Source organism: Triturus cristatus, chromosome 1_1, assembly GCF_964204655.1.
Source record: "Triturus cristatus chromosome 1_1, aTriCri1.1, whole genome shotgun sequence".
Lineage (NCBI taxonomy): Eukaryota > Metazoa > Chordata > Amphibia > Caudata > Salamandridae > Triturus > Triturus cristatus.
In genome coordinates, this window is record NC_140579.1 from 354,601,258 (window position 1) to 354,889,615 (window position 288,358).

A 288,358-nucleotide genomic window follows, 5' to 3' on the forward strand; every position below is an offset into this window, starting at 1 on the left:
ACCCAACCACTTATAAATTCACCCAGGCACTCTCCTTGCAGCACTCTAATCATTCAGTCAGTACCCAAGTACTTATGTAGTGAGCCAGGCCTTAGCACATGGACTGCTTCAAATCCTATCCACTATGCATGCAGTCCTCTAACCACCTACACACTTGTCTTTCACACCTTCAATTCCCCAGTCAGTATTCATAAACTTCCAGCAAACACCCTGTCACTCCCCTTGCACTCTTCTAGTGACCCATTCAGCACCATGTGCTAATCCATTCACTGCGCCAAAAGCCAACCTCTTAAAAAATTCACCCAGGCACTCTCCTTGCAGTACTCTAATCATTCAGACAGTACCCAAGTACTTATGTAGTGAGCCAGGCCTTAGCACATGGACTGCTTCAAACGCCTATCCACTATGCATGCAGTCCTCTAATGACCTACACACTTATCTTTTCACAGCTTCAATTCTCCAGTCACTATCTATACACTTCCAGCAAACACCCTGTCACTCCCCTTGCACTCCTCTAGTGACCCATTCAGCACCATGTACTAATCCATTCACTGCGCCAAAACCCAAACACTTATAAATGCACCTAGGCCCTCTCCTTGCAGTACTCTAATCATTCAGACAGTACCCAAGTACTCATCTAGTGACCAAAGCATTAGAACATGGACTGCTTCAAACCCCTATCCACTATGCATGCAGTCTTCTAACCACGTAAACACTTGTCTTTCCCTCTTTCAATTATCCAGTCAGTATCCATACACTTCCAGGAAAACACCCTGTCACTCCAATTGCACTCCTCTAGAGACCCATTCAGCACCATGTGCTAATCCATTCACTGCGCCAAAACCCAAACACTTATGAATTCACCCAGGCACTCTCCTTGCAGTACTCTAATCATTCAGTCAGTACCCAAGTACTCATGCAGTGACCCAGGTCTTAGCACATGGACTGCTTCAAAAGCCTATCCACTATGCATGCAGTCCTCTAACCACCTACACACTAATCTTTCACACCTTCAATTCCCCAGTCAGTATTCATACACTTCCAGCAAACACCCTGTCACTCCCCTTGAACTCCTCTAGTGACCCATTCAGCACCATGTGCTAATCCATTCACTGTGCCAAAAGCCAACCTCTTATAAATTCACCCAGGCACTCTCCTTGCAGTACTCTAATCATTCAGTCAGTACCCAAGTACTCATGCACTGAGCCAGGCCTTAGCACATAGACTGCTTCAAACGCCTATCCACTATGCATGCTGTCCCCCAACCACCTAAAAACTTGTCTTTCACACCTTCAATTCCCCAGTTATTATCAATACACTCCATCAAACACCCTGTCACTCCCCTTGCACTCCTCCAGTGACCCATTCAGCACCGTGTACTGATCCATTCACTGCGCCATAACCCAAACACTTATAAATTCACCCAGGCACTCTCCTTGCAGTACTCTAATCATTCAGTCAGTACCCAAGTATTCATGCAGTGAGACAGGCCTTAGCACATGGACTGCTTCAAACCCCTATCCACTATGCATGCAGTCCTCTAACCACCTACACACTTGTCTTTCACACCTTCAATTCACTAGTCAGTATATCCATACACTCCAGCAAAAACCCTGTCACTCCCCTTGCACTCCTCTAGTGACCCATTCAGTACCATGTATTAATCCATTCACTGCGCCAAAACCCAAGCACTTATAAATTGACCCAGGTACTCTCCTTGCAGTACTCTAATCATTCAGTCAGCACCCAAGAACTCATGCACAGAGCCAGGCCTTAGCACATGGACTGCTTCAAACGCCTAGCCACTATACATGCAGTCATGTAACCACCTACACACTTGTCTTTCACACCGTCAATTCCCCAGTCACTATCCATAAACTTCCAGCAAACACCCTGTCACTCCCCTTGCACTCTTCTAGTGACCCATTCAGCACCATGTACTAATCCATTCACTGCGCCAAAACCCAAACACGTATAAATTAACCCAGGCATTCTCCTTGCAGTACTCTAATCATTCAGTCAGTACCCAAGTAGTCATGCAGTGACCCAGGTCTTAGCACATGGACTGCTTCAAACGCCTATCCATTATGCATGCAGTCCTCTAACCACCTACAAACCTGTCTTTCACACCTTCAATTTCACAGTCAGTATCCATACACTCCAGCAAACACCCTGTCACTCCCCTTGCACTCCTCCAGTGAACCATTCAGCACCACGTACTAATCCATTCACTGCGCCAAAACCCAAACACTTATAAATTCACCCAGGCCCTCTCCTTGCAGTACTCTAATCATTCAGTCAGTACCCAAGTACTCATCTAGTGACCAAAGCATTAGAACATGGACTGCTTCAAACCCCTATCCACTATGCATGCAGTCTTCTAACCACGTAAACACTTGTCTTTCCCACTTTCAATTCTCCAGTCAGTATCCATACACTTCCAGCAAACACCCTGTCACTCCAATTGCACTCCTCTAGTGACCCATTCACCACCATGTGCTAATCCATTCACTGCGCCAAAATCCAGCCATTTATAAATTCACCCAGGCACTCTCCTTGCAGTACTCTAATCATTCAGTCAGTACCCAAGTAGTCATGCAGTGAACCAGGCATTAGCACATGGTCTGCTTCAAACCCCTATCCAATATGCATGCAGTCCTCTAACCACCTACACACTTGTCTTTCACACCTTCAATTCCCCAGTCAGTATATATACACTTCCAGCAAACACCCTGTCACTCCCCATGCACTCCTCTAGTGACCCATTCAGCACCATGTGCTAATCCATTCACTGCGCCAAAAGCCAACCTCTTATAAATTCACCCAGGCACTCTCCTTGCAGTACTCTAATCATTCAGTCAGTACCCAAGTATTCATGCAGTGAGACAGGCCTTAGCACATGGACTGCTTCAAACCCCTATCCACTATGCATGCAGTCCTCTAACCACCGACACACTTGTCTTTCACACCTTCAATTCCCCTGTCAGTATCTATATATTCACTCCAGCAAACACCCTGTCACTCCGCTTGCACTCCTCTAGTGACACATTCAGCACCATGTACTAATCCATTCACTGCGTCAAAACCCGAGCACTAATAAATTCACCTAGGCACTCTCCTTGCAGTACTCTAACCTTTCAGTCAGTACCCAAGTATTCATGCAGTGAGACAGGCCTTAGCACATGGACTGCTTCAAACCCCTATCCACTATGCATGCAGTCCTCTAACGACCTACACACTTATCTTTTCACAGCTTCAATTCTCCAGTCAGTATCTATACACTTCCAGCAAACACCCTGTCACTCCCCTTGCACTCCTCTAGTGACCCATTCAGCATCATGTACTAATCCATTCACTGCGCCAAAACCCAAACACTTATAAATGCACCTAGGCCCTCACCTTGCAGTACTCTAATCATTCAGACAGTACCCAAGTACTCATCTAGTGACCAAAGCATTAGAACATGGACTGCTTCAAACCCCTATCCACTATGCATGTAGTCTTCTAACCACGTAAACACTTGTCTTTCCCTCTTTCAATTCTCCAGTCAGTATCCATACACTTCCAGCAAACACCCTGTCACTCCAATTGCACTCCTCTAGAGACCCATTCAGCAACATGTGCTAATCCATTCACTGCGCCAAAACCCAAACACTTATGAATTCACCCAGGCACTCTCCTTGCAGTACTCTAATCATTCAGTCAGTATCCAAGTACTCAAGCAGTGACCCAGGTCTTAGCACATGGACTGCTTCAAAAGCCTATCCACTATGCATGCAGTCCTCTAACCACCTACACACTAATCTTTCATACCTTCAATTCCCCAGTCAGTATCTATTCACTCCAGCAAACACCCTGTCACTAAGCTTGCACTCCTCTAGTGACCCATTCAGTACCAAGTATTAATCTATTCACTGCGCCAAAACCCAAGCACTTATAAATTGACCCAGGTACTCTCCTTGCAGTACTCTAATCATTCAGTCAGCACCCAAGAACTCATGCACAGAGCCAGGCCTTAGCACATGGACTGCTTCAAACGCCTAGCCACTATACATGCAGTCATGTAACCACCTACACACTTGTCTTTCACAAAGTCAATTCCCCAGTCAGTATTTATACACTTCCAGCAAACACCCTGTCACTCCCCTTGAACTCCTCTAGTGACCCATTCAGCACCATGTAATAATCCATTCACTGTGCCAAAAGCCAACCTCTTATAAATTCATCCAGGCACCATCCTTGCAGTACTCTAAGCATTCAGTCAGTACCCAAGTACTCATGCAGTGACCCAGGTCTTAGCACATGGACTGCTTCAAACCCCTATCCAATATGCATGCAGTCCTCTAACCACCTACACACTTGTCTTTCACACCTTCAATTCCCCAGTCAGTATCTATTCACTCCAGCAAACACCCTGTCACTCCGCTTGCACTCCTCAAGTGACACATTCAGCACCATGTACTAATCCATTCACTGAGTCAAAACCCAAGCACTAATAAATTCACCTAGGCACTCTCCTTGCAGTACTCTAATCATTCAGTCAGTACCCAAGTACTCATGCACTGAGCCAGGCCTTAGCACATAGACTGCTTCAAACGCCTATCCACTATGCATGCTGTCCCCCAACCACCTAAAAACTTGTCTTTCACACCTTCAATTCCCCAGTCATTATCAATACACTCCATCAAACACCCTGTCACTCCCCTTGCACTCCTCCACTGACCCATTCAGCACCGTGTACTGATCCATTGACTGCGCCATAACCCAAACACTTATAAATTCACCCAGGCACTCTCCTTGCAGTACTCTAATCATTCAGTCAGTACCCAAGTATTCATGCAGTGACCCAGGTCTTAGCACATGGACTGCTTCAAACACCTATCCACTATGCATGCAGTCCTCTAACCACCTACACACTTGTCTTTCACACCTTCAATTCACTAGTCAGTATCCATACACTCCAGCAAAAACCCTGTCACTCCCCTTGCACTCCTCTAGTGACCCATTCAGCACCATGTACTAATCCATTCATTGCGCCAAAACCCAAACACTTATAAATTCACCCAGGCATTCTCCTTGCAGTACTCTAAACATTCAGTCAGTACCCAAGTACTCATCTTGTGACCAAAGCATTAGAACATGGACTGCTTCAAACCCCTATCCACTATGCATGCAGTTTTCTAACCACGTAAACACTTGTCTTTCCCACTTTCAATTCTCCAGTCAGTATCCATACACTTCCAGCAAACACCCTGTCACTCCAATTGCACTCCTCTAGTGACCCATTCACCACCATGTGCTAATCCATTCACTGCGCCAAAATCCAGCAATTTATAAATTCACCCAGGCACTCTCCTTGCAGTACTCTAATCATTCAGTCAGTACCCAAGTATTCATGCAGTGAACCAGGCATTAGCACATGGTCTGCTTCAAACCCCTATCCAATATGCATGCAGTCTTCTAACCACCTACACACTTGTCTTTCACACCTTCAATTCACTAGTCAATATCCATACACTCCAGCAAAAACCCTGTCACTCCCCTTGCACTCCTCTAGTGACCCATTCAGTACCATGTATTAATCCATTCACTGCGCCAAACCTCAAGCACTTATAAATTGACCCAGGCACTCTCCTTGCAGTACTCTTATCATTCAGTCAGTACCCAAGAACTCATGCACAGAGCCAGGCATTAGCACATGGACTGCTTCAAGCGCCTAGCCACTATACATGCAGTCATGTAACCACCTACATACTTGTCTTTCACACCTTCAATTCCCCAGTCACTATCCATACACTTCCAGGAAACACCCTGTCACTCCTCTTGCACTCCTCTAGTGACCCATTCAGCACCATGTACTAATCTATTCACTGCCCCAAAACCCAAACACTTATAAATTCAACCAGGCACTCTCCTTGTAGTACTCTAATTATTCAGTCACTATCCAAGTACTCATGCAGTGAGCCAGGCCTTAGCACATGGACTGCTTCAAACCCCTATCCAATATGCATGCAGTCTTCTAACCACCTACACACTTGTCTTTCACACCTTCAATTCCCCAGTCAGTATCTATACACTCCAGCAAACACCCTGTCACTCCCCATGCACTCCTTTAGTGACCCATTCAGCACCATGTACTAATCCATTCACTGCGTCAGAACCCAGGCACTTATAAATCCACCCAGGCACTCTCCTTGCAGTACTCTAATCATTCAGTTAGTATGCAAGTACTAATTCACTGAGCCAGACCTTAGCACACGCACTACCTCAAACCCCTATCCACTATGAAAGCCGTCCTCTAACCACCTACACACTTGTCTTTCACACCTACAATTCCCTAGTCAGTATCCATACACTTCCAGCAAACACCCTGTCACTCCAATTGCACTCCTCTAGTGACCCATTCACCACCATGTGCTAATCCATTCACTGCGCCAAAATCCAGCCATTTATAAATTCACCCAGGCACTCTCCTTGCAGTACTCTAATCATTCAGTCAATATCCAAGTACTCATGCAGCGAGCCAGGCCTTAGCACATGGACTGTGTTATACTCTACACCTGTATCTATCACCTGTTTACAGCTGTTTATCTGTGCCTGTATTAATAGTGTGGAATGTTGGGTTGCCTAGTTACGAGGTATAGAACTGTGGGGAGTTGAGAAGAGAGGAGAAGCGGTTGGTGTGGGAGGCAGTTGTCCTGGCTCTTGTCTGCTGTGCAGTTTTGTTCTAATAAACCTCAATTCAACTCTACTCACCTTCGTCTTGATTACTACAATTTATTGGCGACGAGGATGGGATTCCTTTACAAACTGTAAAGCCGTTTCACATTGAGGCGACCATTCGAAAGAACAACCTTTAGAAAGTAAGGAACTGATGGGCCTAACAATGGTCGCATAATTTGGTATAAACTTTGAGTAAAATTCCAATAAACCAAGAAGCGACTTTACACCACTTTTATCACACGGCGTTGGAGCGTTACTTATAGCATCAAGCAATCCTTGTCTTGGTTTGATCCCCTCACCTGAAATGAGATGACCTAGATATTCAATTTCCTCAGTAAGGAACATGCACTTCTCTGGCTTGACAACAACACCATGATTTTGGAAAGTCAACAATACCTTTTCAAGAATAGAGTTGTGAGTTATACTGTCTTTAGAATGTATCAGAACGTCGTCCTGAAAAACAAGTACACCGGATATCCCTCCTAACATGTTCTGCATGACCCGCTGAAAGACTGAAGCCGCAGAGGCCAGACCAAAGGGCATTCGTTTGTACTGAAAAGTACCTAGTGGAGATACAAACGCAGTAAGTGGACGAGATTCAGGTTCCAATTCAACCTGGTGGTAAGCACTTGCTAGATCTAGTTTCGAGAAAAACTTGGACCCTCTAACACTAGCAAACAGATCAGAGATCTTAGGTAATGGGTGAGAATCAACCCATATTTCTTTGTTAAGGGATCTCAAGTCAATGCAAACACGCAGTTTCCCACATCTCTTGCGTGCAACGACCAAAGGCGAAAGCCAAAGAGACGATTCAGTGGGCTCGATGATTCCATGATCGCACAATGACTTAAGTTCCCTCTCAAGATCTTCTCTCACACTGAAGGGCACACCTCTTAATTTATGTTTGATAGGTAGTGCACCATCTTTTACTAAAATCTTGTGCCTGAACCCTTTAATAGTACCTAATCCCCCACTAAAAACCGAGGGAAAACGTTTACTCCATTGACACAATTGTGAATCATCAGACACCAGGAGCACTTGCTCAGAAGCACCAGGCCTGAGCATCATCTTAAAAAGACCCTGATGGTACCACCCCAAAATATTGAGACCTTTTACTGCCACATACACCTTTCCGGTAATTGACCTATCTTTGAATACCAACTCATCCTCAAAAAACCCCAAGAGATCTATTTTCCGTCCCTCATAAGAGACAGGTGAACGGTCTGGAGGTTGGAGAGGTCTTTCTCCCCAAGTTTGAAGAAAAAGATCTTGCGTGATCATGGTAATTTTTGCACCAGAATAGACTAAGAGATTGAGTGTTTTTCCCCCCACAATGATTTCAGCAATAGGATCTACACATTCCTTTGATTCATCAATGGTGCCTACAAATTCATTAATGACGGATACCACAGATACAACTTCAGGATCTGAGTCTTGATCTGACTCCATAACACAAGCAACTGACCTTCTGCTAAATTTACGCTTCATGCAAACTTTTGCGAAGTGTCCAATCTTCTTGCAATAGTTGCAAGTTACATTAGCTCCGGGACACTTAGCACCCTTAATGTGGGGCGGATTACCACAACGATAGCACATATGTTTTTGATTTTGAAAATCAACATTACTTTTACCAGAATTTTGAAGTTTTTGAGCACTGCTCTTGGGCTTATTATCAATAGTTTTGACTTTACTATTAGAAGAAACAACATTAACAGCATCAGTGGGTTTATCTTCTAGCTCCTTCAAAGATGTTTGCGAAGTTTCAATGCTCTTCGCAATCTTCACTGTCTCATCCAGAGAAGGATTAGCTAACGAGAGTAGCTTTTGACGAATTTGCTTGTCTCTACAGTGGCAGACAAATTGATCACGTATGAGTTGATCAGTGAATGCTTCAAACTGGCAAACGGAAGCAAGTCTGCGTAAAGCAGAGATATAAGAGTCAACGTCTTCACCTTCATTTTGGTACCTTTTCAGAAACTTATGACTTACTAAGTCAAGTAACTGTGATATATTGAATTCCCTTAATAGTATGTTGTGGTTCTACAGGACCACTCCGCATTCAACGACTAAAGTGTCTCCTTTCGACCTACTGAGAGGAAGGAAGCCTAATACTAGTTTTAAGCCAGCTTGGATGAACAAGTGGATTAAAACTGTGCCGGATATTGACAGTCTCATGCTGTTAGTCAAAGAGAACGTTTCCAACTCTCAGTCCAAACAAAAATCTTGGTTCGACAGCAAGAGAGGTGTGAAAAGTGTGCCTCTAAAGGTTGGAGATCTTGTTCGTGTTAGATCGCCAGTGCACGTAAGAAAGGGGGAAAGCAAATTTGGTTCTCCTATATCTGTCACTAGGTTGGGTAGGAACTCTGTGCAAGTGGAAGGAGGTAAATGGTGGAATGCCAGCAAAATTGTTAAAGTTAGAATTACTCATGATGTTTCTTCTACTGGTACACATTCTTACAGCAGCGGTGGGAGTATTACTCCTGCTGGTTTAGGTAATGGCAAGAGTGCTGTTTCTTCTTCTTTTGCTCTGAGGAGAAGTTCAAGACCTAGGGTGATTCCCATGAGATACCGTACTGCTGTGTAATGTTTTGTTCTTTCTTACAGAGACTCTATCTATCGCTTTAAGTGTAACATTTTAGAAATTTTCTGTTATCTCCTCTATGGATAGAATTAGTAGTACTAATTGTATTAATTTTCTGTGTTTTTTTTGGTTTCCTATTTTCCCTTTTCTTTTTCCCTTTTGTTTACTGGGTTGATTGTGGTATGTCTGTTCTTAAGTACAATGTATATTTTGTTTTTATTGAGAAAGGAGGATATGTTATACTCTACACCTGTATCTATCACCTGTTTACAGCTGTTTATCTGTGCCTGTATTAATAGTGTGGAATGTTGGGTTGCCTAGTTACGAGGTATAGAACTGTGGGGAGTTGAGAAGAGAGGAGAAGCGGTTGGTGTGGGAGGCAGTTGTCCTGGCTCTTGTCTGCTGTGCAGTTTTGTTCTAATAAACCTCAATTCAACTCTACTCACCTTCGTCTTGATTAATACAGACTGCTTCAAACCCCTATCCTATATGCATGCAGTCGTCTAACCACCTACACACTTGTCTTTCACACCTTCAATTCCCCAGTCAGTATACATACACTTCCAGCAAACACCCTGTCACTCCCTTTGCACTCCTCTAGTGAAACATTCAGCACCATGTACTAATCCATTCACTGCGCCAAAACCCAACCATTTATAAATGCACCCAGGCACTCTCCTTTCAGTACTCTAATCATTCAGTCAGTACAAAAGTCCTCATGCACTGACCCAGGCCTTAGCACATTGACTGCTTCTAACCATTATACACTATGCATGCAGTCCTCTAACCACCTACACACTTGTCTTTCACACCTTCATTTCCCCATTCAGTATCCATATACTTCCAACAAACACCCTGTCACTCCTCTTGCACTCTTCTAGTGACCCATTCAGCACCATGTACTAATCCATTCACTGCACCAAAAACCAACCACTTATCAATTCACCCAGGCACTCTCCTTGCAGTACTCTAATCATTCAGCCAGTACCCAAGTACTCATCTAGTGACCAAAGCATTAGAACTTGGACTGCTTCAAACCCCTATCCACTATGCATGCAGTCTTCTAACCACGTAAACACTTGTCTTTCCCACTTTCAATTCTCCAGTCAGTATCCATACACTTCCAGCAAACACCCTGTCACTCCAATTGCACTCCTCTAGTGACCCATTCACCACCATGTGCTAATCCATTCACTGTGCCAAAATCCAGCCATTTATAAATTCACCCAGGCACGCTCCTTGCAGTACTCTAATCATTCAGTCAGTACCCAAGTAGTCATGCAGTGAACCAGGCATTAGCACATGGTCTCCTTCAAACCCCTATCCAATATGCATGCAGTCCTCTAACCACCTACACACTTGTCTTTCACACTTTCAATACCCCAGTCAGTATATATACACTTCCAGCAAACACCCTGTCACTCCCCATGCACTCCTCTAGTGACCCATTCAGCACCATGTGCTAATCCATTCACTGCGCCAAAAGCCAACCTCTTATAAATTCACCCAGGCACTCTCCTTGCAGTACTCTAATCATTCAGTCACTACCCAAGTACTCATGCACTGAGCCAGGCCTTAGCACATGGACTGCTTGAAAAACCTATCCACCATGCATGCAGCCTCTAACCACCAACACCCTTGTCTTTCACACCTTCAATTCCGCAGTCAGTATCCATAAACTTCCAGCAAACACCCTGCCACTCCCCTTGCACTCTTCTAGTGAACATTTCAGCACCATGTACTAATCCATTCACTGCGCCAAAACCCAAGCACTTATAAATTCACCCAGGCTCTCTCCTTGCAGTACCCTAATCATTCAGTCAGTACCCAAGTACTCATGCACTGAGCTAGGCCTTAGCACATAGACTGCTTCAAATGCCGATCCACTATGCATGCAGTCCCCCAACCACCTACACACTTGTCTTTCTCACCTTCAATTCCCCAGTCAGTATCCATACACTTCCAGGAAACACCCTGTCACTCCTCTTGCACTCCTCTAGTGACCCATTCAGCACCATGTACTAATCCATTCACTGCCCCAAAACCCAAACACTTATAAATTCACCCAGGCACTCTCCTTGCAGTACTCTAATCATTCAGTCAGTACCCAAGTACTCATGCAGTGAACGAGGTCTTAGCACATGGACTGCTTCAAATGCCTATCCACTATGCATGCAGCCTCTAACCACCAACACACTTGTCTTTCACACCTTCAATTCCGCAGTCAGTATCCATAAACTTCCAGCAAGCACCCGTCACTCCCTTTGAACTCCTTTAGTGACCCATTCAGCATCATGTACTAATCCATTAACTGCGCCAAAACCCAACCACTTATAAATTCACCCAGGCACTCTCCTTGCAGTCCTCTAATCATTCAGTCAGTACCCAAGTACCTATGTAGTGAGCCAGGCCTTAGCACATGGACTGCTTCAAATCCTATCCACTATGCATTCAGTCCTCTAACCACCTACACACTTGTCTTTCACACCTTCAATTCCCCAGTCAGTACACATAAACTTCCAGCAAACACCCTGTCACTCCCCTTGCACTCTTCTAGTGACCCATTCAGCACCATGTGCTAATCGATTCACTGCGCCAAAAGCCAACCTCTTAAAAAATTCACCCAGGCACTCTCCTTGCAGTACTCTAATCATTCAGTCAGTACCCAAGTACTCATGCAGTGACCCAGGTCTTAGCACATGGACTGCTTCAAACCCCTATCCAATATGCATGCAGTCCTCTAACCACCTACACACTAATCTTTCACACCTTCAATTCCCCAGTCAGTATTCATACACTTCCAGCAAACACCCTGTCACTCCCCTTGAACTCCTCTAGTGACCCATTCAGCACCGTGTACTGATCCATTCACTGCACCATAACCCAAACACTTATAAATTCACCCAGGCACTCTCCTTGCAGTACTCTAATCATTCAGTCAGTACCCAAGTATTCATGCAGTGACCCAGGTCTTAGCACATGGACTGCTTCAAACCCCTATCCAATATGCATGCAGTCCTCTAACCACCTACACACTTGTCTTTCACACCTTCAATTCCCCAGTCAGTATCTATTCACTCCAGCAAACACCCTGTCACTCCGCTTGCACTTCTCTAGTGACAAATTCAGCACCATGTACTAATCCATTCACTGAGTCAAAACCCAAGCACTAATAAATTCACCTAGGCACTCTCCTTGCAGTACTCTAATCATTCAGTTAGTATGCAAGTACTCATTCACTGAGCCAGACCTTAGCACACGCACTACCTCAAACCCCTATCCACTATGAAAGCCGTCCTCTAACCACCTACACACTTGTCTTTCACACCTACAATTCCCTAGTCAGTATCCATACACTCCAGCAAACACCCTGTCACTCCCTTTGCACTCCTTTAGTGACCCATTCAGTACCATGTATTAATCCATTCACTGCGCCAAAACCCTAGCACTTATTAATTCACCCAGGCTCTCTCCTTGCAGTACCCTAATCATTCAGTCAGTACCCAAGTACTCATGCACTGAGCTAGGCCTTAGCACATAGACTGCTTTAAACGCCTATCCACTATGCATGCAGTCCCCCAACCACCTACACACTTGTCTTTCACACCTTCAATTCCCTAGTCAGTATCCATACACTTCCAGGAAACACCCTGTCACTCCTCTTGCACTCCTCTAGTGACCCATTCAGCACCATGTACTAATCCATTCACTGCCCCAAAACCCAAACACTTATAAATTCACCCAGGCACTCTCCTTGCAGTACTCTAATCATTCAGTCAATATCCAAGTACTCATGCAGCGAACCAGGCCTTAGCACATGGACTGCTTCAAACCCCTATCCTATATGCATGCAGTCGTCTAACCACCTACACACTTGTCTTTCACACCTTCAATTCCCCAGTCAGTATACATACACTTCCAGCAAACACCCTGTCACTCCCTTTGCACTCCTCTAGTGAACCATTCAGCACCATGTACTAATCCATTCACTGCGCCAAAACCCAACCATTTATAAATTCACCCAGGCACTCTCCTTGCAGTACTCTAATCATTCAGTCAGTACCATCGTCCCCATGCACTGACCCAGGCCTTAGCACATTGACTGCTTCAAACCATTATACACTATGCATGCAGTCCTCTAACCACCTACACACTTGTCTTTCACACCTTCATTTCCCCATTCAGTATCCATATACTTCCAACAAACAGCCTGTCACTCCTCTTGCACCCTTCTAGTGACCCATTCAGCACCATGTACTAATCCATTCACTGCACCAAAAACCAACCACTTATCAATTCACCCAGGCACTCTCCTTGCGGTACTATAATCATTCAGTCACTACCCAAGTACTCATGCACTGAGCCAGGCCTTAGCACATGGACTGCTTTAAAAACCTATCCACCATGCATGCAGCCTCTAACCACCAACACACTTGTCTTTCACACCTTCAATTCCGCAGTCAGTATCCATAAACTTCCAGCAAACACCCTGCCACTCCCCTTGCACTCTTCTAGTGAACCTTTCAGCACCATGTACTAATCCATTCACTGCGCCAAAACCCAAGCACTTATAAATTCACCCAGGCTCTCTCCTTGCAGTACTCTAATCATTCAGTCAGTACCCAAGTACTCATGCACTGAGCTAGGCCTTAGCACATAGACTGCTTCAAATGCCGATCCACTATGCATGCAGTCCCCCAACCACCTACACACTTGTCTTTCTCACCTTCAATTCCCCAGTCAGTATCCATACACTTCCAGGAAACATCCTGTCACTCCTCTTGCACTCCTCTAGTGACCCATTCAGCACCATGTACTAATCCATTCACTGCCCCAAAACCCAAACACTTATAAATTCACCCAGGCACTCTCCTTGCAGTACTCTAATCATTCAGTCAATATCCAAGTACTCATGCAGTGAGCCAGGCCTTAGCACATGGACTGCTTCAAACCCCTATCCTATATGCATGCAGTCGTCTAACCACCTTCACACTTGTCTTTCACACCTTCAATTCCCCAGTCAGTATACATACACTTCCAGCAAACACCCTGTCACTCCCTTTGCACTCCTTTAGTGAATCATTCAGCACCATGTACTAATCCATTCACTGCGCCAAAACCCAACCATTTATAAATTCACCCAGGCACTCTCCTTGCAGTACTCTAATCATTCAGTCAGTACCAAAGTCCTCATGCACTGACCCAGGCCTTAGCACATTGACTGCTTCAAACCATTATACACTATGCATGCAGTCCTCTAACCACCTACACACTTGTCTTTCACACCTTCATTTCCCCATTCAGTATCCATACACTTCCAACAAACACCCTGTCACTCCTCTTGCACTCTTCTAGTGACCCATTCAGCACCATGTACTAATCCATTCACTGCACCAAAACCCAACCATTTATAAATTCACCCAGGCACTCTCCTTGCAGTACTCTAATCATTCAGTCACTATCCAAGTACTCATGCACTGAGCCAGGCCTTAGCACATGGACTGCTTGAAACACCTATCCACTATGCATGCAGCCTCTAACCACCAACACACTTGTCTTTCACACCTTCAATTCCGCAGTCAGTATCCATAAACTTCCAGCAAACACCCTGCCACTCCCCTTGCACTCTTCTAGTGAACCTTTCAGCACCATGTACTAATCCATTCACTGCGCCAAAACCCAAACACTTATAAATTCACGCAGGCACTCTCCTTGCAGTACTCTAATCATTCAGTCAGTACCCAAGTACTCATGCAGTGACCGAGGTCTTAGCACATGGACTGCTTCAAATGCCTATCCACTATGCATGCAGCCTCTAACCACCAACACAATTGTCTTTCACACCTTCAATTCCGCAGTCAGTATCCATAAACTTCCAGCAAGCACCCGTCACTCCCCGTGAACTCCTCTAGTGACCCATTCAGCATCATGTACTAATCCATTCACTGCGCCAAAACCCAACCACTTATAAATTCACCCAGGCACTCTCGTTGCAGTACTCTAATCATTCAGTCAGTACCCAAGTACTTATGTAGTGAGCCAGGCCTTAGCACATGGACTGCTTCAAATCCTATCCACTATGCATGCAGTCCTCTAATGACCTACACACTTATCTTTTCACAGCTTCAATTCTCCAGTCAGTACACATACACTTCCAGCAAACACCCTGTCACTCCCTTTGCACTCCTCTAGTGAACCATTCAGCACCATGTACTAATCCATTCACTGCGCCAAAACCCAACCATTTATAAATTCACCCAGGCACTCTCCTTGCAGTACTCTAATCATTCAGTCAGTACCATCGTCCTCATGCACTGACCCAGGCCTTAGCACATTGACTGCTTCAAACCATTATACACTATGCATGCAGTCCTCTAACCACCTACACACTTGTCTTTCACACCTTCATTTCCCCATTCAGTATCCATATACTTCCAACAAACAGCCTGTCACTCCTCTTGCACTCTTCTAGTGACCCATTCAGCACCATGTACTAATCCATTCACTGCACCAAAAACCAACCACTTATCAATTCACCCAGGCACTCTCCTTGCGGTACTATAATCATTCAGTCACTACCCAAGTACTCATGCACTGAGCCAGGCCTTAGCACATGGACTGCTTTAAAAACCTATCCACCATGCATGCAGCCTCTAACCACCAACACACTTGTCTTTCACACCTTCAATTCCGCAGTCAGTATCCATAAACTTCCAGCAAACACCCTGCCACTCCCCTTGCACTCTTCTAGTGAACCTTTCAGCACCATGTACTAATCCATTCACTGCGCCAAAACCCAAGCACTTATAAATTCACCCAGGCTCTCTCCTTGCAGTACTCTAATCATTCAGTCAGTACCCAAGTACTCATGCACTGAGCTAGGCCTTAGCACATAGACTGCTTCAAATGCCGATCCACTATGCATGCAGTCCCCCAACCACCTACACACTTGTCTTTCTCACCTTCAATTCCCCAGTCAGTATCCATACACTTCCAGGAAACATCCTGTCACTCCTCTTGCACTCCTCTAGTGACCCATTCAGCACCATGTACTAATCCATTCACTGCCCCAAAACCCAAACACTTATAAATTCACCCAGGCACTCTCCTTGCAGTACTCTAATCATTCAGTCAATATCCAAGTACTCATGCAGTGAGCCAGGCCTTAGCACATGGACTGCTTCAAACCCCTATCCTATATGCATGCAGTCGTCTAACCACCTTCACACTTGTCTTTCACACCTTCAATTCCCCAGTCAGTATACATACACTTCCAGCAAACACCCTGTCACTCCCTTTGCACTCCTTTAGTGAATCATTCAGCACCATGTACTAATCCATTCACTGCGCCAAAACCCAACCATTTATAAATTCACCCAGGCACTCTCCTTGCAGTACTCTAATCATTCAGTCAGTACCAAAGTCCTCATGCACTGACCCAGGCCTTAGCACATTGACTGCTTCAAACCATTATACACTATGCATGCAGTCCTCTAACCACCTACACACTTGTCTTTCACACCTTCATTTCCCCATTCAGTATCCATACACTTCCAACAAACACCCTGTCACTCCTCTTGCACTCTTCTAGTGACCCATTCAGCACCATGTACTAATCCATTCACTGCACCAAAACCCAACCATTTATACATTCACCCAGGCACTCTCCTTGCAGTACTCTAATCATTCAGTCACTATCCAAGTACTCATGCACTGAGCCAGGCCTTAGCACATGGACTGCTTGAAACACCTATCCACTATGCATGCAGCCTCTAACCACCAACACACTTGTCTTTCACACCTTCAATTCCGCAGTCAGTATCCATAAACTTCCAGCAAACACCCTGCCACTCCCCTTGCACTCTTCTAGTGAACCTTTCAGCACCATGTACTAATCCATTCACTGCGCCAAAACCCAAACACTTATAAATTCACGCAGGCACTCTCCTTGCAGTACTCTAATCATTCAGTCAGTACCCAAGTACTCATGCAGTGACCGAGGTCTTAGCACATGGACTGCTTCAAATGCCTATCCACTATGCATGCAGCCTCTAACCACCAACACAATTGTCTTTCACACCTTCAATTCCGCAGTCAGTATCCATAAACTTCCAGCAAGCACCCGTCACTCCCCGTGAACTCCTCTAGTGACCCATTCAGCATCATGTACTAATCCATTCACTGCGCCAAAACCCAACCACTTATAAATTCACCCAGGCACTCTCGTTGCAGTACTCTAATCATTCAGTCAGTACCCAAGTACTTATGTAGTGAGCCAGGCCTTAGCACATGGACTGCTTCAAATCCTATCCACTATGCATGCAGTCCTCTAACGACCTACACACTTATCTTTTCACAGCTTCAATTCTCCAGTCAGTACACATAAACTTCCAGCAAACACCCTGTCACTCCCCTTGCACTCTTCTAGTGACCCATTCAGCACCATGTGCTAATCCATTCACTGCGCCAAAAGCCAGCCTCTTAAACAATTCACCCAGGCACTCTCCTTGCAGTACTCTAATCATTCAATCAGTACTCAAGTACTCATGCACTGAGCCAGGCCTTAGCACATGGACTGCTTCAAACGCCTATCCACTATGCATGCAGTCCTCTAACGACCTACACACTTATCTTTTCACAGCTTCAATTCTCCAGTCAGTATCTATACACTTCCAGCAAACACCCTGTCACTCCCCTTGCAATCCTCTAGTGACCCATTCAGCACCATGTACTAATCCATTCACTGCGCCAAAACCCAAACACTTATAAATGCACCTAGGCCCTCACCTTGCAGTACTCTAATCATTCAGACAGTACCCAAGTACTCATCTAGTGATCAAAGCATTAGCACATGGACTGCTTCAAACCCCTATACACTATGCATGCAGTCTTCTAACCACGTAAACACTTGTCTTTCCCTCTTTCAATTCTCCAGTCAGTATCCATACACTTCCAGCAAACACCCTGTCACTCCAATTGCACTCCTCTAGAGACCCATTCAGCAACATGTGCTAATCCATTCACTGCGCCAAAACCCAAACACTTATGAATTCACCCAGGCACTCTACTTGCAGTACTCTAAGCATTCAGTCAGTACCCAAGTACTCATGCAGTGACCCAGGTCTTAGCACATGGACTGCTTCAAAAGCCTATCCACTATGCATGCAGTCCTCTAACCACCTACACACTAATCTTTCACACCTTCAATTCCCCAGTCAGTATTCATACACTTCCAGCAAACACCCTGTCACTCCCCTTGAACTCCTCTAGTGACCTATTCAGCACCATGTGCTAATCCATTCACTGTGCCAAAAGCCAACCTCTTATAAATTCACCCAGGCACTATCCTTGCAGTACTCTAAGCATTCAGTCAGTACCCAAGTACTCATGCAGTGACCCAGGTCTTAGCACATGGACTGCTTCAAACCCCTATCCAATATGCATGCAGTCCTCTAACCACCTACACACTTGTCTTTCACACCTTCAATTCCCCAGTCAGTATCTATTCACTCCAGCAAACACCCTGTCACTCCGCTTGCACTCCTCTAGTGACACATTCAGCACCATGTACTAATCCATTCACTGAGTCAAAACCCAAGCACTAATAAATTCACCTAGGCACTCTCCTTGCAGTACTCTAATCATTCAGACAGTACCCAAGTACTCATCTAGTGACCAAAGCATTAGCACATGGACTGCTTCAAACGCCTAGCCACTATACATGCAGTCATGTAACCACCTATACACTTGTCTTTCACACCGTCAATTCCCCAGTCACTATCCATAAATTTCCAGCAAACACCCTGTCACACCCTTTGCACTCTTCTAGTGACCCATTCAGCACCATGTACTAATCCATTCACTACGCCAAAACCCAAACACTTATAAATTGACACATGCAATCTCCTTGCAGTACTCTAATCAATCAGTCAGTACCCAAGTAGTCATACAGTGACCCAGGTCTTAGCACATGGACTGCTTCAAACGCCTATCCATTATGCATGCAGTCCTCTAACCACCTACAAACCTGTCTTTCACACCTTCAATTTCACAGTCAGTATCCATACACTCCAGCAAACACCCTGTCACTCCCCTTGCACTCCTCCAGTGAACCATTCAGCACCATGTACTAATCCATTCACTGCGCCAAAACCCAAACACTTATAAATTCACCCAGGCCCTCTCCTTGCAGTACTCTAATCATTCAGTCAGTACCCAAGTACTCATCTAGTGACCAAAGCATTAGAACATGGACTGCTTCAAACCCCTATCCACTATGCATGCAGTCTTCTAACCACGTAAACATTTGTCTTTCCCACTTTCAATTCTCCAGTCAGTATCCATACACTTCCAGCAAACACCCGGTCACTCCAATTGCACTCCTCTAGTGACCCATTCACCACCATGTGCTAATCCATTCACTGTGCCAAACTCCAGCCATTTATAAATTCACCCAGGCACTCTCCTTGCAGTACTCTAATCATTCAGTCAGTACCCAAGTATTCATGCAGTGAACCAGGCATTAGCACATGGTCTGCTTCAAACCTCTATCCAATATGCATGCAGTCCTCTAACCACCTACACACTTGTCTTCCACACCTTCAATTCCCCAGTCAGTATACATACACTTCCAGCAAACACCCTGTCACTCCCCATGCACTCCTCTAGTGACCCTTTCAGCACCATGTGCTAATCCATTCACTGCGCCAAAAGCCAACCTCTTATAAATTCACCCAGGTATTCTCCTTGCAGTACTCTAATCATTCAGTCAGTACCCAAGTACTCATGCACTGAGCCAGGCCTTAGCACATGGACTGCTTCAAACGCTCATCCACTATGCATGCAGTCCTCTAACCACCTACACACTTGTCTTTCACACCTTCAATTCCCCAGTCAGTATCTATTCACTCCAGCAAACACCCTGTCACTCCGCTTGCACTCCTCTAGTGACACATTCAGCACCATGTACTAATCCATTCACTGCGTCAAAACCCGAGCACTAATAAATTCACCTAGGCACTCTCCTTGCAGTACTCTAACCTTTCAGTCAATACCCAAGTATTCATGCAGTGAGACAGGCCTTAGCACATGGACTGCTTCAAACCCCTATCCACTATGCATGCAGTCCTCTAACCACCATCACACTTGTGTTTCACACCTTCAATTCACTCGTCAGTATCCATACACTCCAGCAAACACCCTGTCACTCCCCATGCACTCCTTTAGTGACCCATTTAGCACCATGTACTAATCCATTCACTGCGTCAGAACCCAAGCACTTATAAATTCACCCAGGCACTCTCCTTGCAGTAATCTAATCATTCAGTTAGTATGCAAGTACTCATGCAGTGACCCAGGTCTTAGCACACGCACTACCTCAAACCCCTATCCACTATGAAAGCCGTCCTCTAACCACCTACACACTTGTTTTTCACACCTATAATTCCCTAGTCAGTATCCATACACTCCAGCAAACACCCTGTCACGCCCATTGCACTCCTTTAGGGACCCATTCAGTACCATGTATTAATCCATTCACTGCGCCAAAACCCAAGCACTTATAAATTCACCCAGGCTCTCTCCTTGCAGTACTCTAATCATTCAGTCAGTACCCAAGTACTCATGCACTGAGCTAGGCCTTAGCACATGGACTGCTTCAAACCCCTATCCACTATGCATGCAGTACTCTAACCACCTACACACTTGTCTTTCACACCTTCAATTCCCCAGTCAGTATACATACACTTCCAGCAAACACCCTGTCACTCCCTTTGCACTCCTCTAGTGAACCATTCAGCACCATGTACTAATCCATTCACTGTGCCAAAACCCAACCATTTATAAATTCACCCAGGCACTCTCTTTGCAGTACTCTAATCATTCAGTCAGTACCAAAGTCCTCATGCACTGACCCAGGCCTTAGCACATTGACTGCTTCAAACCATTATACACTATGCATGCAGTCCTCTAACCACCTACACACTTGTCTTTCACACCTCCATTTCCCCATTCAGTATCCATATACTTCCAACAAACACCCTGTCACTCCTCTTGCACTCTTCTAGTGACCCATTCAGCAACATGTACTAATCCATTCACTGCACCAAAAACCAACCACTTATCAATTCACCCAGGCTCTCTCCTTGCAGTACTCTAATCATTCAGTCATTACCCAAGTACTCATGCACTGAGCTAGGCCTTAGCATATAGACTGCTTCAAACGCCTATCCACTATGCATGCAGTCCCCCAACCACCTACACACTTGTCTTTCACACCTTCAATTCCCCAGTCAGTATCCATACACTTCCAGGAAACACCCTGTCACTCCTCTTGCACTCCTCTAGTGACCCATTCAGCACCATGTACTAATCCATTCACTGCCCCAAAACCCAAACACTTATAAATTCACCCAGGCACTCTCCTTGCAGTACTCTAATCATTCAGTCAATATCCAAGTACTCATGCAGTGAGCCAGGCCTTAGCTCATGGACTGCTTCAAACCCCTATCCTATATGCATGCAGTCGTCTAACCACCTTCACACTTGTCTTTCACACCTTCAATTCCCCAGTCAGTATACATACACTTCCAGCAAACACCCTGTCACTCCCTTTCCACTCCTCTAGTGAACCATTCAGCACCATGTACTAATCCATTCACTGCGCCAAAACCCAACCATTTATAAATTCACACAGGCACTCTCCTTGCAGTACTCTAATCATTCAGTCAGTACCAAAGTCCTCATGCACTGACTCAGGCCTTAGCACATTGACTGCTTCAAACCATTATACACTATGCATGCAGTCCTCTAACCACCTAAACACTTGTCTTTCACACCTTCATTTCCCCATTCAGTATCCATACACTTCCAACAAACACCCTGTCACTCCTCTTGCACTCTTCTAGTGACCCATTCAGCACCATGTACTAATCCATTCACTGCACCAAAAACCAACCACTTATCAATTCACCCAGGCACTCTCCTTGCAGTACTCTAATCATTCAGTCACCACCCAAGTACTCATGCACTGAGCCAGGCCTTAGCACATGGACTGCTTGAAACACCTATCCACTATGCATGCAGCCTCTAACCACCAACACACTTGTCTTTCACACCTTCAATTCCCCAGTCAGTACACATAAACTTCCAGCAAACACCCTGTCACTCCCCTTGCACTCTTCTAGTGACCCATTCAGCACCATGTACTAATCCATTCACAGCGCCAAAACCCAAACACTTATAAATTCACCCAGGCACTCTCCTTGCAGTACTCTAATCATTCAGTCAGTACTCAAGTACTCATGCAGTGACCCCGGTCTTAGCACATGGACTGCTTCAAACGCCTATCCGCTATGCATGCAGTCCTCTAACCACCTACACACTTATCTTTCACACCTTCAATTCCCCAGTCAGTATTCATACGCTTTCAGCAAACACCCTGTCACTCCCCATGAACTCCTCTAGTGACCCATTCAGCACCATGTGCTAATCCATTTACTGCGCCAAAAGCCAACCTCCTATAAATTCACCCAGGCACTCTTCTTGCACTACTCTAATCATTCAATCAGTACCCAAGTACTCATGCACTGAGCCAGTCCTTAGCACATGGACTGCTTCAAACGCCTATCCACTATGCATGCAGTCCTCTAACAACCTACACACTTATCTTTTCACACCTTCAATTCTCCAGTCAGTATTTATACACTTCCAGCAAACACCCTGTCACTCCCCTTGCACTCCTCTAGTGACCCATTCAGCACATGTACTAATCCATTCACTGCGCCCAAACCCAAACACTTATAAATTCACCCAGGCCCTCTCCTTGCAGTACTCTAATCATTCAGTCAGGACCTAAGTACTCATCTAGTGACCAAAGCATTAGAACATGGACTGCTTCAAACCCCTATCCACTATGCATGCAGTCTTCTAACCATGTAAAAACTTGTCTTTCCCACTTTCAATTCTCCAGTCAGTATCCATACACTTCCAGCAAACACCCTGTCACTCCAATTGCACTCCTCTAGTGACCCATTCACCACCATGTGCTAATCCATTCACTGCGCCAAAATCCAGCCATTTATAAATTCACCCAGGCACTCTCCTTGCAGTACTCTAATCATTCAGTCACCACCCAAGTACTCATGCACTGAGCCAGGCCTTAGCACATGGACTGCTTGAAACACCTATCCACTATGCATGCAGCCTCTAACCACCTACACACTTGTCTTTCACATCTTCAATTCCCAAGTCAGTATACATACACTTCCAGCAAACACGCTGTAGATCCCCTTACACTCTTCTAGTAACCCTTTCAGCACCATGTACTAATCCATTCACTGTGCCAAAACCCAAACACTTATAAATTCACCCAGGCACTCTCCTTGCAGTACTCTAATCATTCAGTCAGTACCCAAGTACTCATGCAGTGACCCAGGTCTTAGCACATGGACTGCTTCAAACGCCTATCCACTATGCATACAGTCCTCTAATCAACTACACACTTATCTTTCACACCTTCAATTCCCCAGTCAGTTTTCATAAACTTCCAGCAAACACCCTGTCACTCCCCATGCACTCCTCTAGTGACCCATTCAGCAACATGTGCTAATCCATTCACTGCGCCAAAAGCCAACCTCTTATAAATTCTCCCAGGCACTCTCCTTGCAGTACTCTAATCATTCAGTCAGTACCCAAGTACTCATGCACTGAGCCAGGCCTTAGCACATAGACTGCTTCAAACGCCTATCCACTATGCATGCAGTCCCCCAGCCACCTAAAAACTTGTCTTTCACACCTTCAATTCCCCAGTCATTATCAATACACTCCATCAAACACCCTGTCACTCCCCTTGCACTCCTCCAGTGACCCATTCAGCACCGTGTACTGATCCATTCACTGCGCCAAAACCCAAACTCTTATAAATTCACCCAGGCACTCTCCTGCAGTACTCTAACCATTCAGTCAGTACGCAAGTATTCATGCAGTGAGACAGGCCTTAGCACATGGACTGCTTCAAACCCCTATACACTATGCATGCAGTCCTCTAACCACCTACACACTTGTCTTTCACACCTTCAATTCACTAGTCAGTATCCATACACTCCAGTAAAAACCCTGTCACTCCCTTGCACTCCTCTAGTGACACATTCAGCACCATGTACTAATCCATTCACTGCGTCAAAACCCGAGCAGTAATAAATTCACCTAGGCACTCTCCTTGCAGTACTCTAATCATTCAGTCAGTACCCAAGTACTCATGCAGTGAGCCAGGCCTTAGCACATGGACTGCTTCAAACCCCTATCCACTATGCATGCTGTCTTCTAACCACCTACACACTTGTCTTTCACACCTTCAATTCCCCAGTCAGTATCTATACACTCCAGCAAACACCCTGTCACTCCCCATGCACTCCTTTAGTGACCCATTCAGCACCATGTACTAATCCATTCACTGCGTCAGAACCCAAGCACTTATAAATTCACCCAGGCTTCTCTCCTTGCAGTACTCTAATCATTCAGTTAGTATCCAAGTACTCATTCACTGAGCCAGACCTTAGCACGCGCACTACCTCAAACCCCTATCCACTATGAATGCCGTCCTCTAACCACCTACACACTTGTCTTTCACACCTTCAATTCCCCAGTCAGTATACATACACTTCCAGCAAACACCCTGTCACTCCCTTTCCACTCCTCTAGTGAACCATTCAGCACCATGTACTAATCCATTCACTGCGCCAAAACCCAACCATTTATAAATTCACCCAGGCACTCTCCTTGCAGTACTCTAATCATTCAGTCAGTACCAAAGTCCTCATGCACTGACTCAGGCCTTAGTACATTGACTGCTTCAAACCATTATACACTATGCATCAGTCCTCTAACCACCTACACACTTGTCTTTCACACCTTCATTTCCCCATTCAGTATCCATACACTTCCAACAAACACCCTGTCACTCCTCTTGCACTCTTCTAGTGACCCTTTCAGCACCATGTACTAATCCATTCACTGCACCAAAAACCAACCAATTATCAATTCACCCAGGCACTCTCCTTGCAGTACTCTAATCATTCAGTCACCACCCAAGTACTCATGCACTGAGCCAGGCCTTAGCACATGGACTGCTTGAAACACCTATCCACTATGCATGCAGCCTCTAACCACCAACACACTTGTCTTTCACATCTTCAATTCCCAAGTCAGTATACATACACTTCCAGCAAACACGCTGTAGATCCCCTTACACTCTTCTAGTAACCCTTTCAGCACCATGTACTAATCCATTCACTGTGCCAAAACCCAAACACTTATAAATTCACCCAGGCACTCTCCTTGCAGTACTCTAATCATTCAGTCAGTACCCAAGTACTCATGCAGTGACCCAGGTCTTAGCACATGGACTGCTTCAAACGCCTATCCACTATGCATACAGTCCTCTAACCAACTACACACTTATCTTTCACACCTTCAATTCCCCAGTCAGTTTTCATAAACTTCCAGCAAACACCCTGTCACTCCCCATGCACTCCTCTAGTGACCCATTCAGCAACATGTGCTAATCCATTCACTGCGCCAAAAGCCAACCTCTTATAAATTCTCCCAGGCACTCTCCTTGCAGTACTCTAATCATTCAGTCAGTACCCAAGTACTCATGCACTGAGCCAGGCCTTAGCACATAGACTGCTTCAAACGCCTATCCACTATGCATGCAGTCCCCCAGCCACCTAAAAACTTGTCTTTCACACCTTCAATTCCCCAGTCATTATCAATACACTCCATCAAACACCCTGTCACTCCCCTTGCACTCCTCCAGTGACCCATTCAGCACCGTGTACTGATCCATTCACTGCGCCAAAACCCAAACTCTTATAAATTCACCCAGGCACTCTCCTGCAGTACTCTAACCATTCAGTCAGTACGCAAGTATTCATGCAGTGAGACATGCCTTAGCACATGGACTGCTTCAAACCCCTATACACTATGCATGCAGTCCTCTAACCACCTACACACTTGTCTTTCACACCTTCAATTCACTAGTTAGTATCCATACACTCCAGTAAAAACCCTGTCACTCCCTTGCACTCCTCTAGTGACACATTCAGCACCATGTACTAATCCATTCACTGCGTCAAAACCCGAGCAGTAATAAATTCACCTAGGCACTCTCCTTGCAGTACTCTAATCATTCAGTCAGTACCCAAGTACTCATGCAGTGAGCCAGGCCTTAGCACATGGACTGCTTCAAACCCCTATCCACTATGCATGCTGTCTTCTAACTACCTACACACTTGTCTTTCACACCTTCAATTCCCCAGTCAGTATCTATACACTCCAGCAAACACCCTGTCACTCCCCATGCACTCCTTTAGTGACCCATTCAGCACCATGTACTAATCCATTCACTGCGTCAGAACCCAAGCACTTATAAATTCACCCAGGCTTCTCTCCTTGCAGTACTCTAATCATTCAGTTAGTATCCAAGTACTCATTCACTGAGCCAGACCTTAGCACGCGCACTACCTCAAACCCCTATCCACTATGAATGCCGTCCTCTAACCACCTACACACTTGTCTTTCACACCTTCAATTCCCCAGTCAGTATACATACACTTCCAGCAAACACCCTGTCACTCCCTTTCCACTCCTCTAGTGAACCATTCAGCACCATGTACTAATCCATTCACTGCGCCAAAACCCAACCATTTATAAATTCACCCAGGCACTCTCCTTGCAGTACTCTAATCATTCAGTCAGTACCAAAGTCCTCATGCACTGACTCAGGCCTTAGTACATTGACTGCTTCAAACCATTATACACTATGCATCAGTCCTCTAACCACCTACACACTTGTCTTTCACACCTTCATTTCCCCATTCAGTATCCATACACTTCCAACAAACACCCTGTCACTCCTCTTGCACTCTTCTAGTGACCCTTTCAGCACCATGTACTAATCCATTCACTGCACCAAAAACCAACCAATTATCAATTCACCCAGGCACTCTCCTTGCAGTACTCTAATCATTCAGTCACCACCCAAGTACTCATGCACTGAGCCAGGCCTTAGCACATGGACTGCTTGAAACACCTATCCACTATGCATGCAGCCTCTAACCACCAACACACTTGTCTTTCACACCTTCAATTCCGCAGTCAGTATCCATAAACTTCCAGCAAACACCCTGCCACTCCCCTTGCACTCTTCTAGTGAACCTTTAAGTACCATGTACTAATCCATTCACTGCGCCAAAACCCAAACACTTATAAATTCACCCAGGCACTCTCCTTGCAGTACTCTAATCATGCAGTCAGTCCTCAAGTACTCATGCAGTGACCCAGGTCTTAGCACATGGACTGCTTCAAACGCCTATCCACTATGCATGCAGTCCTCTAACCACCTACACACTTATCTTTCACACCTTCAATTCCCCAGTCAGTATTCACACACTTTCAGCAAACACCCTGTCACTCCCCATGCACTCTTCTAGTGACCCATTCAGCACCATGTGCTAATCCATTCACTGCGCCAAAAGCCAACCTCTTATAAATTCACCCAGGCACTCTCCTTGCAGTACTCTAATCATTCAGTTAGTACCCAAGCACTCATGCACTGAGCCAGGCCTTAGCACATGGACTGCTTCAAACGCCTATCCACTATACATGCAGTCCTCTAACCACCTACACACTTGTCTTTCACCCCTTCAATTCCCCAGTCAGTATACATACACTCCAGCAAACACCGTGTCACTCTCCTTGCACTCCTCCAGTGACCCATTCAGCATCATGTACTAATCCATTCACTGCGCCAAAAGCCAACTACTTATAAATTCACCCAGGCACTCTCCATGCAGTACTCTAATCATTCAGTCAGTACCTAAGTACTCCTGCAGTGAGCCAGGCCTTAGCACATGGACTGCTTCAAACGCCTACCTACTATGCATTTAGTCCTCTAACCAACTACACACTTATCTTTCACACCTTCAATTCCCCAGTCAGTATTCATACACTTCAAGCAAACACCCTGTTACTCACCTTGCACTCCTCTACTGACCTATTCAGCATCATGTACTAATCCATTCACTGCGCCAAAAGCCAACCACTTTTAAATTCACCCAGGCACTCTCCTTGCAGTACTCTAATCATTCAGTCAGTACCTAAGTACTCATGCAGTGAGCCAGGCCTTAGCACATGGACTGCTTCAAACGCCTACCCACTATGCATTTAGTCCTCTTACCACCTACACACTTGTCTTTCACACCTACAATTCCCTAGTCAGTATCTATACACTCAAGCAAACACCCTGTCACTCCCCTTGCACTCCTTTAGTGACCCATTCAGTACCATGTATTAATCCATTCACTGCACCAAAACCCAAGCACTTATAAATTCACCCAGGCTCTCTCCTTGCAGTACTCTAATCATTCAGTCATTACCCAAGTACTCATGCACTGAGCTAGGCCTTAGCACATAGACTGCTTCAAACGCCTATCCACTATGCATGCAGTCCCCCAACCACCTACACACTTGTCTTTTACACCTTCAATTCCCCAGTCAGTATCCATACACTTCCAGGAAACACCCTGTCACTCCTCTTGCACTCCTCTAGTGACCCATTCAGCACCATGTACTAATCCATTCACTGCCCCAAAACCCAAACACTTATAAATTCACCCAGGCACTCTCCTTTAAGTACTCTAATCATTCAGTCAATATCCAAGTACTCATGCAGTGAGCCAGGCCTTAGCTCATGGACTGCTTCAAACCCCTATCCTATATGCATGCAGTCGTCTAACCACCTTCACACTTGTCTTTCACACCTTCAATTCCCCAGTCAGTATACATACACTTCCAGCAAACACCCTGTCACTCCCTTTCCACTCCTCTAGTGAACCATTCAGCACCATGTACTAATCCATTCACTGCGCCAAAACCCAACCATTTATAAATTCACACAGGCACTCTCCTTGCAGTACTCTAATCATTCAGTCAGTACCAAAGTCCTCATGCACTGACTCAGGCCTTAGCACATTGACTGCTTCAAACCATTATACACTATGCATGAAGTCCTCTAACCACCTACACACTTGTCTTTCCCACCTTCATTTCCCCATTCAGTATCCATACACTTCCAACAAACACCCTGTCACTCCTCTTGCACTCTTCTAGTGACCCATTCAGCACCATGTACTAATCCATTCACTGCACCAAAAACCAACCACTTATCAATTCACCCAGGCACTCTCCTTGCAGTACTCTAATCATTCAGTCACCACCCAAGTACTCATGCACTGAGCCAGGCCTTAGCACATGGACTGCTTGAAACACCTATCCACTATGCATGCAGCCTCTAACCACCAACACACTTGTCTTTCACACCTTCAATTCTCCAGTCAGTATTTATACACTTCCAGCAAACACCCTGTCACTCCCCTTGCACTCCTCTAGTGACCCATTCAGCACATGTACTAATCCATTCACTGCGCCCAAACCCAAACACTTATAAATTCACCCAGGCCCTCTCCTTGCAGTACTCTAATCATTCAGTTGTTGTAAATTAAGGCAGAATGTGATTAAGCATTTACTGAAAACATTAGTGTTTCCCTTTTATCGTGTTTTCCTCATTATGTTGGCCGAAGTCCGGACTCCATTTTGTATTGACATGCTGCCATGTGTTCACCACGAGGAGAGTCCGACCTCTGTGTTAGTTGCTCTTGTAATCTGCCTAGCAACAGGTTATAAATAGCTCTCCCTTGTCCGTCTGGCGCATGCCCAGACTTGACCACATCTGTTATAATTAGCTTTGCTTGACCATGTGTTTTCGCAGGCCCAAGGAGTGTGTTAGCTCCGCCCATGTATTGATTCGGTATCGAGAATGACCCTAAATGGTAATGTTCTTCGACTCTGTGGTATCCACCCACTCATGAGCCCCTTTGCTGTGTATAAAAGGGGACTGTGTATGCAAGTTCAGTGTGCTACTCCTTGCAATACTGAAGAGTGTTGTGTGGATTGTAGGACCACCCTTAAGGGTTAATAAACGTTGTTTTTGTACTTTGCAGTTTCCGTGCCAACTTCCTTATAGATTTCGTTACAGAAGAGCGAACCCTTGTCTCTTGCGGGCCTAGCTGGGGCTTGTATTCATCAATTGGCGCCCGTCACGTGGGGCTCATCGGCGACTCGGATGCTCGAAGGATTGGTCGCGACGAAGGTGAGGAGTTTGGCCAGGGACGTGATCACTGCCAGCGGCGTCTTAGCCTTGGCATCCCGAGGTTTTTCTTCCTTCCCTTCCGAGCTGACCATCTGGGTGGCGCCGGTCATCGACTGAGACCTCTTCTGTCGGTCCTGCCGTGAGAGCCGTTTGGGCGATTGTGGAGCTTGGCAGTTGGAACCTGGACTCTTGATTGGTAAGAACCGTTGTACGGTACTTGCTCCGAGTTTTGAAGCCTGGTCTGGCTATTTGAGTTTGATTGATGGTGACTAGTCATATTTTGAATTTGTCTTTGTGAAAATATATGCGTTGCAACACATATAGGCAGGTAATGTGGAGAAATTTCTCCGGAGCTGTGTAAACTTTGAACGGCGCAACGATTAAGTGCCATTTTTCTTGATAATACTGCATATTTTGCATTATTCCTAGCATGCCTGCTTTTAGCGCACTTCGTAAGTGGTGCTGCTGTCTTGAGAACCGGTTGAACCTCGAGGAATCTGCTCCAGCTCCCCCAGAGGGGACTCCTAATAGGGATATGTACGTGAAGCATGGTCTTTCTTCCATAATGTACAGCACGTTATGGAGGAAATATACTAGGAAGGATCCTGAGTTGCGATGGCCTTTGTATGGATCGTTTGATATACGTAAGATTGAGTATGTGGAACAGTGTATGTGTAAGCGACGTGCTCGTCAGGATATGTTTGAGTGTGTGCGATTATGGGTGAAGGAAGTGCGTGAGCGAGAGAAACGTGAGAAAGCGCTGTTTGATAAGGAGCAGCGAAAGAATGATCATATGCGAGCGCAGGAAGCGAAGCGTCGGGAGGACAAAGAGCAAACGGACAGACAAGAGAAAGAGCGTAGGCTACAAGTTTCGGGTCAATATGTTGTTCGTCAGCCGCTTTATCCTGTCCTTAATAATCCTGATGACGATTTTTATTTACTAGATCGCTCTCCGCCCCCTTATGTTGGCGCATCTGCTCCACGGCCGCAAGATTCTGGCCCGGCTCCGGGTAAGGTCGACACACGGTCCATGTTATCGGCCGAGCATATGGCTGAGCTTCGGAAACTTTCCCTCCGTGCACTTAAGGGCAAGATGTCTATGGATGAGTTGTTCCATGCTTGGGGGTCGTGGCAAGATAGAGAGAGGGTGTATTTTTTGTCTCATTTTTCAGAAGAAGTAATTGCAGCTTTCCGAAAATATTCTAGTGTCCTTGAGCCTGACGACGTGTCTTCGGATGCCGGAGCATTACGTAATGGTGTTTTTTCTCCCCCTAAGGCTTCTGAGGCGGCTCGGCGGCTGTTCGCTTTGCGGGACGAGGTACTGGCCCTTAGAGAGAAAGCACGTCAACAAACGGAGGAGGAGAAGCAGTCGGATCCGTCTGCAGCAGGGGGCCACCCATCCGCCTCCCGGTCAGATAAGGATGACATAGTGCATGCTAAACCAATGCGAGAGGCGGTGCCTTTGTATGTTCCTCCTAAGGGAGCGGGGACTAGCTCGGATGTTAACTCCGCCGATGCAAGGGGATATTTTGTATATAACTGGGTTTATACTCCATGGCATAGGGCCGATGTTATGGCATTAAAGAATGCGCTGCCTGACCCCCGCAAGAATCCAGCGGCCTTCTATGAAGAAGTCGAGGGGGCCTTGAATTCTTGCATTATGACCTTGGCGGATATAGACCTGTTCTTTGGCCTTATCCTACCACCGGATACGTGGCGCTCTGTCCGGAAGGTAGATGATGCGGTTGCCTTCAAGGCCCGGTGGTCTGACCTTGAGGATGAGGATAGGGAACGGAAGCCCGCACAGAAACCACCCCAGAATATTTTAGATCTCCCTGCGGCTATTGTGGCTAAGTTGAAGACGATTATCCCCCCTAAAAAGATTGACTGGAATATGTTAGCAGCATGTAAACAGAAAGTTGACGAGTCAGTCGCGGACTTCTTTACGCGTTTTGAGGAAACGTTCCATGATTTTAGTGGCCAGTCGCTTACTGACGACACGGGCCGCCACCTTTTCGCGGACAAATATGTGGCAAATCTGCTGCCGGCAGTTGCGGCCCGGTTAAAAGCGAGTGAGAGTTCTTGGTCCTCCGCGACACCGACGGCCCTTCTGACCATTGCCCAGTATTATGAGCGTCAGGAGCACGAGGCGAAGGGCCAGGAGGAGAAGAAATCGAAAGATCTTAAAACCAAAGTGATGTTAGCACAAGTATATGGGCCGCCCCGCCGGGGTAATAATAATAGAGGAAGGGGCGGATCCTATGGTCCCCCTTCGGGCCGATCTGATTTGAATAGGAACCAGTGTGCGTATTGCAAGCAGTTGGGCCATTGGGCCAGGGATTGCCCAGCGTTGCGTGCTTCGCGTCAGGGGCACACTCCGGGTGGGCCGAGAGGTAGAGGGGGCTTCTCGAACTTTAGAGGGAATTCCAACGATAATGTCCGTTTCGATACTGCTGGACAGCACCGAGATAGCTCAAATGTTTTCGATCGCCAGCACCAGTATCATGTATCGGACAGCGATCGATCGGGATATCACGATTCTCAGCATGCATAGGAATGCGTTGGATGGGGGTCCGAATCAGTTGAGGTGCCGGTCGATCAGACGGGTCCTTATGTATCGGCTGAGGTTTTAGGTTCTACTGATCAGTTCCTAGTGGATACAGGAGCGACACGTAGTGCGTTGTCTAGGTACTTGGTTCCGGGGGCTCCCCCATCCGGCTCGATAGTTACATCGGTAGGGTTTGACGGTACACTCTCCCGAAGCCCTCTTTCACAGCCCCTTGCATTTAAAGTTGATTGTTTTTCTGCGCCTTGTCCGTTTCTGCTTGCTCCGTACACACCGGATAACATTATGGGCATTGATATGTTAAAACACTTTAGGGCTACAATCCGCTGCTCCCCTGAGGGTGTGAGGGTGATCCTAAATGACAACTACCCCCGGTCAGGGCGGATGTGTACGATATCAGAGGATGCGTTGTTGGCTACCCTCCCCCAAACTTTATGGGCGACATCGGACACAGATGTCGGACAAATGGTGATTCCTCCGGTCCACATTAGTGTCCAGGAGGGGGCGGTACTACCGCGCCTCCCGCAGTATCGTATTTCCCAGGAGGGCGAGGAGGCTCTCATACAGATTGTGCAAGATTTGATCGCAGTAGGAGTAGTGGAAGAAGTTCCCTATAATATCTGTAACAGTCCGATTCTCCCTATTCTGAAAAAGGACACGGATGCAAAGGTTTATCGGTTCATAATTGATTTGAGGGAAGTGAACAAGATCGTGATACCTCAGTATCCGGTGGTTTCCGATATCACGACGTTGCTTACCTTGGTCCCGCCTACGGCGACCGTGTTCTCAGTGATTGATTTGAAAAATGCCTTCTTTTCTATTCCCATTCACCCTGATAGCCGATTTCTTTTTGGGTTCACATTAAACAATAGATCTTATCGTTTTTGTAGAGTTCCCCAGGGCTATACAGAAAGCCCTAGTATTTATAGTCAGGCTTTGAAGCGACAGTTGGATTCCTTTGCCTTACTCGAGGGGGTCGCCCTCATTCAATATGTCGATGACATCCTGTTGGCGGCTGACACCCTGGAGTTGTGTGAGAAAAGTACGATAGCCTTACTTTCCTTTTTAGCATCCCACAATCATAAGGTTTCTAGGAAGAAATTGCAATTCTGTAGACCAAAGGTGACTTATTTGGGTCACCTTTTGTCTAAGGAGGGGCGTGCACTCACACCAGATCGTATCCAAGTAATTTTGGACACACCAAGGCCATCCACGCAGAAGGATGTGCGTGCATTTTTGGGTCTTGTTTCTTTTTGTAGACAGTGGATATTGGGGTTTTCACACATAGCTAAGCCATTACTAGCTCTCTTGACAAAAGACACGCCCATCCCGATCCCCTGGTCAGATGAGTGTGATGTTGCTTTTCAGCAACTGCGACAGGCCCTTTGTTCAGCACCAGTGTTAGGGACCCCTGATTATGCAAAACCCTTTTCGTTGTATGTGCATGAGAAAGATGGATGTGCATTATCAGTCTTAGTGCAGATGCACGGCGATAAGCAGCGCCCTTGTGCATACTTTTCGGCTGTACTTGATCCTGTCGCCCGAGCATTGCCAGGGTGTTTTCGCTCGGTTGCGGCGACAGCTGTGTCAATACGGCAGAGTGAAGGAATTGTATTGTCCCATAAACTGTTGGTGTTAGTTCCCCACGCTGTTGATGCCCTGCTTAATCAAACAAAGACGCAGCATTTGACCAGTGCCCGTTTAACGGGATATGAGTTGACGCTTTTAGCTCCTCACATTACGTTAAAAAGGTGCGTGACATTAAACCCGGCCACATTGTTGCCATACCCCGAGACCCAGCCTGAGGCACAGAAAGCGCATGATTGTATTCTTGTGACTGAGGAACAAACAAAGGGTCGTATTGATCTCCAGGATACGCCCTTTTCAGATGTAGATGGAGAGTTGTGGGTGGATGGATCATGCCTGAAGCTACCAGATGGTACGACTTCAGCAGCGTATGCAATTACCACGTTACAGACGATAGTGGAGACAGCACGCATACCACAGAAATCAGCTCAAGCAGCGGAACTAATAGCGTTAACACGAGCGTGTGAGCTCAGTACAGGATTGTGTGTGAATGTTTACACAGACAGCCGCTATGCCTTCGGAGTAGCGCACGATTTCGGCCTACTCTGGAAGGAGAGAGGGTTTCTAACGTCACATGGGGTGCAGATAATGCATGGGGAGTTAGTCCACAACCTTTTAACTGCATTGACATACCCAAAGAAAATTGCCATTGTTAAGTGTAGTGCCCATAGGAAAGTGGTTGATAAGGTTGGAGAAGGAAATGCGTTAGCGGATCGAGTAGCACGGGAGACTGCGATGCAGCCCGGTACTACTGCCATGTATGTAGTGAAGTCACAGGTGGAGAGATGGCATGATGCGAAGGAGCAAGTGCGAGAAATACAAAAGACCGCTTCTGACAAAGAGCGGGAACAATGGGCTAGCGAAGGAGAACTGGATGACGAGGGTTGCTGGAGAAATAAGCAGATGGATAGATGGAAGTTACCCACGGCTTTTGTACAACCTATGGTCCAGATGGCACATGGGCTAGCACATGTTGGAGCTTCCGCAATTGTGAAATTGCTTACCCAAGTCTGGGAGCATCCAGAGATTGCTAGCACGGCAAAGAGGGTGGTGCAGACCTGTATGATCTGTCTGAAGTATAACCCAGGGAAAGGCACGCGAACTCCAGCAGGAGGATTTGCGACGCCCACTGCACCCTTTGAGGTTCTGCAGATGGATTACATCCAGCTTGAGCGCTGTAACAATTTGAAGTATGTTCTAGTAGTGGTTTGCGCCTTCAGTAAATGGGTTGAGGCGTACCCTGCGAAAGACAATACTGCAATGACTACAGCGAAGCTATTGCTGAAAGAGTTTTTCCCCCGATACGGCGTCTGTAGACTTCTGTGGAGTGATAATGGCCCTCACTTTGTAGCAGATGTTATAAAGTATGTCTTGAAGGGCCTAGGCATCACCCAGAAGTTCCACGCCGTGTTCCACCCTCAGTCTGCAGGACTAGTCGAGAAGTATAATGGTACACTGAAGCTTAAGATCGCCAAAATTCAAGCTTCAACATCTTTGACTTGGCCAGACGCCTTGCCACTGGCGTTATTGTCAATTAGGTCGGTGCCACACTCTCGAACCGGCCTTACACCCTATGAGATTGTATTTGGACGCCCAATGAATATTTGGGGTCCACCAAGGCCTAAGGCTGTGTATGATGTACCTTGTGTGATGATGAGTGATTATCTGGCACAGTTAACGGATAACTTGGTTTCCATTCATCAACAGGTCCGAGAGGCGCTCCCTGATCGGTCTACCGGTGAAGGACATGGTCTCCGGCCTGGGGATCATGTCATGCTGAAGGTCTTCGACAGAACGAACAGTTTGGAGCCGAGATGGGTCGGACCTGAGCAAGTCCTTCTTGCAACGAGGACGGCAGTGCGAGTCTCGAACAGGAAGAATTGGATCCATTCCTTGCACTGTCGAAAGGTACCGCCCGGATTGGTGGAGTCTGCCGTGCTGACCGATCAACGAGACATCCTAGCAGCAGAGACAAGCCGTGCTGCTGAGCCAAACGACACTGAGGAGCTCTTTCCGGACCATACGACTTCTGGAGGAAGGCGATATCATCTGCGACCAAGGAAGTGAGGTTTCTAGTACCGGGACATACTGTCAGAACGGCCCTTGGGTTAGTGAAACGGAGAGCCAATGAGGCAAGGGGGGGGGATCAGCCCTGCATTAGTGTAGCGACACCCGTCTTGGCCCGCTGGTGAAGAAATCAACCGCTGCCCAAGGGGAAGAGTTCTGACAGACTCTTTAGTTTCAGGAAGATATCAGGGTATTGTTTCCTTTGACATGGAGAAGAAGAGAATTCTTTGTGCGTTGGGGTTCATGCTAACAGTAGCCATCGTTGGTATAACCACATGGTTTGTGGAGGAGGCAACTCCTGCCCGGGAGACACTTGTATTGACGACTCCAGTGCCTGCGGAGCACTACTTTTATACATTGCCATACCAAGAGATGAAGCATCGGCAATCCTATTTGAATAACACTTTCATTCAGATGCTGCATCACACCCACGTTGCTACAAATGCTACGAACTGTTGGATATGTGGGATGATGCCAGCCCATCAGAAGAAAGGAGGTACGCCATTCATACCACTTCCTTTCTCTCACAATGGCTCCTGTAGAGCATGGTACACTCTGTTGTTTGCCACTCGAAAACCGACAGTGGGGCGATTGCTTTTCAGACTTAATAAAGAATGCCATCAGGACAAGAATGGATATCCACAAGCGAATGGGACAATTTGGGAATGGGAAGAATACCGACCGGACAATGAATCCATCCCCTATATCTTCACGAACACCAGAGACACTGTGGGGAAGGATAAATTTGTAATTCAAGTAGCACAAGCCCAAGCGGACCTGTGTGTCCAGAGTGTGGGTTTTATCCCTGTTGGTGTCAGTGATTGTATAACTGTGTTAAACATTGATGGGTTAAATAACAGCACCTTCCTAGCATCCCATAATACCTACTTTGTATGTGGAAATAAAGGTTATTACCGTTTGCCGGCTGGGTGGTCTGGGGTATGCTATGTATCATTCCTATTACCTCCTGTATTTTTAGCACCCGCGTCATATCATAAGGATTTAAAACTGTTGAATAATGTGACTGTAAATAGATATAAACGTACTCTATCAATTGACGAGGTGGATCAAACAGATACCAGTTTGCAACAGTATATTGATTTTAATTTAGGATTGTTCTTCTTTGTTGGAGCTGCTTTGAATAGTAGGAAGATCCGAAGATTAACAAGAGTGGTAGAAGCTGTGACTAATCAGACTGCTGCTGCTCTTGGGAATCTTACGGAAGAGTTACAGATTACCAGAATTGTTGCATTGCAGAACCGTATGGTATTGGATGTAATGCTAGCTGATCGAGGAGGAGCCTGTAAAATTATTGGAAGTAGCTGCTGTGTGTTCATTCCTGATCATACGCCATCCGTTTATAACGCCATTAATAAGCTGCATAAAATAGCAGCTGAAATCCACACAGAAAACGGCACTTGGTCCTTTTCTGGATGGTTTTGGGCGTTGGTTACTGCCTGGGGATGGAAGGTCTTAACTGGTCTCTGCATTATTATAGCAATTCTGTTCTTTCTCTGTATGTGTCTTCAATGTGGACCATTGTGCTGTTCCGTATGCATTTCATTCTGCATTCCAGATAAGAAAGCTATTGCCGATGTTGCCCGCCAGAAGGGTCTAGCTAAAGAGGTTAAAGGAATGATGATAATTGACATATACGATGATTATTCTTGGAAGCCAGATGTCTTCAGTAAATGCTGAAAGGGTCGTCTGTTGTAAATTAAGGCAGAATGTGATTAAGCATTTACTGAAAACATTAGTGTTTCCCTTTTATCGTGTTTTCCTCATTATGTTGGCCGAAGTCCGGACTCCATTTTGTATTGACATGCTGCCATGTGTTCACCACGAGGAGAGTCCGACCTCTGTGTTAGTTGCTCTTGTAATCTGCCTAGCAACAGGTTATAAATAGCTCTCCCTTGTCCGTCTGGCGCATGCCCAGACTTGACCACATCTGTTATAATTAGCTTTGCTTGACCATGTGTTTTCGCAGGCCCAAGGAGTGTGTTAGCTCCGCCCATGTATTGATTCGGTATCGAGAATGACCCTAAATGGTAATGTTCTTCGACTCTGTGGTATCCACCCACTCATGAGCCCCTTTGCTGTGTATAAAAGGGGACTGTGTATGCAAGTTCAGTGTGCTACTCCTTGCAATACTGAAGAGTGTTGTGTGGATTGTAGGACCACCCTTAAGGGTTAATAAACGTTGTTTTTGTACTTTGCAGTTTCCGTGCCAACTTCCTTATAGATTTCGTTACAGAAGAGCGAACCCTTGTCTCTTGCGGGCCTAGCTGGGGCTTGTATTCATCACAGTCAGGACCTAAGTACTCATCTAGTGACCAAAGCATTAGAACATGGACTGCTTCAAACCCCTATCCACTATGCATGCAGTCTTCTAACCATGTAAACACTTGTCTTTCCCACTTTCAATTCTCCAGTCAGTATCCATACACTTCCAGCAAACACCCTGTCACTCCAATTGCACTCCTCTAGTGACCCATTCACCACCATGTGCTAATCCATTCACTGGGCCAAAATCCAGCCATTTATAAATTCACCCAGGCACTCTCCTTACAGTACTCTAATCATTCAGTCAGTACCCAAGTATTCATGCAGTGAACCAGGCATTAGCACATGGACTGCTTCAAACCCCTATCCAATATGCATGCAGTCCTCTAACCACCTACACACTTGTCTTTCACACCTTCAATTCCCAAGTCAGTATACATACACTTCCAGCAAACACGCTGTAGATCCCCTTACACTCTTCTAGTAACCCTTTCAGCACCATGTACTAATCCATTCACTGCGCCAAAACCCAAACACTTATAAATTCACCCAGGCACTCTCCTTGCAGTACTCTAATCATTCAGTCAGTACCCAAGTACTCATGCAGTGACCCAGGTCTTAGCACATGTACTGCTTCAAACGCCTATCCACTATGCATACAGTCCTCTAACCAACTACACACTTATCTTTCACACCTTCAATTCCCCAGTCAGTTTTCATAAACTTCCAGCAAACACCCTGTCACTCCCCATGCACTCCTCTAGTGACCCATTCAGCAACATGTGCTAATCCATTCACTGCACCAAAAGCCAACCTCTTATAAATTCTCCCAGGCACTCTCCTTGCAGTACTCTAATCATTCAGTCAGTACCCAAGTACTCATGCACTGAGCCAGGCCTTAGCACATGGACTGCTTCAAATGCCTATCCACTATGCATGCAGTCCTCTAACCACCTACACACTTGTCTTTCACACCTTCAATTCCCCAGTCAGTATCTATTCACTCCAGCAAACACCCTGTCACTCCGCTTGCACTCCTCTAGTGACACATTCAGCACCATGTACTAATCCATTCACTGCGTCATAACCCGAGCAGTAATAAATTCACCTAGGCACTCTCCTTGCAGTACTCTAATCATTCAGTCAGTACCCAAGTACTCATGCACTGAGCCAGGCCTTAGCACATAGACTGCTTCAAACGCCTATCCACTATGCATGCAGTCCCCCAGCCACCTAAAAACTTGTCTTTCACACCTTCAATTCCCCAGTCATTATCAATACACTCCATCAAACACCCTGTCACTCCCCTTGCACTCCTCCAGTGACCCATTCAGCACCGTGTACTGATCCATTCACTGCGCCAAAACCCAAACTCTTATAAATTCACCCAGGCACTCTCCTGCAGTACTCTAACCATTCAGTCAGTACCCAAGTATTCATGCAGTGAGACAGGCCTTAGCACATGGACTGCTTCAAACCCCTATCCACTATGCATGCAGTCCTCTAAACACCTACACACTTGTCTTTCACACCTTCAATTCACTAGTCAGTATCCATACACTCCAGTAAAAACCCTGTCACTCCCCTTGCACTCCTCTAGTGACACATTCAGCACCATGTACTAATCCATTCACTGCGTCAAAACCCGAGCAGTAATAAATTCACCTAGGCACTCTCCTTGCAGTACTCTAATCATTCAGTCAGTACCCAAGTACTCATGCACTGAGCCAGGCATTAGCACATAGACTGCTTCAAACGCCTATCCGCTATGCATGCAGTCCCCCAGCCACCTAAAAACTTGTCTTTCACACCTTCAATTCCCCAGTCATTATCAATACACTCCATCAAACACCCTGTCACTCCCCTTGCACTCCTCCAGTGACCCATTCAGCACCGTGTACTGATCCATTCACTGCGCCAAAACCCAAACTCTTATAAATTCACCCAGGCACTCTCCTGCAGTACTCTAACCATTCAGTCAGTACCCAAGTGTTAGACCTGGCACCATTGGCGTGAGTCTCCCTTCCTTTTTTCGCTGTGTCTCCTCTGTTTTTGATGGTTATAGATGCTCTGGGCGCTGTGCCACTGCCATTCAGTGCCACAGCGCGAATGCTCCCTTTGTAAAGATGACATATGAATTGGTACATCCATGATTGGCTTATTCAGTTTACCTGTTAGTCCCTAGTAGCGTGGCCGGTGTGTGCCCAGGGCTGGTAAACCGAATGCTGCTGGTGGGCCTGCAGCACTGGTTTGTGCCACCCACAGAAGCAGCTTGTAAAGTGTGTCTCAGACCTGCCATTGCAGTGTCTGCGTGCAGTCCAGAACTGCCATCTTGGCTGTGAAGTGCACCCACTTCCCAGCCCCTAAAACCTTCCCTTGGCATCATGTAAGCCCCCCTTATGATAGGGCACATTGTATGTGTAAGGTAGGACATGCCCTGTTGTATGTAGTATGTCCTAGTAGTGAACTACACCCAATTTCGTTTTTCACTACTGTAAGGCTACCTGTTCTCCATAGGCCAGAATGGGAGGTCTGGGCTATTACATCCTATAGTCCTAACTGACCCACAGAACATGGTAGAAAAACGAATCTAGTATGCCTGAGCTCAGAATATTAAAATACATCTTTTAGTGAAGGTTATTTTAATATTCTGTGTTTGAAACTACCACTTTTAGAGTATAGGTACTTTCTTGCCTAAGCCTTCCAGTTGCTCTGCTATTATGTGTATTGGCTGTCTGGTTTTGGAGGGACAGGGCAGGCTGAGTCAGACCTGGGTTGAATAGAGCGACCTGCCTGGGTGTGAGGGGAGGGGTAGCTCCTGCACTTGAATAGGGCTGTGCCTGGCAAGGTGAATGCTGGTTCCACCTCCCACTGTGCGTCTGAGGCAGACCCCCTCTTTCTGAAAGGAAGGATGCAGCCTGATCAACAAAGTGCTCCAGGGCTGGGCAAAACTGGTTCTGGCTGGGTTCAGAGACTTGGGACCCCTAAGAACAAAGACTTTGGGGGTATAAATATTTGTGCACAAACCCCTACAATTGGTATTGCTCCTGGATAACAAGAAGAACCTCTGTCCGTGTGGCTACAGGAATCTGCAAGAGAAGGACTGTCCTTGTGCCTTGTGTGCTGTTTCTGGGACTGGCCTGCAGCTGCTACTACTGGACTTCAAGAAGAGGAAACAAACTTTGATTGGACTTTTATTTTTGCTACAGCAATCACCCAAGGGCTAGAAGAGAGCTAGCCTCCTGCTGGAGTCTCAGGCACATCAGACTCCACCATCAGCCTCCTGTTCCCTCCCAGCGAGGATTACTATCTGCAGGTGAGGCTCCTGTGTGTTCCAGGGCCTCTATTTCTACTGCTGAGAAGAGAGCGCTGAAAATCGTCGCTAACCCCCGTTAGCGAGCTGCTGCAGCTGGTGAGCGTGAGGAAAATCGCCGCTCCGCTGTCGCCGAGTGCTCGCTATCCCCAAGAAGATCGCATCATTCGTCAGCGGGCCCGAAAACGCCCGCTATCTGAAAATCATCGCAACAGGATCATCGCAGCACGGACGCAGAGCGTTCGCCATTTTCCCCGCATCGCATCCGGATCGTCGCTCCCTCGCGGAGCGCCATTTTTCGTCATCGCAACACGATCGCACACGCAACAGGCCCGGTGCATCATCCTCCCTTCACGGCAAGGATTTAATCGCATCACCGGCTTAGCGTGAAGAAGTTTGTCGCTTTGCCCTGCCCGCAACCCAGCGCATCATCCTCCCTTGCGGTAAGGATTCAACGCATCGCTGGTTAGCGGGAGGAAATTTATCGCTACAGCTCCTTAGCGACATTTTTGTTGCTTTGCTCCAGGAACCAGATACTTTGTGAGTAAAAGGGTCGCAGAGACCACTGCATTGAACTAAACATCCTTTTTTGCACCTTGAACTATTTTTGCAGCATTTCTAAAGTAATTATATTTTTATCGTATTGTGGATTTTTACTGTTATTGGTCTTGTGATTAAGTCTATATAAAAATACTTATTTTTCATAACTACTTGAGTGGTGTCCATTTGTAGTGTTCCTCATTATATTACTGTGTATGGTCATAAATGCTTAACACACTGCCTCTGAGATAAGCCTAGCTGCTCGTGCTACGTTACCACAGGGTTGAGCAGGGGTTGTCAAAGGGTGTAGGCTGCTTACTCTGACTTAGGAAGAAGGGTCCCTACTTGGACAGTGGCTAGCCATTGCCAACTAGAGACCCCCATTTCTAACATTGGTCGTCAGCGGTGAGGATCTGGACTTGCATTTATGATTGCATACAGTAATTATAGTGTACACTACTAGTGAGTGCAGACCATAACATTTGGTAGGGGATAAAGCAGTTTCCAGCCCGGGCACTAGTGTGTCCTCAAGGGGCCTGACTCCAGAAGAGATGGAGGACAGGGAGAGAGATAGGCGGCATAATATGGAGATGGCTAAGCTTAAATTGGATGGTCAGAGAGACCTAGAGAATAAGAAGTTGGAAGTTGAGATAATGAAGATGAAATTTGAACATGAGAGAATTTTGAGGGAGTTGGAGATTAAGGCCAAGAGTATTGAGATCTCCCCCTCTGGTGGCAGCATACCGGTAGTGCATAATGAGAGTAGAGTGTATATACCTAAAGAGATTATTAAGGATTTTCATAAAAGTGAGGATATTGGGCAATGGTTTGCCGCTTATGAATTAGCTATGGTGTCTCACCGGGTCCCTGAGAAGGATTGGGGAGCGGGGTTGTGGGGACGCTTTGTGAGTGAGGGGAGGGATACCTTGTTGGACCTACCCCCAGAAAGTAGAATGATTTATGCCCACATGAAGGAAGCTTTGATTACCCGCTATGGTTTGACCCCTGAAATGTACAGGCAGAGATTTAGAACCTGCAAGAAGTTAGAGGGTACCACGTGGTTTGAATATGTGTCTTATTTTGGCAGAGCAATGGCGCGCTGGGTAAAAGGCAGCAAAGTAGAAACTTTTGAGCAACTGTATGACTTGATTGCATGGGAGCATTTTTCTAGTAACTGTTTTCCTGAGCTACACCAGCATCTGATAGATAGCAAGCTAACTAACCCTAGGAAGCTTGCTGAGGAGGCGGACCGCTGGGTGAGCACCCGGGTCCGCAAGGGTCCAGTGGGAGACTTTGCCAAAGGTGGGCAGGGTCCCCAGCAGAGAGGTGGGGGGGACCGGGGTAAACCAAGGGAGTTCCACCGAGGGCCCCAAGATAATTCCCAAGGGAACCAGGCAGTGGTGTCCCAGCCTCCCCCGGATAAGAAGCCAATGCCTCCAACAGGTAATCCTGTTCCAAGGAGGCCTCCTACTTGTTTTAAGTGTGGCCAGGTGGGCCACAGATACTTTGACCCCCAGTGTCCCCAAAGGGATACTCCTGCACTACCCCGTGCACCGCCCCACCAGCTTGCTAGTGTAGCCCTGGGGGAGGAGGAGATGGGTGCCCAAGGTGGGTGGGACCCCGTAGAATTGACCCTTGTCTCACTAGGAGACTTTGAAATGGTTCCTAAGCCTGCACTGCCTGATAACACTAAAAAATACAGGCAGTGGGTAACCATCAATGGCCATAAAGTGGAGGCTCTGAGGGACACAGGAGCCAGTGTAACTGCTGTCAGCTCCCGGTTGGTGTCCAAAGAGCAGGTTGTGCCCCATGCATTCTACCCAGTAGTGTCTGCAGACAACACAGAGAGCCAATGTGAGGTGGCTCAGGTTCCCTTTGAGTGGGGGGGGGTCTCAGGAACTCTTCAGGTGGCTGCGAGGCCCGCCATGCCTGTGGACTGTCTGTTGGGCAATGATTTGGAGAACTCCCCGTGGGCTACGGTGGAGAGGAGAGCTCACTTGCAAATGTTGGGACTGCCTGAGTGGGAATGTGCTACCACTCGGTCCATGGCAGCCAAAGAGAGTGTTGAGAAAGACCTGGAGCCTGAGAATATGGCCCAGGTCCCTGCCTTAGAGGGAGGGGGCAGGGGGCGTGGGAAACCGTCCCCCTTGGTTCCCACGGCCCAGGAGGGAGCAGACCCTAAGGGGGATGCCCTGGAGCCTACCGGGGAGCAGAGTACCGACCTGGGGGACCTGCCTGAGCTGACCCAGTGGCAGCAGGAAGGAGGGCCCACCAGGGAGGAGTTTTGTGAACAGCAGAGAACTTGCCCCTCTCTTGAGGGTATGCGGCAACAGGCTGCAGCCCAGGCAGCAGGTGATATGTCCGGTTCACATCTGATTTATTGGGAGAACAGTCTCCTGTATAGCGAGCCTAAGGTTGCTGAGCCGGGGTCAGCCCGTGTGCTGGTGGTACCCGAGTGCTTCAGAACCTTCCTACTGGGGTTGGCTCATGACATTCCATTGGCAGGACTTCTGGGGCAGACCAAGACCTTTGAAAGGCTGGTCACCCATTTTATTGGCCCCAGATGTTCAAGAGTTCAGATACGTATTGTAGGACCTGTGAGACTTGCCAGACAAGTGGGAAGAGTGGGGGATAGATCAAAGCCCCACTCCAACCCTTCCCAGTTGTTAGTACCCCATTCGAGCGAGTGGGCATCGACATTGTGGGGCCTCTGGACCCCAAGACAGCCATGGGCAACAGGTACATCCTGGTCTTGGTGGACCATGCCACCCGGTACCCTGAAGCCATCCCGCTCAGGACAGTGACGGCCCCCGTGGTGGGACGTGCACTGATGGGGATCTTCTCCCGTGTGGGGTTCCCCAGAGAGGTGGTGAGCGACAGGGGGACCAACTTCATCTCCCAGTATATGAAGTCTCTGTGGAAGGAGTGTGGGGTGACTCATAAGTTTACCACTCCTTACCACCCCCAGGGTAACGGTCTGGTTGAGAGATTCAACCGGACCTTGAAGGGCATGATCATGGGCCTAGAAGAGCCCCTGAGGCGTAAGTGGGACGTCCTCTTGCCATGCCTGTTGTTTGCATACCGTGAAGTGCCACAGAAGTCCTTAGGGTTCAGTCCCTTTGAATTGCTCTATGGCCATCCGGTAAGAGGGCCTCTGAGTTTGGTCAAGGAAGGCTGAGAGCAATCTCCCAGGAAACCTCCCAGGATGTATTTAGCTACATCCTGGCCTTCAGGAACCAAACTCGGCGTTTCAGAAAAATTGCTGAGGCAAATCTGGAAGCCAGCCAGGAGGAGATGAAACGTTGGCATGACCAGAATGCCACTCTGGTCGAATTTCAACCTGGTCAGAAGGTTTGGGTACTGGCCCCAGTGGAGCCTTGTGCGCTCCAAGTTAAGTGGACCGGTCCCTTTGAGGTGGTGGAGCGCAAAAGTCAAGTTGCCTATTTGGTGGACTTTAAATCTCCCAGCAACCCCCTGCGGGACCTGCATGTGAACCGCCTAAAGCCCCACTTTGAGAGGTCTGAAGTGGGCATGCTCCTTGCCACAGATGCAGGGATGGAGGAGGAAAGTGAGCCTCTTCCTGACCTCCTGTGTGCGGGGGAGAAGGATGGGTCAGTGGAGGGTGTGGTCCTCTCCACCACACTGACCCCTGAGCAGCAGTTAGATTGCCGCCAGCTGTTGGGGCAATTCCCTGATTTATTTTCCCTGGTGCCTAGTGTCACTGACTGGTGCGTCCATGAGGTGGACACCGGGGACAGTCCTCCTGTCAAGCACAAGGCTTACCGAGTGACTGACCGGGTAAGGGCCTACATCAAGGAGGAGGTCTCCAAAATGTTTGCTCTAGGGGGGATTGAGTCCTCTAGCAGCCCCTGGTCCAGCCCCGTGGTCTTGGTACCAAAAGCTGCAGCGCCTGGTGACACTCCAGAACTTAGGTTCTGTGTGGACTATCGACGTCTCAATTCGGTCACGAGGACCGACGTGCACCCCATCCCCAGAGCTGATGAGCTCATAGATTGGTTGGGGGCTGCCCGGTACCTCAGCACGTTTGATCTAACGTCTGGGTACTGGCAGATCGCCTTAACTGATGGGGCAAAGGAGAGTTCAGCATTCTCCACCCCAGATGGGCACTACCAGTTCCGTGTGATGCCCTTTGGAATGAAGAATGCCCCTGCCACCTTTCAGAGGTTGGTCAATCAGGTGTTGGCTGGGCTGGAGGATTTCAGTGCCGCCTACATGGATGACATTGCAGTATTCAGTTCCTCGTGGGAGGACCACTTACACCACCTCTGGGAAGTGTTGATGGCGCTGCGCAGAGCAGGCCTCACAATCAAGGCCAGTAAGTGCCAGATTGGGCAGGGTTCGGTGGTGTACTTAGGACACCAGGTAGGGAGTGGCCAGGTGGCACCTCTACAGCCCAAGATCGAAACCATCCTGGCGTGGGAGCCCCCAAGGACCCAGACCCAGGTGAGGGCCTTCTTAGGACTCACGGGTTATTACAGGAGGTTTGTCAAGGGGTATGGCAGCATCGTTGCCCCCTTGACTGAGCTGACTTCCAAGAAGCAGCCCAAGATTGTGAACTGGACTGACACCTGTCAGAAAGCTTTTGATGCCCTCAAAACTGCCATGTGTACAGCGCCCGTGCTCCTGGCGCCCAACTTTGCTAAGGAATTTATTGTCCAGACAGACGCTTCAGAGCACGGGGTGGGGGCTGTTCTGTCACAGATGAATGAGGAGGGACTAGACCAACCCGTAGCCTTCATCAGTAGGAGGTTACTTCCACGGGAACAGAAGTGGAGTGCAATTGAGCGTGAGGCATTTGCTGTGGTCTGGGCACTGAAGAAGCTGAGACCATACCTTTTTGGGACTCACTTCCGGGTTCAGACAGACCACAGGCCCCTCAGATGGTTGATGCAGATGAGGGGTGAGAATCCCAAGTTGTTAAGGTGGTCCATTTCCCTACAGGGTATGGACTTTACGGTGGAACATCGCCCTGGTACAGAACACGCCAATGCTGATGGTCTGTCCAGATTTTTCCGCCTTAGTGAAGAGAACTTCCAAGGGGATGGGTAGTTCTCCCCACATTTCAGCTGGAGGGGACGCGTGTTAGACCTGGCACTATTGGCGTGAGTCTCCCTTCCTTTTTTCGCTGTGTCTCCTCTGTTTTTGCTGGTTATAGATGCTCTGGGCGCTGTGCCACTGCCATTCAGTGCCACAGCGCGAATGCTCCCTTTGTAAAGATGACATATGAATTGGTACATCCATGATTGGCTTATTCAGTTTACCTGTTAGTCCCTAGTAGCGTGGCCGGTGTGTGCCCAGGGCTGATAAACCGAATGCTGCTGGTGGGCCTGCAGCACTGGTTTGTGCCACCCACAGAAGCAGCTTGTAAAGTGTGTCTCAGACCTGCCACTGCAGTGTCTGCGTGCAGTCCAGAACTGCCATCTTGGCTGTGAAGTGCACCCACTTCCCAGCCCCTAAAACCTTCCCTTGGCATCATGTAAGCCCCCCTTATGATAGGGCGCATTGTAAGTGTAAGGTAGGACATGCCCTGTTGTATGTAGCATGTCCTAGTAGTGAACTACACCCAATTTCGTTTTTCACTACTGTAAGGCTACCTGTTCTCCATAGGCCAGAATGGGAGGTCTGGGCTATTACATCCTATAGTCCTAACTGACCCACAGAACATGGTAGAAAAACGAATCTAGTATGCCTGAGCTCAGAATATTAAAATACATCTTTTAGTGAAGGTTATTTTTATATTCTGTGTTTGAAACTACCACTTTTAGAGTATAGGTACTTTCTTGCCTAAGCCTTCCAGTTGCTCTGCTATTATGTGTATTGGCTGTCTGGTTTTGGAGGGACAGGGCAGGCTGAGTCAGACCTGGGTTGAATAGAGCGACCTGCCTGGGTGTGAGGGGAGGGGTAGCTCCTGCACTTGAATAGGGCTGTGCCTGGCAAGGTGAATGCTGGCTCCACCTCCCACTGTGCGTCTGAGGCAGACCCCCTCTTTCTGAAAGGAAGGATGCAGCCTGATCAACAAAGTGCTCCAGGGCTGGGCAAAACTGGTTCTGGCTGGGTTCAGAGACATTGGGACCCCTAAGAACAAAGACTTTGGGGGTATAAATATTTGTGCACAAACCCCTACAATTGGTATTGCTCCTGGATAACAAGAAGAACCTCTGTCCGTGTGGCTACAGGAATCTGCAAGAGAAGGACTGTCCTTGTGCCTTGTGTGCTGTTTCTGGGACTGGCCTGCAGCTGCTACTACTGGACTTCAAGAAGAGGAAACAAACTTTGATTGGACTTTTATTTTTGCTACAGCAATCACCCAAGGGCTAGAAGAGAGCTAGCCTCCTGCTGGAGTCTCAGGCACATCAGACTCCACCATCAGCCTCCTGTTCCCTCCCAGCGAGGATTACTATCTGCAGGTGAGGCCCCTGTGTGTTCCAGGGCCTCTATTTCTACTGCTGAGAAGAAAGCGCTGAAAATCGTCGCTAACCCCCGTTAGCGAGCTGCTGCAGCTGGTGAGCGTGAGGAAAATCGCCGCTCCGCTGTCGCCGAGTGCTCGCTATCCCCAAGAAGATCGCATCATTCGTCAGCGGGCCCGAAAACGCCCGCTATCTGAAAATCATCGCAACAGGATCATCGCAGTGCGGACACAGAGCGTTCGCCATGTTCCCCGCATCGCATCCGGATTGTCGCTTCCTCGCGGAGCGCCATATTTCGTCATCGCAACACGATCGCACACGCAACAGGCCCGATGCATCATCCTCCCTTCACGGCAAGGATTTAATCGCATCACCGGCTTAGCGTGAAGAAGTTTGTCGCTTTGCCCTGCCCGCAACCCAGCGCATCATCCTCCCTTGCGGTAAGGATTCAACGCATCGCTGGTTAGCGGGAGGAAATTTATCGCTACAGCTCCTTAGCGACATTTTTGTTGCTTTGCTCCAGGAACCAGATACTTTGTGAGTAAAAGGGTCGCAGAGACCACTGCATTGAACTAAACATCCGTTTTTGCACCTTGAACTATTTTTGCAGCATTTCTAAAGTAATTATATTTTTATCGTATTGTGGATTTTTACTGTTATTGGTCTTGTGATTAAGTCTATATAAAAATACTTATTTTTCATAACTACTTGAGTGGTGTCCATTTGTAGTGTTCCTCATTATATTACTGTGTATGGTCATAAATGCTTAACACACTGCCTCTGAGATAAGCCTAGCTGCTCGTGCTACGTTACCACAGGGTTGAGCAGGGGTTGTCAAAGGGTGTAGGCTGCTTACTCTGACTTAGGAAGAAGGGTCCCTACTTGGACAGTGGCTAGCCATTGCCAACTGGAGTCCCCCATTTCTAACACCAAGTATTCATGCAGTGAGACAGGCCTTAGCACATTGACTGCTTCAAACCCCTATCCACTATGCATGCAGTCCTCTAACCACCTACACACTTGTCTTTCACACCTTCAATTCACTAGTCAGTATCCATACACTCCAGTAAAAACCCTGTCACTCCCCTTGCACTCCTCTAATGACCCATTCAGTACCATGTATTAATCAATTCACTGCGCCAAAACCCAAGCACTTATAAATTGACCCAGGCACTCTCCTTGCAGTACTCTAATCATTCAGTCAGTACCCAAGAACTCATGCACAGAGCCAGGCCTTAGCACATGGACTGCTTCAAACGCCTAGCCACTATACATGCAGTCATGTAACCACCTACACACTTGTCTTTCACACCTTCAATTCCCCAGTCACTATCCATACACTTCCAGGAAACACCCTGTCACTCCTCTTGCACTCCTCTAGTGACCCATTCAGCACCATGTACTAATCTATTCACTGCGTCAGAACCCAAGCACTTATAAATTCACCCAGGCACTCTCCTTGCAGTACTCTAATCATTCAGTTAGTATCCAAGTACTCATTCACTGAGCCAGACCTTAGCACACGCACTACCTCAAACCCCTATCCACTATGAATGCCGTCCTCTAACCACCTACACACTTGTCTTTCACACCTACAATTCCCTAGTCAGTATCCATACACTCCAGCAAACACCCTGTCACTCCCCTTGCACTCCTTTAGTGACCCATTCAGTACCATGTATTAATCCATTCACTGCGCCAAAACCCAAGCACTTATAAATTCACCCAGGCTCTCTCCTTGCAGTACTCTAATCATTCAGTCAGTACCCAAGTACTCATGCACTGAGCTAGGCCTTAGCACGTAGACTGCTTCAAATGCCTATCCACTATGCATGCAGTCCCCCAACCACCTACACACTTGTCTTTCTCACCTTCAATTCCCCAGTCAGTATCCATACACTTCCAGGAAACACCCTGTCACTCCTCTTGCACTCCTCTAGTGACCCATTCAGCACCATGTACTAATCCATTCACTGCCCCAAAACCCAAACACTTATAAATTCACCCAGGCACACTCCTTGCAGTACTCTAATCATTCAGTCAATATCCAAGTACTCATGCAGCGAGCCAGGCCTTAGCACATGGACTGCTTCAAACCCCTATCCTATATGCATGCAGTCGTCTAACCACCTACACACTTGTCTTTCACACCTTCACTTTCCCAGTCAGTATACAGGCACTTCCAGCAAATACCCTGTCACTCCCTTTGCACTCCTCTAATGAACCATTCAGCACCATGTATTAATCTATTCACTGCGCCAAAACCCAACCACTTATAAATTCACCCAGGCACTCTCCTTGCAGTACTCTAATCATTCAGTCAATATCCAAGTACTCATGCAGCGAGCCAGGCCTTAGCACATTGACTGCTTCAAACCATTATACACTATGCATGCAGTTCTCTAACCACCTACACACTTGTCTTTCACACCTTCATTTCCCCATTCAGTATCCATACACTTCCAACAAACACCATGTCACTCCTCTTGCACTCTTCTAGTGACCCATTCAGCACCATGTAGTAATCCATTCACTGCACCAAAAACCAACCACTTATCAATTCACCCAGGCACTCTCCTTGCAGTACTCTATTCATTCAGTCACTACCCAACTACTCATGCACTGAGCCAGGCCTTAGCACATTGACTGCTTGAAACACCTATCCACTATGCATGCAGCCTCTAACCACCAACACACTTGTCTTTCACACCTTCAATTCCGCAGTCAGTATCCATAAACTTCCAGCAAACACCCTGCCACTCCCCTTGCACTCTTCTAGTGAACCTTTCAGCACCATGTACTAATCCATTCACTGCGCCAAAACCCAAACACTTATAAATTCACGCAGGCACTCTCCTTGCAGTACTCTAATCATTCAGTCAGTACCCAAGTACTCATGCAGTGACCGAGGTCTTAGCACATGGACTGCTTCAAATGCCTATCCACTATGCATGCAGCCTCTAACCACCAACACACTTGTCTTTCACACCTTCAATTCCGCAGTCAGTATCCATAAACTTCCAGCAAGCACCCGTCACTCCCCTTGAACTCCTCTAATGACCCATTCAGCATCATGTACTAATCCATTCACTGCGCCAAAACCCAACCACTTATAAATTCACCCAGGCACTCTCCTTGCAGTACTCTAATCATTCAGTCAGTACCCAAGTACTTATGTAGTGAGCCAGGCCTTAGCACATGGACTGCTTCAAATCCTATCCACTATGCATGCAGTCCTCTAACCACCTACACACTTGTCTTTCACACCTTCAATTCCCCAGTCAGTATTCATAAACTTCCAGCAAACACCCTGTCACTCCTCTTGCACTCTTCTAGTGACCCATTCAGCACCATGTGCTAATCCATTCACTGCGCCAAAAGCCAACCTCTTAAAAAATTCACCCAGGCACTCTCCTTGCAGTACTCTAATCATTCAGTCAGTACCCAAGTACTCATGCACTGAGCCAGGCCTTAGCACATGGACTGCTTCAAACGCCTATCCACTATGCATGCAGTCCTCTAATGACCTACACACTTATCTTTTCACAGCTTCAATTCTCCAGTCACTATCTATACACTTCCAGCAAACACCCTGTCACTCCCCTTGCACTCCTCTAGTGACCCATTCAGCACCATGTACTAATCCATTCACTGCGCCAAAACCCAAACACTTATAAATGCACCTAGGCCCTCTCCTTGCAGTACTCTAATCATTCAGACAGTACCCAAGTACTCATCTAGTGACCAAAGCATTAGAACATGGACTGCTTCAAACCCCTATCCACTATGCATGCAGTCTTCTAACCACGTAAACACTTGTCTTTCCCTCTTTCAATTATCCAGTCAGTATCCATACACTTCCAGCAAACACCCTGTCACTCCAATTGCACTCCTCTAGAGACCCATTCAGCACCATGTGCTAATCCATTCACTGCGCCAAAACCCAAACACTTATGAATTCACCCAGGCACTCTCCTTGCAGTACTCTAATCATTCAGTCAGTACCCAAGTACTCATGCAGTGACCCAGGTCTTAGCACATGGACTGCTTCAAAAGCCTATCCACTATGCATGCAGTCCTCTAACCACCTACACACTAATCTTTCACACCTTCAATTCCCCAGTCAGTATTCATACACTTCCAGCAAACACCCTGTCACTCCCCTTGAACTCCTCTAGTGACCCATTCAGCACCATGTGCTAATCCATTCACTGTGCCAAAAGCCAACCTCTTATAAATTCACCCAGGCACTATCCTTGCAGTACTCTAAGCATTCAGTCAGTACCCAAGTACTCATGCAGTGACCCAGGTCTTAGCACATGGACTGCTTCAAACCCCTATCCAATATGCATGCAGTCCTCTAACCACCTACACACTTGTCTTTCACACCTTCAATTCCCCAGTCAGTATCTATTCACTCCAGCAAACACCCTGTCACTCCGCTTGCACTCCTCTAGTGACACATTCAGCACCATGTACTAATCCATTCACTGAGTCAAAACCCAAGCACTAATAAATTCACCTAGGCACTCTCCTTGCAGTACTCTAATCATTCAGTCAGTACCCAAGTACTCATGCACTGAGCCAGGCCTTAGCACATGGACTGCTTCAAACGCCTAGCCACTATACATGCAGTCATGTAACCACCTACACACTTGTCTTTCACACCGTCAATTCCCCAGTCACTATCCATAAACTTCCAGCAAACACCCTGTCACTCCCCTTGCACTCTTCTAGTGACCCATTCAGCACCATGTACTAATCCATTCACTGCGCCAAAACCCAAACACGTATAAATTAACCCAGGCATTCTCCTTGCAGTACTCTAATCATTCAGTCAGTACCCAAGTAGTCATGCAGTAACCCAGGTCTTAGCACATGGACTGCTTCAAACGCCTATCCATTATGCATGCAGTCCTCTAACCACCTACAAACCTGTCTTTCACACCTTCAATTTCACAGTCAGTATCCATACACTCCAGCAAACACCCTGTCACTCCCCTTGCACTCCTCCAGTGAACCATTCAGCACCACGTACTAATCCATTCACTGCGCCAAAACCCAAACACTTATAAATTCACCCAGGCCCTCTCCTTGCAGTACTCTAATCATTCAGTCAGTACCCAAGTACTCATCTAGTGACCAAAGCATTAGAACATGGACTGCTTCAAACCCCTATCCACTATGCATGCAGTCTTCTAACCACGTAAACACTTGTCTTTCCCACTTTCAATTCTCCAGTCAGTATCCATACACTTCCAGCAAACACCCTGTCACTCCAATTGCACTCCTCTAGTGACCCATTCACCACCATGTGCTAATCCATTCACTGCGCCAAAATCCAGCCATTTATAAATTCACCCAGGCACTCTCCTTGCAGTACTCTAATCATTCAGTCAGTACCCAAGTAGTCATGCAGTGAACCAGGCATTAGCACATGGTCTGCTTCAAACCCCTATCCAATATGCATGCAGTCCTCTAACCACCTACACACTTGTCTTTCACACCTTCAATTCCCCAGTCAGTATATATACACTTCCAGCAAACACCCTGTCACTCCCCATGCACTCCTCTAGTGACCCATTCAGCACCATGTGCTAATCCATTCACTGCGCCAAAAGCCAACCTCTTATAAATTCACCCAGGCACTCTCCTTGCAGTACTCTAATCATTCAGTCAGTACCCAAGTACTCATGCACTGAGCCAGGCCTTAGCACATGGACTGCTTCAAACGCTTATCCACTGTGCATGCAGTCCTCTAACCACCGACACACTTGTCTTTCACACCTTCAATTCCCCTGTCAGTATCTATATATTCACTCCAGCAAACACCCTGTCACTCCGCTTGCACTCCTCTAGTGACACATTCAGCACCATGTACTAATCCATTCACTGCGTCAAAACCCGAGCACTAATAAATTCACCTAGGCACTCTCCTTGCAGTACTCTAACCTTTCAGTCAGTACCCAAGTATTCATGCAGTGAGACAGGCCTTAGCACATGGACTGCTTCAAACCCCTATCCACTATGCATGCAGTCCTCTAACGACCTACACACTTATCTTTTCACAGCTTCAATTCTCCAGTCAGTATCTATACACTTCCAGCAAACACCCTGTCACTCCCCTTGCACTCCTCTAGTGACCCATTCAGCATCATGTACTAATCCATTCACTGCGCCAAAACCCAAACACTTATAAATGCACCTAGGCCCTCACCTTGCAGTACTCTAATCATTCAGACAGTACCCAAGTACTCATCTAGTGACCAAAGCATTAGAACATGGACTGCTTCAAACCCCTATCCACTATGCATGTAGTCTTCTAACCACGTAAACACTTGTCTTTCCCTCTTTCAATTCTCCAGTCAGTATCCATACACTTCCAGCAAACACCCTGTCACTCCAATTCCACTCCTCTAGAGACCCATTCAGCAACATGTGCTAATCCATTCACTGCGCCAAAACCCAAACACTTATGAATTCACCCAGGCACTCTCCTTGCAGTACTCTAATCATTCAGTCAGTATCCAAGTACTCAAGCAGTGACCCAGGTCTTAGCACATGGACTGCTTCAAAAGCCTATCCACTATGCATGCAGTCCTCTAACCACCTACACACTAATCTTTCACACCTTCAATTCCCCAGTCAGTATCTATTCACTCCAGCAAACACCCTGTCACTAAGCTTGCACTCCTCTAGTGACCCATTCAGTACCAAGTATTAATCTATTCACTGCGCCAAAACCCAAGCACTTATAAATTGACCCAGGTACTCTCCTTGCAGTACTCTAATCATTCAGTCAGCACCCAAGAACTCATGCACAGAGCCAGGCCTTAGCACATGGACTGCTTCAAACGCCTAGCCACTATACATGCAGTCATGTAACCACCTACACACTTGTCTTTCACAAAGTCAATTCCCCAGTCAGTATTCATACACTTCCAGCAAACACCCTGTCACTCCCCTTGAACTCCTCTAGTGACCCATTCAGCACCATGTAATAATCCATTCACTGTGCCAAAAGCCAACCTCTTATAAATTCATCCAGGCACCATCCTTGCAGTACTCTAAGCATTCAGTCAGTACCCAAGTACTCATGCAGTGACCCAGGTCTTAGCACATGGACTGCTTCAAACCCCTATCCAATATGCATGCAGTCCTCTAACCACCTACACACTTGTCTTTCACACCTTCAATTCCCCAGTCAGTATCTATTCACTCCAGCAAACACCCTGTCACTAAGCTTGCACTCCTCAAGTGACACATTCAGCACCATGTACTAATCCATTCACTGATTCAAAACCCAAGCACTAATAAATTCACCTAGGCACTCTCCTTGCAGTACTCTAATCATTCAGTCAGTACCCAAGTACTCATGCACTGAGCCAGGCCTTAGCACATAGACTGCTTCAAACGCCTATCCACTATGCATGCTGTCCCCCAACCACCTAAAAACTTGTCTTTCACACCTTCAATTCCCCAGTCATTATCAATACACTCCATCAAACACCCTGTCACTCCCCTTGCACTCCTCCACTGACCCATTCAGCACCGTGTACTGATCCATTGACTGCGCCATAACCCAAACACTTATAAATTCACCCAGGCACTCTCCTTGCAGTACTCTAATCATTCAGTCAGTACCCAAGTATTCATGCAGTGACCCAGGTCTTAGCACATGGACTGCTTCAAACACCTATCCACTATGCATGCAGTCCTCTAACCACCTACACACTTGTCTTTCACACCTTCAATTCACTAGTCAGTATCCATACACTCCAGCAAAAACCCTGTCACTCCCCTTGCACTCCTCTAGTGACCCATTCAGCACCATGTACTAATCCATTCATTGCGCCAAAACCCAAACACTTATAAATTCACCCAGGCATTCTCCTTGCAGTACTCTAAACATTCAGTCAGTACCCAAGTACTCATCTTGTGACCAAAGCATTAGAACATGGACTGCTTCAAACCCCTATCCACTATGCATGCAGTTTTCTAACCACGTAAACACTTGTCTTTCCCACTTTCAATTCTCCAGTCAGTATCCATACACTTCCAGCAAACACCCTGTCACTCCAATTGCACTCCTCTAGTGACCCATTCACCACCATGTGCTAATCCATTCACTGCGCCAAAATCCAGCAATTTATAAATTCACCCAGGCACTCTCCTTGCAGTACTCTAATCATTCAGTCAGTACCCAAGTATTCATGCAGTGAACCAGGCATTAGCACATGGTCTGCTTCAAACCCCTATCCAATATGCATGCAGTCTTCTAACCACCTACACACTTGTCTTTCACACCTTCAATTCACTAGTCAATATCCATACACTCCAGCAAAAACCCTGTCACTCCCCTTGCACTCCTCTAGTGACCCATTCAGTACCATGTATTAATCCATTCACTGCGCCAAACCTCAAGCACTTATAAATTGACCCAGGCACTCTCCTTGCAGTACTCTTATCATTCAGTCAGTACCCAAGAACTCATGCACAGAGCCAGGCATTAGCACATGGACTGCTTCAAGCGCCTAGCCACTATACATGCAGTCATGTAACCACCTACATACTTGTCTTTCACACCTTCAATTCCCCAGTCACTATCCATACACTTCCAGGAAACACCCTGTCACTCCCCTTGCACTCTTCTAGTGACCCATTCAGCACCATGTGCTAATCGATTCACTGCGCCAAAAGCCAACCTCTTAAAAAATTCACCCAGGCACTCTCCTTGCAGTACTCTAATCATTCAGTCAGTACCCAAGTACTCATGCAGTGACCCAGGTCTTAGCACATGGACTGCTTCAAACCCCTATCCAATATGCATGCAGTCCTCTAACCACCTACACACTAATCTTTCACACCTTCAATTCCCCAGTCAGTATTCATACACTTCCAGCAAACACCCTGTCACTCCCCTTGAACTCCTCTAGTGACCCATTCAGCACCGTGTACTGATCCATTCACTGCGCCATAACCCAAACACTTATAAATTCACCCAGGCACTCTCCTTGCAGTACTCCAATCATTCAGTCAGTACCCAAGTATTCATGCAGTGACTCAGGTCTTAGCACATGGACTGCTTCAAACCCCTATCCAATATGCATGCAGTCCTCTAACCACCTACACACTTGTCTTTCACACCTTCAATTCCCCAGTCAGTATCTATTCACTCCAGCAAACACCCTGTCACTCCGCTTGCACTTCTCTAGTGACAAATTCAGCACCATGTACTAATCCATTCACTGAGTCAAAACCCAAGCACTAATAAATTCACCTAGGCACTCTCCTTGCAGTACTCTAATCATTCAGTTAGTATGCAAGTACTCATTCACTGAGCCAGACCTTAGCACACGCACTACCTCAAACCCCTATCCACTATGAAAGCCGTCCTCTAACCACCTACACACTTGTCTTTCACACCTACAATTCCCTAGTCAGTATCCATACACTCCAGCAAACACCCTGTCACTCCCTTTGCACTCCTTTAGTGACCCATTCAGTACCATGTATTAATCCATTCACTGCGCCAAAACTCTAGCACTTATTAATTCACCCAGGCTCTCTCCTTGCAGTACCCTAATCATTCAGTCAGTACCCAAGTACTCATGCACTGAGCTAGGCCTTAGCACATAGACTGCTTTAAACGCCTATCCACTATGCATGCAGTCCCCCAACCACCTACACACTTGTCTTTCACACCTTCAATTCCCTAGTCAGTATCCATACACTTCCAGGAAACACCCTGTCACTCCTCTTGCACTCCTCTAGTGACCCATTCAGCACCATGTACTAATCCATTCACTGCCCCAAAACCCAAACACTTATAAATTCACCCAGGCACTCTCCTTGCAGTACTCTAATCATTCAGTCAATATCCAAGTACTCATGCAGCGAACCAGGCCTTAGCACATGGACTGCTTCAAACCCCTATCCTATATGCATGCAGTCATCTAACCACCTACACACTTGTCTTTCACACCTTCAATTCCCCAGTCAGTATACATACACTTCCAGCAAACACCCTGTCACTCCCTTTGCACTCCTCTAGTGAACCATTCAGCACCATGTACTAATCCATTCACTGCGCCAAAACCCAACCATTTATAAATTCACCCAGGCACTCTCCTTGCAGTACTCTAATCATTCAGTCAGTACCATCGTCCTCATGCACTGACCCAGGCCTTAGCACATTGACTGCTTCAAACCATTATACACTATGCATGCAGTCCTCTAACCACCTACACACTTGTCTTTCACACCTTCATTTCCCCATTCAGTATCCATATACTTCCAACAAACAGCCTGTCACTCCTCTTGCACTCTTCTAGTGACCCATTCAGCACCATGTACTAATCCATTCACTGCACCAAAAACCAACCACTTATCAATTCACCCAGGCACTCTCCTTGCGGTACTATAATCATTCAGTCACTACCCAAGTACTCATGCACTGAGCCAGGCCTTAGCACATGGACTGCTTTAAAAACCTATCCACCATGCATGCAGCCTCTAACCACCAACACACTTGTCTTTCACACCTTCAATTCCGCAGTCAGTATCCATAAACTTCCAGCAAACACCCTGCCACTCCCCTTGCACTCTTCTAGTGAACCTTTCAGCACCATGTACTAATCCATTCACTGCGCCAAAACCCAAGCACTTATAAATTCACCCAGGCTCTCTCCTTGCAGTACTCTAATCATTCAGTCAGTACCCAAGTACTCATGCACTGAGCTAGGCCTTAGCACATAGACTGCTTCAAATGCCGATCCACTATGCATGCAGTCCCCCAACCACCTACACACTTGTCTTTCTCACCTTCAATTCCCCAGTCAGTATCCATACACTTCCAGGAAACATCCTGTCACTCCTCTTGCACTCCTCTAGTGACCCATTCAGCACCATGTACTAATCCATTCACTGCCCCAAAACCCAAACACTTATAAATTCACCCAGGCACTCTCCTTGCAGTACTCTAATCATTCAGTCAATATCCAAGTACTCATGCAGTGAGCCAGGCCTTAGCACATGGACTGCTTCAAACCCCTATCCTATATGCATGCAGTCGTCTAACCACCTTCACACTTGTCTTTCACACCTTCAATTCCCCAGTCAGTATACATACACTTCCAGCAAACACCCTGTCACTCCCTTTGCACTCCTTTAGTGAATCATTCAGCACCATGTACTAATCCATTCACTGCGCCAAAACCCAACCATTTATAAATTCACCCAGGCACTCTCCTTGCAGTACTCTAATCATTCAGTCAGTACCAAAGTCCTCATGCACTGACCCAGGCCTTAGCACATTGACTGCTTCAAACCATTATACACTATGCATGCAGTCCTCTAACCACCTACACACTTGTCTTTCACACCTTCATTTCCCCATTCAGTATCCATACACTTCCAACAAACACCCTGTCACTCCTCTTGCACTCTTCTAGTGACCCATTCAGCACCATGTACTAATCCATTCACTGCACCAAAACCCAACCATTTATAAATTCACCCAGGCACTCTCCTTGCAGTACTCTAATCATTCAGTCACTATCCAAGTACTCATGCACTGAGCCAGGCCTTAGCACATGGACTGCTTGAAACACCTATCCACTATGCATGCAGCCTCTAACCACCAACACACTTGTCTTTCACACCTTCAATTCCGCAGTCAGTATCCATAAACTTCCAGCAAACACCCTGCCACTCCCCTTGCACTCTTCTAGTGAACCTTTCAGCACCATGTACTAATCCATTCACTGCGCCAAAACCCAAACACTTATAAATTCACGCAGGCACTCTCCTTGCAGTACTCTAATCATTCAGTCAGTACCCAAGTACTCATGCAGTGACCGAGGTCTTAGCACATGGACTGCTTCAAATGCCTATCCACTATGCATGCAGCCTCTAACCACCAACACAATTGTCTTTCACACCTTCAATTCCGCAGTCAGTATCCATAAACTTCCAGCAAGCACCCGTCACTCCCCGTGAACTCCTCTAGTGACCCATTCAGCATCATGTACTAATCCATTCACTGCGCCAAAACCCAACCACTTATAAATTCACCCAGGCACTCTCGTTGCAGTACTCTAATCATTCAGTCAGTACCCAAGTACTTATGTAGTGAGCCAGGCCTTAGCACATGGACTGCTTCAAATCCTATCCACTATGCATGCAGTCCTCTAACGACCTACACACTTATCTTTTCACAGCTTCAATTCTCCAGTCAGTACACATAAACTTCCAGCAAACACCCTGTCACTCCCCTTGCACTCTTCTAGTGACCCATTCAGCACCATGTGCTAATCCATTCACTGCGCCAAAAGCCAGCCTCTTAAACAATTCACCCAGGCACTCTCCTTGCAGTACTCTAATCATTCAATCAGTACTCAAGTACTCATGCACTGAGCCAGGCCTTAGCACATGGACTGCTTCAAACGCCTATCCACTATGCATGCAGTCCTCTAACGACCTACACACTTATCTTTTCACAGCTTCAATTCTCCAGTCAGTATCTATACACTTCCAGCAAACACCCTGTCACTCCCCTTGCAATCCTCTAGTGACCCATTCAGCACCATGTACTAATCCATTCACTGCGCCAAAACCCAAACACTTATAAATGCACCTAGGCCCTCACCTTGCAGTACTCTAATCATTCAGACAGTACCCAAGTACTCATCTAGTGACCAAAGCATTAGCACATGGACTGCTTCAAACCCCTATACACTATGCATGCAGTCTTCTAACCACGTAAACACTTGTCTTTCCCTCTTTCAATTCTCCAGTCAGTATCCATACACTTCCAGCAAACACCCTGTCACTCCAATTGCACTCCTCTAGAGACCCATTCAGCAACATGTGCTAATCCATTCACTGCGCCAAAACCCAAACACTTATGAATTCACCCAGGCACTCTACTTGCAGTACTCTAAGCATTCAGTCAGTACCCAAGTACTCATGCAGTGACCCAGGTCTTAGCACATGGACTGCTTCAAAAGCCTATCCACTATGCATGCAGTCCTCTAACCACCTACACACTAATCTTTCACACCTTCAATTCCCCAGTCAGTATTCATACACTTCCAGCAAACACCCTGTCACTCCCCTTGAACTCCTCTAGTGACCTATTCAGCACCATGTGCTAATCCATTCACTGTGCCAAAAGCCAACCTCTTATAAATTCACCCAGGCACTATCCTTGCAGTACTCTAAGCATTCAGTCAGTACCCAAGTACTCATGCAGTGACCCAGGTCTTAGCACATGGACTGCTTCAAACCCCTATCCAATATGCATGCAGTCCTCTAACCACCTACACACTTGTCTTTCACACCTTCAATTCCCCAGTCAGTATCTATTCACTCCAGCAAACACCCTGTCACTCCGCTTGCACTCCTCTAGTGACACATTCAGCACCATGTACTAATCCATTCACTGAGTCAAAACCCAAGCACTAATAAATTCACCTAGGCACTCTCCTTACAGTACTCTAATCATTCAGACAGTACCCAAGTACTCATCTAGTGACCAAAGCATTAGCACATGGACTGCTTCAAACGCCTAGCCACTATACATGCAGTCATGTAACCACCTATACACTTGTCTTTCACACCGTCAATTCCCCAGTCACTATCCATAAATTTCCAGCAAACACCCTGTCACACCCTTTGCACTCTTCTAGTGACCCATTCAGCACCATGTACTAATCCATTCACTACGCCAAAACCCAAACACTTATAAATTGACACATGCAATCTCCTTGCAGTACTCTAATCAATCAGTCAGTACCCAAGTAGTCATACAGTGACCCAGGTCTTAGCACATGGACTGCTTCAAACGCCTATCCATTATGCATGCAGTCCTCTAACCACCTACAAACCTGTCTTTCACACCTTCAATTTCACAGTCAGTATCCATACACTCCAGCAAACACCCTGTCACTCCCCTTGCACTCCTCCAGTGAACCATTCAGCACCATGTACTAATCCATTCACTGCGCCAAAACCCAAACACTTATAAATTCACCCAGGCCCTCTCCTTGCAGTACTCTAATCATTCAGTCAGTACCCAAGTACTCATCTAGTGACCAAAGCATTAGAACATGGACTGCTTCAAACCCCTATCCACTATGCATGCAGTCTTCTAACCACGTAAACATTTGTCTTTCCCACTTTCAATTCTCCAGTCAGTATCCATACACTTCCAGCAAACACCCGGTCACTCCAATTGCACTCCTCTAGTGACCCATTCACCACCATGTGCTAATCCATTCACTGTGCCAAACTCCAGCCATTTATAAATTCACCCAGGCACTCTCCTTGCAGTACTCTAATCATTCAGTCAGTACCCAAGTATTCATGCAGTGAACCAGGCATTAGCACATGGTCTGCTTCAAACCTCTATCCAATATGCATGCAGTCCTCTAACCACCTACACACTTGTCTTCCACACCTTCAATTCCCCAGTCAGTATACATACACTTCCAGCAAACACCCTGTCACTCCCCATGCACTCCTCTAGTGACCCTTTCAGCACCATGTGCTAATCCATTCACTGCGCCAAAAGCCAACCTCTTATAAATTCACCCAGGTATTCTCCTTGCAGTACTCTAATCATTCAGTCAGTACCCAAGTACTCATGCACTGAGCCAGGCCTTAGCACATGGACTGCTTCAAACGCTCATCCACTATGCATGCAGTCCTCTAACCACCTACACACTTGTCTTTCACACCTTCAATTCCCCAGTCAGTATCTATTCACTCCAGCAAACACCCTGTCACTCCGCTTGCACTCCTCTAGTGACACATTCAGCACCATGTACTAATCCATTCACTGCGTCAAAACCCGAGCACTAATAAATTCACCTAGGCACTCTCCTTGCAGTACTCTAACCTTTCAGTCAGTACCCAAGTATTCATGCAGTGAGACAGGCCTTAGCACATGGACTGCTTCAAACCCCTATCCACTATGCATGCAGTCCTCTAACCACCATCACACTTGTGTTTCACACCTTCAATTCACTCGTCAGTATCCATACACTCCAGCAAACACCCTGTCACTCCCCATGCACTCCTTTAGTGACCCATTTAGCACCATGTACTAATCCATTCACTGCGTCAGAACCCAAGCACTTATAAATTCACCCAGGCACTCTCCTTGCAGTAATCTAATCATTCAGTTAGTATGCAAGTACTCATGCAGTGACCCAGGTCTTAGCACACGCACTACCTCAAACCCCTATCCACTATGAAAGCCGTCCTCTAACCACCTACACACTTGTTTTTCACACCTATAATTCCCTAGTCAGTATCCATACACTCCAGCAAACACCCTGTCACGCCCATTGCACTCCTTTAGGGACCCATTCAGTACCATGTATTAATCCATTCACTGCGCCAAAACCCAAGCACTTATAAATTCACCCAGGCTCTCTCCTTGCAGTACTCTAATCATTCAGTCAGTACCCAAGTACTCATGCACTGAGCTAGGCCTTAGCACATGGACTGCTTCAAACCCCTATCCACTATGCATGCAGTACTCTAACCACCTACACACTTGTCTTTCACACCTTCAATTCCCCAGTCAGTATACATACACTTCCAGCAAACCCCCTGTCACTCCCTTTGCACTCCTCTAGTGAACCATTCAGCACCATGTACTAATCCATTCACTGCGCCAAAACCCAACCATTTATAAATTCACCCAGGCACTCTCTTTGCAGTACTCTAATCATTCAGTCAGTACCAAAGTCCTCATGCACTGACCCAGGCCTTAGCACATTGACTGCTTCAAACCATTATACACTATGCATGCAGTCCTCTAACCACCTACACACTTGTCTTTCACACCTTCATTTTCCCATTCAGTATCCATATACTTCCAACAAACACCCTGTCACTCCTCTTGCACTCTTCTAGTGACCCATTCAGCAACATGTACTAATCCATTCACTGCACCAAAAACCAACCACTTATCAATTCACCCAGGCACTCACCTTGCGGTACTCTAATCATTCAGTCACTACCCAAGTACACATGCACTGAGCCAGGCCTTAGCACATGGACTGCTTGAAAAACCTATCCACCATGCATGCAGTCCTCTAACCACCTACACACTTGTCTTTCACACCTTCATTTTCCCATTCAGTATCCATATACTTCCAACAAACACCCTGCCACTCCCCTTGCACTCTTCTAGTGAACCTTTCAGCACCATGTACTAATCCATTCACTGCGCCAAAACCCAAGCACTTATAAATTCACCCAGGCTCTCTCTTTGCAGTACTCTAATCATTCAGTCAGTACCCAAGTACTCATGCACTGAGCTAGGCCTTAGCACATAGACTGCTTCAAATGCCTATCCAGTATGCATGCAGTCCTCTAACCACCTACACACTTGCATTTCACACCTTCCATTCCCCAGTCAGTATCCATACACTTCCAGCAAACACCCTGTCACTCCCCTTGCACTCCTCTAGTGACCCATTCAGCACCTGTACTAATCCATTCACTGCGCCAAAACACAAACACTTATAAATTCACCCAGGCACTCTCCTTGCAGTACTCTAATCATTCAGTCAGTACCCAAGAACTCATGCACTGAGCCAGGCCTTAGCACATGGACTGCTTCAAACGCCTGTTAACTATGCATGTAGTCCTGTAACCACCTACACAGTTGTCTTTTACACCTTCAATTCCCCAGTCAGTATCCATACACTTCCAGCAAACACCCGGTTACTCCAATTGCACTCCTCTAGTGACCCATTCACCACCATGTGTTAATCCATTCACTGCGCCAAAATCCAGCCATTTATAAATTCACCCAGGCATTCTCCTTGCAGTACTCTAATCATTCAGTCAGTACCCAAGTACTCATGCACTGAGCCAGGCCTTAGCACATGGACTGCTTCAAACGCTCATCCACTATGCATGCAGTCCTCTAACCACCTACACACTTGTCTTTCACACCTTCAACTCCCCAGTCAGTATCTATTCACTCCAGCAAACACCCTGTCACTCCGCTTGCACTCCTCTAGTGACACATTCAGCACCATGTACTAATCCATTCACTGCGTCAAAACCCAAGCACTAATAAATTCACCTAGGCACTCTCCTTGCAGTACTCTAACCTTTCAGTCAGTACCCAAGTATTCATGCAGTGAGACAGGCCTTAGCACATGGACTGCTTCAAACCCCTATCCACTATGCATGCAGTCCTCTAACAACCTACACACTTGTGTTTCACACCTTCAATTCCACAGTCAGTATACATACACTTCCAGCAAACACCCTGTCACTCCCTTTGCACTCCTCTAGTGATCCATTCAGCACCATGTACTAATCCATTCACTGTGCCAAAACCCAACCATTTATAAATTCACCCAGGCACTCTCCTTGCAGTACTCTAATCATTCAGTCAGTACCAAAGTCCTCATGCACTGACCCAGGCCTTAGCACATTGACTGCTTCAAACCATTATACACTATGCATGCAGTCCTCTAACCACCTACACACTTGTCTTTCACACCTTCTTTTCCCCATTCTGTATCCATACACCTCCAACAAACACCCTGTCACTCCTCGTGCACTCTTCTAGTGACCCATTCAGCACCATGTACTAATCCATTCACTGCACCAAAAACCAACCACTTATCAATTCACCCAGGCACTCTCCTTGCAGTACTCTAATCATTCAGTCACTACCCAAGTACTCATGCACTGAGCCAGGCCTTAGCACATGGACTGCTTGAAACACCTATCCACTATGCATGCAGCCTCTAACCACCAACACACTTGTCTTTCACACCTTCAATTCCGCACTCAGTATCCATAAACTTCCAGCAAAAACCCTGCCACTCCCCTTGCACTCTTCTAGTGAACCTTTCAGCACCATGTACTAATCCATTCACTGCGCCAAAACCCAAACACTTATAAATTCACGCAGGCACTCTCCTTGCAGTACTCTAATCATTCAGTCAGTACCCAAGTACTCATGCAGTGACCGAGGTCTTAGCACATGGACTGCTTCTAATGCCTATCCACTATGCATGCAGCCTCTAACCACCAACACACTTGTCTTTCACACCTTCAATTCCGCAGTCAGTATCCATAAACTTCCAGCAAGCACCCATCACTCCCCTTGAACTCCTCTAGTGACCCATTCAGCATCATGTACTAATCCATTCACTGCGCCAAAACCCAACCACTTATAAATTCACCCAGGCACTCTCCTTGCAGTACTGTAATCATTCAGTCAGTACCCAAGTACTTATGTAGTGAGCCAGGCCTTAGCACATGGACTGCTTCAAATCCTATCCACTATGCATGCAGTCCTCTAACCACCTACACACTTGTCTTTCACACCTTCAATTCCCCAGTCAGTACACATAAACTTCCAGCAAACACCCTGTCACTCCCCTTGCACTCTTCTAGTGACCCATTCAGCACCATGTGCTAATCCATTCACTGCGCCAAAAGCCAACCTCTTAAAAAATTCACCCAGGCACTCTCCTTGCAGTACTCTAATCATTCAGTCAGTACCCAAGTACTCATGCACTGAGCCAGGCCTTAGCACATGGACTGCTTCAAACGCCTATCCACTATGCATGCAGTCCTCTAACGACCTACACACTTATCTTTTCACAGCTTCAATTCTCCAGTCAGTATCTATACACTTCCAGCAAACACCCTGTCACTCCCTTTGCACTCCTCTAGTGACCCATTCAGCACCATGTACTAATCCATTCACTGCGCCAAAACCCAAACACTTATAAATGCACCTAGGCCCTCTCCTTGCAGTGCTCTAATCATTCAGACAGTACCCAAGTACTCATCTAGTGACCAAAGCATTAGAACATGGACTGCTTCAAACCCCTATCCACTATGCATGCAGTCTTCTAACCATGTAAACACTTGTCTTTCCCTCTTTCAATTCTCCAGTCAGTATCCATACACTTCCAGCAAACACCCTGTCACTCCAATTGCACTCCTCTAGAGACCCATTCAGCACCATGTGCTAATCCATTCACTGCGCCAAAACCCAAACACTTATGAATTCACCCAGGCACTCTCCTTGCAGTAATCTAATCATTCAGTCAGTACCCAAGTACTCATGCAGTGACCCAGGTCTTAGCACATGGACTGCTTCAAAAGCCTATCCACTATGCATGCAGTCCTCTAACCACCTACACACTAATCTTTCACACCTTGAATTCCCCAGTCAGTATTCATACACTTCCAGCAAACACCCTGTCACTCCCCTTGAACTCCTCTAGTGACCCATTCAGCACCATGTGCTAATCCATTCACTGTGCCAAAAGCCAACCTCTTATAAATTCACCCAGGCACTATCCTTGCAGTACTCTAAGCATTCAGTCAGTACCCAAGTACTCATGCAGTGACCCAGGTCTTAGCACATGGAGTGCTTCAAACCCCTATCCAATATGCATGCAGTCCTCTAACCACCTACACACTTGTCTTTCACACCTTCAATTCCCAAGTCAGTATCTATTCACTCCAGCAAACACCCTGTCACTCCGCTTGCACTCCTCTAGTGACACATTCAGCACCATGTACTAATCCATTCACTGAGTCAAAACCCAAGCACTACTAAATTCACCTAGGCACTCTCCTTGCAGTACTCTAATCATTCAGTCAGTACCCAAGTACTCATGCACTGAGCCAGGCCTTAGCACATAGACTGCTTCAAACTCCTATCCACTATGCATGCTGTCCCCCAACCACCTAACAACTTCTCTTTCACACCTTCAATTCCCCAGTCAGTATCCATACACTTCCAGGAAACACCCTGTCACTCCTCTTGCACTACTCTAGTGACCCATTCAGCACCATGTACTAATCCATTCACTGCCCCAAAACCCAAACACGTATAAATTCACCCATGCACTCTCCTTGCAGTACTCTAATCATTCAGTCAGTACCCAAGTACTCATGCACTAAACCAGGACTTAGCACATAGACTGCTTCAAACGCCTATTCACTATAAATGCAGTCCTCTAACCACCTACAAACCTGTGTTTCACACCTTCAATTCCCCAGTCAGTATCCATACACTCCAGCAATCACCCTGTCACTACCCTTGCACTCCTCCAGTGATCCATTCAGCAACGTGTACTAATCCATTCACTGCTCCAATATCCAACCATTTATAAATTCACGCAGGCACTCTCCTTGCAGTACTCTAATCATTCAGTCAGTACCCAAGTACTCATGCAGTGACCGAGGTCTTAGCACATGGACTGCTTCAAATGCCTATCCACTATGCATGCAGCCTCTAACCACCAACACACTTGTCTTTCACACCTTCAATTCCGCAGTCAGTATCCATAAACTTCCAGCAAGCACCCGTCACTCCCCTTGAACTCCTCAAGTGACCCATTTAGCATCATGTACTAATCCATTCACTGCGCCAAAACCCAACCACTTATAAATTCACCCAGGCACTCTCCTTGCAGTACTCTAATCATTCAGTCAGTACCCAAGTACTTATGTAGTGAGCCAGGCCTTAGCACATGGACTGCTTCAAACGCCTATCCACTATCCATGCAGTCCTCTAACTACCTACACACTTGTCTTTCACACCTTTAATTCCCCAGTCAGTATACATACACTCCAGCAAACACCGTGTCACTCCCCTTACACTCCTCCAGTGACCCATTAAGCACCATGTACTAATCCATTCACTGCGCCAAAAGCCAATCACTTATAAATTCACCCAGGCACTCTCCTTGCAGTACTCTAATCATTCAGTCACTACCCAAGTACTCATGCACTGAGTTAGGCCTTAGCACATGGACTGCTTCAAACCCCTATCCACTATGCATGCAGTCCTCTAATCACCTACTCACTTATCTTTCACACCTTCAATTCCCTGTCACTCTCCGTAAACTCCAGCAAACACCCTGTCACTCCCCTTGCACTCTTCCAGAGACTCATTCAGCACCATGTACTAATCCATTCACTGCTCCAAAACCCAAGCACTTATAAATTCACCCATGCACTCTCCTTGCAGTACTCTAATCATTCAGTCAGTACCCAAGTACTCATGCACTGAACCAGGACTTAGCACATAGACTGCTTCAAACGCCTATTCACTATAAATGCAGTCCTCTAACCACCTACAAACCTGTCTTTCACACCTTCAATTCCCCAGTCAGTATCCATACACTCCAGCAAACACCCTGTCACTACCCTTGCACTCCTCCAGTGATCCATTCAGCAACGTGTACTAATCCATTCACTGCGCCAAAACCCAACCATTTATAAATTCACCCAGGCACTCTCCTTGCAGTACTCTAATCATTCAGTCAGATCCCATGTATTCATGCAGTGAGCCAGGCCTTAGCACATGGACTGCTTCAAACACCTATCCAATATGCATGCAGTCCTCTAACCACCTACACACTTGTTTTTCACACCTTCAATTCCCCAGTCAGTATACATAAACTTCCAGCAAACACCCTGCCACTCCCCTTGCACTCCTTTAGTGAACCATTCAGCACCATGTAATAATCCATTCACTGCGCCAAAACCCCACCATTTATAAATTCACCCAGGCACTCTCCTTGCAGTACTCTAATCATTCAGTCACTACCCAAGTACCCATGCACTGAGCCAGGTCTTAGTACACGGACTGCTTGAAACGCCTATCCACTATGCATGCAGCCTCTAACAACCTACACACTTGTCTTTCACACCTTCAATTCCGCAGTCAGTATCCATAAACTTCCAGCAAACACCCTGCCACTCCCCTTGCACTCTTCTAGTGAACCTTTCAGCACCATGTACTAATCCATTCACTGCGCCAAAACCCAAGCCCTTATAAATTCACCCAGGCTCTCTCCTTGCAGTACTCTAATCATTCAGTCAGTACCTAAGTACTCATGCACTGAGCTAGGCCTTAGCACATAGACTGCTTCAAATGCCTATCCACTATGCATGCAGTCCCCCAACCACCTACACACTTGTCTTTCTCACCTTCAATTCCCCAGTCAGTATCCATACACTTACAGGAAACACCCTGTCACTCCTCTTGCACTCCTCTAGTGACCCATTCAGCACCATGTACTAATCCATTCACTGCCCCAAAACCCAAACACTTATAAATTCACCCAGGCACTCTCCTTGCAGTACTCTAATCATTCAGTCAATATCCAAGTACTCATGCAGTGAGCCAGGTCTTAGCACATGGACTGCTTCAAACCCCTATCCTATATGCATGCAGTCGTCTAACCACCTTCACACTTGTCTTTCACACCTTCAATTCCCCAGTCAGTATACATACACTTCCAGGAAACACCCTGTCACTCCTCTTGCACTCTTCTAGTGACCCATTCAGCACCATGTACTAATCCATTCACTGCTGCAAAAACCAACCACTTATCAATTCACCCAGGCACTCTCCTTGCAGTACTCTAATCATTCAGTCAGTACCAAAGTCCTCATGCACTGACCCCGGCCTTAGCACATTGACTGCTTCAAACCATTATACACTATGCATGCAGTCCTCTAACCACCTACACACTTGTCTTTCACACCTTCATTTCCCCATTCAGTATCCATACACTTCCAGGAAACACCCTGTCACTCCTCTTGCACTCTTCTAGTGACCCATTCAGCACCATGTACTAATCCATTCACTGCTGCAAAAACCAACCACTTATCAATTCACCCAGGCACTCTCCTTGCAGTACTCTAATCATTCAGTCACTACCCAAGTACTCATGCACTGAGCCAGGCCTTAGCACATGGACTGCTTGAAACACCTATCAACTATTCATGCAGCCTCTAACCACCAACACACTTGTCTTTCACACCTTCAATTCCGCAGTCAGTATCTATAAATTTCCAGCAAGCACCCGTCACTCCCCTTGAACTCCTCTAGTGACCCATTCAGCATCATGTACTAATCCATTCACTGCGCCAAAACCCAACCACTTATAAATTCACCCAGGCACTCTCCTTGCAGTACTCTAATCCTTCAGTCAGTACCCAAGTACTCATGTAGTGAGCCAGGCCTTAGCACATTGACTGCTTCAAATCCTATCCACTATGCATGCAGTCCTCTAACCACCTACACACTTGTCTTTCACACCTTCAATTCCCCAGTCAGTACACATAAACTTCCAGCAAACACCCTGTCACTCCCCTTGCACTCTTCTAGTGACCCATTCAGCACCTTGTGCTAATCCATTCACTGCGCCAAAAGCCAACCTCTTAAAAAATTCACCCAGGGACTCTCCTTGCAGTACTCTAATCATTCAGTCAGTACCCAAGTACTCATGCACTGAGCCAGGCCTTAGCACATGGACTGCTTCAAACGCCTATCCACTATGCATGCAGTCCTCTAACGACCTACAAACTTATCTTTTCACAGCTTCAATTCTCCAGTCAGTATCTATACACTTCCAGCAAACACCCTGTCACTCCCCTTGCACTCCTCTAGTGACCCATTCAGCACCATGTCCTAATCCATTCACTGCGCCAAAACCCAAACACTTATAAATTCACCTAGGCCCTCTCCTTGCAGTGCTCTAATCATTCAGACAGTACCCAAGTACTCATCTAGTGACCGAAGCATTAGAACTTGGACTGCTTCAAACCCCTATCCACTATGCATGCAGTCTTCTAACCACGTAAACACTTGTCTTTCCCTCTTTCAATTCTCCAGTCAGTATCCATACACTTCCAGCAAACACCCTGTCACTCCAATTGCACTCCTCTAGAGACCCATTCAGCACCATGTGCTAATCCATTCACTGCGCCAAAACCCAAACACTTATGAATTCACCCAGGCACTCTCCTTGCAGTACTCTAATCATTCAGTCAGTACCCAAGTACTCATGCAGTGACCCAGGTCTTAGCACATGGACTGCTTCAAAAGCCTATCCACTATGCATGCAGTCCTCTAACCACCTACACACTAATCTTTCACACCTTCAATTCCCCAGTCAGTATCTATTCACTCCAGCAAACACCCTGTCACTCCGCTTGCACTCCTCTAGTGACACATTCAGCACCATGTACTAATCCATTCACTGAGTCAAAACCGAAGCACTACTAAATTCACCTAGGCACTCTCCTTGCAGTACTCTAATGATTCAGTCAGTACCAAAGTACTCATGCACTGAGCCAGGCCTTAGCACATAGACTGCTTCAAACGCCTATCCACTATGCATGCTGTCCCCCAACCACCTAAAAACTTGTCTTTCACACCTTCAGTTCCCCAGTCATTATCAATACACTCCATCAAACACCCTGTCACTCCCCTTGCACTCCTCCAGTGACCCATTCAGCACCATGTACTGATCCATTCACTGCGCCATAACCCAAACACTTATAAATTCACCCAGGCACTCTCCTTGTAGTACTCTAATCATTCAGTCAGTACCCAAGTATTCATGCAGTGAGACAGGCCTTAGCACATGGACTGCTTCAAACCCCTATCCACTATGCATGCAGTCCTCTAACCAGCTACACACTTGTCTTTCACACCTTCAATTCACTAGTCAGTATCCATATACTCCAGCAAAAACCCTGTCACTCCTCTTGCAATCCTCTAGTGACCCATTCAGTACCATGTATTAATCCATTCACTGCGCCAAAACCCAAGCACTTATAAATTGACCCAGGCACTCTCCTTGCAGTACCCTAATCATTCAGTCAGTACCCAAGAATTCATGCACAGAGCCAGGCCTTAGCACATGGACTGCTTCAAACGCCTAGCCACTATACATGCAGTCATGTAACCACCTACACACTTGTCTTTCACACCGTCAATTCCCCAGTCACTATCCATAAACTTCCAGCAAACACCCTGTCACTCCCCTTGCACTCCTCCAGTGAACCATTCAGCACCATGTACTAATCCATTCACTGCGCCAAAACCCAAACACTTATAAATTCACCCAGGCCCTCTCCTTGCAGTACTCTAATCATTCAGTCAGTACCCAAGTACTCATCTAGTGACCAAAGCATTAGAACATGGACTGCTTCAAACCCCTATTCACTTTGCATGTAGTCTTCTAACCACGTAAACACTTGTATTTCCCACTTTCAATTCTCCAGTCAGTATCCATACACTTCCAGCAAACACCCTGTCACTCCAATTGCACTCCTCTAGTGACCCATTCACCACCATGTGCTAATCCATTCACTGCGCCAAAATCCAGCCATTTATAAATTCACCCAGGCACTCTCCTTGCAGTACTCTAATCATTCAGTCAGTACCCAAGTATTCATGCAGTGAACCAGGCATTAGCACATGGTCTGCTTCAAACCCCTATCCAATATGCATGCAGTCCTCTAACCACCTACACACTTGTCTTTCACACCTTCAATTCCGCAGTCATTACCCAAGTACTCATGCACTGAACCAGGACTTAGCACATGGACTGCTTCAAACACCTATCCACTGTGCATGCAGTCCTGTAACCACCTACAAACTTGTTTTCCATACCTTCAATTTCCCAGTCAATATCCATACACTCCAGCAAACAACCTTTCACTCCCCTTGCACCCCTTCAGTGACCCATTCAGCACCATGTACTAATCCATTCACTGCGCCAAAACCCAAACACTTATAAAATCACCCAGGTACTCTCCTTGCAATACTCTAATCATTCAGTGTAGGAGAGTGGCATCGACGGCATAGTTGCCCCCAACTTTTTGCTGATGTTTTGACTGTTTATGACTCTAGCCAGGCTGTGGCCCTGCTATCCAGGACCCCAGCCTATCTGCTTCTTCTCTAAACTGATGTGAGTACCCTAGGTACAACCCAATTGGATACTGAGGATACCCTGTAGATGGTACCCTAGGTACCCAGGATATGGGTCCCTCAGAGGCCTACCAGGGCTGCAGCACTTATTGTGCCACCCTGGGACAGCCATACCAAATGACACCACCAGACCACTACTGTAGTCTGGGTAAGGTGGTGCTTGCACCCCCTTACAGGGATACAGGTACCCTGTATCCCACCTATGTACAACACATGTATTCTCATTGGTCACCCCTCAAGCAGGCCTTGCTAATCCTACAAGGCAGGGTGCTGAGATATGTGTGAGGGGGGACCCATACCTCAGTAGGGCCCCTCTGCAACCCTCGTAAAATCATTGCTGGGTTGTTTGTAGTGTAGCCATACCATATACTCTTAACCGCATTATAAGTATATCGCGATAGCGTGATAACTTGAGAATGGCTACACAGAACCATATCGTGTTTGGTGTCAAACATGTAGGAATCATACCCCCAGTCCAGTCATGGGCATTAGGGCATGATTCCCCCCTGCTAGAGAGGCGATATGGGAAAAGCGGCAGAATTTAGACACCAATTTAAAAGTGCACACGTATCACAAAATGGATGCTGCTCGCCACCCACATGACTCTGGCTGCCTGTTGCTGGGGAAAACCCCAGCCTCGGCAGCTGGACAATAGGGATCCTGTTGCAGGGAGGTGCCAGCACCTTTCCAGACAGGCTATGTGGATTGGAACTGGGTGGGTGCACCATAGGATACCTTTCAGAGTTGCACATAGGCTGCTACAGCGCCTACATTCTGCATACACCGCCTGGAACCGGTTCAGGGGCATCCTGCCCCTTGCCCAGGTGGGAAACACACAAAGGGGAGAGGGTGTAGCCACCCTTTCCCGCCTCAACTACCATTGGTGGACACTGATCTGGACACTCCCCTAATCTTGTGGATAAAGGTGAATAACGTGTCCCCGGAGAATCAGATTAATCTTGGACTTCACAGACTTGACCTTCAACGAGCTGCTGCCCAGCTGAAGAAATCTCCCTTGGGGTAAAGGAGTTACCCCCCTGCTTGGCAGGCACCTGAAACACTGCAAGTTACCCGGTTGGAACTTTGCTTCTCCTTCGGACATCGACGACTCCTCTTGACCTTGAGGTGGGTTTCCTAGCATCCCAGAGTCCAGTGAGCATGCCCAGCAAGTCTGAGCACCATGGAACGTGTGGGTGCTGAGATCCCCGATAACCCAGGACACCGGCCACCTCTTGTGTAGCACACGACCCTGACCAGTGGGGAAGTTTTGCTTTGGCCCAATATTGAGCCAACCTATCAGCAGCAACTGTGCTAAGGATCAGCACCCTATCTCACTCCGGTGGCCCGTGGCCACCCTTTTACGCACTCTAAATTGCTGCCTTCTGCAGTCCCTTGTCTCTCAACTTGTGGGCCCTGGCAGAGGACAATCCTTACTTTTAAGAATTCCCCTGGTTGCTCCAGGACTGCTCTACAGTCCCCTCAAAGGAGACCTCTCACAGACCTCGTGGGTCTGCACCAGTAGCTGATTTGTTCATCTTGTGTGGGTTGCAGTTGCCAAGGCTTAGTGGATCCAATCCGGACACTAACACCGCAGTGACCCTCATCCTTTGTGGCACAGTCGCCCACCAGTATCTGGCCTTCCTTGAAGTTTCTCGGAGCCCGTGGCTGCAGATCCAAGCTATACCTTTTCCACTTGAAGCACCAGACATTGAAGGGCTCTTTTCCTTGAGCTCCCTGGTCACTGTGCCGTGACCCAGACTCTGTCCCCTCTGCTTTCAGGTTCTCCTCTACAAGATCTACAACTTCAATCTTCACGTCATCACCGACGCTTTTGGCTAGCAGCAGTTTTGTACATTTTCCCATTGAAAATCAGCCCGCGACCCGACATCGAAAACGACCTATGCAACCGGCTTCCCTGGGGCAGGTAACAGTGGTACCTCGGTACTCCTGTGGTAGTGGGCTCCTCAAAAGCTTAACTGTAAGTTTTTAACTTTGAAATCCTGCTACAAGTGTCTTTAATCTGTTTAAATCAAACCGCGACATTCTCCATAGGCTTTAATAGAGATCTCGACAGCAGCTATTTCCACTGCACGCGCCTCCCGTGGGTCCCCTTCCTCATAACCTGGGGTGGATTCTTAAGGGGCCAGCGATCCTAAATGCCCTAGGCATTGTCTGTAGAATTGTCGTGGTTCTTATACCACTTTTTTAATATATGGTTTGGTCCACCCCTGGGGACCTGTGATTCCAGTGCTATTTATTGTATCTATAAATGCTTGTTTGAATTGTAACTTTACCTCTAGCCTCATAAAGAGACTTGTGGGATTCTTTTTAGAATAAATACATATATTTTATATATATACCTGTGTGGACTACTCTTTCATTTGGTCATTCAAGAGGTTATCTATGGTAAAACAATAAGCTTAACACTCCTTCAAGACTTAGCCTGAAGGCTGCTCTCCACAGCTACCACTAGGATAGATTTCTTTAAAGGTTGTCTTTTAAACCTATCACCTTAAGAGTCGAATTGGACTGGTGCAAGGTGGCCACTATAACTAGTGACCAGCATATGCCAGGCCAACTCAGCATATGCCAGGCCAACTTCTCACATTCAGTCAGTATCAAAATACTTATGCAGCAAGCCAGGCCTTAGCACATGGACTGCTTCAAATGCCTATCCACTATGCATGCAGTCCTCTAACCACCTACGCACTTGTCTTTCACACCTTCAATTCCGCAGTCAATATCTATACACTTCCAGCAAACAACCTATCAATCCCCTTACACTCCTCTACTGATCCATTCAGCACCATGTATTAATCAATTTTTTCCGCCAAAATGCAAACACTTATAAATTCACCCAGGCACTCTCCTTAGAGTACTCTAATCATTTAGTCAGTACCCAGGTACTCATGCAGTGAGCCTGGCCTTAGCACATCGACTGCTTCAAACCCCTATCCACTATGCATGCAGTCCTCTAACCACCTACACACTTGTATTTCACACCTTCAATTCCTTAGTCAGTATCCATACACTCCAGCAAACAACCTGTCACTCCCCTTGCACTCCAGTAGTGACCCATTCAGCACCATGTACTAATCCATTCACTGCGCCAAACCCAACCACTTATAAATTCACCCAGGCACTATCCTTGAAGTACTCTAATCATTCAGTCAGTACCCAAGTATTCATGCAGTGAGCCAAGCCTTAGAACATGGACTGCTTCAAACCCCTATCCACTATGCATGCAGTCCTCCAACCACCTACACACTTGTCTTTCATACCTTTAATTCCCCAGTCAGTATACATACACTTCCAGCAAACACCATGTCACTCACTTTGCACTCCTCTAGTGACCCATTCAGCAATATCTACTAATCCATTCACTGCGCCAAAACCCAAACACTTATAAATTTACCCAAGCACTGTGCTTGCAGTACTCTAATCATTCAGTCAGTACCCAAGTATTCATGCAGTGAGCCAGGCCTTAGCACATGGACTGCTTCAAACGCCTATCCACTATGAATTCAGTCCTCTAACCACCTACAAACCTGTCATTCACACCTTCAATTCCCCAGTCAGTATCCATACACTCCAGCAAACACCCTTTCACTTCCCTTGTACTCCTCTAGTGACCCATACAGCACCTGTACTAATCCATTCGCTGTGCCAAAACCCAAACTCTTAAAAATTCACCCAGGCACTCTCCTTCTAGTACTCTAATCATTCAGTCAGTGCCCAAGTATTCATGCAGTGAGCCAGGCCTTAGCAGATGGACTGCTTCAAACCCCTATCCACTATGCATGCAATCCTATAACCACCTACATACTTGTCTTTCACACCTTCAATTCCCTAGTCAGTATCCATACTCTCCATCAAACACCCTGTCACTCCCCTTGCACTCCTTTAGTGACCCATTCAGTACCATGTATTAATACATTCACTGCGACAAAACCCAAGCACTTATAAATTGACCAAGGCACTCTCCTTGCAGTACTCTAATCATTCAGTCAGTACCCAAGTATTCATGCAGTGAGCCAAGCCTTAGCACATGGACTGCTTCAAACCCCTATCCACTATGCATGCAGTCCTCCAACCACCTACACACTTATCTTTCATACCTTTAATTCCCCAGTCAGTATACATACACTTCCAGCAAACACCCTGTTACTCCCTTTGCACTCCTCCAGTGACCCATTCAGCAATATCTACTAATCCATTCACTGCGCCAAAACCCAAACACTTATAAATTTACCCAAGCACTGTTCTTGCAGTACTCGAATCATTCAGTCAGTTTCCAAGTACTCATGCACTGAGCCAGACCTTTGCACATGGACTGCTTCAAACCCCTATCCACTATGCATGGAGTCCTCTAACCACCTACACACTTGTCTTTCACACCTTCAATTCCTTAGTCAGTATCCATACACTCCAGCAAACACCCTGTCACTCCCCTTGCACTCCTCTAGTGACCCATTCAGTACCATGCATTAATCAATTCACTATAACAAAACCAAAGCACTTATAAATTCACCCATGCACTCTCCTTGCAGTACTCTAATCATTCAGTCAGTACCCAAGTACTCATGCACTGGACCAGGCCTTAGCACATAGACTGCTTCAAACGCTTATCCACTATGAATGCAGTCCTCTAACCACCAACAAACCTGTTATTCACACCTTCAATTCCAAAGTCAGTATCCATACACTCCAGCAAACACCCTGTCACTCCCCTTGCACTCCTCCAGTGACCCATTCAGCAACATGTACTAATCCATTCACTACGCCAAAACCCAACAATTTATAAATTCACCCAGGCACTCTCATTGCAGTACTCTAATCATTCAGTCAGTACCCAAGTACTTATGCAGTGAGCCAGGCCTTAGCACATGGACTGCTTCAAACGCCTATCCACTATGCATGCAGTACTCTAACCAAATACACACTTGTCTTTCACACCTTCAATTCCGTAGTCAGTATCTATACACTCCAGCAAATACCCTGTCACTCCCCTTGCACTCCTCCCGTGACCCATTCAGCACTATGTACTAATCCATTCATTGCATCAAACCCCAAAAACTTATAAATTCACCCAGGCACTCTCCTTGAAGTACTCTAATCATTCAGTCAGTACCCAAGTACTCATGCAGTGAGCCAGGCCTTAGCACATGGACTGCTTCAAACCCCTATCCACTATACATGCAGTCCTCTAACCACCTACACACTTGTATTTCACACCTTCAATTCCCTAGTCAGTATCCATACACTCCAGCAAACAACCTATCACTCCCCTTGCCCTCCGCTAGTGACCCATTCGGTACCATGTATTCATCCATTCACTGCGCCAAAACCCAAGCACTTATAAATTCACCCAGGCACTCTCCTTGCAGTACTCTAATAATTCAGTCAATACCCAAGTACTCATCCAGTGACCCAGGCCTTAGCAGATTGACTGCTTCAAACGCCTATCCACTTTGCATGCAGTCCTCTAACCAAATACACAATTGTCTTTCACACCTTCAATTCCCCAGTAAGTATCTATACACTCCAGCAAATACCCTGTCACTCCCCTTGCACTCCTCCCGTGACCCATTCAGCACTATGTACTAATCCATTCACTGTATCATACCCCAAAAACTTATAAATTCACGCAGGCACTCTCCTTGAAGTACTCTAATCATTCAGTCAATACCCAAGTACTCATCCAATGACCCAGGCCTTAGCACATTGACTGCTTCAAACCCATTTCCACTATGCATGCAGTCTTCTAACCACCTACACACTTGTCTTTCACACTTTCAATTCTCCAGTCATTATCCATACACTTCCAGCAAACACACTGTCACTCCCCTTGCACTCCAGTAGTTACCCCTTCAGCACCATGTACTAATCCATTTACTGCGCCAAACCCAACCACTTATAAATTTACCCAGTCACTCTCCTTGAAGTACTCTAATCATTCAGTCAGTACCCAAGCATTCATGCAGTGAGCCAAGCATTAGCATATGGACTGCTTCAAACCCCTATCCACTATGCATGCAGTCCTCCAACCACCTACACACTTGTCTTTCATACCATTAATTCCCCAGTCAGTATACATACACTTCCAGCAAACACCCTGTCACTCCCTTTGCACTCCTCCAGTGACCCATTCAGCAATATCTACTAATCCATTCACTGCGCAAAAATCCAAACACTTATAAATTTACCCAAGCACTGTGCTTGCAGTACTCTAATCATTCAGTCAGTTTCCAAGTACTCATGCACTGAGCCAGACCTTTGCACATGGACTACTTCAAACCCCTATCCACTATGCATGGAGTCCTCTAACCACCTACACACTTGTCTTTCACACATTCAATTCCTTAGTGGGTATCCATACACTCCAGCAAACACCCTGTCACTCCCCTTGCACTCCTCTAGTGACCCATTCAGTACCTTGTATTAATCAATTCACTATACTAAAACCAAAGCACTTATAAAATCACCCATGCACTCTCCTTGCAGTACTCTAATCATTCAGTCAGTACCCAAGTACTCATGCACTGGACCAGGCCTTAGCAAATAGACTGCTTCAAACGCCTATCCACTATGAATGCACTCCTCTAACCACCTACAAATCTGTCATTCACACATTCAATTGCCCAGTCAGTATCCATACACTCCAGCAAACACCCTGTCACTCCCCTTGCACTCCTCCAGTGACCCATTCAGCAACATGTACTTATCCATTCACTGCGCCAAAACCCAACAATTTATAAATTCACCCAGGCACTCTCCTTGCAGTACTCTAATCATTCAGTCAGTACCCAAGTACTTATGCAGTGAGCCAGGCCTTAGCACATGGACTGCTTCAAACGCCTATCCACTATGCATGCAGTCCTCTAACCAAATACACACTTGTCTTTCACACCTTTAATTCCCCAGTCAGTATCTATACACTCCAGCAAATACCCTGTCACTCCCCTTGCACTCCTCCCGTGACCCATTCAGCACTATGTACTAATCCATTCACTGCATCAAACCCCAAAAACTTATAAATTCACCCAGGCACTCTCCTTGAAGTACTCTAATCATTCAGTCAGTACTCAAGTACTCATGCAGTGAGCCAGGCCTTAGCACATGGACTGCTTCAAACCCCTATCCACTATGCATGCAGTTCTCTAACCACCTACACACTCGTATTTCACACCTTCAATTCCCTAGTCAGTATCCATACACTCCAGCAAACAACCTGTCACTCCCCTTGCCCTCCGCTAGTGACCCATTCGGTACCATGTATTAATCCATTCACTGCGCCAAAACCCAAGCACTTATAAATTCACCCAGGCACTCTCCTTGCAGGACTCTAATCATTCAGTCAATACCCAAGTACTCATCCAGTGACCCAGGCCTTAGCACATTGACTGCTTCAAACCCCTATCCATTATGCATGTAGTCCTCTAACCACCTACACACTTGTCTTTCATACATTCAATTCCCCAGTCAGTATCCATACTCTTCCATCAAACACCCTGTCACTCCCCTTGCACTCCTCTAGTGACCCATTCAGCACCATGTACTAATACGTTCACTGCGCCAAATGCCAAACACTAATAATTTCACCCAGGCACTCTCCTTGCAGTACTCTAATCATTCAGTCAGTACCCAAGTACTCATGCACTGAGCCAGGTCTTAGCACATGGAGTGCTTCAAACCCCTATCCACTATACATGCAATCCTCTAACCACCTACACACTTGTCTTTCACACCTTCAATTCCTTAGTCAGTATCCATACACTCCAGCAAACACCCTGTCACTCCCCTTGCACTCCTCTAGTGACCCATTCAGTACCATGTATTAATCAATTCACTGCACCAAAACCACAGCACTTATAAATTCACATATGCACTCTCCTTGCGGTACTCTAATCATTCAATCAGTACCCAAGTACTCATGCACTGGACCAGGCCTTAGCACATAGCCTGCTTCAAACGCCTATCCACTATGAATGCTGTCCTCTAACCACCTACAAACCTGTCATTCACACATTCAATTCCCCAGTCAGTATCCATACACTCCAGCAAACACCCTGTCACTCCCCTTGCACTCCTCCAGTGACCCATTCAGCAACATGTACTAATTCATTCACTGCGCCAAAACCCAACAATTTATAAATTCACCCAGGCACTCTCCTTGCAGTACTCTAATCATTCAGTCAGTACCCAAGTACTCATGCAGGCAGCCAGGCCTTAGCACATGGACTGCTTCAAACCCCTATCCACTATGCATGCAGTCCTATAACCACCTACACACTTGTATTTCACACCTACAATTCCGTAGTCAGTATCCATACACTCCAGCAAACAACCTGTCACTGCCCTTGCCCTCCGCTAGTGACCCATTCGGTACCATGTATTAATCCATTCACTGCGCCAAAACCCAAGCACTTATAAATTCACCCAGGCACTCTCCTTGCAGTACTCTAATCATTCAGTCAATACCCAAGTACTCATCCAGTGACCCAGGCCTTAGCACATTGACTGCTTCTAACCCCTATCCACTATGCATGCAGTCTTCTAACCACCTACACACTTGTCTTTCACACTTTCAATTCTCCAGTCATTATCCATACACTTCCAGCAAACACACTGTCACTCCCCTTGCACTCCAGTAGTGACCCCTTCAGCACCATGTACTAATCCATTCACTGCGCCAAAACCCAAACACTTATAAATTTACCCAAGCACTGTGCTTGCAGTACTCTAATCATTCAGTCAGTTTCCAAGTACTCATGCACTGAGCCAGACCTTTGCACATGGACTGCTTCAAACCCCTATCCACTATGCATGGAGTCCTCTAATCACCTACAAACCTGTCATTCACACCTTCTATTCCCCAGTCAGTATCCATACACTCCAGCAAACACCCTGTCACTCCCCTTGCACTCCTCTAGTGACCCATTCAGTACCATGTATTAATCAATTCACTGCACCAAAACCACAGCACTTATAAATTCACCCATGCACTCTCCTTGCAGTATTTTAATCATTCAGTCAGTACCCTAGTACTCATGCACTGGACCAGGCCTTAGCACATAGACTGCTTCAAACGCCTATCCACTATGAATGCAGTCCTCTAACCACCTACAAACCTGTCATTCACACCTTCAACTCCCCAGTCAGTATCCATACACTCCAGCAAACACCCTGTCACTCCCCTTGCTCTCCTCCAGAGACCCATTCAGCAACATGTACTAATCCATTCACTGCGCCAAAACCCAACAATTTATAAATTGACCCAGGCACTCTCCTTGCAGTACTCTAATCATTCAGTCAGTACCTAAGTACTTATGCAGTGAGCCAGGCCTTAGCACATGGACTGCTTCTAACGCCTATCCACTATGCATGCAGTCCTCTAACCACCTACACACTTATCTTTCACACCTTCAGTTCCCCAGTCAGTATACATACACTTCCAGCAAACACCCTGTCACTCCCCCTGCACTCCTCCCGTGACCCATTCAGCACTATGTAGTAATCCATTCACTGCATCAAACCCCAAAACTTATAAATTCACCCAGGCACTCTCCTTGAAGTACTCTAATCATTCAGTCAGTACACAAGTACTCATGCAGTGAGCCAGGCCTTAGCACATGGACTGCTTCAAACCCCTATCCACTATGCATGCAGTCATCTAACAACCTACACACTTGTATTTCACACCTTCAATTCCCTAGTCAGTATCCATACACTCCAGCAAACTACCTGTCACTTCCCTAGCCCTCCGCTAGTGACCAATTCGGTACCATGTATTAATCCATTCACTGTGCCAAAACCCAAGCACTTATAAATTCACCCAGTCACTCTCCTTGCAGTACTCTAATCATTCAGTCAATACCCAAGTACTCATCCAGTGACCCAGGCCTTAGCACATTGACTGCTTCAAACCCCTATCCACTATGCATGCAGTCTTATAACCACCTACACACTTGTCTTTCACACTTTCAATTCTCAAGTCATTATCCATATACTTCCAGCAAACACCCTGTCACTCCCCTTGCACTCCAGTAGTGACCCATTCAGCACCATGTACTAATCCATTCACTGCGCCAAACCCAACCACTTATAAATTCACCCAGGCACTCTCCTTGAAGTACTCTAATCATTCAGTCAGTACCCAAGTATTCATGCAGTGAGCCAAGCCTTAGCACATGGACTGCTTAAAACCCCTATCCACTATGCATGCAGTCTTCTAACCACCTACACACTTGTCTTTCACACTTTCAATTCCCCAGTCAGTAGCCATACACTTCCAGGAAACATCCGGTCACTCCTATTGCACTCCTCTAGTGACCCATTCAGCACCATGTACTAATCCATTCACTGCCCCAAAACCCAAACACTTATAAATTCAACCAGGCACTCTCCTTGTAGTACTGTAATAATTCAGTTAGTATCCAAGTACTCATGCACTGAGCCAGACCTTAGCACATGGACTGCTTCAAACCCCTATCCACTATCCATGCCGTCCTCTACCCACCTACAAACTTGTCTTTCACACCTTCAATTCCCTACTCAGTATCCATACACTCCAGCAAACACCCTGTCACTCCCCTTGTACTCCTTTAGTGACCCATTCAGTACCATGTATTAATCCATTCACTGCGCCAAAACCCAAGCACTTATAAATTCACCCAGGCACTCTCCTTGCAGTACTCTTATCATTCAGTCAGTACCCAAGTACTCATGCACTGAGCCAGGCCTTATCACATAGACTGCTTCAAAAGCCTATCCACTATGCATGCAGTCCCCCAACCACCTACACACTTGTCTTTCACACCTTCAATTCCCCAGTCAGTATCCATACACTTCCAGGAAACACCCTGTCACTCCTCTTGCACTACTCTAGTGACCCATTCAGCACCATGTACTAATCCATTCACTGCCCCAAAACCCAAACACGTATAAATTCACCCAGCCACTCTCCTTGCAGTACTCTAATCATTCAGTCAATATCCAAGTACTCATGCAGTGAGCCAGGCCTTAGCACATGGACTGCTTCAAACCCCTATCCACATTGCATGCAGTCCTCTAACCACCTACACACTTGTCTTTCACACCATCAATTCCCCAGTCAGTATCCATTAACTCCAGCAAACACCCTGTCACTTCCCTTGCACTCCTCCAGTGACCCATTCAGCACTATGTACTAATCCATTCTCTGCGTCAAACCCCAAAAACGTATAAATTAACCCAGGCACTCTCCTTGAAGTACTCTAATCATTCAGTCAGTACCCAAGTACTCATGCACTGAGCCAGGCCTTAGCACGTGGACTGCTTCAAACGCCTATCCTCTATGCATGCAGTCCTCTAACCCACTACACACTTATCTTCCACACTTTCAATTCCCCAGTCAGTATACATACACTTCCAGCAAACACCCTGTCACTCCCCTTGCACTCCTGTAGTGACCCAATCAGCACCATGTACTAATCCATTCACTGCACCAAAACCCTACCACTAATGAATTCACCCTGTCACTCCCCTTGCACTCCTCCAGTGACCAATTCAGCACCATGTACTGATCCATTCACTGCGCCAAAACCCAAACACTTATAAATTCACCCAGGCACTCTTCTTGCAGTACTCTTTCATTCAGTCAGTACCCAAGTACTCATTCACTGAGCCAGGCCTTAACATATGGACTACTTCAAACGCCTATCCACTTTCCATGTAGTCCTCTAACCACCTACACACTTTTCTTTCACACCTTCAATTCCCCAGTCAGTATCCATACACTTCCAGGAAACACCCTGTCACTCTTCTTGCACTCCTCTAGTGATCCATTCAGCACCATGTACTTATCCATTCACTGCGCCAAAACCCAACAATTTATAAATTCACCCAGGCACTCTCCTTGTAGTACTCTAATCATTCAGTCACTATCCAAGTACTCATGGAACGAGCCAGGCCTTAGCACATGGACTGCTTCAAAACCCTATCCACTATGCATGCAGTCCTCTAATCACCTACACACTTGTCTTTCACACCTTCAATTCCCCAGTCAGTATCTATACACTCTAGCAAACACCCTGTCACTCCCCTTGCACTCCTCTAGTGACCCATTGAGCACCATGTACTAATCCATTCACTGCGTCAAAACCCAAGCACTTATAAATTGACCAAAGCATTGTACTTGTAGTCCTCTAATCATTCGGTCAGTACCCAAGAACTCATGCACAGAGCCAGGCCTTAGCACATGGATTGCTTCAAATGCCTATCCACTATACATGCAGTCATGTAACCACCTACACACTTGTCTTTCACTCTTTCAATTCCCAAGTCAGTAGCCATACACTTCCAGGAAACATCCGGTCACTCCTATTGCACTCCTCTAGTGACCCATTCAGCACCATGTACCAATCCATTCACTGCCCCAAAACCCAAACATTTATAAATTCAACCAGGCACTCTCCTTGTAGTACTGTAATAATTCAGTTAGTATCCAAGTACTCATGCACTGAGCCAGACCTTAGCACATGGACTGCTTCAAACCCCTATCCACTATCCATGCCGTCCTCTACCCACCTACAAACTTGTCTTTCACACCTTCAATTCCCTACTCAGTATCCATACACTCCAGCAAACACCCTGTCACTCCCCTTGTACTCCTCCAGTGACCCATTCAGTACCATGTATTAATCCATTCACTGCGCCAAAACCCAAGCACTTATAAATTCACCCAGGCACTCTACTTGCAGTACTCTAATCATTCAGTCAGTACCCAAGTACTCATGCACTGAGCCAGGCCTTATCACATAGACTGCTTCAAAAGCCTATCCACTATGCATGCAGTCCCCCAACCACCTACACACTTGTCTTTCACACCTTCAATTCCCCAGTCAGTATCCATACACTTCCAGGAAACACCCTGTCACTCCTCTTGCACTACTCTAGTGACCCATTCAGCACCATGTACTAATCCATTCACTGCCCCAAAACCCAAACACGTATAAATTCACCCAGCCACTCTCCTTGCAGTACTCTAATCATTCAGCCAATATCCAAGTACTCATGCAGCGAGCCAGGCCTTAGCTCATGGACTGCTTCAAACCCCTATCCACATTGCATGCAGTCCTCTAACCACCTACACACTTGTCTTTCACACCATCAATTCCCCAGTCAGTATCCATTAACTCCAGCAAACACCCTGTCACTTCCCTTGCACTCCTCCAGTGACCCATTCAGCACTATGTACTAATCCATTCTCTGCGTCAAACCCCAAAAACGTATAAATTCACCCAGCCACTCTCCTTGAAGTACTCTAATCATTCAGTCAGTACCCAAGTACTCATGCACTGAGCCAGGCCTTAGCACGTGGACTGCTTCAAACGCCTATCCACTATGCATGCAGTCCTCTAACCAACTACACACTTATCTTCCACACTTTCAATTCCCCAGTCAGTATACATACACTTCCAGCAAACACCCTGTCCCTCCCCTTGCACTCCTGTAGTGACCCAATCAGCACCATGTACTAATCCAGTCACTGCCCCAAAACCCAAACACTTATAAATTCAACCAGGCACTCTCCTTGTAGTACTCTAATCATTCAGTTAGTATCCAAGTACTCATGCACTGAGCCAGACCTTAGCACATGGACTGCTTCAAACCCCTATCCACTATCCATGCCGTCCTCAAACCGCCTACACACTTGTCTTTCACACTTTCAATTCCCCAGTCAGTATCTATACACTCCAGCAATCACCCTGTCACTCCCCTTACTCTCCTCTAATGACCCATTCAGCGCCATGTACTAATCCATTCACTGCTTCAAAACCCAAGCACTTATAATTTCACGCAGGCACTCTCCTTGCTGTACTCTAATCATTCAGTTAGTATCCAAGTACTCATGCACTGAGCCAGACCTTAGCACATGGACTGCTTCAAACCCCTATCCACTATCCATGCCATCCTCTAACCACCTACACACTTGTCTTTCACACCTTCAATTCCCTACTCAGTATCCATACACTCCAGCAAACACCCTGTCACTCCCCTTGCACTCCTTTAGTGACCCATTCAGTACAATGTATTAATCCATTCACTGTGCCAAAACCCAAGCACTTATAAATTCACCCAGGCACTCTCCTTGCAGGACTCTAATCAGTCAGTCAATATCCAAGTACTCATGCAGCGCGCCAGGCCTTAGCACATGGACTGCTTCAAACCCCTATCCACATTGCATGCAGTCCTCTAACCACCTACACACTTGTCTTTCACACCTTCAATTCCCCAGTCAGTATCCATTAACTCCAGCAAACACCCTGTCACTCCCCTTGCACTCCTCCAGTGACCCATTCAGCACTATGTACTAATCCATTCTCTGCATCAAACCCCAATAACGTATAAATTAACCCAGGCACTCTCCTTGAAGTACTCTAATCATTCAGTCAGTATCCAAGTACTCATGCACTAAGCCAGGCCTTAGCACATGCACTGCTTCAATCCCCTATCCACTATGCATGCAGTCCTCTAACCACCTACACACTTATATTTCACACCTTCAATTCCCTAGTCAGTATCCATACACTCCATCAAACACCCTGTCACTCCCCTTGCACTCCTCCAGTGACCCATTCAGCACCATGTACTAATCCATTCACTGCGCCAAAACCCAAACACATATAAATTCACACAGGCACTCTCCTTGCACTACTCTAATCATTCAGTCAGTTCCCAAGTAGTCATCCAGTGACCCAGGCCTTAGCACATTGACTGCTTCAAACCCCTATCCACTATGCATGCAGTCTTCTAACCACCTACACCCTTGTCTTTCACACTTTCAATTCTCCAGTCAGTATCCATACACTTCCCGCAAACTCCCAGCACTCCCCTTGCACTCCTATAGTGACCCATTCAACACCATGTACTAATCCATTCACTGCACCAAAATCCAACCACTTATAAATTCACCCAGACACTCTCCTTGAAGTACTCTAATCATTCAGTCAGCACCCAAGTACTCATGCACTGAGCCAGGCCTTAGCACATGGACTGCTTCAAATGCCTATCCGCTATGCATGCAGTCTTCTAGCCACCTGCACACTTGCCTTTCCTACCTTCAATTAACCAGTCAGTATCCATACACTTCCAGCAAATACCATGTCACTCCCCTTGCACTCCTCCAGTGACCCATTCAGCACTATGTACTAATCGATTTACGGCGTCAAACCCCAAAAACTTATACATTCACCAAGACTCTCTCCTGGCAGTACTCTCATCATTCAGTCAATATCCAAGCACTCATGCAGCGAGCCAGGCCTTAGCACATATACTGCTTCAAACCCCTATCCACTTTGCATGCAGTCCTCTAACCACCTACACACTTGTCTTTCACACCTTCAATTCCCTAATCAGTATCCATACACTCCAGCAAACACCCTTTCACTCCCCCTGCACTCCTCCAGTGACCCATTCAGCACTATGTACTAATCCATTCACTGCGTCAAACCCCAAAAACTTAAAAATTCACCCAGGCACTCTCCTTGAAGTACTCTAATAATTCAGTCAGTACCCAAGTCCTCAAGCACTGAGCCAGGCCTTAGCACATGGACTGCTTCAATCCCCTATCCACTATGCATGCAGTCCTCTAACCACCTACACACTTGTATTTCACACCTTCAATTCCCTAGTCAGTATCCATACACTCCAGCAAACATCCTGTCACTCCCCTTGCACTCCGCTAGTGACCCATTCGGTACCATGGATTAATCCATTCACTGCGCCAAAACCCAAGCACTTATAAATTCACCCAGGCACTCTCCTTGCAGTACTCTAATCATTCAGTTACTACCCAAGTACTCATGCACTGAGCCAGGCCTTAGCACATGGACTACTTCAAATTCCTATCCACTATGCATGCAGTCCTCTAACCACCTTGACACTTGTCTTTCACACCTTCAATTCCCCAGTCAGTATCCATACACATCTAGCAAACACCCTGTCATTCCCCTTGCACCTCTCTAGAGACCCATTCAGCACCTGTACTAATCCATTCACTGCGCCAAAACCCAAACACTTATAAATTCACCGAGGCACTTTCCTTGCAGTACTCTAATCATTCAGTCACTGTCCAAGTACTCATACAACGAGCCAGGCCTTAGCACATGGACTGCTTCAAAACCCTATCCACTATGCATGCAGTCCCCCAACCCCCTAAAAACTTGTCTTTCACACCTTCAATTCCCCAGTCATTATCAATACACTCCATCAAACACCCTGTCACTCCCCTTGCACTCCTCCAGTGACCCATTCAGCACCATGTACTAATCCATTCACTGAGCCAAAACCCAAACACTTATAAATTCACACAGGCACTCTCCTTGCAGTACTCTAATTATTCAGTCAGTACCCAAGTATTCATGCAGTGAGCCAGGCCTTAGCACATGGACTGCTTCAAACCCCTATCCACTATGCATGCAGTCGTCTAACCACCTACACACTTGTCTTTCACACCTTCAATTCCCCAGTCAGTATACATACACTTCCAGCAAACACCCTGTCACTCCCATTGCACTCCTCTAGTGACCCATTCAGCACCATGTACTAATGCATTCACTGCGCCAAAATCCAAGCACTTATAAATTGACCAAGGCACTCTCCTTGCAGTCCTCTAATCATTCAGTCAGTACCCAAGTACTCATGCACTGAGCCAGGCATTAGCACATAGACTGCTTCAAACGCCTATCCACTATACAGGCAGTCATGTAACCACCTGCACACTTGTCTTTCACACCTTCAATTCCCCAGTCAGTATTTATACACTCCAGCAACCACCCTGTCACTCCCCTTGCTCTCCTCTCGTGACCCATTCAGCACCATGTACCAATCAATTCACTGCGTCAAAACCCAAGCACTTATAATTTCACACAGTCACTCTCCTTGCAGTACTCTAATCATTCAGTTAGTATCCAAGTACTCATGCACTGAGCCAGACCTTAGCACATGGACTGCTTCAAACCCTATCCACTATCCATGTTGTCCTCTAACCACCTACACACTTGCCTTTTACACCTTCAATTCCCTACTCAGTATCCATACACTACAGCAAACACCCTGTCACACCCCTTGCACTCCTATAGTGACCCATTCAGTACCATGTATTAATCCATTCACTGTGCCAAAACCCAAGCACTTATAAATTCACCCAGGCACTCTCCTTGCAGTACTCTAATCATTCAGTCAGTACCCAAGTACTCATGCACTGAGCCAGGCCTTAGCACATAGACTGCTTCAAAAGCCTATCCACTATGCATGCAGTCCCCCAACCACCTACACACTTATCTTTCACACCTTCAATTCCCCAGTCAGTATCCATTAACTCCAGCAAACACCCTGTCACTCCCCTTGCACTCCTCCAGTGACCCATTCAGCACCATGTACTAATCCATTCACTGCATCAAAACCCAAGCACTTATAAATTCACCCATGCACTCTCCTTGCAGTACTCTAATCATTCAGTTAGTATCCAAGTACTCATGCACTGAGCCAGACCTTAGCACATGGACTGCTTCAAACCCCTATACACTATGCATGCCATCCTCTAACCACCTACACACTTGTCTTTCACACCTTCAATTCCCTAGTCAGTATCCATACTCTCCATCAAACACCCTGTCACTCCCCTTGCACTCCTTTAGTGAGCCATTCAGTACCATGTAATAATCCATTCACTGCGCCAAAACCCAAGCACTTATAAATTGACCAAGGCACTCTCCTTGCAGTCCTCTAATCATTCAGTCAGTACCCAAGTACTCATGCACTGAGCCAGGCCTTAGCACATAGACTGCTTCAAACGCCTATCCACTATGCATGCAGTCCCCGAACCACCTAGAAACTTGTCTTTCACACCTTCAATTCCCCAGTCAGTATCCATACACTTCCAGCAAACACCCTGTCACTCCCATTGCACTCCTCTAGTGACCCATTCAGCACCATGCACTAATCCATTCACTGCGCCAAAACCCAACCACTTATGAATTCACCCAGGCACTCTCCTTGCAGTACTCTAATCATTCAGTCACTATCCAAGTACTCATGCAACGAGCCAGGCCTTAGCACATGGACTGCTTCAAAACCCTATCCACTATGCATGCAGTCCTCTAATCACCTACACACTTGTCTTTCACACCTTCAATTCCCCAGTCAGTATCTATACACTCCAGCAAACACCCTGTCACTCCCCTTGCACTCCTCTAGTGACCCATTCAGCACCATGTACTAATCCATTCACTGCGTCAAAACCCAAGCACTTATAAATTCACCCAGGCACTCTCCTTGCAGTACTCTAATCATTCAGTTAGGATCCAAGTACTCATGCACTGAGCCAGACCTTAGCACATGGACTGCTTCAAACCCCTATCCACTATGCATGCAGTCCTCTAACCACCTACACACTTGTCTTTCACACCTTCAATTCCCTAGTCAGTATCCATACTCTCCATCAAACACCCTGTCACTCCCCTTGCACTCCTTTAGTGACCCATTCAGTACCATGTATTAATACATTCACTGCGACAAAACCCAAGCACTTATAAATTGACCAAGGCACTCTCCTTGCAGTCCTCTAATCATTCAGTCAGTACCCAAGTACTCATGCACTGAGCCAGGCCTTAGCAAATAGACTGCTTCAAACGCCTATCCACTATGCATGCAGTCCCCCAACCACCTAAAAACTTGTCTTTCACACCTTCAATTCCCCAGTCAGTATCAATACACTCCATCAAACACCCTGTCACTCCCCTTGCACTCCTCCAGTGACCCGTTCAGCACCATGTACTAATCCATTCACTGAGCCAAAACCCAAACACTTATAAATTCACCCAGGCACTCTCCTTGCAGTACTCTAATCATTCAGTCAGTACCCAAGTATTCATGCAGTGAGCCAGGCCTTAGCACATGGACTGCTTTAAACCCCTATCCACTATGCATGCAGTACTCTCAACACCTACACACTTCTCTTTCACACCTTCAATTCCCCAGTCAGTATACATACACTTCCAGCAAACACCCTGTCACTCCTATTGCACTCCTCTAGTGACCCATTCAGCACCATGTACTAATCCATTCACTGCGCAAAAACCGAACCACTTATAAATTCACCCAGGCACTCTCCTTCTAGTACTCTAATCATTCAGTCAGTACCCAAGTATTCATGCAGTGAGCCAGGCCATAGCACATGGAAAGCTTCAAACCCCTATCCACTATGCATGCAGTCCTCTAACCACCTACACACTTGTCTTTCAGACCTTCAATTCCCTAGTCAGTATACATACACTTCCAGCAAACACCCTGTCACTCCCAGTGCACTCCTCTAGTGACCCATTCAGCACCATGTACTATTCCATTCACTGCGCCAAAACCCAACCACTTATAAATTCACCCAGGCACTCTCCTTCTAGTACTCTAATCATTCAGTCAGTACCCAAGTATTCATGCACTGAGCCAGGCCTTAGCACATGGACTGCTTCAAACCCCTATTCACTATGCATGCAGTACTCTAACCACCTACACACTTGTCTTTCACACCTTCAATTCCCTAGTCAGTATCCCTATTCTCCATCAAACACCCTGTCACTCCACTTGCACTCCTTTAGTGAGCCATTCATTACCATGTACTAATCCATTCACTGCGACAAAACCCAACCACTTATAAATTCACCCAAGCACTCTCCTTCTAGTACTCTAATCATTCAGTCAGTGCCCAAGTATTCATGCAGTGAGCCAGGCCTTAGCAGATGGACTGCTTCAAACCCCTATCCACTATGCATGCAGTCCCCAAACCCCCTAAAAACCTGTCTTTCACACCTTCAATTCCCCAGTCATTATCAATATACTCCATCAAACACCCTGTCACTCCCCTTGCACTCCTCCAGTGACCCATTCAGCACCATGTACTAATCCATTCACTGAGCCAAAACCCAAACACTTATAAATTCACACAGGCACTCTCCTTGCAGTACTCTAATTATTCAGTCAGTACCCAAGTATTCATGCAGTGAGCCAGGCCTTAGCAGATGGACTGCTTCAAACCCCTATCCACTATGCATGCAGTCCCCAAACCCCCTAAAAACCTGTCTTTCACACCTTCAATTCCCCAGTCAGTATACATACACTTCCAGCAAACACCCTGTCACTCCCATTGCACTCCTCTAGTGACCCATTCAGCACCATGTACTAATGCATTCACTGCGCCAAAACCCAAGCACTTATAAATTGACCAAGGCACTCTCCTTGCAGTCCTCTAATCATTCAGTCAGTACCCAAGTACTCATGCACTGAGCCAGGCATTAGCACATAGACTGCTTCAAACGCCTATCCACTATACAGGCAGTCATGTAACCACCTGCACACTTGTCTTTCACACTTTCAATTCCCCAGTCAGTAGCCATACACTTCCAGGAAACACCCGGTCACTCCTATTACACTCCTCTAGTGACCCATTCAGCACCATGTACTAATCCATTCACTGCCCCAAATCCCAAACACTTATAAATTCAACCAGGCACTCTCCTTGTAGTACTGTAATCATTCAGTCACTATCCAAGTACTCATGCAGCGAGCCAGGCCTTAGCACATGGACTGCTTCAAACCCCTATCCACCATCCATGCCGTCCTCTAACCACCTACACACTTGCCTTTCACACCTTCAATTCCCTACTCAGTATCCATACACTCCAGCAAACACCCTGTCACACCCCTTGCACTCCTTTAGTGACCCATTCAGTACCATTTATTAATCCATTCACTGTGCCAAAACCCAAGCACTTATAAATTCACCCAGGCACGCTCCTTGCAGTCGTCTAATCATTCAGTCAGTACCCAAGTACTCATGCACTGAGCCAGGCATTAGCACATAGACTGCTTCAAAAGCCTATCCACTATGCATGCAGTCCCCCAACCACCTACACACTTATCTTTCACACCTTCAATTCCCCAGTCAGTATCCATACACTTCAAGGAAACACCCTGTCACTCCTCTTGCACTCCTCTAGTGACCCATTCAGCATCATGTACTAATCCATTCACTGCCCCAAAACCAAAACACGTATAAATTCACCCAGCCACTCTCCTTGCAGTACTCTAATCATTCAGTCAATATCCAAGTACTCATGCAGCGAGCCAGGCCTTAGCACATGGACTGCTTCAAACCCCTATCCCCATTGCATGCAGTCCTCTAACCACCTACACACTTGTCTTTCACACCTTCAATTCCCCAGTCAGTATCCATTAACTCCAGCAAACACCCTGTCACTCCCCTTGCACTCCTCCAGTGACCCATTCAGCACTATGTACTAATCCATTCTCTGCGTCAAACCCCAAAAACGTATAAATTAACCCAGGCACTCTCCTTGAAGTACTCTAATCATTCAGTCACTATCCAAGTACTCATGCAACGAGCCAGGCCTTAGCACATGGACTGCTTCAAAACCCTGTCCACTATGCATGCAGTCCTCTAATCACCTACACACTTATCTTTCACACCTTCAATTCCCCAGTCAGTATCTATACACTCCAGCAAACACCCTGTCACTCCCCTTGCACTCCTCCAGTGACCCATTCAGCACCATGTACTAATCCATTCACTGCATCAAAACCCAAGCACTTATAAATTCACCCAGGCACTCTCCTTGCAGTACTCTAATCATTCAGTTAGTATCCAAGTACTCATGCACTGAGCCAGACCTTAGCACATGGACTGCTTCAAACCCCTATACACTATGCATGCCATCCTCTAACCACCTACACACTTGTCTTTCACACCTTCAATTCCCTAGTCAGTATCCATACTCTCCATCAAACACCCTGTCACTCCCCTTGCACTCCTTTAGTGAGCCATTCAGTACCATGCAATAATCCATTCACTGCGCCAAAACCCAAGCACTTATAAATTGACCAAGGCACTCTCCTTGCAGTCCTCTAATCATTCAGTCAGTACCCAAGTACTCATGCACTGAGCCAGGCCTTAGCACATGGACTACTTCAAACCCCTATCCATTATGCATGCAGTACTGTAACCACCTACACACTTGTCTTTCACACCTTCAATTCCCCAGTCTGTATACATACACTTCCAGCAAACACCCTGTCACTCCCATTGCACTCCTCTAGTGACCCATTCAGCACCATGTACTAATCCATTCACTGCGCCAAAACCGAACCACTTATAAATTCACCCAGGCACTCTCCTTCTAGTACTCTAATCATTCAGTCAGTGCCCAAGTATTCATGCAGTGAGCCAGGCCTTAGCAGATGGAATGCTTCAAACCCCTATCCACTATGCATGCAGTCCTCTAACCACCTACACACTTGTCTTTCACACCTTCAATTCCCTAGTCAGCATCCATACTCTCCATCAAACACCCTGTCACTCCCCTTGCACTCCTTTAGTGACCCATTCAGTACCATGTGTTAATACATTCACTGCGACAAAACCCAAGCACTTATAAATTGACCAAGGCACTCTCATTGCAGTACTCTAATTATTCAGTCAGTACCCAAGTATTCATGCAGTGAGCCAGGCCTTAGCACATGGACTGCTTCAAACCCCTATCCACTATGTATGCAGTACTCTAACCACCTACACACTTGTCTTTCACACCTTCAATTCCCCAGTCAGTATCCATACACTTCCAGCAAACACCCTGTCACTCCCATTGCACTCCTCTAGTGACCCATTCAGCACCATGTACTAATGCATTCACTGCGCCAAAACCCAAGCACTTATAAATTGACCAAGGCACTCTCCTTGCAGTCCTCTAATCATTCAGTCAGTACCCAAGTACTCATGCACTGAGCCAGGCATTAGCACATAGACTGCTTCAAACGCCTATCCACTATACAGGCAGTCATGTAACCACCTGCACACTTGTCTTTCACACTTTCAATTCCCCAGTCAGTAGCCATACACTTCCAGGAAACACCCGGTCACTTCTATTACACTCCTCTAGTGACCCATTCAGCACCATGTACTAATCCATTCACTGCCCCAAATCCCAAACACTTATAAATTCAACCAGGCACTCTCCTTGTAGTACTGTAATCATTCAGTCACTATCCAAGTACTCATGCAGCGTGCCAGGCCTTAGCACATGGACTGCTTCAAACCCCTATCCACCATGCATGCAGTCCTCTAACCACCTACACACTTGTCTTTCACACCTTCAATTCCCCAGTCAGTATCTATACACTCCAGCAATCACCCTGTCACTCCCCTTGCACTCCTCTCGTGACCCATTCAGCATAATGTACTAATCAATTCAGTGCGTCAAAACCCAAGCACTTATAATTTCACGCAGTCACTCTCCTTGCAGTACTCTAATCATTCAGTTAGTATCCAAGTACTCATGCACTGAGCCAGACCTTAGCACATGGACTGCTTCAAACCCCTATCCACTATCCATGCCGTCCTCTAACCACCTACACACTTGCCTTTCACACCTTCAATTCCCTACTCAGTATCTATACACTCCAGCAAACACCCTGTCACACCCCTTGCACTCCTTTAGTGACCCATTCAGTACCATTTATTAATCCATTCACTGTGCCAAAACCCAAGCACTTATAAATTTACCCAGGCACTCTCCTTGCAGTACTCTAATCATTCAGTTAGTATCCAAGTACTCATGCACTGAGCCAGACCTTAGCACATGGACTGCTTCAAACCCCTATACACTATGCATGCCATCCTCTAACCACCTACACACTTGTCTTTCACACCTTCAATTCCCTAGTCAGTATCCATACTCTCCATCAAACACCCTGTCACTCCCCTTGCACTCCTTTAGTGAGCCATTCAGTACCATGTAATAACCCATTCACTGCGCCAAAACCCAAGCACTTATAAATTGACCAAGGCACTCTCCTTGCAGTCCTCTAATCATTCAGTCAGTACCCAAGTACTCATGCACTGAGCCAGGCCTTAGCACATAGACTGCTTCAAACGCCTATCCACTATGCATGCAGTCCCCCAACCACCTAGAAACTTGTCTTTCACACCTTCAATTCCCCAGTCATTATCAATACACTCCATCAAACAACCTGTCACTCCCCTTGAACTCCTCCAGTGACCCATTCAGCACCATGTACTAATCCATTCACTACGTCAAAACCCAAACACTTAAAAATTCACCCAGGCACTCTCCTTGCAGTACTCTAACTATTCAGTCAGTACCCAAGTATTCATGCAGTGAGCCAGGCCTTAGCAGATGGACTTCTTCAAACCCCTATCCATTATGCATGCAGTACTGTAACCACCTACACACTTGTCTTTCAGACCTTCCATTCCCTAGTCAGTATCCATACTCTTCATCAAACACCCTGTCACTCCCCTTGCACTCCTGTAGCGACCCATTCAGTACCATGTACTAATCCATTCACTACGTCAAAACCCAAGCACTTATAAATTGACCAAGGCACTATCCTTGCATTCCTCTAATCATTCAGTCAGAACCCAAGTATTCATGCAGTGAGCCAGGCCTTAGCACATGGAGTGCTTCAAACCCCTATCCACTATGCATGCAGTACTCTAACCACCTACACACTTGTCTTTCACACCTTCAATTCCCCAGTCAGTATACATACACTTCCAGCAAACACCCTGTCACTCCCAGTGCACTCCTCTAGTGACCCATTCAGCACAATGTACTATTCCATTCACTGCCCCAAAACCCAACCACTTATAAATTCACCCAGGCACTCTCCTTCAATACTCTAATCATTCAGTCAGTGCCCAAGTATTCATGCAGTGAGCCAGGCCTTAGCAGATGGACTGCTTCAAACCCCTATCCACTATGCATGCAGTACTCTAACCACCTACACACTTGTCTTTCACACCTTCAATTCCCTAGTCAGCATCCATACTCTCCATCAAACACCCTGTCACTCCCCTTGCACTCCTTTAGTGACCCATTCAGTACCATGTATTAATACATTCACTGCGACAAAACCCAAGCACTTATAAATTGACCAAGGCACTCTCCTTGCAGTCCTCTAATCATTCAGTCAGTACCCAAGTATTCATGCAGTGAGCCAGGCCTTAGCACATGGACTGCTTTAAACCCCTATCCACTATGCATGCAGTACTCTCAACACCTACACACTTCTCTTTCACACCTTCAATTCCCCAGTCAGTATACATACACTTCCAGCAAACACCCTGTCACTCCTATTGCACTCCTCTAGTGACCCATTCAGCACCATGTACTAATCCATTCACTGCGCAAAAACCGAACCACTTATAAATTCACCCAGGCACTCTCCTTCTAGTACTCTAATCATTCAGTCAGTACCCAAGTATTCATGCAGTGAGCCAGGCCATAGCACATGGAAAGCTTCAAACCCTTATCCACTATGCATGCAGTCCTCTAACCACCTACACACTTGTCTTTCAGACCTTCAATTCCCTAGTCAGTATACATACACTTCCAGCAAACACCCTGTCACTCCCAGTGCAATCCTCTAGTGACCCATTCAGCACAATGTACTATTCCATTCACTGCCCCAAAACCCAACCACTTATAAATTCACCCAGGCACTCTCCTTCAATACTCTAATCATTCAGTCAGTGCCCAAGTACTCATGCACTGAGCCAGGCCTTAGCACATGGACTGCTTCAAACGCCTATCCACTATGCATGCAGTCCCCCAACCACCTAAAAACTTGTCTTTCACACCTTCAATTCCCCAGTCAGTATACATACACTTCCAGCAAACACCCTGTCACTCCCATTGCACTCCTCTAGTGACCCATTCAGCACCATGTACTAATCCATTCACTGCGCCAAAACCCAACCACTTATGAATTCACCCAGGCACTCTCCTTCTAATACTCTAATCATTCAGTCACTATCCAAGTACTCATGCAACGAGCCAGGCCTTAGCACATGGACTGCTTCAAAACCCTATCCACTATGCATGCAGTCCTCTAATCACCTACACACTTGTCTTTCACACCTTCAATTCCCCAGTCAGTATCAATACACTCCATCAAACACCCTGTCACTCCCCTTGCACTCCTCCAGTGACCCGTTCAGCACCATGTACTAATCCATTCACTGCACCAAAACCCAAACACTTATAAATTCACCCAGGCACTCTCCTTGCAGTACTCTAATCATTCAGTCAGTACCCAAGTATTCATGCAGTGAGCCAGGCCTTAGCACATGGACTGCTTCAAACCCCGATCCACTATGCATGCAGTCCTCTAACCAGCTACACACTTGTCTTTCAGACCTTCCATTCCCTAGTCAGTATCCATACTCTTCATCAAACACCCTGTCACTCCCCTTGCACTCCTGTAGCGACCCATTCAGTACCATGTACTAATCCATTCACTACGTCAAAACCCAAGCACTTATAAATTGACCAAGGCACTCTCCTGCATTCCTCTAATCATTCAGTCAGAACCCAAGTATTCATGCAGTGAGCCAGGCCTTAGCACATGGACTGCTTCAAACCCCTATCCACTATGCATGCAGTACTCTAACCACCTACACACTTGTCTTTCACACCTTCAATTCCCCAGTCAGTATACATACACTTCCAGCAAACACCCTGTCACTCCCAGTGCACTCCTCTGGTGACCCATTCAGCACAATGTACTATTCCATTCACTGCCCCAAAACCCAACCACTTATAAATTCACCCAGGCACTCTCCTTCTAGTACTCTAATCATTCAGTCAGTGCCCAAGTATTCATGCAGTGAGCCAGGCCTTAGCAGATGGACTGCTTCAAACCCCTATCCACTATGCATGCAGTCCTCTAACCACCTACACACTTGTCTTTCACACCTTCAATTCCCTAGTCAGCATCCATACTCTCCATCAAACACCCTGTCACTCCCCTTGCACTCCTTTAGTGACCCATTCAGTACCATGTATTAATCCATTCACTGCGACAAAACCCAAGCACTTATAAATTGACCAACGCACTCTCCTTGCAGTCCTCTAATCATTCAGTCAGTACCCAAGTACTCATGCACTGAGCCAGGCCTTAGCACATAGACTGCTTCAAACGCCTATCCACTATGCATGCAGTCCCCCAACCACCTAAAAACTTGTCTTTCACACCTTCAATTCCCCAGTCAGTATACATACACTTCCAGCAAACACCCTGTCACTCCCATTGCACTCCTCTAGTGACCCATTCAGCACCATGTACTAATCCATTTCCTGCGCCAAAACCCAACCACTTATGAATTCACCCAGGCACTCTCCTTCTAATACTCTAATCATTCAGTCACTATCCAAGTACTCATGCACTGAGCCAGACCTTAGCACATGGACTGCTTCAAACCCCTATCCACTATGCATGCAGTCCTCTAATCACCTACACACTTGTCTTTCACACCTTCAATTCCCCAGTCAGTATCTATACACTCCAGCAAACACCCTGTCACTCCCCTTGCACTCCTCTAGTGACCCATTCAGCACCATGTACTAATCCATTCACTGCGTCAAAACCCAACCACTTATGAATTCACCCAGGCACTCTCCTTCTAATACTCTAATCATTCAGTCACTATCCAAGTACTCATGCACTGAGCCAGACCTTAGCACATGGACTGCTTCAAACCCCTATCCACTATGCATGCAGTCCTCTAATCACCTACACACTTGTCTTTCACACCTTCAATTCCCCAGTCAGTATCTATACACTCCAGCAAACACCCTGTCACTCCCCTTGCACTCCTCTAGTGACCCATTCAGCACCATGTACTAATCCATTCACTGCGTCAAAACCCAAGCACTTATAAATTCACCCAGGCACTCTCCTTGCAGTACTCTAATCATTCAGTTAGTATCCAAGTACTCATGCACTGAGCCAGACCTTAGCACATGGACTGCTTCAAACCCCTATCCACTATGCATGCAGTCCTCTAACCACCTACACACTTGTCTTTTACACCTTCAATTCCCTAGTCAGTATCCATACTCTCCATCAAACACCCTGTCACTCCCCTTGCACTCCTTTAGTGACCCATTCAGTACCATGTATTAATACATTCACTGCGACAAAACCCGAGCACTTATAAATTGACCAAGGCACTCTCCTTGCAGTCCTCTAATCATTCAGTCAGTACCCAAGTACTCATGCACTGAGCCAGGCCTTAGCACATAGACTGCTTCAAACGCCTATCCACTATACATGCAGTCCCCCAACCACCTAAAAACTTGTCTTTCACACCTTCAATTCCCCAGTCAGTATCAATACACTCCACCAAACACCCTGTCACTCCCCTTGCACTCCTCCAGTGACACGTTCAGCACCATGTACTAATCCATTCACTGCGCCAAAACCCAAACACTTATAAATTCACCCAGGCACTCTCCTTGCAGTACTCTAATCATTCAGTCAGTACCCAAGTATTCATGCAGTGAGCCAGGCCTTAGCACATGGACTGCTTCAAACCCCTATCCACTATGCATGCAGTACTCTAAACACCTACACACTTCTCTTTCACACCTTCAATTCCCCAGTCAGTATACATACACTTCCAGCAAACACCCTGTCACTCCTATTGCACTCCTCTAGTGACCCATTCAGCACCATGTACTAATCCATTCACTGCGCAAAAACCGAACCACTTATAAATTCACCCAGGCACTCTCCTTCTAGTACTCTAATCATTCAGTCAGTACCCAAGTATTCATGCACTGAGCCAGGCCTTAGCACATGGACTGCTTCGAACCCCTATCCACTATGCATGCAGTCCTCTAACCACCGCCACACTTGTCTTTCAGACCTTCAATTCCCTAGTCAGTATCCATACTCTTCATCAAACACCCTGTCACTCCCCTTGCACTCCTGTAGCGACCCATTCAGTACCATGTATTAACCCATTCACTGCGACAAAACCCAAGCACTTATAAATTGACCAAGGCACTCTACTTGCAGTCCTCTAATCATTCAGTCAGTACCCAAGTCCTCATGCACTGAGCCAGGCCTTAGCACATGTACTGCTTCAAACCCCTATTCACTATGCATGCAGTACTCTAACCACCTACACACTTGTCTTTCACACCTTCAATTCCCCAGTCAGTATACATACACTTCCAGCAAACACCCTGTCACTCCCAGTGCACTCCTCTAGTGACCCATTCAGCACCATGTACTATTCCATTCACTGCGCCAAAACCCAACCACTTATAAATTCACCCAGGCACTCTCCTTCTAGTACTCTAATCATTCAGTCAGTACCCAAGTATTCATGCACTGAGCCAGGCCTTAGCACATGGACTGCTTCAAACCCCTATTCACTATGCATGCAGTACTCTAACCACCTACACACTTGTCTTTCACACCTTCAATTCCCTAGTCAGTATCCATACTCTCCATCAAACACCCTGTCACTCCACTTGGACTCCTTTAGTGAGCCATTCAGTACCATGTACTAATCCATTCACTGCGCCAAAACCCAACCACTTATAAATTCACCCAGGCACTCTTCTTCTAGTACTCTAATCATTCAGTCAGTACCCAAGTATTCATGCAGTGAGCCAGGCCTTAGCACATGGACTGCTTCAAACCCCATCCACTATGCATGCAGTCCTCTAACCACCTACACACTTGTCTTTCACACCTTCAATTCCCCAGTCAGTATCTATTCACTCCAGCAAACACCCTGTCACTCCGCTTGCACTCCTCTAGTGACACATTCAGCACCATGTACTAATCCATTCACTGCGTCAACACCCGAGCACTAATAAATTCACCTAGGCACTCTCCTTGCAGTACTCTAACCTTTCAGTCAGTACCCAAGTATTCATGCAGTGAGACAGGCCTTAGCACATGGACTGCTTCAAACCCCTATCCACTATGCATGCAGTCCTCTAACCACCTACACACTTGTCTTTCACACCTTCAATTCCCCAGTCAGTATCCATACACTTCCAGCAAACACCCTGTCACTCCCATTGCACTCCTCTAGTGACCCATTCAGCACCATGTACTAATGCATTCACTGCGCCAAAACCCAAGCACTTATAAATTGACCAAGGCACTCTCCTTGCAGTCCTCTAATCATTCAGTCAGTACCCAAGTACTCATGCACTGAGCCAGGCATTAGCACATAGACTGCTTCAAACGCCTATCCACTATACAGGCAGTCATGTAACCACCTGCACACTTGTCTTTCACACTTTCAATTCCCCAGTCAGTATCCATACACTCCAGCAAAAACCCTGTCACTCCCCTTGCACTCCTCTAGTGACCCATTCAGTACCATGTATTAATTCATTCACTGTGCCAAAACTCAAGCACTTATAAATTGACCAAAGCAATATACTTGTAGTCCTCTAATCATTCAGTCAGTACCCAAGAACTCATGCACAGAGCCAGGCCTTAGCACATGGACTGCTTCAAACGCCTATCCACTATACATGCAGTGATGTAACCACCTACACACTTGTATTTCACACTTTCAATTCCCCAGTCAGTAGCCATACACTTCCAAGAAACACCAAGTCACTCCTATTGCACTCCTCTAGTGAGCCATTCAGCACCATGTACTAATCCATTCACTGCCCCGAATCCCAAACACTTATAAATTCAACCAGGCACTCTCCTTGTAGTACTGTAATCATTCAGTCACTATCCAAGTACTCATGCAGCGAGCCAGGCCTTAGCACATGGACTGCTTCAAACCCCTATCCACTATGCATTCCGTCCTCTAACCACCTACACACCTGTCTTTCACACCTTCAATTTCCCAGTCAGTATCTATACACTCCAGCAATCACCCTGTCACTCCCCTTGCACTCCTCTAGTGACCCATTCAGCACCATGTACTAATCAATTCACTGCGTCAAAACCCAAGCACTTATAATTTCACGCAGTCACTCTCCTTGCAGTACTCTAATCATTCAGTTAGTATCCAAGTACTCATGCACTGAGCCAGACCTTAGCACATGGACTGCTTCAAACCCCTATCCACTATCTATGCCGTCCTCTAACCACCTACACACTTGCCTTTCACACCTTCAATTCCCTACTCAGTATCCATACACTCCAGCAAACACCCTGTCACACCCCTTGCACTCCTCCGGTGACCCATTCAGCACTATGTACTAATCCATTCTCTGCGTCAAACCCCAAAAACGTATAAATTAACCCAGGCACTCTCCTTGAAGTACTCTAATCATTCAGTCAGTACCCAAGTACTAATGCACTAAAACAGGCCTTACACATGGACTTCTTCAATCCCCTATCCACTATGCATGCAGTCCTCTAACCACCTACACACTTGTATTTCACACCTTCAATTCCCCAGTCAGTATACATACACTTCCAGCAAACACCCTGTCACTCCCATTGCACTCCTCTAGTGACCCATTCAGCACCATGTACTAATCCATTCACTGCGCCAAAACCCAACCACTTATAAATTCAACCAGGCACTCTCCTTGTAGTACTCTAATCATTCAGTCACTATCCAAGTACTCATGCAACGAGCCAGGCCTTAGCACATGGACTGCTTCAAAACCCTATCCACTATGCATGCAGTCCTCTAATCACCTACACACTTGTCTTTCACACCTTCAATTCCCCAGTCAGTATCTATACAATCCAGCAAACACCCTGTCACTCCCCTTGCACTCCTCTAGTGACCCATTCAGCACCATGTACTAATCCATTCACTGCGTCAAAACCCAACCACTTATAAATTCAACCAGGCACTCTCCTTGTAGTACTCTAATCATTCAGTCACTATCCAAGTACTCATGCAACGAGCCAGGCCTTAGCACATGGACTGCTTCAAAACCCTATCCACTATGCATGCAGTCCTCTAATCACCTACACACTTGTCTTTCACACCTTCAATTCCCCAGTCAGTATCTATACAATCCAGCAAACACCCTGTCACTCCCCTTGCACTCCTCTAGTGACCCATTCAGCACCATGTACTAATCCATTCACTGCGTCAAAACCCAAGCCCTTATAAATTCACCCAGGCACTCTCCTTGCAGTACTCTAATCATTCATTTAGTATCCAAGTACTCATGCACTGAGCCAGACCTTAGCACATGGACTGCTTCAAACCCCTATCCACTATGCATGCCATCCTCTAACCACCTACACACTTGTCTTTCACACCTTCAATTCCCTAGTCAGTATCCATACTTTCCATCAAACACCCTGTCACTCCCCTTGCACTCCTTTAGTGACCCATTCAGTACCATGTATTAATACATTCACTGCGACAAAACCCAAGCACTTATAAATTGACCAAGGCACTCTCCTTGCAGTCCTCTAATCATTCAGTTAGTACCCAAGTACTCATGCACTGAGCCAGGCCTTAGCACATAGACTGCTTCAAACGCCTACCCACTATGCATGCAGTCCCCCAACCACCTAAAAACTTGTCTTTCACACCTTCAATTCCCAAGTCAGTATCCATACTCTTCATCAAACACCCTGTCACTCCCCTTGCACTCCTGTAGCGACCCATTCAGTATCATGTATTAATACACTCACTGCGACAAAACCCAAGCACTTATAAATTGACCAAGGCACTCTCCTTGCAGTCCTCTAATCATTCGGTCAGTACCCAAGTACTCATGCACTGAGCCAGGCATTAGCACATAGACTGCTTCAAACCCCTATCCACTATGCATGCAGTACTCTAAACACCTACACACTTGTCTTTCACACCTTCAATTCCCCAGTCAGTATACATACACTTCCAGCAAACACCCTGTCACTCCCAGTCCACTCCTCTAGTGACCCATTCAGCACCATGTACTATTCCATTCACTGCGCCAAAACCCAACCACTTATAAATTCACCCAGGCACTCTCCTTCTAGTACTCTAATCATTCAGTCAATACCCAAGTATTCATGCACTGAGCCAGGCCTTAGCACATGGACTGCTTCAAACCCCTATTCACTATGTATGCAGTACTCGAACCACCTACACACTTGTCTTTCACACCTTCAATTCCCTAGTCAGTATCCATACTCTCCATCAAACACCCTGTCACTCCACTTGCACTCCTTTAGTGAGCCATTCAGTACCATGTACTAATCCATTCACTGCGCCAAAACCCAACCACTTATAAATTCACCCAGGCACTCTCCTTCTAGTACTCTAATCATTCAGTCAGTGCCCAAGTATTCATGCAGTGAGCCAGGCCTTAGCAGATGGACTGCTTCAAACCCCTATCCACTATTCATGCAGTCCTCTAACCACCTACACACTTGTCTTTCACACCTTCAATTCCCCAGTCAGTATACATACACTTCCAGCAAACACCCTGTCACTCCCTTTGCACTCCTCTAGTGACCCATTCAGCACCATGTACTAATCCATTCACTGCGCCAAAACCTACACACTTATAAATTCACACAGGCACTCTCCTTGCAGTACTCTAATCATTCAGTCAGTATCCAAGTATTCATGCAGTGAGCCAGGCCTTAGCACATGGACTGCTTCAAACCCCTATCCACTATGCATGCAGTACTCTAACCACCTACACACTTGTCTTTCACACCTTCAATTCCCCAGTCAGTATACATACACTTCCATCAAACACCCTGTCACTCCCCTTGCACTCCTTTAGTGACTCATTCAGTACCATGTATTAATACATTCACTGCGACAAAACCCAAGCACTTATAAATTGACCAAGGCACTCTCCGTGCTGTCCTCTAATCATTCAGTCAGTACCCAAGTACTCATGCACTGAGCCAGGCCTTAACACATAGACTGCTTCAAACGCCTATCCACTATGCATGCAGTCCCCCAACCACCTAAAAACTTGTCTTTCACACCTTCAATTCCCCAGTCAGGATCAATACACTCCATCAAACACCCTGTCACTCTCCTTGCACTCCTCCAGTGACCCATTCAGCACCATGTACTAATCCATTCACTGCGCCAAAACCCAAACACTTAAAAATTCACCCAGGCACTCTCCTTGCAGTACTCTAATCATTCAGTCAGTACCCAAGTATTCATGCAGTGAGCCAGGCCTTAGCACTTGGACTGCTTCAAACCCCTATCCACTATGCATGCAGTACTCTAAACACCTACACACTTGTCTTTCACACCTTCAATTCCCCAGTCAGTATACATACACTTCCAGCAAACACCCTGTCACTCCCATTGCACTCCTCTAGTGACCCATTCAGCACCATGTGCTAATCCATTCACTGCGCAAAAACCCAACCACTTATACATTCACCCAGGCACTCTCCTTCTAGTACTCTAATCATTCAGTCAGTACCCAAGTAGTCATGCAGTGAGCCAGGCCTTAGCACATGGACTGCTTCAAACCCCTATCCACTATGCATGCAGTCCTCTAACCACCTACACACTTGTCTTTCACACCTTCAATTCCCTAGTCAGTATCCATACTCTTCATCAAACACCCTGTCACTCCCCTTGCACTCCTGTAGCGACCCATTCAGTATCATGTATTAATCCACTCACCGCGACAAAACCCAAGCACTTATAAATTGACCAAGGCACTCTCCTTGCAGTCCTCTAATCATTCGGTCAGTACCCAAGTACTCATGCAGTGAGCCAGGCCTTAGCACATGGACTGCTTCAAACCCCTATCCACTATTCATGCAGTCCTCTAACCACCTACACACTTGTCTTTCACACCTTCAATTCCCCAGTCAGTATACATACACTTCCAGCAAACACCTTGTCACTCCCTTTGTACTACTCTAGTGACCCATTCAGCACCATGTACTAATCCATTCACTGCGCCAAAACCTACACACTTAGAAATTCACCCAGGCACTCTCCTTCTAGTACTCTAATCATTCAGTCAGTATCCAAGTATTCATGCACTGAGCCAGACCTTAGCACATGGACTGATATAAACCCCTATCCACTATGCATGCAGTCTTTTAACCATCTACACACTTATCTTTCACACCTTCAATTCCCCAGTCAGTATCCATACACTTCAAGGAAACACCCTGTCACTCCTCTTGCACTCCTCTAGTGACCCATTCAGCACCATGTACTAATCCATTCACTGCCCCAAAACCCAAACACGTATAAATTCACCCAGCCACTCTCCTTGCAGTACTCTAATCATTCAGTCAATATCCAAGTACTCATGCAGCGAGCCAGGCCTTAGCACATGGACTGCTTCAAACCCCTATCCACATTGCATGCAGTCCTCTAACCACCTACACACTTGTCTTTCACACCTTCAATTTCCCAGTCAGTATCCATTAACTCCAGCAAACACCCTGTCACTCCCCTTGCACTACTCTAGTGACCCATTCAGCACCTGTACTAATCCATTCTCTGCGTCAAACCCCAAAAACGTATAAATTAACCCAGGCACTCTCCTTGAAGTACTCTAATCATTCAGTCAGTACCCAAGTACTCATGCACTAAGCCAGGCCTTACACATGGACTTCTTCAATCCCCTATCCACTATGCATGCAGTCCTCTAACCATCTACACACTTGTATTTCACACCTTCAATTCCCCAGTCAGTATACATACACTTCCAGCAAACACCCTGTCACTCCCATTGCACTCCTCTAGTGACCCATTCAGCACCATGTACTAATCCATTCACTGCGCCAAAACCCAACCACTTATAAATTCAACCAGGCACTCTCCTTGTAGTACTCTAATCATTCAGTCACTATCCAAGTACTCATGCAACGAGCCAGGCCTTAGCACATGGACTGCTTCAAAACCCTATCCACTATGCATGTAGTCCTCTAATCACCTACACACTTGTCTTTCACACCTTCAATTCCCCAGTCAGTATCTATACAATCCAGCAAACACCCTGTCACTCCCCTTGCACTCCTCTAGTGACCCATTCAGCACCATGTACTAATCCATTCACTGCGTCAAAACCCAAGCACTTATAAATTCACCCAGGCACTCTCCTTGCAGTACTCTAATCATTCAGTTAGTATCCTAGTACTCATGCACTGAGCCAGACTTTAGCACATGGACTGCTTCAAACCCCTATCCACTATGCATGCCATCCTCTAACCACCTACACACTTGTCTTTCACACCTTCAATTCCCTAGTCAGTATCCATACTCTCCATCAAACACCCTGTCACTCCCCTTGCACTCCTTTAGTGAGCCATTCAGTACCATGTAATAATCCATTCACTGCGCCAAAACCCAAGCACTTATAAATTGACCAAGGCACTCTCCTTGCAGTCCTCTAATAATTCAGTCAGTACCCAAGTACTCATACACTGAGCCAGGCCTTAGCACATAGACAGCTTCAAACGCCTATCCACTATGTATGCAGTCCCCCAACCACCTAGAAACTTGTCTTTTACACCTTCAATTCCCCAGTCATTATCAATACACTCCATCAAACACCCTGTCACTCCCCTTGCACTCCTCCAGTGACCCATTCAGCACCATGTACTAATCCATTCACTGCGTCAAAACCCAAACACTTATAAATTCACGCAGGCACTCTCCTTGCAGTACTCTAATTATTCAGTCAGTACCCAAGTATTCATGAAGTGAGCCAGGCCTTAGCACATGGACTACTTCAAACCCCTATCCACTATGCAAGCAGTACTCTAACCACCTACACACTTGTCTTTCACACCTTCAATTCCCCAGTCAGTATACATACACTTCCAGCAAACACCCTGTCACTCCCATTGCACTCCTCTAGTGACCCATCCAGCACCATGTACTAAAACATTCACTGCGCCAAAACCCAACCACTTATAAATTCACCCAGGCACTCTCCTTCTAGTACTCTAATCATTCAGTCAGTGCCCAAGTATTCATGCAGTGAGCCAGGCCTTAGCAGATGGACTGCTTCAAACCCCTGTCCACTATGCATGCAGTCTTCTAACCACCTACACACTTGTCTTTCACACCTTCAATTCCCTAGTCAGTATCCATACTCTCCATCAAACACCCTGTCACTCCCCTTGCACTCCTTTAGTGACCCATTCAGTACCATGTATTAATACATTCACTGCGACAAAACCCAAGCACTTATAAATTGACCAAGGCACTCTCCTTGCAGTCCTCTAATCATTCAGTCAGTTCCCAAGTACTCATGCACTGAGCCAGGCCTTAGCACATAGACTGCTTCAAACGCCTATCCACTATGCATGCAGTCCCCCAACCACCTAAAAACTTGTCTTTCACACCTTCAATTCCCCAGTCATTATCAATACACTCCATCAAACACCCTGTCACTTTCCTTGCACTCCTCCAGTGACCCATTCAGCACCATGTACTAATCCATTCACTGCGTCAAAACCCAAACACTTATAAATTCACGCAGGCACTCTCCTTGCAGTACTCTAATTATTCAGTCAGTACCCAAGTATTCATGCAGTGAGCCAGGCCTTAGCACATGGACTGCTTCAAACCCCTATCCACTATGCATGCAGTACTCTAAACACCTACACACTTGTCTTTCACACCTTCAATTCCCCAGTCAGTATACATACACTTCCAGCAAACACCCTGTCACTCCCATTGCACTCCTCTAGTGACCCATTCAGCACCATGTGCTAATCCATTCACTGCGCAAAAACCCAACCACTTATAAATTCACCCAGGCACTCTCCTTCTAGTACTCTAATCATTCAGTCAGTACCCAAGTATTCATGCAGTGAGCCAGGCCTTAGCACATGGACTGCTTCAAACCCCTATCCACTATGCATGCAGTCCTCTAACCACCTACACACTTGTGTTTCACACCTTCAATTCCCTAGTCAGTATCCATACTCTTCATCAAACACCCTGTCACTCCCCTTGCACTCCTGTAGCGACCCATTCAGTATCATGTATTAATCCACTCACTGCGACAAAACCCAAGCACTTATAAATTGACCAAGGCACTCTCCTTGCAGTCCTCTAATCATTCGGTCAGTACCCAAGTACTCATGCACTGAGCCAGGCATTAGCACATAGACTGCTTCAAACCCCTATCCACTATGCATGCAGTACTCTAAACACCTACACACTTGTCTTTCACACCTTCAATTCCCCAGTCAGTATACATACACTTCCAGCAAACACCCTGTCACTCCCAGTGCACTCCTCTAGTGACCCATTCAGCACCATGTACTATTCCATTCACTGCGCCAAAACCCAACCACTTATAAATTCACCCAGGCACTCTCCTTCTAGTACTCTAATCATTCAGTCAGTATCCAAGTATTCATGCACTGAGCCAGACCTTAGCACATGGACTGCTATAAACCCCTATTCACTATGCATGCAGTCCTCTAACCATCTACACACTTGTCTTTCACACCTTCAATTCACTAGTCAGTATCCATACACTCCAGCAAAAACCCTGTCACTCCCCTTGCACTCCTCTAGTGACCCATTCAGTACCATGTATTAATTCATTCACTGCGCCAAAACCCAAGCACTTATAAATTGACCAAAGCAATATACTTGTAGTCCTCTAATCATTCAATCAGTACCCAAGAACTCATGCACAGAGCCAGGCCTTAGCACATGGACTGCTTCAAACGCCTATCGACTATACATGCAGTCATGTAACCACCTACACACTTGTCTTTCACACTTTCAATTCCCCAGTCAGTAGCCATACACTTCCAAGAAACACCCAGTCACTCCTATTGCACTCCTCTAGTGACCCATTCAGCACCATGTACTAATCCATTCGCTGCCCCAAATCCCAAACACTTATAAATTCAACCAGGCACTCTCCTTGTAGTACTGTAATCATTCAGTCCCTATCCAAGTACTCATGTAGCGAGCCAGGCCTTAGCACATGGACTGCTTCAAACCCCTATCCACCATGCATGTAGTCCTCTAACCACCTACACACTTGTCTTTCACACCTTCAATTCCCCAGTCAGTATCTATACACTCCAGCAATCACCCTGTCACTCCCCTTGCATTCCTCTAGTGACCCATTCAGCACCATGTACTAATCAATTCACTGCGTCAAAACCCAAGCACTTATAATTTCACGCAGTCACTCTCCTTGCAGTACTCTAATCATTCAGTTAGTATCCAAGTACTCATGCACTGAGCCAGACCTTAGCACATGGACTGCTTCAAACCCCTATCCACTATCCATGCCGTCCTCTAACCACCTACACACTTGCCTTTCACACCTTCAATTCCCTACTCAGTATCCATACACTCCAGCAAACACCCTGTCACACCCCTTGCACTCCTTTAGTGACCCATTCAGTACCATGTAATAATCCATTCACTGTGCCAAAACCCAAGCACTTATAAATTCACCCAGGCACTCTCCTTGCAGTCCTCTAATCATTCAGTCAGTACCCAAGTACTCATGCACTGAGCCAGGCCTTAGCACATAGACTGCTTCAAAAGCCTATCCACTATGCATGCAGTCCCCGAACCACCTACACACTTATCTTTCACACCTTCGTTTCCCCAGTCAGTATCCATACACTTCAAGGAAACACCCTGTCACTCCTCTTGCACTCCTCTAGTGACCCATTCAGCACCATGTACTAATCCATTCACTGCCCCAAAACCCAAACACGAATAAATTCACCCAGCCACTCTCCTTGCAGTACTCTAATCATTCAGTCAATATCCAAGTACTCATGCAGCGAGCCAGGCCTTAGCACATGGACTGCTTCAAACCCCTATCCACATTGCATGCAGTCCTCTAACCACCTACACACTTGTGTTTCACACCTTCAATTTCCCAGTCAGTATACATTAACTCCAGCAAACACCCTGTCACTCCCCTTGCTCTCCTCCAGTGACCCATTCAGCACTATGTACTAATCCATTCTCTGCGTCAAACCCCAAAAACGTATAAATTAACCCAGGCACTCTCCTTGAAGTACTCTAATCATTCAGTCAGTACCCAAGTACTCATGCACTAAGCCAGGCCTTACACATGGACTTCTTCAATCCCCTATCCACTATGCAGGCAGTCCTCTAACCACCTACACACTTGTATTTCACACCTTCAATTCCCCAGTCAGTATACATACACTTCCAGCAAACACCCTGTCACTCCCATTGCACTCCTCTAGTGACCCATTCAGCACCATGTACTAATCCATTCACTGCGCCAAAACCCAACCACTTATAAATTCAACCAGGCACTCTCCTTGTAGTACTCTAATCATTCAGTCACTATCCAAGTACTCATGCAACGAGCCAGGCCTTAGCACATGGACTGCTTCAAAACCCTATCCACTAGCATGCAGTCCTCTAATCACCTACACACTTGTCTTTCACACCTTCAATTCCCCAGTCAGTATCTATACAATCCAGCAAACACCCTGTCACTCCCCTTCCACTCCTCTAGTGACCCATTTAGCACCATGTACTAATCCATTCACTGCATCAAAACCCAAGCACTTATAATTTCACCCAGGCACTCTCCTTGCAGTACTCTAATCCTTCAGTTAGTATCCAAGTACTCATGCACTGAGCCAGACCTTAGCACATGGACTGCTTCAAACCCCTATCCACTATGCATGCCATCCTCTAACCACCTACACACTTGTCTTTCACACCTTCAATTCCCTAGTCGGTATCCATACTCTCCATCAAACACCCTGTCACTCCCCTTGCACTCCTTTAGTGAGCCATTCAGTACCATGTAATAATCCATTCACTGTGCCAAAACCCAAGCACTTATAAATTGACCAAGGCACTCTCCTTGCAGTCCTCTAATCATTCAGTCAGTACCCAAGTACTCATGCACTGAGCCAGGCCTTAGCACATAGACAGCTTCAAACGCCTATCCACTATGTATGCAGTCCCCCAACCACCTAGAAACTTGTCTTTCACATCTTCAATTCCCCAGTCATTATCAATACACTCCATCAAACACCCTTTCACTCCCCTTGCACTCCTCCAGTGACCCATTCAGCACCATGTACTAATCCATTCACTGCGTCAAAACCCAAACACTTATAAATTCACCCAGGCACTCTCCTTGCAGTACTCTAATTATTCAGTCAGTACCCAAGTATTCATGCAGTGAGCCAGGCCTTAGCACATGGACTACTTCAAACCCCTATCCACTATGCATGCAGTACTCTAACCACCTACACACTTGTCTTTCATACCTTCAATTCCCCAGTCAGTATACATACACTTCCAGCAAAAACCCTTTCACTCCCATTGCACTCCTCTAGTGACCCATCCAGCACCATGTACTAAAACATTCACTGCGCCAAAACCCAACCACTTATAAATTCACCCAGGCACTCTCCTTCTAGTACTCTAATCATTCAGTCAGTGCCCAAGTATTCATGCAGTGAGCCAGGCCTTAGCAGATGGACTGCTTCAAACCCCTATCCACTATGCATGCAGTCCTCTAACCACCTACACACTTGTCTTTCACACCTTCAATTCCCTAGTCAGTATCCATACTCTCCATCAAACACCCTGTCACTCCCCTTGCACTCCTTTAGTGACCCATTCAGTACCATGTATTAATACATTCACTGCGACAAAACCCAAGCACTTATAAATTGACCAAGGCACTCTCCTTGCAGTCCTCTAATCATTCAGTCAGTACCCAAGTACTCATGTACTGAGCCAGGCCTTAGCACATAGGCTGCTTCAAACGCCTATCCACTATGCATGCAGTCCCCCAACCACCTAAAAACTTGTCTTTCACACCTTCAATTCCCTAGTCAGTATACATACACTTCCAGCAAACACCCTGTCACTCCCATTGCACTCCTCTAGTGACCCATTCAGCACCATGTACTAATCCATTTACTGCGCCAAAACCCAACCACTTATGAATTCACCCAGGCACTCTCCTTCTAATACTCTAATCATTCAGTCACTATCCAAGTACTCATGCAACGAGCCAGGCCTTAGCACATGGACTGCTTCAAAACCCTATCCACTATGCATGCAGTTCTCTAATCACCTACACACTTGTCTTTCACACCTTAAATTCCCCAGTCAGTATCTATACACTCCAGCAAACACCCTGTCACTCCCCTTGCACTCCTCTAGTGACCCATTCAGCACCATGTACTAATCCATTCACTGCGTCAAAACCCAAGCACTTATAAATTCACCCAGGCACTCTCCTTGCAGTACTCTAATCATTCAGTTAGTTTCCAAGTACTCATGCACTGAGCCAGACCTTAGCACATGGACTGCTTCAAACCCCTATCCACTATGCATGCAGTCCTCTAACCACTTACACACTTGTCTTTCACACCTTCAATTCCCTAGTCAGTATCCATACTCTCCATCAAACACCCTGTCACTCCCCTTGCACTCCTTTAGTGACCCATTCAGTACCATGTATTAATACATTCACTGCGACAAAAACCAAGCACTTATAAATTGACCAAGGCACTCTCCTTGCAGTCCTCCAATCATTCAGTCAGTACCCAAGTACTCATGCACTGAGCCAGGCCTTAGCACATAGACTGCTTCAAACGCCTATCCACTATGCATGCAGTCCCCCAACCACCTAAAAACTTGTCTTTCACACCTTCAATTCCCCAGTCAGTATCAATACACTCCATCAAACACCCTGTCACTCCCCTTGCACTCCTCCAGTGACCCGTTCAGCACCATGTACTAATCCATTCACTGCGCCAAAACCCAAACACTTATAAATTCACCCAGGCACTCTCCTTGCAGTACTCTAATCATTCACTCAGTACCCAAGTATTCATGCAGTTAGCCAGGCCTTAGCACATGGACTGCTTCAAACCCCTATCCACTATGCATGCAGTACTCTAACCACCTACACACTTGTCTTTCACACCTTCAATTCCCCAGTCAGTATACATACACTTCCAGCAAACACCCTGTCACTCCCATTGCACTCCTCTAGTGACCCATTCAGCACCATGTACTAATCCATTCACTGCGCCAAAACCCAACCACTTATAAATTCACCCAGGCACTCTCCTTCTAGTACTCTAATCATTCAGTCAGTGCCCAAGTATTCATGCAGTGAGCCAGGCCTTAGCAGATGGACTGCTTCAAACACCTGTCCACTATGCATGCAGTCCTTTAACCACCTACACACTTGTCTTTCACACCTTCAATTCCCTAGTCAGTATCCATACTCTCCATCAAACACCCTGTCACTCCCCTTGCACTCCTTTAGTGACCCATTCAGTACCATGTATTAATACATTCACTGCGACAAAACCCAAGCACTTATAAATTGACCAAGGCACTCTCCTTGCAGTCCTCTAATCATTCAGTCAGTACCCAAGTACTCATGCACTGAGCCAGGCCTTAGCACATAGACTGCTTCAAACGCCTATCCACTATGCATGCAGTCCCCCAACCACCTAAAAACTTGTCTTTCACACCTTCATTTCCCCAGTCAGTATCAATACACTCCATCAAACACCCTGTCACTCTCCTTGCACTCCTCCAGTGACCCATTCAGCACCATGTACTAATCTATTCACTGCGCCAAAACCCAAACACTTATAAATTCACCCAGGCACTCTCCTTGCAGTACTCTAATCATTCAGTCAGTACCCAAGTATTCATGCAGTGAGCCAGGCCTTAGCACTTGGACTGCTTCAAACCCCTATCCACTATGCATGCAGTACTCTAAACACCTACACACTTGTCTTTCACACCTTCAATTCCCCAGTCAGTATACATACACTTCCAGCAAACACCCTGTCACTCCCATTGCACTCCTCTAGTGACCCATTCAGCACCATGTGCTAATCCATTCACTGCGCAAAAACCCAACCACTTATAAATTCACCCAGGCACTCTCCTTCTAGTACTCTAATCATTCAGTCAGTACCCAAGTATTCATGCAGTGAGCCAGGCCTTAGCACATGGACTGCTTCAAACCCCTATCCACTATGCATGCAGTCCTCTAACCACCTACACACTTGTGTTTCACACCTTCAATTCCCTAGTCAGTATCCATACTCTTCATCAAACACCCTCTCACTCCCCTTGCACTCCTGTAGCGACCCATTCAGTATCATGTATTAATCCACTCACTGCGACAAAACCCAAGCACTTATAAATTGACCAAGGCACTCTCCTTGCAGTCCTCTAATCATTCGGTCAGTACCCAAGTACTCATGCACTGAGCCAGGCATTAGCACATAGACTGCTTCAAACCCCTATCCACTATGCATGCAGTACTCTAAACACCTACACACTTGTCTTTCACACCTTCAATTCCCCAGTCAGTATACATACACTTCCAGCAAACACCTTGTCACTCCCTTTGTACTACTCTAGTGACCCATTCAGCACCATGTACTAATCCATTCACTGCGCCCAAACCTACACACTTATAAATTCACCCAGGCACTCTCCTTGCAGTACTCTAATTATTCAGTCAGTGCCGAAGTATTCATGCAGTGAGCCAGGCCTTAGCAGATGGACTGCTTCAAACCCCTATCCACTATGCATGCAGTCCTCTAACCACCTACACACTTGTCTTTCACACCTTCAATTCCCTAGTCAGTATCAATACTCTCCATCAAACACCCTGCAACTCCCCTTGCACTCCTTTAGTTAACCATTCAGTACCATGTATTAATCCATTCACTGCGACAAAACCCAAGCACTTATAAATTGACCAAGGCACTCTCCTTGAAGTCCTCTAATCATTCAGTCAGTACCCAAGTACTCATGCACTGAGCCAGGCCTTAGCACATAGACTGCTTCAAACGCCTATCCACTATGCATTCATTGCTCCAACCACCTAAAAACCTGTCTTTCACACATTCAATTCCCCAGTCAGTATCAATACACTCCATCAAACACCCTGTCACTCCCCTTGCATTCCTCCAGTGACCCATTGAGCACCATGTACTAATCCATTCACTGCGCCAAAACCCAACCACTTATAAATTCAACCAGGCACTCTCCTTGTAGTACTCTAATCATTCAGTCACTATCCAAGTACTCATGCAACGAGCCAGGTCTTAGCACATGGACTGCTTCAAAACCCTATCCACTATGCATGCAGTCCTCTAATCCCCTACACACTTGTCTTTCACACCTTCAATTCCCCAGTCAGTATCTATACACTCCAGCAAACACCCTGTCACTCCCCTTGCACTCCTCTAGTGACCCATCCAGCACCATGTACTAAAACATTCACTGCGCCAAAACCCAACCACTTATAAATTCACCCAGGCACTCTCCTTCTAGTACTCTAATCATTCAGTCAGTGCCCAAGTATTCATGCAGTGAGCCAGGCCTTAGCAGATGGACTGCTTCAAACCCCTATCCACTATGCATGCAGTCCTCTAACCACCTACACACTTGTCTTTCACACCTTCAATTCCCTAGTCAGTATCCATACTCTCCATCAAACACCCTGTCACTCCCCTTGCACTCCTTTAGTGAACCATTCAGTACCATTTATTAATCCATTCACTGCGACAAAACCCAAGCACTTATAAATTGACCAAGGCACTCTCCTTGCAGTCCTCTAATCATTCAGTCAGTACCCAAGTACTCATGCACTGAGCCAGGCCTTAGCACATAGACTGCTTCAAACGCCTATCCACTATGCATTCATTCCTCCAACCACCTAAAAACTTGTCTTTCACACCTTCAATTCCCCACTCAGTATCAGTACACTCCATCAAACACCCTGTCACTCCCCTTGCACTCCTCCAGTGACCCATTCAGCACCATGTACTAATCCATTCACTGCGCCAAAACCCAACCACTTATCAATTCACCCAGGCACTCTCCTTGTAGTACTCTAATCATTCAGTCACTATCAAAGTACTCATGCAACGAGCCAGGCCTTAGCACATGGACTGCTTCAAAACCCCTATCCACTATGCATGCAGTCCTCTAACCACCTACACACTTGTCTTTCACACCTTCAATTCCCCAGTCAGTATCTATACACTCCAGCAAACACCCTGTCACTCCCCTTGCACTCCTCTAGTGACCCATTCAGCACCATGTACTAATCCATTCACTGCGACAAAACCCAAGCACTTATAAATTGACCAAGGCACTCTCCTTGCAGTCCTCTAATCATTCAGTCAGTACCCAAGTACTCATGCACTGAGCCAGGCATTAGCACATAGACTGCTTCAAACGCCTATCCACTATGCATGCAGTCCCCCAACCACTTAAAAACTTGTCTTTCACACCTTCAATTCCCCAGTCATTATCAATACACTCCATCAAACACCCTGTCACTCCCCTTGCACTCCTCCAGTGACCCATTCAGCACCATGTACTAATCCATTCACTGCGCCAAAACCCAAACAATTATAAATTCACCCAGGCACCCTCCTTGCAGTACTCTAATCATTCAGTCAGTACCCAAGTATTCATGCAGTGAGCCAGGCCTTAGCACATGGACTGCTTCAAACCCCTATCCACTATGCATGCAGTCCTCTAACCACCTACACACTTGTCTTTCACACCTTCAATTCCCCAGTCAGTATACATATACTTCCAGCAAACACCCTGTCACTCCCCTTGCACTCCTTTAGTGACCCATTCAGTACCATGTATTAATCCATTCACTGCGCCAAAACCCAAGCACTTATAAATTCAACCAGGCACTCTCCTTGTAGTACTCTAATCATTCAGTCACTATCCAAGTACTCATGCAACGAGCCAGGTCTTAGCACATGGACTGCTTCAAAACCCTATCCACTATGCATGCAGTCCTCTAATCACCTACACACTTGTCTTTCACACCGTCAATTCCCCAGTCAGTATCTATACACTCCATCAAACACCCTGTCACTCCCCTTGCACTCCTCTAGTGACCCATCCAGCACCATGTACTAAAACATTCACTGCGCCAAAACCCAACCACTTATAAATTCACCCAGGCACTCTCCTTCTAGTACTCTAATCATTCAGTCAGTGCCCAAGTATTCATGCAGTGAGCCAGGCCTTAGCAGATGGACTGCTTCAAACCCCTATCCACTATGCATGCAGTCCTCTAACCACCTACACACTTGTCTTTCACACCTTCAATTCCCTAGTCAGTATCCATACTCTCCATCAAACACCCTGTCACTCCCCTTGCACTCCTTTAGTGAACCATTCAGTACCATGTATTAATCCATTCACTGCGACAAAACCCAAGCACTTATAAATTGACCAAGGCACTCTCCTTGCAGTCCTCTAATCATTCAGTCAGTACCCAAGTACTCATGCACTGAGCCAGGCATTAGCACATAGACTGCTTCAAACGCCTATCCACTATGCATGCAGTCCCCCAACCACTTAAAAACTTGTCTTTCACACCTTCAATTCCCCAGTCATTATCAATACACTCCATCAAACACCCTGTCACTCCCCTTGCACTCCTCCAGTGACCCATTCAGCACCATGTACTAATCCATTCACTGCGCCAAAACCCAAACAATTATAAATTCACCCAGGCACCCTCCTTGCAGTACTCTAATAATTCAGTCAGTACCCAAGTATTCATGCAGTGAGCCAGGCCTTAGCACATGGACTGCTTCAAACCCCTATCCACTATGCATGCAGTCCTCTAACCACCTACACACTTGTCTTTCACACCTTCAATTCCCCAGTCAGTATACATATACTTCCAGCAAACACCCTGTCACTCCCCTTGCACTCCTTTAGTGACCCATTTAGTACCATGTATTAATCCATTCACTGCGCCAAAACCCAAGCACTTATAAATTCACCCAGGCAGGCACTCTCCTTGCAGTACTCTAATCATTCAGTCAGTACCCAAGTACTCATGCACTGAGCCAGGCCTTAGCACATAGACTGCTTCAAAAGCCTATCCACTATGCATGCAATCCCCCAACAACCTACACACTTGTCTTTCACACCTTCAATCCCCCAGTCAGTATCCATACACTTCCAGGAAACACCCTGTCACTCCTCTTGCACTCCTCTAGTGACCCATTCAGCACAATGTACTAATCCATTCACTGCCCCAAAACCCAAAAACGTATAAATTCACCCAGCCTCTCTCCTTGCAGTACTCTAATCATTCAGTCAATATCCAAGTACTCATGCAGCGAGCCAGGCCTTAGCACATGGACTGCTTCAAACCCCTATCCACATTGCATGCAGTCCTCTAACCACCTACACAATTGCCTTTCATACCTTCAATTAACCAGTCAGTATCCATACACTTCCAGAAAATACCCTGTCACTCCCCCTGCACTCCTCTAGTGACCCATTCAGCACCTGTACTAATCCATTCACTGTTCCAAAACCCACACACTTATAAATTCACCCAGGCACTCTCCTTGCAGTACTCTAATCATTTCGTCAGTACCCAAGTACTCATTCACTGAGCCAGGCCTTAACATATGGACTACTTCAAATGCCTATCCACTTTGCATGCAGTCCTCTAACCACCTACACACTTGTCTTTCACACCTTCAATTCCCCAGTCAGTATCTATACACTCCAGCAAATACCCTGTCACTCCCCTTGCACTCCTCCAGTGACCCATTGAGCACTATGTACTAATCCATTTACTGCGTCAAACCCCAAAAACGTATACATTCACACAGACATTCTCCTGGCAGTACTCTCATCATTCAGTCAATATCCAAGTACTCATGCAGCGAGCCAGGCCTTAGCACATATACTGCTTCAAACCCCTATCTACTTTGCATGCAGTCCTCTAACCACCTACACACTTGTCTTTCACACCTTCAATTCCCTAATCAGTATCCATACACTCCAGCAAACACCCTGTCACTCCCCTTGCACTCCTCCAGTGACCCATTCAGCACTATGTACTAATCCATTCACTGCCTCAAACCCCAAAAACTTAAAAATTCACCCAGGCACTCTCCTTGAAGTACTCTAATCATTCAGTCAGTACCCAAGTACTCATGCACTGAGCCAGGCGTTAGCACATGGACTGCTTCAAACCCCTATCCACTCTGCATGCAGTACTCTAACCACCTACACACTTGTCTTTCACCCCTTCAATTCCCCAGTCAGTATACATACACTTCCAGCAAACACCCTGTCTCTCCCAGTGCACTCCTCTAGTGACCCATTCAGCACCATGTACTAATCCATTCACTGCGCCAAAACCCAACCACTTATAAATTGACCCAGGCACTCTCCTTCTAGTGCTCTAATCATTCAGTCAGCACCGAGGTATTCATGCAGTGAGCCAGTCCTTAGCACATGGACTGCTTCAAACCCCTATCCACTATTCATGCAGTCCTCTAACCACCTACACACTTGTCTTTCACACCTTCAATTCCCCAGTCAGTATACATACACTTCCAGCAAACTCCCTGTCACTCCCTTTGCACTCCTCTAGTGACCCATTCAGCAATATCTACTAATCCATTCACTGCGCCAAAACCCAACCACTTATAAATTTACCCAAGCACTATGCTTGCAGTACTCTAATCATTCAGTCAGTTTCCAAGTATTCATGCACTGAGCCAGACCTAAGCACATGGACTGCTATAAACCCCTATCCACTATGCATGCAGTCCTCTAACCATCTACACACTTGTCTTTCACACCTTCAATTCACTAGTCAGTATCCATACACTCCAGCAAAAACCCTGTCACTCCGCTTGCACTCCTCTAGTGACCCATTTAGTACCATGTATTAATCCATTCACTGCGCCAAAACCCGAAAACGTATAAATTCACCCAGCCTCTCTCCTTGCAGTACTCTAATCATTCAGTCAATATCCAAGTACTCATGCAGCGAGCCAGGCCTTAGCACATGGACTGCTTCAAACCCCTATCCACATTGCATGCAGTCCTCTAACCACCTACACAATTGCCTTTCATACCTTCAATTAACCAGTCAGTATCCATACACTTCCAGAAAATACCCTGTCACTCCCCCTGCACTCCTCTAGTGACCCATTCAGCACCTGTACTAATCCATTCACTGTTCCAAAACCCAAACACTTATAAATTCACCCAGGCACTCTCCTTGCAGTACTCTAATCATTTCGTCAGTACCCAAGTACTCATTCACTGAGCCAGGCCTTAACATATGGACTACTTCAAATGCCTATCCACTTTGCATGCAGTCCTCTAACCACCTACACACTTGTCTTTCACACCTTCAATTCCCCAGTCAGTATCTATACACTCCAGCAAATACCCTGTCACTCCCCTTGCACTCCTCCAGTGACCCATTGAGCACTATGTACTAATCCATTTACTGCGTCAAACCCCAAAAACGTATACATTCACACAGACATTCTCCTGGCAGTACTCTCATCATTCAGTCAATATCCAAGTACTCATGCAGCGAGCCAGGCCTTAGCACATGGACTGCTTCAAACCCATATCCACATTGCATGCAGTCCTCTAACCACCTACACAATTGCCTTTCATACCTTCAATTAACCAGTCAGTATCCATACACTTCCAGAAAATACCCTGTCACTCCCCCTGCACTCCTCTAGTGACCCATTCAGCACCTGTACTAATCCATTCACTGTTCCAAAACCCAAACACTTATAAATTCACCCAGGCACTCTCCTTGCAGTACTCTAATCATTTCGTCAGTACCCAAGTACTCATTCACTGAGCCAGGCCTTAACATATGGACTACTTCAAATGCCTATCCACTTTGCATGCAGTCCTCTAACCACCTACACACTTGTCTTTCACACCTTCAATTCCCCAGTCAGTATCTATACACTCCAGCAAATACCCTGTCACTCCCCTTGCACTCCTCCAGTGACCCATTGAGCACTATGTACTAATCCATTTACTGCGTCAAACCCCAAAAACGTATACATTCACACAGACATTCTCCTGGCAGTACTCTCATCATTCAGTCAATATCCAAGTACTCATGCAGCGAGCCAGGCCTTAGCACATATACTGCTTCAAACCCCTATCTACTTTGCATGCAGTCCTCTAACCACCTACACACTTGTCTTTCACACCTTCAATTCCCTAATCAGTATCCATACACTCCAGCAAACACCCTGTCACTCCCCTTGCACTCCTCCAGTGACCCATTCAGCACTATGTACTAATCCATTCACTGCCTCAAACCCCAAAAACTTAAAAATTCACCCAGGCACTCTCCTTGAAGTACTCTAATCATTCAGTCAGTACCCAAGTACTCATGCACTGAGCCAGGCCTTAGCACATGGACTGCTTCAAACCCCTATCCACTCTGCATGCAGTACTCTAACCACCTACACACTTGTCTTTCACACCTTCAATTCCCCAGTCAGTATACATACACTTCCAGCAAACACCCTGTCTCTCCCAGTGCACTCCTCTAGTGACCCATTCAGCACCATGTACTAATCCATTCACTGCGCCAAAACCCAACCACTTATAAATTGACCCAGGAACTCTCCTTCTAGTGCTCTAATCATTCAGTCAGCACCGAGGTATTCATGCAGTGAGCCAGTCCTTAGCACATGGACTGCTTCAAACCCCTATCCACTATTCATGCAGTCCTCTAACCACCTACACACTTGTCTTTCACACCTTCAATTCCCCAGTCAGTATACATACACTTCCAGCAAACTCCCTGTCACTCCCTTTGCACTCCTCTAGTGACCCATTCAGCAATATCTACTAATCCATTCACTGCGCCAAAACCCAACCACTTATAAATTTACCCAAGCACTATGCTTGCAGTACTCTAATCATTCAGTCAGTTTCCAAGTATTCATGCACTGAGCCAGACCTAAGCACATGGACTGCTATAAACCCCTATCCACTATGCATGCAGTCCTCTAACCATCTACACACTTGTCTTTCACACCTTCAATTCACTAGTCAGTATCCATACACTCCAGCAAAAACCCTGTCACTCCGCTTGCACTCCTCTAGTGACCCATTTAGTACCATGTATTAATCCATTCACTGCGCCACAACCCAAGCACTTATAAATTGACCAAAGCACTCTACTTATAGTCCTCTAATCATTCAGTCAGTACCCAAGAACTCATGCACAGAGCGAGGCCTTAGCACATGGACTGCTTCAAACACCTATCCACTATACATGCAGTCATGTAACCACCTACACACTTGTCTTTCACACTTTCAATTCCCCAGTCAGTAGCCATACACTTCCAGGAAACACCCGGTCACTCCTATTGCACTCCTCTAGTGACCCATTCAGCACCATGTACTAATCCATTCACTGCCCCAAAACCCAAACACTTATAAATTCAACCAGGCACTCTCCTTGTAGTACTGTAATCATTCAGTCACTATCCAAGTACTCATGCAGCGAGCCTGGCCTTAGCACATGGACTGCTTCAAACCCCTATCCACCATGCATGCAGTCCTCTAACCACCTACACACTTGTCTTTCACACCTTCAATTCCCCAGTCAGTATCCATACAATCCTGCAAACACCCTGTCACTCCCCTTGCACTCCTCCAGTGACCCATTCAGCACCATGTACTAATCCATTCACTGCGCCAAAACCCAACCACTTATAAATTGACCCAGGCACTCTCCTTCTAGTGCTCTCATCATTCAGTCAGCACCGAGGTATTCATGCAGTGAGCCAGTCCTTAGCACATGGACTGCTTCAAACCCCTATCCACTATTCATGCAGTCCTCTAACCACCTACACACTTGTCTTTCACACCTTCAATTCCCCAGTCAGTATACATACACTTCCAGCAAACTCCCTGTCACTCCCTTTGCACTCCTCTAGTGACCCATTCAGCAATATCTACTAATCCATTCACTGCGCCAAAACCCAACCACTTATAAATTTACCCAAGCACTATGCTTGCAGTACTCTAATCATTCAGTCAGTTTCCAAGTATTCATGCACTGAGCCAGACCTTAGCACATGGACTGCTATAAACCCCTATCCACTATGCATGCAGTCCTCTAACCATCTACACACTTGTCTTTCACATCTTCAATTCACTAGTCAGTATCCATACACTCCAGCAAAAACCCTGTCACTCCGCTTGCACTCCTCTAGTGACCCATTTAGTACCATGTATTAATCCATTCACTGCGCCAAAACCCAAGCACTTATAAATTGACCAAAGCACTCTACTTATAGTCCTCTAATCATTCAGTCAGTACCCAAGAACTCATGCACAGAGCGAGGCCTTAGCACATGGACTGCTTCAAACGCCTATCCACTATACATGCAGTCATGTAACCACCTACACACTTGTCTTTCACACTTTCAATTCCCCAGTCAGTAGCCATACACTTCCAGGAAACACCCGGTCACTCCTATTGCACTCCTCTAGTGACCCATTCAGCACCATGTACTAATCTATTCACTGCCCCAAAACCCAAACACTTATAAATTCAACCAGGCACTCTCCTTGTAGTACTGTAATCATTCAGTCACTATCCAAGTACTCATGCAGCGAGCCTGGCCTTAGCACATGGACTGCTTCAAACCCCTATCCACCATGCATGCAGTCCTCTAACCACCTACACACTTGTCTTTCACACCTTCAATTCCCCAGTCAGTATCTATACACTCCAGCAAACACCCTGTCACTCCCCTTGCACTCCTCTAGTGACCCATCCAGCACCATGTACTAAAACATTCACTGCGCCAAAACCCAACCACTTATAAATTCACCCAGGCACTCTCCTTCTAGTACTCTAATCATTCAGTCAGTGCCCAAGTATTCATGCAGTGAGCCAGGCCTTAGCAGATGGACTGCTTCAAACCCCTATCCACTATGCATGCAGTCCTCTAACCACCTACACACTTGTCTTTCACACCTTCAATTCCCTAGTCAGTATCCATACTCTCCATCAAACACCCGGTCACTCCCCTTGCACTCCTTTAGTGAACCATTCAGTACCATGTATTAATCCATTCACTGCGACAAAACCCAAGCACTTATAAATTGACCAAGGCACTCTCCTTGCAGTCCTCTAATCATTCAGTCAGTACCCAAGTACTCATGCACTGAGCCAGGCCTTAGCACATAGACTGCTTCAAACGCCTATACACTATGCATTCATTCCTCCAACCACCTAAAAACTTGTCTTTCACACCTTCAATTTCCCACTCAGTATCAGTACACTCCATCAAACACCCTGTCACTCCCCTTGCACTCCTCCAGTGACCCATTCAGCACCGTGTACTAATCCATTCACTGCGCCAAAACCCAACCACTTATAAATTCACCCAGGCACTCTCCTTGTAGTACTCTAATCATTCAGTCACTATCAAAGTACTCATGCAACGAGCCAGGCCTTAGCACATGGACTGCTTCAAAACCCCTATCCACTATGCATGCAGTCCTCTAACCACCTACACACTTGTCTTTCACACCTTCAATTCCCCAGTCAGTATCTATACACTCCAGCAAACACCCTGTCACTCCCCTTGCACTCCTCTAGTGACCCATTCAGCACCATGTACTAATCCATTCACTGCGTCAAAACCCAAGCACTTATAAATTCACCCAGGCACTCTCCTTGCAGTACTCTAATCATTCAGTTAGTATCCAAGTACTCATGCACTGAGCCAGACCTTAGCACATGGACTGCTTCAAATCCCTATCCACTACGCATGCCGTCCTCTAACCACCTACACACTTGTCTTTCACACCTTCAATTCCCTAGTCAGTATCCATACTCTCCATCAAACACCCTGTCACTCCCCTTGCACTCCTTTAGTGAGCCATTTAGAACCATGTATTAATCCATTCACTGTGCCAAAACCCAAGCACTTATAAATTGACCAAGGCACTCTCCTTGCAGTCCTCTAATCCTTCAGTCAGTACCCAAGTACTCATGCACTGAGCCAGGCCTTAGCACATAGACTGCTTCAAACGCCTATCCACTATGCATGCAGTCCCCCAACCACCTAAAAACTTGTCTTTCACACCTTCAATTCCCCAGTCATTATCAATACACTCCATCAAACACCCTGTCACTCCCCTTGCACTCCTCCAGTGACCCATTCAGCACCGTGTACTAATCCATTCACTGCGCCAAAACCCAAACACTTATAAATTCACCCAGGCACTCTCCTTGCAATACTCTAATTATTCAGTCAGTACCCAAGTATTCATGCAGTGAGCCAGGCCTTAGCACATGGACTGCTTCAAACCCCTATCCACTATGCATGCAGTACTCTAACCACCTACACACTTGTCTTTCACACCTTCAATTCCCCAGTCAGTATACATACACTTCCAGCAAATACCCTGTCACTCCCATTGCACTCCTCTAGTGACCCATTCAGCACCATGTACTAATCCATTCACTGCGTCAAAACCCAACCACTTATAAATTCACCCACGCACTCTCCTTCTAGTACTCTAATCATTCAGTCAGTGCCCAAGTATTCATGCAGTAAGCCAGGCCTTAGCAGATGGACTGCTTCAAACCCCTATCCACTATGTATGCAGTCCTCTAACCACCTACACACTTGTCTTTCACACCTTCAATTCCCTAGTCAGTATCCATACTCTCCATCAAACACCCTGTCACTCCCCTTGCACTCCTATAGTGACCAATTCAGTACCATGTATTAATCCATTTACTGCGACAAAACCCAAGCACTTATAAATTGACCAAGGCACTCTCCTTGCAGTCCTCTAATCATTCAGTCAGTACCCAAGTACTCATGCACTGAGCCAGGCATTAGCACATAGACTGCTTCAAACGCCTATCCACTATGCATGCAGTCCCCCAACCACTTAAAAACTTGTCTTTCACACCTTCAATTCCCCAGTCATTATCAATACACTCCATCAAACACCCTGTCACTCCCCTTGCACTCCTCCAGTGACCCATTCAGCACCATGTACTAATCCATTCACTGCGCCAAAACCCAAACAATTATAAATTCACCCAGGCACCCTCCTTGCAGTACTCTAATCATTCAGTCAGTACCCAAGTATTCATGCAGTGAGCCAGGCCTTAGCACATGGACTGCTTCAAACCCCTATCCACTCTGCATGCAGTACTCACCACCTACACACTTGTCTTTCACACCTTCAATTCCCCAGTCAGTATACATACACTTCCAGCAAACACCCTGTCACTCCCAGTGCACTCCTCTAGTGACCCATTCAGCACCATGTAGTAATCAATTCACTGCGCCAAAACCCAACCACTTATAAATTGACCCAGGCACTCTCCTTCTAGTGCTCTAATCATTCAGTCAGCACCCAAGTATTCATGCAGTGAGCCAGGCCTTAGCACATGGACTGCTTCAAACCCCTATCCACTATGCATGCAGTCCTCTAACCACCTACACACTTGTCTTTCACACCTTCAATTCCCCAGTCAGTATACATATACTTCCAGCAAACACCCTGTCACTCCCCTTGCACTCCTTTAGTGACCCATTCAGTACCATGTATTAATCCATTCACTGCGCCAAAACCCAAGCACTTATAAATTCACCCAGGCAGGCACTCTCCTTGCAGTACTCTAATCATTCAGTCAGTACCCAAGTACTCATGCACTGAGCCAGGCCTTAGCACATAGACTGCTTCAAAAGCCTATCCACTATGCATGCAATCCCCCAACAACCTACACACTTGTCTTTCACACCTTCAATCCCCCAGTCAGTATCCATACACTTCCAGGAAACACCCTGTCACTCCTCTTGCACTCCTCTAGTGACCCATTCAGCACAATGTACTAATCCATTCACTGCCCCAAAACCCCAAAACGTATAAATTCACCCAGCCTCTCTCCTTGCAGTACTCTAATCATTCAGTCAATATCCAAGTACTCATGCAGCGAGCCAGGCCTTAGCACATGGACTGCTTCAAACCCCTATCCACATTGCATGCAGTCCTCTAACCACCTACACAATTGCCTTTCATACCTTCAATTAACCAGTCAGTATCCATACACTTCCAGCAAATACCCTGTCACTCCCCCTGCACTCCTCTAGTGACCCATTCAGCACCTGTACTAATCCATTCACTGTTCCAAAACCCAAACACTTATAAATTCACCCAGGCACTCTCCTTGCAGTACTCTAATCATTTCGTCAGTACCCAAGTACTCATTCACTGAGCCAGGCCTTAACATATGGACTACTTCAAACGCCTATCCACTTTGCATGCAGTCCTCTAACCACCTACACACTTGTCTTTCACACCTTCAATTCCCCAGTCAGTATACATACACTTCCAGCAAACTCCCTGTCACTCCCTTTGCACTCCTCTAGTGACCCATTCAGCAATATCTACTAATCCATTCACTGCGCCAAAACCCAACCACTTATAAATTTACCCAAGCACTATGCTTGCAGTACTCTAATCATTCAGTCAGTTTCCAAGTATTCATGCACTGAGCCAGACCTAAGCACATGGACTGCTATAAACCCCTATCCACTATGCATGCAGTCCTCTAACCATCTACACACTTGTCTTTCACACCTTCAATTCACTAGTCAGTATCCATACACTCCAGCAAAAACCCTGTCACTCCGCTTGCACTCCTCTAGTGACCCATTTAGTACCATGTATTAATCCATTCACTGCGCCAAAACCCAAGCACTTATAAATTGACCAAAGCACTCTACTTATAGTCCTCTAATCATTCAGTCAGTACCCAAGAACTCATGCACAGAGCGAGGCCTTAGCACATGGACTGCTTCAAACGCCTATCCACTATACATGCAGTCATGTAACCACCTACACACTTGTCTTTCACACTTTCAATTCCCCAGTCAGTAGCCATACACTTCCAGGAAACACCCGGTCACTCCTATTGCACTCCTCTAGTGACCCATTCAGCACCATGTACTAATCCATTCACTGCCCCAAAACCCAAACACTTATAAATTCAACCAGGCACTCTCCTTGTAGTACTGTAATCATTCAGTCACTATTCAAGTACTCATGCAGCGAGCCTGGCCTTAGCACATGGACTGCTTCAAACCCCTATCCACCATGCATGCAGTCCTCTAACCACCTACACACTTGTCTTTCACACCTTCAATTCCCCAGTCAGTATCCATACAATCCTGCAAACACCCTGTCACTCCCCTTGCACTCCTCCAGTGACCCATTCAGCACCATGTACTAATCCATTCACTGCGCCAAAACCCAACCACTTATAAATTGACCCAGGCACTCTCCTTCTAGTGCTCTAATCATTCAGTCAGCACCGAGGTATTCATGCAGTGAGCCAGTCCTTAGCACATGGACTGCTTCAAACCCCTATCCACTATTCATGCAGTCCTCTAACCACCTACACACTTGTCTTTCACACCTTCAATTCCCCAGTCAGTATACATACACTTCCAGCAAACTCCCTGTCACTCCCTTTGCACTCCTCTAGTGACCCATTCAGCAATATCTACTAATCCATTCACTGCGCCAAAACCCAACCACTTATAAATTTACCCAAGCACTATGTTTGCAGTACTCTAATCATTCAGTCAGTTTCCAAGTATTCATGCACTGAGCCAGACCTTAGCACATGGACTGCTATAAACCCCTATCCACTATGCATGCAGTCCTCTAACCATCTACACACTTGTCTTTCACACCTTCAATTCCCCAGTCAGTATCTATACACTCCAGCAAATACCCTGTCACTCCCCTTGCACTCCTCCAGTGACCCATTGAGCACTATGTACTAATCCATTTACTGCGTCAAACCCCAAAAACGTATACATTCACCCAGACATTCTCCTGGCAGTATTCTCATCATTCAGTCAATATCCAAGTACTCATGCAGCGAGCCAGGCCTTAGCACATATACTGCTTCAAACCCCTATCTACTTTGCATGCAGTCCTCTAACCACCTACACACTTGTCTTTCACACCTTCAATTCCCTAATCAGTATCCATACACTCCAGCAAACACCCTGTCACTCCCCTTGCACTCCTCCAGTGACCCATTCAGCACTATGTACTAATCCATTCACTGCCTCAAACCCCAAAAACTTAAAAATTCACCCAGGCACTCTCCTTGAAGTACTCTAATCATTCAGTCAGTACCCAAGTACTCATGCACTGAGCCAGGCCTTAGCACATGGACTGCTTCAAACCCCTATCCACTCTGCATGCAGTACTCTAACCACCTACACACTTGTCTTTCACACCTTCAATTCCCCAGTCAGTATACATACACTTCCAGCAAACACCCTGTCTCTCCCAGTGCACTCCTCTAGTGACCCATTCAGCACCATGTACTAATCCATTCACTGCGCCAAAACCCAACCACTTATAAATTGACCCAGGCACTCTCCTTCTAGTGCTCTAATCATTCAGTCAGCACCGAGGTATTCATGCAGTGAGCCAGTCCTTAGCACATGGACTGCTTCAAACCCCTATCCACTATTCATGCAGTCCTCTAACCACCTACACACTTGTCTTTCACACCTTCAATTCCCCAGTCAGTATACATACACTTCCAGCAAACTCCCTGTCACTCCCTTTGCACTCCTCTAGTGACCCATTCAGCAATATCTACTAATCCATTCACTGCGCCAAAACCCAACCACTTATAAATTTACCCAAGCACTATGCTTGCAGTACTCTAATCATTCAGTCAGTTTCCAAGTATTCATGCACTGAGCCAGACCTAAGCACATGGACTGCTATAAACCCCTATCCACTATGCATGCAGTCCTCTAACCATCTACACACTTGTCTTTCACACCTTCAATTCACTAGTCAGTATCCATACACTCCAGCAAAAACCCTGTCACTCCGCTTGCACTCCTCTAGTGACCCATTTAGTACCATGTATTAATCCATTCACTGCGCCAAAACCCAAGCACTTATAAATTGACCAAAGCACTCTACTTATAGTCCTCTAATCATTCAGTCAGTACCCAAGAACTCATGCACAGAGCGAGGCCTTAGCACATGGACTGCTTCAAACGCCTATCCACTATACATGCAGTCATGTAACCACCTACACACTTGTCTTTCACACTTTCAATTCCCCAGTCAGTAGCCATACACTTCCAGGAAACACCCGGTCACTCCTATTGCACTCCTCTAGTGACCCATTCAGCACCATGTACTAATCCATTCACTGCCCCAAAACCCAAACACTTATAAATTCAACCAGGCACTCTCCTTGTAGTACTGTAATCATTCAGTCACTATTCAAGTACTCATGCAGCGAGCCTGGCCTTAGCACATGGACTGCTTCAAACCCCTATCCACCATGCATGCAGTCCTCTAACCACCTACACACTTGTCTTTCACACCTTCAATTCCCCAGTCAGTATCCATACAATCCTGCAAACACCCTGTCACTCCCCTTGCACTCCTCCAGTGACCCATTCAGCACCATGTACTAATCCATTCACTGCGCCAAAACCCAACCACTTATAAATTGACCCAGGCACTCTCCTTCTAGTGCTCTAATCATTCAGTCAGCACCGAGGTATTCATGCAGTGAGCCAGTCCTTAGCACATGGACTGCTTCAAACCCCTATCCACTATTCATGCAGTCCTCTAACCACCTACACACTTGTCTTTCACACCTTCAATTCCCCAGTCAGTATACATACACTTCCAGCAAACTCCCTGTCACTCCCTTTGCACTCCTCTAGTGACCCATTCAGCAATATCTACTAATCCATTCACTGCGCCAAAACCCAACCACTTATAAATTTACCCAAGCACTATGTTTGCAGTACTCTAATCATTCAGTCAGTTTCCAAGTATTCATGCACTGAGCCAGACCTTAGCACATGGACTGCTATAAACCCCTATCCACTATGCATGCAGTCCTCTAACCATCTACACACTTGTCTTTCACACCTTCAATTCACTAGTCAGTATCCATACACTCCAGCAAAAACCCTGTCAATCCGCTTGCACTCCTCTAGTGACCCATTTAGTACCATGTATTAATCCATTCACTGCGCCAAAACCCACGCACTTATAAATTGACCAAAGCACTCTACTTATAGTCCTCTAATCATTCAGTCAGTACCCAAGAACTCATGCACAGAGCGAGGCCTTAGCACATGGACTGCTTCAAACGCCTATCCACTATACATGCAGTCATGTAACCACCTACACACTTGTCTTTCACACTTTCAATTCCCCAGTCAGTAGCCATACACTTCCAGGAAACACCCGGTCACTCCTATTGCACTCCTCTAGTGACCCATTCAGCACCATGTACTAATCCATTCACTGCCCCAAAACCCAAACACTTATAAATTCAACCAGGCACTCTCCTTGTAGTACTGTAATCATTCAGTCACTATCCAAGTACTCATGCAGCGAGCCTGGCCTTAGCACATGGACTGCTTCAAACCCCTATCCACCATGCATGCAGTCCTCTAACCACCTACACACTTGTCTTTCACACCTTCAATTCCCCAGTCAGTATCCATACAATCCTGCAAACACCCTGTCACTCCCCTTGCACTCCTCCAGTGACCCATTCAGCACCATGTACTGATCAATGCACTGCGCCAAAACCCAAACACTTATAAATTCACCCAGGCACTCTTCTTGCAGTACTCTAAGCATACAGTCAGTACCCAAGTACTCATCCAGTGACCCAGGCCTTAGCACATGGACTGCTTCAAACCCCTATCCACTATGCATGCAGTCTTCTAACCACCTACACACTTGTCTTTCACACCTGCAATTCTATAGTCAGTATCCATACACGTCTAGCAAACACCCTGTCACTCCCCTTGCACTCCTCTAGAGACCCATTCAGCACCTGTAGTAATCCATTCACTGCGCCAAAACCCAAACACTTATAAATTCACCGAGGCACTCTCCTTGCAGTCCTCTAATCATTCAGTCAGTACCCAAGTACTCATGCACTGAGCTAGGCATTAGCACATAGACTGCTTCTATGCCTATCCACTATGCATGCAGTACTCTAACCACCTACACACTTGTCTTTCACACCTTCAATTCCCCAGTCAGTATACATACACTTCCAGCAAACACCCTGTCACTCCCATTGCACTCCTCTAGTGACCCATTCAGCACCATGTACTAATCCATTCACTGCGTCAAAACCCAAGCACTTATAATTTAACGCAGGCACTCTCCTTTCAGTACTCTAATCATTCAGTCAGTACCCAAGTATTCATGCGGTGAGCCAGGCCTTAGCACATGGACTGCTTCAAACCCCTATCCACTATTAATGCAGTCCTCGAACCACCTACACACTTGTCTTTCATACCTTCAATTTCCCAGTCAGTATACATATACTCCATCAAACACCGTGTCACTCCCCTTGCACTCCTTTAGTGACCCATTCAGTACCATGTATTAATCCATTCACTGCGCCAAAACCCAAGCACTTATAAATTCACCCAGGCACTCTCCTTGTAGTACTCTAATCATTCAGTCAGTACCCAAGTACTCATGCACTGAGCCAGGCCTTAGCACATAGACTGCTTCAAAAGCCTATCCACTATGCATGCAGTCCCCCAACCACCTACACACTTGTCTTTCACACCTTCAATTCCCCAGTCAGTATCCATACACTTCCAGGAAACACCCTGTCACTCCTCTAGTGACCCATTCAGCACCATGTACTAATCCATTCACTGCGCCAAAATCCAACCACTTATAAATTCACCCAGACACTCTCCTTGAAGTACTCTAATCATTCAGATAGTACCCAAGTATTCATGCAGTGAGCCAGGCCTTAGCACATGGACTGGTTTCAACCCCTATTCACTATTAATGCAGTCCTCTAACCACCTACACACTTGTCTTTCATACCTTCAATTCCCCAGTCAGTATACATACACTTCCAACAAACACCCTGTCACTCTCTTTGCACTCCTCTAGTGACCCATTCAGCAATATCTACTAATCCATTCACTGCGCCAAAACCCAAACACTTATAAATTTACAAAAGCACTGTGCTTGAAGTACTCTAATCATTCATTCAGTATCCAAGTACTCATGCACTGAGCCAGACCTTAGCACATGGACTGCTTCAAACCCCTATCCACTATGCATGCAGTCCTATAACCAGCTACACACTTGTCTTTCACACCTTCAATTCCTTAGTCAGTATCCATACACTCCAGCAAACACCCTGTCACTCCCCTTGCACTCCTCTAGTGACCCATTCAGTACCATGTATTAATCAATTGACTGCGCCAAAACCCAAGCACTTATAAATTCACCCATGGACTCTCCTTGCAGTACTCTAATCATTCAGTCAGTACCCAAGTACTCATGCACTGAACCAGGCCTTAGCACATAGACTGCTTCAAATGCCTCTCCACTATGAATCCAGTCCTCTAACCACATACAAACCTGTCTTTCACACCTTCAATTCCCCAGTCAGTATCCATCCACTCCAGCAAATACCCTGTCACTCCCCTTGCACTCCTCCAGTGACCCATTCAGCAACGTGTACTAATCCATTCACTGCTCCAAAACCCAACCATTTATAAATTCACCCAGGCACTCTCTTTGCAGTACTCTAATCATTCAGTCAGTACCCAAGTATTCATGCAGTGAGCCAGGCCATGGACTGCTTCAAACCCCTATCCAATATGCATGCAGTCCTCTAACCACCTACACACTTGTCTTTCACACCTTCAATTCCCCAGTCAGTATACATACACTTCCAGCAAACACCCTGGCACTCCCCTTGCACTCTTCTAGTGACCCATTCAGCACCATGTACTAATCCATTCACTGCGCCAAAAACCAACCACTTATAAATTGACCCAGGCACTCTCCTTGCAGTACTCTAATCATTCATTCACAACCCAAGTACTCATGCACTGAGCCAGGCCTTAGCACATGGACTGCTTGAAATGCCTATCCACTATGCATGCAGCCTCCAATCACCTACACACTTGTCTTTCACACCTTCAATTCTGCAGTCAGTATCCATAAACTTCCAGCAAACACCCTGCCACTCCCCTTGCACTCTTCTAGTGACCCTTTCAGCATCATGTACTAATCCATTCACTGCACCAAAACCCAAACACTTATAAATCCACCCAGGCACTCTCCTTGCAGTACTCTAATCATTCAGTTAGTACCCAAGTACTCATGCAGTGCCCCAGGTCTTAGCACATGAACTGCTGCAAAAGCCTATCCACTATGCATGCAGTCTTCTAACCACCTACCCACTTGTCTTTCACACATTCAATTCCTTAGTCAGTATCCATACACTCCAGCAAACCCCCTGTCACTCCCCTTGCACTCCTCTAGTGACCAATTCAGTACCATGTATTAATCAATTCACTGCGCCAAAACCCAGGCACTTATAAATTCACCCATGCACTCTCCTTGCAGTATTCTAATCATTCAGTCAGTACCCAAGTTCTCATGCACTGACCCAGGCTTTAGCACATGGACTGCTTCAAACCCCTATTCACTATGCATGCAGTCCTCTAACCACCTACATACCTGTCTTTCACACTTTCAATTCCCCAGTCAGTATCCATCCACTCCAGCAAATACCCTGCCACTCCCCTTGCACTACTCCAGTGACCCATTCAGCAACGTGTACTAATCCATTCACTGCTCCAAAACCCAACCATTTATAAATTCACCCAGGCACTCTCTTTGCAGTACTCGAATCATTCAGTCAGTACCCAAGTATTCATGCAGTGACCAAGGCCTTAGCACATGGACTGCTTCAAACCCCTATCCGCTAAGAATGCAGTCCTCTAACCACCTACACACTTGTCTTTCACACTTTCAATTCCTTAGTCAGTATCCATACACTCCAGCAAACACCCTGTCACTCCCCTTGCACTCCTCTAGTGACCCATTCAGTACCATGTATTAATCAATTCACTGCGCCAAAACCCAAGCACTTATAAATTCACCCATGCACTCTCCTTGCAATACTCTAATCATTCAGTCAGTACCCAAATACTCATGCACTGAACCAGGCCTTAGCACATAGACTGCTTCAAACACCTATCCACTATGCATGCAGTCCTCTAACCACCTACACACTTGTCTTTCACACCTTCAATTCTGCAGTCAGTATCCATAAACTTCCAGCAAACACCCTGCCACTCCCCTTGCACTCTTCTAGTGACCCTTTCAGCATCATGAACTAATCCATTCACTGTGCCAAAACCCAAACACTTATAAATCCACCAAGGCACTCTCCTTGCAATACTCTAATCATTCAGTTAGTACCCAAGTACTCATGCAGTGACCCAGGTCTTAGCACATGCACTGCTTTAAAAGCCTATCCACTATGCATGCAGTCTTCAAACCACCTACACAATTATCTTTCACACCTTCAATTCCCCAGTCAGTATACATACACTTCCAGGAAACACCCTGTCACTCCTCTTGCACTCCTCCAGTGACCCATTCACCACTATGTACTAAAACATTCACTGAGTCAAACCCCAAGCACTTATAAATTCACCCAGGCACTCTCCTTGCAGTACTCTAATCATTCAGTCAGTACCCAAGTACTCATCCAGTGACCCAGGCCTTAGCACATTGACTGCTTGAAACTAGGCCTGGGCGGCAAATTCCGTTCCGCTCGCGGAATTTGCGGAATTTTGGTAATTTCGCGTTCCGCGGAGAACGCGAAATTGCCCAAAATTCTGCTTTCCGCGACTTCGTGAAATTTTTTCTTGTTCGCGTTCTCTTAATGCGTGTTCGCGAGATATTTCTCCCCGAGCACGCAAACAGCAACTGTGAATAGGAAAAAAGCATCGCAAACAAGCAATTCCGCGTGTTCGTGGAATTTCTGCATGTTCGCGGAGATTGTTTACCGTTTCGCGGAGATTTGCGTAACGCGATTACGCAAATTCCACCCACCCCTACTTGAAACCCCTATCCACTATGCATGCAGTCCTCTAACCACCTGCACACTTGGCTTTAACACCTTCAATTCCCTGTCACTATCCATAAACTCCAGCAAACACCCGGTCACTCCCCTTGCACGCCTCCAGAGATTCATTCAGCACCTTGTACTAATCCATTCACTGCTCCAAAACCCAATCACTTATAAATTCACCAAGGCACTCTCCTTGCAGTACTCATTTAGTCAGTACCCAAGTACTCATCCAGTGACCCAGGCCTTAGCACATGGACTGCTTCAAAGCCCTATCCACTATGCATGCAGTCTTCTAACCACCTACACACTTGTCTTTCGAACTTTCAATTCTCCAGTCAGTATCCATACACTTCCAGCAAACGTCCTGTAACTCCCCTTGTACTCCTGTAGTGACCCATTCAGCACCATATACTAATCCATTCACTGCGCCAAAACCCAACCTTTTATAAATTCACCCAAAATTCTCCTTGTAGTACTCTAATCATTCAGTCAGTACCCAAGTATTCATGCAGTGAGCCAGGCCTTAGCACATGGACTGCTTTACACCACTAACCACTATGCATGCAGGCCTCTAAACACCTACACACTTTTCTTTCACACCTTCAATTCCCTAGTCAGTATCCATACACTCTATAAAAAACCCTGTCACTCCCCTTGCACTCCTCTAGTGATCAATTCAGTACCATGTATAAATCTATTCACTGTGCCAAAACCCAAGCACTTATAAATTCATCCAGGCACTCTCCTTGCAGTACTCTAATCATTCAGTCAGTACCCAAGTACTCATGCACTGAACCAGGCATTAGCACATAGACTGCTTCAAATGCATATCTACTATGCATGCAGTCCTCCAACCACCTACAAACTTGTCTTTCACACCTTCAATTCCCCAGTCTGTATCCATACACTCCAGCAAACATCCTGTCACTCTCCTTGCACTCCTCCAGTGACCCATTCAGCACCATGTTCTAATCCATTCACTGCTCCAAAACCCAACCACTTATATATTCACCCAGGCACTCTCCTTGCAGTACTCTAATCATTCAGTCAGTACCCAAGTATTCATTCAGTGAGCCAGGCCTTAGCACATGGACTGCTTTAAACCCCTATCCCCTATGCATGTAGTCCTCTAACCACCTACACACTTGTCTTTCATACCTTCAATTCCCCAGTCAGTATACATTCACTTCCAGCAAACTCCCTGTCACTCCCCTAGCACTCCTCTAGTGACCGATTCAGCACCTGTACTAATCCATTCACTGCGCCAAAACCCAAACGCTTAGAAATTCACCCAAGCACTCTCCTTGCAGTATTCTAATCATTCAGTCAGCACACAAGTACTCATGGACTGAGCCAGGACTTAGAACACGGACTGCTTCAAATGCCTATCCACTATGCATGCAGTCCAGTAACCACCTACACACTTGTTTTTCATACCTTCAATTTCCCAGTCAATATCCATACATTCCAGCCAACACCCTGTCACTCCCCTTGCACCCATCAATCTCCATCAATTGGTGTCCAGCCCCACCCATCAGAAGGGACGTATTCTGGATATGGTCTTTGCCAATCCAGCTACAACAAAAGTTTATAATATAATGCCCTTGAACTAGACTGATCATTTTCTCATCCATCTAAGTATGGCGATGCCCTGCCACAAGAATCTGACTAGCCAGCGGTACTTTAACAGGATGGACAGAGAATGGGCCAAATTGGCAAGGGTTGATTCTATAACTACATCTTTCGATGCCAATCTTTTCTCCTCCAATAAGTCCGTGGAGGATAACTACAGGTCTTTCACGGAACACATAACTAAGCTATTAGACCATTGTATCCGGATAAAACCGTTAAAGAGGGCAAGGAAAAGATCAGCGCCCTGGTACAATGAGAAGTTGCATCATCTTAGACTCTCTCGCAGACAAGCAGAGAGGAAATGGAGAAGAAATTACTCTGAAGAAGACAAAAAAGATCTAAGACTAGTACAACTGCAATATAAAACCCTCATTCTGAGATCTAAGGCAGATTTTTACGCTAACTCCATTACACAGGCTTCCAACGGGTCCAAAGCCCTCTTTAAGATCGTCCGAGACCTTTCCAACCCAGACTGCATGAATAACAGAGTCGCCCCCTCGCAAACTCTGTGTAACGAAATCGCCTCCTTTTTTCAGGAGAAGATCTCTAACATTGTGAACAATTTGCAGGACAACATCCAGGACAGTCCTGAGGAAACAATCAGCCCGGCTGACGGAGATCAAAAACTGACTGCTGTCCTGGACAGTTTTCAACTTCTCTCTCATGAAGTTTTTGACAATCTGACTGAAAGTGTGTCGTCTGGTTCTCCCCTAGATCCTCTTCCCCATAAGATATGGAAGCTTCACGGACGCGACACTTTCCCCTGGTTAAGGATGATCTGCAATCAATCCCTGATGGCTGGATCTGTTCCAGGCTGTTGGAAATTAGCAGAGGTAACCCCACTGATAAAAAAGCCGAACCTGGACCCTCTGGTGCCAGCTAACTTCAGGCCCATTTCTCTTTTGCCTTACCCGGGGAAAATACTGGAAAAGTCTGTAAGTAAGACTCTGTCTCAGTTTCTGGAGGAGAACTCTCTGCTAGACAGGGACCAGTTCGGTTTCCGTCCTGGCCACGGAACCGAAACAGCGTTAACCACCATGCTGGACCACCTTCGAATGCGTGCCGACAACGGGAATGCTATGATCCTGGTGCTTCTCGATATGTCGGCAGCATTCGATACGGTGAGCCACCCAGTCCTGTTAGAGAGGCTGAGGCAGATAGGTGTAAAGGGTAGAGCGCTGCAATGGTTTCATTCTTATCTAGAAGACAGACAGCAGGTTGTTACCCTGCCACTGTTCTCCTCTAGCAGGTCTCCAGTTGCGTACGGGGTGCCGCAGGGGTCCACAATTAGTCCCATCCTTTTTAACATCTACCTACGGCCCCTGTTCCCGTTAATAAAATCTTTCGGAGTCAGCTTGGTGAACTACGCTGACGATACGCAACTGGCCTTCTCTTTAGAAGGGGATGATGCACTATCCATGGACCGCTTCCATCAGTGCATGAACCAGACTACGAATTGGCTCAGAAGGAACTCTCTTCAGTTTAATAGCGGTAAAACTGAGGTGGTCTTCTGCTCTCCATTTAGGATCCCCAAACACCTCCCTCCTGATTTCCGTCTCACACCGGAGGAAGGACCCCTCATACCAGTCAGGAAGGTTCGCAACCTTGGGGTGATCATCGATGACGACCTCCAGATGGTGTCCCAGGCAAGCAAGACTGCCAATGTCTGCTTTGCCTTGCTGCGGCTACTTCGGAGTATTCTTCCTCTGCTCCCCAGGGAGTCACGAGCTACAGTGGTACGCAGCACGGTATTAAGCAGACTTGACTACTGCAACTCCCTTTATCTGGGGGCTCCGCAGTATATCCTCCAAGGATTGCTGAGGATTCAGTCAGCCGCAGCCAAGCTAGTGCTTGATAGGCGACGCTGCTCCTCGTCGGCCAGAGCACTAAGGGACTTACATTGGCTCCCTGTGGGGGAAAGGGTCGTTTTTAAGTCCTTGTGCCTAACTTTCAGAGCTGTACATGGACTGGGCCCAGCCCCTCTACAGGATAAGTTTGCTCGCTACCTACCAAGCAGGCAACTTCGCTCTTCTACAGCTGGTCTTCTGGTGATTCCGAAATTTAAGCGCACTAGGGTAGGCGGAAGATCCTTCAGCATAGTAGCATCCGGCTTGTGGAACAAGCTCCCTGTGAACCTGCGACAGCGTAACTCCCTACTTGAATTTCGCAAGGGACTTAAGACCTGATTATATCCTAAAGCTTAATCTAGGCAGGTTTTTTCCTGACTCTCCCTCTGTCATCTTCTGATGCTGTCTTTAAGTCAAAAGCGCCAGGATGCCCGTAGGGCGATAGTTGCGCTATATAAGCTCCACATCAATCAATCAATCACCCCTCCAGTGACCCATTCAGCACCATGTACTAATCCATTTACTGCGCCAAAACCCAAACACTTATAAATTCACCCAGGCACTCTCCTTGCTGTACTCTAATCATTCAGTCAGTATCAAAATACTCATGCAGCGAGTCAGGCCTTAGCACATGGACTGCTTCAAACGCCTTTCCACTATGCATGCAGTCCTCTAACCACCTACGCACTTGTCTTTCACACCTTCAATTCCGCAGTCAGAATCTATACACCTCCAGCAAACAACCTATCACTCCCCTTGCACTCCTCTACTGATTCATTCAGCACCATGTACTAATCCATTTTTTGCGCCAAAATTCAAACACTTATGAATTCACCCAGGAACTCTCCTTACAGTACTCTAATCATTTAGTCAGAACCCAAGTACTCATGCAGTGAGCCAGGCCTTAGCACATGGACTGCTGCAAACAGCTATCCACCATGCATGCAGTCCACTAACCACCTACACACTTGTCTTTCACACCTTCAATTCCCCAGTGAGTATATATATACGCCATCAAACACCATGTCACACCCCTTGCACTCCTCCAGTGACCCTTTCAGCACCATGTAATAATCCATTCACTGCGCCAAAAGCCAACCACTTATAAATTCACCCAGGCACTCTCCTTGCAGTACTCTAATCATTCAGTCAGTACCCAAGTACTCATTCACTGAGCCAGGCCTTAGCACATGGACTGCTTCAAACCCTTATCCACTATGCATGCAGTCCTCTAACCGCCTACACACTTGTCTTTCACACCTTCAGTTCCCCGGTCAGTATCCATACACTTCCAGGAAACACAGTGTCACTCCTCTTGCACTCCTCTAGTGACCCATGTAGCACCTGTACTAACCCATTCACTGCCCCAAAACCCAAACACTTATAAATTAACCCAGGCACTCTCCTTGCAGTACTCTAATCATTCAGTCAATACCCAAGTACTCATGCAGCGAGCCAGTCCCTAGCACATGGACTGCTTCAAACCCCTATTCACTTTGCATGCAGTCCTCTAACCACCTACACACTTGTCTTTCACACCTTCAATTCCCAAGTCAGTATCTATACACTTCCAGCAAACACCTTGTCACTCCCCTTGCACTCCTCCAGTGACCCATTCAGCACTATGTACTAATCCATCCACTGCGTCAAACCCCAAAAACGTATAAATTCACACAGGCACTCTCCTTGAAGTACTCTAATCATTCAGTCAGTACCCAAGTATTCATGCACTGAGACAGGCCTTAGCACATGGACTGCTTCAAACCCTTATCCACTATGCATGCAGTCCTCTAACCGCCTACACACTTGTATTTCACACATTTAATTCCCTAGTCAGTATCCATACACTCCAGCAAACACCCTGTCACTCCCCTTCTACTCCGCTAGTGACCCATTCGGTACCATGTATTAATCCATTCACTGCGCCAAAACCCAAGTACTGATAAATTCACCCAGGCACTCTCCTTGCAGTACTCTAATCATTCAGTCACTACCCAAGTACTCATGCACTGAGCCAGGCCTTAGCACACGGACTGCTTCTAATTCCCATCCACTATGCATAGAGTCCTCTAACCACCTACACACTTGTCTTTCACACCTTCAATTCCCCAGTCAGTATCCATACAATCCTGCAAACACCCTGTCACTCCCCTTGCACTCCTCCAGTGACCCATTCAGCACCATGTACTGATCCATGCACTGCGCCAAAACCCAAACACTTATGAATTCGCCCAGGCACTCTTCTTGCAGTACTCTAATCATTCAGTCAGTACCCAAGTACTCATCCAGTGACCCAGGCCTTAGCACATGGACTGCTTCAAACCCATATCCACTATGCATGCAGTATTCTAACCACCTACACACTTGTCTTTCACACCTGCAATTCTATAGTCTGTATCCATACACGGCTAGCAATCACCCTGTCACTCCCCTTGCACTTCTCTAGTGACCCATTCAGCGCCTGTACTAATCCATTCACTGCGCCAAAACCCAAACACTGATAAATTCACACAGGCACTCTCCTTGCAGTACTCTAATCATTCAGTGATTACGCAAGAACTCATGCACAGAGCCAGGCCTTAGCACATGGACTGCTTCAAACGCCTATCCACTATACATGCAGTCACGTAACCACCTAAAAACTTGTCTTTCACAGCTTCATTTACCCAGTCAGTATACATACACTTCCAGGAAACACCCGGTCACTCCTATTGCACTCCTCTAGTGACCCATTCAGCACCATGTACTAATCCATTCACTGCCCCAAAACCCAAACACTTATAAATTCAACCAGGCACTCTCCTGGTAGTACTCTAATTATTCAATCACTATCCAAGTACTCATGCAGCGAGCCAGGCCTTAGCACATGGACTGCTTCAAACCCATATCCACTATGCATGCAGTCCTCTAACCACCTACATACTTGTCTTTCACACCTTCAATTCCCCAGTCAGTATCTATACACTCCAGCAAACACCCTGTCACTCCTCTTGCACTCCTCTAGTGACCCATTCAGCACCTTGTACTAATCCATTCACTGCGTCAGAACCCAAGCACTTATAAATTCACCCAGGCACTCTCCTTGCAGTACTCTAATCATTCAGTTAGTATCCAAGTACTCATGCACTGAGCCAGACCTTAGCACATGGACTGCTTCAAACCCCTATCCACTATGAATGCCGTCCTCTAACCACCTACACACTTGTCTTTCACACCTACAATTCCCTAGTCAGTATCCATACACTCCAGCAAACACCCTGTCACTCCCCTTGCACTCCTTTAGTGACCCATTCAGAACCATGTATTAATCCATTCACTGCGCCAAAACCCAAGCACTTATAAATTCACCCAGGCACTCTCCTTGCAGTACTCTAATCATTCAGTCAGTACCCAAGTACTCATGCACTGAGCTAGGCCTTATCACATAGACTGCTTCAAACGCCTATCCACTATGCATGCAGTCCTCTAACCACCTGCACACTTGTCTTTCACACCTTCAATTCACCAGTCATTATCCATACACTTCCAGGAAACACCCAGTCACTCTTCTTGCACTGTTCTAGTGACACATTCAGCACATTGTACTAATCCATTCACTGCCAAAACCCAAACACTTATAATTTCGCCCAGGCACTCTCCTTACAGTACTCTAATCATTCAGTCAGTATCCAAGTATTCATGCACTGAGCCAGACCTTAGCACATGGACTGCTTCAAACCCCTATCCACTATGCATGCAGTCCTCTAACCACCTACATACTTGTCTTTCACAACTTCAATTACCTAGTCAGTATCCATACACTCCAGCAAACACCCTGTCACTCCCCTTGCACTCCTCTAGTGACTCATTCAGTACCATGTATTAATCCATTCACTGCGCCAAAACCAAAACACATATAAATTCACCCAGGCACTCTCCTTGCAGTACTCTTATCATTCAGTCAGTATCCAAGTACTCATGCAGCGAGCCAGGCCTTAGCACATGGACTGCTTCAAACCCCTATCCACTATGCATGCAATCCTGTAACCACCTACACAGTTGTCTTTCACACCTTCAATTCACCAGTCAGTATCCACACACTTCCAGGAAACACCCTTTAACTCCTCTTGTACTCCTCTAATGACACATTCAGCACCATGTACTAATCCATTCGCTGCCCCAAAACCCAAACACTTATAAATTCACCGAGGCACTCTCCTTGCAGTACTCTAATCATTCAGTCACTACCCAAATACTCATGCACTGAGCCAGGCCTAAGCACATGGACTGCTTCAAATGTCTATCCACTATGCATGCAGTTCTCTAACCACCTATACACTTGTCTTTCACACCTTCAAATCCCCAGTCAGTATCCATACACTCCAGCAAACACCCTGTCACTCCCCTTGCACTCCTCCAGTGACGCATTCAGCACCATGTACTAATCCTTTCATTGAGCCAAATCCCAAACACTTATAAATTCACTCAGGCACTCTCCTTGCAGTACTCTAGTCATTCAGTCAGTACCCAAGTACTCATCCAGTGACCCAGGCCTTAGCACATGTACTGCTTCAAACCCCTTTCTACTATGCATGCAGTCTTCTAACCACCTACACACTTGTCTTTCACAACTTCAGTTCCCCAGTCAGTGTCCATACACATCCATAAAATACCCTGTCACTCCCCTTGCACTCCTGTAGTGACCCATTCAGCACCATGTACTAATCCATTCACTGCGCCAAAACCCAACCACTTATAAATTCACCGAGGCACTCTCCTTGCAGTACTCTAATCATTCAGTCAATACCCAAGTACTCATGCAGCGAGCCAGGCCTTAGCACATGGACTGCTTCAAACGCCTATCCACTATGCATGAAGTCCTCTAACCACCTACACACTTGCATTTCACACCTTCAATTCCCCAGTCAGTATCCATACACTTCCAGCAAACACCCTATCACTCTCCTTGCACTCCTCTAGTGACCCATTCAGCGCCTGTACCAATCCATTCACTGCACCAAAACCCAAACACTTATAAATTCAACCAGGCACTCTCCTTGCAGTACTCTAATCATTGAGTCAGTACCCAAGTACTCATGCACTGAGCCAGGCCTTAGCACATGGACTGCTTCAAATGCCTGTCAACTATGCGTGTAGTCCTGTAACCACCTACACAGGTCTCTTTCACACCTTCAATTCCCCAGTCAGTATCAATACACTTCCAGGAAACACCCTGTCACTCCTCTTGCACTCCTCTAGCGACCCATTCAGCACCATGTACTAATCCATTCACTGCCCCAAAACCGAAACACTTATAAATTCACCCAGGCACTCTCCATGCAGTACTCTAAACATTCAGGCAGTATCCAAGTACTCATGCAGTGAGACAGGCCTTAGCACATGGACTGCTTCAAACGCCTATCCACTATGCATGAAGTCCTCTAACCACCTACACACTTGTCTTTCTCACCTTCAATTCCCCAGTCAGTATTCATACACTTCCAGCAATCACCCTGTCACTCCCCTTGCACTCCTCTAGTGACCCATTCAGCATCATGCACTAATCCATTCACTGCAACAAAACCCCAACATTTATAAATTCACCCAGGCACTCTCCTTGCAGTGATCTAATCATTCAGTCAGTACCCAAGTACTCATGCAGTGAGCCATGCCTTAGCACATGGACTGCTTCAAACGCCTATCCACTATGCATGAAGTCCTCTAACCACCTACACACTTGTCTTGCACACCTTCAATTCCCCAGTCGGTATACATACAATTCCAGCAAACACCCTGTCACTCCCCTTGCACTCCTCTAGTGACCCATTCAGCATCATGTACTAATCCATTCACTGCGCAAAAGCCAACCACTTATAAATTCACCTAGGTATTCTCCTTGCAGTGCTCTAATCATTCAGTCAGTACCCAAGTACTCATGCAGTGAGCCACGCCTTAGCACGTGGACTGCTTCAAACCCCTATCCACTATGCATGCAGTCCTCTAACCGCCTACACACTTGTCTTTCACACCTTCAATTCCCCAGTCAGTATTCATACACTCCAGCAAACACCCTGTCACTCCCCTTGCACTCCTCCAGTGACCCATTCAGCACCATGTACTAATCTATTCACTGCGCCAAAACCCAACCACTTATAAATTCACCGAGGCACTCTCCTTGCAGTACTCTAATCATTCAGTCACAACCTAAGTACTCATGCACTGAGACAGGCCTTAGCACAATGACTGCTTCAAATGCCTATCCACTATGCATGCAGTCCTCTAACCACCTACACACTTGCATTTCACACCTTCAATTCCCCAGTCAGTATCCATACACTTCCAGAAAACACCCTGTCACTCCCCTTGCACTCCTGTAGTGATCCATTCAGCACCATGTACTAATCCATTCACTGCGCCAAAACCTAACCACTTATAAATTCACCGAGGCACTCTCCTTGCAGTACTCTAATCATTCAGTCACTACCCAAGTACTCATGCACTGAGCCAGGCCTTAGCACATGGACTGCTTCAAACGCCTATCCAGTATGCATGCAGTCCTCTAACCACCTACACACTTGCATTTCACACCTTCCATTCCCCAGTCAGTATCCATACACTTCCAGCAAACACCCTGTCACTCCCCTTGCACTCCTCTAGTGACCCATTCAGCGCCTGTACTAATCCATTCACTGCGCCAAAACCCAAACACTTATAAATTCACCCAGGCACTCTCCTTGCAGTACTCTAATCATTCAGTCAGTACCCAAGCACTCATGCATTGAGCCAGGCCTTAGCACATGGACTGCTTCAAACACCTGTCAACTATGCATGTAGTCCTGTAACCACCTACACAGTTGTCCTTTACACCTTAAATTCCCTAGTCAGTATCCATACACTTCTAGGAAACACCCTGTCACTCCTCTTGCACTCCTCTAGTGACCCATTCAGTACCATGTACTAATCCATTAACTGCCCCACAACCAAAACACTTATAAATTCACCCGGGCACTCTCCTTGCAGCACTCTAATCATTCAGTCAGTATCCAAGTACTCATGCAGGCCTTACCACAAGGACTGTTTCAAACCCATATCCACTATGCATGCAGTCCTCTAACTACCTACACACTTGTCTTTCACACCTTCAATTCCCCAGTCAGTATCTATACACTCCAGCAAACACCCTGTCACTCAGCTTGCACTCCTCCAGTGACCCATTCAGTACCATGTACTAATCCATTAACTGCCCCACAACCAAAACACTTATAAATTCACCCGGGCACTCTCCTTGCAGTACTCTAATAATTCAGTCAGTACCCAAGTACTTCTGCACTGAGCCAGGCCTTAGCACATGGACTGCTTCAAACGCCTATCCACTATCCATGCAGTCCTCTAGCCACCTACACACTTGTCTTTCACACCTTCAATTCCCCAGTCAGTATATATACACTCCAGGAAACACCCTGTCACTCCCCTTGCACTACTCCAGTGACCCATTCAGCACAGTGTACTAATCCATTCAATGCGCCAAAACCTAAACACATATAAATTCACCAAGACACTCTCCTTGCAGTACTCTAATCATTCAGTCAGTATCAAAATACTCATGAAGCGAGCCAGGCCTTAGCACATGGACTGCTTCAAACGCCTATCCACTATGCATGCAGTCCTCTAGCCACCTACATACTTGTCTTTCACACCTTCAATTCCCCAGTCAGTATGCATACACTTCCAGCAAACACCCTGTCACTCCCTTTCCACTCCTCTATTGACCCATTCAGCACCTTGTACTAATCCATTCACTGCGCCAAATCCCAACCACTTATAAATTCACCCAGGCACTCTCCTTGCAGTGCTCTAATTATTCAGTCAGTACCCAAGTACTTATGCACTGATCCAGGCTTTAGCACATGGACTGCTTCAAACCCCCATAAACTATGCATGCAGTCCTCTAATCATTCAGTCAGTATAAAAAAAAACATGCAGCGAACCAGGCCTTAGCACATGGACTGCTTCAAACGCCTATCCACTATGCATGAAGTCCTCTAACCACCTACACACTTGTCTTTCACACCATCAATTAAGCAGTCAGTATCTATTCACTTCCAGCAAACAACCTGTCACTCCCCTAGCACTCCTCTACTGATCCATTCAGCACCATGTACTAATCCATTTTCTGCGCCAAAACTCAAACACTTATAAATTCACCCAGGCACTCTCCTTACAGTACTCTAATCATGTAGTCAATACCCAAGTACCCAAGCCTTAGCACGTGGACTGCTTCAAACCCCTATCCACTATGAATGTAGTCCTCTAACCACCTACACACTTGTCTTTCACACCTTAAATTCCCCAGTCGGTATACATACACTTCAGCAAACACCGTGTTACTCCCCTTGCACTCCTCCAGTGACCCATTCAACACCATGTACTAATCCATTCACTGTGCAAAAGCTAACCACTTATAAATTCACGTAGGCACTCTCTTTACAGTGCTCTAATCATTCAGTCAGTACCCAAGTACTCATGCAGTGAGCCAGGCCTTAGCACATGGACTGTTTCAAACGCCTATCCACTATGCATGCAGTCCTCTAACCACCTACACACTTATCTTTCACAACGTCAATTCCCCAGGCAGTATTCATAGACTTCCAGCAAGCAACCTGTTACTCCCCTTGCACTCCTCTAGTGACCCATTCAGCATCATGTACTAATCCATTCACTGCGCCAAAACAGGAACACATATAAATTCACTGAGGCACTCTCCTTATAGTACTCTAATCATTCAGTCACTACCCAAGTACTCATGCACTGAGCCATGCCTAAGCACATGGACTGCTTCAAATGCCTATCCACTATGCATGCAGTTCTCTAACCAGCTACACACTTGTCTTTCACAACTTCAGTTCTCCAGTCAGTATCCATAAACTTCCAGAAAACACCCTTTCACTACCCTTGTACTCCTGTAGTGACCCATTCAGCACCATGTACTAATCCATTCACTGTGCCAAAATCCAACCACTTATAAATTCACCTAGGCACTCTCCTTGCAGCACTCTAATCATTCAGTCACTACCCAAGTACTCATGCAGCGAGCCAAGCCTTAGCACATGGACTGCTTCAAAAGCCTATCCACTATGCATTAAGTCCTCTAACCACCTACACACTTGCATTTCACACCTTCAATTCCCCAGTCAGTATCCATACACTTCCAGCAAACTCCCTGTCACTCCCCTTGCACTCCTCTAGTGACCCATTCAGCACCTGTACTAATACATTCACTGCGCCAAAACCCAAACACTTATAAATTCACCCAGGCACAATCCTTGCAGTATTCTAATCATTCAGTCAGTACCCAAGTACTCATGCACTGACCCAGGCTTTAGCACATGGACTGCTTCAAACCCCTATACACTATGCATGCAGTCCTCTAACCACCTACATACTTGCCTTTCACACCTTCAATTCCCCAGTCAGTATCCATACACTCCAGCAAACACCCTGTCACTCCCCTTGCACTCCTCCAGTGAACCATTCAGCACAGTGTACTAATCCATTCACTGCACCAAAACCCAAACACTTATAAATTCACCCAGGCACTCTCCTTGCAGTACTCTAATCATTCAGTCAGTATCCAAGTACTCATCCAGTGAACCAGGCCTTAGCACATGGGCTGCTTCAAACCCCTATATACTGTGCATGCAGTCTTCTAACCGTCTACACACTTGTCTTTCACAACATCAGTTCTCCAGTCAGTATCCATACACTTCAGGAAAACACCCTGTCACTCCCCTTGCACTCCTGTAGTGATCCATTCAGCACCATGTACTAATCCATTCACTGCGCCAAAACCCAACTACTTATAAATTCACTGATGCACTCTCCTTGCAGTACTCTAATAATTCAGTCAGTACCCAAGTACTCATGCACTGAGCCAGGCCTTAGCACATGGACTGCTTCAAACGCCTAACCAGTATGCATGCAGTCCTCTAACCACCTACACACTTGCATTTCACACCTTCCATTCCCCAGTCAGTATCCATACACTTCCAGCAATCACCCTGTCACTCCCCTTGCACTCCTCTAGTGACCCATTCAGCACCTGTACTAATCCATTCACTGCGCCAAAACCCAAACACTTATAAATTCACCCAGGCACTCTCCTTGCAGTACTCTAATCATTCAGTCAGTACCGAAGCACTCATGCACTGAGCCAGGCCTTAGCACATGGACTGCTTCAAACGCCTGTTAACTATGCATGTAGTCCTGTAACCACCTACACAGTTGTCTTTTACACCTTCAATTCCCCAGTCAGTATCCATACACTTCTAGGAAACACCCTGTCACCCCTCTTGCACTCCTCTAGTGACCCATTCAGTACCATGTACTAATCCATTACCTGCCCCACAACAGAAACACTTATAAATTCACCCAGGCACTCTCCTTGCAGTACTCTAATCATTCAGTCAGTATCCAAGTACTCATGCAGCGAACCAGGCCATACCACATGGACTGCTTCAAACCCATATCTACTATGCATGCAGTCCACTAACCACCTACACACTTGTCTTTCACACCTTCAATTCCCCAGTCAGTATCTATACATTCCAGCAAACACCCTGTCACTCCCCTTGCACTCCTCCAGTGACCCATTCAGTACTATGTGTAAATCCATTCACTGCGTCAAAACCCAACCACTTATAAAATTCACCCAGGCACTCTCCTTGCAGTGCTCTAATCATTCAGTCAGTACCCAAGTACTTATGCACTGATCCAGGCCTTAGCACATGGACTGCTTCAAACCCCCATAAACTATGCATGCAGTCCTCTAATCATTCAGTCAGTATCAAAAAACACATGCAGCGAACCAGGCCTTAGCACATGGACTGCTTCAAATGCCTATCCACTATGCATGAAGTCCTCTAACCACCTACACACTTGTCTTTCACACCATCAATTAAGCAGTCAGTATCTATACACTCCAGCAAACACCCTGTCACTCCCCTTGCACTCCTCCAGTGACCCATTCAGTACTATGTGTAAATCCATTCACTGCGTCAAAACCCAACCACTTATAAATTCACCCAGGCACTCTCCTTGCAGTACTCTAATAATTCAGTCAGTACCCAAGTACTCATGCACTGAACCAGGCCTTAGAACATGGACTGCTTTAAACGCCTTTCCACTATCCATGCAGTCCTCTAGCCACCTACACACCTGTCTTTCACACCTTCAATTCCCCAGTCAGTATCCATACACTCCAGGAAACACCCTGTCACTCACCTTGCACTCCTCCAGTGACCCATTCAGCACAGTGTACTAATCCATTCACTGCGCCAAAACTCAAACACTTATAAATTCACCAAGACACTCTCCTTGCAGTACTCTAATCATTCAGTCAGTATCAAAATACTCATGAAGCGAGCCAGGCCTTAGCACATGGACTGCTTCAAACGCCTATCCACTATGCATGCAGTCCTCTAGCCACCTACATACTTGTCTTTCACACCTTCAATTCCCCAGTCAGTATGCATACACTTCCAGCAAACACCCTGTCACTCCCTTTCCACTCCTATAGTGACCTATTCAGCACCTTGTACTAATCCATTCACTGCGCCAAATCCCAACCACTTATAAATTCACCCAGGCACTCTCCTTGCAGTGCTCTAATCATTCAGTCAGTACCCAAGTAATTGTGCACTGACCCAGGCCTTAGCACATGGACTGCTTCAAACCCCTATACACTATGCATGCAGTCCTCTAACCACCTACACACTTGTCTTTCACACCTTCAATTCCCCAGTCAGTATCCATACACTCCAGCAAACATCCTGTCACTCCCCTTGCACTCCTCCAAGTGACCCATTCAGCACAGTGTACTAACCCATTCACTGCGCCATAACCCAAACACTTATAAATTCACCCAGGCACTCTCCTGGCAGTGCTCTAATCATTCAGTCAGTACCCAAGTACGTATGCACTGATCCAGGCCTTAGCACATGGACTGCTTCAAACCCCCATAAACTATGCATGCAGTCCTCTAACCACCTACACACTTGTCTTTCACACCATCAATTAAGCAGTCAGTATCTATTCACTTCCAGCAAACAACCTGTCACTCCCCTAGCACTCCTCTACTGATCCATTCAGCACCATGTACTAATCCATTTTCTGCGCCAAAACTCAAACACTTATTAATTCACCCAGGCACTCTCCTTACAGTACTCTAATCATGTAGTCAATACCCAAGTACTCCTTCAGTGAGCCAGGCCTTAGCACATGGACTGCTTCAAACGCCTCTCCACTATGCATGAAGTCCTCTAACCACCAACGCACTTGTCTTTCACACCTTCAATTCCCCAGTCAGTATTCATACAATTCCAGCAAACACCCTGTCACTCCCCTTGCACTCCTCTAGTGACCCATTCAGCATCATGTACTAATCCATTCACTGTGCAAAAGCCAACCACTTATAAATTCACCTAGGCACTCTCTTTACAGTGCTCTAATCATTCAGTCAGTACCCAAGTACTCATGCAGTGAGCCAGGCCTTAGCACATGGACTGCTTCAAACGCCTATCCACTATGCATGCAGTCCTCTAACCACCTACACACTTATCTTTCACAAGGTCAATTCCCCAGGCAGTATTCATAGACTTCCAGCAAGCAACCTGTCACTCCCCTTGCACTCCTCTAGTGACCCATTCAGCATCATGTACTAATCCATTCACTGCGCCAAAACAGGAACACTTATAAATTCACTGAGGCACTCTCCTTATAGTACTCTAATCATTCAGTCACTACCCAAGTACTCATGCACTGAGCCATGCCTAAGCACATGGACTGCTTCAAATGCCTATCCACTATGCATGCAGTTCTCTAACCAGCTACACACTTGTCTTTCACAACTTCAGTTCTCCAGTCAGTATCCATACACTTCCAGAAAACACCCTGTCACTACCCTTGCACTCCTGTAGTGACCCATTCAGCACCATGTACTAATCCATTCACTGTGGCAAAATCCAACCACTTATAAATTCACCGAGGCACTCTCCTTGCAGCACTCTAATCATTCAGTCACTACCCAATTACTCATGCAGCGAGCCAGGCCTTAGCACATGGACTGCTTCAAAAGCCTATCCACTATGCATGAAGTCCTCTAACCACCTACACACTTGCATTTCACACCTTCAATTCCCCAGTCAGTATCCATACACTTCCAGCAAACACCCTGTCACTCCCCTTGCACTCCTCTAGTGACCCATTCAGCACCTGTACTAATGCATTCACTGCGCCAAAACCCAAACACTTATAAATTCACCCAGGCACAATCCTTGCAGTATTCTAATCATTCAGTCAGTACCCAAGTTCTCATGCACTGACCCAGGCTTTAGCACATGGACTGCTTCAAACCCCTATTCACTATGCATGCAGTCCTCTAACCACCTACATACCTGTCTTTCACACCTTCAATTCCCCAGTCAGTATCCATACACTCCAGCAAACACCCTGTCACTCCCCTTGCACTCCTCCAGTGAACCATTCAGCACAGTGTACTAATCCATTCACTGCACCAAAACCCAAACACTTATAAATTCACCCAGGCACTCTCCTTGCAGTACTCTAATCATTCAGTCAGTATCCAAGTACTCATCCAGTGAACCAGGCCTTAGCACATGGACTGCTTCAAACCCCTATCTACTGTGCATGCAGTCTTCTAACCACCTACACACTTGTCTTTCACAACTTCAGTTCTCCAGTCAGTATCCATACACTTCCAGAAAACACCCTGTCACTCCCCTTGCACTCCTGTAGTGATCCATTCAGCACCATGTACTAATCCATTCACTGCGCCAAAACCCAACCACTTATAAATTCACCGAGGCACTCTCCTTGCAATACTCTAATCATTCAGTCACTACCCAAGTACTCATGCACTGAGCCAGGCCTTAGTACATGGACTGCTTCAAACGCCTATCCAGTATGCATGCAGTCCTCTAACCACCTACACACTTGCATTTCACACCTTCCATTCCCCAGTCAGTATCCATACACTTCCAGCAAACATCCTGTCACTCCCCTTGCACTCCTCTAGTGACCCATTCAGCGCCTGTACTAATCCATTCACTGCGCCAAAACCCAAACACTTATAAATTCACCGAGTCACTCTCCTTGCAGTACTCTAATCATTCAGTCAGTACCCTGTGGTAAATAAAATATCACGCTGTCATAATTTTTCAGATATCAATAAGATCATGCATAAAGCAAGAGGCTGAGTCTGTGGTATCAGATTCATAAAGGGCTTTATTCCAATAACTCGAGTCAAAGGGAGAATATCTCCATCACCAAAAAGGATCTGGACGGGGCTGAAAAGTATTCTCAATATTCTCAAAACATTATTCACAGAGTACAGTATATATACATTTCTCAATTGTACGTAAGCAAGAGAGCAAGAGAGAATGAGATAAGAGCATGTGGGCGTGTAAGTAGGCGTGAAGGTGGGCGTCCATGTGGGCGTCCACTTGATGATAATGGGTAAACTGTCATGTGTGGGTGGATACCTGGAGATGATTTCGCAATGTCAGCAGAAATACTTGGCAGAGATGCGCGCGCAGCAGCATGACGTGTGATAGACGTGCAACTAGAGGGTGAAAGGGACTTGACATTTAGCTCTACATGTGGAGACAAAAGTCTGGGGTTATGTCAACCTAATCCCAAATCATATCTAATATCCTATGTTTAAAGAACTGTGTTATCCACAAGGGAAGGGCTCTCGGACAGAATCTATTCTATACTGACTGTGTGTGCGTGTACAAGCGTCTAAGTGTCTATATGAGATGCAAGGGGCAGAAACTTTCCATGGTAACAGGGCTATGAATTACTTGCATGAGGACAGAGAGGCCGGGCCTTTTGCTTGGTAGCTGGAAGAATGTTTACTTAAACTACTAGACAGGAATGCATCGGCTGAGGAGCAAAGTAGATAATTCGAAGGTGAAATACAGCTCTTGGCAGAGAATAGGCTGATGTCAGGCTTCGTGGGCCGCGCAGAGAATGAGACAAAGTTCATGGTCACAGATGCAGGCTCAGACTGGAGCTTTCAGAGGCAGAAGGCAAGAGGAGTTTCGATGGCAGAATCAGGGCCTACTTGCCTGGACTGTAAAAAATGGCATAAGTGAACCATATAAAGCCGGTGGCCTTTCATATTTAGGAATGGAATATCCGGCCTGTTCATGGCGGATCTGACAGAGGACATGTTGACGGTGGACGCACATGTATTTGCGTCTTCATAACTGGAACTGGAGGGAACATACATGTACTTGTGACATGCACATAGAACCGTTGGGGTCCAAGATAGGGGACATAACTGACCAGGAAAATCCACATTTCCACATTCCCTCCTTGTCCCCTACTTGCCCTTCAAGAGATATCAATCTTCATCAATCCATTGATCTGTTCATATAGCATCATTTGTTCTTCTTTCTTCTTCCGTGATCTTGAATGAAATCTTGGTGGTGGAATACACGATGTGGCACACAGACCACAGATCGCTGGTCCACATTGTAGACATAGACAGCAACTGAATAGTATGAGAAGGCCAATACCTAGGAAGGATAGGACCCTCCATCCAAAGGTAGATAATACACTCCAAAACCAACCGGACCAAGTCCAGGTGCCTGGATTCTGGTGTATCTGGCTTACAATCTTATGAAGGCGAGTTATGGCTTTATATACAGATGGCGAATTTTCTGGTATGAAAAATGCAATAGCTTGATCCGATGACCCTACAAGCTCCGCCCCTATCAGCCAGGATAACGTCAAGGACAAGACTATTTTGAAGCACAACAATCCGCATAGCAGACTGCTCTTCTGTTAAATTGCCTAAGGCGGAAATAGTTTCGTTCACTACTGCTTCAAGGGTTCTGGTTAATCTACGTATCAGCTTACTATTGGTAACTGTACCTATATAGGGAAAGAAACCTTTATTGAAATCTGTGTATTTTTCCCATGCTGCTTCAGTGTAATCGACAATTGGGAGATCTCTCTGCTGTCTATTGTGTACTAAATGAGTATTTCTATGAGAATCAGGAGGAGCTAGGAAAACAGGTGGTAGGAGGAATGCTATGTAACAGGTACCATCCCAATCTAGAGGTAAGCGTATATATGCGGTCTGGCCACATATAAAGTAGGAATGACGAGAAGCTCTAAATGTAGACTTGCCTTGATCACTGAATTTTATTACAGTGGTGCATTTACTATGGCCCATGTGTATGGAGCCATTCTTTCTTATACATAATTCCTCTTTTACTGGGAATACGGACATGGCGGGCAAGATTGGTGTAGTTTCAGATTCAACGTTCAGGATCATGAGGTTAAGTGTAAAATTACCTAATCCATATACTTCATTTCTTAGATCAGTTCCTGTTCTTTTGGGAAGTCCCTCCTTGTTAGGGTAGCAGACTTTAAGCAAAAACTAAATTCAGGTTTCCCCATACCCAGTTGTCTTGATAAACTGCGGAATTCGAATCTAGGGAATTAATCAAACTAAACCATGCTCCACAGGAGCCATTGTGTGTGAACGGATAGAGAATAAAGGGGCAAAACTCCCTTATAGTTCTGATAGGGGGGGAGTCGGCCACAGACCCAGCAGTCTGTAGCATTGCTAGTCTGATGTGAATGGTGCAGCATCTGAATAAAGGTATTGTTGCGTAAGGCAAGTCGATATGATAGCTCATAGGATGGCAGATCACTAAATGTGTGCTTTATGGTGTGCTTTATGGTATCATTAGTGGAGGAGTATAAGAGTGAGGCAATAGGAGGAAAAATAGCATGTAGTATTAAGCTGATACATATTATCGTGATGCTCTTAAGATATTGAAAAATTACAGTCACTATACATCTATTTGCTTCTTATCTAGCTCTCTTATTTTTGCTTTGTTATTGTCCAAGATCTTATGCGAGCCAGAATACATGTTCAACCGCTTCACCACCTAGTGGACTTAATTGATCAAACGGGTTCTGACTTTTTGAATCAAGGTTTAGCTTTGTGGAAACTTCTGGGCATTCTCCTCTAGAAAATGTTGTTCAAAATCCAAGTTCAAAGTTTTTTTTTCCTTTGTAAAAGAGTGGTGAAGGTGCACTTTGACTTTAACGGCCGTCCCCGTGGTCCAGAGCACTGACTTTGGCGCCTGTCATCCAGGAGCGATGGAGTATTCTTTGACCTGGGTGTTGTCAGGGAAGGCGGCAGCAACCTGCGAACAACAAGAGAGTAGTGCAGACATCAAGGAAGCCAGGTAATCTGTCAGCATGTTACTGTCAACATAAGTAATCTTTTAGGCATTGTAGTGCCCACATATTTTGGTGGTCTACCAAAGACCACTTCATAGGGAGATAAGCCTGTTCTAGAATGAGCTACAATTCGCATGTAAAAGAGGGCAACCGGCAGGGCTACCATCCAGTCTATACCTTTGTCTGCGCAAATTTTTAATGTCTGATTATGTCTTTCTACAAGGCCTGCTGCTTCAGGATGTCGCACACAATGGAATTTCCAGGTATACCCTAACAGAAGGGACACCTGCTTCATTAGTACCAGGACATATTTGTAACCTCTACATCTGTTTATTTGGATATAATCCATTTGGAGCACTTCAAAAGGGTGGTCAGGTGGATGGAATCCACCTTGTTCCATCGGAATGCCTTTACCTGCATTGAATTGGCAACAGATCATACATGTTCTGACCTTTTGTTTCGCTGCTGCACGCAGGTGCTTGTTGAACCATATATTCTGTAAGCTATCTATCATTGCTTTCTCTCCTAAGTGTGCAGGACTATGTGCGGTATTTATAATCACTTGTACCATGGTATCAGGAAGAAACCATGTGGATTTGCCCTTTGTCATCCAACCTTGATCAGTCAGTACCCCTCCTTGTTCCGATCATTTCTTTAATTCGTCTACAGTAGCATGTGTCTGAATGTCTTGTACATCCCTGGAAGGATCCCTAACTGTCATGGCTTTGGACAGTGATAGTATCTGTGATTTTGTCATGTCTAGTGGGGTCTGAGCTGTCTGTTTAGCAGTTCGGTCTGCCAGATCATTGCCTTGGGAAATGGTATCTGTGGCTCTAGTATGTGCTTTACATTTTAGGATAGCTATGGCTGTTGGTAAATGTATTGCTTCCAGTAGGGCTTGAATAAGGGGGCCATGCTGTATCTTGGCCCCATGAGAGGTCAAGAAACCTCTTTCTCTCCACAAAATCGGTGTAAATGTTTACTCTCAGGTGCTTAGCTCTTATGCACGCTTGTGTCAGGGCGATGAGCTCTGCTGCTTGTGCTGACAATATGTCTATTCTTTTAGTCTCTATTATTACAGTATCAGCAGTCACTGCATATGCTGCCACTAATTCTCCCGCCCCTGTCCTCATGCATGAGCCGTCAACATATAGTGTTAGGTCGGGGTCTGGGAGTGCAACATCTGTCAAGTCTTGTCTTGGTTTAGTCACGGTATGTATTACTTCAACACAGTTGTGTGGTGAAACGCTTTCTGTACTGGAGGGCAAAAGGGTAGCAGGATTCAGTATGTTGCATCGTCTGATCTCTATGTGTGGTTGAAATAACGTTGGCTCATAATCTGTCAGTCTAGCTACAGTCAGGTGTTGTGTTTGTGTCCGGTTCAAGAGAACCTCTACTGCGTGTGGTACTTGTACTGTCAGAGGGTGGCCCAGCACTATCGAGTCACTTTGTCTTATGGCTAAGGCCGTTGCTGCAACTGATTTTAGGCACGCAGGCAAAGCCTGTGCTACTGGGTCTAATGTACTAGAAAGATAAGCACAGGGCTCGTGTTTTCCTGCATGATCTTGTGTTAGGACAGATAGTGCTGTTCCATCCCGCTCTGTCACAAAAACATAAACGATTTGTTGTAATCAGGGTTTGCTAAAACTGGTGCTTGACATAAAGCTCTCTTTAATTCTTCAAATGCCACAGTGTGTTCTTGTGTCCAAGGGAGGACTTTAGTAGAAGCTGTATTAGGGGCTTGGACTAATTCCCCTGAAAGATCACAATAAAACATGAGGAAAAGGGGAAAACACCATACCTATTTCCTTGGCTTAATTTCTAAGGGGGCTAATTTCTAAGGGGCTTAATTTCTTAAGGGGCTAGCGGGAAGCGAACCTCCTCAGGGGCCAGCAGAAAGCCAATATTCTCCTCCTTCCCCCCCTTTTTGACAGGAGGAAATCTGAAACAGATTTCACTGCTGTCAAACACTATCAAACCCTGTGTCTTGTCAACACTATTAATCCCTGTGTGTAGCTACTGGGCGTAAGCAAAATTATAGGAGATACACAGCGTATGTGAAACGGCGAGAAATCCTTCAAATTAATGTACAAACCTCATTGTGTTAGCTCATAAGCTGGCCAAATGACATCTCATATGCAAATGTCCCTATTACATGAACCTACACCAACCTGAAGTCAATATTAATGCTAGGAGGCCCTAATAGGAATGCTAAATTACCTAAATATTCGGAAAACCAAGTTTAAGAACAGTTGTTAATGTTGATAATTAATAATTTATCTGCTAAAGAAATCAGTCAATGTGCAATAATTTCCACCTATACAATAAATAGCCTAATTCAAAAACAAGTCAACTTTTGGGGCCACCACTCACAAGAATGAGCTTACTAAAGCAAACTTTAAAAAGGAAATCCTGTCAGATATTTTCTCATTACCCTAAATACCGAGCCTTATTTGTCACTCTGTGGTGGCAGTCCTTATTTAAAACAGGCCTTCAAGAGTTAAGATGCGAGTGCACAGATCATAATTGTTCCTTAATGTCCAATCTGGAAACATATGACCGAGGCTGCCTGTCTATAAGAGAAAGGCAGTTATGTGAAAAATATTTTAGTCTTGCATAGCCTTTTTCTTTTGTTTCATTCATCTCCAACACCAATTAGACATACACTGATAACGTGTTGTCTGCTATTTTGACAGCATGATAATGGTAATATCATGTCTGTGAAATTTAGTAATTGTGCCAAGCCATCAGTATACCGGGCACAGAAAGCATAGATAATTACACTAACATATATAAATGAGCAGCGATGCGTAATTACAGTACCTACAGCTCAGATGCGAACATTCTGGCCTGCTTAATTTGTCAGGCTTATAATCAATAACTTATTTACCTGCCCTATACAACCCCATCTGGCAGTGGGTCATCCCAATGATGACCGCGTCAAGTCTGACACACAGGATCAGCAACAATAATCAAAAAATGACGAACACACGAACCTGTCTCTTTTTTTTTTTTTTTTTTTTTTTTTTTTTTTATAAAAATGTGCTATGCTTCTTTGTACACAATGTACCCTCATGTCCTAGTCGAAGATGCATCACACATCTTTCCTCACAGACCCGTAACCACTGGATCATTTATCCAATGCAACTGGGGGCAGCTTGTGGCCACAATTCAAAAATGTCTGAATTTGAAAATCGTTTTTATATAGGCACATAGCCCTTGAAATTCCAAACAAGAGCAACATTTTACTTTCTGACCAGAAGCAATATAACAATTGCTAAAAAATAAAACAAATCTTCTCCATAGACATTTCCTCGGGGCACTTGTTTTGCACAGAATAGAACAAGGGAATCTTTCTCGACTTACATTTCTCAGCTGCCCTGTCTTATCAGAGAAGTTAAAAATAGCCCCTCAGCGCGGCCTGAGCCTGGGCTGCCAGCCATCTTTTTTTTGTTTTTCCTACTCCTGGCCCCAAGGCTCTCCAGCTGCAGGCATTACACAGATGCGATGTCAGAGAAGCCTTCTAAGCAGTGCCCTGTTCTGCTCCTCTCATCGGCCCCCACCTACACTGGCTACAAGGTCAGAATCTGTCTCCGATTTCTGTATCACATTCTGCTCTACACGGCCCCCACCTTCTCCTCACTCTGAAGCTGTCAAAGACAAAAAGACTACTCAATTCCATAAAAACTGCAATAATTCGCTCAATTGAAAAATTATTTTTACATACAATTTGCACTCAGGGGGTCATAATCTTACCGACTTGACCCAGCACATTGGCTCACTGGACCATCAAGAACACAAACCTGTATTCATGAAAAATTTGCAAATTCGAAATACCCACAATTCTTTTTCCAAGCTAAACTTGTCACTAATTATTTTTCGTTAACACTTTGTACATTAGGGGTGTCATCAAATCACAGGAGTTGCTCCTTCTCTAGCTGCACCCCTCTCAATTTCCTATTGACAATGTAGTCAAATGTTGGACCATGTAAACACCAGCTATGCGCTGTTCATTTGGTGGGGGCTCAAGAACCTTTGGGCTACTATGTAATTAATATATGTATTATAACTGGTCTTTTTACTGGGGCCACTCTTGCTGGGTCCTCTGAAAGGACGGGATAAATACCAGCAACGTCAGTATTTCTTTTTCTGTCAGCCTGCGCTCATTTTACCAGCTCAAATTCCTCCTGTAACATCTCATCCTTGGCTTTCCCAGACACCAGTCCACTTCTCTCCGCTTCGCGAAACACTTACTCTGTCCTTCTATGTCACTCCTTGCGCCAAAAACTCAATGGCATCCTTCCAAGCTGGTCTACATTTTCTCTTTCATAAGAGTGTTTCGTTGTCCGTCTACTTGTTCTGCTTTTACTCAGATACCTTCCTCAACTAACACGTTTTCTCGGGCTTTGTCTGAATCCTCCCTACTTTTCTCTTCTTTTCTGAGCGCTTACTCTGTGCGTCTATGCTATTCTTTACGCCATAATTCAACAGCGTCTTTCTGTGACTGTCTAGCTTTCCTCTTCCACAACTCTTCTTCGACTTTCATGATACATTCGGCATCCCAGGTCCCAGCTACGGGCCATCTCTGACTTTCTGGTAACTCTTTGGTGTAGTCCACCCATAGATCAAGGAATAATATGGCGTCTAAGCCATGCTTGTGATACATAAAATGTCCTGGAGTGTCCCTAGGAGGAATAGGAACTGCTTCTTCAAGCACCCCTTTTCTGGTAGTAATCTGTCTTAACTTCGAGAAGAGCGGCATATTGACAACTGATCTGATACTTACTCTTGAACTCACTTAATACGAAAAAAACACAATAATGAACAGTGAACAATGAACAATCATTCATACCACAATATTTGAACACTTTAAACATTAAACATTTTAACAACGACCGACAATGATGACAGTCTGCCTAACTAATCACCACGCTGAATTCTTGACAATAACTGAATACTTCGGAATACTTGATATACTGCTAAACAGTACATATACACTGCTAAACAGTGCAGACCGGATTTGTGTACCCAAATCCGTCTTGACCGGCACAACCTATGTGCGCGTCAACACGCCTCCCCGGCGATGGTACTCACCGAGTAGCTCCTTGAAACGGAAGGCCTCAGAGAATGGACTGGACTCGACGACTGCGGACATCGGACCCTCTGGACATCGGGACTTTGAAAACCTGGTGGGCCTCTGTATACCTCGGACGCAGCTCTCTCGCAGGTGGGCTCTGGGTAGACAATCTGCGTTCCTCACCGCCTCGTATGGATGCCTGGTCGCAGTCTGTCCCCTTCGGTGGCCTGAGGGAGTTGGCGGGAAAACCCGCGACGTGCACGCTTGAAGTCCATCACGGCTATGGAAGGGGGCAAAACAGGACCTTCATCTCCGGCGTGTGGGGAAAGAGATTAAACTGTTCGGGCGCCATTCTGTGGTAAATAAAATATCACGCTGTCATAATTTTTCAGATATCAATAAGATCATGCATAAAGCAAGAGGCTGAGTCTGTGGTATCAGATTCATAAAGGGCTTTATTCCAATAACTCGAGTCAAAGGGAGAATATCTCCATCACCAAAAAGGATCTGGACGGGGCTGAAAAGTATTCTCAATATTCTCAAAACATTATTCACAGAGTACAGTATATATACATTTCTCAATTGTACGTAAGCAAGAGAGCAAGAGAGAATGAGATAAGAGCATGTGGGCGTGTAAGTAGGCGTGAAGGTGGGCGTCCATGTGGGCGTCCACTTGATGATAATGGGTAAACTGTCATGTGTGGGTGGATACCTGGAGATGATTTCGCAATGTCAGCAGAAATACTTGGCAGAGATGCGCGCGCAGCAGCATGACGTGTGATAGACGTGCAACTAGAGGGTGAAAGGGACTTGACATTTAGCTCTACATGTGGAGACAAAAGTCTGGGGTTATGTCAACCTAATCCCAAATCATATCTAATATCCTATGTTTAAAGAACTGTGTTATCCACAAGGGAAGGGCTCTCGGACAGAATCTATTCTATACTGACTGTGTGTGCGTGTACAAGCGTCTAAGTGTCTATATGAGATGCAAGGGGCAGAAACTTTCCATGGTAACAGGGCTATGAATTACTTGCATGAGGACAGAGAGGCCGGGCCTTTTGCTTGGTACCTGGAAGAATGTTTACTTAAACTACTAGACAGGAATGCATCGGCTGAGGAGCAAAGTAGATAATTCGAAGGTGAAATACAGCTCTTGGCAGAGAATAGGCTGATGTCAGGCTTCGTGGGCCGCGCAGAGAATGAGACAAAGTTCATGGTCACAGATGCAGGCTCAGACTGGAGCTTTCAGAGGCAGAAGGCAAGAGGAGTTTCGATGGCAGAATCAGGGCCTACTTGCCTGGACTGTAAAAAATGGCATAAGTGAACCATATAAAGCCGGTGGCCTTTCATATTTAGGAATGGAATATCCGGCCTGTTCATGGCGGATCTGACAGAGGACATGTTGACGGTGGACGCACATGTATTTGCGTCTTCATAACTGGAACTGGAGGGAACATACATGTACTTGTGACATGCACATAGAACCGTTGGGGTCCAAGATAGGGGACATAACTGACCAGGAAAATCCACATTTCCACAACCCAAGCACTCATGCACTGAGCCAGGCCTTAGCACGAGGACTGCTTCAAACGCCTGTTAACTATGCATGTAGTCCTGTAACCACCTACACAGTTGTCTTTTACACCTTCAATTCCCCAGTCAGTATCTATACACTTCTAGGAAACACCCTGTCACCCCTCTTGCACTCCTCTAGTGACCCATTCAGTACCATGTACTAATCCATTACCTGCCCCACAACCGAAACACTTATAAATTCACCCAGGCACTCTCCTTGCAGTACTCTAATCATTCAGTCAGTATCCAAGTACTCATGCACCGAACCAGGCCTTACCACATGGACTGCTTCAAACCCATATCCACTATGCATGCAGTCCACTAACCACCTACACACTTGTCTTTCACACCTTCAATTCCCCAGTCAGTATCTATACACTCCAGCAAACACCCTGTCACTCCCCTTGCACTCCTCCAGTGACCCATTCAGTACTATGTGTAAATCCATTCACTGCGTCAAAACCCAACCACTTATAAATTCACCCAGGCACTCTCCTTGCAGTACTCTAATAATTCAGTCAGTACCCAAGCACTCATGCACTGAGCCAGGCCTTAGAACATGGACTGCTTTAAACGCCTTTCCACTATCCATGCAGTCCTCTAGCCACCTACACACTAGTCTTTCACACCTTCAATTCCCCAGTCAGTATCCATACACTCCAGGAAATACCCTGTCACTCACCTTGCACTCCTCCAGTGACCCATTCAGCACAGTGTACTAATCCATTCACTGCGCCAAAACTCAAACACTTATAAATTCACCAAGACACTCTTCTTGCAGTACTCTAATCATTCAGTCAGTACCCAAGCACTCATGCACTGAGCCAGGCCTTAGCACGAGGACTGCTTCAAACGCCTGTTAACTATGCATGTAGTCCTGTAACCACCTACACAGTTGTCTTTTACACCTTCAATTCCCCAGTCAGTATCCATACACTTCTAGGAAACACCCTGTCACCCCTCTTGCACTCCTCTAGTGACCCATTCAGTACCATGTACTAATCCATTACCTGCCCCACAACCGAAACACTTATAAATTCACCCAGGCACTCTCCTTGCAGTACTCTAATCATTCAGTAAGTATCCAAGTACTCATGCACTGAACCAGGCCTTACCACATGGACTGCTTCAAACCCATATCCACTATGCATGCAGTCCACTAACCACCTACACACTTGTCTTTCACACCTTCAATTTCCCAGTCAGTATCTATACACTCCAGCAAACACCCTGTCACTCCCCTTGCACTCCTCCAGTGACCCATTCAGTACTATGTGTAAATCCATTCACTGCGTCAAAACCCAACCACTTATAAATTCACCCAGGCACTCTCCTTGCAGTACTCTAATAATTCAGTCAGTACCCAAGTACTCATGCACTGAGCCAGGCCTTAGAACATGGACTGCTTTAAACGCCTTTCCACTATCCATGCAGTCCTCTAGCCACCTACACACTAGTCTTTCACACCTTCAATTCCCCAGTCAGTATCCATACACTCCAGGAAATACCCTGTCACTCACCTTGCACTCCTCCAGTGACCCATTCAGCACAGTGTACTAATCCATTCACTGCGCCAAAACTCAAACACTTATAAATTCACCAAGACACTCTTCTTGCAGTACTCTAATCATTCAGTCAGTATCAAAATACTCATGAAGCGAGCCAGGCCTTAGCACATGGACTGCTTCAAATGCCTATCCACTATGCATGCAATCCTCTAGCCACCTACATACTTGTCTTTCACACCTTCAATTCCCCAGTCAGTATGCATACACTTCCAGCAAACACCCTGTCACTCCCGTTCCACTCCTCTAGTGACCCATTCAGCACCTTGTACTAATCCATTCACTGCGCCAAATTCCAACCACTTATAAATTCACCCAGGCACTCTAATTGTAGTACTGTAATCATTCAGTCCCTATCCAAGTACTCATGTAGCGAGCCAGGCCTTAGCACATGGACTGCTTCAAATCCCTATCCACCATGCATGCAGTCCTCTAACCACCTACACACTTGTCTTTCACAACTTCAATTCCACAGTCAGTATCCATACACTCCAGCAAACATCCTGTCACTCCCCTTGCACTCCTCCAGTGACCCATTCAGCACAGTGTACTAACCCATTCACTGCGCCATAACCCAAACACTTATAAATTCACCCAGGCACTCTCCATGCAGTACTCTAATCATTCAGTCAGTATCAAAAAACACATGCAGCGAGCCAGGCCTTAGCACATGGACTGCTTCAAACACCTGTCCACTATGCATGAAGTCCTCTAACCACCAACACACTTGTCTTTCACACCTTCAATTCCCCAGTCAGTATACATACACTCCAGGAAACACCCTGTCACTCCCCTTGCACTCCTCCAGTGACCCATTCAGCACAGTGTACTAATCCATTCACTGCGCCAAAACCCAAACACATATAAATTCACCAAGACACTCTCCTTGCAGTGCTCTAATCATTCAGTCAGTACCCAAGTACTTATGCACTGATCCAGGCCATAGCACATGGACTGCTTCAAACCCCTATACACTATACATGCAGTCCTCTAACCACCTACACACTTGTCTTTCACACGTTCAATTCCCCACTCAGTATATATACACTTCCAGCAAACACCCTGTCACTCCCCTTGCACTCCTCCAGTGAACCATTCAGCACAGTGTACTAATCCATTCACTGCACCAAAACCCAAACACTTACAAATTAACCCAGGTACTCTCCTTGCAGTGCTCTAATCATTCAGTCAGTATCAAAATACTCATGCAGCGAGCCAGGCCTTAGCACATGGACTGCTTCAAATGCCTATCCACTATGCATGAAGTCCTCTAACCACCTACACACTTGTCTTTCACACCATCAATTAAGCAGTCAGTATCTATTTACTTCCACCAAACACCCTGTCACTCCCTTTCTACTCCTCTAGTGACCCATTCAGCACCTTGTACTAATCCATTCACTGTGCCAAATCACAACCACTTATAAATTCACCCAGGCACTCTCCCAGCAGTGCTCTAATCATTCAGTCAGTACCCAAGTACTTATGCACTGATCCAGGCCTTAGCACATGGACTGCTTCAAACCCCCATAAACTATGCATGCAGTCCTCTAATCATTCAGTCAGTATAAAAAAACACATGCAGCGAACCAGGCCTTAGCACAGGGACTTCTTCAAATGCCTATCCACTATGCATGAAGTCCTCTAACCACCTCCACACTTGACTTTCACACCATCAATTAAGCAGTCAGTATCTATTCACTTCCAGCAAACAACCTGTCACTCCCCTAGCACTCCTCTACTGATCCATTCAGCACCATGTACTAATCCATTTTCTGCGCCAAAACTCAAACACTTATAAATTCACCCAGGCACTCTCCTTACAGTACTCTAATCATGTAGTCAATACCCAAGTACTCATTCAGTGAGCCGGGCCTTAGCACATGGACTGCTTCAAACGCCTGTCCACTATGCATGAAGTCCTCTAACCACCAACGCACTTGTCTTTCACACCTTCAATTCCCCAGTCAGTATTCATACAATTCCAGCAAACACCCTGTCACTCCCCTTGCACTCCTCTAGTGACCCATTCAGCATCATGTACTAATCCATTCACTGCACCAAAACCTAAAAACTTATAAATTCACCCAGGCACTCTCCTTGCAGTACTCTAATAATTCAGTCAGCACCCAAGTACTCATGCACTGAGCCAGGCCTTAGCAAATGGACTGCTTCAAACCCCTATCCACTATGAATGTAGTCCTCTAACCACCTACACACTTGTCTTTCACACCTTCAATTCCCCAGTCGGTATACATACACTTCAGCAAACACAGTGTTACTCCCCTTGCACTCCTCCAGTGACCCATTCAACACCATGTACTAATCCATTCACTGTGCAAAAGCCAACCACTTATAAATTCACCTAGGCACTCTCTTTACAGTGCTCTAATCATTCAGTCAGTACCCAAGTACTCATGCAGTGAGCCAGGCCTTAGCACATGGACTGCTTCAAACGCCTATCCACTATGCATGCAGTCCTCTAACCACCTACACACTTATCTTTCACAAGGTCAATTCCCCAGGCAGTATTCATAGACTTCCAGCAAGCAACCTGTCACTCCCCTTGCACTCCTCTAGTGACCCATTCAGCATCATGTACTAATCCATTCACTGCGCCAAAACAGGAACACTTATAAATTCACTGAGGCACTCTCCTTATAGTACTCTAATCATTCAGTCACTACCCAAGTACTCATGCACTGAGCCATGCCTAAGCACATGGACTGCTTCAAATGCCTATCCACTATGCATGCAGTTCTCTAACCAGCTACACACTTGTCTTTCACAACTTCAGTTCTCCAGTCAGTATCCATACACTTCCAGAAAACACCCTGTCACTACCCTTGCACTCCTGTAGTGACCCATTCAGCACCATGTACTAATCCATTCACTGTGGCAAAATCCAACCACTTATAAATTCACCGAGGCACTCTCCTTGCAGCACTCTAATCATTCAGTCACTACCCAATTACTCATGCAGCGAGCCAGGCCTTAGCATATGGACTGCTTCAAAAGCCTATCCACTATGCATGAAGTCCTCTAACCACCTACACACTTGCATTTCACACCTTCAATTCCCCAGTCAGTATCCATACACTTCCAGCAAACACCCTGTCACTCCCCTTGCACTCCTCTAGTGACCCATTCAGCACCTGTACTAATCCATTCACTGCGCCAAAACCCAAACACTTATAAATTCACCCAGGCACAATCCTTGCAGTATTCTAATCATTCAGTCAGTACCCAAGTTCTCATGCACTGACCCGGGCTTTAGCACATGGACTGGTTCAAACCCCTATTCACTATGCATGCAGTCCTCTAACCACCTACATACCTGTCTTTCACACCTTCAATTCCCCAGTCAGTATCCATACACTCCAGCAAACACCCTGTCACTCCCCTTGCACTCCTCCAGTGAACCATTCAGCACAGTGTACTAATCCATTCACTGCACCAAAACCCAAACACTTATAAATTCACCCAGGCACTCTCCTTGCAGTACTCTAATCATTCAGTCAGTATCCAAGTACTCATCCAGTGAACCAGGCCTTAGCACATGGACTGCTTCAAACCCCTATCTACTGTGCATGCAGTCTTCTAACCACCTACACACTTGTCTTTCACAACTTCAGTTCTCCAGTCAGTATCCATACACTTCCAGCAAACACCCTGTCACTCCCCTTGCACTCCTCTAGTGACCCATTCAGCGCCTGTACTAATCCATTCACTGCGCCAAAACCCAAACACTTATAAATTCACCGAGGCACTCTCCTTGCAGTACTCTAATCATTCAGTCAATACCCAAGCACTCATGCACTGAGCCAGGCCTTAGCACAAGGACTGCTTCAAACGCCTGTTAACTATGCATGTAGTCCTGTAACCACCTACACAGTTGTCTTTTACACCTTCAATTCCCCAGTCAGTATCTATACACTTCTAGGAAACACCCTGTCACCCCTCTTGCACTCCTCTAGTGACCCATTCAGTACCATGTACTAATCCATTACCTGCCCCACAACCGAAACACTTATAAATTCACCCAGGCACTCTCCTTGCAGTACTCTAATCATTCAGTCAGTATCCAAGTACTCATGCACCGAACCAGGCCTTACCACTTGGACTGCTTCAAACCCATATCCACTATGCATGCAGTCCACTAACCACCTACACACTTGTCTTTCACACCTTCAATTCCCCAGTCAGTATCTATACACTCCAGCAAACACCCTGTCACTCCCCTTGCACTCCTCCAGTGACCCATTCAGTACTATGTGTAAATCCATTCACTGCGTCAAAACCCAACCACTTATAAATTCACCCAGGCACTCTCCTTGCAGTACTCTAATAATTCAGTCAGTACCCAAGTACTCATGCACTGAGCCAGGCCTTAGAACATGGACTGCTTTAAACGCCTTTCCACTATCCATGCAGTCCTCTAGCCACCTACACACTAGTCTTTCACACCTTCAATTCCCCAGTCAGTATCCATACACTCCAGGAAATACCCTGTCACTCACCTTGCACTCCTCCAGTGACCCATTCAGCACAGTGTACTAATCCATTCACTGCGCCAAAACTCAAACACTTATAAATTCACCAAGACACTCTTCTTGCAGTACTCTAATCATTCAGTCAGTACCCAAGCACTCATGCACTGAGCCAGGCCTTAGCACGAGGACTGCTTCAAACGCCTGTTAACTATGCATGTAGTCCTGTAACCACCTACACAGTTGTCTTTTACACCTTCAATTCCCCAGTCAGTATCCATACACTTCTAGGAAACACCCTGTCACCCCTCTTGCACTCCTCTAGTGACCCATTCAGTACCATGTACTAATCCATTACCTGCCCCACAACCGAAACACTTATAAATTCACCCAGGCACTCTCCTTGCAGTACTCTAATCATTCAGTCAGTATCCAAGTACTCATGCACCGAACCAGGCCTTACCACATGGACTGCTTCAAACCCATATCCACTATGCATGCAGTCCACTAACCACCTACACACTTGTCTTTCACACCTTCAATTTCCCAGTCAGTATCTATACACTCCAGCAAACACCCTGTCACTCCCCTTGCACTCCTCCAGTGACCCATTCAGTACTATGTGTAAATCCATTCACTGCGTCAAAACCCAACCACTTATAAATTCACCCAGGCACTCTCCTTGCAGTACTCTAATAATTCAGTCAGTACCCAAGTACTCATGCACTGAGCCAGGCGTTATAACATGGACTGCTTTAAACGCCTTTCCACTATCCATGCAGTCCTCTAGCCACCTACACACTAGTCTTTCACACCTTCAATTCCCCAGTCAGTATCAATACACTCCAGGAAATACCCTGTCACTCACCTTGCACTCCTCCAGTGACCCATTCAGCACAGTGTACTAATCCATTCACTGCGCCAAAACTCAAACACTTATAAATTCACCAAGACACTCTTCTTGCAGTACTCTAATCATTCAGTCAGTACCCAAGCACTCATGCACTGAGCCAGGCCTTAGCACGAGGACTGCTTCAAACGCCTGTTAAGTATGCATGTAGTCCTGTAACCACCTACACAGTTGTCTTTTACACCTTCAATTCCCCAGTCAGTATCCATACACTTCTAGGAAACACCCTGTCACCCCTCTTGCACTCCTCTAGTGACCCATTCAGTACCATGTACTAATCCATTAACTGCCCCACAACCGAAAAACTTATAAATTCACCCAGGCACTCTCCTTGCAGTACTCTAATCATTCAGTCAGTATCCAAGTACTCATGCACCGAACCAGGCCTTACCACATGGACTGCTTCAAACCCATATCCACTATGCATGCAGTCCACTAACCACCTACACACTTGTCTTTCACACCTTCAATTTCCCAGTCAGTATCTATACACTCCAGCAAACACCCTGTCACTCCCCTTGCACTCCTCCAGTGACCCATTCAGTACTATGTGTAAATCCATTCACTGCGTCAAAACCCAACCACTTATAAATTCACCCAGGCACTCTCCTTGCAGTACTCTAATAATTCAGTCAGTACCCAAGTACTCATGCACTGAGCCAGGCCTTAAAACATGGACTGCTTTAAACGCCTTTCCACTATCCATGCAGTCCTCTAGCCACCTACACACTAGTCTTTCACACCTTCAATTCCCCAGTCAGTATCCATACACTCCAGCAAACATCCTGTCACTCCCCTTGCACTCCTCCAGTGACCCATTCAGCACAGTGTACTAACCCATTCACTGCGCCATAACCCAAACACTTATAAATTCACCCAGGCACTCTCCATGCAGTACTCTAATCATTCAGTCAGTATCAAAAAACACATGCAGCGAGCCAGGCCTTAGCACATGGACTGCTTCAAACACCTGTCCACTATGCATGAAGTCCTCTAACCACCAACACACTTGTCTTTCACACCTTCAATTCCCCAGTCAGTATATAAACACTCCAGGAAACACCCTGTCACTCCCCTTGCACTCCTCCAGTGACCCATTCAGCACAGTGTACTAATCCATTCACTGCGCCAAAACCCAAACACATATAAATTCACCAAGACACTCTCCTTGCAGTGCTCTAATCATTCCGTCAGTATCAAAATACTCATGAAGCGAGCCAGGCCTTAGCACATGGACTGCTTCAAACGCCTATCCACTATGCATGCAGTCCTCTAGCCACCTACGTACTTGTCTTTCACACCTTCAATTCCCCAGTCAGTATGCATACACTTCCAGCAAACACCCTGTCACTCCCTTTCCACTCCTCTAGTGACCCATTCAGCACCTTGTACTAATCCATTCACTGCGCCAAATCCCAACCACTTATAAATTCACCCAGGCACTCTCCTTGCAGTGCTCTAATCATTCAGTCAGTACCCAAGTACTTATGCACTGATCCAGGCCTTAGCACATGGACTGCTTCAAACCCCTATACACTATACATGCAGTCCTCTAACCACCTACACACTTGTCTTTCACACGTTCAATTCCCCACTCAGTATATATACACTTCCAGCAAACACCCTGTCACTCCCCTTGCACTCCTCCAGTGAACCATTCAGCACAGTGTACTAATCCATTCACTGCACCAAACCCAAACACTTAAAAATTAACCCAGGTACTCTCCTTGCAGTGCTCTAATCATTCAGTCAGTATCAAAATACTCATGCAGCGAGCCAGGCCTTAGCACATGGACTGCTTCAAATGCCTATCCACTATGCATGAAGTCCTCTAACCACCTACACACTTGTCTTTCACACCATCAATTAAGCAGTCAGTATCTATTTACTTCCACCAAACACCCTGTCACTCCGTTTCCACTCCTCTAGTGACCCATTCAGCACCTTGTACTAATCCATTCACTGTGCCAAATCACAACCACTTATAAATTCACCCAGGCACTCTCCCAGCAGTGCTCTAATCATTCAGTCAGTACCCAAGTACTTATGCACTGATCCAGGCCTTAGCACATGGACTGCTTCAAACCCCCATAAACTATGCATGCAGTCCTCTAATCATTCAGTCAGTATCAAAAAACACATGCAGCGAACCAGGCCTTAGCACAGAGACTTCTTCAAATGCCTATCCACTATGCATGAAGTCCTCTAACCACCTCCACACTTGACTTTCACACCATCAATTAAGCAGTCAGTATCTATTCACTTCCAGCAAACAACCTGTCACTCCCCTAGCACTCCTCTACTGATCCATTCAGCACCATGTACTAATCCATTTTCTGCGCCAAAACTCAAACACTTATAAATTCACCCAGGCACTCTCCTTACAGTACTCTAATCATGTAGTCAATACCCAAGTACTCATTCAGTGAGCCAGGCCTTAGCACATGGACTGCTTCAAAAGCCTGTCCACTATGCATGAAGTCCTCTAACCACCAACGCACTTGTCTTTCACACCTTCAATTCCCCAGTCAGTATTCATACAATTCCAGCAAACACCCTGTCACTCCCCTTGCACTCCTCTAGTGACCCATTCAGCATCATGTACTAATCCATTCACTGCACCAAAACCCAAAAACTTATAAATTCACCAAGGCACTCTCCTTGCAGTACTCTAATAATTCAGTCAGCACCCAAGTACTCATGCACTGAGCCAGGCCTTAGCAAATGGACTGCTTCAAACCCCTATCCACTATGAATGTAGTCCTCTAACCACCTACACACTTGTCTTTCACACCTTCAATTCCCCAGTCGGTATACATACACTTCAGCAAACACCGTGTTACTCCCCTTGCACTCCTCCAGTGACCCATTCAACACCATGTACTAATCCATTCACTGTGCAAAAGCCAACCACTTATAAATTCACCTAGGCACTCTCTTTACAGTGCTCTAATCATTCAGTCAGTACCCAAGTACTCATGCAGTGAGCCAGGCCTTAGTACATGGACTGCTTCAAACGCCTATCCACTATGCATGCAGTCCTCTAACCACCTACACACTTATCTTTCACAAGGTCAATTCCCCAGGCAGTATTCATAGACTTCCAGCAAGCAACCTGTCACTCCCCTTGCACTCCTCTAGTGACCCATTCAGCATCATGTACTAATCCATTCACTGCGCCAAAACAGGAACACTTATAAATTCACTGAGGCACTCTCCTTATAGTACTCTAATCATTCAGTCACTACCCAAGTACTCATGCACTGAGCCATGCCTAAGCACATGGACTGCTTCAAATGCCTATCCACTATGCATGCAGTTCTATAACCAGCTACACACTTGTCTTTCACATCTTCAGTTCTCCAGTCAGTATCCATACACTTCCAGAAAACACCCTGTCACTACCCTGGCACTCCTGTAGTGACCCATTCAGCACCATGTACTAATCCATTCACTGTGGCAAAATCCAACCACTTATAAATTCACCGAGGCACTCTCCTTGCAGCCCTCTAATCATTCAGTCACTACCCAATTACTCATGCAGCGAGCCAGGCCTTAGCACATGGACTGCTTCAAAAGCCTATCCACTATGCATGAAGTCCTCTAACCACCTACACACTTGCATTTCACACCTTCAATTCCCCAGTCAGTATCCATACACTTCCAGCAAACACCCTGTCACTCCCCTTGCACTCCTCTAGTGACCCATTCAGCACCTGTACTAATCCATTCACTGCACCAAAACCCAAACACTTATAAATTCACCCAGGCACAATCCTTGCAGTATTCTAATCATTCAGTCAGTACCCAAGTTCTCATGCACTGACCCAGGCTTTAGCACATGGACTGCTTCAAACCCCTATTCACTATGCATGCAGTCCTCTAACCACCTACATACCTGTCTTTCACACCTTCAATTCCCCAGTCAGTATCCATACACTCCAGCAAACACCCTGTCACTCCCCTTGCACTCCTCCAGTGAACCATTCAGCACAGTGTACTAATCCATTCACTGCACCAAAACCCAAACACTTATAAATTCACCCAGGCACTCTCCTTGCAGTACTCTAATCATTCAGTCAGTATCCAAGTACTCATCCAGTGAACCAGGCCTTAGCACATGGACTGCTTCAAACCCCTATCTACTGTGCATGCAGTCTTCTAACCACCTACACACTTGTCTTTCACAACTTCAGTTCTCCAGTCAGTATCCATACACTTCCAGAAAACACCCTGTCACTCCCCTTGCACTCCTGTAGTGATCCATTCAGCACCATGTACTAATCCATTCACTGCGCCAAAACCCAACCACTTATAAATTCACCGAGGCACTCTCCTTGCAGTACTCTTATCCAAGTACTCATGCACCGAACCAGGCCTTACCACATGGACTGCTTCAAACCCATATCCACTATGCATGCAGTCCACTAACCACCTACACACTTGTCTTTCACACCTTCACTTTCCCAGTCAGTATCTATACACTCCAGCAAACACCCTGTCACTCCCCTTGCACTCCTCCAGTGACCCATTCAGTACTATGTGTAAATCCATTCACTGCGTCAAAACCCAACCACTTATAAATTCACCCAGGCACTCTCCTTGCAGTACTCTAATAATTCAGTCAGTACCCAAGTACTCATGCACTGAGCCAGGCCTTAGAACATGGACTGCTTTAAACGCCTTTCCACTATCCATGCAGTCCTCTAGCCACCTACACACTAGTATTTCACAACTTCAATTCCCCAGTCAGTATCCATACACTCCAGGAATTACCCTGTCACTCACCTTGCACTCCTCCAGTGACCCATTCAGCACAGGGTACTAATCCATTCACTGCGCCAAAACTCAAACACTTATAAATTCACCAAGACACTCTTCTTGCAGTACTCTAATCATTCAGTCAGTATCAAAATACTCATGAAGCGAGCCAGGCCTTAGCACATGGACTGCTTCAAATGCCTATCCACTATGCATGCAGTCTTCTAGCCACCTACATACTTGTCTTTCACACCTTCAATTCCCCAGCCAGTATGCATACACTTCCAGCAAACACCCTGTCACTCCCGTTCCACTCCTCTAGTGACCCATTCAGCACCTTGTACTAATCCATTCACTGCGCCAAATTCCAACCACTTATAAATTCACCCAGGCACTCTCCTTGTAGTACTGTAATCATTCAGTCCCTATCCAAGTACTCATGTAGCGAGCCAGGCCTTAGCACATGGACTGCTTCAAATCCCTATCCACCATGCATGCAGTCCTCTAACCACCTACACACTTGTCTTTCACACCTTCAATTCCCCAGTCAGTATCCATACACTCCAGCAAACATCCTGTCACTCCCCTTGCACTCCTCCAGTGACCCATTCAGCACAGTGTACTAACCCATTCACTGCGCCATAACCCAAACACTTATAAATTCACCCAGGCACTATCCATGCAGTACTCTAATCATTCAGTCAGTATCAAAAAACACATGCAGCGAGCCAGGCCTTAGCACATGGACTGCTTCAAACATCTGTCCACTATGCATGAAGTCCTCTAACCACCAACACACTTGTCTTTCACACCTTCAATTCCCCAGTCAGTATATATACACTCCAGGAAACACCCTGTCACTCCCCTTGCACTCCTCCAGTGACCCATTCAGCACAGTGTACTAATCCATTCACTGCGCCAAAACCCAAACACATATAAATTCACCAAGACACTCTCCTTGCAGTACTCTAATCATTCAGTCAGTATCAAAATGCTCATGAAGCGAGCCAGGCCTTAGCACATGGACTGCTTCAAACGCCTATCCACTATGCATGCAGTCCTCTAGCCACCTACGTACTTGTCTTTCACACCTTCAATTCCCCAGTCAGTATGCATACACTTCCAGCAAACACCCTGTCACTCCCTTTCCACTCCTCTAGTGACCCATTCAGCACCTTGTACTAATCCATTCACTGCGCCAAATCCCAACCACTTATAAATTCACCTAGGCACTCTCCTTGCAGTGCTCTAATCATTCAGTCAGTACCCAAGTACTTATGCACTGATCCAGGCCTTAGCACATGGACTGCTTCAAACCCCCATAAACTATGCATGCAGTCCTCTAATCATTCAGTCAGTATCAAAAAACACATGCAGCGAACCAGGCCTTAGCACATGGACTTCTTCAAATGCCTATCCACTATGCATGAAGTCCTCTAACCACCTCCACACTTGACTTTCACACCATCAATTAAGCAGTCAGTATCTATTCACTTCCAGCAAACAACCCGTCACTCCCCTAGCACTCCTCTACTGATCAAATCAGCACCATGTACTAATCCATTTTCTGCGCCAAAACTCAAACACTTATAAATTCACCCAGGCACTCTCCTTACAGTACTCTAATCATGTAGTCAATACCCAAGTACTCATTCAGTGAGCCAGGCCTTAGCACATGGACTGCTTCAAATGCCTGTCCACTATGCATGAAGTCCTCTAACCACCAACGCACTTGTCTTTCACACCTTCAATTCCCCAGTCAGTATTCATACAATTCCAGCAAACACCCTGTCACTCCCCTTGCACTCCTCTAGTGACCCATTCAGCATCATGTACTAATCCATTCACTGCACCAAAACCCAAAAACTTATAAATTCACCCAGGCACTCTCCTTGCAGTACTCTAATAATTCAGTCAGCACCCAAGTACTCATGCACTGAGCCAGGCCTTAGCAAATGGACTGCTTCAAACCCCTATCCACTATGAATGTAGTCCTCTAACCACCTACACACTTGTCTTTCACACCTTCAATTCCCCAGTCGGTATACATACACTCCAGCAAACACCGTGTCTCTCTCCTTGCACTCCTCCAGTGACCGATTCAGTACCATATACCAATCCATTCACTGCGCAAAAGCCAACCACTTATAAATTCACCTAGGCACTCTCCTTGCAGTGCTCTAATTATTCAGTCAGTACCCAAGTACTCATTCAGTGAGCCAGGCCTTAGCACATGGACTGCTTCAAACGCCTATCGACTATGCATGCAGTCTTCTAACCACCTACACACTTGTCTTGCACAACTTCAGTTCTCCAGTCATTATCCATACACTTCCAGAAAACACCCTGTCACTCCTCTTGCACTCCTGTAGTGACCCATTCAGCACGATGTACTAATCCATTCACTGCGCCAAAACCGAACCACTTATAAATTCACCGAGGCACTCTCCTTGCAGTACTCTAATCATTCAGTCACTACCCAAATACTCATGCACTGACCCAGGCCTTAGCACATGGACTGCTTCAAACGCCTATCCAGTATGCATGCAGTCCTCTAACCACCTACACACTTGTCTTTCACACCTTCAATTCACCAGTCAGTATCCAGACACTTTCAGCAAACACCCTGTCACTCCCCGTACACTCCTCTAGTGACCCATTCAGCACCATGTACTAATCCATTCACTGCGCCAAAACCGAAACACTTATAAATTCACCCAGGCACTCTCCTTGCAGTACTCTAATCATTCAGTCACTACCCAAGTACTCATGCACTGAGCCAGGCCTAAGCACATGGACTGCTTCAAATGCCTATCCACTATGCATGCAGTTCTCTAACCACCTACACACTTGTCTTTCACACCTTCAATTCCCCAGTCAGTATATATACACTTCCTGCAAACACCCTGTCACTCCCCTTGCACTCCTCCAGTGAACCTTTCAGCACAGTGTACTAATCCATTCACTGCACCAAAACCCAAACACTTACAAATTAACCCAGGTACTCTCCTTGCAGTACTCTAATCATTCAGTCAGTATCAAAATACTCATGCAGCGAGCCATGCCTTAGCACATGGACTGCTTCAAACGCCTATCCACTATGCATTAAGTCCTCTAACCACCTACACACTTGTCTTTCACACCATCAATTAAGCAGTCAGTAACTATTCACTACCAGCAAACAACCTGTCACTCCCCTAGCACTCCTCTACTGATCCATTCAGTACCATGTACTAATCCATTTTCTGCGCCAAAACTCAAACACTTATACTTTCACCCAGGCACTCTCCTTGCAGTACTCGAATCATGTAGTCAATACCCAAGTACTCATTCAGGGAGCCAGGCCTTAGCACATGGACTGCTTCAAACTAGGCCTGGGCGAAAATTTCGTTCCGTTCGCGGAAATTGCGATAATTTGACATTTTCGCGTTCCGCGGAGAGCGTGAAAATGTCAAAATTTCCGCTTTCCGCAGCTTGGCGATAATTTGTTTCTTGCTCGCGCTGTAAAATAATACATTCTCGCGCGCGCGATCGCGATCGCCTTACCTGAATCCCTGCGTTTGCCGACAAGTTTTCTTGATCCGGTCGCGTTCTCCATGAGATGTTGGATTGTTTTTAGCCATTTGCACTGTCTCGCGACAGTTCGCGCTCACAGTGACGTCATGCGTCGCGCGATCACGTCTTTCTTCTCGCGATCATGCACCGCGAGACAACTCAAAACAAGATGGCTGCGCCCGCGAGCAACCACATGGGTAAGTTGGCGACCCGCAACCATGCAGAAAATCTCGCGAACATGCGGGAAAAAAAATTCCGCATCTTCGCGATATTTCCGCTTGTTTGCGATAATTTTAAACATTTTCCCGATAATTTGCGAAAGTGGATTTCGCAAATTCCGCCCACCCCTACTTCAAACGCCTATCCACTATGCATGAAGTCCTCTAACCACCAACACACTTGTCTTTCACACCTTCAATTCCCCAGTCACTATTCATACAATTCCAGCAAACACCCTGTCACTCCCCTTGCACTCCTCTAGTGACCCATTCAGCATCATGTACTAATCCATTCACTGCACCAAAACCCAAACACTTATAAATTCACCCAGGCACTCTCCTTGCAGTACTCAAATCATTCAGTCAGCACCCAAGTACTCATGCACTGAGCCAGGCCTCAGCAAATGGACTGCTTCAAACCCCTATCCACTATGAATGTAGTCCTCTAACCACCTACACACTTGTCTTTCACACCTTCAATTCCCAAGTCGGTATACATACACTTCAGAAAACACCGTGTTACTCCCCTTGCACTCCTCCAGTGACCCATTCAACACCATGTAATAATCCATTCACTGTGCAAAAGCCAACCACTTATAAATTCACCTAGGCACTCTCTTTACAGTGCTCTAATCATTCAGTCAGTACCCAAGTACTCATGCAGTGAGCCAGGCCTTAGCACACGGACTGCTTCAAACGCCAATCCACTATGCATGCAGTCCTCTAACCACCTACATACTTGTCATTCACACCTTCAATTACCTAGTCAGTATCCTTATACTTCTTGAAAACACCCTGTCACTCCCCTTGCAGTCCTGTAGTGACCTATTCAGCACCATGTACTAATCCATTCACTGTGCCAAAACCCAACCTCTTATAAAATCACCGAGGCACTCTCCTTGCAGTATTATAATCATTTAGTCACTACCCAAGTACTCATGCAGCGAGCAAGGCCTTAGCACATGGACTGCTTCAAAAGCCTATCCACTATGCATGAAGTCCTCTAACCACCTACACACTTGCATTTAACACCTTCAATTCCCCAGTCAGTATCCATACACTTCCAGCAAATACCCTGTCACTCCCCTTGCACTCCTCTAGTGACCCATTCAGCACCTCTACTAATCCATTCACTGCGCCAAAACCCAAACACTTATAAATTCACCCAGGCACTCTCCTTGCAGTACTCTAATCATTCAGTAAGTACCCAAGTACTCATGCAGCGAGCCAGGCCTTAGCACATGGACTGCTTCAAATGCCTATCCACTATGCATGAAGTTCTCTAACCACCTACACACTTGTTTTTCACACCTTCAATTCCCCAGTCAGTATCCATACACTCCAGCAAACACCCTGTCACTCCCCTTGCACTCCTCCAGTGACCCATTCAGTACCATGTACTAATCCTTTCACTGCGCCAAAACCAAAACACTTATAAATTCACTCAGACACTCTCCTTACAGTACTCTAATCATTCAGGCAGTATCCAAGTACTCATGCAGCGAGCCAGGCCTTAGCACATGGACTGCTTCAAATCCCTATCCACTATGCATGAAGTCCTCTAACCACCTACACACTTGTCTTTCTCACCTTCAATTCCCCAGTCAGTATTCATACACTTCCAGCAAACACCCTGTCACTCCCCTTGCACTCCTCTAGTGACCCATTCAGCATCATGCACTAATCCATTCACTGCACCAAAACCCAAACACTTATAAATTCACCCAGGCACAATACTTGCAGTACTCTAATCATTCAGTCAGCACCCAAGTACTCATGCACTTAGCCAGGCCTTAGCACATGGACTGCTTCAAACCCCTATCCACTATAAATGCAGTCCTCTGCCCACCTACACACTTGTCTTTCACACCTTCAATTCCCCAGTCGGTATACATACACTCCAGCAAACACCGTGTCTCTCCCCTTGCACTCCTCCAATGACCCATTCAGTACCATGTACTAATCCATTCACTGCGCAAAAGCCAACCACTTATAAATTCACCTAGGCACTCTCCTTGCAGTGCTCTAATCATTCAGTCAGTACCCAAGTACTCATGCAGTGAGCCAGGCCTTAGGACATGGACTGCTTCAATTGCCTATCTACTATGCATGCAGTCTTCTAACCACCTACACACTTGTCTTTCACAATTTCTGTTCTCCCGTCAGTATCCATACACTTCCAGAAAACACCCTGTCACTCCCCTTGCACTCCTGTAGTGACCCATTCAGCACCATGTACTAATCCATTCACTGCGCCAAAACCCAACCACTTATAAATTCACCGAGGCACTCTCCTGGCAGTACTCTAATCATTCAGTCACTACCCAAGTACTCATGCACTGACCCAGGCCTTAGCACATGGACTGCTTCAAACCCCTATACACTATGCATGCAGTCCTCTAACCACCTACACACTTGTCTTTCACACCTTTAATTCCCCAGTCAGTATATATACACTTCCAGCAAACACCCTGTCACTCCCCTTGCACTCCTTTGGTGACCCATTCAGCATCATGTACTAATCCATTCACTGCACCAAAACCCAAACACTTATAAATTCGCCCAGGCACTCTCCTTGCAGTACTCTAATCATTCAGTCACTACCCAAGTACTCATGCACTGAGCCAGGTCTAAGCACATGGACTGCTTCAAATGCCTATCCACTATGCATGCAGTTCTCTAACCATCTACACACTTGTTTTTCACACCTTCAATTCCCCAGTCTGTATCATACTCTCCAGCAAACACCCTGTCACTCCCCTTGCACTCCTCCAGTGGCCCATTCAGTTCCATGTACTAATCCGTTCACTGCGCCAAAACCAAAACACTTAGAAATTCACGCAGGCACCGTCCTTGCAGTACTCTAATCATTCAGTCACTGCCCAAGTACTCATGCACTGAGCCAGGCATAAGCACATGGACTGCTTCAAACGCATTTCCACTATGCATGCAGTTATGTAACCACCTTCACACTTGTCTTTCACACCTTCAATTCACCAGTCAGTATCCACACACTTCCAGGAAACACCCTGTCACTACTCTTGTACTCCTCTAGTGACCCATTCAGCACCATGTACTGATCCATTCGCTACCCTAAAACCAAAACACTTATAAATTCACCCAGGCACTCTACTTGCAGTACTCTAATCATTCAATCAGCACCCAAGTACTCATGCACTTAGCCAGGCCTTAGCACATGGACTGCTTCAAACCCCTATCCACTATAAATGCAGTCCTCTACCCACCTACACACTTGTCTTTCACACCTTCAATTCCCCAGTCGGTATACATACACTCCAGCAAACACCGTGTCTCTCTCCTTGCACTCCTCCAGTGACCGATTCAGTACCATGTACCAATCCATTCACTGCGCAAAAGCCAACCACTTATAAATTCACCTAGGCACTCTCCTTGCAGTGCTCTAATCATTCAGTCAGTACCCAAGTACTCATTCAGTGAGCCAGGCCTTAGCACATGGACTGCTTCAAACGCCTATCTACTATGCATGCAGTCTTCTAACCACCTACACACTTGTCTTTCACAACTTCAGTTCTCCAGTCATTATCCATACACTTCCAGAAAACACCATGTCACTCCTCATGCACTCCTGTAGTGACCCATTCAGCACGATGCACTAATCCATTCACTGCGCCAAAACCGAACCACTTATAAATTCACCGAGGCACTCTCCTTGCAGTACTCTAATCATTCAGTCATTACCCAAATACTCATGCACTGACCCAGGCCTTACCACATGGACTGCTTCAAACGCCTATCCACCATTCATGCAGTCCTGTAACCACCTACACACTTGTCTTTCACACCTTCAATTCTCCAGTCAGTATCCACACACTTTCAGCAAACACCCTGTCACTCCCCGTACACTCCTCTAGTGACCCATTCAGCACCATGTACTAATCCATTCACTGCGCCAAAACCGAAACACTTAAAAATTCACCCAGGCACTCTCCTTGCAGTACTTTAATCATTCAGTCACTACCCAAGTACTCATGCACTGAGCCAGGCCTAAGCACATGGACTGCTTCAAATGCCTATCCACTATGCATGCAGTTCTCTAACCACCTACACACTTGTTTTTCACACCTTCAATTCCCCAGTCAGTATCCATACACTCCAGCAAACACCCTGTCACTCCCCTTGCACTCCTCCAGTGGCCCATTCAGTTCCATGTACTAATCCTTTCACTGGGCCAAAACCAAAACACTTATAAATTCACTCAGGCACCGTCCTTGCAGTACTCTAATCATTCAGGCAGTATCCAAGTACTCATGCAGCGAGCCAGGCCTTGGCACATGGACTGCTTCAAATCCCTATCCACTATGCATGAAGTCCTCTAACCACCTACACACTTGTCTTTCTCACCTTCAATTCCCCAGTCAGTATTCATACACTTCCAGCAAACACCCTGTCACTCCCCTTGCACTCCTCTAATGACCCATTCAGCATCATGCACAAATCCATTCACTGCACCAAAACCCAAACACTTATAAATTCACCCAGGCACAATACTTGCAGTACTCTAATCATTCAGTCAGTATCCAAGTACTCATACAGCGAGCCAGGCCTTAGCACATGGACTGCTTCAAACCCCTATACACTATGCATGCAGTCCTCTGACCACCTACACACTTGTCTTTCACACGTTCAATTCCCCAGTGAGTATCTATACACTTCCAGCAAATACCCTGTCACTTCCCTTGCACTCCTCTAGTGACCCATTCAGCACCATGTACTAATCCATTCGCTACCCTAAAACCAAAACACTTATAAATTCACCCAGGCACTCTCCTTGCAGCACTCTAATCATTCAGTCAGTATCTAAGGACTCATGCAGCGAGCCAGGCCTTAGCACATGGACTGCTTCAAATCCCTATCCACTATCCATGCAGTCCTCTAACCACCTACACATTTGTCTTTCACACCTTCAATTCACCAGTCAGTATCCATACACTTCCAGGAAACACCCTGTCACTCTTCTTGCACTCCTCTAGTGACACATTCAACACATTGTACTAATCCATTCACTGCACCAAAACACAAACACTTATAAATTCGCCCAGGCGCTCTCCTTGCAGTACTCTAATCATTCAGTCAGTATCCAAGTATTCATGCACTGAGCCAGACCTTAGCACATGGACTGCTTCAAACCCCTATCCACTATGCATGCAGTCCTCTAACCACCTACATACTTGTCATTCACACCTTCAATTACCTAGTCAGTATCCATATACTTCTTGAAAACACCCTGTCACTCCCCTTGCAGTCCTGTAGTGACCTATTCAGCACCATGTACTAATCCATTCACTATGCCAAAACCCAACCACTTATAAAATCACCGAGGCACTCTCCTTCCAGTACTCTAATCATTTAGTCACTACCCAAGTACTCATGTACTGAGCCAGGCCTAAGCACATGGACTCATTCAAATGCCTATCCACGATGCATGCCGTTCTCTAACCACCTACACACTTGTCTTTCACAACTTCAGTTCTCCAGTCAGTATCCATATACTTCCAGAAAACACCCTGTCACTCCCCTTGCACTCCTGTAGTGACCTATTCAGCACCCTGTACTAATCCATTCACTGTGCCAAAACCCAACCACTTATAAAATCACCGAGGCACTCTCCTTGCAGTACTCTAATCATTTAGTCACTACCCAAGTACTCATGCAGCGAGCCAGGCCTTAGCACATGGACTGCTTCAAAAGCCTATCCACTATGCATGAAGTCCTCTAACCACCTACACACTTGCATTTCACACCTTCAATTCCCCAGTCAGTATCCATACACTTCCAGCAAATACCCTGTCACTCCCCTTGCACTCCTCTAGAGACCCATTCAGCACCTCTACTAATCCATTCACTGCGCCAAAACCCAAACACTTATAAATTCACCCAGGCACTCTCCTTGCAGTACTCTAATCATTCAGTCAGTACCCAAGTACTCATGCAGCGAGCCAGGCCTTAGCACATGGACTGCTTCAAATGCCTATCCACTATGCATGAAGTTCTCTAACCACCTACACACTTGTTTTTCACACCTTCAATTCCCCAGTCAGTATCCATACACTCCAGCAAACACCCTGTCACTCCCCTTGCACTCCTCCAGTGACCCATTCAGTACCATGTACTAATCCTTTCACTGCGCCAAAACCAAAACACTTATAAATTCACTCAGACACTCTCCTTACAGTACTCTAATCATTCAGGCAGTATCCAAGTACTCATGCAGCGAGCCAGGCCTTAGCACATGGACTGCTTCAAATCCCTATCCACTATGCATGAAGTCCTCTAACCACCTACACACTTGTCTTTCTCACCTTCAATTCCCCAGTCAGTATTCATACACTTCCAGCAAACACCCTGTCACTCCCCTTGCACTTCTCTAGTGACCCATTCAGCATCATGCACTAATCCATTCACTGCACCAAAACCCAAACACTTCTAAATTCACCCAGGCACAATACTTGCAGTACTCTAATCATTCAGTCAGCACCCAAGTACTCATGCACTTAGCCAGGCCTTAGCACATGGACTGCTTCAAACCCCTATCCACTATAAATGCAGTCCTCTGCCCACCTACACACTTGTCTTTCACACCTTCAATTCAACAGTGGGTATACATATACTCCAGAAAACACCGTGTCTCTCCCCTTGCACTCCTCCAATGACCCATTCAGTACCATGTACTAATCCATTCACTGCGCAAAAGCCAACCACTTATAAATTCACCTAGGCACTCTCCTTGCAGTGCTCTAATCATTCAGTCAGTACCCAAGTACTCATGCACTGACCCAGGCCTTAGCACATGGACTGCTTCAAACCCCTATACACTATGCATGCAGTCCTCTAACCACCTACACACTTGTCTTTCACACCTTTAATTCCCCAGTCAGTATATATACACTTCCAGCAAACACCCTGTCACTCCCCTTGCACTCCTTTGGTGACCCATTCAGCATCATGTACTAATCCATTCACTGCACCAAAACCCAAACACTTATAAATTCGCCCAGGCACTCTCCTTGCAGTACTCTAATCATTCAGTCACTACCCAAGTACTCATGCACTGAGCAAGGTCTTAGCACATGGACTGCTTCAAATGCCTATCCACTATGCATGCAGTTCTCTAACCACCTACACACTTGTTTTTCACACCTTCAATTCCCGAGTCTATATCATACTCTCCAGCAAACACCCTGTCACTCCCCTTGCACTCCTCCAGTGGCCCATTCAGTTCCATGTACTAATCCATACACTGCCCCAAAACCAAAACACTTATAAATTCACCCAGGCACTCTCCTTGCAGTACTCTAATCATTCAGGCAGTATCCAAGTTCTCATGCAGCGAGCCAGGCCTTAGCACATGGACTGCTTCAAACGCCTATCTACTATGCATGCAGTCTTCTAACCACCTACACACTTGTCTTTCACAACTTCAGTTCTCCAGTCATTATCCATACACTTCCAGAAAACACCCTGTCACTCCCCTTGCTCTCCTGTAGTGGCCCATTCAGCACAATGTACTAATCCATTCACTGCGCCAAAACCCAACCACTTATAAATTCACCGAGGCACTCTCCTTGCAGTACTCTAATCATTCAGTCATTACCCAAATACTCATGCACTGACCCAGGCCTTAGCACATGGACTGCTTCAAACCCCTATACACTATGCATGCAGTCCTCTAACCACCTACACACTTGTCTTTCACACCTTCAATTCCCCAGTCAGTATATATACACTTCCAGCAAACACCCTGTCACTCCCCTTGCACTCCTTTGGTGACCCATTCAGCATCATGTACTAATCCATTCACTGCATCAAAACCCACTTATACACTTATAAATTCACCCAGGCACTCTCCTTGCAGTACTCTAATCATTCAGTGCGTTCCCAAGTATTCATGCAGTGAGCCAGGCCTTAGTACATGGACTGCTTCAAACGCCTATCCACCATTCATGCAGTCCTGTAACCACCTACACACTTGTCTTTCACACCTTCAATTCACCAGTCAGTATCCACACACTTTCAGCAAACACCCTGTCACTCCCCGTACACTCCTCTATTGACCCATTCAGCACCATGTACTAATCCATTCACTGCGCCAAAACCGAAACACTTATAAATTCACCCAGGCACTCTCCTTGCAGTACTCTAATCATTCAGTCACTACTAACCCTGGGCATAGTTCGCGTAGCCGCGCTTCGCGAAGCTTCGCGAAGATGTACTTGCACTACGCGAACTTCGCGTAGCTTCGAGAGCTTGCGTAGCTGCTTTGTGCACCCGTTCGCGATGGCTTTTTCTTGTTCGGGAGCGCGGTGATCGTGTTAGGGAAGCTGTTTGCATGCTCGGGGGATATATCTCGCGATCTTACCCATGCGGTCGCCAACGGGCGCCGCCATCTTGTTTTTCAATTGTCCCGCCCACTCGCGATGCCTATTTCCTGTTCCGGGTCGCGGATAGCGTGTTCGTGATGTGCATTGACGTGTTCGGGAGCGCATTGTACTTGTTCGCGATGAATAGTACATGTTCGCGAGAAATATCGCGCAAACTTACCCACGCGGTCGCGAATGGGCACGGCCATCTTGTATTTCACTCTATGCTATGGTTCTGGGCCTACTTTTGTATCCTCCCTTTATCTGTTCAATCCTTTGTCTTTAAAACATTTTTTCTGACTTTTTTTTAGTTATTATCTATCTCTCTCTTTGCCTAAGTTTATATTTTGCATTTTATTTCAACTTTTACTGTGTTTTTGTCACTTTTATAAAGTTCTTTCTATCTTCTTCCCCCTAACTTTTTTTTCCCTTCTAACTTTTCTTTTCCGCCTCCCACCCACCCCAGAACCATAGCCAAGTGCACACCGAGTGCCAAGGGCAAGGGACCTGCAGGAGCAGAGAAGGGCCGCCTGCCTTGCTGCAGAATGCGTCCTGCAGGGGTGCAGGCCCGGCAACTGTTTGGGGAGGAGGAGGTGGCCGCCCTTGCTTTTTGTATCCAGCGCCACCTCCCCTTGACCTTGGCAGCAGGCGTCAGGCCCGGCTCCGGGTACGCTACCCAGGAGCGGCACCGTCGGTGGGCGAAGGTGCGCCGGGCCGTGTTCCGGTGCTCTGGGGTCCGGCGCACCCACAATCAACTAGCCCACCGGTGGTCCGACATCCTGGACCGGGAGCAGGACCTGTTGGACCTGCTAGGTGTCGAGGTCGTCGGGCTTTGTGAGTAACTTATTGTGTATATTAAATTTGATGAACAACAAGATTACTGCTGCGTGCCAAGCGTTGCTGGTAAATTAAGTTCCAAAAAGCAAAATGTTCTTTGATTTAAGGACCCAGGGGCTCTGTGGTACTCTTACTTGTTTGCAACTTAGTTTGCGCTAGCTTGTGCTGATGCTGATTATATAAGAGTTTATTTTACAGAACTGAAGTTAGGTAATGCGATTTGCTAGAGAGACTCTAGTCCTTCCATTGTCCTACTGTGAAATAGTGGTGGATGGATATTGGATACTAGGTTTAGTTTTTTAGTATTAGTTATTAATTGTTTTATGCGGTCTGCATGATGCCTCCTCTGTCACTGAGTGCTGCTTACCCCAGTCCTCCGTCGAACCTTTTGTACTTTGTTTAGTGAGTGGTAGGCTTAGCATGGTCAGTCAGTAGCAGAACTAGATCAGAATCATGCAACCAACCCACAATTTGTTGTATGTATGTATGCACTAATGTATGCATGTGTCCTCCATCTCATCTATGCATTTGATGGCTGAAAAAAAATGGAAATGCAGACTTAGTGAACAATTGGCCCGTCTGGAATATGTGGCGTAGGTCAGGTGGTACTTACTAGGCTTCGTTAGTATTTGTAATCAGAATGATTATGGAACACTGGAGTGTTCATAAATAAGTGGACGATCCGTGAATGCAGGAAGAAGCCAGTAGTCGATCCATCTGATTAGATAGGTCAATTTTATTGCAATTGTTGTTTCCTAAAATGTTGTTTGACTTATTTTTCCAAATGATTTATTATTATTTCTTTCACAGCACTCCTTAATGTTTGTCTCTTTCTTTATTATATTTTACATGATCATCAGCACCACCCAGGGGCAAGAAGACGGGGTCGGAGTCGGCGGGGGAACCAGAGGACTGCTCCTCTACCGAGGCTCCTGCTGCTGGCCCCAGTAAGTCCTCCAGTGGTTATATTGACATTTATATTTCCCTAACTTTTACTGCATCTTTTTTTTCCGAACTATAAATTATGGTTCCACTTTCTAATTCTATTTTTTACAAAAGCTTACTTCTTTGACCTTGACTATCTGTTTCCAAATTCTGTTTATCCCTGCCTCTAACTAAGTTGCTTCTAACTGCCTCTGCGATGACTCTCTGTACTACTACTACTACTACTACTATTATATTACTCTGTCTGTAGCGAAGCTTGCACAGTTGCCCACTCTTTATAGAAGGTTTTCTTTGGAATAATAAAACTCTGATTGACCAATAGCTCTAGCCACTGTGTCCTGTCCTTTGGGTTGTCCTCTTCAAGTCTTCTCAATGTTGAGGCTTTGACAATTACCACAAACAAAATGGCCAACCAGATATTTGACTAGTATTTTTGATCGGATAGTACATGATACTACTCTTGTCTAGTGACTCTGCAGAGCCACATACAGAACTATGCACAACAAAATAGGATGTTGCTGATGGGAGGTTGGACCTTACTGATCACACCTCAGTCCGAAGAACCCAGGATCCCCTGACCGACTAGCTATAGTGTCTCACATTAGGGTCCCACTCCCGACCCCCCCCCCCCACGAAGAAGATACACAATGTTGATGATGACTGAGACAGACAACCCAGAACATAATAACACCATTTTGCTCACTCACTTGTGTAAGTCCACCCCACCACACCAAATACCACAGAGTCTATGTGTAAGTTCAAAAGGTTTATTTGAAACAAGTATCAAACTCTGTACATCGTTAATATGAAATTTAATTTACTACAGCCATAGTCAATAAGACAGCAAAAGGCCTAAGATTAAAACAGTAAACATTTACAAGTGCATGACAACAAGAACAAGAGCCAAGATCCTTAGAATTCTGGAAGACCCCTCACCGTAGAACGTAGAAATACTGGTTACATCATCTTGCATCATAATATGTTCTGTAAATCTCTGGTTTGTAGAAGGGAATCTTCCGCCTATTATATGAGAAAAATGCTGCGAGTTAGCCGTTAGATAGTATACTGGTGAATGCAAGCATTTTTTTTCCGACCTCTTCACTTGTACGCAACAGTCAAGTGGCCTCAAAGGCATCTACTGCACATGTCAATAAGCTGGCAGGTATAATTAAATATGCGCCAAAAGAGTAGTAGTCGACATGATGAATCTAAAAGGGTTACACATGGCTCAGGCTAACTTTCAAAAGAGTAGAGTAGGACTAGATGACCCGAGGAAGTGGAAACATATCACTACTACTAGTGTCTGTCTACTGACTGTACCTACTGTCTAGTGCTGATGTATGGTGTATTAACTTTTTTTTCAATGTTCCAAGTGAACACTTAAAATAGGGGGAGGTTTCCAGGCATCTAAAAATTTGTGAGGTTTTTTTCTAGGCACACTACCATCCACCAGTGCCATCGGGGCCAGCGATGCGGCCATTCCGGAGGGGGCAGGTGAACTGGCGGCACCTGCAGGAGAGACAGGGGGGGATCCAGCAGCAGTGGCCGGCGGTGGTAAGTTATATTCATTACTTTTTGACATTACTACTAGATGGAAGTGTGTTCACTATTTCACTGTACTGTGCAACTTATTATTATACAACGGTTGAAGAAGACACCCTTTGCTTAGCATTAGCAGCGTGAGTAGAGTAACCAATGGCCTCTTCTATTTAACTCCAAAATCAGCTGTGAAGGTTTTATGGAGAAGACAAACTCAGATCAGATGACCTTGATGGATGTGTTGAACAAAGAGGGAAAGAACTAAGGGTGGAAGTACGGGCAAGATAAATAATATGACTGACTGGCAGAGAAGGATATGTTGTTGGAAGCATGCATAGGTGGCTGATAGTAATCAGATCAGATGCATGGGTTGTTGAAGGATGGGTGGAAGGTGAAAGAATGCTTGCCTGGGTGGGCGACACAGTATGGGTGGATAGTGCTAGATAGCAAAAATCAGCGTTGTTTGGTTCAAATTCAAAGCCAAGGCAAGCAAGGAAGCAGCGGAAGCATGGGTTGGTTGTCGGTGAAACCAACTAAGTATGAGAGATATAAAAAAGAAGGATAAACGTTTACTTTAATGGATGTATGCCTGGATGTACTATCATCAATAGACAGTATAGGTGGAAAGTGTCACTGGAGATTCTTACTTTGAAGAAAATGTAAAAGAAACTGCGCGACAGTAGCAAAGCCTAGGGGAATATAGGTAGTATTATCAGAATACAGTACACTTGCAGTAGTTTGCAAGCACGTCATATATATTTATATATATATATATATATTATCAAGCGGAAGCCCCTCCCTCCCACTCTGGGGACCACTCCCTACCTATTATTATTAATGTATTTTCGATTGGGGCAGCCAGCCTGCAAAGGGTGGCCTATCTGTTGTTTATGGTTATTGGTTACACAATCAATGAAAGTAAAGTACCCTCTGCAGTAGCGGTTGGTGGTGGGAGTGTTGGCGGGCAGTGACATGGGGAGGGGACGGGTGGGTGGCACTGGCGAGTAAACTGTGTATTACGGCCAAATACAGTTAATCAACATAAAAATAAATAAAATTATTTTCAATGTGCGCACTGCACCGCCGAATGCGATGCAGTGCGTGCAACAATTTTTTTAATGTATTGTTTAATTACCTGTGATTGTCCTTAATCCATAGTTTACTATCCCCACCCTGCACCTTCCCACATCACCGACTCACCGCCCGGCAGCACTCCCACCACCGACCGCTACTGACCTGATGTCGTATCGTATTAGCATCTATAATATGAATATAAGCAATGATCATTGGATCAGATAAATAATCAGCCATTTTGTAATACCCATGGCAGGGTGTAAGTGAAATTGTGCATGCCATTTGCCCTCATGTAACAGAGTATGGCCAGTGCCAACGGTCGTAAGGCGTCATACAAAAATATGAGCTTCCCCACCTGCAGACAGCAGTAGTAAATAAAACTAACGTGAGTCTGCATCATGTGGCTCATATCTGTTTCACTTGGGTGCAAGCTTAGCTGACTAGCTGGCTTGCCGGCTACAACAAAGTTATGTAATTGGGCTAAACTACAGATAAGAACAACACGACTGGTGTACCGGAGTACATAGTACAATTATATTTATAATGTCGGAAACTCCCACAAATGTTAGAGTCCAAGGAAGTAGGAGTAGAGATACTTACCACCAAATCACAAATGTTATGAACTGTGCTTGCTAGTGATACTGTGACACTATGTGTTGAATGATTTTAGTGTTTCTGTTTTGCTAAGAGTATTGGCTACAACATGTTCTTTTTCTTTCTTGATATAGATACTACTTCCACATCCACTAAACCATCAAGGAAGGAGTTGGCTGCTAGGGCCCGGCGCCGGAAACTGGAGGCCATCTTCGAACATTATCGCCGGCTGGTGGCTCAGGCGGAGGAGGAGGAGGAGGCGGCTGCAGCTGCAGCCTCCTCCAATGCCCCGGGCCCCATTCAGGCCCTGCAGCCACTCTCACGGCGCCGTGGTCCGGCATCCGCCCGCCGCCGCGCCTCGATTTCAAGCACTGCTGCCCCCCACCCTGCATGTAACTGCAGGGCATTTCGCCGCCAGCTGCTCCGCCGGATGGCCCGCTTAGAGGAAAACCTGGAGGAGCGGGTAAAGATCCTGGTGGACAAACACCTTAAGGCCTGCCAACAATTGAGGACCTCGTCATTTGCCCCTTTTTTAATTCCTTTTGTTGGTGGGTGGGTTTTTGGGCGTTGGGGATTCTTTCGGACATTGGCACTCTTCAACTTTCGTTTCGTTTTGGACATTGGTTGGGGTTAGGGAGGGGGGTGGGTTAGGTCAGAGAGGGATAGTTTATTTTTGTTAGGGGATATTAAATTATATACTATTTACTATTTACTTATACGAAGTTAATGTTTTGTGGTGGGCTACAGTTTTCCAAATTCAATCTAAGTTACATGGTTTGTTACTTTGTTTCCGTGCTGCTGCATGCCCACAGCCAGTGTTTGATTTAAAAGATCTGCCGATTTTGTAACACACAAACCGATAGATGCAGTACCCCTCACTGAGTTATTTTTAATTGTCATAATAGTACTGTCAGTCTCTCCTCCTAGTCCATACCTCCCACCAAACTTATCTTACCTGTGATTGATGATGAAGTTCGGCACTCTGATGGCTGCATGGTTGGTTTCCCAAATTAACGGACAAGATGCCATTATTGTGGTGGTAGTAGACACTGGCAATAGCATTTGAAAAAAGAAATAGAAAGTCACTTGACTGAGAGACTGTGGGAGGAGTAGTAGAACAGAACACAAAGTAAACTACAGCATGGGTGGGCAAGCAGAAGAAGATCCTTGCCCTGCCTTAGTTGAAATTAAATTAGTGTTGCTTTCACCACATCTGCCCCAGCAAGCGTGTGATCAATTGGTGTACATTTAATGTAGTCATCACATCACACCTCAATATAAATCACACAGCCCGGGGGAAGAGGGTTAGGGATTGATGAATGGATGGGAAGTGGGGTTTTGGGAAAGGTTTGAGAAAGGAAAACAGACAGTATGCATGGACACAACAAAAGTAAAACACAATCTTGTAAGACGACCATGATCCATTATCAAAGAAATCAAAGTATAAAGTGAGAAAAAGCAAATGCATGCATGCTGAGGAAGAGAACTTGATGGTTAATGATAATGAGTTGTACTTACCATAACTACTATTACCCAATGAGACAGTACAGTCAGGGAAGAAATTGAAATTTGCCTTGCCTGTCTGCCGCCCTCAGAGCTCAGACCGAACCCAATTACATGCTGTACCGGGCTTACTTTTATTTTTCAAGCTAGCAAAGGAAATTAAAAAATAGTTGCAGGTATCAATTACTAAACAAACCACAACACACAGTCGTAATGATTGAAGAGAAAAAAGCAATCAAATAAATTTAAAGACGAATGATGAATGATACCAAAGTTACCGTATTATCCTGGTCCAAATGTGGAGTTGCATCATTTTCGTCATTCCTCTTGGTCCTCCCTTCCATGGACACTCCGCACATCAATCTTGGGTACCACTGCCTGCCTGATGCGGATTGGTAAGGTAAGTGTGAGTTGTTTCTCCCACTATAGCACAGGTTAAAGGCCGGCCTGTAAGTGTAGATGGAAAAACAAACGGGGTATTGAAAAATGACTGCATTTAAAACAATAAACTCAATTACAGTGGAGTGCAAGACGAGAAGACAACACTCTGGAGAGAACACTTTCAGACTGAGGCAGCTTGGATAGGATACTAAGGTGCCGATCACGATCCGGTAAAAACCGGGTACGAACCGTCGGACGGAGCATATTCTCCGTCTGACGCATACCCGGTCGTCAAAATATACCAACATGGAATTACGATTCGCACGGAAACACCATTTCCGTACGAATCGTACAAAACACCGACCGTACCCCCACCCGCGTATGCATGGAGCGTACCCCCCACCCCAACAGTGTAAGTACGACACGTACCCCCACCCGCCTATGCAAGGAGCGTACCCCCCATGCCAACAGTGTAAGTACGACACGTACCCCCACCCGCGTATGCAAGGACCGTACCCCCCACCCCAACCGTGTATGTACGACCCGTACCCTCACCCGCGTATGCATGGAGCATACCCCCCACCCCAACAGTGTAAGTACGACACGTACCCCCACCCGCATATGCAAGGAGCGTACCCCCCATGCCAACAGTGTAAGTACGACACGTACCCCCACCCGCGTATGCATGGAGCGTACCCCCCACCCCAACAGTATAAGTACGACACGTACCCCCACCCGCCTATGCAAGGAGCGTACCCCCCATGCCAACAGTGTAAGTACGACACGTACCCCCACCCGCGTATGCAAGGAGCATACCCCCCACCCCAACCGTGTATGTACGACCCGTACCCTCACCCACGTATGCATCGAGCGTACCCCCATGCCAACAGTGTAAGTACGACACGTACCCCCACCCGCGTATGCAAGGAGCGTACCCCCCACCCCAACCGTGTATGTACGACCCGTACCCTCACCCGCGTATGCATGGAGCGTACCCCCCACCCCAACAGTGTAAGTACGACACGTACCCCCACCCGCCTATGCAAGGAGCGTACCCCCCACCCCAACCGTGTAAGTACAACCCGTACCCCCATGGAGCGAACCCACACACGTGTATGGACAAAGCGTACATATTGTTAAATAGGAGGGGTGTGTGCAGAGTCCTCCCAGCAGTGCCCAGAGACAGGAGGGGTGGGTGCAGAGTCCTCCCAGCAGTGCCCAGAGACAGGAGGGGTGTGTGCAGAGTCCTCCCAGCAGTGCCCAGAGACAGGAGGGGTGTGTACAGAGTCCTCCCAGCAGTGCCCAGAGACAGGAGGGGTGGGTGCCCATCACTCCCAGCAGTGCCCAGAGTCAGGAGGGGTGTGTGCAGAGTCCTCCCAGCAGTGCCCAGAGACAGGAGGGGTGGGTGCCTATCACTCCCAGCAGTGCCCAGTCACAGGAGGGGTTTGTGCAGAGTCCTCCCAGCAGTGCCCAGACACAGGAGGGCTGGGTGCCTATCACTCCCAGCAGTGCCCAGAGACAGGAGGGGTGGGTGCAGAGTCCTCCCAGCAGTGCCCAGAGACAGGAGGGGTGTGTGCAGAGTCCTCCCAGCAGTGCCCAGAAACAGGAGGGGTGTGTGCAGAGTCCTCCCAGCAGTGCCCAGAGACAAGAGGGGTGGGTGCCTATCACTCCCAGCAGTGCCCAGAGTCAGGAGGGGTGTGTGCAGAGTCCTCCCAGCAGTGCCCAGAGACAGGAGGGGTGGGTGCCTATCACTCCCAACAGTGCCCAGAGACAGGAGGGGTGGGTGCAGAGTCCTCCCAGCAGTGCCCAGAGACAGGAGGGGTTTGTGCAGAGTCCTCCCAGCAGTGCCCAGAGACAGGAGGGGTGGGTGCATAGTCCTCCCAGCAGTGCCCAGAGACAGGAGGGGTGTGTGCAGAGTCCTCCCAGCAGTGCCCAGAGACAGGAGGGGTGTGTGCAGAGTCCTCCCAGCAGTGCCCAGACACAGGAGGGGTGGGTGCCTATCACGTACAGCAGTGCCCATGGAACGCAAAGGGTGGAGTAGCCACAGATACCATGCCCACAAATTTCAGTCAGGTGCACAAAGACCCTGCAGTACATGTACCACATGTGTGCGAGGCTGGGAGTATACGCATGCATAGTGCAGAAAAGAAAACATGTACACATGAAGTCATGTCAATAGTCCACATACACAAGTACAATGACTACCAAGAATGCCACGAATGATGCAGGTGGAGACATCGCTCAGCATGCATGTGCAAAGTAGAAGGAGTCCATCACACACCCAGCTAATGTACACACAGCTCAGCGCTAAATATTGGGAACACCCTGCAGGGAAGATGTCAGGGTACACAGAGGAAGGAATACACCTTTGGACAATTTCACCATGCAGCAACTGCTTACATGAACACAGAAACCTAGCTAACACCGTGTGATGGCACACAGATCCCAGGGTCCCCCCTATGACCAGCACACTACTACATTTCCCACACAACCAACACATGATCACCACCCAAAATCATGTAGCAGCCCCACCAACAGCAATATCAGAAAAGCCGTTGTGTTCAAAGGAAACAAAAATGGCTTTATTCAGCAATATCAAAAATTGTATGTTCGTAGAAAGTTCAATATTTACAAAGCCCATTGGCAGTCCAGAAGTCACAGCTGGAACGGGGGACACAGTGGGATGCGTGTCCCCTAGCTTGCCTGCACAGTTACATTCCATCGTCTTCCACAGGGGTGAGGGCATCATGTGGGGGGGAAGTAACAGGCACCGCAGGGACAGGAGGGTGAAGGGTAGGCGTGGTGGGTGCAGGGATGGAGGACTCCACCACAGGGGGTGGGGCAGGGCCAAAGGTGGAGGCCAGGATCTCGCTGCACACCTTAGCAAGGTCCGCCAGGGAATCCCCTGCACCCGAAGGAACCACAGGCCCCAAGGAGGGGGGGGGTCAGAGGGATGGGTCACAGCGCCACTGGGGGAGGGTGTAGACAGGGGGGGGAATCAACCACCCTGACCGAGGACTTCCTTGACCGCTTGCGTGGTGGTGTCACTGTGGGGCTCAGGGACAGAGCAGCCATGAAGGAGTCTTTGGGGGAGATGTGGCCAGGAGAGCTGAGGGGAGGGGATTTGGAGGGAGTGGATTGGGTGGAATGCGGACTCCCACTCTGGCTGCGTGTCACACGTTTGCCCCCCGACCCAGTGGGTGTGCCTACCTCACCCTGTGTGTGCGTGTCAGGAGGTGTGCGGTGGACCTTCCCTGCTGGTGTGGTGCCTGTGTGTGTTGTGGTGGGTGCATGCTGACGTCTGGGTGTACGTGGGACAGGGATGGGAGTGGGAAGTGTGGATGGGGCAGGGGTAGGGGGTGGGACGTAGCGCTGCAGGAGACCCACTGCTGCAGTCAGTGTGGAGTCTATGGACCTCAGCAAGTTGCGTTGGTCAGCCTGCGATGAATGAATGCCCTCCAAGTATGCCTCCATGTTGTTGAGGACCTGGCTGTGGGCATGGAGGACATTAAGGATCGCAGTCTGACCAATCTGCAACTGCCGCTGGATGTCCACAGACTCAGCATTGGCGGCAGCAGTGGAGACAGGGGCAGGGGGTGCGGTGCCTGGCAGGAAGGAGACATGTGGTGACCGGGCACGTTGGGAAGGGACACAAGCACGTGGGAGGCGGCTGATGCCAATGGAGGGGGCGGTGCGAGATGTAGGGCTGCTGTCAGATGGTGGTGCAGCCACCGCCCACTCAGAGAGATCATCCTCGGACCCGTCAGCTTCATACTCTGTTGTGCCAGTCGACAGGTCCCCGGGTTCACTCTCCTCCGCCTCAGTCCCACTCGATGTGCCAGGCACGATGTCACCGCTGGCACTGGTGCTCAGTCCCTCCGCGCCGTCTGTGTCCATGTCTCCCTCCGTGTCCCCCGACGATGCTGTGGGCAGGGTGAAGAGACAGAAATTAATCATACACCTGTATACATATGTCACATGAGTCCAATCTACTTAGGTTACAGTGCATAGCCTGAAACAAAGGAAGAGTTAGAACTACAAAACAAGGTACATATGTAGGCCCTGCAAGACACAGTTGTGTGACCCACCATGCCATGGAAAAACTATGGAGAGCATGACACAATAGCAAATGAGATGACATGGAATTTTGACTGAGGAGCAAGGCCCTGGGGACAATCCAGCACTGCATCTGCACCACACAGCATGGCAGGCAATAGGGATGAGCAGGGACCGCATCCAGGAACTAGAGGCACATGCAGCATAGGTAATACTGATAACATGCCCACCCTGACTGGCACACTGCACCTTGAGTATATGTCCAGACAAACATCACACACAGGCCAGTCCTAGCAAGGAGATTACAGGTCTTGACATGTAGGCCATGCCCGCACCACCCACCCCCTACATGAGACAAATCTGTGGAGACACAGGAAGCACTTACAGCTCTTAGTCTGGGTGAAATGCACATGGGATGCAAAAATTCAATATTGCACACAAAATACACAAGGTGCGCCTGTCCAAATAATCATGTACAAATGGGCATCATCAGATGATTGCAACAAGACACACAGGCAATGGCCACCATGAGTATGTACTTGGAAAATCAGGTCAGGCCGGACAGTGGACACTTGTAATACATCTCACGTCAATATACATGGTGCCAGGGGACAATGGCACAGAGCACAACCTATGCTGTAGACACAGAGATTGTCGACATTCTCGGATTACACACATGATACCTAGGAAAAGATGCCCCTGGGGACAGTAGTGGCCACACAACTCCATGCTCCTGAATGGGAATGACTGCAACACACGCTAACATCCCTGCACTATGCGTAACGCACACTCATGCACATCATGTCACAGGCCACCACATGGGACATGCCTGCTGGAAGGCCTCGCACTTGAGAGATTAACTCTCATGTCTGGACTCAGCATTAGTGCCAACTGACATGGAACCCACAAGTCCAGAACTGGACAGGGCACAGGCAAGGTCACAAAACCTGTTACACACCACCCCCACACATGATGCTGCAGGCATTGTACACTTGGAGAAGGTGTCAGGCTACATAACCTTGAGATGGAGTGACTACACACAGACCAGGGAACACATTGCAAGGAGGGGAAGGGAGGCAGGAGAGCACTGCAATACTGTGGGTAACAGGATCTGCACAGCACCATAAACCCTGGAAGTGTATCCATGGAACAGTGCACTTACAAATGCTGGTGAAACACAACAAACACACATGTACCTACCCCCTTCCGGCTGCTGCATCTCCTGTAGGCGCCTGTCCAAGTCTGGAAAGACCACCGCCAGCACACGTTTCTGGATGTGGGAGAGACGGCGGCGCCCGCGGTTCTTATGGCTCTCAGGTGAGTCCCCCAGCAGGACCCGTGCGATCCTCCGCGTCCAGCACCGGATATCCTGCCAGCGTTTCCTCACCTGGGACAGGCGCCGCTTCCGACCATCCGCACTCCTCACGGCGTTGACGGCGTCCAGCCATATCTGCTCCTTGGCAGAGGCGTCTACCTGTGAGGATGAACAAGTGACACTACATCAATACACCTGGCACATGTCACAGAGACACAGATTAGAACACATTTGCTGTTTACAACAAGGCATAGTATGCATCCAACGCATTGCACCTTTGTCATAGGGACATGATCCTCTGGGGGAATGCCAAAAGCAGTACGTGCCATTGAAAGGACATAGGTGGAATGAGGGCAACTACACAATCAATGATCCAGGCTCACACTGTGCATCACACCCACCCCTCCTGTCTCTGGGCACTGCTGGGGGACTCTGCACCCACCCCTCCTGTCTCTGGGCACTGCTGGGAGGACTCTGCACCCACCCCTCCTGTCTCTGGGCACTGCTGGGAGTGATAGGCACCCACCCCTCCTGTCTCTGGGCACTGCTGGGAGTGATAGGCACCCACCCCTCCTGTCTCTGGGCACTGCTGGGAGTGATAGGCACCCATCCCTCCTGTCTCTGGGCACTGCTGGGAGGACTCTGCACCCACCCCTCCTGTCTCTGGGCACTGCTGGGAGTGATAGGCACCCACCCCTCCTGTCTCTGGGCACTGCTGGGAGTGATAGGCACCCACCCCTCCTATCTCTGGGCACTGCTGGGAGACATCAGGCATTCCCCCTACAGTACATAGCATGTGTGTCACACCTGGACACAATGGCAGAAGTCACAGTCACAAAAAAGGGACACAGTCTGTGCCAGTGGACACTGCACTCACCTGATAACCTGGTCGCTCATACAGCATGGGGTACCGTGGGAGGATCACATCCACCAAAGCCATGTTCTCCTCCAGGGTGAATGGCTGTGACCTCTCCACAGCCCTTGACATGGTTCCAGGGAATCAGTAGCAGCAGCTGGGTCGTGGAATACAGAGATGTGCAGGCAAGTGCTCCCTCATGGGACCTGGCTGCCTTATATCTGCCTTGCTGGCCCATCTCATGCACAGGAGTACAGAGTGATTGGTCAGTCACATTTGCATCCTATGTTTCCTCCAATCCCTTCAAACATAGCAGTCTGTGGGTTCTTAATCTGTTTTTTTCTCCTGCATGATGTCAGCCCCACAAACACATTGCAACAAAGTAGATTCATTCCAACTGACTTCTGCTGTGCACCTTCCAGAACAAATTCAAAATTTGAACTTGGTCTCCATGACAACCAGCATGCATGTAGGCCTTAATACTTGTCCCTCATGTGTCCCCTATGTAATTTGGAGCTTCACACACAGGTACGGTGCGTTCCGGGGCCCTAGGGTACCCCAAATGCATAGCAACGGCCCGTACACGCGTGCCTACGTTCACTATCACTATGGGTGTCCTCGCGTATGCGTACACGTAGTGATAGTGAGCGTACAGGCGTGTGTAAGGCCCGTACCACTACGTGTACGCATACGCGAGGACACCCATAGTGATAGGGAGCGTACAGGCGCGTGTACGGCCCGTACCACTACGTGTACGCATACGCGAGGACACCCATAGTGATAGGGAGCGTACAGGCGCGTGTACGGCCCGTACCACTACGTGTACGCATACGCGAGGACACCCATAGTGATAGGGAGCGTACAGGCGCGTGTATGGCCCGTACCACTACGTGTACGCATACGCGAGGACACCCATAGTGATAGGGAGCGTACAGGCGCGTGTACGCATACGCGAGGACACCCATAGCGATAGGGAGCGTACAGGCGCGTGTACGGCCCGTACCACTACGTGTACGCTTACGCGAGGACACCCATAGTGATAGGGAGCGTACAGGCGCGTGTACGGACCGTACCACTACGTGTACGCATACGCGAGGACACCCATAGTGATAGGGAGCGTACAGGCGCGTGTACGGCCCGTACCACTATGGGTGTTCTTGCGTATGCGTACTCGTAGTGGTACGGACCGTACACATGCCTGTACGCTCACCATCACGATGGGTACACATACGGCAGCACTCCCATAGTGATATGGGACCGTACACAGGCCCTCTTAGCAGCAGTACGGCGGTTTTCACACATCACAGTGGTGACAGGCAGCACACAGGAAGGAATAGGGCGGACATACTTGTCCATGGATGGACATCAAGGCATTGTCTGTGCAGTACTACATGTGTGGGGCACAGATGTGACAGGCTGTGATGTGGAACATTACTCCTGAGTCGAGAAGGCACCAGATGTATGATGAGATGTGTACAGATGTAATGTGTGATGGTGCAATGTGTGCCAGGCATGCCCTTGACTCCTTGGACATGTGTGCATGTCGTACTGCACACTTGGGATGACCGACACTGGCATGGCACGGACACCAACACACGGAAGTGTCCCCTGATGCCCGGTACAGGGGTTACCACACCTGACTTGTCACTACCCACGGTGCACAATGTGACAATGTCATGTATGTGTGGGGGGTTCCCATTAGGTTGATGTTGGAGCACCCTCAAAAGCTGCAGCTGTTGCAGCAACCAACATGTGTCTGTGTGTAGATTGACATTGCACACTGTTCCGCACACCATGCCACATGTGGTATTGGATGTGAGGTGCGTATGTATGCATGTGACACGGAGTAGCGTAACAGGGACATGTCTGCATCCTCTCAATGAATGTGTGGTGAGTCATGACATGTGCACCTTCATGGCAAGGTGTGTGCGCTGTCCTAATGTAATGTCATGTGACCTGTGGCTCTAGTGTTCCGCTACCAGTCTCTGCAATCGGCATCCTACTTCTGCTGATGTGTGGGTGTATGTCACTCCTGTCTTGCGTCTGGCTGTTCACTTGCACTGGGACACAGCTAATCCCATGGCATGGCATGTGGAGGTTCTCAATCTCCGTGTGTAGCTGGCTCTTGGTAGGAGTGTCACCTGGCAGCCATACGTGTCCAGGGCATGTGGCACATACCTGACTCCGTATGTAGCATATGTGTATAGACAGATTAACATGTGCTCAGTACAAATTATTTGTTGTTGTGGTGCACTCATTCTTCCTTGTCACTTCCAAATTACTGCAGAGCGCCGCCTCTTCCCCGAGCAATTCCGGACTTGGCTGCCATGCGGGAGAATGATCGTATCCGGTGCTACCGCTTCCCCCAACGGTTGATTCTGGAGTTGACGGCGAGACTGGTACCACACCTGCAACCGCTGCACAGGTATCCTACGGCACTGACACCCAAGCTGAAGGTAATGGCAGCCCTACATTTTCTAGCCACGGGTACCTTTCAAAATACCATAGCTCATGTTGGTGGCATGTCCCAGAGCATGTTCTGCCGTGTGCGGCATGATTTCTTAGAGGCCATGTTGATTCACCTGGATGACTTCATCAAGTTCCCAACCCCTGAAATGTTGACTGGGGTCAAGCGTGGATTCTATGCCCTGGGAGGGATGCCCCATGTCATTGGGTCCATAGATGGGACACATGTTGCTTTGGTACCACCACACGCACAGGAGGTAGCGTACCGCAATCGGAAGCACTACCACTCCATCAATGCCCTTGTGGTGTGTCTGTCCAACATGGTGATTTCACATGTCTGTGCTCGTTTTCCAGGATCAGCACACGATGCCTACATCATGAGGCGTAGCAGGGTGCCTGAAATGATGACGCAGCTGCGCAACGAACGAGCATGTGTTGTTGGTGGGTACAGTCTGTCTGTCCTGTATTTTGCGTAGACTACCGGCACGACTGCTTCTCCAGTTCGAACGATGTCCATGTGCTTCCCATGTAGGGGACGCTGGCTATCCCAACATGCCATGGCTGATCACACCTCTCCGCAACCCCATCACGCCGGCCCAGCTCCGCTACAACACCGCCCATGGCCGGACAAGGCGAGTGATAGAGAGGACGTTTGGCCTGCTGAAGAGCCGATTCAGGTGCCTACACAAGACCGGCGGCGCGCTCCCATATGCCCCTGCGAAGGTCTGCAAAATCTTCATGGTCTGCTGCATGCTGCACAACATGGCAGTTGAGAAAGCTGTGCCACTCATCCTGGATCAAGCTGACCAGGACCATCCACCCGTGGAGGACGAAGGGCTTGGCAATGGGGCTAGTGATGTGGAGGATGTGGAGCCGCAAGAGGACATCCGGACTCGGCTCATACGCGACTTCTTTGCTTAGTGGTGAGTACCAGTGTCTGAGTGTGCACGCATTGCTCCCCGTGTGGCATGTGTTGTGATGTGTGTCTCCACCTGCATGTATGGCACGTGAGTCAGAGGTGTGTGTGGGTGTGTCACTGGAGTGATGGTGGCAGTGATGGTTGTATTTCCCCAGTCATAATTGTGACCTGGCATGTTGTCATCCATACATGTGTCGAGTACATGTACATGCAAGTGGCTGTGCTTTTTGTGGCTGACTTCTTGTGTGTCTCTCTTCCCCAGGTACTTGCGCATGCCGTCTGCTGCTTGCATTGTTGTGGCACTGCTATTCCTCATGGACACGTCATCGTGTGCTGACTCAGCGTTACACGCACGGACAAGTTTGGAAGTCTCCTTAGGGTAAGGGATGCATCAGGGGTGTATTGGGTGTGGCAGTTGTTCACGATGTATGCACACTGCCCCTGTCGATGTTTGGTTCCTCTGCAGCCATGTAGCATCACCATGGGACACGACATGCAGCTGTGTACACCTGAATAGATGGTCTGACTTGTTGACAGTCATCAGTGATGGGATAGTGGATTGTGATGATGGCATCAATGTGTGTAACACTGCCCTCGGACACATACGGTTTGCATTGGCTTGACATGGTGTGGGACTTCTACATCAGCGGATCAATGGTGTATGGCAGTCTCTCCGTGAGCAGCTGTGGGTGTTTAGCTCTTAGCCGACAATTGTGTGCCAGTTCCATGGCTATCACGCATTTGTGCTGCAGAAGGGTGGTGCCAGTGTTGGACCCACATGTTACTCCACATGAAGCGTTCATGTGTACTTCAAGTTGCCTCTGCAATCCCGAAAACATGACTAATAAAGGTGTCCCTATGCCTCCAAGGTGCCTCTTCTCAGTCAATGCTGCTGTGTTGCCACGGTGCATCCAGCATGTCTGGCATGGTTTTCCCTGATAGTGGCTATGTGTCTATGTGTCGAGTAGCAAGATGCAAGCGGTGTGTGTGGGATGAGACTGTGTATTGTGCATGATGTCCATGACTGTGTGGGTATTGTGACATGTGCCATCCCCATGCATCCAACGTTGGCCAGGCTCCCATTCTCTGCATCCACCGGACTCAAGCTTGCAGGACATGGTTCTGCCACCTGTCTACACATACCTGGGTGCCCCCCAGGACACTGGACTAGATCCCTGACCTCTGCTCATGACTGTTGCTGTACTCAATGTGTCTGTCAGCACAGTTGTGCGGCCACCCCCTCAGCTGGTTGGGCCCATCACGGGTGTGTATGGTGCTCCATGTCTGTCTTGCCTAATACACTGTGGCCCGTGTGTCCTGTGCCAGACTCAGGCCCCAGGGTGTGGATGGTTGAAGTCAAAAGAGAAGTCAGGCATGTTTAGACTTTACAAGACACATGTAAGGTAATAATGCAACCAGCAGGCATCTTCTCTTCATGGTGTGAATTTTTATTTTTGTGGGGGGGTGGGGGGGGGTATGACGTGAGGGGCTTTCCGGGAGTTTGGAATCCAAAGTTCAGTAGGGGAGTTGGTGTCCTTGCCATTGGAAATCCTCAGAGTCCATGCCACAGTCTTTGTCAACATTGGTCAGACAGTGACCAGCAAGGCCATGTGGCAGAGAATGTCTCTTGATGCTGTGATGCTGTTGCTCCAGTGGGCCAGGTGCCAGGCCAGGTGTCCTGGGAGATGGTGATGTAGCGCCGACCCTCACGGTCCTTTCCGTGGACGACCCGGCCACCTGCGGGGACCCTCAGAAGCAGGCCGTGACGATGTTTGGGATGCTCCATCGGATGTTTCCTCCTCCTCCTGATCCCTCCCTGTGGGTGGTGATGTTCTACGCCGTCTGGCACAGGGAGGGTTGCCCATGTTGTCGGCCATCCGACGGAGTGTATTGTGAATCCCCTGGAACACCGTCACGAGCTCAGCCTGTCTGTCCTCCATCCTCCGTTGGTGTTGCAGTAGACAGGCATGTTGCTGGGCCTGCTGGGTCTTTATCTCATCGAGGGTCCCCTTCATCTCATTGAGGGTGGACACAACCTGGGCCATGCCCTTGGTGTCCTGCCGGTATGTGTCCAGGATGTTACGGACATGGGAATATACCGGTTCCCCAGCCAACTGGTCAGGCTGGCGCCTCCGCCGTCCTCCACTCCCACCACCCCTGCCCACTTGCACCTGGCCTGCCCTTGTGGGCACATCGGGTCTCCGGGACCCCTGAGGGGTGGCATTGGCGTTGTCGCCTGCCTCCTCCTGGGTGCCCGGGACACCATGTCCCTCCTGGCCAGCCTGGCTGCTTTGTGGTGGTGGGGCAGGGATCCTGGGTGTCTCCTGGGATGTGGCAGGAGTGGGGGTGGTGGTTGGCCCCGTTGTACCTGACGCAGGTGCTGCAGGTCGTTGGACACCAAATGGGCCAGGTTGGTCGGGGTCGTCCACAGAGTGGTGAGAGTCGTCGCTGCCGGTGGGATCGGCCTCCCGCAGAGCCGGGTCCTGTGAGTCTTCCCCCCCAGTGTTGGGGGGTGAACCACGAGGTTGACCTGTGTGTGAGAGAGACAATGTTAATTTTGGTCCATGCAACATCCATGTTTCATCAGTTTCAAAGTTGGCACATTTCCTCTTGGAATTAGGATCTGTCTTGCATTCCACTCACAGTGCACTTGTGCATGGGTGTGTCCCTTGGGCACCACTTTGGCGCCTTTAACTATGTGTGGCACAGTCTTACTTGCTGCGTCAAGTGTGACTGCAGTCAGCAGTGGAGTGGGCAGGTGTGGCGAGCCATGCATTGGCGCCTTCCGTGTAGCACTGTACATGTGCACATGGAGTGGATCCACACACTTATATAATGTAGGTAGCTGTCGTTGTGCTCGTGCACAGGTTGTGACATGGCCCTGTGTTTTGCCATGGAGAAGAGGGGGGGTTCTGGCACTGGCCACCCTTGTCTACATGCACGCAGTCCACCTGCTGACGAGCAGACATTCCCACACACCACAAGGCTGATTTGCTCTTTCTGTGTCTCCCTCCCTCTCTGTCCCCTCTCCCTCCCTCTCTGTCCCCCTTTCCCTCCCTCTGTGTGTCAGCCTCCTCCCTCTGTCCGTCTTCCCGTGTCTCCCTCCCTCTGTGTCACCCTGTCCCTCCCTCTGTGTGTCAGCCTCCTCCCTCTGTCCGTCTCCCTGTGTCTCCCTCCCTCTGTGTCTCCCTGTGTCTCCCTCCCTCTGTGTCCCCCTGTCCCTCCCTCTGTGTGTCAGCCTCTTCCCTCTGTCCATCTCCCTGTGTCTCCCTCCCTCTGTGTCCCCCTGTCCCTCCCTCTGTGTGTCAGCCTCCTCCCTCTGTCCGTCTCCCTGTGTCTCCCTCCCTCTGTGTCCCCCTGTCCCTCCCTCTGTGTGTCACCCTCTGTCACCTAAGGCCAGCTTCCTGGGCACACACTGTTAGCAGATCTTTTATTGGCCCTTGGCTTGTTGCTGTGAGTTTGTTTCTGATCTCCAGGCACCCATTGGGTGTAGTGTGTGTGTCTGCGCTGCTGCTGTGGTGGTGTGTGCTGCCACTCTTTCACAGTGTTGGCTGTTCATTAGCTGCTGTCATGTGGAAAAACGTGCCTTCACCCCCATGTGTTAATGCAAGGCGTCTGCCATTTGCTGGCGAGTCTTTCCTGTGTGGGGACACAGTGTTAGTCTGGCTGTGACCTAGGCCATATGGGCAGAGGGCATTGTTGTCTGCTTCTGAGTTGCACTATGTGATTTTTGGGGACCACCCTCCCGCCATCCGGCTTTTCGTGTCATGTGTTGGTGTCTTCTGTGGCCTGTGACTTGACATTGTCCAGCTGGGTGCATGGGGCATGGTGGCGCCAGTGGCATGTGCGTGTTCATGGAGTGTGGTTGAGTCATGCGATAGCTTGGGGTGGTTGCGTGCCTGTTTGTGGGTTTGGTTGTGGATGACGTTCCCCCCATGTGAGGTGTGTTGTTTGTGTACTCACCCGGGTCTCGGAGTCCTCCTAATCCTTCGACTGCCTCCACCGGCAGTATGGCCATCACCCTCTCCTCCCAGGGATGGTAGTGTACGGGTCTGCGGGACGGCCATCCTCCAGTGACGTTGGCCTGGTTGTGTTCGTCCGTCATCTTGGCTCGGACCCTCCTCCGCAGATCGTACCACCTGGCTTGGCATTCCTGCTTGTTCCTTCTGGTGTCCGCAACAGCATTCACAGCATCGACGATGGTCTGCCACATGGCTGTTTTTTCTGAAATGCTGGTCTGTCTGACCAATGTTCGAAAGAGGTGTGGCTCGACTCTGAGGATTTCATCGACAAGGACCTCCAACTCTCGGTTACTGAACTTTGGATTCTTGTTAGTGGGCATGGTGAGGGGTGTGGGTGTGGATGGTGGGGGGTGTGTGTGGATGGTTGTGGGTGTGTGGGTGTGGTTGTGCAGGTATGTGTGTGTGTGAATGTGATGAGGGGGTGTTTGTGAAGGTGGTTGTGTGAAGGTGTGCAAGTGTAAGGTGTGGTGAAGCTTGTAGTATGGTGCTGTAGGTTGTCTGAGGGGTCTGGCAGCAGTGATTCTGTTGCAAAGGCTCATGGTTTGTGTGTGTGGGCCCTTTTTATTGGTCCATTGGTGGGTGTGGCTGTGTTTGAAGTTTGGGTCGGTGTGTTATAAGGAGTGGTGGTGTTTTGGGCCTCTGTTTGTTTTTGGCAGTTGCAGGTCAGTGAATGTGTTGTTTTAGTTGTTGTTGGACATGTTTAGTGGCTTTGTGCCATTCGAATGGTGTATTCTTGTGTTGTTTTGTTTTGTCCTGGTTGTGTACGTGCGTTTTTAGCGTGTGTACGGTGTGTACATGGGCCATTTGGTTGTACAGTGCTGTCCTTGTGTGTGGCTTGGTACGACTCGTACATGCGGTTGTGATGTTGGGGCCTGGGGTGCGCTCCGTACTTAGGAGGTTGTGGTGGGGGTGCGACTCTGGCGTACACGGGTGTACATACACGGGGGGTACGACACGTACACGGGTGTACATACACGGGGCTACGACACGTACAGGGGTGTACATACACGGGGGTAGGACACGTACACGGGTGGGGGTACGACTCGAACGTACTGGGGTGTACATACACGGTGGTACGACACGTACACGGGTGGGGGTACGACTCGAACGTACAGGGGTGTACATACACGGTGGTACGACACGTACACGGGTGGGGGTACGACTCGAATTTACAGGGGTGTACATACATGGTGGTACGACACGTACACGGGTGGGGGTACGACTCGAACGTACAGGGGTGTACATACACGGTGGTACGACACGTACAGGGGTGGGGGTACGACTCGAACGTACAGGGGTGTACATACACGGGGGTACGACACGTACACGGGTGGGGGTACAACTCGAACGTACAGGGGTGTACATACACGGGTGGGGGTGTACATACACGGGGGTAGGACACGTACAGGGGTGGGGGTACGACTCGAACGTACAGGGGTGTACATACACGGTGGTACGACACGTACAGGGGTGGGGGTACGACTCGAACGTACAGGGGTGTACATACATGGAGGTACAACACGTACACGGGTGGGGGTACGACTCAAACGTACAGGGGTGTACATACACGGGGGTACGACACGTACACGGGTGGGGGTAGGACTCGAACATACAGGGGTGTACATACATGGGTGGGGGTGTACATACACGGGGGTAGGACACGTACACGGGTGGGGGTAGGACTCGAACATACAGGGGTGTACATACACGGTGGTACGACACGTACACGGGTGGGGGTACGACTCGAACGTACTGGGGTGTACATACACGGTGGTACGACACGTACACGGGTGGAGGTACGACTCGAACATACAGGGGTGTACATACACGGGGGTACGACACGTACACGGGTGGGGGTACGACTCGAACGTACAGGGGTGTACATACACGGGTGGGGGTGTACATACACGGGGGTAGGACACGTACACGGGTGGGGGTATGACTCGAACGTACAGGGGTGTACATACACGGGTGGGGGTGTACATACACGGGGGTAGGACACGTACACGGGTGGGGGTAGGACTCGAACGTACAGAGGTGTACATACACGGGTGGGGGTGTACATACACGGGGGTAGGACACGTACACGGGTGGGGGTAGGACTCGAACGTACAGGGGTGTACATACACAGTGGTACGACACGTACACGGGTGGGGGTAGGACTCGAATGTACTGGGGTGTACATACACGGTGGTACGACACGTACACGGGTGGGGGTAGGACTCGAACGTACAGGTGTGTACATACACGGTGGTACGACACGTACAGGGGTGGGGGTACGACTCGAACGTACAGGGGTGTACATACACGGTGGTACGACACGTACACGGGTGGGGGTACGACTCGAACGTACAGGGGTGTACATACACGGTGGTACGACACGTACAGGGGTGGGGGTACGACTCGAACGTACAGGGGTGTACATACACGGGGGTACGACACGTACAGGGGTGGGGGTACGACTCGAACGTACAGGGGTGTACATACACGGGTGGGGGTGTACATACACGGGGGTAGGACACGTACACGGGTGGGGGTAGGACTCGAACATACAGGGGTGTACATACACGGTGGTACGACACGTACACGGGTGGGGGTACAACTCGAACGTACAGGGGTGTACATACACAGTGGTACGACACGTACACGGGCGGGGGTATGACTCAAACGTACAGGGGTGTACATACACGGGTGGGGTGAACATACACGGGGGGTACGTCTCGGACGTACAGGGGCTGGGGGGAGTGTTGGGCGCGTATGCGGGCACATGTCTCCATGGTTGCTATGGGAGTTCGGTGCGGACGGTGTTTTTTCCATACGGTTGTCACATCGGACACACGGGATGGATCGTGATTCCTCGGTCGGACTTCACTTTTCACATTTGTACGGTAAATAGTCCGAGGACGTGTCGGACACATTTTCCGACCCGAGGACGTGTGGGGAATCATTCCCAATGCGGTTCGTATGGACTTTTTCCCATGCGAATCGTGATTGCCAGTTTGTACGGCACTTGTACGATTCGTACGGTAAAAAGACCGGATACGAGTCGTACAGGGAAAATTTTTCCAGGATCGTGATCGGCACCATAGTGTCTACTCTACAGCATTAAGGTACAACAACAACGGGACAGGACTCAGGAGCCAGCACAGCCACAGAACAGGAGAACCGCAGCACAGGCCAGGCACCCTACCCCTTACTTACATTTTGACCGAGCCAGAGAAATGTCATATGCACTGCAGCTACCTAGCATTTTCCAAATGAAGTGACTAAATCAATGCGCCACTGTCCCTCATACCTCTACACTCTACTACACTCTACTCCAGTCCACACCACTATACGGACATCTAGCCTAGGTCTGCTGTGGTTCTTGTTCAAACTGTTTACCTTTTAAGTCAGGCCATGAAACGCAGTTATTCCATCAATTTTCTCCGAGCCAACTGACTGTGTGCAAAGATAGTATGCTCAGCAGCATCATGATGATGACCGTGTGGTACGTATTCTCCAACACCAACTCAGTCTGTAGTGACTGATTAAGTTTATAATATATTCCATATTACAAAATTGCAACGGATATTGGCCGGCACCTGCAGTGGTAGGAGTACAATGTGGTTATTATTAAACAACAAGGAAACATTAACTGTCACCACACCTGAGTCACTTTTACTTTGTCGATAAACTAGTATAGTTCTACTTCATGCACAATTATTCGTAGTCAGCCAGCATCCAATGCAATGCATGCCACCATCATTCACAATAATCACTCATTACCTGTCTTGGTGTTCTCTTTGGCTGCCTGATCTGATGCCTGCCTAGCCTTCTGGCAGTCAGTGATGAGTTTCTTTCGGCTTGGAAATAAAATGGAATATAGCTGGAGTCACGTTTCACTTCTTATGGAGGGACTGTTAGAGGCAACATGTATTGTACTATTCTCCATCTCCATCCAATGTCTGGCTTGCTTGAAATGTACTTAGGGAGAGTAAGGAAGATGGAGCAGGACCCAGAGGAGTGGAGTGGACAGTTATGCACAGACGTGCAACTCCAACAGGGAAATAAAAAGAGGAGACTGTTGATGGATTTGTTGTGATTAGATTTTGAACTAGAAAAACAGATACACAGTCACACACAAATAAAGGAAGGGAGAACAATTTGAAAGCCTAGTTGTCAGGGAAGAGGAGCTCATCCTCAAACTCTGGTGGTTCGGACAGAAGTACGTCTAACAACCCACTACTTATGTCATCGAAGTCGCTCTCCTCTTCCTGCTGTGATTCACGTATTTTGTACTCTGGTGGTATAAAGTGTTGATTCATTTTGATCATGGTTAACCTCTAAACGCTTTTGGGTGAGAGACTGGTCCTTTTGACAGTAACAATGGCACCAGCAGCACTGAAAACACGTTCTGAAGAGACACTTGCAACAGGGCAAGCCACATACTTTATCGCCAGCCTGCTGAGCACTGGCCATTGGCTTCTTTTCCCATACCAATACACCAATGGGCTTTGCTCCATGAAGACCTCTGTTGTGTCATCTAGATAGGCATGAACCATCCGCTCAATATTCAGGGGTGCGCCGATTTCCTGGGCCTCTTTTGCCTTTGCATCAGTCATGGACGTACAATACCCTTTCCGTAGAAACCAATCACCTGCCGTTTTGTTAAATGTGCCTGATGATCCTGTTGGTGCTGTTGATATTATTGCTGGCAGTGTTGTTGACTGCTGGGAGGCAAACGCACTGCTCTTGGACTCTGAAGTAGAACTTAACTATGGGTGCCCTGCAGTACTTTTTCTGCCCTGGGGGGGGCGGGCCTCTAATTAAGATCCTTTCGTTTTCAAAGTCAGTGGCTTCCTCAGCTATCAAAGTTTTGTACTGGGCAACATCCACTTCTGAAAAAGGAATTACTTCATTACTGCGCAGCAATAATTTGTAACGTGGATCCAAAATTGAGGCAGTAATGTAATGTGGATGTGACACAATGTTATTTTGAATCCTTGTATTGTCAGATAAGCGAGCGACTAAGGTGTCTGCCAAATAATATGCGTCTACTTTGTCATCCACACCTGCGTACATTTCTAACACATCCTTCAGCTCTTGCTCTAGCATGTACAACAATGGGATAGCTTGGCCCATAGTACAGTCCTCCCTGCTCATTTCACGTGTGAAGACCTAAAAAGGAAGTAGCATCTCTGTCAGGCATTTGACGAGGTCCCATTGGGCCATCTCAACTGTCATGCCTTTCACAGTAGGATCCCCTGACCTTTTCATGACATAAGCATTAAGTGATATGTACCGCTCAAACAGACGTTCAAGCATGTAATACGTTGAGTTCCAACGTGTTGGCACCTCCTGGATGAGTGCTTTGACTGGCATTTTATGCTCACGTTGAATGACCCTCAGCTGCTTCCGGGCTTTAAAAGAATGGTTGAAATGTGTGCATATTCTTCTGCAGGTGGTCAGTAAGCTGCTGACTTTGCTTTCATTTTTCAGAAAGTCCTGAACAACAATGTTAATGCAGTGTGCCAAACATGGCACCCTGAAATAGCCACCATCTTTCATGGCCCTACCTACATTACTGCCATTGTCCGTGGCAACAAAACCAATGGTAAGCCCTCTTGGTCGCAGCCACTCAAACACCTTGCTGTTAAACTCATCCAAAATGTTTGCAGCAGTATGAGATTTCTCCATAGCAAACATGGCTACAGTTGCATGTTGTGAGTGTCTTTAAAAATCTCAGCGGTGTCAACAACACCGTCAGATATCTTATCTTTAACACCCAAAAAAGAGACCCAGTGTGCAGTGATGCACATGTAATCAGTGGCTTGGCAACTGGTCCACATGTCTGTTGTCAGGTGTATAATCTGAACAGCACTCTGTTTTAAGGCTTTTCCAAGCAATTCCAGCACGTCGTGATGTAGTGCTGGAACAGCAACTCTTGCGAAATAGTAGCGGCTGGGAACTTTCCATTTTGGGCAGATGGTGGTCACCAATTCAAGAAAACCCACCACTTCAACAGAAGAAAAAGGGAGAAGGTCCAGTGCTAACATTTTAGCCAGCTTTGCATTGTACAAACGTGCTATTGGGTGGTTGCGTTCGTACTGCCCATCCGGCCTACTAAACATGCTAAGAATGGTAGGCTGCATGGTATTCCTTCCTGTGGTCAACGTCGCACTTTTTTGGCCAGCAGTACTCCTTGGTGTCTCAGGCTGACTCTTACTCTTGTGCCAATGAGATGTGGCTGAGGATGTGGGCGTTACCACTGCAGTGCTGGGGACAGGGCTACTTTGTGTACCACTACCACAGAGAATGTCTCCCTCTTCTTCCTGTTCCATCGTGAGCGGACTTTCTACTCGTTTATGCCCAACAGCAATGGTTCCAGTTTTGATAAGACTAAGGTGCTCCTCCCACTGGATTGTGTGGTGTTTTTTCAGATGGGTCGTTTGGCCTCCGGTATCATAGTTTGTACCAAGCTTACCACGACTAACAGAGGTATGACAAACGGAGCATATAGCAATGTTCTCCTTTCCGCCAACCGGAAAGAAGTCCCACACTGGGGAGCTTAGCTTTTGTCTCCTGCTGGAGGTGCCACTCCCACTTCCAATGCCGGATGAACTGGAGGGTGTGTGTTGAATTTGACTCTGTGCAGTACCACTACCTACTTCTGCTGAGGTGGTGCTTGTGCTGGATGTAGGACGCTGCCGGCCCATTGCTAATGTAAATATGGAAGATGGAGGTCGTGTTGGTGTTACCTGTGTTGGAGGTATGCGTGCTACATCCCTCGCAGCCATTTTGGATAGTGTAAAAATGTTGGTCTCCATCTCCTCAGGCCCGGGAGTAATGTTTTTGATGACTGGCTCATCATCATCATCATCATCCTGCTCTTCTACATCAACATCCATAAGTGTAAGGTTTTCTGGAACCTTCCTTTTCCCATGCTTGCTCTTGTGATGTGATTCCCTCTCAGACTCAGTTTGTGGCTTCCAAGTGGCATCTAGATCATCAGAAGGGGGGCTTGGTGAAGAACTTGATGTACTAACCCTCCTTTTCCTTGCTGGGGATTTGGAAGCCAATGGAACTTCTAAAGGAGAGGCTTCCTCTTCTTCCTCTGCATGAGGCTCAATTTCCTGAACTGCCCCTACTTCGTGAGGAACAACAGCTACTATTGCGGGCGGTGGCTGCGGCTGTTGACCACTTATCTGCTGTGTTCCCTCCTGCATTGATTGTGTACTACTTTGAGATAGCGATAATGTAGGAGAGTCGCATCGACTGCATAGTTGCCCCCAACTTTTTGCTGATGTTTTGACTGTTTTTATGACTTTAGCCAGGCTGTGGCCCTGCTATCCAGGATCCCAGCCTATCTGCTTCCTCTGTTAAACGATGTGAGTACCCTAGGTACTAACCAATTGGATGCTGAGGGTGCCCTGACAGTCCCTTGTAGATGATACCCTAGGTACCCAGGGCATGGGTCCCTCAGTAGGCCTACCAGGGCTGCAGCACTTATTGTGCCACCCTGGGACAGCCACACAAACTGACACCACCAGACTGTAGTCTGGGTAAGGTGGTGCTAGCACCCCTTACAGGGATATAGGTACCCTATATCCCACCCCAATACAACACATGTACTCTCATGGGTCACCCCTATGGCAGGCCTTGCTAATCCTACAAGGCAGGGTGCTGAGGTATGTGTGAGGGGGGACCCCTACATGAGTAGGGCCTCCCTGCAACCTTCGTAAAATCATTGCTGGGTTGTTTATAGTGTAGCCATACCATATACTCTTGACCGCATTATAAGTCTATCGCGATAACGCGATAACTTGAGAATGGCTACACAGAACCATATCGTGTTTGGTGTCAAACATGTAGGAATCATACCCCCAGTCCAGCCATGGGCATGAGGGTACGATTCCTCCCTACTAGAGGGGCGATATGGGAAAAGCGGCAGAATTTAGACACCAATTTAAAAGTGCACATGTGGTACAAAATGGCTACTACCCGCCAACCACACGAATCTGGCTGGCTGTTGCTGGGGAAAACCCCAGCCTCGCCAGCTGGACAATAGGGCTCCTGTGGCAGGGAGGTGCTAGCATCTCCCCAGACAGGATAATGTGGATTGGAACAGGGTGGGTGCACCAAATGTCCTTTCAGAGTTGCACGTAGGCAGCTGCAGACCCCTCATTCTGCATACACCGCTTGGAACCGGTTCAGGGGCATCCTGCCCCTTGCCCAGGTGGGAAACACACAAAGGGGAGAGGGGTAGCCACCCTTTCCCGCCTCACCACTCATTGGTGGACACTACTCTGGACACTCCCCTAATCTTGGGGATAAAGGAGAATAACGTGGCCCCAGAGCCTCAGATTAATCTTGAACTTTACAGTCTTGACCTTCGACTTGCTGCTGCCCAGCTGACAGAAGAAATCTCCCTTGGGATAAAGGAGTTATCCCCCTGCTTGGCAGGCACCTGAAACACTGCAAGTGACCCGGTTGGAACCTCGCTGCTCCTACGGACTTCGACGACTTCCAGCACCCTTGAGGAGGGTTTCCTAAGCATCCCAGAGGCCAGTGAGTGTGCACAGCAAACCTGTGTACCGTGGACGCGTGGGAGCCAAGATTCGCAATACCCCAGTACACCAGCCACCTCTTGCGTAGCACACGACCCTGACCAGTGGGGAAGTTATGCTTTGGCCCATTATTGAGCCAACAACCAAGCAGCATCCGTGCCAAAGATCAGCAAACTAGCCCCCTCCGGAGGCCCGTGGGCTCCCTTTTACGCACTCCATTTTCCTGCCTTCCGCGGTCCCTTGTCTCTCAACTTGTGGGCCCAAGTGGAGGACAATCTCAACAACTAAGAGTTCCCCTGGTTGCTTTAGGCCTGCTCTACAGTCTCTTCAAAGGAGACCTCTCACAGACCTCGTGGGTCTGCACCAGTAGTTGATTTGTTCATCTTGCGTGGGTTACGGTTGCCAAGGCTTAGTGGATCCAATCCGGACACTAACACCGCAGCAACCCTCACCCAATGTGGGACAGTTGCCCTCCTGAAGCTGGCCTTCCTTGAAGCCTCCCGGAGCCTGTGGCTGCAGATCCAAGCTACACCTCTTTCCACTTGAAGCACCCGACATTGAAGGGCTCTTTGCTTTGAGCTCCCTGGTCACTGTGCCGTGACCCAGACTCTGTCCCCTCTGCTTTCAGGTTCTTCTCTTCAACTTCTACAACTTCAATCTTCACGGCATCATCGACGCTTTTGGCTAGCAGCACTTTTGAACATTTTCCCATTGAAAATCAGCCCACGACCCGACATCGAAAACGACCTATGCACCTGGCTTCCCTGGGGCAGGTAACAGTGGTACCTCGGTACTCTCGTGGTAGTGGGCTCCTCAAAAGCTTAAGTCTAAAGTTTTAACTTTGTACTCCTGCTAGAAGTGACTTTAATCTGTGTAAATCAAACCGCGACATTCTCCATAGGCTTTAATAGAGATCCCGATAGCAGCTATTTCCACTGCACGCGCCTCCCGTGGGTCACCTTCCTCATAACCTGGGGTGGATTCTTAAGGGGCCAGCGATCCTAAATGCCCTAGGCATTTTCTGTAGAATTGTCGTGGTTCTTATACCACTTTTTTGATATATGGTTTGGTCCCCCCCTGGGGCCCTGTGATTCCTGTGCTATTTATTGTGTTTATAAATGCTTGTTTGAATTGTAACTTTGCCACTAGCCTCATAAAGAGACTGTGGGATTCTGTCTAGAATAAATACATATATTTTATATATATACCTGTGTGGGCTACTCTTTCATTTGGTTATTCAAGAGGTTATTATGGTAAAACAATAAGCTTAACACTCCTTCAAGACTTAGCCTGAAGGCTGCTCTCCACAGCTACCACTAGGATAGCTTTCTTTAAAGGTTGTCTTAAACCTATCATCAATAAGAGTTGAATTGGACTGGTGCAAGGTGTCCCTATAACTAGGAGACAGCATATGCCAGGCCAACTTCTCACATTGGTGTGCAGCGGTTGGATTCAAGCTTGCCATTGTTTTACCAGATAACAAATTGAATTTCTAAAGTGAAAGCCACTTGGTAACAAAGGTACATATAAATTCAAGCTTAGAATACAATAAGTTCTACTGAACTTAGGAGTTGTGTGTAGAGGGTTTAGCACACCTTGACTACAACTCAAGAAAGGGTTCAGTAGGCCACACCTAGAGTAGGTAGATACACCACTATCACTACACTAGAAATGTCTTTAGGTTCAGGTGCCCATTAGGCTCTGGAAGGACCCCAAAGGGTCCCAGTCGACAAATATGATCATCTCTCCTTTGCTGATCTTAGGGAGATGTGCACCTCTAGGAAACTTAAGACAAACAAAGGTGCCAATACTCAACGTCTCAGGGAAATCCTGCTCATAGCAGACTTTACGCAGACTTTAGGGTCTGATGGGGTAGACAGGTTGGGTGGGCACCCCTCAGAAGAGGACCCTCCTAGAGAGGACTCTGATGAGGACCAGGATCCTGACCTGGAAGAACCAGACCACTCACAACATGGAGGTGATGGCCCAAAAGGCACTCTCTCCATCCCTAAAGGGAGAGTGGTGGATCCGAGTAGACGGAACAGATCCCCCTCAGTGGGGTCCAACCATTCTAGGAGATCCAAAAGGACCACTGTCTCTCCTCAGAGGAGAGAATTCTCCCAAGAGAGGAAATGCAGACTGATCCAGTTTGAGCAGGCAAAGCTACAGCTCAGGAGAGAACAGTTAGCATTAGACAGGGAGTCCCTGGAGCTTCAGAAAGCTTCAAGAAAGTGGGGTCTAGAGACCACTGGTGGCAGTAATGAAACCCCTAGAGTTAGAGAGAAAGTCCCTGACAATAGGAACCTCCACAAGATTGTGCCCCCCTATCATACAGGGGATTGATTGATTGATTGATTGATTGATGTGGAACTTGTATAGCGCATCTATCGCCCTGCGGGCATCTTGGCGCTTTTGACTAAGAACTACATCGAAAGGTGACAGAAGGAGGTCAAGAGGAAGACCTATCTTGATTAGACTTTAGGATATAGCCAGGTCTTAAGTCCCTTACGAAATTCAAGTAGGGAGGTACACTGTCGCAGGTTCGCAGGAAGCTTGTTCCACAGGCCAGATGCTACTGTGCTAAAGGATCTTCCGCCTACCCTAGTGCGCTTGAATCTCGGAATTACCAAAAGATCGGCTGTAGAAGAACGAAGATGCCTGCTTGGTAAGTAGCGGGCGAACTTATCCTGTAGAGGGGCTGGGCCCAGTCCATGTATTGCTCTAAAGGTAAGGCATAAGGACTTAAAAACGATCCTTTCCCACACGGGAAGCCAATGTAGGTCCCTTAATGCTCTGGCCGACGAGGAACAGCGTCGCCTGCCTAACACTAGCTTGGCAGCAGCTGACTGAATCCTCAACAATCCTTGGAGGATATACTGTGGAGCTCCCAGGAAAAGGGAGTTACAGTAATCAAGTCTGCTTAATACCGTGCTGCGCACCACTGTAGCTCGCGACTCCCTGGGGAGCAGGGGTGTATGCTCCGAAGTAGCCGCAGCAGGGCAAAGCAGACGTTGGCAGTTTTACTTGCCTGAGACACCATTTGGAGGTCGTCATCAATGATCACCCCAAGGTTACGAACCTTCTTAACAGGTGTGAGGGGATCTTTCTCCGGTGTAAGGCGAAAATCGGGAGGGAGGTATTTAGGGATCCTGAAAGGCGAGCAGAAGACCACCTCAGTGTTGCCGCTATTAAACTGAAGAGAATTCCTTCTGAGCCAGTTCGTGGTCTGATTCATGCACTGATGGAAGCGGTCCATGGAAAGCGCGTCATCCCCCTCTAGAGAGAAGGCCAGTTGCGTGTCGTCGGCGTAATTCACCAAGCTAACTCCGAAAGATTTAATCAGCGGGAACAGGGGCCGCAGGTAGATGTTAAAAAGGATGGGACTGATAGCGGACCCCTGCGGCACCCCGTACGCAACTGGCGCTCTGCCAGAGGAGAACGGTGACATGGTGACGACCTGCTGTCTGTCTTCTAGGTAAGAACAGAACCATTGCAGCGCTCTGCCCTTCACGCCTAACTGCCTCAGCCTCTCTAATAGGATTGGGTGGCTCACCGTGTCGAATGCTGCCGACATATCAAGAAGCACCAGAATCATTGCATTTCCGTTGTCGGCACGCATTCGAAGGTGGTCCAGCATGGTGGTTAACGCTGTTTCGGTACTGTGACCAGGACGGAAACCGAACTGGTCCCTGTCGAGCAGAGAGTTCTCCTCCAGAAACTGAGACAGAGTCTTACTTACAGACTTTTCCAGTATCTTTACCGGAAAGGGCAAAAGAGAGATGGGCCTGAAATTAGCTGGCAACAGAGGGTCCAGGTTCGGTTTTTTTATCAGTGGGGTTACCACTGCTAGTTTCCAGCAGCCAGGAACAGATCCGGCCATCAGGGATTGATTACAAATTGACCTTAACCAGGGAAAGCAGTTGCGTCCATAAAGCTTCCACATCTTATGGGGAAGAGGATCTAAGGGCGAGCCAGACGACACACTTTCGATCAGAGTGTCAAAGGCTTCGTGAGAGAGAGGTTGAAAACTCCCCAGGCTAGCAGTTGGTTTATGATCTCCGTCAGCTGGGCTGATTATTTCCTCAGGACTGTCCTGGAAATTGTCCTGCATTTTATTCACAATATTGGCGATCTTCTCCTGAAAAAAGGAGGCAATTTCGTTACACAGAGTTTGCGAGGGGGCGACTCTGTTATTCATGCAGTTTGGATTGGAAAGGTCGCGGACGATCTTAAAGAGGGCTTTGGACCCGTTGGAAGCCTGGGTGATGGAATTAGCGTAAAAATCTGCCTTGGATCTTAGAATGAGAGACTTATATTGCAATTGAACTAGTCTTAGCTCCTTTTTGTCTCCTTCGAAGTAGTTTCTTCTCCACTTCCTCTCTGCTTGTCTGCGAGAGAGTCTAAGATGATGTAATTTCTCATTGTACCAGGGCGCTGATCTTTTCCTTACCCTCTTTAAGGATTTTATGGGGATATGCTGGTCTAGCAGTTCGGTAATGTGTTCCGTGAAAGACCTATAATTATCCTCCACAGACCTGTTGGAGGAGAAAAGATTGACATCAAAGGATGTAGGTATAGAATCCACCTTGGCCAGTTTGGCCCATTCTCTGTCCATCCTGTGGAGGTGCCGCTGGCTAGGTAGATTCTTTTGGCAGGGCATTGCCATATTTAGAAGGACAAGAGAGTGATCAGTCCAATTCAACGGCACTATATTGGAGACTTCAATTATAGCTGGATTGGCGAAGACCAAATCTAGAATACGTCCCTTCTGATGGGTAGGGCTGGACACCAATTGATGGAGATTCAAGGTGGAACACGTGTATAGGAGGTTTCTCAGTTGGCCGCATAGGCCTCCATTCTCACTAAGATTAAAGTCACCAAGAATGACCATATTAGTGTGAGTAAGCTTTAGGTTGGTGATGATTTCAGCGAGGAGGTGGAATTGTGTGATCGCGCCCGGTGGTCTATAACAGAGCATCCCCGAGAGTAGATTTCCACTAGGGGCCTGAAGTGAAAAGCCCAGGATTTCTATACCCCCAACCTCGTCGATCTGGCATGGTCTGAAGTCCAGAGTATCCTTAAAGATTAAACCCACTCCTCCTCCTCTGCCCGTACTGCGGGGCTTGTGGAGAATTTTATAGCCGCTAGGACATGCCCCGCTCAGGCCAACGGCAGATTCCGTGGTGGCCCAGGTTTCTGTTACAAAGAGTGCATCCAGTTTCAGGTCTTCCAGTAGACTAAACACATCGGTAGAGTGCTTGACAAGCGACCGACTGTTGATTAGGCCACAGAAAAGATCGGCCCCAGCTGTCTCAGGACCCTTAGATGGATTTATCTGTAATAGTTGTGCGCGGCTGTATGTTGTGGAAATGTGGATTTCCCTGATCAGTTATGTCCCCTATCTTGGACCCCAACGGTTCTATGTGCATGTTACAAATACATGTATGTTCCCTTCAGTTCCAGTTTCGAAGACGCAAACACATGTGCGTCCACCGTTAACATGTCCTCTGTCAGATCCGCCATGAATGGGCTGGATATTCGATTCCTAAGTATGAAAGGCCACCGACTTTATATGGCTAAGTTACTCCATTTTTACAGTTCAGGCAAGTAGGCCCGATTCTGTCCTCAAAGCCTTTCCCTGCTCTCTGCCTCTGACAGCTTCAGCTTGAGCTTGCATCTGTGACCATGAACTTTGTCTCATTCTCTGCGCGGCTCACGAAGCCTGACATCAGCCTATTCTCTGCCAAGAGCTGTATTTCACCTTCGAATTATCTGCTTCCCCCTCAGCCGATGCATTCCTGCCTAGTAGCTTAAGTAAACATTCCTCCAGTTACCAAGCAAAAGGCCCGGTTTCTCTGCCCTCATGCAAGTAATTCATAGCCCTGTCACCATGGAATATTCCCATCCCCTTGCATCTCATATAGACACTTAGACGCTTGTACACGCACACACAGTCAGTATAGAATAGATTCTGTCCGAGAGCCCTTCCCTTGTGGATAACACAGTTCTTTAAACATAGGATATTAGATATGATTTGGGATTAGGTTGACATAACCCCAGACTTTTGTCTCCACATGTAGAGCTAAATGTCAAGTCCCCTTCACCCTCTAGTTGCACGTCTATCACACGTCATGCTGCTGCGCGCGCATCTCTGCCAAGTATTTCTGCTGACATTGCGAAATCATCTCCAGGTATCCACCCACACATGACAATTTACCCCTTATCATCAAGTGGACGCCCACATGGACGCCCACCTTCACGCCTACTTACACGCCCACATGCTCTTATCTCATTCTCTCTTGCTCTCTCGCTTACGTACAATTGAGAAATGTATATATACTGTACTCTGTGAATAATGTTTTGAGAATATCGAGAATACTTTTCAGCCCCGTCCAGATCCTTTTTGGTGATGGAGATATTCTCCCTTTGACTCGAGTTATTGGAATAAAGCCCTTTATGAATCTGATACCACAGACTCAGCCTCTTGCTTTATGCATGATCCTATTGATAATATTTAAAAGTCTGAGAGCGTGATATTTTATTTACCACAGAATGGCGCCCGAACAGTTTAATCTCTTTCCCCACACGCCGGAGATGAAGGTCCTGTTTTGCCCCCTTCCATAGCCGTGATGGACTTCAAGCGTGCACGTCGCGGGTTTTTCCCGCCAACTCCCTCAGGCCACCGAAGGGGACAGACTGCGACAAGGCATCCATACGAGGCGGTGAGGAACGCAGATTGTCTACCCAGAGCCCACCTGCGAGAGAGCTGCGTCTGAGGTATACAGAGGCCCACCAGGTTTTCAAAGTCCCGATGTCCAGAGGGTCCGATGTCCGCAGTCGTCGAGTCCAGTCCATTCTCTGAGGCCTTCCGTTTCAAGGAGCTACTCGGTGAGTACCATCGCCGGGGAGGCGTGTTGACGCGCACATAGGTTGTGCCGGTCAAGACGGATTTGGGTACACAAATCCGGTCTGCACTGTTTAGCAGTGTATATGTACTGTTTAGCAGTATATCAAGTATTCCGAAGTATTCAGTTATTGTCAAGAATTCAGCGTGGTGATTAGTTAGGCAGACTGTCATCATTGTCGGTCGTTGTTAAAATGTTTAATGTTTAATGTTTAAAGTGTTCAAATATTGTGGTATGAATGATTGTTCATTGTTCACTGTTCATTATTGTGTTTTTTTCGTATTAAGTGAGTTCAAGAGTAAGTATCAGATCAGTTGTCAATATGCCGCTCTTCTCGAAGTTAAGACAGATTACTACCAGAAAAGGGGTGCTTGAAGAAGCAGTTCCTATTCCTCCTAGGGACACTACAGGACATTTTATTTTTCACAAGCATGGCTTAGACGCCATATTATTCCTTGATCTATGGGTGGACTACACCAAAGAGTTACCAGAAAGTCAGAGATGGCCCGTAGCTGGGACCTGGGATGCCGAATGTATCATGAAAGTCGAAGAAGAGTTGTGGAAGAGGAAAGCTAGACAGTCACAGAAAGACGCTGTTGAATTATGGCGTAAAGAATAGCATAGACGCACAGAGTAAGCGCTCAGAAAAGAAGAGAAAAGTATGGAGGATTCAGACAAAGCCCGAGAAAACGTGTTAGTTGAGGAAGGTATCTGAGTAAAAGCAGAACAAGTAGATGGACAACGAAACACTCTTATGAAAGAGAAAATGTAGACCAGCTTGGAAGGATGCCATTGAGTTTTTGGCGCAAGGCGTCACATAGAAGGTCAGAGTAAGTGTTTCACGAAGCAGAGAGGAGTGGACTGGAGTCTGGAAAAGCCAAGGATGAGATGTTACAGGAGGAATTTGAGCTGGTAAAATGAGCGCAGGCTGACAGAAAAAGAAATACTGACGTTGCTGGTATTTATCCCGTCCTTTCAGAGGACCTAGCAAGAGTGGCCCCAGTAAAAAGACCAGTTATAATACATATATTAATTACATAGTAGCCCAAAGGTTCTTGAGCCCCCCACCAAATGAACAGCGCATAGCTGGTGTTTACATGGTCCAACATTTGACTACATTGTCAATAGGAAATTGAGAGGGGTGCAGCTAGAGAAGGAGCAACTCCTGTGATTTGATGACACCCCTAATGTACAAAGTGTTAACGAAAAATAATTAGTGACAAGTTTAGCTTGGAAAAAGAATTGTGGGTATTTCGAATTTGCAAATTTTTCATGAATACAGGTTTGTGTTCTTGATGGTCCAGTGAGCCAATGTGCTGGGTCAAGTCGGTAAGATTATGACCCCCTGAGTGCAAATTGTATGTAAAAATAATTTTTCAATTGAGCGAATTATTGCAGTTTTTATGGAATTGAGTAGTCTTTTTGTCTTTGACAGCTTCAGAGTGAGGAGAAGGTGGGGGCCGTGTAGAGCAGAATGTGATACAGAAATCGGAGACAGATTCTGACCTTGTAGCCAGTGTAGGTGGGGGCCGATGAGAGGAGCAGAACAGGGCACTGCTTAGAAGGCTTCTCTGACATCGCATCTGTGTAATGCCTGCAGCTGGAGAGCCTTGGGGCCAGGAGTAGGAAAAACAAACAAAAGATGGCTGGCAGCCCAGGCTCAGGCCGCGCTGAGGGGCTATTTTTAACTTCTCTGATAAGACAGGGCAGCTGAGAAATGTAAGTCGAGAAAGATTCCCTTGTTCTATTCTGTGCAAAACAAGTGCCCCGAGGAAATGTCTATGGAGAAGATTTGTTTTATTTTTTAGCAATTGTTATATTGCTTCTGGTCAGAAAGTAAAATGTTGCTCTTGCTTGGAATTTTAAGGGCTATGTGCCTATATAAAAACGATTTTCAAATTCAGACATTTTTGAATTGTGGCCACAAGCTGCCACCAGTTGCATTGGATAAATGATCCAGTGGTTACGGGTCTGTGAGGAAAGATGTGAGATGCATCTTCGACTAGGACATGAGGGTACATTGTGTACAAAGAAGCATAGCACATTTTTATAAAAAAAAAAAAAAAAAAAAAAAAAAAAAAAAGAGACAGGTTCGTGTGTTCGTCATTTTTTGATTATTGTTGCTGATCCTGTGTGTCAGACTTGACGCGGTCATCATTGGGATGACCCACTGCCAGATGGGGTTGTATAGGGCAGGTAAATAAGTTATTGATTATAAGCCTGACAAATTAAGCAGGCCAGAATGTTCGCATCTGAGCTGTAGGTACTGTAATTACGCATCGCTGCTCATTTATATATGTTAGTGTAATTATCCATCCTTTCTGTGCCCGGTATACTGATGGCTTGGCACAATTACTAAATTTCACAGACATGATATTACCATTATCATGCTGTCAAAATAGCAGACAACACGTTATCAGTGTATGTCTAATTGGTGTTGGAGATGAATGAAACAAAAGAAAAAGGCTATGCAAGACTAAAATATTTTTCACATAACTGCCTTTCTCTTATAGACAGGCAGCCTCGGTCATATGTTTCCAGATTGGACATTAAGGAACAATTATGATCTGTGCACTCGCATTTTAACTCTTGAAAGGCCTGTTTTAAATAGGGACTGCCACCACAGAGGGACATATGAGGCCCGGTATTTAGGGTAATGAGAAAATATCTGACAGGATTTCCTTTTTAAAGTTTGCTTTAGTAAGCTCATTCTTGTGAGTGGTGGCCCCAAAAGTTGACTTGTTTTTGAATTAGGCTATTTATTGTATAGGTGGAAATTATTGCACATTGACTGATTTCTTTAGCAGATAAATTATTAATTATCAACATTAACAACTGTTCTTAAACTTGGTTTTCCGAATATTTAGGTAATTTAGCATTCCTATTAGGGCCTCCTAGCATTAATATTGACTTCAGGTTGGTGTAGGTTCATGTAATAGGGACATTTGCATATGAGATGTCATTTGGCTAGCTTATGAGCTAACACAATGAGGTTTGTACATTAATTTGAAGGATTTCTCGCCGTTTCACATACGCTGTGTATCTCCTATAATTTTGCTTACGCCCAGTAGCTACACACAGGGATTAATAGTATTGTCAAGACACAGGGTGGCCCCTGAGGAGGTTCGCTTCCCGCTAGCCCCTTAAGAAATTAAGCCCCTTAGAAATTAGCCCCCTTAGAAATTAAGCCAAGGAAATAGGTATGGTGTTTTCCCCTTTTTCTCATGTTTTATTGTGATCTTTCAGGGGAATTAGTCCAAGCCCCTAATACAGCTTCTACTAAAGTCCTCCCTTGGACACAAGAACACACTGTGGCATTTGAAGAATTAAAGAGAGCTTTATGTCAAGCACCAGTTTTAGCAAACCCTGATTACAACAAATCGTTTATGTTTTTGTGACAGAGCGGGATGGAACAGCACTATCTGTCCTAACACAAGATCATGCAGGAAAACACGAGCCCTGTGCTTATCTTTCTAGTACATTAGACCCAGTAGCACAGGCTTTGCCTGCGTGCCTAAATCAGTTGCAGTAACGGCCTTAGCCATAAGACAAAGTGACTCGATAGTGCTGGGCCACCCTCTGACAGTACAAGTACCACACGCAGTAGAGGTTCTCTTGAACCGGACACAAACACAACACCTGACTGTAGCTAGACTGACGGATTATGAGCTGACGTTATTTCAACCACACATAGAGATCAGACGATGCAACATACTGAATCCCGCTACCCTTTTGCCCTCCAGTACAGAAAGCGTTTCACCACACAACTATGTTGAAGTAATACATACCGTGACTAAACCAAGACAAGACTTGACAGATGTTGCACTCCCAGACCCCGACCTAACACTATATGTTGACGGCTCATGCATGAGGACAGGGGCGGGAGAATTAGTGGCAGCATATGCAGTGACTGCTGATACTGTAATAATAGAGACTAAAAGAATAGACATATTGTCAGCACAAGCAGCAGAGCTCATCGCCCTGACACAAGCGTGCATAAGAGCTAAGCACCTGAGAGTAAACATTTACACCGATTTTCTGGCGAGAAAGAGGTTTCTTGACCTCTCATGGGGCCAAGATACAGCATGGCCCCCTTATTCAAGCCCTACTGGAAGCAATACATTTACCAACAGCCATAGCTATCCTAAAATGTAAAGCACATACTAGAGCCACAGATACCATTTCCCAAGGCAATGATCTGGCAGACCGAACTGCTAAACAGACAGCTCAGACCCCACTAGACATGACAAAATCACAGATACTATCACTGTCCAAAGCCATGACAGTTAGGGATCCTTCCAGGGATGTACAAGACATTCAGACACATGCTACTGTAGACGAATTAAAGAAATGATCGGAACAAGGAGGGGTACTGACTGATCAAGGTTGGATGACAAAGGGCAAATCCACATGGTTTCTTCCTGATACCATGGTACAAGTGATTATAAATACCGCACATAGTCCTGCACACTTAGGAGAGAAAGCAATGATAGATAGCTTACAGAATATATGGTTCAACAAGCACCTGCGTGCAGCAGCGAAACAAAAGGTCAGAACATGTATGATCTGTTGCCAATTCAATGCAGGTAAAGGCATTCCGATGGAACAAGGTGGATTCCATCCACCTGACCACCCTTTTGAAGTGCTCCAAATGGATTATATCCAAATAAACAGATGTAGAGGTTACAAATATGTCCTGGTACTAATGAAGCAGGTGTCCCTTCTGTTAGGGTATACCTGGAAATTCCATTGTGTGCGACATCCTGAAGCAGCAGGCCTTGTAGAAAGACATAATCAGACATTAAAAATTTGCGCAGACAAAGGTATAGACTGGATGGTAACCCTGCCGGTTGCCCTCTTTTACATGCGAATTGTAGCTCATTCTAGAACAGGCTTATCTCCCTATGAAGTGGTCTTTGGTAGACCACCAAAATATGTGGGCACTACAATGCCTAAAAGATTACTTATGTTGACAGTAACATGCTGACAGATTACCTGGCTTCCTTGATGTCTGCACTACTCTCTTGTTGTTCGCAGGTTGCTGCCGCCTTCCCTGACAACACCCAGGTCAAAGAATACTCCATCGCTCCTGGATGACAGGCGCCGAAGTCAGTGCTCTGGACCACGGGGACGGCCGTTAAAGTCAAAGTGCACCTTCACCACTCTTTTACAAAGGAAAAAAAACTTTGAACTTGGATTTTGAACAACATTTTCTAGAGGAGAATGCCCAGAAGTTTCCACAAAGCTAAACCTTGATTCAAAAAGTCAGAACCCGTTTGATCAATTAAGTCCACTAGGTGGTGAAGCGGTTGAACATGTATTCTGGCTCGCATAAGATCTTGGACAATAACATAAAGCAAAAATAAGAGAGTTAGATAAGAAGCAAATAGATGTATAGTGACTGTAATTTTTCAATATCTTAAGAGCATCACGATAATATGTATCAGCTTAATACTACATGCTATTTTTCCTCCTATTGCCTCACTTTTACACTCCTCCACTAATGATACCATAAAGCACACATTTAGTGATCTGCCATCCTATGAGCTATCATATCGACTTGCCTTACGCAACAATACCTTTATTCAGATGCTGCACCATTCACATCAGACTAGCAATGCTACAGACTGCTGGGTCTGTGGCCGACTCCCCCCCTATCAGAACTATAAGGGAGTTTTTGCCCCTTTTTCTCTATCCGTTCACACACAATGGCTCCTGTGGAGCATGGTTTAGTTTGATTAATTCCCTAGATTCGAATTCCGCAGTTTATCAAGACAACTGGGTATGGGGAAACCTGAACTTAGTTTTGCTTAAAGTCTGCTACCCTAACAAGGAGGGACTTCCCAAAAGAACAGGAACTGATCTAAGAAATGAAGTATATGGATTAGGTAATTTTACACTTAACCTCATGATCCTGAACGTTGAATCTGAAGCTACACCAATCTTGCCCGCCATGTCCGTATTCCCAGTAAAAGAGGAATTATGTATAAGAAAGAATGGCTCCATACACATGGGCCATAGTAAATGCACCACTGTAATAAAATTCAGTGATCAAGGCAAGTCTACATTTAGAGCTTCTCGTCATTCCTACTTTATATGTGGCCAGACCGCATATATACGCCTACCTCTAGATTGGGATGGTACCTGTTACATAGCATTCCTCCTACCACCTGTTACATAGCATTCCTCCTACCACCTGTTTTCCTAGCTCCTCCTGATTATCATAGAAATACTCATTTAGTACACAATAGACAGCAGAGAGATCTCCCAATTGTCGATTACACTGAAACAGCTTGGGAAAAATACACAGATTTCAATAAAGGTTTCTTTCCCTATATAGGTACAGTTACCAATAGTAAGCTGATACGTAGATTAACCAGAACCCTTGAAGCAGTAGTGAACGAAACTATTTCCGCCTTAGGCAATTTAACAGAAGAGCAGTCTGCTATGCGGATTGTTGTGCTTCAAAATAGTCTTGTCCTTGACGTTATCCTGGCCGATAGGGGCGGAGCTTGTAGGGTCATCGGATCAAGCCATTGCATTTTTCATACCAGAAAATTCGCCATCTGTATATAAAGCCATAACTCGCCTTCATAAGATTGTAAGCCAGATACACCAGAATCCAGGCACCTGGACTTGGTCCGGTTGGTTTTGGAGTGTATTATCCACCTTTGGATGGAGGGTCCTATCCTTCCTAGGTATTGGCCTTCTCATACTATTCAGTTGCTGTCTATGCCTGCAATGTGGACCAGCGATTTGTGGTCTGTGTGCCACATCGTGTATTCCACATCAAGGTTTTCGCTCAAGATCCCGGAAGAAGAAAGAAGAAGAAATGATGCTCCATGAGCAAATCGATGGATTAATGAAGATTGATGTTTCTTGACGGGCAAGTAGGGGACAAGGAGGGAATGTGGAAATGTGGATTTCCCTGATCAGTTATGTCCCCTATCTTGGACCCCAACGGTTCTATGTGCATGTTACAAATACATGTATGTTCCCTTCAGTTCCAGTTTCGAAGACGCAAACACATGTGCGTCCACCGTTAACATGTCCTCTGTCAGATCCGCCATGAATGGGCTGGATATTCGATTCCTAAGTATGAAAGGCCACCGACTTTATATGGCTAAGTTACTCCATTTTTACAGTTCAGGCAAGTAGGCCCGATTCTGTCCTCAAAGCCTTTCCCTGCTCTCTGCCTCTGACAGCTTCAGCTTGAGCTTGCATCTGTGACCATGAACTTTGTCTCATTCTCTGCGCGGCTCACGAAGCCTGACATCAGCCTATTCTCTGCCAAGAGCTGTATTTCACCTTCGAATTATCTGCTTCCCCCTCAGCCGATGCATTCCTGCCTAGTAGCTTAAGTAAACATTCCTCCAGTTACCAAGCAAAAGGCCCGGTTTCTCTGCCCTCATGCAAGTAATTCATAGCCCTGTCACCATGGAATATTCCCATCCCCTTGCATCTCATATAGACACTTAGACGCTTGTACACGCACACACAGTCAGTATAGAATAGATTCTGTCCGAGAGCCCTTCCCTTGTGGATAACACAGTTCTTTAAACATAGGATATTAGATATGATTTGGGATTAGGTTGACATAACCCCAGACTTTTGTCTCCACATGTAGAGCTAAATGTCAAGTCCCCTTCACCCTCTAGTTGCACGTCTATCACACGTCATGCTGCTGCGCGCGCATCTCTGCCAAGTATTTCTGCTGACATTGCGAAATCATCTCCAGGTATCCACCCACACATGACAATTTACCCCTTATCATCAAGTGGACGCCCACATGGACGCCCACCTTCACGCCTACTTACACGCCCACATGCTCTTATCTCATTCTCTCTTGCTCTCTTGCTTACGTACAATTGAGAAATGTATATATACTGTACTCTGTGAATAATGTTTTGAGAATATCGAGAATACTTTTCAGCCCCGTCCAGATCCTTTTTGGTGATGGAGATATTCTCCCTTTGACTCGAGTTATTGGAATAAAGCCCTTTATGAATCTGATACCACAGACTCAGCCTCTTGCTTTATGCATGATCCTATTGATAATATTTAAAAATCTGAGAGCGTGATATTTTATTTACCACAATGTCACTCTTTCTAACTGTCGGATAGCATTACTGGCGCTGGGAGCGTCCGGGACGCGGACGGGCGCAGACGGGCTTGCCTCTGGCGCGCCTCTGGCGCGCCAACGGCGCGCCCGCTGCGCGCTGCGCGCTTGCATCAGGTGGTTTTAAATAGGTACACAACAGGCCTCCCAACCGCTAGAGCGCCTCGCAAAATGGCGGCAGGTAGTGGCACACTAGCAGGATACCACACCCAAGATGGCGGCGCTGGAAGAAAGCAAAGATCGTCACGCTAAAGCAGCGTGTGTGAGTTGGTTTTATAGTGCGAGTAAGAGAGGTGCTATAGAACACACAGATTGTAAGGTACGTTTACAAGTTTTACAAAGTTAAAATACACATTTCAAAACAAAGGAGTAAAAATCGCGCCACACGGCGCTCTGACTAAACAGAGTGAGAAGCACACAAACACTCGTTCTGCCACTTGCTGATGGCCTCAGTCAATTAGGCTGCGCGCTTGCATCAGGTGGTTTTAAATAGGTACACAGCAGGCCTCCCAACCGCTAGAGCACCTCGCAAAATGGCGGCAGGTAGTGGCACAGTAGCAGGATACCACACCCAAGATGGCGGCGCTGGAAGAAAGCAAAGATCGTCACGCTAAAGCAGCGTGTGTGAGTTGGTTTTATAGTGCGAGTAAGAGAGGTGCTATAGAACACACAGATTGTAAGGTACGTTTACAAGTTTTACAAAGTTAAAATACACATTTCAAAACAAAGGAGTAAAAATCGCGCCACACAGCGCTCTGACTAAACAGAGTGAGAAGCACACAAACACTCGTTCTGCCACTTGCTGATGGCCTCAGTCCACAAATGGATCTCTGCTCTTGAGAGTGCCTGTAAAGTACAAAGGGTCCCAGTAGAGCAGTGGGCAGCAATCCTGTGGCTCTCCTTTGCAGACAAAGGAAGAGACAAGCTCCTCTCTGTAAGAGAAGAGGATTCAGATGATTATTATATCTTGAGAGATGCTTTAATAGATGGGTTTGGCTTAACCACTGATCAATACAGACTTAAGTTCAGAGATACCCAAAAAGCACAGAATCAAGACTGGGTAGATTTTGTTGATTGTGCTACCAAGGCACTGGAAGGTTGGTTAACTGGCAGTAAAGTAAATGATTACCAAGGATTGTATAATCTCATAATGAGGGAGCAGATTCTTAATAATTGTCAGAACCAGCTCTTACATCAGCACCTGGTGCACTCAGATCTGACCTCTCCCCAAGAATTGGGAAAGAAGGCAGACAAATGGGTCAGAACCAGGATTAAGCAGAAGGTCCAGCCCTTGGGGGGTACAACTAAAAAGGAAGATGCCAAGAACTCTGAGAAGGGTGGGGAAAAGGGAAAGGACCAGCAGTCTTCAACAGGCCCCCAAAATTCTGCATCTGAGAATACCCAAGCTACTAAAGCTAAACAACCAAGGAAGCCATGGTGTAAATTCTGTAAACAGAAAACCCATTGGACTTCAGATTGTAATAAGGCCAAAGACTCCAATAGTACCACACCTGCCCCTAAGGCACCTGCTCCCCCTAGTCCAGCTATAGGTGGTGGTACACAGAACAAGGGTATAGTAGGGTTGACCCTGGGATCTGGAGAGGATTCTGGCCTAGTCAGAACTCCTACTCAGGCTGTTCTAGTTTGTGATGGGGACCTGTCCCTGTTTGTGAGCCCCAGTGGTCTGGGCAAATACAGACAACAGCCAAAAATAAATGGAAGGGAGTCACTAGCTTACAGGGATACAGGGGCCAGTGTCACCATGGTGACTAAGGACCTTGTGGACCCTAGCCAGATCATACTTGGGGAAATTTACCAAGTGACCAATGCAAGCAACGTTAGTACTGACCATGCTCTAGTAGTTGTGAACTTCTCCTGGGGAGGGGTAACTGGCCTCAAGAAAGTTGTGGTGAGTGCAGACCTACCTGTTGAATGTTTACTAGGGAATGATTTGGAGACCTCAGCATGGGCTGAGGTGGAGCTAAGTACCCATGCAGCAATGTTGGGTATACCAGCAGAAGTGTTTGCCCTAACCTGGTCAAAAGCAAAGCTGACAGGAACTGAACAGAAATTGAAACCTGGAAAAATGGACCAAGGACCTTCCAAGAGGAGGAGTAGCAGAGGTAAGGCAGAGCCTTCCCCCAGGATCAGTCTGTAGAGACTCTTTTAGCAGAAGAGAATCTAGTTCCTGAAGAAGGAACTGCCTCAGATGAACTGGAACCTGATCAGGTTGAGTTCTTGGGGGCAGGGGGACCTTCTAGGGCAGACTTGAGCCTGGAGCAGCAGAGCTGCCCCACTCTTGAACCCCTCAGACAGCAAGCTGCTGCTGAGTCTGCAGGGAATGCCAGTGGGACCCATAAGATTTATTGGGATGAAGGGCTCCTTTACTCTGAGGGTCGAGACCCCAAGCCTGGTGCAGCCAGGAGGTTGGTCATACCTCAAAAGTTTAGGGGCTTCCTGCTCACACTGGCCCATGATATTCCCCTAGCAGGACACCTGGGCCAAAACAAGACTTGGGACAGAATGGTCCCTCACTTTCATTGGCTCCAGATGAGTGAAGACTGTAAGAGCTTTTGCAGCTCTTGCATTTCCTGTCAAGCCAGTGGCAAGGCAGGTAAATCCACAAAGGCCCCCCTGATACCATTGCCTGTGGTGGGGGTGCCCTTTGAGCGGGTGGGGATTGACATTGTTGGTCCCCTACACCCACCAACAGCATCTGGGCACAGGTTCATTCTAGTGGTAGTGGATCATACCACTAGATACCCAGAAGCTATTCCACTTAGGACCATCACAGCCCCTGTGGTGGCAAGGGCCCTCCTGGGAGTCTTTTCCAGGGTGGGTTTTCCTAAGGAGGTATTTTCTGACAGAGGTACAAACTTTATGAGTAGTTACCTCAAGGCAATGTGGAAGGAGTGTGGGGTTAACTATAAGTTCACCACCCCTTACCATCCTCAATGCAATGGCCTTATTGAGAGATTCAACAAGACCTTAAAGGGTATGATCAAAGGGCTCCCAGAAAAGCTTAGGCGAAAATGGGATGTCCTTCTGCCCTGCCTTCTCTTTGCATACAGAGAGGTGCCACAAAAGGGGGTTGGTTATAGCCCCTTTGAACTTTTGTTTGGCCATCCTGTTAGAGGGCCACTCTGTCTAGTGAAGGAGGGATGGGAGCAACCTCTCAAACCCCCTAAGCAGAACATAGTGGACTATGTACTTGGTCTCCGCTCCAGGATGGCTGAGTACATGAAGAAAGCAACTAAAAACCTGGAGGCAAATCAGGAATTACAGAAAGCCTGGCATGACCAAAAGGCTGTACTGGTGGTGTACCAGCCAGGACAGAAGGTATGGGTGTTGGAGCCAGTGGCCCCAGCAGCTCTCCAAGATAAGTGGAGTGGACCCCACACCATTTTGGAGAAAAAGGGAGAGGTTACCTACTTGGTAGACCTTGGCACTCCCAGAAGTCCCCAAAGGGTACTTCATGTCAATAGGTTGAAAGCATATGTGGACAGGGCTGACATGGGCTTGCTCATGGCAACAGATGAGGGACAGGAGGAAGAGAGTGACCCTCTCCCAGACCTGCTCTCTCAGAACCCTGACGATGGGTCAGTTGATGGAGTAGCCTTGGCAGGCAGCCTCACTGACCAGCAGCAAACAGACTGTAGACAGGTTCTTCAGTCTTACAGACATATGTTTTCTCCACGTCAGACCCCCTGGTGTACTCATGAAGTGGACACTGGGGACAGTCTGCCTGTCAAGAATAAAATCTACAGGCAACCTGACCATGTCAGGGACTGCATAAGGACAGAAGTCCAAAAGATGTTGGAGTTGGGAGTGATTGAGCCCTCAGATAGCCCTTGGGCTAGCCCAGTAATCCTAGTACCAAAACCTCACATCCAGGATGGTAAGAGAGAGATGAGGTTCTGTGTCGACTACAGGGGACTCAATGAAGTCACTAAGACTGATGCACACCCAATTCCCAGAGCAGATGAGCTCATAGATAGATTGGCCTCAGCCAAATATCTGAGCACATTTGATCTGACAGCTGGCTACTGGCAGATAAGGTTAGCTGAGTCTGCAAAAGCCCAAACTGCATTTTCTACCCCTGGTGGGCATTATCAATTTATTGTGATGCCCTTTGGTTTGAAAAATGCACCTGCCACTTTTCAAAGGTTGGTGAACCAAGTCCTCTCAGGCCTGGAAGACTTTAGTGCAGCATATCTAGATGATATTGCTGTCTTTAGCTCCACCTGGGAAGATCACCTGATCCACCTGAGGAAAGTTTTGGAATCCCTGCAAAAGGCTGGGCTCACTATCAAGGCTACTAAGTGCCATATAGGGCAGAGTCAGGTTGTGTACCTTGGTCACCTTGTAGGTGGAGGCCAGGTTCAACCCCTTCAGAGCAAAATCCAGACCATCATGGACTGGGTTGCTCCAACCACCCAGACTCAGGTTCGAACTTTCTTGGGCCTGACTGGTTACTATAGGAGGTTTGTAAAGGGATATGGATCCATTGTGACCCCCTGATGCCCAAAAAGGTTCAGTGGACTGTCAGCTGTCAGAAAGCTTTTGATGACCTAAAACAGGCAATGTGCTCTGCTCCAGTGCTCCAAAGCCCCAACTACTCCAAAGAATTCATAGTTCAAACTGATGCTTCAGAGGTGGGGGTCGGTGCTGTGTTATCACAACTGAATGAGGAGGGCCAGGATCAACCAGTAGCTTTTATTAGCAGAAGGTTGACCCCCAGAGAGAAACGTTGGTCAGCTATAAAGAGGGAGGCCTTTGCTGTGGTCTGGGCCTTGAAGAAGCTGAGGGCATACTTGTTTGGCACGGTGGTTAGTCTAAATATCGAGTTTTAAATTTCGACCTACAAGTATATCGAGTTGTTAATATCGTAGGTAAAGAATATCGAAGTCAAGAATATCGATGGACAGAATATCGACCCCAAGGCAAGTATTATCGAAGTTAATAATATCGAAGTCATTAATATAGATGTAAGTAATATCGTAACCAAAAATTTCGATGTCAATAATATCGATATTTTATTAGTGTAATGTATTTTAATATGTATTTTATTTGTATGTTAAAGATAATTGTAATGTATTTTAATACATTTAAAAATAAATGTTTAGAGATTAATAATTATTTAAAATATAATTTAGCGTTTTAGTATCAGAGCGGGTTGTGGGTTTATAGGGGAATAGGGTGGGAAGTAATTTAATTATAATTAATTAATTAATATGTATTGTTTAATTGGTATCTATGATTAATTAATTGTTAATTAATTACTAATTGTAAATTAAATATATTAATTGATTAATTAATTGTTAATTAATTATTAATTGTAAATTAATTTTATTAATTGGTTAATTATATAAGTTATAATTAGTTTAATATTAATATTTATTTATCGGTATTTTTAATTAATTAATTGTTAATTACTAATTAATTGATTTATTTTTATTAAGTGATTAATTGATGATTAAATTAATTATGTGAATTTTTATGTGTAGTGGGTTGTGGGTTTATAGGGGAATAGGGTGGGATGTAATTAAATTCAAATAATTACTGATAATTTTTATTTATTTGCAATTAATAATAATTGTTAATTAATTATTAATTGGTAATTAATTGTTATTAGTACGTTAAATATAGTAAATATAAATAATTTATTATTTCATGTTATTTGTTGTTATTGCTAATTAATGTATTAATAATTAATAATTAATTTGTGAAAAATTTATTTTGGTAGTTAATATGTATAAATTAGTAAATAATAAGTATATTAATTATAAAGAATGTATTATTAATTGTAAATAATAGATAAACTGATATTTAAATGTATTGTGTATTTTGTATGTGTAGTGTGTTGTGTGTTAAAGGGGGAATAGTGTGGGTTGTAATTTAAAGTTATTTATATAAATATTTATTTTAAATAATTGGTATTTAATAATAAATATTTTGTAAATTAATTATTAATATGCAATTTTTTTATAACTAATTATTTAATTGGTTATTATGTTTATAGAATCCCTATGCTATCCAGTGCTTTCCCAACTGTTTTACTATCTGGAGTAGGAATAGTAATTTTTACCCCTACGCTATCCAGCGCTTTTCCTACTGTTGCACTCTCTGGAGTTGGAATAGTAATTTTTACCCCTACGCTATCCAGCGCTTTCCCTACTGTTTCACTTACTGGAGTGGGAATAGTAATTTGTACCCCTACGCTATCCAGCGTTTTCACTGCTGTTGCACTCTCTGGTGTGGGAATAGTAATTTTCACCCCTATGGTATGCAATGTTTTCTCTACTGTTGCACTCATTGGAGTGGGAATAGTAATTTTTACTCCTAAGCTATCCAGCGTTTTCACTACTGTTGCACTCTCTGGAGTGGGAATAGTAATTTTTACCCCTACGCTATCCAACGCTTTCCCTACTGTTGGACTCACTGGAGTGGGAATAGTAATTTTTACTCCTACGCTATCCAACGTTTTCCCTACTATTGCACTCTCTGGAGTTGGAATAGTAACTTTTTTCCCTACGCTATCCAACACTTTCCCTACTGTTGCACTCTCTAGAGTGGGAATAGTAATTTTTACCCTTACGCTATCCAACGCTTTCCCTACTATTGCACTCTCTGGAGTTGGAATAGTAATTTTTACCCCTACGCTATCCAGCGCTTTTCCTACTGTTGCACTCTCTGGAGTTGGAATAGTAATTTTTACCCCTACGCTATCCAGCGCTTTCCCTACTGTTTCACTTACTGGAGTGGGAATAGTAATTTTTACCCCTACGCTATCCAGCGCTTTCCCTACTGTTTCACTTACTGGAGTGGGAATAGTAATTTGTACCCCTACGCTATCCAGCGTTTTCACTACTGTTGCACTCTCTGGAGTGGGAATAGTAATTTTTACCCCTACGCTATCCAACGCTTTCCCTACTGTTGGACTCACTGTAGTGGGAATAGTAATTTTTACTCCTACGCTATCCAACGTTTTCCCTACTATTGCACTCTCTGGAGTTGGAATAGTAATTTTTTTCCCTACGCTATCCAACACTTTCCCTACTGTTGCACTCTCTGGAGTGGGAATAGTAATTTTTACCCTTACGCTATCCAACGCTTTCCCTACTATTGCACTCTCTGGAGTTGGAATAGTAATTTTTACCCCTACGCTATCCAGCGCTTTCCCTACTGTTTCACTTACTGGAGTGGGAATAGTAATTTGTACCCCTACGCTATCCAGCGTTTTCACTACTGTTGCACTCTCTGGAGTGGGAATAGTAATTTTTACCCCTACGCTATCCAACGCTTTCCCTACTGTTGGACTCACTGGAGTGGGAATAGTAATTTTTACCACTATGCTATCCAATGGTTTCCCTACTGTTGCATTCTCTGTAGTTGGAATAGTAATTTTTTTCCCTACGCTATCCAACACTTTCCCTACTGTTGCACTCTCTGGAATGGGAATAGTAATTTTTACCCTTACGCTATCCAACGCTTTCCCTACTATTGCACTCTCTGGAGTTGGAATAGTAATTTTTACCCCTACGCTATCCAACGCTTTCCCTACTGTTGCACTCTTTGGAGTTGGAATAGTAATTTTTACCCCTACGCTATCCAACGTTTTCCCTACTGTTGCACTCTCTGGAGTGGGAATAGTAATTTTTACCTTTACGCTATCCAACACTTTCCCTACTATTGCACTCTCTGGAGTTGGAATAGTAGTTTTAACCCTACGCTATCCAACGCTTTCCCTACTGTTGCACTCTTTGGAGTTGGAATAGTAATTTTTACCCCTACGCTATCCTACATTATCCTTACTGTTGTTTTTCTTGGAGTTGGACTAGTAGTTTTATTGTGTCTGATATTTAATATGTTTTGTATTATTTTTGCTATTGTAATATATCATTAATAATAAAAAATATTCACATTAAAAATATTGAAATATTATTTGCTATATGTAATTATTAAATATTTATTAATGTTATTGTTTTATGTGTATAGATGTATTGGTAATTTTTTAAAACATTTAATAATTGATACGTTACAGAAATTATTATTAAAATTAATTATTAAGTAAGTATATATATTATATATTATATGTATATGTTTAATTAAAGTTTTATTAAATTATATATATTAATTATACATTTTAAATATTATACAATATATTTAATTATGTTTATTTAATTTCTAAGTATAATTTGGTTTATTTTACATATATTTTTAAAGTAAAAGAAAAACGATATTTTTCATAACGATATTTTTGACATCGATATTTAATTTGATATTTTTGTACTTACCATGTTGTAGATAGGATGTCGATATTCTTGACATCGATATTTTTGTTGCGATATATTTGTAGGTCGATTTTCTGTCTGTCGAAATTATTTCATACAACCGTTTGGCACTCACTTCATTGTTCAAACAGACCATAAGCCCCTCCTATGGCTAAAACAGATGAAGGGTGAAAACCCCAAACTACTCAGGTGGTCCATTTCCCTACAGGGGATGGACTATACAGTGGAACATAGACCTGGGAGCAACCATGCCAATGCAGATGGCCTCTCCAGATATTTCAACTTAGAACATGAAGACTCAACTGGTCAAGGTTAGTTTAATGTCCCTGCATTTGGGGGGGTGTTATGTAGGAGAGTGGCATCGACTGCATAGTTACCCCCAACTTTTTGCTGATGTTTTGACTGTTTTTATGACTTTAGCCAGGCTGTGGCCCTGCTATCCAGGACCCCAGCCTATCTGCTTCCTCTGTTAAACGATGTGAGTACCCTAGGTACTAACCAATCGGATGCTGAGGGTGCCCTGACAGTCCCTTGTAGATGGTACCCTAGGTACCCAGGGCATGGGTCCCTCAGTAGGCCTACCAGGGCTGCAGCACTTATTGTGCCACCCTGGGACAGCCACACAAACTGACACCACCAGACCACTACTGTAGTCTGGGTAAGGTGGTGCTAGCATCCCTTACAGGGATATAGGTACCCTATCTCCCACCCCAATACAACACATGTACTCTCATGGGTCACCCCTATGGCAGGCCTTGCTAATCCTACAAGGCAGGGTGCTGAGGTATGTGTGAGGGGGGACCCCTACATGAGTAGGGCCTCCCTGCAACCTTCGTAAAATCATTGCTGGGTTGTTTGTAGTGTAGCCATACCATATACTCTTAACCGCAGTCTATCGCGATAACGCAATAACTTGAGAATGGCTACACAGAACCATATCGTGTTTGGTGTCAAACATGTAGGAATCATACCCCCTGTCCAGCCATGGGCATGAGGGTATGATTCCCCCCTGCTAGAGGGGCGATATGGGAAAAGCGGCAGAATTTAGACACTAATTTAAAAGTGCACATGTAGTACAAAATGGCTACTACCCGCCACCCACACGACTCTGGCTGGCTGTTGCTGGGGAAAACCCCAGCCTCGCCAGCTGGACAATAGGGCTCCTGTGGCAGGGAGGTGCCAGCATCTCCCCAGACAGGATAATGTGGATTGGAACAGGGTGGGTGCACCAAATGTCCTTTCAGAGTTGCACGTAGGCAGCTGCAGAGCCCTCATTCTGCATACACCGCTTGGAACCGGTTCAGGGGCATCCTGCCCTTTGCCCAGGTGGGAAACACACAAAGGGGAGAGGGTGTAGCCACCCTTTCCTGCCTCACCACTCATTGATGGGCACTACTCTGGACACTCCCCTAATCTTGGGGATAAAGGAGAATAACGTGGCCCCAGAGCCTCAGATTAATCTTGAACTTTACACTCTTGACCTTCGACTTGCTGCTGCCCAGCTGACAGAAGAAATCTCCCTTGGGATAAAGGAGTTATCCCCCTGCTTGGCAGGCACCTGAAACACTGCAAGTGACCCGGTTGGAACCTCGCTGCTCCTATGGACTTCGACGACTTCCAGCACCCTTGAGGTGGGTTTCCTAAGCATCCCAGAGGCCAGTGAGTGTGCACAGCAAACCTGTGTGCCATGGACTGCGTGGGTGCCGAGATTCTCAATACCCCAGGACACCAGCCACCTCTTGCGTAGCACACGACCCTGACCAGTGGGGAAGTTGTGCTTTGGCCCATTATTGAGCCAACCACCATGCAGCATCCGTGCCAAAGATCAGTGCCCTAGCCCCCTCCGGTGGCCCGTGGGCTCCCTTTTACGCACTCCATTTTGCTGCCTTCCACGGTCCCTTGTCTCTTGACTTGTGGGCCCGAGCGGAGGACAATCTCAACAACGAAGAGTTCCCCTGGTTTCTCCAGGCCTGCTCTACAGTCTCTCCAAAGGAGACCTCTCACAGACCTTGTGGGTCTGCACCAGTAGCTGATTTGTTCATCTTGCGTGGGTTGCGGTTGCCAAGGCTTAGTGGATCCAATCCAGACACTAGTACAGCAGCTACCCTCATCCCACTTGGGACAGTCACCCTCCCGAAGCTGGCCTTCCTTGAAGCCTCCCGGAGACCGTGGCTGCAGATCCAAGCTACACCTCTTTCCACTTGAAGCACCCGACATTGAAGGGCTCTTTGCTTTGAGCTCCCTGGTCACTGTGCCGTGACCCAGACTCTGTCCCCTCTGCTTTCAGGTTCTTCTCTTCAACTTCTACAACTTCAATCTTCACGGCATCATCGATGCTTTTGGCTAGCAGCACTTTTGAACATTTTCCCATTGAAAATCAGCCAGCGACCCGACATCGAAAACAACCTATGCACCCGGCTTCCCTGGGGCAGGTAACAGTGGTACCTCGGTACTCTCGTGGTAGTGGGCTCCTCAAAAGCTTAAGTCTAAAGTTTTAACTTTATACTCCTGCTAGAAGTGACTTTAATCTGTGTAAATCAAACCGCGACATTCTCCATAGGCTTTAATAGAGATCCCGATAGCAGCTATTTCCACTGCACGCGCCTCCCGTGGGTCCCCTTCCTCATAACCTGGGGTGGATTCTTAAGGGGCCAGCGATCCTAAATGCCCTAGGCATTGTCTGTAGAATTGTCGTGGTTCTTATACTACTTTTTTGATATATGGTTTGGTCCCCCCCTGGGGCCCTGTGATTCCTGTGCTATTTATTGTGTTTATAAATGCTTGTTTGAATTGTAACTTTGCCACTAGCCTCATAAAGAGATTGCGGGATTCTGTCTAGAATAAATACATATATTTTATATATATACCTGTGTGGGCTACTCTTTCATTTGGTTATTCAAGAGGTTATTATGGTAAAACAATAAGCTTAACACTCCTTCAAGACTTAGCCTGAAGGCTGCTCTCCACAGCTACCACTAGGATAGCTTTCTTTAAAGGTTGTCTTAAACCTATCATCAATAAGAGTCGAATTGGACTGGTGCAAGGTGTCCCTATAACTAGGAGACAGCATATGCCAGGCCAACTTCTCACAGATAAGTTTAGTTCAGGCTCAGCATCACTGCTTTCCACCATAAGGCTGGCTACCTCTTCCACACTCATCTGCTTGGGCCTGGGTTGGTGGGTTGGGCCCACTGATGTGGAGGTGCTGCCCCCAGCTTGGCCCCCGACACCGCTGCTGCAGCCGTCATTTTTGGTGTACCAAAAAAGGTTTTGGGAGGCACACCAGACTTAAGTAACACTTCCTTCTTCTTCTGTTCCATCTTCTCCATGGCAACTTTCTTGGTACTGGAGGACCTGCTACCTGCTTTCTTTGGGGGCATCTTCAACAGATGTCAAAACAGCACTCAGTTGCACAAGTTGCAGAGATGCCTGGTCAGGTCACTCACACGTCACGTTGTGTACAGCAGCAGGACGTCGGTCTGGCACCACAACGGTGGATGATGATGACACACCTCCTCTGTCTTTTGTGCACCTAAATGCAAAAAAAGCCAGAAGAACATCAGTCAAAAGATCCATAGTATAATATATAACTTATTAGTGTCTGGTGGGTGGTCACAATTGTTAAATTTTATGAAGTCAGTGAACAACAACAGTATAGCCAGCCATTAAGAGACTGACAAGGCCATGGATCCTGTTGTATTTGTACTGTGTACACTCAGGAAGAAGAATAGCAAAGAACAAAAACATAAATGTAGTCTAGCCTGTTTGCCTTAATAAAAATGTGTGCATCTTATGGGATGGATGCAGCATCAGGGAGCAACAACAACGAACATATACACAAAAACTAAAAGCATTTATTTACAACACCCAAAAAGTGAAATCTACCCCCGTAAAAAAGTAAAGGCCACATTTTACAATTCAATCCAAAGCCATACATGATGTTGAAATTTAACGCACAACACAAAAACTGTTGTTTAAATTCCATGTACCCGTGATGATTGATGAGTAGTACCCCTGGGCCTACTGTACGACTAGGCCACAAGCTTGGAGGCCTATGCAAAAAGCACAATGCCTGCCTCCACAAAATGGCCGCCACACATGTTATGTTATGTTATGTTATGTTAAAATTTTATTTCTATAGCGCACGGCTACTCCAGAGGAGTGTCCCGGCGCTTTATCGGGGCAGCTCAGTAAAAAAACATAACATCATAAAACAGACAGCGAACAAGAGAAAAAGAAACATCCTAAAGGTTAAAAAGCCAAGTCTTAAGGCCCTTCCTAAACAAAAGGAGATTAGAGGAAGACCGTAGGTCCAAAGGCAAGGAGTTCCATAACTGAGGGGCCCTCAAACTAAAAGAGCGTCCCCCAGTGCGAGCCTTCCTCACTCGAGGAACCACAGCCAAAAACAAAGATTCCGACCGCAGTGATCTAACTGGGTGGTAGAAAGCCAATCTCCGTTGTAGGTACTTTGCTCCGGCGCCAAATAGCGCTTTATGCGCCAAGGTCAGTGCTTTAAACATAATCCGCTTCCGGATGGGCAACCAATGAAGCGATCGCACCAGACCCGAGGCTCTCGCTCGCCTATGGAGACCAAAAATAGCACGAGCCGCGGAGTTCTGCACAACCTGCAGCCTCTGAACAAGATAGTCCGGAAGACCTACATAGAGGACGTTCGCATAGTCCAGTCTGGAGCCTATTAAGGCTTGCACAGTGATCTTTCTATGCTCTTCTGTTAGCATAGGCAGGAACTTCCGGAGCATCTTAAGTATGCCAAAGCAGGTGCCCGCCAGGCCAAGAATATGTGATCTCAGCGACAGATTATTATCAACCTTCGCTCCCAGATTTTTTGCCACAAGCGATGCCTGGGCAGGGGGACACATATCTATTGGCCACCAGGCCTGCCAATCAGGGTCAAGAGAGCAGCCGAAGAACAGCACCTCCGATTTGTTGGAGTTTGCTTTAAGGCTGTTCCGCTGGAACCAGCTGAAGACCATCTCCAGGCAACCCCGGATGTTCTCTCCATCAAAAGCCTGATCTTTTCCACACGTGAAGAGCAATTGAGTATCATCCGCGTAGGATACGATCTGAGCCCCAAAGGACTCCACCAGTGCCGCCAAAGGTGTCATAAAGATGTTGAACAGAGTCGGGCTCAACACAGAACCCTGTGGAACGCCGACTCCCAGTGGCGGCATCTCGGCGGAGCTCGGGGAGGCCCAGACCGTTTGTCGGCGGCCCTCGAGAAAAGATGTAAACCAATTGAACACCGTCCCCCTCAGACCGATGTCGTAAAGTCTGGAGAGGAGCACCTCATGGGGGACGGTGTCAAAGGCCGCCGACAGATCCAGCATGACAAGCATGGCCCTTCCTCCAGAATCCAGTGTCTCCCTGATGATCTCTGACACTTCCAGAAGTGCCGTCTCCGTACTTAAGTTAGGGCGGAAGCCGGACTGCGATGGGTGAAACAGGTCATTGGATTCGAGAAAGCTAGAGATAACGCCATGCACATGCTTCTCCGTGATCTTAGCCAAGGCCGGCAGAAGGGAAATCGGCCTATGCAAAGGTTGGTCGCACACCTGTAGCCTGTAGTTAGCCAAAACCTCAGAGTCCAACCTAGGCTTTTTGAGGAGGGGGATCACCATAGCCCTTTTCCAGGGCAGCGGGACCCTCCCCTCCCTCAAAGACAGATTCACCAAAGAGTTGACCAATGGGTTAACCACGGCCGCCATCTTGGCCAAAAATTTGGCTGGACAGGAATCTAATGGCGAACCCGATTTAAGATTGGCCAAAAGAGCTAGGGAGACATCAGCGGAGACAGATGGAAACTCAGCAAGAACCACACCCTGCGTGGACGGGGAAGATAATCCGGCCTTCAAACTAGAACACACTTCCGCAGACCTCACTGGGAAAGAGTCCTGGATAGACTTTATCTTATCCGTGAAAAATTTGGCAAGATCACAGACCCAAAGCTCCGATGGAACACTATGGGACACGTTGGATCTGGGAGCCGTAAACTCCCTCACCACAGTAAAGATCTCTTTACAAGAGTTAGAGGCAGCCTCAATCCTCCTGGCCAGATAATCCTTTTTCTCACGGAGAATATCCTGATGATAGGATTTGATCATTGTCCTGTAAGCCAGTCTGGCCTCTGGATCCTAGTGGAGGCGCCATGCCCTCTCCGCCACCTTACACTGGGCACGGGTGGCACACAGTGCCTCAGTGAACCACGGAGCTGAAACCCTCTTAGCCGTGTCCCGAGGGGCCATTGCGGGGGCCAGATCATTCAACCTCTCCAGCAACCACCCCTGCAAGGACTCCACATCCTGCTCTAAATCCCCTGAAAGAGGGCAAGGATGGTCCATAGCGGCCTGAGCCAGCAACTCAGGAGTGACTCTATGCAGAGCCCTTCGAGCAGAGCCATGCTGTCTAGGGGCGCTGTTGGGTAATTTTTCGCTACCCAGTACACAGAAACTGGCCAGCCTGTGGTCAGTCCAGAGCACCGGAAGGAGCTCAACGTCAACGAGAGGGACCGAGGAAAAAACCTGATCTAAAGTATGTCCCTTGTCGTGTGTGGAACCAACAAGAAAAGGGACGAGACCAAGAGGGGCCGTAATGTCAAGCAGTTTTTTCACATCCGGATCATCGCCGACATCCATATGAAAATTAAAATCTCCCGCCAGAAGACAGTGCTGCGCACTCAAAGCCATGCCAGAAATGGCCCCCTGGAGGTCGTCAAAAAATGAGCCCGCTGGTCCAGGAGATCTATATACCAACAGCCCTTTCAAGGCTTGATGCGGGGTCAGTCTGATAGTGAAGGCAAGGGATTCGGATCCTGCAATGGTATCCAAAGAAGAAATAGAGCAAGTAGCTGACTTTTTCACTACTACCGCCACCCCTCCTCCCCTGCCTTTCACTCTATCTTGACGAAAGATGTTATAATCTGAAGGAATTGCCGCCATAATGTGCGGATTGGACGTCGCCCCAACCAAGTTTCTGTCAGCAGGAGACAAAGTGGTTTTTCTCTGACAAGGAGATCAAAGATCTCCAAGACGTGCTTACCTACCGATCTCGTATTAAGCATTAAGCAGATGCTCAGGCCACCCACCACAAATAACCAAAGTGATTACAAATGACAGAAACAGGAAGTTGTAGTCTCTGTGGGACTTACTTCCTCTCTCAAAATTATTTTTAAAAAAATAAGAGCTTCTCCGTGCTCCAAAACTACAGCTCAATGACAACCTGAGTAGTTTTTTTAGCAAAATGCACAAAATCAGCGTTTTTTAGAAGGATATATGTTGCTCGCGAGATATTGTTTGCGAGATTGCAAATGCTGCGTGTTCGGGATCGCGAACTGTACAAAAAGGCTTTATCGCGTGCGCGAACACGCATATTGAGAGCGCGAAAATGACGAAAAATGTAAGTCCGCGTTGTCGCGCTGTGCAGAGTTACCAAAAGTACGCGAGCTAAATCCCTAGGGTTACCTACTGGCTAAAACGCCCTATTTATTTAACACACACCCAAAAAATGCTATTCCACCCCAAAAAAACACCTTTTGCAATAAAATCCAAATCCAAAGCCATCCATGGTGTAAAAAAAAAAAATCAACAGACAACACAAACTGTAAATTTAACTAACGCACCAAAGATTTGAGGCTGACTACCTCTGGGTCTACTGGCAGACTAGGCCACAAGCTTGGACCAGAATGGCAAAAGCAAGCACACTGCTTGGATGGCTCCACAAAATGTCCGCCACACACCCACAACAACAAGAAATGGAAGACAGTCAATGTACGCCTATGGCAAAAGCACAATGCCTGCCTTCCTAAAATGGCCGCCACACACATGCTCAGGCCACCCACCACAAATAACCAAAAAGTGATTACAAAGGACAGGAACAGGAAGTTGTAGTGTCTGTGGAACTTACTTCCTCTCATAAAAATATTTTCAAAAAAATAAAAGCTTCTCCGTGCTCCGAACCTACAGCTGAATGACAACCTGAGGAGTTTTTTTAGCAAAATGCACAAAAAAAGTGTTTTCGAGAAGGATTTATGTTGCTCACGAGATATTGTTTGCCAGATTGCAAATGCTGCGTGTTCGGGATCGCTAACTGTACAAAAGGGCTTTATCGCGTGCGCGAACACGCATATTGAGAGCGCGAAAATGACGAAAAATGTAAGTCCGCGTTGTCGCGCTGTGCAGAGTTACGAAAAGTACGCGAGCTGAATTCCTAGGGTTACCTACTGGCTAAAAATCCCTATTTATTTAACACACACCCAAAAAATGCTATTTCACCGCAAAAAACACCTTTTGCAATAAAATCCAAAGACATCCATGGTGTAAAAAAAATAAAAATCAACAGACAACACAAACTGTAAATTTAAATAACGCACCAAAGATTTGAGGCTGACTACCTCTGGGCCTACTGGCAGACTAGGCCACAAGCTTGGAACAGAATGGCAAAAGCAAGCACACTGCTTGGATGGCTCCACAAAATGGCCACCACACACCCACAACAACAAGAAATGGAAGACAGTCAATGTACGCCTATGGCAAAAGCACAATGCCTGCCTTCCTAAAATGGCCGCCACACACATGCTCAGGCCACCCACCACAAATAACCAAAAAGTGATTACAAAGGACAGGAACAGGAAGTTGTAGTGTCTGAGGAACTTACTTCCTCTCATAAAAATATTTTCAAAATAATAAAAGCTTCTCCGTGCTCGAACCTACAGCTGAATGACAACCTGAGGAGTTTTTTTAGCAAAATGCGCAAAACCAGCGTTTGAGAAGGATTTATGTTGCTCGCGAGATATTGTTTGCCAGATTGCAAATGCTGCGTGTTCGGGATCGCGAACTGTACAAAAGGGCTTTATCGCGTGCGCGAACACGCATATTGAGAGCGCGAAAATGACGAAAAATGTAAGTCCGCGTTGTCGCGCTGTGCAGAGTTACCAAAAGTACGCGAGCTGAATCCCTAGGGTTACCTACTGGCTAAAAAGCCCTATTTATTTAACACACACCCAAAAAATGCTATTCCACCCCAAAAAAACACCTTTTTGCAATAAAATCCAAAGCCATCCATGGTGTAAAAAAAAGAAATCAACAGACAACACAAACTGTAAATTTAAATAACGCACCAAAGATTTGAGGCTGACTACCTCTGGGCCTACTGGCAGACTAGGCCACAAGCTTGGAACAGTCAATGTAAGCCTATGGCAAAAGCACAATGACTGCCTTCGCAAAATGGCCGCCACACACATGGCCAGGAGGACACAACAACAACAAGCATAAGCCAAGGGGAACAAAGAAAAGAAATGCAGGCCTTTATGGAAAAAGAGGCACAGACTACTAAACTACCACCACAAAATTGCCACAAGCCACATGGGCACTCACAGTCACAACAGGCCATGGAAAACAATGAACTGAAGCAGGCCTATAATATATGACCGGACAAAGGAGGCCTGCTAAACAACACAGCTTTAATACAAAAATGAAAATCAACAGGGCTACGAAAGGATTGGAAAGAAGTTACACATCAAGCACACACATCCAACAAAGGTATTTCACACACACACACCAACAGTGAATAACACCACAGCCACATTTAGCATTTCAAATAATCCTATGCCATCCATGCCCTACATGATGTTGAAAATTCTACAGATACCACGAAACATGGACCCATAGGTACCCTACTGTCTGAAATTGCAGAGAAAAACAAACTAGGCCCCTATTGAAAGCACAGGCCACCCGCGACAACAATAATTTTAAAAAACAATCAAAACCCAGAAAAATGTAGGTAATACAAGCCCCAATGAAACAAACACACCAATTCTCCAACTTACTTGTAGTAAATTAAATCTCAAATCAAAAAGTCCTCAAATAAATCCAATCCAATGGTATGATGCAGCAGACAGACACAAAAAGTGATCCTTCCAGCTCCAAATCCAAATGAAAGTGAACAGCACATGCACAAAGCACTGGGAGGAGCCTGCTGGACAGGAACAGTAAGTTGTAGACTCAGGGGCACTTCCTTCCTCTTGAAAAAAAGAGTTAAAAAAATTAAAGGACTCCTCCTTACACAAAAGACTACAGCAAAATCACAATCTGAGGAGTTTTTCTGAGCAAAATGATCATTTTAGAGAAGGTTTTATGAAGATCTTGAGATATTCTTCGCCAGATTGTAGTTTTTGCATGTTCAGGATTGCGATCTTACCAAAACAGCCGCCGGAAGTCAGCTTGCGCGCCCGAATGACGTGCTCGCGGGCTTGGGAAGCAATATTACAAATCTCGTGGCGCACGCGAACGGACAGAAAAGCAAGTTGACGATCGCAGAATCACGGTAAGATGTTACCGCGCGCGCGAGAATGAATATTGAGCGCGCGAGGAAGCAAAACTACTACGCTACGCTTTAGATTGCGTTGCAATCTGCAACTTCGCGCTCTGCGCGAATCGCGAAGTTGACTAAACTTCGCAAGCTCCGCGAACGGAGCGTAGTTCAACGCCCAGGCTTAGTCACTACCCAAGTACTCATGCACTGAGCCAGTCCTAAGCACATGGACTGCTTCAAATGCCTATCCACTATGCATGCAGTCCTCTAATCACCTACACACTTGTTTTTCACACCTTCAATTCCCCAGTCAGTATCCATACACTCCAGCAAACACCCTGTCACTCCCCTTGCACTCCTCCAATGACCCATTCAGTAAAATGTACTAATCCTTTCACTGCGCCAAAACCAAAACACTTATAAATGCACCCAGTCACTCTCCTTGCAGTACTCTAATCATCAGTCAGTACCCAAGTACTCATCCAGTAACCCAGTCCTTAGCACATGTACTGCTTCAAACCCCAATCTACTATGCATGCAGTCTTCTAACCATACACACTTGTCTTTCACACCTTCAATTCCCCAGTCAGTATCCATACACTCCAGCAAACACCCTGTCACTCCCCTTGCACTCCTCCAATGACCCATTCAGTAAAATGTACTAATCCTTTCACTGCGCCAAAACCAAAACACTTATAAATGCACCCAGTCACTCTCCTTGCAGTACTCTAATCATCAGTCAGTACCCAAGTACTCATCCAGTGACCCAGTCCTTAGCACATGTACTGCTTCAAACCCCAATCTACTATGCATGCAGTCTAACCATACACACTTGTCTTTCACAACTTCAGTTCTCCAGTCAGTATCCATACACTTCCAGAAAACACCCTGTCACTCCCCTTGCACTCCTGTAGTGACCCATTCAGCACCATGTACTAATCCATTAACTGCGCCAAAACCCAACCACTTATAAATTCACCGAGGCACTCTCCTTGCAGTACTCTAATCATTCAGTCAGTACCCAAGTACTCATCCAGTTACCCAGGCCATTGCACATGGACTGCTTCAAACGCCTATCCACTATGCATGCAGTCTTCTAACCACCTACACACTTGTCTTTCACACTTTCAATTCTCCAGTCAGTATCCATACACTTCCAACAAACACCTTGTCACTCCCCTTGCATTCCTGTAGTGACCCATTCAGCACCATGTACTAAGCCATTCACTGCGCCAAAACCCGACCACTTATAAATTCACCCAGGCACTCTCCTTGCAGTATTCTAATCATTCAGTCAGTACCCAAGTATTCATGCAGTGAGCAAGGCCTTAGCACATGGACTGCTTCAAAGCCCTCTCCACTATGCATGCAGTCCTCTTGCCACCTACACACTTGTCTTTCACACCTTCAATTCCCCAGTCAGTATACATACACTTCCAGCAAACACCCTGTCACTCCCTTTCCACTCCTCTAGTGACCCATTCAGCACCATGTACTAATCCATTCACTGCGCCAAAACGCAACCACTTATCAATTCACCCAGGCACTCACCTTGCAGTACTCTAATCATTCAGTCAGTACCCAAGTACTCATGCACTGACCCAGGCCTTAGCACATGGACTGCTTCAAACCCCTATACACTTGCATGCAGTCCTCTAACCACCTACACACTTGTCTTTCACACCTTCAATTCCCTTGTCAGTATATATACACTTCCAGCAAACACCCTGTCACTCCCCTTGCACTCCTCTATTGACCCATTCAGCATCATGTACTAATCCATTCACTGCACCAAAACCCAAACACTTATAAATTCACCCAGGCACTCTCCTTGCAGTACTCTAATCATTCAGTCAGTACCCAAGTACTCATGCAGTGAGCCAGGCCTTAGCACATGGACTGCTTCAAACCCCTATCCACTATGCATGCAGTCCTCTAACCACCTACACACTTGTCTTTCACACCTTCAATTCCCCAGTCAGTATCCATACACTCCAGCAAACACCCTGTCACTCCCCTTGCACTCCTCCAGTGAACCATTCAGCACAGTGTACTAATCCATTCTCTGTGCAAAAGCCAACCACTTATAAATTCACCAAGGCACTCTCCTTGGAGTGCTCTAATCATTCAGTCAGTACCCAAGTACTCATGCAGTGAGCCAGGCCTTAGCACATGGACTGCTTCAAACGCCTATCCACTATGCATGCAGTCCTCTAACCACCTACACACTTATCTTTCACAACTTCAATTCCCTAGTCAGTATTCATACACTTCCAGCAAACACCCTGTCACTCCCCTTGCACTCCTCTAGTGACCCATTCAGCATCATGTACTAATCCATTCACTGTGCCAAAACCGGAAGACTTATAAATTCACCGAGGCACTCTCCTTGCAGTAGTCTAATCATTCAGTCACTACACATGTACTGATGCACTGAGCCAGGCCTAAGCACATGGACTGCTTCAAATGCCTATCCACTATGCCTACAGTTCTCCAACCACCTACACACTTGTCTTTCACACCTTCAATTCCCAGTCAGTATCCATACACTCCTGCAAACACCCTGTCACTCCCCTTGCACTCCAACAGTGACACATTCAGCACCATGTACTAATCCAATCACTGCACCAAAACCCAAACACTTATAAATTTACCCAGGCACTCTATTTGCAGTACTCTTATCATTCAGTCAGTACCCAAGTACTCATCCAGTGACCCAGGCCTTAGACATGGACTGCTTCAAAGCCCTATCCACTATGCATGCAGTTCTCTAGCCACCTACACACTTGTCTATCACACCTTCAATTCCCCAGTCAGTATACGTACACTTCCAGCAAACACCCTGTCACTCCCTTTCCACTCCTCTAGTGACCCATTCAGCACCATGTACTAATCCATTCACTGCGCCAAAACCAAAACACTTATAAATTCACCCAGGCACCCTCCTTGCAGTACTCTAATCATTCAGTCAGTACCCAAGTACTCATGCACAGACCCAGGCCTTAGCACATGGACTGCTTCAAACCTCTATACACTATGCATGCAGTCCTCTATCAACCTAGACACTTGTCTTTCATACCTTCAATTCCCCAGTCAGTATATATACACTTCCAGCAAACACCCTGTCACTCACCTTGCACTCCTCTAGTGACCCATTCAGCATCGTGTACTAATCCATTCACTGCATCAAAACCCAAACACTTATAAATTCAGTCAGGCACTCTCCTTGCAGTACTCTAATTATTCAGTCAGTAACCAAGTATTTATGCAGTGAGCCAGGCCTTAGCACATGTACTACTTGAAAAGCCTATTCACTATGCATGCAGTCCTCTAACCACCTACACACTTGTCTTTCACACCTTCAATTCCTCAGTCAGTATCCATTCACTCCACTAAACACCCTGTCACGCCCCTTGCACTCATCCAGTGACCCATTCAGCACAGTGTACTAATCCATTCACTGCGCCAAAACCCAACCACTTATAAATTCACCCAAGCACACTCCTTGCAGTACTCTAATCATTCAATCAGTACCCAAGTACTCTTGCACTGACCCAGGCCATAGCACATGGACTGCTTCAAACCCCAATACACTATGCATGCAGTCCTCTAACCACCTACACACTTGTCTTTCACACCTTCAATTCCCCAGTCAGTATATATACACTTCTAGCAAACACCCTGTCACTCTCCTTGCACTCCTCTAGTGACCCATTCAGCATCGTGTACTAATCCATTCACTGCACCAAAACCCAAACACTTATAAATTCACCCATTCACTCTCCTTGCAGTACTCTAGTCATTCAGTCAGTACCCAAGTATTTACGCAGCGAGCCAGGCCTTAGCACATGGACTGCTTCAAACGCCTATCCACTATGCATGAAGTCCTCTAACCACCAACCCACACTTGTCTTTCACACCTTCAATTCCGCAGTTAGTACCTATTCACTTCTAGCAAACAACCTGTCACTCCACTTGCACTCCTCTACTGATCCATTCAGCACCATGTACTAATCCATTTTCTGCGCCAAAACGTAAACACTTATAAATTCATCAAGGAACTCTCCTTGCAGTACACTAATCATTCAGTCAGTACCCAAGTACTCATTCAGTGGGCCAGGCCTTAGCACATGGACTGCTTCAAACCCCTATCCACTATGCATGCAGTCCTCTAACCACCTACACACTTGTCTTTCACACCTTCAGTTCCCCAGTCAGTATATATACACTTCCAGCAAACACCCTGTCACTCTCCTTGCACTCCTCTAGTGACCCATTCAGCACCATGTACTAATCCATTCACTGCGCCAAAACACTTATAAATTCACCCAGGAACCCTCCTTGCAGTACTCTAATCATTCAGTCAGTACCCAAGTACTCATGCACAGACCCAGGCCTTAGCACATGGACTGCTTCAAACCTCTATACACTATGCATGCAGTCTTCTTTCAACCTAGACACTTGTCTTTCATACCTTCAATTCCCCAGTCAGTATATATACACTTCCAGCAAACACCCTGTCACTCACCTTGCACTCCTCTAGTGACCCATTCAGCATCGTGTACTAATCCATTCACTGCACCAAAACCCAAACACTTATAAATTCAGTCAGGCACTCTCCTTGCAGTACTCTAATCATTCAGTCAGTACCCAAGTACTCATGCAGTGAGCCAGGCCTTAGCACAAGGTTTGCTTCAAATGCCTATCCACTATGCATGCAGTCTTCTAACCTCCAACACACTTGTCTTTCACACATTCAATTCACCAGTCAGTATCCATACACTTCCAGGAAACACCATGTCACTCTTCCTGCCCTCCTCTAGTGACACATTCAGCACATTGTACTAATCCATTCACTGCGCCAAAACCCAAACACTTATAAATTCGCCCAGGCACTCTCCTTGCAGTACTCTAATTATTCAGTCACTATCCAAGTATTCTGAGCCAGACCTTAGCACATGGACTGCTTCAAATGCCTATCCGCTATGAATGCAGTCCTATAACCACCTACACACTTGTCTTTCACACCTTCAATTCCCCAGTCAGTATCCTTACACTCCAGCAAACACCCTGTCACTCCCCTTGCACTCTTCCAGTGACCCATTCAGCACCGTGTACTAATCCATTCTCTGAGCCAAAACCCAACCACTTATAAATTTACCCAGGCACTCTCCTTGCAGTACTCTGATCATTCAGTCAGTACCCAAGTACTCATTCAGTGAGCTAGGCCTTAGCACATGTACCACTTCAAACGCCTATCCACTATGTATGCAGTCCTCTATCCACCTACACACTTGTCTTTCACACTTTCAATTCTCCAGTCAGTATCCATACACTCCAGGAAACACCCTGTCACTCCCCTTGCACTCCTCCCGTGACCCATTCAGCACACTGTACTAATCCATTTACTGCACCAAAACCCAAACACTTATAAATTCACCCAGGCACTCTCCTTGCAGTACTCTAATCATTCAGTCAGTATCCAAGTACTCATGCAGCGAGCCAGGCCTTAGCACATGGACTGCTTCAAACCCCTATCCACTATGCATGCAGTCCTCTAACCACCTACACACTTGTCTTTCACACCTTCAATTCCCCAGACAGTATATATATATATACTTCCAGCAAACACCCTGTCACTCTCCTTGCACTCCTCTAGTGACCCATTCAGCATCGTGTACTAATCCATTGTGAGAAGATGGCCTGGCATATGCTGTGTTCTAGTTATAGGGACACCTTGCACCAGTCCAATTCCACTCTTATTGATGATAGGTTTAAGACAACCTTTAAAGAAAGCTATCCTAGTGGTAGCTGTGGAGAGCAGCCTTCAGGCTAAGTCTTGAAGGAGTGTTAAGCTTATTGTTTTACCATAATAACCTCTTGAATAACCAAATGAAAGAGTAGCCCACACAGGTATATATATATATAACATATATGTATTTATTCTAGACAGAATCCCACAGTGTCTTTATGAGGCTAGTGGCAAAGTTACAATTCAAACAAGCATTTATAAACACAATAAATAGCACAGGAATCACAGGGCCCCAGGGGGAGACCAAACCATATATCAAAAAAGTGGTATAAGAACTACGACAATTCTACAGACAATGCCTAGGGCATTTAGGATCGCTGGCCCCTTAAGAATCCACCCCAGGTTATGAGGAAGGGGACCCACGGGAGGCGCGTGCAGTGTAAATAGCTGCTATCGGGATCTCTATGATAGCCTATGGAGAATGTTGCGGTTGAAATTACACAGATTAAAGTCACTTCTAGCAGGAGTACAAAGTTAAAACTTTAGACTTAAGCTTTTGAGGAGCCCACTACCACGAGAGTACCGAGGTACCACTGTTACCTGCCCCATGGAAGCCGGGTGCATAGGTCATTTTCGATGTCGGGTCGCGGGCTGATTTTCTATAGGAAAATGTTCAAAAGTGCTGCTAGCCAAAAGCGTTGATGATGCCGTGAAGATCAAAGATGTGAATATTGTAGAGAAGAACCTGAAAGCAGAGGGGACAGAGTCTGGGTCACGGCAAAGTGACCAGGAGGCTCAAAGCAAAGAGCCCTTCGATGTCGGGTGCTTCAGGTGGGAAGTGGTGTAGCTTGGATCTGCAGCCACGGGCTCCGGGAGGCTTCAAGGAAGGCCAGTTTCTGGAGGGCAGCTGTCTCACATTGGATGAGGGTCACTGCGGTGTTAGTGTATGAATTGAATCCACTAAGCCTTGGCAACCGCAACCCACGCAAGATGAACAAATCTGCTACAGTACAGACCCACGAGGTCTGGGAGAGGTCTCCTTTATGGAGACTGTAGAGCCAGCCTGGAGCAACCAGGGGAACTCTTGATTGTTGAAATAGACCTCCGCTGGGGCCCACAAGTTGAGAGACAAGGGACTGTGGAAGGCGGCAATTTGGAGTGCGTAAAAGGGCACCCACGGGCCACCGGAGGGGGATAGGGCACTGGTCTTTGGCACAATGACTGTAGAGTGGTTGGCTCATACGTGGGCCAAAGCACAACTTCCCCACTGGTCAGGGTCGTGTGCTACGCAAGATGTGGCCGGTGTCCTAGGGTACTGGGGATCTCGGCACCCACGTGGTCCACGGTGCCCAAACTCATTGAGCACACTCACTGGCCTCTGGGATGCACTGGAAACCCACCTCAAGGGTGCTGGAAGCAATCAAAGTCCGTTGGAGCAGCGAGGTTCCAACCGGGTCACTTGCAGTGTTTCAGGTGCCTGCCAAGCAGGTGGATAACTACTTTATCCCAAGGGAGATTTCTTCCATCAGCTGGGCAGCAGCAAGTCGAAGGTCAAGACTGTAAAGTTCAAGATTAATCTGAGGCTCTGGGGCCACGTTATTCTCCTTTATCCCCAAGATTAGTGGAGTGTCCAGAGTAGTGTCCACCAATGAGTGGTGAGGCGGGAAAGGGTGGCTACACCCTCTCCCCTTTGTGTGTTTCCCGCCTGGGCGAGGGGCAGGATGCCCCTGAACCGGTTCCAAGCGGTGTATGCAGAATGAGGGCTCTGCAGCTGCTTACGTGCAACTCTGAAAGGACATTTGGTGCACCCACCCTGTTCCAATCCACATTATCCTGTCTGGGGAGATGCTAGCACCTCCCTGCCCCAGGAGCCCTATTCTCCAGCTGGCGAGGCTGGGGTTTTCCCCAGCAACAGCCAGCCAGAGTCGTGTGGGTGGCAGGTAGTAGCCATTTTGTACTACATGTGTACTTTTAAATTGGTGTCTCAATTCTGCCGCTTTTCCCATATCGCCCCTCTAGCAGGGGGGAATCGTACCCTCATGCCCATGGCTGCACTGGGGGTATGATTCCTACATGTTTGACACCAAACACGATATGGTTCTGTGTAGCCATTCTCAAGTTATCGCGTTATCGTGATAGACTTATAATGCGGTTAAGAGTATATGGTATGGCTACACTACAAACAACTCAGCAATGATTTTACGAAGGTTGCAGGGAGGTCCTACTCATTTAGGGGTCCCCCCTCACACATACCTCAGCACCCTGCCTTGTAGGATTAGCAAGGCCTGCCATAGGGGTGACCCATTGTTGCAGGGATTCTGCTTTTGCACAGAACTATGCGCAGGAGACCAGGACCTTAGAGAATTGTGGTGTACCAGAAAACTCCCCTCAGAACCCAGACCCCTTATCCGACTAGCTTAGTATCTCATTCGTTAACCTAGATCTAGCTAGGTGGTCCCAATGTATAGACAAACCAGAACAAGCGACTTAGATATTTCTCAGGAGTGGTGTTCGTACTTATTTATTAGTCCACAACATAATAATACAGACACGGTAAAGTTTAAAGAGTTTATTTTATAAACCTTGCGTCCTAAGATGCAGTACTTTGGCTAACACTAGCAGACTAACAATACAGATCAGAATCATGAGCATTATTATAATACCATATAGAATGAAAGGAGCAATCATACTATTAATGACAGTGGTATATGGCCACACTCCTTTCACTATAATCTAATACATTATTATTATTATTAGACTATTAGAAGGTCTCTTAGGCGAACAGGGGGGACCCCATACCGTATAGATCAGCTTAGTAGAATCACATCAAAGGATCAGCTCTCACAGCATACATCAGCTCTTCTTGTTCGAATGAATGTAAAACCAAACTGTTCTGCAATATTAAAGACGCTCGTCCTTCAAATATTGGCAGCTGTATGCATGATATGTCTAACAAGTGGTACAATCAATCTAAATACAACACTCTGTACCTTCTAGTGACCCAGACGCGTTCTTTGCATGATGTACAGACCAAGGGCACATTTCACGGTTAAGAATGTGAAACAACAGTTTGTTATCCTGTAAGGCAAAGTCGAGTCAGCATTTCTAAAATGAATAACACATAACACCAGTGTCGTGTGCAGCGCAGCAGAAACGACAAGCTTGCTTTTTAACTATGATTTTGGTTATGCTAACTTAGTGTTGTAAATAGGGCGTGGCTTACTCCATCTCACACCCCCCCATGATCGGAGCACTAACCAATAGGGATACACTTATCAAGAACACAGAGTTCAAGTGATTTAGAACGGACTCAAGGGCATATAAGGTAAGTGTAAAGTCCGAGAATAAAAAAAATGTTCGGTTAGAAAATGAAAAATGATGTGGTAAAAAAGTAAGCAAAATTTTCGTAAAAATTTAACAATTCTGGATGCAAGCTGCATTGACAATGTCAATCAGTCAATCCATGAAGGTATATGCACCGTAAGTTGCGACTGCTTCCAAGAGGAAATCATTGGAGCGTTCCGCAAAAGTGTCTGCCATCCAGTTGAGCAAGGGAAAGGAACATACATGTTCGACAATTATCGGAGCATCCAGCACCATGATAGGACAACTGTCAGTCTCCTCAATATAACTCCTTTCAAGGAAATCAATAGCTGCCTCTCCGATATCCCAGTTTCCAAGGACTCCGTGTGCCGCACCCAAAGCCATAAACCCGACACCAGAACAGTCGAATTCATGAGCCACTAAGGGACACATTAGTTCATCAAAATCCGGGTCAGGTGACGCCAAGTTTGACATTCACAAGTCCAGAGCCCATTTGAAGGGACAATCTAGGCAATGAAAAACAGGTTGCACACACGTAAAAAAGGGAAACCGGAAAGACAATCCATACTTGACGCTTAATACCGCCAGTGGTAAGGCGCCGTAGAAATCAAGCATCCGGCTACGAAGATGGAGCAAGCGCAGCATTCTGTCTTGTAACTCCCGGTGTGCAGCCATAGCGAAGAGCGCAAATCAACAAGAGGACCCCAGCCACCAAAGCGAGGAGCAAGGGGAACCCTCCGAAGACACTTGAAAAAATAGAATGTAAAAATGCGGGGATCACACCAAAAACAGTCTGGAAAGATGTCACGAGGCCGGAGCCCACAATTTTAAAAAAATGAACAAGGCCAGTCGTAGACGAAGCATTAAAGATAGTTTGAATCAAAGTTGCAAAATGGAGGGGGAGGTCGGTCTTTAAAAGAGCTTGTACCTCAGTGCGTGTGTTTGCAACATTAAGAAGAAATGTTTCACGGGATGAAGTTAACGCAACCTCTTTTTTAGACAAAAGAGCCCTTATTCTGCTCATCCTATTGAACTCTGCGTTCAAGGTTGGAATCGCTGGCCAGATGGATATGTCGAGTCGGCCTTGCAGGGGCGGGAAAAGGACGTTATTACAGCAAACTACTTTTTGTGAAACAGTCACTATGTAAGGAATACCCACTAGCATCCCACAGCAAGCTTCACTATTCAAAAGCAAATAACTACCGTTGGCAAGCAGCTTAAAAGAAGACGTTATAACTGGCATTGGAATCCCCTTTAGGACACAAGCTAAATTAGGAGCGTGTATATTGCAAGCGCCATGTAATTGTATATGTCTGCAAACAACAGAGTGATCAGGAGCGGAATTGCATTCTTCACCTTTTAAGTAAACTTCCTTGCCATCCCTCACGCATCTGTAAGTGAACGGAAGTGACCAAACTTCATGCAGAAACGCATCACCAAGTTGTTCGTATCTGCCGATAGCATAGTGTTTCATGCACGAACTAAACTTGAACAAACTGAACGGTAAAGTTACTAATCCGTGAACTAACCACACGGCTGAATTTAACTCAGCTACAGAAAAAGGTAAAGGTTCTAATTTTTCAATGTGCAGCAATGCATAAGTAGCATCTTTCATGGACATGAACTGCTGTTTTTCAGTCAAATTAAACGGAAGGAACAACTATGAAATATTCATGTAATTCCAAGGGACTTTCCCTGCCTTTAACGTTTGCAATGTCCATGCAAACTGCATAATTGAACGCAACTGATTTTGACCATGATACAACACAGATACATCATCTTGAACAATGTCTACGACAGAAGAAACAATATTATCTAATGTATAAATTCTAGAAGACAAAGTATTAATACTATTATCTATCACAGCCAATACTTTTTCCATATTGGCCTGGTCAATTGCACGTAGTCTAGAAGCAGCCTCAATTTGCGATAACTTCCAAACTTCATTGTAAATAGCATAAGCCCATCGTTTAGATCTACCATTAACAGGACCCTTAATGAAATCATTCAAATCTATTTTTTCATTTAAACGTGACAAATGAAGTTTAACTGAAGTTAAGGTGGAATGTTGCAGCCAAGACTGACATAACTTACCTACAGAGTAGGTAGTCACCGTGTGTGAAGATGTGAAACGAGGGTCAACCCTAAGTTGTGTATACCCCGGAGTCAAATCCAGAAATCGACGTTGACAAGAATCTGAGCTTGTTTGCCATACCAACCAACCCTCAGAATTCAATGTTGAAATATTGAAGGTGCCATTGGAAACAAGCGACTGCAACCCAGTAAGGGACAGATCTGAGTGATTTTCCCAACCAGGATAAGCACCCAGATCAGGGATCGAGGGGGAAATTAATTTTTTAGATATAGCCAATCCAAAACAGGTGGTCTGAAAAATAGATGAATTTAAAAATAAAATATGGTTAGGGATAAGACAGGCACGATGCAAAGCTTCTGTTCCTTGTACCTGCCACGGTTTAGTTCCCCAAACCGATTTAAGATCGATAGTAGCTTTCCATACGTCATAACCTCCAATAGCCAATTCCTCCATAAAGGCTTTGGAATATAATAATTTTGTGTGTGTCAGTCTGACTTTAGAAGAGGGTTCTACCGCTACCTTGAAATAAAAAGACTCAGGGGTTGACACACTAAAATCCGAAAAGTATGTGAATTTTTTCAATAAAGTGGCAGAGCTGTCAGGCATAGGGACAGGACAATGTTCCCATTGTGTGAAATTAACAACATTTCTGAAAGCATTTGCTCTGTGTAGGAAATGTGTGCCATAATGTTGAAAACAAAACTGCTCCTCATAGTTTGCAGTATTTAAATACAGATCTTCAGCATCAAATGCAGCATAATATTTTAAATCAGAAAACAGTGCTTCTATTGCTTGTACATCCCAATCATCTGAGCAGATGTTTTGTTTAACTACATCACCCATAGAAACACGAAAAACAGTTGGCACATTAATAACTTCGGTGGGACCATGAATTTGAAAGTTCACCGCATCCCAAGCAATCCCATCACGTACAGGACAGGCGGTGATGTTCACAAACGTCTGGTCTCTTTTCATGATGTTTGATGAGGAATGGGGGGCTAAAGTTCCATCAATTAATTGAATTGTAGAACGTTCATTCAGGTAGTGTCCATTGATAAAAAAATACAAATCAGCACCAACCAGATGTAAGTCCAAGGTGCAACCAAAAAATGTCTCTTGAACCAGGCAAAAAATATAGAGATTTTGGAAGGGACAGTGGAAGTCAATGATTCAGTTTCAAAGGAAGACTGGGACTGGGCAAGTGTTGTTGTATTTAAAAGGGGCAAAGCGACTTCTATAGGATAAGCATACTCAGGATCAGCGGGCAAGCCACCAGCAGTAGGTGGCGGATCATTAACTGTGATCATTTCAACGGAAACCTCAGGCACGATGATAGAGGGTGGCATCACAACAGAGTTTCTCAGCATCGAAGGGCAGGAAACCGAAGGTGTCATACTATGGAGAATCGGCCACCCTATGTAGCTTGACATTTTCAATTGAAATGTACCTTTTTTCTTTGCGACCAGGAAGTGGTGGTAAAACAACTGTACGTGTACCCAATACACCAAGCACCGGGACTGGTGCACGATAAGAGGGGCCAAACTCCTTCTTGTTCTCCACCTTCTCACGGACCAGATCACCAACTCGAGGCAGCCAGCCGACCACCGGAATCAGGAGCGCTTCTTCAGATGTAGAGGGCACGTGTTCCTTTGCTAGAGTGTCTCTTGCTTCTTGTAGATTCTGTAATACAGCACAGTGGTCATCGAGGTCAAAAGGCGCGGCAGCTGCCGCCATGTCTAGACCATCAAGGTCCGGAACAAACATTCTCACTCCAAAGAGCATCATGTAAGGGGTCCTCCCACCCAGAGACCTTCTAGGGAGATTATTAAGTGCACGTTGGACGTCATACAAGTGGGCAAGCCAGTTCCGGCCTGTACCTAACACCTTGGCTGTCAACGATTGCTTTAGGTCACGGTTCATCCGCTCCACAACACTATTGCCCTCAGGCCGGTATGGAGACGAAAATTTGACTTGGACCCCCAAACTTCTCATTGCCTCTTTGTAAGCCTTAGAGGCGAACGCCGGGCCCTGATCAGAGTGAAGGGTACCACACGCAAAACTCCCTATAAAGACACGCAATGCTTTGATGACAGTCCTGGCATCAGCACTCCTTTGTGGCCACACCCACAGAAAACGTGTGCACGAATCCACTGCAACCAAGATGTACTTGTACGCAGTATCAGAGGTAAAAGGACCGCAGTGATCTAAATAAACACACGTTAGTGGTTGATTAGATATATGCAGCTGCGTCGGAGGTGGACGCGCAACAGAAGAAGGTTTGATCTGCTGGCAAATGTCACAATTAAGTACATAAGCCCGCGCTTGTTTATACAAACCGTACCACCAGTAACGTTGCTGCAAAAGAGAGACAGTCGCTGACACTCCAGCATGCGCAGACGCAACACCTTCGTGGGCAGCTGTTATCAGATTTGGTCTGCAGTCCGCGTTGGGAATCAATCTATCACCAACGTTGTTAATCCTCACTAATGGGACTTTATCAGGACTTAAGTGATAATGGTATCGAGAAGGGAAACCTCTAGGGAAGTTTGTCCCTGTCTCTGATGCCGCAATAGCTGCTAAGATGTCTGCATCTATCTTAGATTTTGATCTTGTAACTGCTGCTACTAAATATGTTGCCACTGCTGTTTTAGCTGCCTCGTCAGCCAAACTGTTACCGACAGCATGGACACCAACTCGTTGGTGACCAAGAGTGTGAATTACATCCACAAGTGGCAAACTCCCTTTGAGTTCTGACACTCGAGCCCAAATTGTTTTATGCTTGACTGAGCAACCTTTGGAATCACGAAAACCATTCATAATCCAAAAAAGTATATTGTCGTTGTATGATTGAACACAATAGTAAGAGTCACTCACTATAAGAGTAGTGACTCTGTGATCAGCAAACTCAAGTGCAAGCACTAGAGCACGAAGCTCCGCCAGTTGCGCGGTACAATCACCCAATGACTGCGTATGCACTGCATCAGATTTGAACTCTCCATTTACGAAAGTACTGACTACAATTGCGCAAGCTGCTGAATAAGCGTGCCTTGATCCAGTTGCGGGTTGCGCCGACCCGTCAGTGTATATGACACAATGGTATTCCTCGATGGGGCGCAATGACTGCGGAGCAGGATGAATGAATTCATACTCCAAACTCTCCTGAGTCTGCAATGCCGCGTCAAAGATGTATTCGACGTCAGGCGAAGCTAAGGAGGTCGCCCATCGTATCCACCTTGGATGCAAAGCCTTAGAATTTGGTACACTAGCTTTAGTGACTGCTTCAAGAGCAGGAAACGGTGTTACCACCAGCATGCGTTTTCCTTGTGATAGCGCCCGTTCTTTCAGGATCGCCATCTGATCTGCTGTCAAGACTTTTTCAACAGTGGAAAATCGCAGCTCAGCCGAAGTGTACAGATGAGATTTGTAAGCAATGGGGACTGTGTCACCCTCATTGAACGTTAAGTACGTGAAACCTTCCGCGCCTGGAACAATTCTAATGACCAGGTTGGTGTGGTTGTCACGAGTTTTTAGATATTTAGCTGTAAGAAGATCAGTTTGCAAAGTATATTATGCCAACGTGTGCTCTGGCAGCCAGCAAGATCTGGTATAAGTTGGTTGTATCAAGGCATAAAGGGTCTTGATACGCTGGGCATAATCAGGAATGTAGGATCGACCGAAATTCAGAAAACCCAGCAAGGATTGTAGTTTTTTCAGTGTCGTAGGGATACGAAGGTTCGCGCATTTCTCAAGGAACTGCGGTGCCAAGCCTCGACCTTCATTATTGAGTTCGTACCCCAAGAATAACACTGTAAATTCAGCAATGTGCGACTTCTTAAAGTTAAACTTGTAACCGAAGTCTGCAAACATAGTCACTATGTTATCCACACGCGCAAGGTGTGGAAGCAACTCGTCGTCTGTCAGATAGATGTCGTCGACATACGAGTATGCTTCTGGGTCTACCATCTCCAAGAGAGAGACCACGCGAGCGGCAAAAACTCCAGGGCTGTTTTTATAGCCCATCGGGAGCCTCTTGAACAATTTTTGTGTGCCACCCGAGGTGAATGCTGTCCACTCATAACTAAGAGGGGCCAGATTATGGCAATAAAAGCCATTGGATAGGTCAAGTGTAGTTTTGAAACGTTTTCTCACAAGACTATCTACGAGAGCCGAACTATGAGTATTTTGTACCGCACACGTCCGGCAATGTTAGTTTAAATGCCGGTAATCCAAAACTAGGCGGTACGATCCGTCAGGCTTCGTTACAGTGAATAAAGGATTATTCATGGGTGACACACATGTCTCAATTACTCCTTGATATTCCAATTGTTCAAGGATTGACGCGACGTGAGGTCTAGCCTCGCGACGCATGGGATATTGGGGTTGAGGCTGGGGATTGGATCGCAATGGAATCTCGTGATTGGGAGAACATTTATCCCAGCCAACCTGATTAGGATATAACGCAGGCGCAAGCACCTGTGCCCACTCCCCGGCCAACCTAGTAGACTCCTCCGTGGGCACTGCGTGCCCAAAGGAAGGAAGTATAACTTCCTCGCCCCTAGGGGCATCCAAAATGAAAGCCGGAGGCCAATCTTTCTCCGCCAAAAGAATATCATATGTGGTGGTAAGATTATCCCAAAAAAACCCTTTAATTTTGCGTTGTATGTCACCCTCAATATTAAGGACTATTTCAAATAATCTTTCTGGGGGGGCTACGCGAGTATCAGCAGTTTCAACTGTCACATATATGTCAGTTGCTGTCGCCTCCAGAAATGGACGCAATGCTTCCCGCACTACTGTAACTTCCGCCGCGCTGTCTAGCAGCGTTAGTGCCCATGTCAGGTTCCGAAGCTGTGTCCTGACCATCTGAGGCATATCTCGCTGAGATAGCAGCAACTTTCTTTTTCTGAAACGGTGGACGTGGTCTGGCAGCGTCTTCTTGCTTGCCTTTACCGTCAGTCTGGCGGGGCTGTTCTCGACTTTGAGTGCCCCGTCCTCTTCCTCGATCTCCACCACCAGAGTGCGAAGTCGATTTTTCCTGTGAAGAACGAGGAGAGCGTTGTTCAGAAACCTGAAACCTATCAGGTGACTTAATACGAGTACGATCGCGCAAATCATAAGTGCGTTCACTATACGACTGAACTGGTGAGGCAGGACGCAAAACCTGTTTCTGTTGCTGCTTCTCTTGTTTTTTGGCTCGCCAACTTTGTTTAGGAAAGTTGGGCTTTTCATCTTTTGTAGACGAACTCACCTTAGTTTGTTGTACTACATCTGGAATTTTAATGGTGGGTTTTACACCTAAGGCACTACGTCCAACCATCCTGTAGGCTTTCGCAATAATTTTTGCGAATTGCCGAGGCTTGTCTTCATCAGCCAGAAGCTCCAGCATATTGCCAACTTGGAACTGCATGGCATCTCCTTTGAGGTTGCCCATTACCATGGAACAAACCACATCGAAACTGTCGACAAGCCTCATCCCAACTCAATAGCTGCCTCCGCACCATGACTTTCTTGAACTTTCTTGATGACGGAGGGTAGTACAGCCATAGACGGAGTGCCTTAGCACTTCGAATATGTCGCAGCAAAGATCTTGCCCCAATTGTCACAATCAACAAGCTCAGGGACCAGGTCTTTCGGCAAAGTAATGGTGAGTATCCTGTGTTTATCCACAGGTGTAGTGTTTGGAAACACGGCTTCTAATTGATCAAATTTTTCGGCAAGCCAGTAAGGAAATTCATCCTTACTGAGGAGGCGCTTGCCGACAACCGCGTTAACCATAACAGGGCTAATCACTACCGCGTGATGGTGATCCGCCCCGTGTCCAGCAACCGCAGGTGCTCCCACCTGAACTGTGCGTGACACATACTGCACTAAAGCCCTATGGACCGTAATCAGGGCTGTGTGTAGTGTTCGTAAATCACCCACGCCTATCGTCATGTAGCGTGGGTGTGGAGTATATCCGGCCAGTACCGGCCATGTAGCTACCGCAATTGATAACGGGCCCATTGTCGCCGGTACGACCTCATGGGGGAGGGCGCCATTAAACCAAATTGTATGCTGCCAGGCAGTAATAGGAATTTCCAGAGTCCGATATGGGGCATAAGCAGCAGGTACAGCCGAGGCTGTATATTCGTGGAACAAATTATCGTCTGTATCCACCTCCGCAAAGATCACCCATGAGTAAAACAACTCATACGGGTAGGTGGTATCAGCACTGACCACAAAAACTATGGACATCCCGTCATCAGGTACCCCATACGCCCTCAGATGAGTGCGCAGAGGAACCCTACTATGAGCGGGAATATTAAACGCCATAAGGACTCCTTAAAGAATAACAACGATTTACTCAGTAGCACTTGGGCTCAAAAATGTTAACCTTTTTAATTTTCAAGCTTGATAGAACCTTTAGTCTAAACCTAGGTAGGTTAAACCGTCACTCAAGTTTTCCGGAAACGAGAGCGAGGATTGTCGTGGACTAAAATCAGCACTACTAAAGCGTCTCAGACGTTAAGACCAAACGTTAGGTGCGCCATGTTGCAGGGATTCTGCTTTTGCACAGAACTATGCGCAGGAGACCAGGACCTCAGAGAATTGTGGTGTACCAGAAAACTCCCCTCAGAACCCAGACCCCTTATCCGACTAGCTGAGTATCTCATTCGTTAACCTAGATCTAGCTAGGTGGTCCCAATGTATAGACAAACCAGAACAAGCGACTTAGATATTTCTCAGGAGTGGTGGGAATCCGAAATACCTGTTCGTACTTATTTATTAGTCCACAACATAATACTACAGACACGGTAAAGTTTAAAGAGTTTATTTTATAAACCTCGCGTCCTAAGATGCAGTTCTTTGGCTAACACTAGCAGACTAACAATACAGATCAGAATCATGAGCATTATTATAATACCATATAGAATGAAAGGAGCAATCATACTATTAATGACAGTGGTATATGGCCACACTCCTTTCACTATAATCTAATACATTATTATTATTAGTCTATTAGAAGGTCTCTTAGGCTAACAGGGGGGACCCCATACCGTATAGATCAGCTTAGTAGAATTACATCAAAGGATCAGCTCTCACAGCATACATCAGCTCTTCTTGTTCGAATGAATGTAAAACCAAACTGTTCTGCAATATTAAAGACGCTCGTCCTTCAAATATTGTCAGCTGTATGCATGATATGTCTAACAAGTGGTACGATCAATCGAAATACAACACTCTGTACCTTCTAGTGACCCAGACGCGTTCTTTGCATGATGTACAGACCAAGGGCACATTTCACGGTTAAGAATGTGAAACAACAGTTTGTTATCCTGTAAGGCAAAGTCGAGTTAGCATTTCTAAAATGAATAACACATAACACCAGTGTCGTGTGCAGCGCAGCAGAAACGACAAGCTTGCTTTTTAACTATGATTTCGGTTATGCTAACTTAGTGTTGTAAATAGGGCGTGGCTTACTCCATCTCACACCATGAGAGTACATGTGTTGTATTGGGGTGGGATATAGGGTACCTATATCCCTGTAAGGGGTGCTAGCACCACCTTACCCAGACTACAGTAGTGGTCTGGTGGTGTCAGTTTGTGTGGCTGTCCCAGGGTGGCACAATAAGTGCTGCAGCCCTGGTAGGCCTACTGAGGGACCCATGCCCTGGGTACCTTGGGTACCATCTACAAGGGACTGTCAGGGCATCCTCAGCATCCAATTGGTTTGTACCTAGGGTACTTCACATTAGTTTTAGGGAGAAAGCAGATAGGCTGGGGTCCTGGATAGCAGGATCCCAGCCAGACTAGTCAAAAACCACTCGAATACCAGGCAAAAAGTTGGGGGCAACCATTAGTCAGATTCCACCTTCCTACATAACCCCCCCCCAAATGAAAGGAGATAAGGCTAACCTTGCCCAGATAAGCCTTTATTTCCTGAGTGGCTATATAAGGAAGAACCTGCACTAGCATGGTTGCTCCCTGTCTCATGGTCCACTTGGGAAATCCTACCCCAAGGGGTTCTAGAGTTTCTCCAAAGTCTAGGGGAATTACCTGTATTGGTTTTTGGTACAGAGGTGGGCTGGTGGGGTGTCTGAGTCTGGAAGTGAGGCCCTATTTGGGGTGGTCTCAACCTCCTCAGGTCACTGGTCACCATGGAAGCCTTTCTGCCCATGATTGTGTCATATCTGGCCCTAAGGGTCAACCTCTGGCTGCCTACAGGCGGGGGATGGATCCCTTTGGTTGGAATAGTGGAGGGCACTGGAAGGTTTGTGGCAACTGTGCCCCAGGTTTCCCTGTGCCCAACAACATCCATGTGAGGGGTACCTATACCTAGGGGTAAGGGGGATCCCTCAGTTTGTAGAGGAATATTCACCTGGCTAAAACTATTCTGCTGGGTGTCCCTAATCTGCTGATGAGGGGGTTCCTCTGGGCAGGGGCCCACTAAGGGTCCACTCACCTCCCTGACCTCTGCAGCCCTGGGCTGACTGAGGCAGGGTAGAGAGGGGCAGGATACCTGCTCCAGACTGGGTACCACCTTGGAAGGATCCCCTGCCATCAGAGAGGTGGCCTGGGGCAGTTACTTCAGAAGGGGCAGGATCAGTTCCCTGAGAAACTTGACTCTTACCTTTAGTCTGGTGGGGGAGGACTGTTCCTCTTCCCCTATGCTCTCTGTTTGGGTGGAGTGATCCATAGTTTCAGGCTTCATTCTTTTTACTTTCTCTTGGGGTGGAGGTGAGGCCTTTAAGGTCTCATCCACTCTCTCAGGGATACCTACCATTTTCAAGTGGGCCTTGTGGTCTACCTCAGCCCAGGCTGAGATTTCCAGATCATTCCCCAGTAGACCATCTACAGGCAAGGTTGGGGACACTGCCACTCTCTTTGGGCCAGTGACCCCTCCCCAGCTGAGATTTACCACTGCCATGGGATGGTCTGTCCTAATTCCATCTATATTGGTCACCTGGTAGCTAAACCCAGGTAAAAGCTGTTCTAGGGGCACTAGCCTCTTGGTCACCATGGTGACACTGGCCCCTGTGTCCTTGTAGGCCACAGCCTTCTGACCATTGATCATGGGCTCTTGTCTGTACCTGCCCAAGATATTGGGATCCATGGTAAAGTTGGCAAACCCCATGCCACCATCACAGACTAGAGTTGCTTGTGTAGGGGACCTGGTTAGGCCAGAGTCCACCTGAGTTCCCCAAGAAAGCCCAACTAAATTTTTGGGTGCACTCCCACCACCTGGGGGATTACTACTAGTAGTAACAGGAGGTGTTGGAACTGCAATTGGGGGAACCTTTTCTTTATTGCCATTCTTTGGACAGCTGGAGTCAGTTTTCCAGTGGCCAGGTTGCTTACACACATGGCAATATGGTTTCTTGTCAGAAGAGGAAGGATTTTGGGACCCACCCCCAGCACTGGGGTTTTGGGACCCTTCAGGGGACTTTTATGCTTTATTATCCCCACCTTTCTCTTTGGGCTTGGTAGAATCTTTCTTCTGGTCACCACCTTGGTTCTTGGGCCTGATCCTGGTTCTGACCCATTTGTCTGCCTTCTTTCCCAATTCTTGGGGAGAGGTCAGATCAGAGTCCACCAGGTGCTGGTGTAAGAGTTGGTTCTGACAATTATTAAGAATCTGCTCCCTCATAATGAGATTATACAATCCTTGGTAATCATTTACTTTACTGCCATTTAACCAACCTTTCAATGCCTTGGTAGCACAATCAACAAAGTCTACCCAATCTTGATCCTGTGCTTTTTGGGAGTCTCTGAACTTAAGTCTGTATTGATCAGTGGTTAAGCCAAACCCATCTATTAAAGCATCTCTCAAGATATAATAATCATCTGCATCCTCTTCTCTTACAGAGAAGAGCTTGTCTCTATCTTTGTCTGCAAAGGAGAGTCACAGGATTGCTGCCCGCTGCTCTACTGGGACCCTTTGTACTTTACAGGCCCTCTCAAGAGCAGAGATCCATTTGTGGATAACATCCCCTGTCTTATAGGGGGGCACAATCTTGTGGAGGTTCCTATTGTCAGGGACTTTACCTCTAACTCTAGGGGTTTCATTACTGCCACCAGGGGTCTCTAGACCCCACTTTCTTGAAGCTTTCTGAAGCTCCAGGGACTCCCTGTCTAATACTAACTGTTCTCTCCTGAGCTGTAGCTTTGCCTGCTCAAACTGGATCAGTCTGCATTTCCACTCTTGGGAGGATTCTCTCCTCTGAGGAGAGGCAGAGGTCCTTTTGGATCTCCTAGAATGGTTGGACCCCACTGAGGGGGATCTGTTCCTTCTACTTGGATCCACCACTCTCCCTTTAGGGATGGAGAGAGTGCCTTTTGGGCCATCACCTCCATGTTGTGAGTGGTCTTCCAGGTCAGGATCATCATACTCTTCCTGGTCCTCATCAGAGTCCTCTCTAGGAGGGTCCTCTTCTGAGGGGTGCCCACCCAACCTGTCTACCCCATCAGACCCTAAAGTCTGCTTAAAGTCTGCTATGAGCAGGATTTCCCTGAGGCGTTGAGTATTGGCACCTTTGTTTGTCTTAAGTTTCCTAGAGGTGCACATCTCCCTAAGATCAGCAAAGGAGAGATGATCATATTTGTCGACTGGGACCCTTTGGGGCCCTTCCAGAGCCTTATGGGCACCTGAACCTAAAGACATTTTTAGTGTAGTGATAGTGGTGTATCTACCTACTCTAGGTGTGGCCTACTGAACCCTTTCTTGAGTTGTAGTCAAGGTGTGCTAAACCCTCTACACACAACTCCTAAGTTCAGTAGAACTTATTGTATTCTAAGCTTGAATTTATATGTACCTTTGGTACCAAGTGGCTTTCACTTTAGAAATTCAATTTGTTATCTGGTAAAAAAATGGCAAGCTTGAATCCAACCGCTGGACACTAATGTGAGAAGTTGGCCTGGCATATGCTGTCTCCTAGTTATAGGGACACCTTGCACCAGTCCAATTCGACTCTTATTGATGAAAGGTTTAAGACAACCTTTAAAGAAAGCTATCCTAGTGGTAGCTGTGGAGAGCAGCCTTCAGGCTAAGTCTTGAAGGAGTGTTAAGCTTATTGTTTTACCATAATAACCTCTTGAATAACCAAATGAAAGAGTAGCCCACACAGGTATATATATAAAATATATGTATTTATTCTAGACAGAATCCCACAGTCTCTTTATGAGGCTAGTGGCAAAGTTACAATTCAAAGAAGCATTTATAAACACAATAAATAGCACAGGAATCACAGGGCCCCGGGGGGACCAAACCATATATCAAAAAAGTGGTATAAGAACCACGACAATTCTACAGACAATGCCTAGGGCATTTAGGATCGCTGGCCCCTTAAGAATCCACCCCAGGTTATAAGGTAGGGGACCCACGGGAGGCGCGTGCAGTGGAAATAGCTGCTATCGGGACCTCATCATCCCCCAAAGCCCTCACAGCCTATTATCTCAACACCCGGTCTGCTGTTGCCCATGCACATGAACTGTCAGTCTTATTGGATCTCCATGCTCCCGACCTTCTTTTTTTAACCGAGACATGGTTTTGCGATGACTCCCTCCCTGCCCTACTATCCACCCTACCGGCCACCTACTATGCCCTCAGGGCGGACCGCCCTTCTGGTAGGGCCGGGGGCGGCGTGGCGGTCATCGCACGCACCAATCTCCTCTTCCAAACGTTACCTTTACCTGACATTGCAACCTCCGAATTTCTGGTGATCCGCACAGTCTCCACCTCTCCCCCCCTGACTTGCTTCCTTACCTACCGTCCCCCTCAGTCCCCCTCACAGTTTCTCCCCGACTTTTTGGAGGTCTTGGCCACCATCACAGTCAACAACTCCTCCATTCTGCTCCTTGGCGATTTTAATTTCTGGCCCTCCGACTCCGCTGAGTGCCCTTCCTCCAAGGAATTCTCCGATACCCTTCACTCCCTCAACTTCATTTCCCATGTCCATTCCCCCACTCACATCAAAGGTCATATACTCGATCAGATGTGGTCCCTGAACTGCTCGGTGGATTCACTCTCTATTACCCCTTGCCCCTGGTCTGATCACCACTTGATCTCTTTCCTTCTTCCCATCCTCCCTCCAGCCAAGCCCCCCCGGCCTAAAAACACCTGGGTCCGATCATGGGGTCGTGTCAACCTGGAGAATCTCTCTTCCCTTCTTACTTCATCCCTCCCCCCCCTTCAGGGTCTTCCTACACTTTCCCAGGTCAATGCCATAGATCGGTGGCTCTCCCACGGACGCGACGCTTTTGCCCCGCTCAAGCGCATTACCTCCAAACGCGACAAGGACGCTAATCGGTGGTTCACCGAAGAGCTTAAGACCACCAAATTAACAGTACGCCGCGCGGAGCGGGCATGGAGAAGAAATTACTGCCCCACTCTAAAACTGGATTACACTAACATCCTAAGCCAGTATAAAAAAGACATCTTGGAGGCAAAAACATCCTACTTCTCCTCCAAAATTTTAGCCGCGGAAAACCAGTCCAAGGAGATATTCACCATCATCCACAACCTAGCGTTCTCGGACAGATCCACTCTTAAGCCAGCCCCGTCCGAAGAACTCTGTCTCTCTCTCAACAACTATTTCATTCACAAAATCATCACTATCAAGGCTAATATCCCGCCACCCTCCCCCTCTTTTGTCGACCCTCAATGTCCCCCCCCTAAAGGTGTGCTTACCTCACTTCCCCCTATCACTCGAGAGAGCCTGATCACCTTGGTTCCCCTGGTCAAATCCGGCTCTCCTTTAGACCCCTGTCCCGCTCACATTCTCCGCCATATCTTTGTTTCCTGCCCTGACCCTCCCCTTCACCTTCTTAACAGCTCTCTTGCCCAAGGCATCGTTCCTAAACCCTTGAAATCGGCGGTAATTGTGCCCATCCTAAAAAAACCCGGGGCAGACCCCTCTGTCCCCGCCAATTTCCGTCCTATTTCCCTCCTACCATTCCTGGCCAAGTTGCTCGAGCGCCACGTCACCTGTGCTCTGAGCTCTTTTGTGGAGAATCATGGTGCTCTTGCCCCCCGTCAAGCCGGTTTCCGCCCTGCACACTCTACGGAGTCCGTTGTCCTGTCGGTCTTGGACACCCTTAGGGAGGGCATGGACACTAATCAGCACCAGGCCCTTGTACTCCTCGATCTCTCAGCCGCCTTCGATACGGTGGATCACACCATCCTTCTCTCCCGTGTCGGAGCGGCGGGGATCGGGGGGACTGCCCTGGTCTGGTTGTCCTCCTTCCTGAGTGACCGCACCCAGGCTGTTCGCCTGGGTGACTTCACGGCGGACGTCCGGAAAGTTCAGTGCGGGGTTCCCCAGGGTTCCTCTCTTTCTCCCCTCTTGTTTAATCTGTATATTGCCCCCTTAATCTTCTCGCTTCAACAGATGGAGGTCGGCGTATTCAATTATGCGGACGACCTCCAGCTTGTCTTCAATCTATCCTCTCCTTCCTCTGTTCTAAACTTTCAATCTGTTATGCTTCACATCAGGGACTGGATGAACCACAATCACCTTAAACTCAACCCAGACAAAACCGAGTTGGTGTTGACGGGTGGTTCATCCAGCCCCTGGTCCCCTCTCTTCTGGCCCCCTTCTCTTGGCCCCCCTCCTACCCCCGCTTCCTCAGTCAAGACACTTGGTATAAAACTCAATTCTCAACTCACTCTGCACTCCCAGGTGAGCTCTGTGGTGTCCTCTTCTTTTCTTTCACTGCGCACTATACGCAGGGTGTCCCGTTTCTTCACTGTCTCTGCTCTAAAACTCATCATCTTGGCCATGGTGGTTTCCCGCCTGGATTATGGCAACGCCCTGTATGCCGGTATCCCCGCCTACAGCTTGCATCGCCTACAACAGGTCCAAAACCAGGCGGCCCGCCTGGTTTTCAAACTCCCCAAATTTCACCACTCTACCCCGCTCCTAAAATCACTTCACTGGCTCCCTGTGCGAGCCAGAATTCAGTTCAAGCTTGCCTCCATCACCTTCCGGGCCCGACACGGACTCGCACCTGCGTTTATCTCCTCCGAGATTGTTTCCTATGTCCCCACCAGGGTACTTCGTTCATCCTCCCAGTCCCTCCTCACCATCCCACGCTTCCGGAGAAAGAAGTGGGGAGGCTCCAAATTCGCTACCCTCGCCCCCACCCTCTGGAACTCCCTTCCCCTTGAACTCCGTACCATTTCTCTCTACCCACAATTCCGCAACCAACTTAAAACCTACCTGTTCACAAAATATTTCGATTAATAAACTTGCCTGTCCCCCCAGCTTTTTAATTTAGGATCCGGTTAGTATCAGCGCCAAGAAACCGCAGGTATACGTGCGCTTTATAAGAAATTTTAAACTCAAACTCAAACTATTATAGCCTAAGGAGAATGTCACGTTTGAAATTACACAGATTAAAGTCACTTCTAGCAGGAGTACAAAGTTAAAACTTTAGACTTAAGCTTTTGAGGAGCCCACTACCACGAGAGTACCGAGGTACCACTGTTACCTGCCCCAGGGAAGCCGGGTGCATAGGTCGTTTTCGATGTCGGGTCGCAGGCTGATTTTCTATAGGAAAATGTTCAAAAGTGCTGCTAGCCAAAAGCGTCGATGATGCCGTGAAGATCAAAGATGTGAAGATTGTAGAGAAGAACCTGAAAGCAGAGGGGACAGAGTCTGGGTCACGGCAAAGTGACCAGGAGGCTCAAAGCAAAGAGCCCTTCGATGTCGGATGCTTCAGGTGGGAAGTGGTGTAGCTTGGATCTGCAGCCACGGGCTCCGGGAGGCTTCAAGGAAGGCCAGCTTCTGGAGGGCAACTGTACCACGTTGGATGAGGGTCGCTGCGGTGTTAGTGTCTGGATTGGATCCACTAAGCCTTGGCAACCGCAACCCACGCAAGATAAACAAACACTTATAAATTCACCCAGGCACTCTCCTTGCAGTACTCTAATCATTCAGTCAGTATCCAAGTACTCATGCAGCGAGCCAGGCCTTAGCAAATGGACTGCTTCAAACCCCTATCCACTATGCATGCAGTCCTCTAACCACCTACACACTTGTCTTTCACACCTTCAATTCCCCAGAGAGTATCTATACACTCCAGCAAATACCCTGTCACTCCTCTAGTGACCCATTCAGCACCATGTACTAATCCATTCACTGCGTCAAAACCAAAACACTTATAAATTCACCCAGGCACCGTCCTTGCAGTACTCTAATCATTCAGTCAGGACCTAAGTACTCATGCAGCGAGCCAGGCCTTAGCAAATGGACTGCTTCAAACCCCTATCCACTATGCATGCAGTCCTCTAACCACCTACACACTTGTCTTTCACACCTTCAATTCCCCAGGCACTATATATACACTTCTAGCAAACACCCTGTCACTCTCCTTGCACTCCTCTAGTGTCCCATTCAGCATCGTGTACTAATCCATTCACTGCACCAAAACCCAAACACTTATAAATTCACCCATTCACTCTCCTTGCAGTACTCTAATCATTCAGTCAGTACCCAAGTATTTATGCAGTGAGCCAGGCCTTAGCACATGTACTACTTGAAAAGCCTATTCACTATGCATGCAGTCCTCTAACCACCTACACACTTGTCTTTCACACCTTCAATTCCCCAGGCAGTATATATACACTTCTAGCAAACACCCTGTCACTCCCCTTGCACTCCTCCAGTGACCCATTCAGCACTATGTACTAATCCATTCACTGCGTCAAAACCAAAACACTTATAAATTCACCAAGGCACTCTCCTTGCAGTACTCTAATCATTCAGTCAGTATCCAAGTACTCATGCAGCGAGCCAGGCATTAGCACATGGACTGCTTCAAACCCCTATCCACTATGCATGCACTCCTCTAACCACCTACACACTTGTCTTTCACACCTTCAATTCCCCAGACAGTATATACATACTTCCAGCAAACACCCTATCACTCCTCTTGTATTCCTCTAGTGACCCATTCAGCACCATGTACTAATCCATTCACTGCCCCAAAACCCAAACACTTATAAATTCACCCAGGCACTCTCCTTGCAGTACTCTAATCATTCAGTCAGTATCCAAGTACTCATGCAGCGAGCCAGGCCTTAGCACATGGACTGCTTCAAATCCCTATCCACAATGCATGCAGTCCTTTAACCACCTTCAAACTTGTCTTTCACACCTTCAATTCCCCAGTGAGTATCCGTACACTCCAGCAAATACCCTGTCACTCCCCTTGCACTTCTCCAGTGACTCATTCAGCACTATGTACTAATCCATTCACTGCGTCAAAACCAAAATACTTATAAATTCACCAAGGCACTCTCCTTACAGTACTCTAATCATTCAGTCAGTATCCAAGTACTCATGCAGCGAGCCAGGCCTTAGCAGATGGACTGCTTAAAAGCCCTATCCACTATGCATGCAGTTCTCTAGCCACCTACACACTTGTCTTTCACACCTTCAATTCCCCAGTCAGTATACGTACACTTCCAGCAAACACCCTGTCACTCCCTTTCCACACCTCTAGTGACCCATTCAGCACCATGTACTAATCCATTCACTGCGCCAAAACCCAAACACTTATAAATTCACCCAAGCACCCTCCTTGCAGTACTCTAATCATTCAGTCAGTACCCAAGTACTCATGCACAGACCCAGGCCTTAGCACATGAACTGCTTCAAACCCCTATACACTATGCATGCAGTCCTCTATCAACCTAGACACTTGTCTTTCATACCTTCAATTCCCCAGTCTGTATACGTACACTTCCAGCAAACACCCTGTCACTCCCTTTCCACACCTCTAGTGACCCATTCAGCACCATGTACTAATCCATTCACTGCACCAAACTCCAAACACTTATAAATTCACTCAGGAACTCTCCTTGCAGTACTCTAATTATTCAGTCAGTACCCAAGTATTTATGCAGTGAGCCAGGCCTTAGCACATGTACTACTTGAAAAGCCTATTCACTATGCATGCAGTCCTCTAACCACCTACACACTTGTCTTTCACACCTTCAATTCCGTAGTTAGTATCTATTCACTTCTAGCAAACAACCTGTCACTCCCCTTGCACTGCTCTACTGATCCATTCAGCACCATGTACTAATCCATTTTCTGCGCCAAAACTTAAACACTTATAAATTCATCAAGGAACTCTCCTTGCAGTACACTAATCATTTAGTCAGCACCCAAGTACTCATTCATTGGGCCAGGCCTTAGCACATGGACTGCTTCAAACGCCTATCCACTATGCATGCAGTCCTGTAACCACCTACACACTTGTCTTTCACACCTTCAATTCCCCAGTCAGTATCCACACACTTCCAGGAAACACCCTGTCAGTCCCCTTGTACTCCTCTAGTGACCCATTCAGCACCATGTACTAATCCATTCACTGCCCCAAAACCCAAACACTTATAAATTCACCCAGGCACTCTCCTTGCAGTACTCTTAATCATTCAGTCAGTATCCAAGTACTCATGCAGCGAGCCAGGCCATAGAACATGGACTGCTTCAAACCCCTATCCACTATGCATGCAGTCCTCTAACCACCTACACACTTGTCTTTCACACCTTCAATTCCCCAGTGAGTATCTATAAACTCCAGCAAATACCCTCTCACTCCCCTTGCACTCCTCCAGTGACCCATTCAGTACTATGTACTAATCCATTCACTGCATCAAAACCAAAACACTTATAAATTCACCAAGGCTCTCTCCTTGCAGTACTCTAATCATTCAGTCAGTACCAAAATACTCATGTACTGAGCCAGGCCATAGCACACGGACTGCTTCAAATACCTATCCACTATGAATGCAGTTCTCTAACCACCTACATACTTGTCTTTCACACCTTCAATTCCCCTGTCAGTATCCTTACACTCCAGCAAACACACTGTCACTCCCCTTGCACTCCTCTAGTGATCCATTCAGCACCATGTACTAATCCATTCGCTGCCCCAAACCCTAAACACTCATAAATTCACGCAGGCACTCTCCTTGCAGTACTCTAATCATTCAGTCAGTATCTAAGGACTCATGCAGCGAGCCAGGCCTTAGCACATGGACTGCTTCAAACCCCTATCCACTATGCATGCAGTCCTCTAGCCACCTAAACACTTGTCTTTCAAACCTTCAATTCCCCAGTCAGTATATATACAATTCCAGCAAACACCCTGTCACTCTCCTTGCAGTCCTCTAGTGACCCATTCAGCACCATGTACTAATCCATTCACTGCACCAAAACCCAAACACTTATAAATTCACTCATTCACTCTCCTTGCAGTACTCTAATCATTCAGTCAGTACCCAAGTATTTATGCAGTGAGCCAGGCCTTAGCACACGTATTACGTCAAAAGCCTATCCACTATGCATGCAGTCCTCTAACCACCTACACACTTGTCTTTCACACCTTCAATTCCCCTGACAGTATCCTTACACTCCAGCAAACACACTGTCACTCCCCTTGCACTCCTACAGTGATCCATTCAGCACCATGTACTAATCTATTCGCTGCCCCAAACCCCAAACACTTATAAATTCACCTAGACACTTGTCTTTCATACCTTCAATTCCCCAGTCTGTATATATACAGTTTCAGCAAACACCCTGTCACTCTCCTTGCACTCCTCTAGTGACCCATTCAGCATTGTGTACTAATCCATTGACTGCACCAAACCCCAAACACTTATAAATTCACTCAGGCACTCTCCTTGCAGTACTCTAATTATTCAGTCAGTACCCAAGTATTTATGCAGTGAGCCAGGCCTTAGCACATGTACTACTTGAAAAGCCTATTCACTATGCATGCAGTCCTCTAACCACCTACACATTTGTCTTTCACACCTTCAATTCCCCAGGCAGTATATATACACTTCTAACAAACACCCTGTCACTCTCCTTGCACTCCTCTAGTGACCCATTCAGCATCGTATACTAATCCATTCACTGCACCAAAACCCAAACACTTATAAATTCACCCATTCACTCTCCTTGCAGCACTCTAATCATTCAGTCAGTACCCAAGTTTGTATGCAGTGTGCCAGGCCTTAGCACATGTACTACTTCAAAAGCCTATCCACTATTCATGAAGTCCTCTAACCACCAACCCACACTTGTCTTTCACACCTTCAATTCCGTTGTTAGTATCTATTCACTTCTAGCAAACAACCTGTCACTCCCCTTGCACTCCTCTACTGATCCATTCAGCACCATGTACTAATCCATTCACTGCCCCAAAACCCAAACACTTATAAATTCACCCAGGCACTCTCCTTGCAGTTCTCTAATCATTCAGTCAGTATCCAAGTACTCATGCAGCGAGCCAGGCCATAGCACATGGACTGCTTCAAACCCCTATCCACTATGCATGCAGTCCTCTAACCACCTACACACTTGTCTTTCACACCTTCAATTCCCGAGTCAGTATCCTTACACTCCAGCAAACACACTGTCACTCACCTTGCACTCCTCCAGTGATCCATTCAGCACCGTGTTCTAATCCATTCACTGCGCCAAAACCCAAGCACTTATGAATTCACCGAGGCACTCTCCTTCCAGTACTCTAATCATTCAGTCAGTACCAAAATACTCATGTACTGAGCCAGGCCATAGCACACGGACTGCTTCAAATACCTATCCACTATGAATGCCGTCCTCTAACCACCTACATACTTGTCTTTCACACCTTCAATTCCCCTGTCAGTATCCTTAAACTCCAGCAAACACACTGTCACTCCCCTTGCACTCCTCCAGTGACCCATTCAGCACCGTGTACTAATCCACTCTCTGCGCCAAAACCCAACCACTTATAAATTCACCCAGGCACTCTCCTTGCAGTACTCTAATCATTCAGTCAGTACCCAAGGACTCATGCAGTGGGCCAGGCCTTAGCACAAGGACTGCTTCAAATGCCTATCCACTATGCATGCAGTCTTCTAACCACCTACACACTTGTCTTTCACACATTCAATTCACCAGTCAGTATCCATACACTTCCAGGAAACATCCTGTCACTCTTCCTGCACTCCTCTAGTGACACATTCAGCACATTGTACTAATCCACTCTCTGCGCCAAAACCCAACCACTTATAAATTCACCCAGGCACCCTCCTTGCAGTACTCTAATCATTCAGTCAGTACCCAAGTACTCATGCACAGACCCAGGCCTTAGCACATGGACTGCTTCAAACCCCTATACACTATGCATGCAGTCCTCTATCAACCTAGACACTTGTCTTTCATACCTTCAATTCCCCAGTCTTTATATATACAGTTCCAGCAAACACCCTGTCACTCTCCTTACACTCCTCTAGTGACCCATTCAGCATCGTGTACTAATCCATTCACTGCACCAAAACCCAAACACTTATAAATTCACTCAGGCACTCTCCGTGCAGTACTCTAATTATTCAGTCAGTACCCAAGTATTTATGCAGTGAGCCAGGCCTTAGCACATGTACTACTTGAAAATCCTATTCACTATGCATGCAGTCCTCTAACCACCTGGAAACTTGTCTTTCACACCTTCAATTCCCCAGGCAGTATATATACACTTGTAGCAAACACCCTGTCACTCTCCTTGCACTCCTCTAGTGACCCATTCAGCATCATGCACTAATCCATTCACTGCACCAAAACCCAAACACTTATAAATTCACTCAGGCACTCTCCTTGCAGTACTCTAATTATTCAGTCAGTACCCAAGTATTTATGCAGTGAGCCAGGCCTTAGCACATGTACTACTTCAAAAGCCTATCCACTATGCATGAAGTCCTCTAACCACCAACCCACACTTGTCTTTCACACCTTCAATTCCGTAGTTAGTATCTATTCACTTCTAGCAAACAACCTGTCACTCCCCTTGCACTGCTCTACTGATCCATTCAGCACCATGTACTAATCCATTTTCTGCGCCAAAACCTAAACACTTATAAATTCATCAAGGAACTCTCCTTGCAGTACACTAATCATTTAGTCAGTACCCAAGTACTCATTCAGTGGGCCAGGCCTTAGCACATGGACTGCTTCAAACGCCTATCCACTATGCATGCAGTCCTGTAACCACCTACACACTTGTCTTTCACACCTTCAATTCCCCAGTCAGTATCCACACACTTCCAGGAAACACCCTGTCACTCCTCTTGTACTCCTCTAGTGACCCATTCAGCACCATGTACTAATCCATTCACTGCCCCAAAACCCAAACACTTATATATTCACCCAGGCACTCTCCTTGCAGTACTCTAATCATTCAGTCAGTATCCAAGTACTCATGCAGCGAGCCAGGCCATAGCACATGGACTGCTTCAAACCCCTATCCACTATGCATGCAGTCCTCTAACCACCTACACTCTTGTCTTTCACACCTTCAATTCCCCAGTGAGTATCTATAAACTCCAGCAAATACCCTGTCACTCCCCTTGCACTCCTCCAGTGACCCATTCAGCACTATGTACTAATCCATTCACTGCGTCAAAACCAAAACACTTATAAATTCACCAAGGCACTCTCCTTGCAGTACTCTAATCATTCAGTCAGTATCTAAGTACTCATGCAGCGAGCCAGGCCTTAGCACATGGACTGCTTCAAACCCCTATCCACTATGCATGCAGTCCTCTAACCACCTACACACTTGTCTTTCACACCTTCAATTCCCCAGTCAGTATCCTTACACTCCAGCAAACACACTGTCACTCCCCTTGCACTCCTCCAGTGATCCATTCAGCACCATGTTCTAATCCATTCACTGCGCCAAACCCCAAACACTTATGAATTCACCCAGGCACTCTCCTTGCAGTACTTTAATCATTCAGTCAGTATCCAAGTATTCATACACTGAGCCAGACCTTAGCACATGGACTGCTTCAAATGCCTATTCACTATGAATGCAGTCCTATAACCACCTAAACACTTGTCTTTCACACCTTCAATTCCCCAGTCAGTATCCTTACACACCAGCAAACACACTGTCACTCTCCTTGCACTCCTCCAGTGACCCATTCAGCACCGTGTACTAATCCATTCTCTGCGCCAAAACCCAACCACTTATAAATGTACCCAGGCACTCTCCTTGCAGTACTCTAATCATTCAGTCAGTACCCAAGTACTTATGCAGTGAGCCAGGCCTTAGCACATGTACCACTTCAAACGCCTATCCACTATGCATGCAGTCCTCCATCCACCTACACACTTGTCTTTCACACTTTCAATTCTCCAGTCAGTATCCCTACACTTCCAGCAAACACCTTGTCACTCCCCTTGCACTCCTGTAGTGACCAATTCAGCGCCATGTACTAATCCATTCACTTCGCCAACACCCAACCACTTATAAATTCTCCCAGGCAATCTCCTTGCAGTACTCTAATCATTCAGTCAGTACCCAAGTATTCATGCAGTGAGCCAGGCCTTAGCACATTAACTGCTTCAAAGCCCTCTCCACTATGCATGCAGTCCTCTAGCCACCTACACACTTGTCTTTCACACCTT